This window comes from Megascapheus bottae, chromosome 32 (assembly GCF_031878675.1).
Source record: "Megascapheus bottae isolate mThoBot1 chromosome 32, mThoBot2.hap1, whole genome shotgun sequence".
Classification (NCBI taxonomy): domain Eukaryota; kingdom Metazoa; phylum Chordata; class Mammalia; order Rodentia; family Geomyidae; genus Megascapheus; species Megascapheus bottae.
The window spans coordinates 27552-289119 of NC_143540.1; the positions used below are offsets into that span (position 1 = coordinate 27552).

The 261568-nt window shown below is 43.4% G+C and overlaps 7 protein-coding genes, 1 long non-coding RNA gene and 1 pseudogene across 10 annotated transcripts; 7 read left to right on the top strand and 2 right to left on the bottom strand.

Annotated features, from left to right (window-relative positions):
• The first annotated feature begins 21288 nt into the window (after positions 1–21288).
• On the top strand, positions 21289–32915 carry Aadacl2 (arylacetamide deacetylase like 2). The gene is made up of 5 exons (XM_090323148.1): positions 21289–21423; positions 24845–25067; positions 26706–26775; positions 28665–28836; positions 32316–32915. The coding sequence occupies exons 1-5, from the start codon at positions 21289–21291 to the stop codon at positions 32913–32915; spliced, it is 1200 nt and encodes a 399-aa protein (XP_090179274.1).
• LOC150042965 (uncharacterized) lies at positions 32040–32793 on the bottom strand. Its single transcript, XR_016533451.1, has 3 exons — positions 32665–32793; positions 32541–32574; positions 32040–32115 (listed from the first exon to the last, which is right to left on the bottom strand). It is a non-coding gene; the product is annotated as an uncharacterized LOC150042965 (long non-coding RNA).
• A 6568-nt stretch (positions 32916–39483) lies between the features above and the next one.
• Positions 39484–216996, bottom strand: Med12l (mediator complex subunit 12L). Its single transcript, XM_090323139.1, has 44 exons — positions 216723–216996; positions 199062–199166; positions 193162–193353; positions 190958–191117; positions 185107–185276; positions 183048–183158; positions 181683–181952; positions 180104–180253; positions 178911–179010; positions 178496–178632; positions 172692–172823; positions 170093–170219; positions 168008–168213; positions 167021–167125; positions 166011–166187; positions 94440–94587; positions 89207–89325; positions 88533–88676; positions 87195–87358; positions 84830–84961; positions 79216–79443; positions 78072–78213; positions 76061–76181; positions 75629–75730; positions 74901–75014; positions 71946–72133; positions 71053–71241; positions 70466–70540; positions 70159–70349; positions 69279–69440; positions 67931–68042; positions 65939–66028; positions 64904–65013; positions 64580–64715; positions 63588–63749; positions 61104–61466; positions 58983–59139; positions 56772–56986; positions 49486–49575; positions 47752–47957; positions 46084–46246; positions 45123–45200; positions 41676–41757; positions 39484–39620 (listed from the first exon to the last, which is right to left on the bottom strand). The coding sequence occupies exons 1-44, from the start codon at positions 216819–216821 to the stop codon at positions 39568–39570; spliced, it is 6477 nt and encodes a 2158-aa protein (XP_090179265.1). The 5' UTR covers positions 216822–216996; the 3' UTR covers positions 39484–39567.
• On the top strand, positions 100091–103535 carry P2ry12 (purinergic receptor P2Y12). Its single transcript, XM_090323133.1, has 2 exons — positions 100091–100252; positions 101799–103535. Exon 2 carries the CDS (start codon positions 101813–101815, stop codon positions 102851–102853), a length of 1041 nt encoding a protein of 346 aa, XP_090179259.1. The 5' UTR covers positions 100091–100252; positions 101799–101812; the 3' UTR covers positions 102854–103535.
• P2ry13 (purinergic receptor P2Y13) lies at positions 107864–109939 on the top strand. Its single transcript, XM_090323137.1, has 2 exons — positions 107864–107916; positions 108871–109939. Exon 2 carries the CDS (start codon positions 108881–108883, stop codon positions 109868–109870), a length of 990 nt encoding a protein of 329 aa, XP_090179263.1. The 5' UTR covers positions 107864–107916; positions 108871–108880; the 3' UTR covers positions 109871–109939.
• Gpr87 (G protein-coupled receptor 87) lies at positions 122595–127957 on the top strand. Its single transcript, XM_090323132.1, has 2 exons — positions 122595–122660; positions 126915–127957. The coding sequence occupies exons 1-2, from the start codon at positions 122627–122629 to the stop codon at positions 127955–127957; spliced, it is 1077 nt and encodes a 358-aa protein (XP_090179258.1). The 5' UTR covers positions 122595–122626.
• On the top strand, positions 144491–157191 carry P2ry14 (purinergic receptor P2Y14). Of its 3 annotated transcripts, XM_090323135.1 has the most exons (4): positions 144491–144641; positions 151638–151739; positions 155874–155992; positions 156110–157191. In XM_090323135.1, the coding sequence occupies exon 4, from the start codon at positions 156134–156136 to the stop codon at positions 157148–157150; it is 1017 nt and encodes a 338-aa protein (XP_090179261.1). In that variant the 5' UTR covers positions 144491–144641; positions 151638–151739; positions 155874–155992; positions 156110–156133; the 3' UTR covers positions 157151–157191. The 3 variants fall into 3 exon arrangements, 2 of the variants coding, with proteins under 2 accessions (XP_090179261.1, XP_090179262.1); XR_016533450.1 differs by lacking the exons at positions 155874–155992; positions 156110–157191 and adding an exon at positions 152540–153108; XM_090323136.1 differs by lacking the exon at positions 155874–155992.
• Gpr171 (G protein-coupled receptor 171) lies at positions 158167–165086 on the top strand. The gene is made up of 2 exons (XM_090323138.1): positions 158167–158232; positions 163286–165086. Exon 2 carries the CDS (start codon positions 163332–163334, stop codon positions 164289–164291), a length of 960 nt encoding a protein of 319 aa, XP_090179264.1. The 5' UTR covers positions 158167–158232; positions 163286–163331; the 3' UTR covers positions 164292–165086.
• Positions 216997–231492: 14496 nt separating the features above from the next.
• LOC150042972 (large ribosomal subunit protein uL22 pseudogene) lies at positions 231493–232047 on the top strand (annotated as a pseudogene).
• Positions 232048–261568: the final 29521 nt, after the last annotated feature.

Genomic DNA, 261568 nt, shown 5'->3' on the forward strand with positions numbered 1-261568 from the left:
GTACTTGGACTTTCTCAAGGCTAGAGCTCTACCACTTGAGCCTAAGCACCCTTCTGGGGTTTTTCTATGTGTGTGGTACTGAGGAACCCATGTCTTTGTGCATGCTAGGCAAGCACTGTACCAGTAGGCCAAACTCCCGGCCCTTCTTTCCAATTTCTATAGCAGAAATCATTTGAATCTTGTGTGCTTTCATTAACCCCAGATTAAGATGTAAATAGACTCTTTTTGAGAGAAACAACTTTATTTGCGTATGGTGCCTATTTCACTACTGAGATGGTTTGAATAAGATATGTCCTCCACAGGCTCCTGTGAAGAATGCTTATTCTCCAGATGGTGGTGGTATTTTCAAGGGTTTTGGAGACCCCAGAATGGGGGCCTAAGCTGAAAGAAATTGTTCACTTGGGTCACACCACTAGGCCTTGCACTCAGGGCTTAGGTGCTGTCCTATAGCTTTTTCACTCAAGCCTTGTATACTACCATTTCAACTCCACTTCCAGCTTTTTGTTTCTGTTGTCAGTTGGAAGTCTGTCTCGTGGATTTTTCTACCCAATCTGGCTTTGAACTATCTCAGTTTCCTCAGTAGCTAGGATTACAAGCATGAGCCAGATGCCCTGCACAAGCCTCACCGCTCACAAGATTATGCCCAACAACACTGCTGTACAAGGGACCAGGCTCCTGTCACATGACCTTCAGAGACAACCCTCCTTCAAATCACATCAGCAATCACCTGTGGTTATAACTTAAGATATAAATTATTATGTAATTGTTTAAATTATTTTTTGTCATTGTAGAATCTACTAGAAGACTTAGGAGATCCAAGGACAGAAAAGGAAATGAATGAGTCAGTCTCTGAAAGTGTGAAGTATTTCCATTAGCCTTCACTCTTCGTATAAACCAGAAGATATGCAGTTTCCCGCCTAAAAAGAGAGATTTATCAGCATAGTAAAATTAAACATCTGGGGCAAAAGGACAGCAGGAACGAGGGTCAACAAGCTTCCAGGCTAGCGGAGCAAGTCTTCATCCAATCACCAAACACCCATCTCATCAAGGGAGAGAAAACAGTAACTTAGAAAAGTCACTTCTACGCTCTTGTGAGTTGGCAAATGTTCATCTACCCATCACCTAAAATCCATCTCCTCAAGAAGAGAACAGTGACCTGGAATAGTCACTTCTATGCTCTTATGAGTTGACAAATCTTCATCTACCCATCACCTACCATCCATCTCATCAAGGAGAGAACAGCGACCTGCAATAGTCACTTCCATCCTCTTGTTAGCACAAATCACAGCCAGCCTGATGCTAGATGGCTCACACCTGAGGATCACAGCCTGAACAGAAAAATGTGTGGGACTCTAATCTGCAATAAGTACTCAGAAAAAGCCAAAAGTAGCACTGTGGTTCAAGTGGTAGAGCTCTAGTCTTGAGTACAAAGAAGACCAGGGATAGCACCCAGGCCCTGCGTTCAAGACCCATGACGAGAAAATTAAATAAATAAGATAAAATAAGGGGCCTGGGGTGTGGCCTAGTGGCAGATTGGTTCCTTAGCATGCATAAAGCCCTGGGTTCCATTCCTAGTACCACATACACAGAAAAAGCTGGAAGTAGTGCCGTGGCTCAAGTGGTAAAGCATCAGCCTTGAGAAAGTGCAAGGGCAGTGCCCAGGCCCTAAGTTCAAGACCGTAAACTGGCAAAAATAAACAAATAAAGTCACTGTATTTCATCCGATGCTAATGAGAGTAACAACCAAGAATTCTGTGAAACATGAGGAAGCTTAGAGACTGATGTTTGTAGAAAATGACCAATCTAGAATAAGATTCCAGTTCTATAGGCAGGCATCTTCTATTCTGACAAGCTACCCTGAAAATATCAATGAAAGACAGATGCAGTAGCTAATGAATAGAGTCCTAGCTCCTCTGGGGTCTAAAATTGCTGGCTTGAGCTTCCAATCCGGCCTGGGTGATTCTTAGTTCCATTCAAGAGGAATATCTGCAAGTAGACCTGACTGTAGTGGTGGAGTGCCAGCCTTGAGAGAAATGCGAAAGCAAGAGTGCCAGACCCTGAGCTCAAGTTCCAGTATTAGCGTTTTTAGATTGTATTTTGTTCTTAGGGTAATGTCAAGAGGGGCTACAGTTATGGTTGTAATATTAGTATTTTTCAAGTGAGTATTCTATGATTGTATCACTACGAGGAAAGACAACTCTTATCAAAATCAATAGGCAGGGAAGAGTTTGCTAAAATTAGACTGTACAGGAATTTCTAAAATTTTGTCTGGAGCATGGTAAATCTGGAAGAAACTAACCCTAAACCCCTAACCCCTGAACCCCTTAACCATGACCCCCTAACCCTAACCCCCTAACCCTAACCCTAACCCCTAACCATAACCATAACCATAACCATAACCCCTAACCCCTAACCCCTAAACCCTAACCCCTAACTCCTAACTCCTAACGTTAACCCTAACCCCTAAACCCTAACCCCTAACCCCTAACCCTAACCACCTTAGTTCCTTAACCCACATCACAACTCCAACTTACATGGCACTTACCACAGTGTCTCACATCCCTGGACATGGATGGCCTTCTTTTCTGGAACCTGCTTAAGGTGGGTCCAAGCTTCCAAACAGAGATGCACAGTACTCGATCCTCTCCATACCCTCACACATGTCCACATGGCAGATGTGTCAACAGAGTGAAAGCACAGCTATGTCCTCCAATCTCCAGTCTCCCCCAGTTAGGCAGAGTGGGGCCCACACCATCAAGTGTGGTAGGGCAAGGACTATGACCTAATCAACCCCAACTGCTGAAGACCATACTGGTTTGGAATCATAAACACTAACCAGTACTTCAAACATGCCCTAACTCTAACCGTCATAACCCTAAAGAGATACTCTAACATGTGTGCTAACCTTAACATGTTCCTTAACCCTAACATGTACTCAAAACCTAGAAAGGACCCAAACAGGTACTGTAAACTGTACAAGTATCCCTTACATACATGCTAACATGTAACCCCCAATGTACTCTAACACATATTCGAACATGTACCCTAACATACAATAACCCTAATACATAACCTAACATGTATCCTTATCACCATCACATACAGCAACAACTACCCTAACACATCCTCTAAACCATACAGGAACCCTTACATACACCAATACATCCACATCTTTTGTCTCCTAACACAGTCTAACATGTGCCCTGAAGGTAGACTATAACAACATATACCCTAACAAGTACCCTAAACTTCTACTGATGCTCATCCTAACATGTTGCCTAAACCAAACCAGAACTATCCCCCTAACATATGCCCAAAAATGCACCCTAAACACAAACTGTAAAACTTAACATGTGCCCTAACAAGTATGCCCTAACATGTACTGCAATTCCTGTAGGTACCATTCCAGGTACCCTAACATGTGTCTCAAATGTGCCCTAAGGTTTCCTAACATGTACTCAAAACACTAACTCATATGCTAATAAGTACCCTAACACAAACTCAAATCCATACACGTACTCTTATGTGCACTGTAACATGTATTCCAAACTAACCTAAGGTATTCCCTAATAGGTATTCTAGCTTTAATATGTATTTTAACCGCAGCAGGTTTCCCAGTAGTATTTCACTATAACACGCTGAAGATGCTCTAGACGCTAACACATATAGTAATGAGTACCTAACACCTACTAACTATAAACCATACAGGTAACCCTTACATGGCCCCTGAACGTACTCTAACACACTCTGACCTTAAATATAACCTGACACAAATACACACACTCTAACATGAACCCTAACCACAAATAGGTCTTCTAACAAGTATCCTAACATGTACCCTGATAAACACAAGTACCCATATATACATCCTAACATGTACTTCCAGCATACCCTAACCTGTTCCTTAATCCTAACATGCACTAACACACACTCTAACATAGCCTTATGAGTATTCTAGTCACACAAGTTCCCTTACATGAACCCTAACAGGTATCCCAATGTACTATAACACATAGCCTAACATGAGCCCTAACTCTAACAGAGACCATAACCTTCAAACATCCCTTATCAATGTCCCTAACTCTAACACATACCCTAATATGTACCCCATCACATACCCTGACACAGATTCTAACACATATCCTAACCCATACTCTATAAACACTGACAGATATGGTCATGAGGACCCAAATGTATAGTGTAAGCCATAATTATCCTTACATGTATCCTAACTCATACCTCAACACAAACCCTGATATCCTAACCCTAATGTCCTTACACATACCCTGACCTCAACACGTATCCAATATGTATCCTAACCAGTAACACATACAGTAATGAGTAACCTAACACATACAGGTACCCTTAAATGCATCCTAACATGTACCCCGATGTACTCTAACACATGCTCTAACACGAACCCCAACCAATACACTAACATATGTCCTAAACTTAATGCATACCTTAACCACATCCTACGTACTTTTCTAGCATGAACTCTAAGACTAGGTACCCTTACCTGCACTGTACATGTACCCAAATGTAACCCAACACATACCCAAGCATGACCTAATATTAACCAAAACCACAGCACTAACCAATACCCTAACAACACATATTAAATGTAACCAATACACTAACATATATCCTTGACATGTACCCTAAACTTAATACCTATCCTAATGTGTACCTTAACTACTCATATTCTAAACTATATATGCACCTAACATGTACCCCAAAGGCATAATGTAACACATATCCTAGAACTTGCCCTAACCCTAACATGTATCCTAACATGTTCCCTAACATACACTCCATCATGCATCTTGACTCTTGCCCATACTCACACCTTGACATGTACCCTAACCCATACCTTATGTACCTCACAATGTACCCTAACATTAAAATTTACTTTAAATGTACTTTAAACATTAACATGTACCACCCTGCCTAACAAGTACAAGTATCCTAGCAGTACTCAAAACCACCCTTACAGGCACCCTAACGTGTACCCCAAGTGTACACTAACATATACTCTAATATGTGTCCTATCCCTAACAGGAAACTTAATCCTAACATTCCCTAACACGTACCATAACTGTAACATGCACCCTAACATATACCCTAAACATGAAATACATACACTCTAAATCGCATAGGTGCCCTTACATGCATCCTAGCATGTACCCAAAACCTACCCCAATGCATGCCCTAACACGTACTCTAAACCCTAACCCTAAACAGGTAACTTACGAACATCATCTTCACATGCTCCCTAACATGTACCCCAATAGACACCCTAACTCTGCCATACTCACATCGTAACAGGTGCCCTAACCCAAACTCATACCCTAACAAATTATCTAATGCACCACCAATCTTTACCTCACCCTAGACCATCTTCCAGCTCCAATCCATATGTCACTGCATAATTCACACTTTGTACAATCCTAACCCACTCCCAGAACCTACATAACCCCTTTCCTAACAAGTTCTCTGCTCCTCACCTGTTCCCTAACACACTTTGAAGACCACTGCATAACATATCCAAACCCTAACCCATCCCATAAAGTTCTTCCTCACACGCTCCCTGACATTCAACCTTTCCTGAACCCTTATTAGAGCATTTTTCTCCACTATACCCCCAACCTCACATTTTGCCTACCATATTCCCTACACTCTGCCACAACCCTAAACCTGACCTGTTCCACAATCCAAATGCTAATCTTTTCCACAACAACAACCAGATCCATAACATTAACCCATTCACTAACCATAATTCCCTATCGTTCTGTAACACGTAACACAAACCCTAACTTACTAACCTATGTAAGGATAACAGAAAACCCACTACTTGCTCGAACCTGTTTCTGAACCATGACTACAAAATTCACTCTAACTCCCATGCTGCGTAACCTCAATAGCACCCAACCTTAACTCTACCCTTCACATCAACCACCCTACACCTGAACCCTAACCTCAATCATACCAACCCTAAACACAGTAGCCCTAACAACCCTAACCATGTAACATCACCACTGACACTAAAAACACTATTCCTTAAGCCTACTGCTCCTCCCCTAGCTTTGAGGGATGGCTTGGGGTTGCTGAAATGTGTTAGGAACACACTTATGCTACTGATTTGAGTTAGTAAATGGTTTAGGATAAGGCCTAGGATTGGTGGGTGGCTTATGATACATGTTAAGGTTATGGACCCCTAAACAAATCCAGACCACACCATGAACACCAACAAGTCTATTGTGTACCATGAACATCAACAACAACTTAAACCATACCAACCTTAACGATAGTAACCTTAACAACTCTAACCCCTACCACCAACCCAGACAACAACCTTAACTCTTTCACCTACATCCCGACCCCAACGTAACTGGCAGCGCAGTGTCCTGCATCCTTGGAGGTAGGTGGTCTTCTTTTGTCCAATATTACAGAGAAACATAGCACTCTATCCCACACCCTCACCCTCACACATGTGCACATGGCAGGTGTATGAACAGAGTGGGTCAAAAGTTGGTAAATGTGTTAGGCAACAATGAACATATGGATTTGAGGACAGAGAGCTGGGTTGGGGACAAGAGACTGACAGCTCACAATTTACCAAGCAAGAAGGGGTAGGCCTCTCTTCCTCATAAATGCTTTCACCCCCTTTTCTCTATGTACCAAAAGCAAAGACACTGGAGGCCTACGTTGGACCTCGGTCCACCAAAGCAGGTACTGGGCTGTGTACCCAGATTCTACGCTCGCCATTGAAAACTTGAAGACTCTCCAATGTGGTCATCGTTGTCACTATCGTTGCCATCATTTCTGCCGCCGTAGCCTCCTCCTCCTCTTCTTCCTCCTCTTCTTCTTCCTCTCTTCCTCTTGCTCTTTCTACTCCTCTTCCCTTCTACTTCTTCCTCTTCTTCCTCCACCCTCCTTCTTCCTGCTCCTACTCCTCCCTCCTCTGCTTCCTCTTCCTTCTTTCATCCATTCTTTTTTCTTCTTCCTTCTTTCTTCCTTTTTCCTTTCTTCTTTTCTTCCCTCTTCCTTCTTTCTTCCTTTCTTCTTTCTCCTTCTTTCCTCCACTTCCTTTTTTGGGGGCCAGTCCTTGGGCTTAAACTCAGAGCCCAAGTGCTGTCCTTGGGCTTTGTCAAGGCAAGTGCTCTACCACTTGAGCCACAGCACCACTTCCGGCTTTTTCTGTCTGTGGTACCAAAGACTAACTTTTTTCTGAGTGTGGTACAAAATAATTGAACCCAGAGCTTTGTGTATACTAGGCAAGCACTCTACCATTAGGCCAGGCTCCTGGCCCCTCTCCAGTTGGTCTTCTGACACTGGGTACATTTTCTCCTTTGAGTGCACACAGGCAGAGGAAGGCAACGCACCACAAAGGCTAGGCATCCAGGAGCCTGGATAAGTATAAACAAGCCCTGGAAGGTCTGACAGAGAAGGAAAAGTGCTAGGATATGCCTTCTGCTTCTCTCCAAAGATTATTATTAGAAACTTGACAAAACCCCACTTCTGAGGCATAAAACTGAGGGCTTCGTGTGGAGTTGCTGACCTAGCCTATGGAGAGCTGTGAACATAATACCACTGGAATTCACCCATGCAAATGGAAATACCTTGGAATGCCTAATAAAAGTGTATGTAAGGTGTATATAATGACAACATAAACACACATGCCCTCACTCCCTAACCCCCATGCCCTATACAGGACATTGCTAAAAGCTCAGTGAAGACTCAGAGCTGAGGATACAGACTTAGGCTAAGCCTGCTGTGGCAAAAGGTGTTCTGACAAGTACCAACTTAACAAGCAAAGCACAGACTGCCCATCCTCACACGTGTCTTCATTCCATTCACCAGGCTTTGGTATGAACACGACTGGAAGCACAGATAAAAAACCTAGTACAGACTTAAGACACGAGGTTGGAGACCTAAATTTTGCATGAGTCTATGAAAGCAGGTTAGGGGTAGGAGGTGTCAGTCAGGCCACTTCAACATTAGACCACAAAATCAGATTCTTGAGACACAATTCCCAGTGTCTGGACTCCACATTTTTTCCTAATACTCAGCAAGTTTTGCCCCCAAAGTACTTACGGTCAGAAGAAATCAACACACAACGAAGGGTGAAGATGCTAGAACTGCTCCACAGATCGGTGGGGTCCTGTATACTGACAGAGGAAGACAAAACAGAAACAGTCACACAGAAGCTCCTACTAGAAAACTGACATATAACATCAGTCTAAAGGAACTGATTGAGTTACTAGACAGAAAGGGGTGAGGCTCAGGGTTGAGGTGCTTGCCTAGGTGGTAGGAGGCCCTGACACACAATAAAATTTAAATTCACCAAAAGAAATTTAAATGCATTGATATGTTGAACAAAATGTGTCTATGACCTATGTCATTACAAATGAAACTTCCTGCATTCCCTCAGCCCCAACCCACAGGCACTGAGAAGGACATGACCAAAAGCAGAAGTGAAATCACGATGACGATTCAGAGAGCTAAGTATAGGCCTAGGGTCATCTAAGTTGTCCTGACAAGCACCAACTCACAAAGCAGGGAGGGAGAGACTACCCTTCATCACACATGCCCTCACCCCCTTCTCCAGGCCCCAGGAGGATCAAAGTATAGATGAAAACATGATTCCAGAGGCCTGGGCAAGGCATGAGTTCACCAGAACAAGTTCAAATGGAGTCCATCCAGGCCATTCTACGTGGGGCCATACCCACTAAACCTGTATTCACAATCCCAAGCTTCCAGTCTCTCCACATTTTACCCTGACACTGTGCATTTTCTTCTCAAAATGCCTATAGTCAAGGGAAGACAACATGCAGCAAAGGCTGGAAATGGTGAAAATCAAAGGCTGAGGTGCTTGCCCAGCTTGTGAGAGACCCTGGAACACAATATCCCAGGACTTCACCAAACAGAAATTAAAATACCTTTGTGTGACTAATAAAATGTGTATTGGACCTATACAATAAAAACAAAAATCTTTCTGTGCTGGTCCTGGGGCTTGAACTTAGGACCTAGGTGTTCTTCCTGACAAATGTTTTTTCAAGGCTAGCGTTCTACTACTTGAGCTCCACTTTAGAGTTTTTTTTACCCATTATTGGAGATAAAGACCCTCAAGAACTTTGCTTCCAGGGCTAGGGGTGAACGCAAACCTCAGATTTTGGACTCTTTAGCAGCTAGGATTACAGAGTACCAACACCTGGCAAAAAAAAACAATGCTTTCCACACATCCCCTCACGCCCTAACCCCCATGCCCTATGCAAGATGTGGGCTGGGAGCAAGATCCTACATCCTACATTTGAGTGTACACCCAGATCCTACACTTACGATTGATTCAAAGGTTCTGGAATCTTCATCTTATCTCATCACAACACCTAAAGTGAAAGGAGTCTCTGAAGAACAGAGGCTCAGCATCCTGAGGCCTCTCTTCTGCTGAGCAGGATCTGGGGTAGAGCTGACAGAAGGAAACAAAGAAAAAGCCATGTAGACCACACTTTCTGCTCCCACCTTCTGCTACCCCACCAAGCTCCTCATGAGGCAGATCCCGGGCCAGGCTTGAGGCAGTGATGGCTTCCTGAGACCAACAGGGGACATGGCTCAGCATCAAGGTGCTTGTCTGGCTGGGAGGCATACTCCAAAATATAGACAAAATCCTGATATGCCCAATAAAATGTGGACACAGAGGACACAGGGAGGGACAGGAGATGGGGAGGGGACAAGAGATGGGGAGGGGACAAGAGACGAGGGGGGACAGGAAATGGGGAGGGGACAGGAGACAGGAAGATTTACCAGGTGGACAGAGGCCAGAAGTGAGGGGGGGAGCATTTCACGGGTGGACACAGAGCAAAAGTGAGGGTGGGGAATCATTAGGGGGCAGAGACTGGAAGTGGGGGTGGGGGAGCATTATGGGAGCGACAGACCAGAAGTGGGGGTGGGGAGCATTACGGGGGCAGAGACCGGAAATGGGGGTGAGGGAGCATTATGGGGGCAGATAGAGACCGGAAGTGGGGGAGCATTACGGGGGCAGACAGAGGCAGGAAGTGGGGGTGGGGGAGGATTACCAGAGCGGACAGAGGAAGTCAGGCGGTGGAGGGGCAGCCTCACAGGTCCAGTCTGCACTGACCACTTCCTGCCATGGTGGCGCCGTCCTTGGACCTGAAATGAAAAAAGTAAAACAAAATAGAGGAGGAGGAGGCGGCGGCGGGTGGGCAGCCACGCCTCTCCACTCTCGACCAGGCCCTGGGCCTGCCGACACTGAAGACTGGGAGCTGGCTCCGGAGGCCTGGCTTAGGCCAGGACTTCCCTTCAGGAAGAGCACGAAGGACACACAGGGCGTGGCAGGCCCCACTTCACACACCTTCACAGCCACCACCCGCCCATGCCTTGTATAGACCTGGCAAGAAGCACCACTTTACTTCAAGAGCCCCGGCCTCCTCACACACACACACACGGCATCTGAGTAGGACAGTCTCCTTCAGGTGCCTCCCCACAAAGAAACGCTGCCAGAACAAATACCACTCAGGGGAAGGCGGCCGCACTGGAGCCTCTCACAGGCCGACTGGTCCCAGGCAGAACCGCCCCAAACTAGTTCAGCGTCCTCCCCCCCGCCCCCGAACCCTCACGTACTGGAGGAGGAGGGGCAGCAGCCCAGGACCCATCTGCACTGACCTCTCCCTCCCATGGCGGCACTGTCCCAGGAGGCAGCGGCGGGCGGGCTGCCGTGCCTGTCCACTCTCAAGCAGGCCCCAGCCTACACTAAAAGCTCACTGCTGACTGGGAGCTGGCTCCGGAGGTCTGGCTTAGGCCTAACATGACCAAAGCCACTTCAGGAAGAGGAAACACGAAGCAGCATGCCCAACTTTACACAACTTCACAGCCACCACACACCCAGGCCCTGGGCCTGCCTAGGCTAAAAAGCGCACCTCCGACTGGGAGCTGGCTCCGGAGGCCTGGCTTAGGCCTACCATGGCCTTCCTCACACACACACACACACACACACACACACACACACACACACACAGCATCTGGGTAGAGACAGCCTCCTTCAGGTGCTTCCCCATGAAGAAACGCTGCCAGCACCTTACAGGACGGGCAAACAGGCAACAGACGCCCGGCCTCAGGCCAGCTCTGCAGGCCCCTGAACAAACACCGCTCTCTCAGAGGAAGGCAGCCGCACTGGAGCCTCTCATGGGCCGACTGGTCCCAGGAAGAACCGCCCCAAACCAGTTCAGCGTCCTTGCCCCGCCCCCCACCCCTCTCAGGCTCTGACCCCAAAAGCCCCGTCCCTGATCCCTCCCATCCTCACAGTGGAAGGGAAGCAGCCCAGGCCCCATCTGCACTGACTGCTCCCTCCCATGGCGGCGCTGTCCCGGGCCTAGATGGAGGAAAATAAAACAAAATAAAAGAGGAGGCAGCGGCGGGCGGGCTGCCACGCCTGTCCACTCTTGACCAGGCCCCGGCCTACACTGAAAGTTCACCGCTGACTGGGAGCTGGCTCCGGAGGCCTGGCTTAGGCCTAACATGGCCAAAGCCACTTCAGGAAGAGGAAACACGAAGCAGCAGGCCCCACCTCACACACTTTCACAGCCACCACACACCCAGGGCCCAGGCCTGCCTAGGCTAAAAAGTGCACCTCTGACTGGGAGCTGGCTCCGGAGGCCTGGCTTAGGCCTCTTCACACACACGCGGTGTCTGGGTAGAAACAGCCTCCTTCAGGTGCTTCCCCATGAAGAAACGCTGCCGGCACCTTACAGGATGGGCGGACAGGCAACAGACGCCCGGCCTCAGGCCAGCTCTGTAGGCTCTGGAACAAACGCCGCTCTCTTAGAGGAAGGCGGCTGCACTGGAGCCTCTCATGGGCTGACTGGTCCCAGGAAGAACCGCCCCAAACCAGTTCAGCGTCCTCGCTCCGCCTCACCCGTCTCATGCTCTGACCCCCGCAAACCCTGACCCCCACAAGCCCTGCCCCCGACCATCACTTCCGTGCCCTGGCTCCACCCCCTTGGAGCTCTCCCCCCCAAGCCCCGCCCTAGACTGCTCACCTTCCTTCCTCCTCCTGGTCCCACTCCCCGGTGCTCAGCCCCCCACAAGCCCCGCCCTTCTCAAGCCTCAGCCCCACTCCGGCTCCAGCCCGCCTTTTTCTCTGGCTGTTCTTCCCACTGCCTCTGGCTGCTCTCAGCTCTGCCTCTTCCCCTTCCCACCTGGAGAGGCGGGGCGAACAGACGAGCCCAGTGTGAACCAGGACAGTTTCCGGGGTGGTCTGCTTTGGTGGCCATGGACAGGGCTTGGAGTCCGTGCTCTGGGTTGGGCATGGGGGGATCCGCTGTCCGTTCTGGGGTGGTGGGGAGGAATCGGTTGTTCGTCCAGGGGTGGGCGTGAAGGGACCCTGGAGGGCTCCAGGTCCTGGAGCCAAGTGCTGCCTCTTCTACCCGGGGAAGCATGGAGGCCCAGGTTGTGAGCACCTGGTGGGGAGGAGTGGTTGTCCAGTGACTGAAACCCTACAGCCTCTCCAGACGGCCTGGAGGCTCAGTACCGGCTGAGGCCACAACCTCCCCTCCCAACCTGGTCTTTCCCCAAGGAGGTTCCCTGCCCGCCTGCCAACCTGCCTGCCTAGCAGAAGACCTGAGATCAACCCCTGACTGTGCGGCAGCCCACGAGCCTTTGGGAACACCCTGCTGACACTGGAACTGGAGAGCCAATGGGACAGGCAGGCCCGGACCTTCTACGGACACTTACTAGGGACAGTCACTTAGGGCCTTGCATGGCCTCTCTCGTGCATCCCGGATTATCAGTATATTAGGGCGGGGTGAGGTGGGGGGTGAGAGGAGAACAGGGAGGAAACTAGACCATAAAGCAAAGCAAGACAAGGAAAAAACAGGCTGAATTGTTGATGTTTTCAGTTTTCAGGTAGGAGTGGGGAAATAAACTTTACAAAATCAAATTGGTGAAGGATGAATTTAAATTAAAACATTCCATCTTATGCCTCTATCAACCAATGTTTCCTTCAAAAATTTAAAACTGGGAGACACAGCAGCCACATGTTCAGAGACAGCAAGCGCTGTCTCACAGCTTCCATCCAAGATTAATTTATTTGTTTATTTATTTCATGCTCCCTCATAAACTGCAAAAACGAGTGAAAAATGGAGAGAAGATGAGCTTGCACTCTCCCTCTCTCCCTCTCTTCCTGTCTTCTTCCTTCCCTCAATCCAACAGAATAAGATCTTAAAGAATGATAGGCACGTTGAAAAACACAGAGAGACAAAGCACACACCCATACATACACACATTTAGACAATATGAAGCCAGAAGAGGGGCTGAGAATCAAGTACTGCAGCACCATCTTAAGTGAACAAGCTGAGGAACAACACTCAATCCCTATATTCAAACTCTATTAACAGTGCACACACACACACACACACACACACACACACACACACACACACACACACACAGAATTAATGTAAGGAAAACTGTGGATGTGTGACCGCCACACTGTTCCACACATGGTGTTCACATGCCACACTGACATTTCCCACGTGAACAGCAGAGGACGCCCTCCAAGGTGCAGTGAGCTCGTCTTCCCACCAGAGGGCGCGCTGGACCCCTGCTCACCACCCTCCTCCCCTCTGTGGTGCAGTGAGCTCCCCTTCCCACCAGAGAGCGCTCAAGGTGAATGCTCACTGCCCTCCTCCCCTCCATGGCGCAATGAGCTCCACTTGCCACCAGATGGCACTCTGGGTCAATGCTCACCACCCTCATCCCCTCCGTGATGCACTGAGCTAGGCTTTGCACCCGAGGGTGCACTGGGCCCATGCTCACCACCCTCCCCCTCCGTGATGCAGTGAGCTCTGCCTCCCACCAGAGGGTGCTCTGGGTGAATGCTCACAGTCCTCCTCTCTTCCGTGGTGCAGTGAGCTTCGCTTGCCACCAGAGGGAGCTCTGGGTGAACACTTACCACCTTCCCCACCCCTGTGTGCAGAGAGCTCCGCTTCCCACGAGAGGGTGCTCAGGGTGAATACTCACCACCCTCCTTCCCCCCGTGGTCCAGTGAGCTCTGCTTGCCACCAGAGGGTGCTCTGGATGAATGCTCACCACCCTCTTCCCTTTTGTGGTGCAGTGATTCTGGTTATCACCAGAGGGCGCCCTGGGCCAATGCTCACCACCCTTCACCCCTCCCTGGTGCAGTGAGCTCCCGTCCCCTCCAGAGGGCGCTCTGAGCGAATGCTCACTGCCTCCCTCCCCTCCGAGGTGCAGTGAGCTCTGGTTATCACCAGAGGGTGCCCTAGGCCAATGCTCACCACCCTCTTCCCCTCCGTGGTGTAATGACCTCCACATGACACCAGAGGGCGCACTGGGTCCATGCTCACCACCCTATTTGCCATCATGGTGCAGTGAGGTCAGCTTCCCACCAGAGGGCATGCTAGACCCGTGCTAACCCCCTCCTCCCCACAGTGCTGTGCTGAGCTCTGCTTCCCACCGGGGGGGGGGGGGGGGGGGGCGCTAGACCTGTGCTCACCACCCTCCTCCTCTCCGAGGTGCACTGAGCTCCGCTTCCCACCAGAGGGTGCATTGGTGCAGTGAGCTCCCTTCCCCTCCAGAGGGCCCTCTGGGTGAATGCTCACTGCCTCCCTCCTCTCCATGGTGTAGTGAGCTCTGCTTCCCACCAGAGGGCGCCCTGGGCCCCTGCTCAGCACCCTCCTCCCCTCCGAGGTGCAGTGAGCTCGGCTTCCCACCAGAGGGCGCCCTGGGCCCCTGCTCAGCACCCTCCTCCCCTCCATGGCACAATGAGGTCTGCTTCCCACCAGAGGCCGCCCTGGGCCCCTGCTCACCACGCTCCTCCCCTCCATGGTGCAGTGAGCTCGGCTTCCCACCAGAGGGCGCCCAGGGCCAATGCTCACCACCCTCCTCCCCTCCATGGTGCAGTGAGCTGGGCTTCCCACCAGAGGGTGCCCAGGGCCCCTGCTCACCACCCTCCTCCCCTCCATGGTGCAGTGAGCTGGGCTTCCCACCAGAGGGTGCCCAGGGCCCCTGCTCACCACCCTCCTCCCCTCCATGGTGCAGTGAGCTGGGCTTCCCACCAGAGGGTGCCCAGGGCCCCTGCTCACCACCCTCCTCCCCTCCATGGTGCAGTGAGCTCGGCTTCCCACCAGAGGGCGCCCTGGGCCCCTGCTCACCACCCTCCTCCCCTTTGAGGTGCAATGAGCCCTACTTCCCACCAGAGGGCGCACTGGAGCCATGCTAACCCCCCCTCCTCCCCTCCGTGGTGCAGTGAGTTCGGCTTCTCACCAGAGGGCGCGCTGGACCCCTGCTCAGCACTCTCCTCCCCTCCATGGTGCAGTGAGTTCGGCTTCTCACGAGAGGGCGCCCTGGGCCCCTGCTCAGCACCCTCCTCCCCTCCATGGTGCAGTGAGTTCGGCTTCTCACGAGAGGGCGCCCTGGGCCCCTGCTCAGCACCCTCCTCCCCTCCATGGTGCAGTGAGCTCGGCTTCTCACCAGAGGGCGCCCTGGGCCCCTGCTCAGCACCCTCCTCCCCACCGTGGTGCAGTGAGCTCGGCTTTTCACCAGAGGGCGCCCTGGGCCCCTGCTCACCACCCTCCTCCCCTCCATGGTGCAGTGAGCTGGGATTCCCACCAGAGGGCGCCCTGGGCCCCTGCTCACCACCCTCCTCCCCTCCATGGTGCAGTGAGCTCGGCTTCCCACCAGAGGGAGCCCTGGGCCCCTGCTCACCACCCTCCTCCCCTCCATGGTGCAGTGAGCTCGGCTTCCCACCAGAGGGCGCCCTGGGCCCCTGCTCACCACCCTCCTCCCCTCTGAAGTGCAGTATCACAATTCAAAGCCAGTCCAGGCAAACAATCCATAGGACTCTTATTTACACATAATCACCAGAAAACCAGAGCAGTGCTGTGGCTCAAAGTGCTAGAGTATTAGCCTTTCATGAAAAAGCTCCGGAACAGTGCCCAGGCCTTGAGTTCAGACTTCATGACCAATCAATACAAAAACTCAACTAAAACCTGGATTACCATAGGATCCAGGCATTCCATTCCTAGATAAACTCACACAAGTGAAGACAGACTTTCACACACATGTTTAGCAGCATTATGCTCAATAGCAATGAGATGTTCTCAACCACAGTACCTAAGACCAATTGACACACAAAATAAGCACTGTGCTAAGCATCACTAAAGTGTTTGAGTTCATTCTGCAGCATGTTAAATCTTCAAACAGAGAGACTTCACAGAACACTCTGAGGGTGAATTCTCCTCCCACTCTGACTCATTTCTGACCCAAATGGGTTTCTCTCTCCCTCTCAAAACCATGGGATCAATAATAAAACCAAAAGCTGATGATGTAGTGTGCCAGTTCACCTGAGCTATACCCCTGTGAGGGTGTACTCCTTTCAAGACTAAGGGGACAGGGAAGGGACAAGCAAAGTTTTAACTGATAAGCAAGATTCATACCTTGTTTACAGCAAAGGAGTTAACAGCCAGTCCACATGGCATCCTTTAGGACTAAACTTTTTGTTGCCAAGTCTCACTCTACATAGTGCCTCATAGAAGCAATGGGGGGCTCAGGTGTCTGGGTGGCTGCACAGGTAGGGATCATGTTGAAAAAGCAGCAGCACAGGGGCTGGGAATGTGGCCTAGTAGTAGAATGCTCACCTAGCATGCAAGAAGCCCTGTGTTCAATTCCTCAGTACCACATATTCAGAAAATGCTGGAAGTGGTGCTGTGGCTCAAGTGTCAGAGCACTAGCCTTGAGCAAAAAGTGTCCAAGAACAGTGACCAAGCCCAGAGTTCAAGCCCCAGGACTGGCAAAAAAAGGAAGGAAGGAAGGAGAAAGAAGAAAGAAAGAAAAAGAAAGAAAGAAAGAAAGAAAGAAGAAAGAAAGAAAGAGAAAGAAAGAAAGAAAGAAAGAAAGAAAGAAAGAAAGAAAGAAAGAAAGAAAAAGAAAGAAAGACCAGCACAGGCTGGCAGAAGAGGTAACTCGAAGGGTTTGAGAAGTCCTTTGCCTGGAGACACCATGGTGCCACCACCTCAGCTGAGCTTTCAAGCCCCTCCACTGCCCAGTGCTACCTGGAGCACAGCCAGTAATGAGGGAGTGGGAGTGTCATCTGTGGTGTGCTCCAGTGGTGTAAGGGGAGCGGGCCACCGGGTGCCAACTTGGGTGACTGACCAGGGTCCCCTACCTGCTAGGAATATGACCACTGGTGACCGACCAGCATCCCCTCCCTCCTGGGGACCTGGCCAGGTGCCATGTGGCTTCCTAGGTGCAGGATGGAGCAAGCCCACACAGTTCCCGTGACCCCTCTCCTAGTGTAAGGACCATGGGTGCCCTAACCTGCAGGCTGGAGGAGCTGCACTCCCACTCTTCTACTCACGAAGGCTTCCAGGGCCAATTCTGGCAGCAAGGACAGGAAAGGGACTTACACGTGTCCACATTCACCGCGTCACTACAGCAAAACACCAAGGAATATTATACAGCCAAAATGAAAAATAAAATGTTGCCCTGTGAAGCAAATAGGTAGAGCAAGGGAACACTGAGTCAGGCCACAGAAAGCTAAATAGTGCATACTCTCTCTCATCTGTGGAATTAAAAGTTCATTGTATAACCATGATTACAAGGGCCATAAAGGGAGAATGACAACAAAAAGAGAAACTGGATAATGTGTATAAAACGCTGACAGAGCAAGGAGTTCATGATGTTCTGTAGCACTACAGGAAAAAGAAAATAATAGTTTTTGAATTTTATATTAGCTATGGTTCAACTTATAATAAAAAGACAAAAACAGTCAATCTAGGCTTATTGCCAATGGCTCATGCTTATAATCCTAGCTACTGAAGTCTGAGGCCTGAGAATCATGGTTCAAAACCATCCAGGGCAGGAAAGCCTGGGAGACCATGAACCACCAAGAAGTTAGAAGTGGAGCTGAGATGCAGGGGGTGGAGCATCCAAGCTCAGGGACAGTGCCCAGGCCCTGACTTGAAACCCCAGGATTGTCACACACACACACACACACACACGCACACATACATGCACACATACACACACATACACATACACACACGCACACACACATACACACACATACACACATGCACACATACACGCACATACACACATGCACACATACACACACATACATGTACATACACACATACATGTACATACACACATACATACACGCATACATACACGCATACACATACATACACACATACACACACACCCATACATACATATACATACACATACACACGCGGGCACACATACATACACACATGCACACACATGCACACACACATATCCATCTGAAATGAACCATCTCCTTAGTAAAATGTATTCCTCCTGTCTTAGTGTTTTAGAGGTTAATGTGTTTGGTATTGTTTTCCTGACTTCTTTCTCTGCCTAGTCACTATTGATGTGCAAAACAGGTACTTACTTTTATATGTTGATTTTTTATCATTGCATGAGAAAAGCCAGGTTCAGGATAAAGGATAAAAGATCACATACCTTCTTTCATATGCACAACCTGGACCTAAAATATGTGTGCATATAGACACCTTTGCATAGTTTATACTAATAAAATGTAGTTCAAGGTGCTGTCATTACCAAAGGTGAAGGGTCTGATTACACATTTCTCAGAGGAAGATGTAAGCACACAGCAGATGTTCAAATTCCCTATCATAGCAAAACCACAATAGTATGTACTTCACCTAAGTAGAGTGGCTATATCTTTAAATTTTATCTAATACTAACACTGAGGCAAAGAAACTAAAATTTCACAATTCCAGGTAGTATCATATACTAGTCCAAATGTTTTAGTGATCAACCTAGTAGTTCTTGAAACGACTGAATAGCTACTGCAAGACATAAAAAGTCAACCCCCAGGCCTACATACCAAAGAGAAATAAAGACATATGTCTATGAACATACTTGGACATCCTTTCCGAGTATCCAATCTACAGACGTGTGCTTGGCATGGGTTCTGAACGATGGAACGCCGAGGAGACGTTGCCATGATGGCCTTCACAGAATGGTTTGCACACTGCTTCATGAGCTCACTCCCTTTCTCCTAATTCCTCTGAGTCTGGGTCTTCTCCAGACTCTGCCCTGTGACCCAACTTTGGAAGCCAGACAATTGCACAAATCAACTTGTGAAGGTGAAGGATATGTGCAACTAACACATATCAGTATAGCAGAGGTCAGACAGCCTCTGCGTATACCCTATGTTTTCTGATTGCCTCAGAACCAAAGCCTCCATGGGTGCTGTCAAATGTGTCCTTGTCTCCTGCTGTTATCTCTAGATCTGTGCACCTGTAGTCTGTACTTACCTAGGGCTAAAAAGCTAACCCCACTGTCATTCGTTTGCTTTCACTTGGCCTGGATGTTGATACCTTTAACCTTTTCTCCACACAAATACCTGTGGCACACTTGTTCAACTTTCCTTATGCATACTTACATACTCTATGCAATACTATCCTGTGCTATTTAGTACTACTCAATATAATCCTGTCCTACTCCTATTATTATATAGTATTGAGTAATAGTGTTCTAAAATGTACACAAATGTGCATGCATTTATAATGATATGAATTACCTGGCTGGTAATGAATTTACCATTTACCCCTTCTTATCTCCCAACTCTATTGCAAGTGAATAAGCAACTTGTGCACATATGAGCAATCCAAAAATGATACACATTTCTGAGTCCTAAAACATATTTGCTCAACTAGCAAAACCAGTTTGTCATGTTATTGTATATGTGCTTAGGATTGCCAACTGTGTTTAACAATTTGCCCCTGGGTGTACAATAATGTCCCTTGAAACATTCCTGTCCCAGTTTGGTAATAACACCATAATGAACAACAACAAAAAAAACAATTGGGGAGCAGTTCTGTTCATCGTAGTATATGTGAGCGTTTTAATACCGTTCCTTGTTCTTAACCTAAAGAAATGTGAAATGTGCAATATAGGGTCTTAGGTACCATTCACTGGAATTAGGTGCTTAAAGCAGCAATTGTTATGAAGTTCCTGAGGTTATGCTAAAATGTGTGTTAGAGTGGCCAAAATTCAGTGAGAGATCCTGCCTTGCTACCTCGATGCTAACTGATAACACAGTGCAGGAACCACTGAGAGACCACTGCATAAGTATTTCGGTGTTGGATGAATTTTTAAAATAACAGCAATTTCTCTTACCTTGTGTAGTTGTGGCTCAAGGGGTAGAGCACATGCCTTGAGGATAAAAAAGCTAAGGGATAGCATTTAGGCCTAGGGCTCAAGCCCTAGCCCCAGCACAATTTTTAACTTATTAAATATTTTATTGTTATTACAAAGGTGCTATACAGAGGAGATACCATTTCATAAGTCAGGTAGATTTCTATTTGGACCGTGTCAGCCCTCCCCTCGCTCTCTTCCACACGTTGTGTGGTTCATTTTCAGCATAACGTCCAGTGGGTACCAGAGCTGCATTTGTTCACCTTTGGCTGTCCCTGGATGTACTCCCCCCCCACACCTACCTTTCCACGGACAGAGGAGTGAACAAAAAGACATGACGACAACAACAAGAACATAAAATTCTCGTTTCCTTTTCCAGGAATTCATTTAAAGATTTTAGAAACATCCTATCTCTAGCTAGGTACCAAGTGGGTCATGCATGTAATCTTAATTGGGAAGCTGAGATCTGAGGATCGAGGTTCAAAGCCAGCCTGGTAAGAGAAATCCAGGAGACTCTTCTATCCAATTAACCACCAAATATCTAGAAATGGAGCTGTGGCTCAAGTAGCAGCCAGCCTTGAGTGACAAGGCTGAAAGGCTGGGCAGGTCTCTCACACACACACACACACACACACACACACACACACACACACACACACACGTGACAGTTCAGCTGATGGCAGTGTGTTAGTCTCCTTACAGATATGTGCCATAGGCTGCACTTCAGATCACTTACATGTTTGTTACACAATACGCTTTGTCAACCATCTGAGCAATACCACCAGAACCCCCCATTCACGGCTCCTCTTCTGTTCTACTAAAGCTAAGAAGATGTGTTCTGCTGAACGTGGGTGAGTGAAGAACTTGTTTGCTAGATTGTGAATTGTTTCAGAAAGAAGGGCAATTGCATAATCGATTACTACACTCAGCTAATCTTGTTGCTAAAATACCCACATTACTTGAGAAAGTTAACCACCTACCTCTGTTCTATTATTTGACTCTTACTATATATGAGGCGATATTAAATTGTCATCACAGAGAACCCAGGCAGAGACTATCATGGGATACAAAACTCTGTTCCTAGGACTGTCTTGTGTTCTCTTCGCTTACGTTTATAAACCCATACCAGAAGGCATTGAAGAACCTTGGAAAGTACAAATGTTGGATATTTCAATGAAAATGACCTCGTTAATGGTAATATTTTTCCTAAGACATAAGAGTGCTTTGTTACAAGTATTGACTTTCTTTCCATTAGTATTTTGAAAGAAACTGACTTTTTAGAATAAATCAGCCAATAATATATGATTGATTTTATTAACTATGAATATGTTTATTTGAATATGTACAGACCAAAGAAGAACATAGTTCTTTATTTGGAATTTGTATCTGAAGACAATAATATTGTGATTAGATTAAAAAATATTGTCTAAAAGGGAAATTTATTGAAGTGTTATATAGCTTGCATATGTTTGACATTTTTGAGGGAATGTAGTGTCATGTATTCTCTTGAAACTTAATTTATAATTATAATTTTTAAACTATTTACTTATTTTTGTTTCACAGTTTGGGCGATCACCCTTATCCACCCCTCCCTTTCTCCCTCCCTTCCTTTCTTCCTTCCTTCCTTCTCATTTCTGCCCCCACCACTCCATGTTTATGTTTCAGGCTGGTTTTAGACTTCTGGACTTAAATGGTTCTCCTTTCTCAGTCTGCTGAGTTTTGGCAAACTCTTATAGCCAGCCCTGAGTACATTTTCTTACAGAGATTACCTCTGGTAGAGCACAGAATTCTCACTTTAGAAGCGTGTTTAGTACATTTAGAACAGTCATGGTGTGACTACACCCATTGGCACATCTTATTTAAAAGCAGTTACTAATATTGGAAGTAATTTTAAGGCAATTATTCTATTATAGACACTGTTGTCCTTCCTTGATTTGTACACCACTAAATTACTCTGTGGTAGCATTTTTTCTTTTCCCGAGGACTTTCCTTCCTTTGCTATTTCTTTTGAGAACAGGGTTTGTTCCTTCTAGTTTTATTTCTCTTTAAAGAATATTTTCTCCTTGTGTCTCAAATTCTATGTTGTTATTTTTTCCTTCAATACGTACTCAACTGTCTCCTGATGTTTACATTTTGGTTTGGCTTTCCCTCTCCTGTGCTGGTCCTGGGGAGTGAGCTCATGCCTAGGGCAGGCACCGCACCACTTCAGCCACACTTGCACTTCTGACTTCCTTACTGGCTAAAATGGAGGCAGGAATAGTCAGGTATATCTGCCTAGGCTGGTTTTGAACCATTATCCTCACACCTCAGCCTCCTGAGCAGGGTCACAGGCATGAGCCACTGATGCTTGGGATAATATTTTCATTTCCTAATGAGAAACTAGCAGTCTTTTGAATTGAGTATGTCCTCATTGGCAAGGTTCTCAGAACTGAAAGTATCTCAACTAATCTGGAACACTTCCAAGTATTATTTCATCAAACAGCTTTTCTTGACATTTGTCCTAGTTCTAAAGTTTCCATGTAGTCATTTTTGTGTGCACTTTACTTCTTTCATAAGCATGACCACTGGCTAAGGATTTTACAAGTCAGCACCTTCAACGATAACTGTAATAATGGAACTGGACTGGGACCAGTGGCTCACACCTGCAATCCCAGCTATTCAGGAGGGTGACATCTGAGGATCATGGTTCAAAGTCAGCTCAGGCAGCAAAGTCCATGAGACTCTTATCTCCAGTGAACTACCAGAATACAACAAGTGGCGCTCTGGTTCAAATCGTAGAATGCTAGCCGTGAGCTGAAGAGCTCGGGGACAACGTCCAGGCCCAGAGTTCAAGCCCTACAAGTGACCTCCCCCCTCAAAAAAAAAAAAATAACTGGCCTTGGAGTATGATGGGAAAGGAACATAAAAGACAAAGGAAACAAGAGTGGAAAGTCATCTTAACCATAAGCATTCCAGTGCACAGGAAATGCCCCAGCCATGTCTACAGCTACATCTCTCATTCCATAATGTTCAGGCTCAATTGAAGCCAGATCAAATCAGAAGATAAGTATGTAATTTACCCTTTCTTATGAATCTTTATTCAAGTTTTGAATTCCTCCTAAACACACTTTTGCTCATGTTTCAGAGTAACATTTCTTTTGTATCATGTACCTAATTTATGGTCATGGTTAATGGGAGCTATGACTTTATTGAGCTTATCTCATCTTGGCTAGGACTGAAAAGCTGCTAGAACCTATACGTTTAACTACTCTACAACAGGTAAGACTTAATAATTAACAAACATATCCATCATGATATTCTTCAAGATTTTGAGAAGCATTAGAATATTATAACTCATTACATGTGTATACAAAATAAATGCATCTCTCTTAAAGATATTCATGAATATTGAAGCTTAAGAATAATAAAAAATCGTACATTGAAGAACTTGATTATAATGATAATTCATCTCTATTCTAATTGCTTTTAATCTTTTACTTCAGCTCCACTTTCCTTTTTCTTTCCAGTCCAGGACTGAGCACTGTCCTTGGACTTTCTCAAGGCTAGCACTCTACCCCTTGAGCCTCAGCACCACTTCCAACTTTTTTTCTGTGCATGTAGTACCAAGGAATCGAACCCGGGTCTTCGTGCATGCTAGGCAAACACTCTACCACTAGGCCAAACTCCCAGCCAATTCAGCTACACTTTCTAAGGAGAGTAAACTAAGCCTAGTTCACCTTCTTAACTAATGACCTGTGCTCTTGACCAGCTGGCCTATCAAATATTCCAGCTGAGGATAAGGTGTTAGTCCCTGACAGAGGTGCCTAACAGAGAGGTGGTCCTGTGAAAACAACAGATATCTACACCTGAATTTTTATTATGTCTCAGACTTCTCCTAGTTCCAAATTGCAAAAATACATTTATTTTGGCACCTCGATGTGACTATCTGCTTGAGTCTATATTTTACATGCTTGTGTATATATTTCTGTATGTGTAGCACTTGAGCCCCGGTTACTTCTGGCCCTTTCTGAATAGTTTATTAGACCTGAGCATCTCACAGACTTCCCGCCAGGCTGGCTTCAAACCACAAGCCTCAGATCTCAGCCTATGAGCAGCCAGGATTGCAGGTGTGCATTACAGTTGCCTTGCTTTCTGTGAGATGTTTCACTCCAGTTAATCACCAAAAATCTAGAGGTGGAGCTGTGGCTCAGGTGGTAGACTAGTCGAGCACAAAAAGCTCAGGGACAGCATCCAGGCTCTGAGTACAAACCCGAGGACCAGCACCAAAAAACAAAAAATACATTAAAAAACACACTTTATTAAACTGAAAGGCCAATAAGTTAAAATAGAATGAAAGTGTTAGAAAAATGAATACGAAGAAAATGCATTTCTCATGCAGTTTTTCTGGTAGAACTTTATAATTATGAACAGACTCACCTAAAATTGAGTGCCAGGAAGTGGAGGGAGTTAACGAGGTCACTCTCGCTCTAGACACTGAGAAATCTGTAGAATCAATACCACCACCTTAGGATATTCAAAAGACCACACTGTCATATTATTTAGCCTTTCCTGTAAGTTATAGCATTTTGTGTAAGGAATAAAAAATGTTAATGCTTTAAATTTTTTGTGTTGCTAGGCTTGGTTACTTGAAAAGACAGGGATTATGACATTTGAAGAATTCTTTGTCACATTATCGACTATGACTATTACAAGACCAATTTCAGATGAAAATATGACAGTGATCGACACAGACTTTAGTGGCATTCCCGTACGCCTGTACTTGCCGAAAAGGAGGTCAGAAAAATGGAGGCCAGCGGTCATCTTCTTTCATGGTGGTGCCTTTGTCATGGGAAGCTGCAGTGAGTGCACTTTATTGACATGTAGGCATTCAACAGTCTAGATTTATAGTAAAATATGCTATGTGCATAGGTAATGAAGTCTAAGAACGTTGGTTGATACAGCATTTATTTTGTGAGCACATGTCTGCATCTTGGTTGACATATAGTAGACATACATATAGGTATCAACCACATGAAGCTTAAGTTTAAAAATATCAAAGAACCTGACCTCAAGTCCCCCCAAATAAAAATAAATCCTATGGATTTTTTTTTCCCAGTCCTGGGCTTAAGCTCAGGGCCTGAGCACTGTCCTTGGATTTTCCTCAAGGCTAGAGCTCTACCACGTGAGCCTCAGCACCACTTCGGGCTTTTTCTAAGTATGTGGTACCAAGGAATCGAACCCGGGTGTTCGTGCATGTCAGGCAAGCACTCTACCACTAGGCCACACTCCCGGCCAATCCTATGGATTTCTGTGTGTGTTTGTGCTGGGCTGGGACTTGACCTTAGGGCCTAGGTACTGTCACCAAAAATTTTTACCCAAGGCTTGTATTCTAAGCACTTGAATCACAGCCCCACTGTGGGCCTTTAGGTGGTTAAATGGAGATGAGTCCCACGGATTTGCCTTCCCAGGGTGGCTTCAAATCATGAACCACACAGTTCAGCCATTTTTTTTTGTCAAGGCTAGAGCACTGTCACTTTAGCCACCGCACCACTTCTGGCTTTTTCTATGTATGTGTTACCAGGGAACTGAATCGGGGTCTTGGTGCATGCTAGGCAAGCGCTCTACCGCTAGGCCATGCTCCCCACCCCACATTTCAGTCTCTTGAGTGGCTTGAGGCACAGGTGCCTGGAAAAGTCACCCGCTTTCAGTGTTGAATCAGAAGTGATAAACATTTGTAGTCACATTAAGCTATAACCTTCATGTCAATTTCTGACATTTCGATGAAAGAAAAGCTTACTTTGTTCAGTTACATCAAGAAGTGTTCTAGGTAATAGAGAAAGTAACATCATTTCCTTGAAAAAGACAACAATACTAACCGTTTCAGGAAAAATAAAATACGTGCAAACCCCTGAGTATAAGAAATATTATAATGCTTTCCACAATGCCACCTTCAACTCAGCCCTGGGATTCTGGGTTGTTTTACGAGATGCCATGGTAAGGAGCACCTCCATTGCAGACATGGTTTCTTCTTCATGGTTCTACACACATCAAGAGCTTTAGGTGGCTCACAAACACTGCAGATATGTCCTGACTCAGCTCTTCCTGGGTCACCTTGTGTTACAGACCTTCCCAGGAGAGCTGGGCTGGCCACGTTCTCCAGAGACAGTTACCGCGCCAGGGGATGGCCTCTCTGAAGGGGACATCACAGTGACTGTGAAGAAGTGTTCTGACAGGAAATCACAGGCCCACACACAGTGCCTACCCTCTTTTCCTGGTGTGACATGCCCGGTGCCTTCTCTTGTGCTTGGTTAGGTCTGACTTGGAACTAGGAAAGTCTAGTGACTATGACAGGATGTTCTCCCAATTGGCGAGAGAAGCAAGGATTATAGAGAGGATATCCGTGAAAAAAACCCCATCTTCTATGATATTCACAAGCATAGGGGATTTTCTACAGGTCTTTACTCACAAGGTACTTCTTTATGTGTTTTTCACCGCAGAGCTGCAGGTCTATGACTTCCTGAACAGGTTGGTGGCTAACAAACTGGATGCTGTGGTCGTGGGAGTAGAGTAAGTAACGACTGTTGTTACTTAATCATGTGTCCTGCCCTCCCTGCAGTGGCTTGCTTTCCAGAGCCTCAACAGGGACTGGGCACCAGGGGCTGGGAGCTGACTGCCAGGCCCAGGCCCCTCTGGGGACCTGCTTTGGTGGTAACTCGGACTCTGAGAGCAGGAGAGCGGGAGCCGGCATCCTTGCCAACACAGCCTCTCCAAGAACACAACCCCAGATCCCAGGGCCTGCGCTAACCCGTGGGTCCCGCGCGCAGCGAGGGGCTTCATGGTCTGTTGCACACTTATAAGCTGTGTTTTCTTTGAGATGGTAAAGAACGAGCGTCCTACTGCGGTAATATCAACCAAGTAACACTGGGACTGATTATTAGGGTGTCAAGTGATGCTCCAACAACAACTTAGGATCTCGTGACATTTGCCCAAACTTCCAAAAGCATCTCAGAGTCAATTAAATGCTTCTTAGTTTGTATTCTATTCATGTGTATTCTCTAGTTTTGGACCCTTCATCCTCAGGAAGAAAAAATGTTTCTCCTGTCTTGCCAGTTGTGTAGTCCAGAATGTACTTAGGAGACTTGCAGGCTGTTCCCTGCCCCCTAAATATGGATTTCCTTTGCTACTCAAGAGAACCATGGGGTCTGGAAAATGGTATGAAGCCAGTGCTATCATGTTAAAATGACTACTTTACATCAACCAAAAATATCATATTACAATAGGAGATTTTCATTTTCTTCCGTAATTTAATTCTATAATAACTTCATATGCCACCTAAACATTTTAAATAAACTTTTAGAATTATTAAATATGTTGTACCAGACTTAAAACTCTATCACTTTACTTAACATTTTTGTTGTTTTTTTTTACCATGAGGAACATTTTAATAGTTATAGTTTTAATACTTTATTTTAGATTATACTATAGTTATTTAAGACAGATTATAAGGTAACAAGATTGTAATCAGTATAATTCACTAATTCTTCTTGTATTAAGATCAGGACTACAGATTGATTTTTTTTTTGCCAGTCCTGGGCTTGGACCCAGGGCCTGAGCACTCTCCTTGGGTTCTTTTTCTCAAGGCTAGAGCTCTACCACTTGAGGCTCAGCACTATTTCTGGCTTTTTTTTCTATGTATGTGGTACCAAGGAATTGAATCCAGGTCTTCATGCATGCCAGGCAAGCACTCTACCACTAGGCCACATTCCCAGACCCTACAGATGGATTTTTTTTAAAAGGCAGCCCAAGAGGTGCGCTCCTGTTATAGAAAATACACATGCAGACCCATCAGAAGATGCTGAAGTAACATGAACAAATTTACAACGGTTAAACAGAATGTTTTGTTACATTGCTATGCTTATATACTTATATTTCAAAGTTTTTATTTTAAAACAAAATTTTCACATAGTGGCTATGACATGAAATGGGATATATACCCTTATAAAATGTCGATCCAAACACCTACATAAATATCTAAAGCATTTCACATATTTCTGCTTTTAAATTTTCTATCAATGGTTCTGGAGGTTTGCAAGTTACCAACAACACTGAGAATTTAAATGAACACAGCAATAAGTATGCTTTGCTATTCTCTAAGAAGTTCATTTATTTTTATGGGGATAAAGATTAACCATGTCCTCACACATCTTTTGTAGAATAAATCCCTGTTCTCATTTCCCATAGAATATGTGAGATCCTTTATGCCAGGAACTACTTATTCTGATTTGTTTAACTGCTTATTTTGAAACAGAAAACACTAGACAACACAGGCTTAATTGATGAAGGCAAACACTACAAGGGGGTAAATTTATATGTATGTATAATGTACATGTATGTGCACATATGTATATAACTTAAATTTCATTATAAATGCTTTCTCATTTTTTATTCCTCTAAAGCTACAGGCTAGCTCCTCAATATCATTTCCCAGTGCCTCTTGAAGATAGTATTTCGGCAGTCAAGTTTTTTCTGCAGGATAAAATTCTTACGAAATATGGAGTGGATTCCACCCGTGTCTGCATTTCAGGAGACAGCTCTGGGGGAACGTTAGCAGCCCAGGTGGCCCAAGTGGTAGGTGGATTCCACCCGTGTCTGCATTTCAGGAGGCAGCTCTGTAGGTGGCTCACGTCGCCTGTGTTGTGAACACTTGCTGCATGCGCTCTGCACGTTGAACACCAAAGAATTTCTTTCAGTTTCTGTATTTGTGTTGTCTTACACTTTAACCTGAAATGTGATAGAAGTAAGTGCCTGTCCTGTCTGTGTAGGTATACATTTACAAATGGCTTCAATTTTATAATGCTGAATAAAGCTCTAATGTACCCTAGTAATTCTAAGGGAAACTACAAACAAACAGTAAGGAAAACCAATTTGCTAACACAATAGAGAACAAATTGAGGCTCTGAGATAAACAGACTTCGTTAGGAAACTTCCAAAGTAGAAGCTGTTTTATTTTCCTAAAAGAAAATAGGAGTTCAAGAACTGTACTGCACAATTTTTAATTTATTAACAAAGACTGCTTATTGTGAGATTTATTTCATGAGATACAGTCAGGAAAAACCCTTGCTGCCACTTCCATGCTCAGTTTTACTGCCATGAGACAGACTTTTAGAGGTAGTGAAACCTGAATGTTTTGGGCTGCAGGACACATGCATGCCTAATGGATTTTTCTGATCTGCTTGGACCATAATATTATAAATGTTAGTATTTGCTTCATTTCATTCCCACAGGTAGCAAATATTCACATTGACGATGATGGTGTGGTGGTGGTGGTGTGTGCTGCAAGGAATCAGAGACTGAGCACACACACAGGCAGCAACACACACACCATAGATACATACCCCTGCACGCGCAGGTGTGTACGCTCACACATCCGTACACCCCTGCACATGCAGGCGTGTATGCTCACACATCCGTACACCCCTGCACATGCAGGCGTGTATGCTCACACATCCGTACACCCCTGCACGCGCAGGCGTGTACGCTCACACATCCGTACACCCCTGCACAAACAGGCGTATACGCTCACACATCCGTACACCCCTGCACGCACAGGTGTCACACATCCGTACACCCCTGCAAAAACAGGCGTGTACGCTCACATATCCGTACACCCCTGCACAAACAGGTGTGTACGCTCACACATCTGTACACTCCTGCATGCACAGGCGTATACGCTCACACATCCGTACACCCCTGCACATGCAGGCGTGTATGTTCACACATCCGTATACCCCTGCACACGCAGGCGTGTATGCTCACACATCCGTACACTCCTGCACGCGCAGGCGTGTATGCTCACACATCCGTATACCCCTGCACGCACAGGCGTGTATGCTCACACATCTGTACACCCCTGCACGCACAGGCATGTACTCACATCATAGTCTCTACCCCTAGCTCTGATTTCACTTTTTTCACAGTTAAAGGAACATCTTCTTCCCACTAAATTATCAATGCACCTGTCATTCCTACCACTAAAATACTGTTCTGATCATAAAGGACAAATGATTTTGTTTCTTTGTTTGTAGTGTCTGTTTCCCAGAATATTTTCTTCATAATTCATAAGGAGATCAACTTTAGTCCACTGTGCATCTGAGGAGTCTGCTTTGCATCCTCTATGGGGTTGTGGGTTTTTTTTAATTTTTCTATTTTTCAGTAAGAAAATTTAAACTGGGTGTGGTGGCATACTCCTATAATCCCAACTAGTCAAGAGGTGGAGACAGAAGGATTAAGATCCAAGGCCAGGCCAGACAAAGCCCCAGGGCCCTATCTGAAAAACAGCAGCAACAGCAACTAAGCTCAAGGGGCAGAGGCTGGGCCTCTAGAGGAGCCCTTACCCGCCAGGCGCGAGGCCGAGCTTAACCCCAAGGCACTTTTTCTTGTAAGGCTGTTACACCAGGTCTAGTGTGGGACACGAGTTCTTTTATTTGTGTAAGAACAGAACACTGCAAGGTGGCAACGCAAATGTCCTACACAGCACAGACACACCAAAGGCTGTCAAACGGCAGAATTTTGCCCGCAGTTCTCTTAAGGCTCGGAAACTGGTCATATACTTCCAGCTAGGTGAAAGCCTTGTCTGACTTGCTCAGGAATAAGGTTTCCACTGTTGTTCCTGAGGTTGCCATTGTCCTAGGTGAATTTACATAGTGCACCCTCACAATCAAAAAAGGGGCCGGGGGCCGGGAGTTTGGCCTGGTGGTAGAGTGCTTGCCTGGCATGCACGAAGACCCGGGTTCCATTCCTTGGCACCACATACATAGAAAAAAAAAGCCAGAAGTGGTGCTGAGGCTCAAGTGGTAGAGCTCTAGCCTTGAGAAAGTCCAAGGACAGTGCTCAGGCCCTGAGCTCAAGCCCAGGGCTGGCACAAATAAAAGGATCCGTATTAGCTGGAAATGCTGGTTATCAGAGCATCTCTTACAGATTTGGCATATGAGCCTCAGCCTCAAAATGACCAGGAGGCACCATTTGGGCTTTGTAATAAAGGAGCAGCTTTACAGAGCACCTAGAAGACAAGTTTTCATCACTTCAGCATAGCAAGGCATTGGAAGGAGGGGCACAGGGGCTCCAGATGGTGTCACAGTGACACCCATAAGCCAGGCAGCCTCTACTCTGCGTCTTTCTCTGTAGCTTATCCTCTAATGCCCTGGCATTCTTCACCTTCTTCTCATTTAAAGTCTGTGGTTTGTAACAATTCCTATGGAGAAAACTGTTAGTCATTTCTTCTTTATGTCAATATAACTTGGAAAGTATAAACCCTAACTCATTTTTGTATCTGGGGTCACTGTCTCTTCCCTAAACTGTTAAGATGGTCCATTTTATGTAAGAAATTATCAGGCTGAGGGCACTGAGGAAGGATCAAGACCCTGGAGAATACTCTCTTGGAGAATTTTTTTTTCATTTTCTTCTTGAACTTATGGGTCCTAGTGTACACATACTATGCATTTTGTAGTTACTTAGGTGTTCTCCCTAGCAATGTGCGTTTGGATTTCAACTTGTTCTTGCATATTATCTAAATCGCCCATCTCCTAGGGGCTGAGAACACTTCATGGGTCCCAAAGCCATGTTGGAAAGGGGTGGCAATGCAGCCATCTGTTCTTTGTCTTGGTAACAGAGCTGGTTTTAGAATAGGCAAACCTTGGGTGGCTGAACTAGGTTCTCTTCTGCTGACCAGGACTAGAAATAACAAGAAAAAATGTCTGAGATATGTGATAAGGAAGATTTCAGATACAATGTTCTTTTCTGCTCTTTCAAATTCCCGTCAGTTGCCCTACTTACCCCTGCTTTTGTTCCGCTGTGTAGTCTGACACCAACGTGACATCACTCTTGCTGGATGTGCTCTTCTCATCTAGGCTGGATCACAACAAAATGGTTTCAACTGCATCCTCCTTCCCAGGAGTATATTTGTAGCTTTCTGGTGGTTATATGTGTATGTGTGCAGGCGTAATTTTTTTACATTGGTTTGTAAAGACGACTGAAGCCTCAGATGATTGAAGCCTCTGGCTTCTATCATTTGGAAGTCTGACTCATTAATATTTCATTTTATTTTTCAGCTAAAGAAAGATCCAGAATTTAAAGATAAAATTAAGGCACAAGCCTTGATTTACCCTGGGTTACAATTATTTGACACCCTCATGCCATCACATGTGGAAAATGAACACGGCCCCGTGCTGCCAAGAGACATGCTAATTAAGCTCGCAAGCCTATACGTAACAAAAGATCAAGCCCTGCCCCAAGCAATGTGGAAAAACCAGTATTTGCCTCAAGAAAACAGATACCTGTTGAAGTTTGTGAACTGGAGTGTCTTCCTCCCTGAGAAGTATAAAAAGAACCACGTTTATATCGAACCCGGGACTGGAGAGCTTACTGCCCCTTACTTCAGATTTATAGACCAGATGTCACCTTTGACAGCCAACGACTTTGAGCTCCAGAACTTGCCGCTGACGTATGTCCTCACTTGTGAACATGATATTTTAAGAGATGACGGGCTTATTTATGTCACCCGACTTCGGAATGCTGGCGTTGCAGTTAGTCATGACCACATAGAAGACGGAATCCATGGAGCTCTAGCATTCATACTGTCCCCATTTCATTTACATGTAGGCCTTAGAATAAAAGATAAGTATATACGCTGGTTAGAAGAAAATCTATAAATGAGATGCCTCTCCAGTCAATCATGTGTGCAGAAATGTAACACACACACACTGTGATGGGCAGAATGAATTCATAATAAAAGTAGCCTCAATGAAAAGGAGGGCCGCTGTGTATCTTCCATTTTACCAGTGAAGGGCACTGCCGACGTGAAGACATTTAACCATCCCAGCTAAGCACGGCTGCGATGGATGAGCTTTCATCGGGGTCTGCAGGAGCAGAGTATCCACTCCAGTGTGGAGGGGACCTGTGGTGCGCCCGCGGGGAGCCCGGAGGGGCCGGCTCACCTCCTGCGTGGGTGGTGAGGTGTGTAGGGTGTGGGGTGTGTGATGTGCGTATGTGTGGTGTGTAGTGATGGTGTGTGTGGTGTGGTGGGGTGTGTGTGTAGTGTATAGTGTGTGTGGTGTGTGTGGGGGGGTGTGTATGGCGTGTATGGGGTGTGGGGTGTGTGATGTGCGTATGTGTGGTGTGTAGTGACAGTGTGTGTGGTGGGGTGTGTATGTAGTGTATAGTGTGTGTGGTGGTGTGTGTGGGGTGTGTGTGTATGGCGTGTATGGGGTGTAGGGTGTGTGATGTGCGTATGTGTGGTGTGTAGTGATGGTGTGTGTGGTGTGGGGGGGATTGGTGTGTGTGGTGTGTGGTGGGTAGGGAGTGTGTGTGTGGTGTGTGTGTATGGTGTGTATGTGCTATGATGTATAGTGTGTGTGTGTATGTGTGTGTGTACGACACTCGCAGCTGATACTCTACCCTAGGAGCTCACAGGGGTCCACTCCACTCCACTCTGGAAAAATGGTGTCAGTTGAGGGAGAGGGATGGCCCATGATGTGACCATGAGAACAGACACACTGGATAGATGGTGTCACATGAGGGAGATGGATGGCTGAAAATGTGAACATGAGAACAGACACACTGGATAGATGGTGTCACCTGAGGGAGATGGATGGCCCACGATGTGAACATGAGAACAGACACACTGGATAGATGGTGTCACCTGAGGGAGATGGATGGCCCATGATGTGACCATGAGAACAGACACACTGGATAGATGGTGTCACATGAGGGAGATGGATGGCTGAAAATGTGAACATGAGAACAGACACACTGGATAGATGGTGTCACCTGAGGGAGATGGATGGCCCACGATGTGAACATGAGAACAGACACACTGGATAGACGGTGTCACCTGAGGGAGATGGATGGCTGACAATGTGAACATGAGAACAGACACACTGGATAGATGGTGTCACCTGAGGGAGATGGATGGCCCACGATGTGAACATGAGAACAGACACACTGGATAGATGGTGTCACCTGGGGGAGATGGATGGCCCACGATGTGAACATGAGAACAGACACACTGGATAGATGGTGTCACCTGAGGGAGATGGATGGCTCATGACGTGAACATGAGAACAGACACACTGGATAGATGGTGTCACCTGAGGGAGATGGATGGCCCACGATGTGAACATGAGAACAGACACTGGATAGATGGTGTCACCTGAGGGAGATGGATGGCTCATGATGTGAACATGAGAACAGACACACTGGATAGATGGTGTCACCTGAGGGAGATGGATGGCCCACGATGTGAACATGAGAACAGACACTGGATAGACGGTGTCACCTCGGGGAGATGGATGGCCCACGATGTGAACATGAGAACAGACACACTGGATAGATGGTGTCACCTCGGGGAGATGGATGGCCCATGATGTGAACATGAGAACAGACACACTGGATAGATGGTGTCACCTGGGGGAGATGGATGGCTGACAATGTGAACATGAGAACAGACACACTGGATAGATGGTGTCACCTGAGGGAGATGGATGGCCCACGATGTGAACATGAGGACAGACACTGGATAGACGGTGTCACCTCGGGGAGATGGAAGGCCCACGATGTGAACATGAGAACAGACACACTGGATAGACGGTGTCACCTGAGGGAGATGGATGGCTGACAATGTGAACATGAGAACAGACACACTGGATAGATGGTGTCACCTGAGGGAGATGGATGGCCCACGATGTGAACATGAGAACAGACACACTGGATAGATGGTGTCACCTGGGGGAGAAGCATGGCCCACGATGTGAACATGAGGAACAGACACACTGGATAGATGGTGTCACCTGAGGGAGATGGATGGCTGACAATGTGAACATGAGAACAGACACACTGGCTAGACGGTGTCACCTGAGGGAGATGGATGGCTGACAATGTGAACATGAGAACAGACACACTGGATAGATGGTGTCACCTGAGGGAGATGGATGGCTGAAAATGTGAACATGAGAACAGACACACTGGATAGATGGTGTCACCTGACGGAGATGGATGGCCCACGATGTGAACATGAGAACAGACACACTGGATAGACGGTGTCACCTGAGGCAGATGGATGGCTGACAATGTGAACATGAGAACAGACACACTGGATAGACGGTGTCACCTGAGGGAGTCGGATGGCTGACAATGTGAACATGAAGAACAGACACACTGGATAGACGGTGTCACCTGAGGGAGAGGGATGGCCCACGATGTGAACATGAGAACAGACACACTGGATAGATGGTGTCACCTGAGGCAGATGGATGGCCCACGATGTGAACATGAGGAACAGACACACTGGATAGACGGTGTCTCCTGAGGGAGATGGATGGCCGACAATGTGAAGAAAGAAAAGGCAAGTGAGAGAGGACCTAAAATATAACTGCACATGAGCATCTCCACAGATAGAGAGGCCTCCACACAGTCACACACACACACACACACACACACACACACACACCCGAAGCCAAACGAGGACACTAGGAGGGCAGGTGACCAAAGATGTGACCACCGTGACCATGTAAAATACCATTTAGTGAAAGGAATGCCAGGAGATGGAAATATGGGTGTATGCTGGTGCAGGACAACACTGGTGTGCAGTTGAAAGAAAGTTGTGTGTAGTGATAAGTTAAGACAGTTCTTCTAACCTGCAGTCCAAACAGCAGGGAGGACGACCGTGGCACGGTGTGTCCGATGGACTGCTGAGTGTCGCATGGGTCATGCCGGTGGCTGACATGGAGGAAAGGGCACCTTCCTCAGCATGGAAGCAGCAGCTTATGCCGGTAAGCGTGACCTCCAGGGGTGGGTGGCTGCTCGGCCCAGGGACCCCTCCTCCTGAGGCCCACAGCCACAAAGCCACCTGGAAGGGGTCACGCGACATCTGATCTGACACAAAATAAAACTGAACAGTCAGCATCTGTCACCATGTATTTTCTGGAGAAGTTTAATCACAGGCAACCGTGGGCGTGAAATGACTATGAATTACACTTGCAGTATTACATTTACAAGGGATGTGGAAAAAAAAAGGCAAATGCATTACGAGCTGATACCGACTTCTTTAATGATCTCAGCACAAACTTTTAACTTAAGGCACTTTTATTTTGCCAACAAGTAACAATTATTGAAAGAATAATGGTTCACTATAAAACAAGAAATGGCTAATGCAACTGAATGTTTGGTAAAGAGGAGACATCTTTCTTTTCCTACCAGTTGCCTACTGGTCGTCATCTACCAATGTTACTTTACAAGCATGGGAAAGATTAGCTTTGCAGTCTCTGTAAATTTACCATTTGATGAACATTTTGCTAAAACTTATAGAAAACAATAACTCAAACTCTTGATTATGATCCATTTTGAACCACTGGTTCACACTAAATTATTTCATGGATGGATAATACAAAATGCTTAATAAATACACTTAAAAATAAATGCAGGCTAAATTTTCCACATGTTAAAAAGCAACTTAACACACATCATAAAATGAGAAAAGAGGATTAATTATATATTGCCCAAATACGTTCATTAAAAAAGCTTAAAAATACAGTGAAAGTCATTTTAACTTTTAAAATCCTAGCTCAAGTACGCCAGGTTTTGAACTGCTTATCCAGGAAGTTTTCTGAGGAGGAATCATTGCTTTAGCAGTTGTAAAATTAAATAGTAACTCTTAACAATTCAGGAATGTTTGGAAGAATCTATCAATGTGTTTAAAACGTAATCAACTCAACACAAAATGTTGCTTTTCTGTAATCCTGTGTTCATACTACAGGCTTCATCCAACCAGGCGTGGGGGGGGGGGGCATCGTACGATTTCTTTTTGTATTTTCCAGGTTCTGTGCAAGTGTTCACCTACGTTAGAATGACAGGGGTCCTGTAAATGTTCTGACAGCTCAGTGTGCACATTGGCCCCTGCCAGTCACCTGAGAAGTTGGCTGTCCCCCTCGGCACTCTGGGGCAGCAGGTATCACAGGGTTCTCACCGTATTCTGCCAGGACAGGGACATGAACGAGACAGACAACTCTTTACAGGAACATGGAAAAGGGGCCGATGCAGAGGAATTAGGACAAAATGACATTAGATTTCAATGTAAACAAAATTGGTCCTGGCAATTCACCAAGAAAATTGTGGAGCTTTCTTTTGTGATCATTTCAATACAAACTAACACATTTGCAAAAAAAAAGGAGAAGAAGAAGGAGAAGGAGGAAGAGGAAGAGGAGGAGGAGGAGGAGGAGGATGAGGAGGAGGAGGAGGAGGAAGAGGAGGAGGTGGAGGAGGAGGAGGAGGAGGGGAAAAAATCAGCCAGGGTAGAAAACTAAGTGAGAGGAAATTGACTAAACAAAAACTTTCCACTGCTTTTCTTAGAATATACAGTGGAAAAAGAGCTCTGCATTTTTACTGGTTTGCAAATTCCCACTTTAAAACAAGGAAAGTCTACCCCATAGAGTTCATGTACAAAATGATTAACTTAAACACATGTAAAGTGCATACAAACTCTATGCAAATACAATACTTGCTCTTCAAACAGTATGACTGCTGTTTGCAATATAGAGCTACAAAAATAGATGGTTCAAACTGAAAAGTGGTGTTTTAACTACCCATCGTCTTAGAAAAGAAGCCAGCCAGGTCGAGGAGTGACCTACCTACTCACTAGGCACAACATTCACAGTCCGGGGGTTTTGCAGATGCGGTTACATATATTACTTTGAAGAAAACCAGATGAAATACAGAGATATGTCCTCTGAAGGCAGATAGAGTGGTAATTTAGTGAAAAGAATGGTATTTACTGTTTTGGCAAAGTCTTTCCCAGCCCATAGTAAACACAAGAATGCGTGGCTGGAATGGAGGTTTTCACAGTGTGCACAGAGTTCATACGGGTGCTGCCACAGCAAAGCAAGCTGACGGGTATCTGAGGTCAAACTTTGCAATGAGTAACCCCGCTGGGAAGATGTAAATAATTTATATAATGGTTTGCAAAGAAACTGCCCGAGTTTTAAAAAACGTCTGTGTGGTTTTCTCATTTTAGACCAATCTCACAGTAGGGTCAACTATTATAGTACATGAAAAACCATATGGCAAAAAGAAAAAGAATTAACATAGAACTTGGGAAAATGTCCCTCACATATGTTTTAAAATGCCCTGCAATTTTCACATTCAAAATTTTATGCATCTAAGTCTAAAAAAATATTATATGGAATACTCTTAAAGTTACACAAACTGATAATAATTTACTATATTATTATTATTATTACTATCTGATAGGAGCAAATTACCACATACTTGAACAAAGTTAAAATAGTTACTATTTCTTTATAATAAATTTGATGTATAATTTACTTGTGCTTTTTGCACCAATTTATAAATACAATATATGCAATGCACAATCAAGACTGATAACATTGGTAATTAAATTCAAAACAGTAAATACTTACCTCACAAAATAAACAGTAAATACACCTTTTATGAAAACCAGAGCCTTCTAGACTACGGGACTAGAGTCTCTGGACACCGTGCCAGGTTTGAGTACTGGAATCTCAGGCCAGCTGCAAAACTGGCAAGTTGGCATACGGTTCAGGAGAACCAAAACCAGGCAGTCACATTTGCCACACTGGTAGTTGTTAGCAGTGGGCCCGTTCCACTGTGGGTAGATTCTGTGGGCCTGCCCGGAGGCATCACACGAGGCTCCCTCACCAAGACTCTGACCAAGGCGCTGGCCACTGAGGACCGATCTGAGCACAGCTCCTGGCCGGCTCCCACGGAAGCCTTGGAAGAGGTTCAAGTACTAAGCAACAATCTTTGTCAGCACCTTTGACCACAACAAAAGCAAAGTCCTACATAAATAAGAATAAAGTTTATAAAGTGCTTGTGAAATTATAAACATTTCAAATGAGAGTGATACAAACAAATGTCCAGTTCACCACCACAGGTAAACAAACGGGTTGTTTTCAAATCAGCAGCTTGGTCCACTGGTTCTTTTCACCATTAACAAATACATAAATATTTAAACTAACCATAATTCCTTCTGCAAATATGAGATTTTTTAAAAAAAGCACCAGTTGCAAAAGGCCTGCTTTCACCCTCTTAGTGGAGGCCTGTGTGATCTACATTTTTAGATCTGCTTTAAAGTTGAACATGACAAAACCAAGTAACTTATTCATATTCTTTGTTTAAATGCCTCTGTATGAAATACAGCACAAAATATTGGTAAACACTAAAGAAATCAAAGACAGTAGGGACATTTATCTGGATGACTACTACATTAAGTTCTGCTCTCTCTTTTCCAGTGCACACACAGAACTGCATGTCTTCTCCTCCGCCTCCGGTCTAGAAGTGTGAAGGGTGTCCACAGGGAGCAACTCCCTGCTGGGGCTGGTTACCTGGTGAGGAAAGTAAGCACAAGTCCAAATACTAATGGTAGAGTGCTTGCCTAGCATGCATGAAGACCTGGGTTCAATTCCTTGGTACCACATACATAGAGAGAAAAAAAAAAAGCTGGAAGTGGTGCTGTGGCTCAAGTGGCAGATTGCTAGCCTTGAGAAAAGCCCAAGGACAGTGCTCAGGCCCTGAGTTTAAGCCCCATAACTAGCAACAAAACAAAACAAAACAACCAAAAAAAGCAAATTACAGATGCACCTTCTGCTGACCACAGGCATCTGGCTAGGGTGCAGGCAGTGCTGAGTCAGCCTGCAGAGGGCAGAAGGGGCCATATAGTAGCAGCAAAGCACAGAGGACAGAACCAAACTCCCTCACTGCCAGCATGGCTCCCAGCTCCTGCTCACAGTGCAGCCTGTGGAACAGGCCATAGGGAGTTGGGCAGGGGACCAAGGGCTCTACCGCCACGCTTAGCCCAAGGTGGAGGCCACCAGCAGCTCCACCCTTTACTGTAGCTGAATACTCCTGCAAAATTAATCCATTTCTTTTTACTGAAGCTGAAATTAGTTCTTTGGTAAGAACATCTAATCTCAATGGGGTTGTTAAAAAATTAAATGAATTAACAGATGGAAAGCCACAAGTTCCAGAAAAACAATGGACCTAGAAGATGCATTCCCCCACCTCTGGTAAGAGTAGCTATACTCCCCCAAAGAGGTACATTATAGAAAAGCCACAGGCAACCAGGGTCTGACGGCTCATGTCTGTAATTCTAGATACCCAGAAGCTGAGCTCTGAGGATCTCAGCCTTGAGATAAAGAGCTCAGGACAGTGCCCAGGTGCTGAATTCAAGCCCCACAACCGACAAAAAGAAAAAAATAAAACACAAAAATAAAAGCCATAGGCACCAATTTCTAGACACTTAAAAATATCTCTTCCTTAAGATTATATTATTTGTAAGAACATAAACTCTAGAATAAAATATAATGAAATCTTCATTGCAAGTTGCTTTAATAGTACATACCTATCAAAAAAGATTTACTTGATATAACTGAAATTAAATGACAGTTATGACAATATTTTAAAAGAAAAATGTGAGCAAAATCTTAATTATGATTGGTAGCAACACAGAAGTGTAAGAAAGGCATTTCCTTTGGTAAGAAATCACACACACACACACAGTAGCCATATAGAAAATCAATACTGGACCAGGCTGCTTATCAGCCACAAATCAAGCCTGTCTTGAGGGTGTGAGCAGGCCACCAGACCCATACAACAGCCACCAGCACAAGCAGAAACAGAATCTGAGACCAAGGGAAAATGAAAAGAAACAAAGCAAAACAGAAAGACAGGCCAAAGAAACTTAGTGACTCAAGAAAGCAAGACACCTGTGCTTCCATAGAATTCCCCAAATTAAAAACATTTCCAGGTTTAGGGGCCGGGAGTTTGGCCTAGTGGTTAACGTGCTTGCCTAGCATGCATGAAGACCTGGGTTCGATTCCTCGGTACCACATATAGAAAAAAAAAAAGCCGGAAGTGGTGCTGAGGCTCAAGTGGTAGAGCTCTAGCCTTTAGAAAGTCCAAGGATAGTGCTCAGGCCCTGAGCTCAAGCCCAGGACTGGCAAAAAACAAAACAAAACAAAAAAAAAAAAACAAAAACATTTCCAGGTTTAAAATCAGGCACCCACCGTGGCTCACGCCTGTAATCCCAGCTACTCGGGAGGCTGAGACCTGAGGCTCTCAGTTCAAAGCCAACCCGGGCTGCAAAGTCCCCGAGAGTCTCTTGTCTCCAGTGAACCACTCAGAAACCCAAAGTGGCTCTGTGGCTCCAGTGCTAGCTGTTGGCACAAAGAGGCTCAAGGGCCAGCACCCAGGCCCTGATTCAAGGTCCACAATAGACCAAAAAAAAAAAAAAAAAAATATATATATATATATATATCCAGATTTAGACAGGAGGAAACATAACCAAGTTTTGAAAAAGATTGGTGCCAAGGAGCCCTGCCATTTCTGCAGTTTCACGGGGTCCTGTGGCCTGCTTCCAGGTGCGGGCAGGAGGTACTTACTGGACAGCTGCTTCTGGAGCTGCCGCACCAGGGCTGCTGTCTGCTGCTGCTGCTGGGTCTGCTGCAGGCCCTGCCTGGGGAACTGAAAAAGAGGACAACAGGAGAAAGGTGGGGAGTCAGCCGTGTCACAGGCACCTAGTGCAGACCAGGCGGGGTTCACCCACAACCTGGGGTGCTTCTGGTAGGCAGCGGAGGCACCCTACCTTCTGAGTCAATGTGACACAGACACGGCACCAGAGCTTTCCTGCTCAATGGCTGTAGACCTTGCTTATGTGCACAAGCAGGTCCTGGCCTGACACGGAGTGAAGGACGGGTTGGCCTGGTGTTCTAAGAAAGGGGACACTGTCCTTCACCAGTGGCTGTCAAAAGGCCTTGACAAGAAAAAGACGAGACTGTAACAGACCACGACGGGTCTGCCTGCCCACCACACTGGCGGCTCACACCTGTCATCCCAGCTACTCAGGGGGATGAGAAGTGAGGATCGCAGGCAGAGGCCATTCCAGGTGAGAAAGTGCATGACACACTGATCCCCACTAACCCCCCCCCAAAAAAAAAGCTGCATGTGGAGGAAGCTCAAGTGGTAGAGCACTAACTCTGAGCCACTGTGACAGCACCAGCACATGCTAGGCATGTACTCTACCACAATGCCAGTCCCAGCCCCTCTTAAACTCTTGTCTCCAATTAGCTAGTAACAACGCAAAAGGTGGAGCTATGAAGTGGAGGTATGGCTGAAATGATAGAGTGCCAGCCCTGAGTAAAAAATGCCCAACAAGAGAGTGAGACCTCAAGTTCAAGCCCTAGTGACAGCACAAAAAAATAAACATTTTAAAAAATGAATGAAAGTGGATTTTTCCTGAAATCATTTAGACTAAAGGATCCTGTAACACCTCTGAACAACCAGTGAATGTGGTAGAGTACTAGCCTTGAGCAAAAGCTCAGGGACAGAACCTGGGCTCCAAGTTCAAGCTCCATGACTGACCAAAGATATCAAGGGGCTGGGAGGGGCGGGGGTTGGCTCCATTGGTAGCTATCTAGTGAGTGAAAGCCCAGGTAACTGGATTTGAGTCCTGTTCTCAGACCAAGATAGAATGCCATGTACTAAAAATAAAAATAATGAGAATTTTGAAAAGAAAAAGAAAAAGAAACCATTCTCCCACTTGCATAGAAGATTTAGGCAAGAATAATTAAGAACATGTAAGTCTAGTGGGTGAAAGTCTGAGGAGCAGTAAAGCAGACTGGATCAAACAATTCATCCAAAGTATTGAGCAGTTTCCACGGGACAATCTGTCAGAAGACCTGCCCGTGCCCACCTCACGTGAGCGGTTAAAGTGGCCTCACTACCTACATGTACCCAGTGTGGCCACTGAAAAGGGCACAGTGACAGTGTGTGGTAAAGTCCAGCTGCACACAGGAGATCTAGATCACGACAGTCTAAGCAGTGACATCAAACTGAGCAGCCTTCTAAAGTGAACATTCCTCCTGGTTTAAAACTGCAGAATAGGTCCCGAGCATAGTGTTCAGTGTGACAGCCAGATGGAGGGAGCAACACAGGAGAAGACATGACAGGTCCCCTGGCAGAGTTTAAAAGACTTAAAGGTTACAGCACTGTATATGTTAAAAAAAAAAATCCCAGTTTCAATAGTTATAAAGTTTCTCCAAGGGAGTATTGTTTTTGGAAAAAGCAAACTGAAAAATTTAGAAATTACTAGGCATATGTATCCTTTACATAAATCACAAAGAAAAGGCAAGGAGAAAAGGAAGAGGGAGAATGAATAATAGAACACATGTTGCCAACGTTAGTCATTAGTGAATCTTATGGTTAAAGGTTTGGTGACACATCTTTGCACTGTTCCTGCACCTTTTCTTTTTGAAGTAAAAAGTTACATCTTGTTCTTGGACAGAACATAAGCAACCACTACTTCAAAGGAGTACTGTTACCATGTGTCTGGAGCTACTCAGCCACACCTTGCTCATTCTCCTCTGAGGTCCAAAAACCAGGCCAGGCTGTGGGTGTTTACTCTGTTGCAGCTGTGAAAACTGGAGTCAATGCCGTAAATGCCACTGGCATCAAAGCTAGAAAGGCGGGCCGGGAGTTTGGCCTAGTGGTTAAAGTGCTTGCCTAGCATGCACGAAGACCCGGGTTCGATTCCTCGGTACCACATACATAGAAAAAAGCCGGAAGTGGTGATGAGGCTCAAGTGGTAGAGCTCTAGCCTTGAGAAAGTCCAAGGACAGTGCTCAGACCCTGAGCTCAAGCCCAGGACTGGCAAAAAAAAAAAAAAAAAAAAAAAAAGCTAGAAAGGCTAGATCCATGATAAAAAAGACCTGAAGTTTAAACGGGTCAAGGCAGAGGTCTGTTTCATGTGCCCACGTCTTGTGCTGGCTGACCATGTGGCAATTTCAGCCTGGCCTAGCACAGGATTTTGGACACACAGCCACTGTGTGGACCCACTCTGAGCATTCCGAGTGTTCTGCTGCCCACCGCGCTGCGCCTGCTGTGAAACTACCTTCCAAAGCTTGAGCTAAAGGCCGGGAGCCTGCGACTCAGTCTCACAGAACTCACATGGCTTTTCTTTTTATTTTTGTTCCCTCCTTCAAAGTATTTATTTTCAAAGATATTCCCAATATTCCATGTCAGGTGGTGTGGGTCATCAATGAATGACACTGGCAAAGTCCCTTTTTAAAGATGCACTTACGTAAATAGGGAATATTTAATAAATAGGATGACAAGACAATTTAAAGGAAAATAGCAAGTAAGTAATAAAGGACAGATATGGCACCAGCAAAAGTAAAGGTTGTTATGAAATACTGAGATTTAGAAAACTTTTGATTCAGGCCAGGAGTTTGGCCTAGTGGTGGAGTGCTTGCCCAGCATGCACAAAGACTGGGGTTTGGTTCCTTGGTACCACATACATAGAAAAAGCCAGAAGTGGTGCTGTAGCTCAAGTGGTAGAGCTCTAGCCTTGAGAAAGTCCAAGGACAGTGCTCAGGCCCCGAGTTCAAGCCCTAGGACTGGCACCAAAAAAACCCCACAAAAAATAAACAAACAAAACCCCTTTTGATTCTTTGTATATAAAATAACAAATTGATTTACAAAGGTAGCTTTTTCTGATTATGAGCTCATCAGAAATTCTTGTGAGAATTCTAACTGGCTACAAGCAGTTTCAGCTTCATGGTCTTTAAAAGTACTCCCATGTACTTTGCAAAAGAAAAAAAAGCCAAGGTGAGACAAACCTACATGCTAAATCATTTTAGGACTGTTAGGGAAAACCTTGATATCCCAACATAATTCCTTCATCCATGGGACAGCCTAAAATGTCAATGAAAGTAGATACAAGAACATGAAACCCTGGTGCAGCTTTAGGGAAATCTGTGGCAGCATATATAGACCCTGTCAAGTTTTTATAATGGAAACCCATGTGTCTGGCTCTAAGCACTGATCCTTACCAAAGGCTGCTGGGGCTGCACTGCCTGCAGACCAAGGGCCTGACCCTGGGCCTGGGGCTGCTGCTGGGCTGGCTGCATCTGAAAGAAAGAGAAACATTAAGCCACAAAGAGGGACGAGGTAGATAGACTTTCTGGGTTCCCTTTCCCCATACACTTTTTGTCCAATGATTATTCTGTTTGCCTAAAAATGTGGAACATAAAAACACAAGTCGTTCTTTGTTAGTACATGCATGGACTATATGATAGGAAGCTCCTCCCATTTGCAGGTGCGTGTGTGTGCGGGGGGGGGGGTGGGCGGGTGGGGGGGGTAATGGAGTTTCAACTCAAGGCCTTAAACGAGCTGTGCCCCAGCCTTTTCTGTCTAAAGACAGGGTCTCCTCTTTATCCCCAGGGCTGGCCTTGGAACAGGACCTTGCACCAGCTGTCATCTCTAGAGAGCTGGGGTTACAGATGTGTGGCCATGTGGCCCCCATCTGCTCTGCTGACTAAGCGGAGCGTCTCACTGTCACTTCTGCCTGGGCTGCTCCAGAACTATGATCCTGCTGAGCTGCACTTTCCAAGGAGCTGGGACTATAGGCACACTACCTATAGTAGGTATACTATACCTAGGTAGTGTGCCTGGTTCAGATCATCTCCCAGTGATGGTACTGCTCATAAGAAAAGCGGTCAGGAGGAAACAGGAGGGATGAAATGTAGGTATCGTACAATTAGATAAGGCATTGCATAGCTGTCGCCTTGAAAAGACACGTGTGAGACAGAAATTGCCAAGTAAATAATTGTGAGTATTGTTGTTATTTAGAAATGACAAATTTCTATAGGTTAAAAACAGAATCCCTTTTTAAAAGCTTGAAAAATATGCTCAGAACTTGGGAAAGTGTCACATGAGTGACAATATCAATAATAACATGTCACACTGCCGTTATGCCTGTGTGTCCTTGTGGAATCTTTGAGAGGCAGGTACCTGGAGAAGTCTCTGAGGCTGTCTGGCCGGGGGCTGCCGGGGCCGGGCGGGGTCCTGGGGCAGGGGAACGGAGGGGAGGTCGGGAGGTGCAGAGGTGAGCACGGCTGTGGGGTCCACGCCCCCGCCCACCAGGGGGCTCTGCTGTAGAGCCTGATGGTTCAGTCTGGCGAATGAGAAATAGGTGAAAGAAGATGGGCAAGTCTTTCTTGTTCATAAGTACCCTCTGAAATCAGATGAAACTACTTGGTTGAATAGCGATTCCTTTGTACAACTACTTAAAACTAATAAAAACAATACCAAAGACAATGTGACTTGTGTTCAGGCCTGCAAGTATCATCAAGTTGTAGTCAGAGTCACCAGCATACCACATCCACAGGAGACTATCAGAGTTGTACAGCGCAAGCAGGAAAAGGCCTACAGTGTCGCTCAGAGATGCGAGCACTGGAAGGGAAGCACACCAGCACTCTGCCATCACCTACAAGCAACTCTCCTGCACATTTACTTGGGAGCTTCACTCAGAGAGTGCTTTGAAGTCAGCACTCTATCCAACTTTAAAAGTGAGACAGCAGAAAGGGTAACTGAAGTTATTCTGAAAATGGCATATGTGGGACTCGAACACAGAACTGTTTTACAGTTATATTTTTTGAATCCAGATTTTAAAATTTTTTATGCCATCACTTACCATAAAAATGGTAACTACAATGGGTATGTTTCCAATGCAGTGCCATCACCGATGTCAAAATATGGGCTCCCTGCTATCTGATAGAATGCAAAAAATGTCCATGATACCGAACTGTCCTGTGGATGCCTTGTCTATGATGAAGAAATGTTTTTTAAACCGTGCTGGTAAAACAGACACTAATATTCATTGCCTAATATTCAGGTCTCAATATAAAACAAAAATGCAGGACTTCATTTTGGCTGGGAGTTTGGCCTAGTGGTTAAAGTGTTTGCCTAGCATGCAGGACTTCATTTTCAGGACATAACAAAGCTACAGAGCTAGTAATCACCCTCATAATACAACACCTCGTATGTCTACATAGATCACACACCCTGGACACCGGCTGTGCTGCCCGTGGGGAGAGGAGACTAACGGGAACTACATTTCACATCAATCGCAACTGGTGGGGGACTGGCACGGTTGTATCTTATGTCTGACCGAAACAGGAATGAAAACGAGTCTATCTCAATCCTTCTCCGGTCAACCATCCCTGAGGTACAAATGGTAACAGAGTGAGCACTCCTGGGTACCATGCTGAATTAGTATTGCAAACCTGACTTCTCCTGGCTCAGGTCAGCAAGCACTAGTGAGGCACTGCTAGCCATTGTTTTCTCTCTTGAATAAGTTAAAAAAAAAATCTTTAAGTTCTTGAACACTCGTTTGTTAAACATGTCATTTGAAATAGGATGCAAAAATCAAAATTAATAAATTCTTTAATTAAAAAAATCTTTAAGAAAGAGAAGTAAGGAACACTAGTATCATTTAAACATCTAACATACACACAATGGGGAAGTTTAGTCAACAAACAAGTTGAAGCATTCCTTTCTTGGAATTTTTCTGGGCACTACTAAAAGTGGGATGGCTGAAGACGATTTGCAGACACACAGGGTCACTAACACAGTCACAAGTCCCATGCCCAGCAGAAAACAGCCAGAGCTAGTTATTACCTCTGAGCGCCAGCCAAGGTCTGCAGGTACTGCGGCGCCTGCTGCTGCATCTGCCGGAGTCTGTCCACCAGCCCGGGGCTGGTATGGGCGGCCGGGTAGGCTCTGCTGTGGTAGCCGGGAGACAGGACCATGCCACTGGCTGGCGGCTGTGCGGCCTGCTGCAGAGGCATCTGTGTTCCATACATTGTGTAGCCCTGTGGCATGGTCTGCAAGAGGGCACAAGGGAAAAACCAGTGTTCCTACTTCCTACCGGGACTCTTTCTACTGGGAATCCCGAGATCCCTGTTCTTGGGGCTCTCATGTGCACAAATATGAGCAACACTGCTCTGGAAGTCGAGCCATAAACCGATGGGCTGAACTGGATATATAACGACTTATAAGAAACTTCACTTTAAAAATAACCCTCATGAAAGCCCAAAGACAGTGCTCAGTTCCTGAGTTCAAGACAGGCCTGGCCAAATAAACAAACAAACAAATACACAAAATTAAACAACCCCTTATTTGGTTAGTGTGGCTTGTAAGAAGAAGATGGTTTCTACCCAGAAGTAAACAGGCAGTAGTACAACGGACCTCAAGCACCACCGGCACCATCTCCAGAATTAGCCAGCACAGTTACAGAGGGAGGACAGCTTTCCAAGATGTGACAGTACTGCTCTGGGTCTAATGGATCCACCCGTAGTGACAAACCAGTACCAAAAGGAAGACCAGTATTAAAAGCACGGAGGGAAGTGACACTGGTGACCAAAGCTTACATCAGTATTCCACAGACATTAACCTGACATCCGCGCTTCCCGCTGGATAGAGCGCTGCTGTCTCTTTAACTCTCAACACCTCAGACCAGCGCACAGGTGCTACGGACCCTTAGGCACAGCTCCCAAAACACAGCACTGACTAAGGCAGAGGTACCACTCTCTGGGGTCCTCGGGGTACTGCACGTGACGTGGAGGAGTAGAGTCTGCTCAACTCCTTCGCCCAGTATAGGAGGATCTGCTGGGAAGGGCCTGGGCCTTCCATGCCCATCCTGGCTTTCCGTGAGGCCCAGCAGCACTGCTGTCCTCGAGGGGGCTCTTGCTAATGCGATAAGAGCATATGGATACAGAAATAATAGCACCATTAGAGAAGAGCAGCGCAAGATCCCCACTAAAGCAAGTGCATCCTCCGCTTGGCATCGGTGCATACTGCTACCCTAGTTCCACGGGTCGTCTTAGACTCTCGCTGACGTTTCATCTGTACCTCATGGGAGAGCACACAAAGCTCCAGAAAACCAAGCACAATGGCACAGGACCAGTGAGTTGCCAGGAAATGTGCTTTCTACCATCGCTCATCATCCACATTATGTTTGAGTCTAATGATTTCCATCACAAATTATATTCCACATTAAGACATAAATAACTGATACTATTAAGCATTTTAAGGTCAATCATCATTAAGGAAAGTGTGAATTCATTTGTACTTCTAATTCAAGAATGTTTTAGGCTCCTCAATCAATCCTGAGACTTGAAGTAACTAAGTTCTAAGTCTCTGTGGCAATTTATATCCTATTTATTTTCTCTTCTACTAAAAATAAGTAACAGTAAAAAAAAAAGTCACAGCATATGGACATGGTAATGCATGTCTAGAATCCCCGCTCTAAAGAGTCAGAGGCCAGCCTGTTCTAGCCATCTCAAGCAAATACACAAAAAAACACCCCAAACCCAAACAGTTCCATCATTGTCTATGACCATATGTGGGTACCTGTGCTTGCGGCAGCCCTGGGTACTGAGGGAGCTGGGGAGAGGGTCGAGCTTGTGCAGTGAACAGAGCAGCTGGGTCCCCGGGCTGGCCCTGGAAAACAGACAGGCACACTGTATAACAGCAGGGCCCAGCATGAGCCGTGTGGGTCTTTATCTCAACAGCACGACTTCCAAGCTACATCAAGCACTACCCCTTCTCCTCAGATCCTTGTTGGAGTTTAGAAGGCTGAGTGGAAGCACTGGCGGATGTCTCAGCAGAGGGGCTCATGGGCAGCCCAGACTCGCAGTGTCGCAGAGCTCCTTTAGGGCCAATGACATGTAAAACTTCCATGGCGTCTTAACAAAATTTCCTCACAGTGATGCAACACTGCCTACTTAGCCATGTGCTTGGGGAAAATCTGGTCCCTTGTATAAATTTTAATCATCAATTACAATATCTTTAATAAAAAAAATCTCGAGTTCTTAACAGCACATATGATTCTAACTGACTACATGTAAGAACATCAGTTCCCTAGTTCTATCTAATTAATATGTGGTTTTGGCCATAGGAATCCAAGGAGTCATTAAATCAACCAGATCTTTAAATATCACTGTTCAGGTCTACACTGCGGCTTCACGCAAGGTCCCTGGGACAGATGCCCATGAAATATGTTCTCAGAACAACAGACACTGAGGAACACATGGATGCAGCACTGGGAACCAACAGGTCCGCAAGTCAGCACGCTCCTCTTCATTCTTCCCTTGATTATCCAAGAAGTGGCTGGGGTGTTGCAGATAACTAGAACCCCCATAAGGCACAGATGAGTCACGAGTAACTCCTATTGGAAAGCATTAGTGGACATCATAGAGACTTGAGAGTTAAAGTTCTACATTAAAAATTATGAACTTGCAGGAAAAAGTATAATTTAGAAATAAGCAGGAGGAAAGAGGTTAACAATTAAAACATAGCTTTGACATTGTAGAACCACTCACATCCAAAGTGAGATAGTTGTTCCTGACATACTACTTCCGTTACAGCAGGAAGTAACTGAGGTATGCAACTGTCTCCAAGAGGATCACGGACACTGAGCTGGCTGGCATGCCCTCACTGGTTTGCAAATGTGTTGCCCTGACAAGAAATACCCTAAACTCTGCTGCCAGACTAAAGTACACTTCTGCTTGCTGGCTTACTTAGTTATTTTAGGTTTAAGAATGCCAAAAACGTATTATTTCAATTTTTTGTAAACAGACAATATCAGCAGGTAGAGTTTCGGCTGCATTAAACCAAGGGAAGATTACATAAATTTAGTGCCATTCAAACTGGACAGACTAGGACAGCAGGGAAAAAGTAAACTGGGTCACATGATCACTTCCGTTACTTTATGAACACAAATTATGCATTTCTTTTCCATTTATTTTTCCTCAGTTTCTGACACAATATCCAATGTATATAAAGTAAACAAGTATTGCGAGAACCTGAGATTTACCTGTCCGAGGGGAACGGAATTTATATTTCAGCCAAAATTAATTTATATAAAACTCCACCTAGTTTGGAGTGTGATATTTTGATTTTAAAACATGTACTTCATTTGGTGCTTAGCATCCATCATTAGCCTAGATTAAGATCTACAAAATTTTCTCCTTTTGCCTTCTTTTAATGACTGCAAAGTAATTTTATTTTTCCTTCTTTATTCTGTTTAACTGAAACAATCAGAGGTGACATTGGCTCCCCAAAGGCTGTTTTTTGATGGGATTTCTGTGTGTCACCAGGGCAGTATGACTTTGAGAACAGCAATGGGAGGGGGAGATCAGGACACCTGTGCTCCTGTCGGGGTGCCTTAGCTAATGACACAACTGCAGCCTATGCAAACTCCCACACACAGCTGCTCAATGTACATACCTTACACTTTAGCCATCACTCTACAAACAAAACAGGAATCCATTTTGCTTTTTAAAATCTTGTGAAGGGTCCCTGCTGTTTGGCATTAGTTCACAAGAATAACTCCTTGTTACTGTTAAAAAAAAGGGTCCAGGGCCCAAAAGATACTGATTCTGATTTAAAATTGTTACATATAGTACATTCAATATTTGCTAAACAATTATCAATGATACCCCATTCTTCTGGGGCTTGTTCTCAACAGGATGAGTACATGTAGAAATCCCTTTCTAGAAAGGGGCTTGTTAGATCTCCAGTGGGCAGCACACTAGGCCGTATTTCATAATCAGGAGTGTCCTAATCACTCAACTCGCTTGTAATAATTTCTTCAAATTCCTAATTAGCAGCTTTGCCATGGTGCTTAAGAGCTGCAAAGAGACAAGTTGTATCTGGAAAACCATGGTCAGATCTTGTCACTGTGTTTCTGAAAATGCTCATTTGCAGGACAGCAACAAAAGGCTGGGGTGAGAACCAGGGGGTAAAAGCTTTATGACTCATCTTTTTATTGACAATTCCTAGTTTGAAAATTACTTCCCAAGGCTAAACAACACAGTGTGGCAACTGAAGTTAGGCGAGTTATACCACACAAGTCTGTTTTGACTGCAGATAACAGATAATGAGAAAATCTGATAATTATAAGAAGTTTTGTTGCTTAGTCATACTTGGTAGGTTTATAAATACAACATGTCTGGGTATCATCAATCAGCACATTACCTGCTAGAATATCCTGGGTCATGTAAAATAAACACATCCCAAACCATAACACACCTTTACAACATGCTATATTAGCATGTCCATAAATGATGAACATGCAGATGGATTACGTATAGATTCACTAGACTCCTAATATTGGATGAGGCATTAACGACTAGTTGAGTCCATATTCATTGATTCCTGATATTGAAAGAACAAGGATGGTGAGAGGGGAGCAAAGATACACAGTCTACTAATTTGAATAATTATGGAAGCTGGTGAATTTTCCTTTTCCTGAAGTAACCACTAGAGAAACTGCCTGCAAAACAAGTAGTTAATAACCCATATATTTTCAAAGTCTGAAAATCCAATTGAGGTGATTTCCCCAAGGGAACAGACCATGCCACCCTCCAGACAGCAGTGCGGTAAGCTGACTTACAGTCACCTGAGTGCTGGTTCTACTCCAAGGCTCCCTGGGTTACGGGTGGGGTGGCCACCTGACACGGAACCCTCCAAGTGATTTCAAACAGAGTGTGCATTCCTAGCTAGCCCAGGCAAAGCAGTGGAGGTGGAGTCTTGTAACATGCATGTACAGACCTATGCTCAAAAAAAAACCTCTTCCAATAGAGATGATGTGCTTTGTGAAGAATCTGGAAGAGCAATGAGTGGGAGGCGATGAGAAGGGTGTGTTTCATAACCTTGCACTGTCCTATAAGTAAGCATGCCAGGCATTGCCCTACAAATGATGTACCTTACTACAGAGAGAGGCAAGGGCTCAGAGACGGGTCCAATGGTGGACTGAGATTCGGTAAACTAGCCTGTGCTCCCATAAGTGATCACTCTTTCCTACACCAAACATGTGTGTGGTGATGATCTGGACGTGATTAAAGATACAAATTCCATAGGGTTTAGAAATAAACTGCATTAAACTGATTATGGTCAATGCAATCGTGATTCTGTGTTAGTCTTGAACAGAAACCAAGTAACAGTGAAATGAAGGCTATAGCTAGCCTGCTTCTTATTTTGGTGTTCAAAGAATAATGCTATACAATTTACTTTTAAAACATAGGGGAGGAGAAAAAGAATGATAGCAGGGTGTCACCATTATGTTGTCAAAGTCTTCCAGAAAGGATACAGCAGAGCTACTCAAGTCCAAGGACAACAAGAAAATGGTTGAAAGTACAGATAAGGTATTGTAACTTAATGATGTAGATGGCCAAAATACATCTGAAATATTTCATTTGAAACAATGCTTTAGGGTGTCAAACCTAGGTCCTACAAATGTTTTCTTAATTCCTACGTCAAAGAACCTTAATACGGACTGGAAGATGGATGCAGACTAGAGTCAAATTCACAGCACAGAACACCCCATGTTAAGTGATGGCAAGAAGAAGCAGGGGTGCTACCAGACACAGGTACTTGTTTCACTCAGGGATGTCAACATCTCTGGGGGGGGGGTGGGGGGGGGAGAAATAGGACAAGATGCCTTCTTAGACCGGGTCCTGGGGAGAGCTTGGGCAATGAGTCACAGAAATAGATGGGAGAGTAAGTGAAGAAGTTAGTAGGTCGCACCGTGTGGGAGGGTACAATCAGATGGCTCCATACCTAGTAGGTGCAAGAGAACCAGAGCCCTGCTCTGGCCACACACATTCAACCACAACAGACTACAAATGAACATTGAAATGCCATCCATTTTCCTGCCATATCAGTAGGAAAAGTCAACCAAATGCTTTGCAAAACTTGCTACTTCTCAGTGAAATGAATCCCTTCCCTAAGGGGCAGCAGCACTTGAGTTTGAACTCAAGGCCCTACCCAGGTGCTACTATGAAAGCCAGGTCCTAGTCAATTTTATACCTGAAGTCACTCTAGTGACTAAAATGTTAAATTGTTCTGGGAGCATACTGAGTTGTATAGACAGACACAAAGCAAAAGGTTCTCAGAAACCATGAGTATCTACTCTTATAGGCTTAGGTTCATCATCCACTACATTTATGCACTGCTCCAACAGCTTTCCTCCGATTAATGGTTCCATTTCTCTGCCCTTCCATTCCAATCTTCTTTCTGCTCTCATGGAAATTCTCTAGAGCATTACATTTACCCAATCATATTTTCAGCTCAGAGATTAGTAGCTTCCTCATCGTTCAGATAAACAGAGAAATACCACATATCAAGTAATAATAAGCAAAGTACTTTCTTCCCAGGCCAAGTTTTCCACCCCATCCTTGAGATATATCTAAATTACACTCTCTGAGTTAATGGATTGAAAATTTGTTATGAAAATTCAAGATGTTTCAAAATCATTCCTTTTCCCACCTCTAACGAAGACGATGATAATTTGGAAAACGCTCAAATCACACAATCTGGAACATTCACAATGAAACCATGTTAACAAACTAAAATGACGATAGGCATGAGTAGCTCACGCCTGTAATTCTAGCTGACGATCTGAGCATCAGGGTCAAAAGGGCAAACCTGAATAGTATAGTGGTTAAAGATGTCTAACATTCACAGGATATCAAAAATGCAAAATGAAATGCTGAAATGGTCAGCAGGAAAAATGAGGTCCTGCAATGTCAAGGATTGGTTGAGACAAGAAGGAAGGGAAATGCTCACCTGGTGTTACAGGGAGTCACTGCCACTCTGAAACTGACAGCATTAGCACTGTCAGGTATAGATCTTAAAGCTTTTCTTCATGTGCAGAGGAAATAGAGAACAATACTTATGGGAATTTTCATTAAGAGAAAGAAAAAAACTGGAAATAACTTAAATGACATCAGCATAAGAGTGGGCAAATTAAACATTCACAATGGAACAAACGAACAAACTGTAACACAGACCCTAAGTCAAAATAAATAAAATCAAAGCAATAAAAAATGCATGTGATGCCTTTACATAAAGGTTTTTTTTTTCTTTTTTGGCCCAGTCCTGGGGCTTTAGCTCAGGGCCTGAGCACTGTCCTTGGGCTTTCTCAAGGCTAGAGCTCCACCAGTTGAACCTCAGCCCCACTTAAAGCTTTTTCTGTGTATGCTGTACTGAGGAATCGAACCCAGGGCAAGCACTCTACCACTAGGCCACACTCCTGGCCCCACATTAAAGTTTTGACTCTGCAAAGTAAGACTACTGGTACAATAGGCTAAAAATATGTAGTGAAAGTATACAAATATTCATAAGAAAGACATGCCAATGTATGGCAGTGACTCCTTTCTAGTACGGGAAAAAATGAGAGGGGCTCCAAGATCCTCTTTCCTATCTGTATTTCTTTTCCTAAATGATTTAGAGTAAATATGTCAGAACATTATCCTAGAATAAAGCTAAGCAGGTTAAGTACATTAGCAGTACTATTGTCAGTAGTCTTGAAGCACATCACTAAAGATAGAGTTATAGAGATGAGATGAAGGAAGAAGAGGGAAAGAAAGAAAGGAAACTCATCTATTCCAAAGTGGTACCATACCTCCCAAGGGCATGAGATCAACCACGAACCATCTAGGTGGCTGGCCAACTTCAGAGAACCTCATCAACCCACAGGCCCAGTTTGCATGAATTCACAGGTTCACTTTTGCCAAGCCACTCCGGAAGGCTCTGACTCACATCCCCTTCCTTCCTTAGATTACCTAATTCCTTTATTAACAATGTCTTGAGGTATTTTTAAGAAAAGGTAAGGCTTTCCAGAAACTGACTAGACTCCTGTACAGTCTGAAGAACCATCTCAGGTCTCATATCCCAGCCCACATTAGATGCTTTCTCTCCACTGCAGGGGAGAAGGCTGGGGGGGGGGGGGTGTTGGCTATTGTTATCTAAATAATGAATGTGCATTTCAGAAATGCTAGTGAATATAAAATGTATTAGCAACTAGAAAGAAAGTTATCATCTCACCTCACTCATTTTACTTATATAGGTTCTGTTTACTTGTACAGACATATAAGTTTCTGAGCCTACACTAAGTATTATACAACTTTCAGGGATTTTTTTAATTGTATTCACTGTCTAAAAAGAAAACTAGACTGTAGAGCATAAAACAAATAATAATCACATATATCCACATATTGGCTGCAATTTGCTATAGGCCTTACTAAATGTGTGTTTAAAAAAAAACTGAGTTAAGGGAAAACAATGAAGGAAAACAACAAAACAAAACAAAAACAAACAAACATCCAAGTTTCAGAGAAACAATCTCAACGTCTCAATGAAAAACTAACACAGGCTGGGAGTGGGGGGAGGGAAAGTGGGAGAAAAACATGGGAAGGGTATCACTGTTCAGGAAGTAATGTATCCACTACCTGACAAATGTAATTGTAACCCTCTACACATCACCCCGACAATAAAGTACAACTAAAAAAAAAAAAAAAAAAACTAACACAGGCAAATAGAGATAAGGAGACTATACAACCTGCGGAGGAACTACCATGCAGAACGAAAGCTGGCGGGGTCATTTCAAAGCCTGTTTTTAACTATGGGAAAGCTTTAGTGTTTCTTTTACACATAATTTTGATCAATCTAAGGAATGTTGATTTTGCTGAAATCTGACAGTCAAATGCTCAGGGAAAAGTCTAAGAGCGATATCCCCCCCACGGGCATAACAGGGTACACAAGCAGGAAAAGCAGCACACCTGTTCCCAACTCACGGCCAGTTCTGAGAGGCCATGAAATGCAGAGGGTGCTGCAGCTGGGTCTGGACAAACCTGTTGGAAAGGTCGAGTGTGGGCCTGCCTGAGAAGTCGGTGCTGCTGCTGCTGCTGCTGCAGAAGCTTCATCTGTATGAACTGCTGCTGGGAAGTGAGCGCGTGGAGGGTGGGAGGCTGCGCGGTGGCGCCAGAGCGCCGCTGGAGCATGTGGGACAGGGCTTGTTTGGTGCTGGCTGGGACGAAGGAGCCTGCAGGGTCCAACCTGGAGCCACCTACACAGCACAAGAGGGGAAAGGCCTCCTAAGCGTGTGAACACAGCCAGTCATCCTCACTTCATCAGCACACAGGAACTTCATCTTCTGCAGCACGAGGACCATGGGAAACCACTGCTCTAACAGCTGCAACCTCGATGACCTGTTACTCCAAAGACAGGGAGGTGACACAGGAAGGAGGGAGATACTGCACACAACACAACCTCACAAATGCCCCACTTCAGGGGAGAAAATGAGTCGTCGCCATAACTCAGCAGTTATATGAACGTTAAATCACACAAGGCTGCGGGAGCATATTAGTGGCATAAAGCATTGCTTTCATGGTGCATTTTTGACAGGAATCCTAAGCCAGAGCCATAGACAGAAGCTCTCTTGTGACTTTAAACAAATCTGAAGCACATTATTTAGGCTTTATTCCTAGGGCGTAATAAAATCTATGTCTTGTCGTAGTAAAGCGTGAAAGTACTTATACCTGAATTTCTAGAAACTTCCAAGATCACTTAAACAACAAACAGTGATTATACTGTTGTTTAAGAAAACAAAGAAATCCTTAGCATCTCTGCCTTCATGGGTTAGAAAGTATTTTTTTCAGTGGTGCTGTGGCTAAAGTGGTAGAGCGTTAGCCTTGAGCAAAAAAAGCTCAGAGACAAAACCCAGCCTGAGTTCAAGTCCCATGACTGAAAAAAGAAGTGTTTTTTTTTTAACCAATTGCTGGTGTTACTGTATATACCAACTCTTCCCACAGTCCATACTGATATATAGAGTGAGAAAAACTCCACACAAATACCTCTCATACATCTTTACCCTTTTAAAAAGAGAAGTTCATATACAACCACTCTGGAAAGCAGTTTGGAGGTTCCCTACAGGTCCCTAGCCATACCACTCCTAGGCATCTACCCTGAGCCACATGACCCAGGATATGATAAAGGCACCTGCACAGTCATGTTCACTGCCACACTCTTCACAACAGCCAGGAGATGGAAACAACCCAGATGAATGGATATCAAAAATGGGGTACCTACATACAATGGAGTTCTACCTAGCCACCAGACAAGATAAAATAATGGCATTCGCTGGGAAGTGGATGAAACTAGAGCAAATCATGTTGAGTGAGATAAACCAAGACACAAAAGGTGGATGGTCTCCCTGATATGTGGGTATTAGACCAAAACAGTACAAGGGTGATGACAGAACAGGGATAATGAGAGAAAAAGAGGGAACAACCAAATCCCTAGCTGACCAGCTGACCTGGAAGAAATGGTTGCACTGCCAGTGTTCAAAGAGTTAAACCTTTCATTCTATGTAAGTATAAAGATTTTTGTATATTCCAACAGTTATAAATTTTGTAGACTAGAACAATGCTTTCTAGTATAAAAATAAGTGATTGTGTTAATTGCTGAGAATAACTAAGTCACAGCAATGTAAAATATATGTAACCACTTAATCGACAACAATAAAAGAGCAGTTCACATGATAGACAGCTGATGGCCTGGCACCCTACATTCCTTCAGACTCAGCACCACTTTCAGCACGAGAGACACAGAGTCATCCAGCAGTCTCCACAGATGGTGTGAAAGGCCATGGAGAACTACCTGAGTGACACGTGCGGGGAGGCTTCAGAGGAGCTGGGCTACACCATTAGATCTGCACTCCTGCCTTCCACTCACAGCAAAGAGCTTTTGAAACATACTATACCTTGGAGCCCAATTTCCTTTATAGTGCTTCTATAATCTTGTACCTCTGAGCCAACCAAACGCATACAACGTTATAAAAATCTTTCTGTATTGCCCAGGGTAGGCTCAAGCAGTCTTCCTGCCTCAGGTTCCTGCACCTGGCTACACCTTATTTCAGAAGAGAAAAAACATCTGTTGAATGGAGGGAAGTGCTGAAATATCAGCTGAGCACTCCTAGTCTTGGGTTTTGTGAGCAGGTTAAAAGCAAAGAGACCCTCCACCCCTGTCTCATTTAGCGGTGACCTGGCCGCCCTGTTTCCTACCTTGAGTAAGAGAGGGGCTGTGAAGGAAAAGCCCAGGCTGTGGGGCCTGGTCCACAAGGTTGTAGCCCCACGCGGTGGGCTGTGTGCGGTGCACCACTTGGGAGGAAACGGGCGGGTAACTGGGCGGTACGCGGTACACGCTGCTCTGCGGACACTCCTTCAACAGAAGAGTAGGAAGAACGTGTGAATCAACCTATCTCCACACCGATGAATATAAATTCCTCCTCCTGGCTCTTTCAGATACTTCCTATGCCAGTGTAAAGGGGACGAAAGGAAGCAGATACATGAGTCAGACCTTTTCCTTGACTTGGGTGCTTGGCTGGTGGGGTGTAGCTCAATAGTAGAACATTTGCCTGGCATGCACAAAGCCCAGGGTTTGGTCCCCAACATGGCCACGAAAACCAAATCAAACCAAACCAAAAAGAAACCATTTATGGTGCAGTGGCCAGAGATGAAAAATACCTTCTGTCGGTTCTTTAAAAAATTAAAAACGTACTCAGAATCCCAATACAAACCAAGACTAACTGTAAGAACACCTTCACTGCTAAGGTTCTTGATGATTATCTTGGAAGGCCTCCCTGGTGCCTTGAGCTCGGATGACAATTACCCCAGAAAGGCCCACCAGGCTTCGGGACTGTTTTCTGCCTAGCAGGCATCTTCCTGGAGCCTCTCCACTGCACTCCACACAGGTGGCCCCTTCCTACCCCTGTGCTGCTACTGCTGGCTGGCGAGCAGATGCAGCATCTCTAAGGGAGAGAGAAGCATGTCAGGATTCCCTCGTGTCTTGACTCCATGCAGCCAAAGGCAGAATCCTAGCTCCCTGCAGTTTTACACAGGGATGTTCCATTGGGAGAAGGTGTGGAAAGTAAGCTGAATCCAGAGCTTCTGGCATCTGAGATGAACAGAAGTCAATTCATATGGGCTTCTGTGAGGTCAAAACTCCTGGCATCTGAGAAGAACAGAACCTATTTGTGTGGACTAGCAAGCTGGGGTATCCTGAATTTGGAGGTGGCTCAGTTAGGACCACCAGGAAGAACCTTTCAGTATGGAAGGACTCCAAGAGGAGAATGAAGGGGCAGGGCAATGTAATCAAGGGGCATCTAAAAGGGAGCACCACGTATCATCGAGGAACCGCGGTGTCTCACCCTCTCTTCAAATTCTCAAGTGTTTTTCAGTGGAAAGAAATCTTAAGCACCAGACCTTATGTTCCAAAAATCATGTATAAGGCCAGGAGTTGGGCCTAGTGGTAGAGTGTTTGCCTAGCATGCACGAAGACCCGCGTTCGATTCCTTGGCACCACATACATAGAAAAAAGCCGGAAGTGGTGCTGAGGCTCAAGTGGTAGAGCTCTAGCCTTGAGAAAGTCCAAGGACAGTGCTCAGGCCCTGAGCTCAAGCCCAGGACTGGCAAAAAAAAAATCATGTATAAATTATAATCTAATAGATTTCTGGGGGGTTGGGGAAATTTCAGCAGTTTGAACTTAAGGCCTTGCACCTGTTATGCAGGTGAACTACAACTCAAGCCACACCACACAGGCCTACATGCTGCAGTTTACTCTTCATGCAGGGTCTAGGATTGGTATCTGACTAGGGTCTTCCTACCGCTGCCTCTCAAGTAGCTGGGACTACAGGTACACATGATTTCTGCTGCTTGAAAGAAAACACTGGTAAGGAATATGAGGAAGAAAGCAAGAAATTTAGCATTTAATATGAGGTCTGTTTATTTCTCTTAAATTCTGATAGGGAAAAAAAGCAGAAGTGCAAGATGATGGAAAAATAAGGAATCCCTGGAATACTATATTGGATACCATATGTAAACTAACATGAGAAAAAGAAAAGAGTTTTATTATATCAATATATTGCAAATGTCAACTAACCAAAGTAAGATTATGAGTATAGAGTTTGATATTTCAAAATATTAAAGTTTCAAACCTGGGAAATGATGAGGCACTGAAATTTAACTTGATATTGTCTACAAAAGAAGCAGTTCTTGGGGAGAAATCCAACTCTTTCTGTCTGCCATGCTGTGCACAATGGAGCTAAAGGCTTTTAGGGTTCAGGGACACATGGCCAGTCCTAAATCTCATCCTAGCTGCTAATGAGCCAAGGGTCCCCTACTCACATCCGCTTTCCAGCTTGATTTGGTCTTGCGCTTCCTTCCCTTAGTCTTCTTCTCTTCATCAGCTGCATTTTTCACCTGATCTGACAACTCAGCTGATTTCCTTTCTGGCTCCTGAGAGACTGGTGATGCGGGGTCTTCCTCTTCCTCCTCGGGAGGCAGGGGGAGGGGCTCGAGGTAGTAGCTTCGGGGCTTGGGTGTGGGGTGTGTGTGGTACAGAAGGAGGTGATGCTGCTCCTCGTACTTGATCACCTTCCGGTCTACGCGGACAGTGCCAAACCAGGCCCAGGAGAGAGGAGCTGGGTTCTTCTGGCCCTCAAACAAGTCCCACGGGGACACCTTCTGCTTGGTTGAGACCTGGAGGCCCTGTGGTGAGGATGGTGGCTGTCAGAATATGTTTGGATCTTGCCCTGACTCACAAGCAGCCGCTCAAGGGGTGAACTCAGAACCCAGCACGTGGCATGCCAGACTGTTCAGCGAGGTCACTCACAAGAAGGCAGTGCCTACGATCCAGACTTATACACCCAGTTCTATAGTTCTGAAGTTGATTAAAATCCATTTTTCCTTTAGTTTATCTTTTCAAAGAAGAATCTTTTTAAGTACAGGATACTGAAAAGCTAGTCTTACTAATATGAATTATAACCAGTAATCTATTTGTTTATTTAAGTTTAAGACAGTACAAAAGAGCTAAAATACACTTAGCCTCTAACTGGATTCATATTAAGTTCAATCCAAATCTACATGGTCTTGATTCAACATACTTCATGATTTTTAAGAACTTCATGTCAGGGCTGGGCCTTGAACCCAGGGCCTGGGTACTGTCCCTGCACTCTTGTGCTCGAGGCTAGTTAGTGTTCTACCACTTAGCCACAGCTCCACTTCTGGCAGCTTACTGACTGGCAGTCTCATGGACTTTTCTGTCCTGGCTTGGCTGGCTTTCAACTATAATCCTCAGACCTCAGCCCACTGAGTAGTAGCGAGGATTACAGGGCACGTCCTGTGCCTAATCATAAGACAAATTCTGAATAAAACAATATTATTATGATGGACTTAAATTACAGAGACAATTATAGAAGTCTTTCAAGTCCACTCTGTCTATATGAACTCCAGAAGAACATAATTCTGTCTCTGAATTCTGTTAAAAAACAAATTTAACATTATTTGTTAATGTCTCTTAGAACTTTTCCTACTATGCTAATTCGAATATATTTCTCCCTCAAAAGAACCATTCACTCAGTCCATAAGATGAGAACACATCCTGCTTTTAATTACACTTACTCTGTCACTAATGGTTTCTTCTAAAACCAATATTCAATTAGTTTCTCTATGTGCCTTGAAATGAAAAGTCACTTTCTGGGTATGATGACCACATAACCACCAAATGGATTCTACAAGCCCCACTGCCAGAGAGCCAAAACAACTGGAGCCACCCTAGCTTTCTGTATAACCACACTGGAGCTGAGCACATAGGCTGTTCTGAATTATGTCATCATTTCACTTCCTCTGCAAGTCACAGTCTTTTACATGTTTAGATAAACTCTTTCCTCCATATGCATCATACACATCCTCTTCTCAGGCACCTCTTGATTCTTCAATTCCCCCCGCCCCCATGTCAACTATTCTGACTGCAACCCCTAACCCTCTTTTCGGAACTCAACCACTCCTTTTCAGCATCCCCGACAGGCTCGACCATGACATACAAACCTTGTTGCACTGCAGTTTACTTCCTCTTGCAAGTAGGGTGTTAGGAGCTCTGTCTTTTACTTCTGCGACAGCATAATACCTACAATTGCCTAATGTTCCTTCAAAAACCATCTATTTTCGTTCTATTTTACAGAACTTTCTTTAAAACAAATATCCTGAACTACACAGGAAGATTGTATCTCAACATGCAAAAACATATGAGTACCGTAACATTTAAAGTAATTTTTACTTGAAGTAGCACGTGAAGCTATTTACCAATAAAATTTTCTTACATAAAGATACAATACTTCCAATTATGAAAAATCAGAACTGGTCTTTGTTTTTGTTTTCTTAAACTTTAGTTTCTCCTTGGTAGACTTCTGAAATTTATTTAGATTTAGGTCAAGATTTTATATGAGCAACTTGAAAAATATTATAGTGCCATGACTACTGTACTTAGATGACAAAATAGCCCTCCCTCCCCCCCTTTTTTTGTCAGTCCCGGGGCTTGAACTCAGGGCCTGGGCACTGTCCTGGAGCTTCTTTTGCTCCATGTTAACAATTTACCACTAGAGCCATAGCATCACTTCTAGCTTTTTCTGTATATGTGGTACTGAGGAATTGAACTCAGGCTTCATTTATGCAAGTCAAGCACTTAACTACTAAGCCATTTTCCCAGCCTCCCCTAAAAATTTTGAGAAACTATAAAGTTGACATGTGTTATGTACTTTCTAGGAAGATTTAAAAATTACTTAATTTCTGCAAATAGAGGTATTTATATATGAAACAAACATTTACTCTTGCCTGTTTTTTATCTATAGAGTCAAATCCAGCAATTTTGTTTCCTTTTGTGTCAATCAAAGAACCCATTGGCTCACAAGTGATGACATCGTACGTTTGTTTTGGCAAAGGTAGCAACTGTTGAACTTTATCAATGCTTTCTGACCGCTTGTCTCCAAGCTCTTTCTATAAAAACAGAGAAAGAAAAGGGGAGAGAGATTGGGAAGGGGAAGGGGGAGGGAAAAGGAGAGAGAAATAAAATGGCAACTCATAAATTGCAGTTATGGCAAAAGCTAACGAGAAGGAAGTTCCTTTGTGAAACAGTTCCTTCTTCATAACCAGCATGTTCTCTAACCCTGAAATATGCTATGGAACAGCTCCAAAGCAGTGCCATGTTTCATTTCTTCTATTCAAGTAGAAAGCAGAAGGCATACAAAGGCAGTCTTGTTGCACAACATCACAATGCTGAAATGACAAACATTCATGCTAGCATTTACAAGCGGAAGGCAAGAGCTGCAGCAGAGAACACGCTCTCGTACCCAGGGTCAGACCACAAGGTAACCAGCAATTATTTCATTGACAAAGTCATCAGATATGCTTCTTTCCTTCCTTGCATTGTTTCCTTAGTTTCTTTCAAGGGCAGTTAGTCCAATGCATTAGATTTTCAAATATTAGTAGATGCTAATTTGTAACTAAATGAGCAAGTCCAAGCATGGATTTGTCCTAAACCTTATTTTGGCATTTTGGTTAAGTTTTGGTAATGAGTTTCTAATATAACTTAAAAATTAAAAATGCTCTGTGAAGATAATTTTTTTAAAGAATCTATAGACTCGTGTAACATGCTTATAACTTTGAGGCCTGGCAAGCTGAGGTAAACCATAAATAGCAATCATGTTGTTTTAAGTTAAATGTGAAAGTATTGAAATTATTAAGTAGTAACCTAAGAGAAAATGCATTAGACAAGAAACCCACGACCAACTTGAATTTTCACTAGATCTTTACTGACCACAACTTACTTTCAGTTTCTTGACTAGGTTCGTGTAGGCTCGTTTATTCTCTTCAGATCCCCCTGGGGCTGCACTGGAGAGGTCAGAGGCTAATGTCCCATTGATTAGGACACCCAGCATGTCAAGAACTGTGGTGAATAACTCACTAAGAGGCAAAACAAAACAAACAAAAGCTTTAGTTCTAGAAGAAATGAAACTATACTTTGCCAGCTGAGCTTTTCTAGGAAAGGCATGGAATTTTTAGTGGCATTTGAGATGTGGCAGAATTTGTTCTCAGGGCATCAAAGCTCACCCCATGCACACATCAGCAAGACAGCTTGAGTGAGAACCTACTTGTTGGTCTGCATGTCCACGGTTCCTGAGGTGATGGTCTGGAGGAGGAGGAGGGCCCAGTCGGCAGTCCACTGAGCACTTCTCTGCACCGTGTCAAACATTCCTCCTACCTATCACACAAAAGCACAGCACAGAGTCTGCATTCTGTACAGAGAAAAGGCTACAAGTACCCCTCGGACCCACACATTCTGATTGGTTACAAAAGGTTTTTCTACTTTGCTTAGTATGAATTAGTCTGTGGTTTTTTTCTCACTTAGCTATGAATTTATCACTATTTTGTTTTGCTTTAGCATTTGTTTAGTAAAAAACAGAATGAAGAGCAATAATTATTGTGGATACTTAAAATATTACATTTCTTTATCCTTCATAATGTTCAATTTATAATGTAACTGCAATTAAATTAAATCTGATCAGTGTCAGCAAAACTATGTGATCCAATCATCTGCAACTTCATGTCGCTCAACTGGCGTTTAAGTTTGTGGTGATAATACGTTTGAAAATAGTCATTAACACAGAAGCAGTACTTCTTAACTCAATGGTGCTTTATCCCACAGGCCTGCCAGTTCCTGGGTGTGGGGCTTAGATAAAAAGTAAAGGTCAAGACATTGGACTAGATACCACCAAGGGCAGCTATTTGGAAAAGAACAAGTCAAAGGAATGTACAATGTTTGAGAAATTAATGATTCCGACTAAACAGCCCTGTGACACTGGTGTGTGATCAATGTGATAGAAAGTCAGTCACAATTTTGAGTTAAAGGATTGTATCGCTTCTAAACACATCTAGTAAAAACTAGCATATCTCAAGGCAGCAGTTTTTCTAGAACACCTCTAAGCACAATCTAAGAGAAGGAGATTTTTCTTAGAAAGAGAAGACAAGTAGTGTGCAAAACTTTTGCTACGATCTAGACCTTTACTGGACAGGAACCCGGAAGCATGATGGCGAGGGGCAGAGCTGCAGAGGTCTGCCAGGCTGACCACCCACAGCTGTCACACAGAAAAGGAGTACGGAATGAGAAATGCATAAGCATCCCTTACCAAGTTTAAGCGGAGCTGCAATGCTTCATGCATCATCTGCCGTGCTTTTATGTCAGCCTGGAATCGCTCTTCCCTCCAGTTACTTAAAATCTAAAATCAGAAAAGAGAAGAAAGGAAAAAAACAAAAACCCTTTCCTCTGAAAACTGTTTTTTTTCTTGCAAAAAGTTAAACTGAACTGACAGCAAAAAAAAAACAATTTTTTAGCTTTAACAAACTTCAAAGGAAGTTGAATTCTAGTTTTCCTCCCCTTTCACATGCAGACAGAGACCTGACTTATTCCACAGTCCCCTGGTTGTCCAGGTGAAAGAAGAGAATCTGTTGCTATAAACTGTATCATTATGGCCTGGGAAAATGCCTTAGTAGGCCATTAGCAATTAACAAAGAAAAGTTAAATAGTCTATTTAACTGGTCTATAAAGGCAACTACAGGAGACAGGCTGCATTTCTGAGGGCATGCTATGAATGTTCATGATTACATTGATGTTTCACTGGAGAAGAGAACTCGCTAACAACTGGACACTTCTCCCTTGGTAAAGACCAGGTATACTGTTTTAGAAATCCTGTCACCTTAGACCTCAGCTGAGCAGCATTATCAATGCACAGGGTATTGTCTTTTCGTTTCCTCACTGGCTAGAACAGGGCTGGGGAAGAGAAAGTTTACTGGGGAAAGACAAGCCACAAGTGGACTACACCCAAAGTCAGAAGGCAGACATGAGTCGGTAAACAAAAGCCCAAAAACAACGAGAACTCTGTCATGCTCTAAAAATAGCTGCTCAAAAGAACCATCTAAAAATGAGTCACCGAACACTTCAATCATTAGAGAAGGCAGTGGAGTAGGGTTTGCACTTGCATGTTCTAGGAAGATTTCTAGCCCTTTCTGCTTTAGATGTTTTCCAGATAAGTCTTACACTTTTGTCTGTGACTGTGACTAGAATCCTCTACATATGCCTCTCCTGTGTAGTTGAGATTGCAGGCGTGACACTGCACCCAGTGAGAAGTCACATTTTAACAGATGACCTGTTAGTGCAAATGGTGAGAAGCTGGACTTTCCAAACCTCCTATGGGAAAGACACAGGCATCTCCCAAGGCTGAACACATACAGGCCCACAGGGAGGCTCTGCAGTAGTGGTGGGACAGATGAAAGTAAATGCAGTGCAACATGGGTACAAGGCAGGGTCTTGAACAAGAATGAGAGGGCAGAGAACGAGAATGAGCATGGACTTACTAAGAAAGTAACATCTAAACAGACAACAAAAAAGCAGGCCAGGTGAAGACCTGACAAAAACCTCTTCCAGCCAGCAGCTAGGTTTCATGGATGGAGCTTCTAGCCATGGGACAGTCATGGAGTCTACAGGCTGTCAGTGGTGACCGTAGAGGAGGGTTGCACTGGCTCTGTATCAAGGAGGACTCATACAACCAAGCCATCTACTTCACTTGACTCACACTCTAAACTTTCTAAGTGAAGCATTCAATTTCTATGTGGTCCATAAGCAGACATTCCAAGAGCCATGATGGCTGAACATTCTATATCCAAACTCTTTAGGAATAAACTAAAATGCCTTCTAATGCACCCAGTTAGCTGGTATCAAACCAACTGCAGCAGACCAATAAAAAATAAATTCCTTAGCCCACACAGCTCAAGGCTGGGCCCAGTGTGCTGTGTGGGAGTTCCTCGGAGGATCACTGCTATCACAGCTCCACCTCTGCTCAGGTAAAGATTGCTCCAGGTCTTCTCCCATGGACAGCAGCAGAGCAGTGGCAGCAGAGCGCCTCAAAGTTGTCGGCAATATGCAGGCTTTAACTTTCATATCTACAGACCTTTGTTCCATGCACCTACGGTTGGCACCTATGGCTGGTGTTCTGGAAAAAACCCAGGTAGGAGAATAGGCATGGGTTATATTTCCCATCATCTAGTAAAGCATGTTGCATCCTGATTTGTTTAATCTCAGTATTAGAAAGGGGATACCTGTCTGACTTCCTGTTGTGCTTTACCTGGTTCACTTGGTTCTGGAGAGATGCCAAGAGGCCTTCCCGCTGTTCGTCTTGCCCCTTAAGACAGGTGAGGACCAGCGAGAGGAAAGGCTGCTGACTCAGCAGAGACATACTGCAGAAGAAATGAGTGACCGCAGTGGTCTAGTTAGAACAGATCGCTTCCTGCAGCATCTTTGATGCCTTTCCCTCAGGTTATTTTATTTACTCATTTATTTTACTATTAGATGAAGGAGAGGTTGGTAAATCACAAAAAAATAAACAAGCAAACCAACCACAGATTAAACACCAGGGTAATACGTTTAAATGACTTGGTGTCTTTTATTGCCCTAGAGGGCATGACAGCAGTCTCAACCCACACTGTACGGCAGTGTATTCCAAGAGGGGACAGGACAGCACTTGTTTTATACTAACCACATAAAATGTAAGCCTTTATATGGAATGGAATGAAAATTAAACATTTCACATCAAATGCTGATTTTAAAATTCAGAAAACGGGCCTCTAATAGTGTTGATTATTTGGATATTAGGTTTTTGTGGTTTTTTTCCCAGCACATTTCTTTTTTTTTTTTTTTCCCTTTTTTGGTGGTCCTGGGGTTTGAACTCAGGGACTGGGTGCTGTCTCTGAGCTGCTTTTGCTCAAGGCTAGCACTCTACCACTTGAGCCATAGCACCACTTCTGGCCTTTTCATTATTGGAGATGAGAGTCTCATGGACTTTCCTGCCCGGGTTGGCTTTGAACCGTGATCCTAGATCTCAGCCACCTAAGCAGCTATGATTACTGGCATGAGCCACTGGCACCTGGCTTCAACACTTATCTTAAGACCAAACAGGAGTAGCCACAAGGGTGAAGGACTCTAAAGCACGGGAATCTTTGGTTGTTGTTGTTGTTGCCAGTCCTGGGGCTTGAACTCAGGGCCTGGGCACTGTCCTTGGGCTTTCTCAAGGCTAGTGCTCTACCACTTGAGCCACAGCACCACTTCCAGCTTCTTCTATGTTTGTGGTACTGAAGAATTGAACCCAGGGTTTGGTGCATACTAGGCAAGCACTCTACCACTAGGCCACACTCTTGGCCAAGAGTGGGAATCTTGATAGAAGCCCCCAGGGCTCAGCTCTTCCACAACCCACAGCTTCCACCAATAAAGGAGCTTCAAGATATTGGACAAGGGTTAGGAATGGTGCCATCGTGTGGTCAGGCATGTGGCCCCCATGGACTCTGGGGACAAGGACAGTGGTGGGTGGCAGGGCACATGGCCCCCGTGGGCCCTGAGGCCAAAGATCTGTCGGGTGGCAGGGCACAAGGCCTCTGTGGTGGTACCGGACACTCTCACAGATATACCTGCAGTCATACCTTTTCTGCTTCTGTCTATCTCTCTCCTTCTTTGAAGAAGACCCCAGGTGCTGCCCCTTCTCCAGCTCCTCCCCGGCAGCTTTTAGCACCCTTCCCTGGACAGAGGTCGGCAACCTGGCAATAAGGGGGGCCACCAGCCACACGCCTCTGCGCTCGGAGGAGCTGAAATCACAAATAGGGGTCACACCCAAGAGCTCTGAGTAACTCAAATTTCCTTTCCATTCCTCGGCTCTCTTCTGCTTGCACATCCCATCCACACTGATGGAGAGCCCGGGTGGACACTACACATGAACTGGTTTTCAGCACTGCTTTAGGATTCTGGCTTGCTGACCACGAACAAGCATTTTGCTGCCAAACACTACACTTTACTAAAAAGTTACAGTATCAATTCTTTCAAGTTTCTAAATTTACTAGTTACAGTTTTTACCAAAATGATGAAAGACAAGTCAAGCAGTCATGATTAAAGGGTTGCTTTACAATCCATACACCTACTGGTTCTAACTCTGAATGCAAGCCATCACGTTATATTTCTGTATAACTGCCAAATAAGGACAGCAGAGGTGTTTCCTACTTAATGAATGCCATGGAAACACTGAAGACCGGAAGCCCCTGAGGCCATGACTGGACCTGGGCGTATCTGTGGGCCAAAGGCATTGGCATCTACTTCACCAAGTGGTTCACATGCCAAAATATCTATCATCCAGCCCAGCCTTATCCTCTCACTTGTTGAGTAATGTCAAGTGTCACTAAGTAATCATTTCCTCCACACTTCCTGCATCTTAATGAAAAAAAAAGAGCATCATGCAAAAAATAAATAAATAAAATTCACAATTACAGGTGAAGAGTTGATGACCAAGCATTTATGCTACATTACAAATACCTTAGAAATGTCTTTATTCCATTTTGCCTTGTGCTACTTGTATCAGCATTTCCAATACCATGTGGGTGGAAGAGGCTCATGCCAGAATTAGAGGAGTTACTATTCAGATCTGCTGACTGCTGAAATACCTCTATTGTTGCCTTTGCAATGTTGTCCAGTAAGTTGTTCATTTCAGCCACAGAACCAGAGCCCTGGAGTTAGACATAAGAGAGATAGCCCACCTAGGCACTCCTTTATGAGAGAACATTAATGTGTCTTTGCTTTTCGTAAGATTCCATTCATGTGCACCCTTCCAGCATATACTCACAGGGTCCTTTAAGCACTGCTTGATCATTAACTGTAGTTCTAGCCAGGACTGTCTCAATGTCCACTGCTCAAGATTCTGAGGAAGAAGGAAAGAATTTCCTTCAATAATAACAATATTGAGCCAGTGTTAATGTGTAAGTTCTTGCAGCATTCCTTCTTTCAAGAAAGAGTAGGATAAGATGCACAATAAGAGTTTAAAAAGATTAAAGACTTACCATTAATTACCTGTGTTCACTACGCACAAAGAAACAAATAGAAACATTACTGTCTCAGCTGGAAATGTAAGACATTTCATCTTTCAAAATCTAGCTACCTCAATCCTAAGAAATTGTAATGTTTCTTAAGTAATATGTCTAAGACTGCTCCTCCACAAGACTCCTTCTCATGTAAACACAGTACAGATGTAAGATGTCACTATGTATGACTGCAGCAGTAAACTGAGGCAAATCCCCAGAAAAGAAAATTGAAGAAACAAAAATCAGAGTCTGACTCAAAAATGAGAAATGGTAAAGTGAGAGACAGTGACTTGTGATAATCACAAAGAGTACATTAAGTGATGGCAAGACAATGTTTGGAAAATACCCTTACCTGAAGAATGCGTTTAATATGCTGCCTTTGCAGGTTGTCTCCCTCGGCACACTCTTTAATGCCATGAGGATAACAAATGAGCTGCAATAACTTCTGTGCTTGCACATTTGAAAGCACAGGGTCCAGTATAAGTTCTTTGTCTGTGCATAATCTTTCAGGCTCTTTTAAGCAATGCTCTCCTACCCATTCCTAAAAATAATGCAGCAGTTAGATTGACAGGTATCAATTTACTACAGACTTGTGTATTATGCACTCAATTCCCAAAGCAAAATGGCATATAAATTTGGTAAGGCTATCAATTAAAAAAAAGAAAGAAAAATGAAAATGTTTTAAAAATAAAATTTCTAGTATGCTGACTTCTCAAAAACACAAAGTGGAACCTTTATCAAAGAAAACAGTTTAAAAACATGTAAGGAAGAAAACATAAAATATTGGTATAAATTTTCAAATGGAAAATGAGTACTTGCTCTAGGGTAGTATTGCTGTATGTATGTATTATTTTATTTCAGTACTGGGGGTTGAACTCAGGGCATTTTGCTTTCTAGGTAGATACTCTAACACTTGAGTCATCCCTTCTAAATACATACATATATATTTTTTTTTAAATTTTTTTTGGTCTGTCGTGGGGCTTGAACTCTGGGCCTGGGCGTTGTCCCTGAGCTCTTCAGCTCAAGGCTACCCCCCTACCCTTGAGCCACAGCCCCACTTCCAGTTTTCTGGCGGTTAACTGGAAATTAGAGAGAGTCTCATGGACTTTAGTACTAGGCCAGCAATCCTCAGATCTCAGCCTCCTAGGCTAGGATTACAGGCGTGATCCACCAGCACCGAGCTCCGTCCTTCTCATTCTCCTAAAGAAAGAAAAGAAAGAAAGCCAACGTAAACCGGGAAAATACCTGTTGACAGATAGTCCTCAATACGTATCTAGCATATTCCCTTAAATTGGCAGTTTCTATGGAAATTCCTTTCCCTTTCTGTGAGGCAGTCCAGATGTCTTCTGCATTCCCCTCACGCCGCATGCCCCTCAAGGTGAATTCATCATTCTTCAAAGAGCTGACATTGTTACTACTGATTTTGGCATCTCCTAAATAACAGAATCACAGAAGCAACATCAAAATTTTAAGAGGCAAGGAGGCTAGCTTTCAGGATTTAAAACACATGAATGGTTTTAATACTGAATAGTCAACTATTCAGCAATAGAAAGAATGGACCAAGAGAATTAAAAAAGAACCCAGAAAACTGTTACATATGAAATATGACCAAGTTCAAGGTTTTGTTTAAAGAACTAAATATATTTCCACCCACTGGGAAAGGCAGTCCAATGTGAGTCACACTCAGTATCAAACATCAAAGTACACAAGTACTCAAGGTGCCTTCGCCCACCTTCCTGTCAACTTCTTGACAAGGGATTTACTTCCCTGGGAAGAGAAAAGGACAATGCATACTACAGAAGCTCTGAAAAGCAGAGCTGCATTGAATAACCCATGTCCGTCATCTCCCTCATTCTAATATCAAACTTATAAAAGTCCTACCTGAACAAACACAATGTTTGCTCAAGTGAGGTTAAAGCAAATCTTTTTAAAAAAGTGTTTTTTTCCTTCTAACAAAGTTCAGATGAGGTCTGAGTAATAGAAAATAAGAAATCTCTCAAAGGTGAGGGAGGAATGGAATTGGTAGTAAAATACTGTCAAATGGCAACACAACCTTCAAACCTTTTTCCTGCATACCAATAGCACCAAACTCAGCCTTAACAAGAAAATTTCTTGGTACCAACAAATGAGTTGAAGTACAGTCATCACTGCCTACAGTCAATGAGAAAACTAAGCCAAGAACAGTATAAAAAGACTTTTGCTGGGGCCGTGAGTTTGGCCTAGTGGTAGAGTGCTTGCCTAGCACACACGAAGACCCAGGTTCCATTCCTCGGTACCACATACACAAAAAAAGCCAGAAATGGTGCTGAGGCTCAAGTGGTAGAGCTCTAGCCTTGAGAAAGCCCAAGGACAGTGCTCAGGCTCTGAGTTCAAGCCCCGGGACTGGCCAAAAAAAAAAAAAAAAAAAAAAAAAAGACTTTTGCTGGGAGTGGTGGCAAACACCTGTAATCCTAGCTACTAAGGAAGCTGAGATCTGATGATTGCAGTTCAAAGCCAGCCCAGGCACTAAAGACTGCAAGACTTTTCTCTCCAATTAATCACTAGAAAATGGGAAATGGGGCTATGGCTCAAGGCTATTGCCTTGAGCTGAAGAGCTCAGGGACAATACCCAGGCCCAGAGTTCAAGCCCCATGACCCACATAAATAAATAAATAAATAAATAAATAAATAAATAAATAATAAAAATACGTTTAAAACCATCAGACCAACCAAGAAAAATGTTCTGACTTGGTAAAAAGTGAATTTTTGTGCAAGTCAGAATGACTTATGAACATTTACTTTCAAAACTTTAAATGCAGATCTTGGGGGGGAGGGGGCAGGAGTATGGCCTAGTGGTAGAGTGCTTGCCTAGCATGCATGAAGACCCGGGTTTCGATTTTTTGGTACCACATACATAGAAAAGGCCGGAAGTGGTGCTGTGGCTCAAATGATAGAGCTCTAGCCTTGAGTAACCCCAAGGACAGTGCTCAGGCCCTGAGCACTCACTGTTCAAACCCCAGGGCTGGCAGGAAAAAAAAAAATAGAATATGAGCTGGGAATGTAGTTCAATGGTAGAGGGCTTGCCTGGCATGCATAAGGCCCTGGATTATAATTCCAATACACACACACACACACACACACACACACACACACACGGAGGATTACAATTCACCAATATATTTTTATTAAAATACAAAAGAAAAAGTTGAAACTTTACTTCATGGAATTTACTTACTTCAAAAGAACTTTTCAGATACTGAAGACCAAATTCTAGACATAACAAAACTGACTTAAGAGATATAAACAGCTATCTACACACCTTAAACTACTATAGAAATTAGGGACCAAATAAGATCTACTGACCCCAAAGTCTATTCTGGTGACTAGGAATGTGGAGGACATGGGTTAGTGTATTGTAAGGTAGGTGAGTTGCCACTTCTATGTGTGCTTGCTTGCTCACAGGGATGCCTACACTGGGGCTTAACGTCAGGGCCTACTCTTTGTCCCTTAGCTGTTTTACTCCAAGATTAAAAAATGGGGCTATCCAACTGTGGCAGAGGTGTTTGTCCCTGCTCTCACGTTGAGCTATGCCATTTGAGCCACATGCATGTGCACACACACACACACACACACACACACACACACACACACACACACACAGAAGGATATACTGTTACTCCAAGAAAATGCAGACGAACAAGGGTTAAAAGACATCTTAAAGACTGCTAATTAAATGAAAAATTACTGTCACACCTAATACTGACTTAATGATTAAACAAGCATCATTTCAACTATCACTTGATTGAAAAAAAAACTTAAGGCAGGAGAATATAAACTTGTTCAGGATCCCAACAAAAGCAAAAGAACTAATATTAAAACTCAAATTTTCTGATGTTCTGAACCTGCAATATAAACTTGCTAAAACGTTAGATTTTAGTTAGAACAAGTTATGTTCCTCTTAACAAATGAAAGCAAAAATCTGCAGTGATCAGAATGAGACAATGCGATTCAAGCCAAGTGGAAAGCACTTTTCTGTAATTCCTACAGGGTGGTGATGGGAACGGGACAGAGTTCTCACAGTTCTCATCATACTTGGACCTGGGGGAAGCCAACTGCTTTTTTTTTTCCCCAGAACAAACAGAACACCTGGTCTCAAATACGACAAATTACATTTTAAACTAAATACAAATTATTGTGCCTCAATTTTGGTGACAGCCTTACCAAGCATCATAATTGCTTTTAAGACGGCAAACACGGCTCCTACTTCAATGCTGTTGTGAGCAGCAGCCAGCAGGTGTCTGTCACAGGAAGATCTTATTCCAGGGAAGGATTTGCCTAGAACACAACAACAAACCTGTCACGGGCCCTGTGCCATCACTAGCCCTCTTCTGTAACCACTTAGCCTGCAGGGCCTTCCCCTGCTAGGTCACAGTCATTGCTGCCACCAGCCAGCTCTAACTGATGCCCTTGGAGTCACTGCGAGAGGCTGCCAGTATCCCTACTGGTTTTCTTCATTTTAATTATTCAAAGTCTTCTCAAAGAGATATCTGGATAGATCAGCAGAAGTCCCCAGCAGACATATGTCGTGTGGATCTTTAGAATTAGACATCACTGAAAGCCCTAAAATCTGTACCTTACTACTGTGCTTAGATGATGTGGTTCAGAATCACCCCTCAGTTTATTAGAGGATCAGGATGCCCACGAACATGGCGAGGCCACAAAGTAGAGGTATTCTACCTGTTCATGAAGAACTCCTTTTATTTCCCAATAAACCTTGATATTAGATAAATGAAGTCCTGTCAGCCTACCCATCAGAATTATTTCACTCCTTCATCACCCTCAGATCAAGCCAATAAAGATCAGGAAGGAGATCACAGAACAGTCCAAGTGGTCATAGAACCTTCAGCTCCCAATGAGCCCATGAGCAGAGTTTCCAGCCGTCATCTTACCCACTGCGTGCGGTAAGAAGCAGCCCTGAGGCGCTCGGAAGAGGTGAAGCAGGAGTCGGCATGTCATCCTCGCGCCGGGTTCTGCGTCCGCATCTCCACAAGCTAAGAAAGGGGGCGTGGGAAGCAAGCTTGCTGACATATACCAGAACAAGTCCATCAGGTTGTCCAGGAAGCTGCATTTCCTGACTTCTTTTAAATAAACTACCCTTACTGTAAGAAAGAAAGTAAGGTGCTTGCTCCATGTTTCTGAGAAACCTGAGTGAGGTCTCCTTAGAAATGGGTAGTTGTTTTCATTCCACAGGGACTGTGGTACAATGCACAGAGCGTCTATAAACAACTCTACCCCTTCTGTCAGATGCCCTCCACTCTGCAGTGACAGCTCCTTTCCCCGTGTGCTACCCCGAGGCCCTGTGGGTAACAGGTGGCACTTACCTGCTGCTAGGAGGGAGGGCAGTGCGACGTGCTGCACGACGTCCTCCAGGGAGAGACACTGCCGCGCTATCAGAATGGCAATGAAAGTAGCTAGTGAATCATGGAATGAAAGGTCACTCACCTTCAAGAGAAACATTGACAGGTTTTAATACCTAACACGAGCCTGTCCACAGCATCACAGACCAGTATCTTAGAGAATGTAGGAAACACCCTCAAGACCTCACATCCCAACATGGCCAACAAAGGGAAATAAGTTGTCAGGATTACTAGCCTATTGGCCTGTTCTACTTTATTGGACTAAATCTGAAATCTACCTGCATCCCAACATTCTAAGAAGACATTGAGCTTTAACCTGTATGCAAAGGAACTGAAAAACAGGACAGCAAAAAAGTAAAATCACGATTAACAGCTTTTTTAGCTAATGGTTTTTGTCAAGAGGCAATACAATGTACCATTTCAAGGAAAACCCATTCGGAAGCAAAGAGAAAAAGAGAAGGTCCTCCTTGTAGGAAAACAAGCATCAGTTATACTGTGGAGTTCCTTTCTGTGACAACTATTGCGTTCTTTAATGTGACTGAAATCATTTTAACAATAACTCTGAAAGTTTCCAATTGACTCCTACATTTAAAAAGAAAAGAAAAAGATGGAACATTCAAGTAGTCAGAGAAATCTCTACCTGTCTTACTCCCACAGTAAGGAAAATGACAACTTTAATATCCTTCAGAGTGACTGCTACTGTATGTCAGGGACTGGGACTAACCAACATTTGAAAACCAAAAACATCTAACAGCACACCATGAAATTATGATTAATCTACTTTTACAAATGACAGATTAAGGCAGACATACACTTAAAAGTAACTGAGAAACTAATAAAGGATGTTAAAGATAAAAGCTTGGGTCTAATTGAGAAATCAAGCCAAAACTAATGAACTGTATACACAGCTACATAATATCTTAACCCAGAGGATGGAGAGGTACAAATGGGGTTGTAAAATCCAGTCCCGAGACAGCAGAATTAGGAAGTAAACCTCCAGCTGAGAGGCAGCTCTAAAATTTTTGTACAGTTCCTTATCATAAGATTTACTAACACATGGCATAAATTACTCCAAAATGTGATTTGGCAGAAAATTACTCAGACTTTTAGGAAATCCACACATTGTGGATGCAGTCTGATTGTTACAGTATCCTTGATACTTTGTAGATACTGTAAGAAAGATGGATCTTAACGGTATTTGAAGTGGCCACTTTTTTTGTCACTTTGTAGACACACTCAATAAGAAAGATTGACACTTTTTTTTTTAAATGGTTAACTGGAGATAAGAGTCTTAGGGACTTTCCTGCCCTGGCTGGCTTTTAACTGCAATTCTCAGATCTCAGCCTCCCCAGTAGCTGGGTGTGAGCCACTAGCACCCAGCTTACAACTTCTATAAAGCCCAAATTTTTGTCCACAGGTTTCTGCCTCAGATGTTCAACAGCTCTCTGTGGCGAGCAGCTACCGCAGTGCTATTCAAGCAGAGGCCACTTCCAGCTGCCTTATGGGAAGATGGATACCTCTTAATCTGCACATGGGCTTTCTAATACAGCATGACAAACTGTTCCTAGACAGAAACATTCACTAATTCTCTTCAGAATGTCAAATATTTTAGTTATCTCCCATGGCATGGGGCATGTAACAGACATGTCCCCAGGATAAAAAATGAAAAACAAACAGCTGAGAAGAGATAGTCATACATATTTAACATCAGCTAAATAGAAAGCTCAGGAAATAAGGAAACTCTTTCTTGGCTCCTGCTCAAATTAAGCTATCTATTTTATTTATTAAGATTTTTCCATGCATTTAATTGTTGACAACTACATCCATGATTTATTGCTTTTGGACAGAGAAAGAACCATAGTTACATTACAATTGGGTAAGTAAAATAATTTTTTTTAAAAAACCAAGATTACTTGGTAGCTAAATTTAAGACTTTTTAACACTTAAACATTTACAAATGAAAAGGAAAACTTACATCTACAGTGCAAAGTACATCATTAAACCCCCACACGTGATTTGAAGAACAACAAAGAGCCTTCAGAACCCCCAGCCACTCTGAACTGAGTGCTGTGCAGCAGGCAGTAAGCTCGGAGGAGAAATTGGCTATGTCGTTAATCCTGGAAGAGAGAAGGGCAAAGTAGAGAGCAACCAGAAAAACCACCACTGAAACAACTTTCTAAATACATACTTCACTACGATGTTACAAGTCATTCATTTTCTGAGATAAATCTCATAATAAATACCCTTCTGTCAAATAACATGTAGAACCTTAAACAACAAAAATGCTTCCTGGTAATGAATTATATTAAAGAATAAACAATATTTGTTACAACACTTGGGTAAATTGGCATTTTTTGATGATGAACAGATTTGATCTATAAATTTACAGTTTTAAGGATATCAAAAGTTAAAGATACAACATAGTATAAGTAGGTTCAAATATAGTTTTTAATCACGATATAGATATTTTTTTTTGCCAGTCCTGGGCTTGAGCTCAGAGCCTGAACACTGTCCTTGTACTTTCTTAAGGTTAGAGCTCTACCACTTGAGCCTCAGCACAATTTCTGGCTTTTTTCTATGTATGTGGTACCGAGGAATCGAACCCAGGTCTTCGTGCATGCTAGGCAAGCACTCTACCACTAGGCCACACTCCCGGCCCCGACAACATAGATATTTTTATATGTATTTTAATGTATGGTTTTGTTTTGTTTTGTTTTTTTCAGCCAGTCCTGGGGCTTGAACTCAGGGCCTTGAGCACTATCCTTGGATTTTCTCAAGGCTAGCACTCTACCACTTGAGCCTCAGCCCCACTTCTGGCTTTTTCTGTGCATGTGATACTGAGGAATTGAACCTAGGTCTTCATGCATGCTAGGTGAGCACTCTACCACTAGGCCAGACTCCTGGCCCCTTAATGTATATTTTGAAATTGATTCTATAACACAAACCATACCTAAAATATTCCATGACTGAGGAATAAGCCAGAAAGCACTGTTGTGTGGTTAAGAATATGTTAGGATAGAACAGAAGTAAATTCGGAAATACTGATATGGAAATGAAGGCAAATGACAGGCAGGTCTGAGCACAGAAAAGTGCACAGGCTGACCAGGTGAGGCCCTCACCTGCTGGGGTCCTGGTGGCCCATACACACATTCATGAGGGTGTTGCAGACGAAGCTGTAGCGATTGGCAGCATTGTCACTGAGGATCTTGCCCAGCATTGAGTAGTTGATGCTGCGGGCTGAAGGGTTCTCAATAAAGTCCAGCATGAAGTCGGGGTCCCACCGCAGGTTGGAATTTGCAGGCATCACATTGTTATATATGGTTTGCTTTACTTTTGAACAGGCACTACTGAGGTCACAAGAAGAAAAGTTAGAAACAAACAGGAAACCTACAATAAGCATTATGGAAGGGCATATTAAGTGGCAGGACCTGTAAGGCAATCCCCTGAGCGCGTCTACAGTATGAGTTCTTAATTTCACATTCCTAACAAATTGGGCATGGTGTCCAAAATGTAGTAACGTTTCAATAAATCATTTACTCAATGTATGGAAGGGAAGTATTGTTACTTAAAATGCAAATGGATTTAAATGCACCTCCTGATAAACTATTGGAGGTATGTGGCTACTATGGGCAATCCTGCTCCAGGCAGCTTCTGTTCTGCCCGGGGAAAGGTGAGCAAACCCACAATATTCCTAAAATTTTACCACAGGGAATTCTCAGCAGCATTCCAAGATTTCTAGAAGACCTGGGGATGGTGGTGAATGCATATTGAGCATTTGCTGAGGGGGTGGGGACAGAAGTTCACAAGTTAAAGACTAGCTTGGGCTACATAGCAAGACATAGGCATCTCCAAACAAAACAAAAACAAGAAAAAAACAGTATAGACTTTTTACTTAAGCTGTTGCCATGGTCAACAGCTTTAAGGCAACAGATGGTTCAGTTTAATGTTTACTAAAATACAGCTGCAGTCTTCCTCCTTCAGAATCGCTTCTGAATGATGTTTGTTAAAAACACAGATGTCTGAGTCTCATTGCAGATTTTCAGCAAGCTCTCCCAACATAGGTAGTGCCAAATACTGCTTATGTCACAGTGGTCTAACAGAGAACTAAAATCACTCACAATAATTATAGCCTTCCACATTCCTTAGTCTTATTTTCAGGCAAGTAATACAAAAATTTGTCAATAATGACTAGGAAAGTTATGATATTTTTAAAAATGTGGTCCTCAGTCCTTTTAATCATCTTTTATTTTCTAGCCTTACTGTACCACTCTTTGTATTCAGCTCTTCATCCATTTTCATTAGCAACAGTTCTTAGGGTGGCTCATGAAATGCCAACTGTTCTCTCCTAGTCCCCTAAAACCACACCCACATCACAAGTGTTTAATAAAATGGACATTTTATCCAACTACTTAATCCTACCTGTCTTTACATTTGTCTTTAGAAACAGTCACGCTTCTTTTTTCTTAATTTTCATGAGGTATACCCTACTTTTCTCCAGCATGTACATTTCTGTACAGTATCTCTCCAATGGGACTGGAAAATTGCTGAATTCTTCAACTCATGACTCATTTGTAGGCTGCTTGTTTTATTTACTGTAGTCTGTCCATGAATTTCTATGTTTAATGAAATTCTAGTTACCTTCTAACTGCTCTAAATTACTATTGGTTTCTGCAGCTAACACATAAGCTGGTTAAGCACAAATCTCAGAACTTTTCTTTCCGAAATTACACATATCAGAAAAACCAGGTAATGAAATCAATATGTACTTTGAGGCCAATGGAGCTTTTATGTTCAAATCTAGTATCCACCATGAATGAATTATGGTCAAGAACAACAGTTTCTGGTAGGAAAAGTCATTTCTAATTCCTGGGGTGGCTGTGACGATTCATTTTGTTGTTGTTGTTGGGTTCCCCCTCCCCACTTTCTGCTGGCTGTGGGGCTTGAACTCACAGCCTGGTGTTGCCCTGGAGCTTTTCTGCTCAAGGCTATGTGTCTGCCATTTGAATCACAGCTCCATTTCTGGCTTTTTTCTTTTTTTGATAGTTAATTGGAGCTGGCACTTTCCTGTGCCTTCAAACTGCAATCCTCAGAACTCAGCCTCCTGAATAGCTAGGGTTACAGGCATGCACCACCAGCTCTCAGCTGAGTCGAGATCTTAACAGAGAAATAATCTAGTAGTCAACAGTGGCTTAAGCCATGGTAGCTATGATTAGCATTATAGTTTCCCAAATGTTCATCTCCACAGGATCATATGTGTTTTAGGTAAGATTATTAAAATTTTAAATGACTATACAAATAGAAATCTTATTGCTCATCTAGCTTGTATGCTGACTCTGCTAATCCAAAAACAATCCTGACCTCAAGATATCTCAAGGAAGTTGCATTTGCCTTCCTTTAGCTTTGTTTTTATTATAAGGAGACTGTTGACCCAACTCCCTGGGATATGTAACCCTCAACTAACTTGTCACTAAAAGGCTGCTCCTCTCAGTCTCTACATGACTGTGTATATTACTTCAGTTAACTCTGTTAAATAACTTCAACTGCATGCTAGAGTGCTAGGGGCCAAATGGGGCTGATTTAAGAACCACATTAGGAATGAGAAAGCTCTCTAGAAAACGCAAATGGAAACTAAAAGCTCTATGGTACAGCAAGGGAAGAAAACATCTTTATTATTACATCATTTCCATAAGAAAGAGCTTTCCTAACAGTAAAATATATGTTTCAGAAGATTATACTGAAATCTAGCCCATTTCATTGGAAACGCATTTCCATACTTTGCCAATACTGCTAAAATGTGATTTTGAATTATTGTATCATCTTTGCAAGTGCCCAAGTGACGCACATACTGGGATAGAGCAGAAAGTCAAACAGAAAAAGTTTCTGCCCCCAGAAATTTCCATTCTACAGAGGAGCATGACCATAAATGAAAGTGTAACAAACAGGAGGGGCAAATACTGGGGTCCAACAAATGAACAGGAGCTGGGAGAGAGTGTGAGGTGAGGGGTGCAGAGTCATGAGTGGCATGTAGAAGCAAGCATGCAAGTAGCTGTGCAAAGTCCTGAACACCGCGTAAGAGCAAGCACAAAGGTCTCAAAGCAGGGGCGTGCTAAGAGTGAGCAAGGTCTGGGAGACAGGCCTTCAGAGGACAAGAAGTAAAAGATGGGGTACTACAGACCTAAAAGGCGAGGTGAGGCCTTTGCATTTTATAGTGAGTGGATGGGACAGCTACTGAAACCCTGGAATTATTCTTGCTTTAAGAAGATGACTGACAATCCCAGTTACACTGTGATTATGCTCAAGAAAATCAGGAAAGCAAGCAGGGAAACCCTTAAGACAGCTTTGTAGTGGTCCACTGGTCAGAACCCAGGAAGACAGAGTTCAAACGCTTTATGGACAAGATGCACAACGTGGCATTGGAGAGCAAGAAAGACAACCACAACTGCTCACTCTTTCCTCACCAGATACCATCTTTTCTGTCCTCAGGATACCTTAAGGTGACATTAAGCAGGAACCAGTGCCACCTGTAAGGAGTAAGTGCTGTGACACAGAAGGGATGCTGATTAAAACAGACAGCCACAAAGTAGACACAAGTGGTGTGAAGAGGCCACCTGCCAAGTAGCTCTGAAAAAATGCCCCCCATACTTCCTTATCTCAAGTCTTCAACTTCTGCTTCCTGCATGGACAGCAGGGAAAGTTTTTCCCTCTTCTCCACATCTCCTTATTTAACTCTGTATACTAGAATAAGTCATTGCCAAAACTTTCTTTGGACTTATTAAACACATACGTTTCTTAAGTAATTAAAATTTACTGCTTGGAATGAAGTCTATGAGCTGATAATGACAGCACTGCTATGTTCTACAATCGTAAGTATATAAGCTGGAAGTTCTGTAGTATTTTCTTATAATTGACTCCAGTGTAGTTCTTCTACACCATAAACGTTAGATAATGTCTAGCAGTGGAGCCCAAGTAACTGACAATACCAAGCAGGTACTCGTGCTTTAAATGCATATCAAATGAAGGCACTGGTCTTTATTTAAAAAAAAAAACAAAAAACATGGAAAAATGGCTTACAAAAAGAGTGAGCTCTTCTTTTGTTGCATTTTTTTATTGGTGGCTCATAGTTTTCTTTTTTTGTTGTTCAATTTTATTGTGAGGGGTTACAGTTACATTTATGAGGTAGTGAGTACATTACGTCTTGAACAGTGATACCCCTTCCCATGTTTTCCTCCCACTTTCCCTCCCCCTACACCCTCCCATGTTGTAAAATTCATTTCCAACATATATCTTGTGAATATGGAATTCTATGCTGCCATCAGAAAGGATGACATTGCCCCATTCATAAGGAAATGGAAAGACTTGGGGAAAAAGAAAATCACATTAAGTGAAATAAGCCAGACTCAAAGGAACATAGGCTCCATGGTTTCCCTCATTTGTAATTAGTATGCATATGTAATTAGTATGAGCATACGGCCACATGGGATGAGCCTAAGCAAAATGAACTCCAAGATATGGAAACAAGAGATTTATCCTTGTGGTTGTTGTTTTTTTCTGTTATTCTTCCTCCTTATGTTTTATCCCCTGTTGTTGTATCTGGCCTTGGTACCTTGTGTACTGTATATACATCTATTTGTTTACTTGAATCAGGGAAGGGGAAAAACAAGATGACTGACATAACAGTGACTTTTAAAAAGACAGACAAGAAGAAAGGAGGGAAGAAGGGAGGGAGGAAGGGGGAAAGGAGTGAGGGAAAGGGGGAAGAAAAGGGAGGATAAGACAGGATTAGATAGGTAGGTAGATAGATGGATAGGTAGACAGATAGATGAACAGATTGATAAGAAACAGGCAGATCTGCCTGGAAAAGCTCTGCAAGAGTACTCTGAGTAGGGCCAGGGACCCTTTGATGAGTCACCAGGAAATGAGAACATTTTGCAATTACATGGTGTCCAAAAAATTTGAAAGCCAAAATAACACAAGAAGTCTGATTTTTAAAATGGGTCTATCAACAACAAGATGGTAAGACAAAAAGCCCTACCTCACTGAGCCTTCTACTGATGTAAAGACATGTGAAATATTACTATGCCTTACCTAAGACATAGTACAGCTCTCAAAACTTACAAAAATGTAAAGCCTCAAACAAACAAACAAAAATAATCCTTTTATTGTTGAAGACATAAAAGTCAAAGTTATGGTTTATGGCATGAAAGTCATGCTAGTTCAGGGGTTAGAAAAACCCTGTGATTATACAGCTACATTTTACAGTGCTTTATCTTTTATTGCAATTATATATCTTTAGTATTTACTTCAAATTACTCTTGAGTATATCAACTGGTCACCTAATGGAAGTAATTGTAGTAAGTTTATATTATTAAAAAGGATGGCAAAAGTGGAGACAGGCTGTGGTTGGAGGACAGTCCAAGTAAAAAGGTTAGCCTGTCTCAACAAACAAGCTAGGCACTGTAGAATAGGCCTGGGATTCCAGCTATGAAAGTAAAGGTGGGCGGAACACAATTGGAAGTGGGCCTTCCGCAAAAAGCATAAGACACAATCTGAAAAATAACTATCAAAAAAGACTGGAAGCATGGCTCAAGGATTGTGCTTGCCTAACAAGCACAAGGCCCAGAGTTTAATCCCCAAGCACTAAACAAACAGCAAAACAGAACAAAGGGTGCAATACTGTTCAGGTCACTAGCACACACAGGCCTATTTCTGGTCTTTGGATTTTCTTCTGCTCACCTGAAGAGGTCTCCAAATTTGCTTCTGAGGTGGCTACAGGACACATAGAGGTCATAGAGGTAGGCTAAGATACATCTCTCTGGAGAAGAACATTCTGAAGGGTTGACAACATGCTTCACCACACCGCACAGCCTAAGTACAAAAACACAAAAGGAAGGGGGCAGTCATCTCACACTGAGCGTGCCATCCATCTACATATGAGGAAACATCAGGAAAAGACAACCTAAGTGTTGAAACTCATCAGTTCAGCATCAGTGTGGAGCAAACACTGGTTTTTATTAGAACGATTAAAACGAATTCTCAGAAACATCACTAGAGGGAATAAAAGAAGTGGGTTAGACATGTGGGGAGGAACTCTACCATCAAGCACTCAGACTAGAATACAAAAAGAAAGGCAAAGTGTAAAACCAATATAAAGCAACGACGAATTCGGTCAGCTGGCAGATCGCAGAGTTCACTCTTGTATAAAGAAGCAATTCAAGGGAGTTACTGTGAAAAATCTGTATTTAAGGACTGATTCTGACAGGAATTCATGAGCTGGAGTCATATTCCCAAATTAGAAACCAATGTATCTGTTCTCTTATACACACAGATAAACATCCATCTTTTACAGGATTAGTTCTGAAGTACCACATTACAATACCGTGCTACCTTTCCCCAACAAGAACTGTAGTCTACAGAAATCTCCACAACAAAGAAGTAAACACCTACAGTCTGTCTACCTGAGTCTAACTACCATCTTGTGCACTCTCGTAGACTTCAGTATAACACTCTGCTCACAGTTTCTCAGCTAGTTCAGATTAGTGATCTGAAAAGGCCCTTAGAAATCCAATTTAACATCCTCTCTGTTCAAAGACGGTTCTGAGGCACAGCAAGCAGAAGTGCATTGCACAGAGGCAAAAGCTACTTTGAAGCAGAATTGGGGAGGCCTCTCTTTCCTTGTCAAGAGACATGGAAAGGCAGGCGAGAGCATGGCTTGCAAAGGCCAACAGCAAGAGAATACTGGGCTTCAGAGGTGGGCCCCAGGAGTAGACCTGAAAGAACACAGGAAATGAGTTTCCATACACTATCACAGAAAAATGGCATACAATAAAGAACATGGAGCAACTTCCAGTTGGACATATTTGTTAGAGTCTGTAAGATATATCAGCTATGTGATGTTGAAGGTATCACTTCTGTACCAAATACTTGGGCTATCACATGGTATCAAATATTTAAGCTTTATAGCATGATTGAGGTCTACTAAATAGTTTCCAAAATTATGATATTAAATATTATCTTGCATTTTGAAGTTTGAGATATTTCAGATTCTATTCCTTCGTGTGTGTGAATGTATATTAAAGCCAATACTTTTCTTTTCCCCAGAAAAGCTGCTGTTAAATCAATTCACCTTGACAAATAATGCATAAATTTATTCCATGTGCTACATATAAAGATAGCATAAAACTGAAGAAGCTCATTACTTTTAAAGCAAACAGCAAAAATATGGGGGGGAAAGAAACGTATTATCTTTTGTCATAAAAGGCCCTAGGCGGGGTGGAAAGAGGAATGAAAGGAGCTTAAATAAATTTTGAAGAGCTTGTTTTACCTTGTTGGTACTAGAAGGATATTTAGTAATTCTTCAGCTCAAATTCACTCATAGTGGTGGAGAAAATTCTAAGCTACAATACAAACTGAAAAGACTGAAAATAAAGTCATTTGTTTTAAGATATGGAAGCTATACCTTTAGTCAAAACGATGAACTGAAGAGTAGAATTTCTACAATGGCAGAGTATACAAAGATTTATTTGGTGTTGTACTCCCAAATATATACTGAAAATGCACAAAAGAGAAGTTTCAAGTGTCCACTTTTTACAGTATTTGAGGAAGCTGGGCACTGTCGATGTCAGAGTGCTATAAATAACTAACCCTGTACTCTAGCAAGGGATGGGAGGAAGTAAGAAAGGAAAGGAGCAAAGAACCATACTTAGCTGAAAAAAAGTTCTTTGTATATTTGTATCTCTAATACATGTTTTCTGGCAAGTGCTCTTTTAACTACAGTCTTATTGGAACAGTCATCAGAGGTATTTTTTTCTCTTAAAGCCATTATAATGTTCCATTAAAAGTTTTATATAGCTGGGTACTGGTGGCTCTTATTTCTAATCCTAGTTTCTCAAGAGGCTGAGTTTGAGGGTCATGATTTGAAGCCACCCAAGGCTGAAATGTTCCTGTGAGACTCATCTTGAATTAAGCACCAGAAAACCAGCAGTGGAGCTGTGGCTCAAAGAAGTGAGTTCAAGCCCCATAACAATAACAAAACAAACAAACAAACAACCTTTCCTCTATTTTAGGGCTGGGAAACAATAATGTTATCATGCATACTAACCCTTCAAACACCTGTGCTGTCTGATCAGGGTTCAAAATCAGACAGCTATGGTAGCGCCTGAGAACAGCCACGATGCAGACACACAGCCCCGTGGTGTAACTTCCCGCCAGGCTGGAGGACTTGAGGAGCAGTTCCGCCTCCACCACGCTCAGCTCATTGAGTAACTGCAACAGAGGAGAGGAGACTGGATAGCACTGCAGTTGCCCAGCTTGCAGAACACGTCCCACCACAGACCACTACCTTAGTGACCCTGCCACCGCTCCTCCCACCACATGCACTAGTGAGTCAAACTGGTTTTCACTGCAGGCTTTGATCAGTTTAGAGAGTCGTTGGTCTGTCTAGACATCAGGTGCACAGAAGGAAGTAGGCAGTGGTAAAATAGTCACTGAAACTTTATGACAGCCTAAGTTCTTTGCTGGCTAACTGCAGACATCATCCCCGCTCTGCATTTTCCCTCCTTAAACCGAACAGGCAACTTTTTATTATCTTCTTCTTACTAATAAAGCTAAGACCTACTACAGAAAAAAATAACAAAGCCAGTCTACTATCATCTCACTAACACAAGACACAGAACAACTAAAATACCTTACAATAAGTACAGTACACAAGAGGAAAATGTTAGGGCTTTAAAATTTTTTTTCCCTTTCAATAGAAAATAGGCTATGGTAGGAAGGAAAAATAATCTTTCATCATTCTCAAGACAAAATTATAAAAGTAAAAAAGAAGTCTCAAACTCTCACATTTTAAAAGGCATGTATGTTTAGCACCAGTAGCAATTACTTAATTAAAAATGAGTACAAATATAAACAAAATACTGCTTATGCTATTGACTCAAAATGTCAAATTTAAAAACCATAATGGGCTCTTAAGATTCTGTTAATGAACAGCAACTGGTTCCTTCTAAATGGCATGCAGTGGTTATCAAAGGCAGGGAAGAGTAGGACTAGAAGGAGGAGGAATATGTTTATTGATAAAGTCATGGTGAGGTACAAACAAAAGTTTGAGTGTGCTATTCTGCAGGAGGGTAGCATACAAAAGGCTACAAAGGACTTGAGAGTTTTCAGTAATAAGAACTGGTAAATGCTTGAGGAAATACATGTCTATATGCAAAACTCAGTCACACTATATACACCTCTATCTAAGCATCACATGGTATTAGATAAATATGTGTTTCATGTATCAATTAAAAATAAATTAAAGCCAAGTGTGGCGGTACATGTCTCTAAGTCCAAGCTATTCAGGAAACTGAGGTGGACAGATCACTTGAAGCCAAGACCTCATGAGACCCCCCCCCCATGTGTGTCGTTTTTTTGATGCCCTAAAAGGTCTTTCTGTCACCTGTATTGCGAAGTCAATCAGTCCATTGATATTCAGGGCAGGTTCCATGAGGTCAAAGATGAGCTGAACATGGTGTGCCAGAGGGAGGTGGAAGGAGGCGCCTGAGGCAAAGCGTGTGATCTGCTCCAGCACGTTGTTAGAGATCTGTGAGAGCAAAGCAAGGGGTCACTCTCTCCCACTCCTCACGTGCTCTGAATTCATGTGGGATTCCAAGAGAACTAAAATCATGCACAAGCCAAGCTCCCTTACACTCACCATTTAAAGAAATACGACATGGTCACTAAGGTCTGTGATCTTACCGATCCTAACTGAATTAGCAATGGATATGTAAAACAATCAGACGAGATGTGGTTTCTTCTCAATTTCGTCGTATTTTAATTCAATCAACAGGTGTGTCCTTTATCAACGGTGACACAGAACTAACACATCATTAAATCAATGTAGCATTAGGGGTTGTTTTATATATTGACTATCATCATAAAATAAACCATTACATAATAAAAAAACACATCTGAGGTAGGCAACCTGACACTTAAAACTGGTTTGAGATACTCCCAATTGTAGCTGGTATGATATATTTGTGAAATTAGTATGGCTAGAAACATACTGCATGGAGAAGATTTTTGAGGAAATAAAAACACTATACATGTCAACAAAGAGCCTCCGGTGGCTACCTGAGATGTCACTTGATGCTGGTCAAAATACGAAAGGAGCTGGAGTTTTGTAAACACTGTCTCCAGTGTTGGAAATGTCTCTTGCTTGTTCTTCCTGGCTTTTTGTCCTTCATCCCCAACTAAATAAACATATAAAATAAGATTATTTTTCCATTTAAATGAAACTCTTCGTTTTTAAAAACTTTTTACAGAAGTATGACATGTATTAGAAGAGTGTATAAATTTCCACAAAATAAATGAATTTTATATATATATATATATCAGGAAAGAGCAGCCTTGAGTGTGCCTACTGCACTGGAGGGCAGTTCACAGAGACTCCCCGCAGCCTCGACTTCTGGTCCCCACTTAAGGGCTTCACAGGCGGACACACCCAATACATACTGTTCACATCTGGCATCTTTCACTGAGTAACATGATGCTTTCAAGACTGATTCATTCTGGCATGATTATGAAATGTTCTAAAAATAACTAACACCTGGCACTCCAACATCAACTGGTCAGTTCCACTAAGGAACTGGCCAGCTGTCATAAGAGTGTCCTCAGGAACACTTATGACTAACTGACTTAAAATACAACCACATCAGGAACCAGCCTGGGATTATCCAGACTGCTCTGATACAACAGGTACTTTACACCCTTTCTTTGCAGTGGTCACCAGTCTTCCTGAGTCAATTTAATATATCTCTTTTAAAAAAAGAAAGAAAGAAATGTACATATGTACATTTAGGGGATTAAATCTCACTGCATTAGAAACGTACCATGTTTATCTACTTAACAAAGAAATTAGGCTGGGCGCAGTGGCTCACACCTATCATCCTAGGTACTCAAGTGGCTGAGATCTGAGGATCACGGTTCAAAGCCAGCCCAGCCAGGGCACAAAAGACCCAAAAAACTGTGGGACTCTTAATTCCAATTAATCACCAGAAAACTGGAAGAACTGTGGCTTAAGGGGTGGGGCGGTAGCCTTGAGCTGAAGAATGCAGGGACAACACCCAGGCCCAGAGTTCAAGTCCCAGGATTTAAAAAAAAAAAAATCCAACCAAAAACAAGACTTTCAGGAGGACCCTTGTTCTTGACAGTTTTAAGACACATTATAAAATAGATTTAATCCTATTTTTAAATATCTTAAAAATGTCTTAACAAAACCAAATGGATTATATGGATTTTATTCTAAGTGGTTAGTGTCACCCAGACACAGCTCTGCTGTTCATTTCATTTGGAAGTTTACTTTTAGAGTATTGTCACTATTAAAGACAAAAGACATGAACAAGACTTAACTGATCCCAAGGGTTAGAATGTAACTCATGGATTCCCAGCACCACAAAAAAGAAAACTTAACTCAATTAACTTGAAAATATTAATGCTAATGGCAAATGGAGTACTTTGAGAAAGCAAAATTTAAAAGGTGATACCTCTTTGACAATAACTAATTAATATGGCAGCCAAACATAAAAGCAAATTAGTTTGATGTAGTATAACTGGCTAGCACAAACAAGTAGACATTGATATCAGCTTACTCAGAATGAAGAGGTGCTGGGGTAACATACGTTATAAGCCTATGACACTTTAATGATGCAGGAGTTAGAACTAGTGAATTATTGATACTTAATACTTGAATATCCATTTTTATAAACACAAATTGACCATGGAATTTCAACTTCATTACAGCTGTGCATGTAATGAGCACATTTAAAATACCAAACTTTTTTTTTTTTTTAATTTCCTGGGAAGTGGGGCTTGGCTCAAGGGTAGGGCAGTAGCCTTGAGCTGAAGAGCTCAGGGACAGTGGCCAGGCTGAGTTCAAGACCCAAGACCCACAAAAAAAAGGGGGGGTTTTGTTTTTTAATTTCCTAACATCAGTGATCTAAGGGCTGAAGAACTTCAATGGTTTTGTATGCAGTGTTTTAAAAGTGAAGTTAAAATAATATTTAGTCCTGTCTAGTACCAAAATAAACAAAAATATTAAAGACTTGAGGAAGTAGATCTAAGAAATCTCAAATGCACCTTTTTGCTTTTACAAATAAGTGCCTATAAAACTACGTATAAAAGGTCTAGGAGTTTGGCCTAGTGGTAGCGTGCTTGCCTAGCATGCATGAAGACCTGTGTTCGATTCCTTGGTACCACATACATAGAAAAAACAAAAACAAAAACAGAAGTGCTGAGGCTCAAGTGGTAGAGCTCTAGACTTGAGAAAGTCCAAGGACAGTGCTCAGGCCCTGAGCTCAAGTCCAAGACTGGGGAAAAGAAAACTACCTACAATAAACTTTTTAAAAAAATTTTGTAAAACTCTAAAACTGATTAGTGGAGGTTCACAGTGAAATACTTAATGCTATTCACCCAAGCAACAATATAATCATATTGTAATACAGATATAGTCATATACAGATGTCTGTATCTATTTTATGTTCACTTGCTTTCATAACATGTACTGTTATTCTTCCATTGCTTAATTTTAATTTGTTTTTAATCTTAAAATTTTAAGGTCTTGACCTTTGACATATTATTATTAAAGCTCACTTATGTTTTCAGAAGAACATCACTGATATCCTAAAAATTGACTTAATGTTAAAATGAAGTTTCACCATTCTTAATTGGCAGTATTTTCAATATCTTCATGTTAGAACCATGCATACTTATGCATGAACATGGAATTAAGAATCTCACTAAAACCTGTTGGACTGGGAGAATAAGAGAAAGAGAGGGAGAGAATCTGATTAGAATACAATGTATGTATGTGTGAAAAATCATGGTGAAAACTCGTAACTCAATTATTCTACCCTAAAGAAAAGGAATAACAGGAAAGTGATACAGTCTAGAGGGGCAGGAATAGGAACAGGTAACAGTGGGGAAGAGGGAAGGGTGAAGGCTTCTCAAAACACTTTTAAGTCAGCCGCTGGTGGCTCATGCCTGTAATTCTAGCTACTCAGGAGGTTGAAATCTGAACATCACAGCTTGAAGCTAACCTGGGCAGAAATGAACCTATGACTCTTATTTCCCATTAACCATTACAAAACTGGAAGCTGAGCTGTGGTTCAAATGGTAGAGCAATAGCCTTGAGTACAAACAGGCTCAAGGACAGGACTCAGGCCCTGAGTTCAAGCCCTATAACCAAAAAAAAAAAAAATAAAAAATTCTTATTTTTATGTGCACCCAAGAATAAAATAAATACTTTTCCCCCTAAAAATGGCAAATTTCCATTCATCTGAAGTACAACCAGCTAGCTACAGATCTATACATTAATTTTTAAGTAATATAACTATTTGCAGATGGTGAAAATTTAACATCTTACTGTATCTTTGAAGATATTATCTCAAAGTGGTGTTTCTGATATCGATATCTCAAAAAGCAATATTGAGCAATATATATTGATTTTCTCTCTGTAAATTTACATTCTTAGAGGTACCTATTTAACGAACTGGTACAAAGACAAAAGAGTATAGCCTGGCATTTTTTAAAAAGCATGAAGTAAATTAGTAGACTCAACAGAAAAAGACACCATATTATTTCCTGTTCTTTCCTACCTTTGGCCTTCCACCACTAAAAATCCCACAGCATATAGAAATACTATCTACAAGTGAATTAGATAAACCAAGTCTCTTATGGGAGACAATTCCTATCCCCAAACAGCCAAGTGCACCGAAAATAGTTTAACATATTCTTTGCAGGACTTCCAGGCATGGTCTTCTATTGTACCGTACTTCCTCTTTTTTTTCTCAGAGAGAAAATAACAAACAACAGACCAGTTTCCTAGACAGAGCACTTTCCTTTTCAGGCTCAGTCCCAACAGGACCACACAGGGGGTTCACTTCCTTCCTCTGGCTTCAGGTGCACCCCTCTGTGTGCTGGTCCTTTTCTGACCATGAAAAAGATCTAGAAAATGGGATACAAATCTCTGTGTTTTAAAATTGTCACCTCAGATATCAGAGGTCCAGGAAACTTAACCAGACTGAAACATATACTGCCCCTTCTTCTACTTCTTATTGACAGAGGGGAAAAGAAGCTAGTTGAACTATTTGTACCTATGTTCCTCTCGGGGAAGGACCTAGCATAGAAAAGCCCCACGGATGCTTATGTTGCTAGTTTAGTTGTGAAGACACCCTTGAAAAGGGCAGCCGAGGAAGAGGTTTCCATCACATGTGGGAACCAAGTTGTTGCCAAAGGCCAAATTCAAACATTCGTTTCCCTTCACATTAACAAAGTCTTTGAGAACAACACATAGGTGGTAGAGAAGGAATGACATCATGAAATAAGCAAACCTTGAAAGAGTCATTAGGCAGATGAGAAGTAGATAATTATAAAATTTTAATTACACAATGGGGGTGACATAATATAAAGTCATAGCTTTACTATAAAAATTATGTAAAAAGCACTGGGAAAGAGAATTCCAAACAAAGTAAACATTACCTTCCAACATCCAATTTTCTTTCTTAAAATTATCTGGTAATATATAACTATCATTATCTGTTACAATTATTCTTCTGAATAACGTATGAAAAGGTTAGCAACTATGACTTTTCTAATACGTTTTAATTAACATGGAATATGAGTGCCACAGAGCAAAATGCACATATTTTAAGCTTGAAAAATAATACTCAGGAAATGGGGCGATTCCAAGCACTGACTGGTGGCTCAGGCCTGTAATCCTAGCTACGCAGGAGGCTGAGATCAGAGGACTGTAGCTCAAGGCCAGCCCAAGTAGAAAGGCAGGTGAGACTCTTACTGCATATTAAGCACCCAAAAGCTGGAAGGGGAGTTGTGGCTCAAATGGTAGATTGCTAACCTTGAGCACAAACGCTAAGAGACAGTGCCCAGGCCCTGAGTTCAAGCCCCAAGAGTGGCACAAAGAAATGAACAAACAGACGCCTATTAGACTAAGTAAAGGCTTTCCCGCTCACTCTTCAGTACTCCAGAAAAGGTGTTACATAAGAGTAGAGAGCAGACTTTCCCCATTCACTCTTCATTACTTCATTACTACTGCGGAAAATTTGTTACATAAAAGAGCAGAGGATAAAAATAAGATCTGTAACACCTAAGAAGTGTCATATAGGTCACAGAGTCAGCTATGAGTAAAAAGAAGGTCTTAAAATTTAAATGTGCTTATTCATAGTTGAACACGACAGTCATTAAAAGGAGGAAACACTCTGGTGATAGTGACATGGGCCACTGTGATAAAGACTGAGAAAAGGGAACACAAAACACAACCTAATGGAGCCAATGTGTGGAAGCTCTTTACCCCCCATTTCCGTGGTGCTCTTCTTGTTCAGGATTTTCAGAATGTCTCTGGTAATCTTCTTCAACTGATGCCGTGCTTCCTCACGTTCTTTACCAACTCCATAGAGAAGGACTGTGCGCTGGTTACATTCATGACTTGAGGACTCGCCCTGAAAAACAGAAAATGCTCTCTGAGGCCCCCGCTTGTCAAGAAGGGACTGAATTCCATGTCCCTGGGATGCACTGACCACAGCCTCTCCCCGCTGGCCTGCAGAGGGACACCCTACCAATTCGCCATTTATCTTGAGCTTCACTGGCAGCACCCCAACTTTTCAAACTTGGAACTTGCTCAAGTAAAACACAAAAAAATGCCAAGTGACCTGAAGTCTTAATAGAAGCATTTGATGTGGGCCTACCCTGCAGAGTAAGTTCTGGTGATTAAAAAACTTCTCGTTATCTAAAATGGAACATGGCATTAATTTCACACCATTTAACATACTACCTATTGATGCCTTTTCTTAAGGAAATTATTGTTTAGTAAGCTTGGTTTTAAGCATAAAGTAATAATAGATACTTTATATCTAGAAAAAAATTCTTGCCAGGACATTCATAAACTATATATATATATATATATACACACACACATATATACACATATATATATATACATACACATACATATGTATGTATGACTGTGTGAGATACATCTATATTTGTATCCAAATGATTTTTTTTAATTAGAGTGAGTGAAGTTTCATTACGTGTAAAGTAACTAAGTGGAAATATAAACATATTCAGAGACGCTTGCCCTCTAGACTGCCCCCTGCTCCCCTCCCAACAAGGTAAAGCGCTGAATTTTTTTTTCACCGTATGACAAAAGACATTTTTAGTCACCAAATAACAGAAATGTAAAGACATCACCAAGTAATTCCTTAGAGAAAGTTAAGTCAACTGGGATGTGCTCTTGCTCTTTGATTCTACCTCAGCCTCTCCGTTAGATCTTACAGTTAAACTTTAGTCCATTACCTGCACTTCTCTGCCTCACATCTTTCCCTGGTCCAGCACTTACGAGTCCTACCAGCATCCATTTCAAAGAACTCTTGGGATAACACCTAAGAACACTGCTTTGAGGAAACAAATGCCCCCCCGCCCCTGCTCATACTTAGTGATGGCTCTCACAAACAGCCACCACAGTGCCTGCAGGCGTTTGCTCTGGGGTTTTGCCTAGGCCTGTGGCTGCTGCAGCCCCACTTTCCTTCCAGATCTTTGTCACTCTGCACAGTGTCTCTGTCCCCACCTTGTCAGCCTACCCCTGGGGACATATTTGACTTCACATCACACTGCCCTTACACAGGTTCCTTTTTTAAAATTATTATTCTACTTTACTAAAAAGATTATGTGTTTCCATGCTTCACTGACTAACCCATAACACCCAAGGTTTTAGTGTTAAAATGAGAGGAAGACACTACCTCTGGGGGAGGGGGGCAAGGGGCGTTTTCCTAGAAATGACTCCCCACACACACACACACCCTCCTCAGATTTTCAAAATACAAGACACTGTGTAAGACAGCTCCAGGCATTGACTCCGAACCAGGCTGCACAAAGAAAGAGCTGTGAGAGGCTTACTGATTTTAATGGTTGTCACAGAACATGGGTGCTCTATGTTTCCTTTTGGGGATGTATGCACATAAAGCGATAAAGAGAACAGGAGAAAACTATAAAACTGAGGTAGTGCTCCCCCAAGGCCCTGGTGACTTCAGGAAGGCACATGCACTGACATGACGCCTGAGAGAAGAGTGACTCAAAGATCAGCTAAGTTATCCAACTACTCTATAGAATGTGCTTCTGGGGGCCAGGAGTGTGGCCTAGTGGTGGAGTGCTTGCCAAGCATGCACGAAGACCCAGGTTTGATTTCTTGGTACTACATGCATAGAAAAGCCAGAAGTGGTGCTGTAGCTCAGGTGGAAGAGCTCTAGCCTTGAGAAAGTCCAAGGACAGTGCTCAGACCCTGAATTCAAATCCCAAGACTGGCCCCGCCCCCCAAAAAAGAACGTGCATCTAAATGCCAAGAACTCTTGAGGAAAATGCAATGCCACAGGATGCATTAACTGTAGAGCTGTAACCAGCCCAAACAGTGCAGGCAAAGGCTTCCTGGAAGGCAGCACAGGACAGCCACGCCCCATGCTGTACTGACAGCAGCCCCAGAACCTCCTCTCCTGACAGACAGATCAGCAGTGCACCTCCCTGGACAGGGGGGAGAGAAAACAGATACAGAGTCGGGAACACACTGTACACATGGTTGCTGCTTATCATTCACAAATTACAAGCAGTGTCCACTACACGCATCCACACAGCTGCTGGCCCTTCCTACCTTTCTGTTGCTTCTCCTGTCACCAAATCCCCCAAAGCTGTGCAAGCACATTGTCAGCCCCCACGTGGTCCCATCTATTTGTCTAAAGCTGAACAACATAAGGACTAGGAAGGGGAAGGAAATTGTGCAACTTAGGTTTGTTTGTTTTAGGTTATCTTCAAGTCTGTCATCTCTGTCTTCATTTTCATTTTTATCTTAATAAGCACCATTGGTATTGAGTGTCTGTTAAGTATACCAGATAGAAAAATTTAAAGGAGACTAATGAACAAATATGTGGCTAATGAACAAATATGAGGTAGGGGTAAAAATAAAGAAAAAATAGCTTTACAGAACATATGCTGATAAAGAGCTGAGGAAACTGAAGGGGAAAAGAAACATATAGAGAGTTTCAGAAAGAAAAAAAAGTCTAGTGAAGGGCCAGCCTTGAGCTGAAGAGCTTAAGACCCAGAGTTCAAGCCCCTGGACCAACAAGAGAGAGAGAGAGAGGGGGGGGGGGGAGGGAGAAATCCAGTGAGCTACACACTAGAATTGGGAGTACTAGAGTATGTACATGTTGCCAAAACTAACTACACTTAGTATTAGAAATGAGCACTAGGAAACAAAATCTATGATATACTTCAAGAAGGAAAAGGCCTGGGCACCAAAATCTAGGAGTGAATATACACCTCATTAGATTCCAAGATGAACCCACTACAAAAATTTTCTCGGAGACCCTCAAAAAGCACATTGAGCACTGAGAAAGCAAGTGCCAGGATTCTGAATGGTAGTTAGAAATGTATGGTGAGCATTACTCGACACAAGCCAAGCAATAGGTCAGGGATACATGCAGGGGATCCAGTCCCAAGAAGGGTGCAGAAGCTCTCCCCGTGCTGGAGAAGTGAGGGACAGAGACAGACGAGAGAGAGTGCCACAGAGAGTGCGCAGTGGAGTTCCAAGTCCATGGGAACGCCATGGGTCAGCCTCCGATGAAAAGTTTCTCATGAATTGTGGGGAAAGCAAGCCAGAGTGGGGGTTTGAAGTGAGAAGGGATGATGAAACGGTGACCGTTAGAGAGGAACCCATGCTTCCAGGCAAGGAGCAGGAAGAACAGCAAGCAGCTGGAAAGCAATAGACCCCACCTGCTTCGAAGCTATGATTCAAGTGAAGAAATCTTCCTAAGGAAATCAGGAATGGGAAGCAGATTACCAATACAGGAGACAAAGGATTCTCGTCAAAATTAATAGAAAGAATCAAACCACAGGGAATAAATAAAATCAGAGAAAACAATCGGAAATTGCAGATAAAGGAGAAAGAAACTAAGTTAGAATCAGTGCACTGGTTTTAATACACACACACACATACATACATACATACACACAGTTTTTAAAAAGGAGAGGCCGGAGTTTGGCCTAGTGGTAGAGTGCTTGCCTAGCATGTACGAAGCCCTGGGTTTGATTCCTTGGTACCACATACATAGAAAAAAGCTAGAAGTGGTGCTGAGGCTCAAGTGGTAGAGCTCTGGCCTTGAGAAAGTGCAAGGACAGTGCTCAGGCCCTGAGCTCAAGCCCAGGACTGGCCAAAAAAAAAAAAGGAAAGGAAAGAAATCAAATGTTGGCCATTATTCTGAACAAAAATTTCAGGTCTGGTGTCAGGAGTTTGGCCTAGCAGTAGAAATGCTTGTCTACCATGTATGAAGACCCGGATTCAATTCCTTGGTACCACATACATACCAAAAATCTGGAAGTGGTGTTGTGGCTCAAGTGGTAGAGCTCTAGCCTTAAGAAAAGTCCAAGGACAGTGCTCAGGCTCTGAGTTCAAGCCCCACAACTGGCAAAAAAGAAATTCAGGTCTCTAAATCTACAAATAAGAAAGGTTTACTTCCACGTTACAAAGAAAGGCTGATGTAAAATTAAAAGTAACTACATGGGAATAGTAGCATGTGAATATTCACATGTAACTGACAGAGGGAAACTGACAGTTTGGCTTCAATTGCACTAAAACTCTATGTACATTTACAGCCGTGGCCCTCAAACTGCAAGATTCTGGCAACACAGCAAAGACTCATTCAAACACAAAAAGGGGGCCAGGGCCCCCACAACCTCTCATTCATAGCGGTTAGGCTGGTACCTGAGAATGCACCTGTATAATACATTTCCAGGTGATTCTGAGCTGATATTCTGAACACAGCCTCAACACTGAGAAGAAACAACTCAAACACGTGCTCCTAGCAGAGGCACTTGCTCATGGAGCTGGGCTGCTAGCAGAAGGGTATGGCCACTGGAGATGCTGTGCTTAGGGTGCATGTGGTCTGCAGTAACACCGGGAGCACCCACCTTTGCATTAAGGTGAAGCAGAAACAAGTTCTCCGTCCAGTTTCACTCCTACCACACGGTTGCCCCTTGCATTTAAAAACCAAAGAGCTGTATAGAATAGTGATTCACACAACTGTACATAACAGTGATACAAAGATACCTTAATGTTACCATTTTCCCCAAAACTAGAAGTTATGGTAAAGGAAAAAACAAAACCTAAAAACTGAAATTGATCACAGTTAAGTTTAACTCAAGAAAGCATAAAGGGGTAGGGGAAGAGGGAGGAGAAGTGGGACAAAAACATGAGAAAGGGCATCAATGTTCAAGAAGTAATGTGCCCACTGATGAATGTAATTGTAACCCTCTATACATCACCACAACAATAAAATACAATAAAAAGGCATATATAAAAAAAGAAAGCAAAAGAAAAGCATGAAGGATGCTTTACACAAGAAGCAAGCTAAATAGCTGCTTTTCTTTTTTAATGTAATTTTAGATTCTGGTTCTTTATAATGGGAAGAAACTGTTCTTCCTAAAAAGGATTAATCAAACACAAATTTAAAATAATGACATTATTAACCAGGGAGGAAACAAGAACAAGAAGCTTAACATCCCCAACCAGGCCACGTTTTGAGTTAATGCAATTACTTATTACAAGGCAATACATCATCCAAAGTGAAGCATAGCATGTTTATACGTGAAAATCATCTAAAAAAGATGATTTTTGCCTCTTTCTCCAGGAAACAGACTTCAAAATCTTGATCTATGGATTTATCATCTGTATGGAAAATAAATGAAGAACTTATAAATCATCAGCTATAGCAGATTTCAGTAAGAAGCTTGAAAAACCTTAGGTTATTTTTTATAATAAAAAGATGACTTCTGCACTCTGGTCCCACATTCCCAGGAAGTAAAAGCAGAAGTCCTAGAAGCAGACAGAGGGGACTTGGTGTCCACAATGCTGCAGATAAATCTCTGATTGTGAAGTTCTCTCTTCCCTCTCTCCTTCCATTTCCCTATAGAAAGCTCAAGACTTTACTGAAGAAAACTCAGCAAATTCTCTACTACAAAGAAGTTTGGCAACTAAACTGAGACATTAATAGGAAAATACCAGATGCCAGTCTAACAACCATTACTGAAGACATTCAAATCCTTCAGAATCTACTAAAGCAGGTAATACTCTGTCAGTATTTAGGTAAAATTTATGTGTAAATTTTCCCAGCTTTTCTTAAAGTTGTAATTCTTAAATAACAATAACAGAAAAAATATATTTGGAATAAACATTAAAATTTTACTTACTTTTTAAAAAGGCGATTAGGTAATAAGTGAGAATTTTCAAAAGTTTACACCATACTCTTGATGCCTCAGGATTTGTTTTTTTAAAAAAAAAATTTTCAATAATTACAGGATAAAAAAGTGAATTCTATGATTCTATGGGGAATCTGGCATCATTTCATTTACTATGCTAAACCTTTTACATGGAAGTGTTTGTTTTTTCTTTTAAGATATTTTTGCTTTCAACATGATTGTCTGATTATAAAGAATATTTATGTCCAATGAATTACATTTGATGCAATTTAAAAATCTAAAGTTCATCTCAAGTTTCAAGAGTTAGATGCTAGACAGTATATTGAGAAATCACTGAGAACTGCCCCAATACCTGCCTACTGTGATAATAGCCTATGAAGTCAGAAAAGGATATGGCTTTGCCATTTTACTTCAGCTACCATTATTTACTCTATAAATCTAGGGAAAACGTCCTGCTGCCTTGGTGAACATACACACACACACACACATACACATACACACACACATATATGTAAATACATGTATATGTGCATGTGTATACTTATGTGAATTTTAGTCATTTCTTTGATTTTTACCATTTTAAAATTTCTACTGAATGACATTCAGAAAATATGCATGGAAATTAAATGTAGTGAACAAATTGGAAATAAAATATACATGGATGAAAAATGTCTGTGACTACATACCGGTTCTTTGTGAAACCGGTGTTGGAATGGAGGGAGGGAAGGAATATCTTCCACTTTTGTTTTTCTGTGATGCTATTTGATTTATTTATAAATTTACCAGGAGTGATTTCATAATTTCCATTTTTTTAATTAATTGTCAAATGGACAATTATCAAACATTTCTCCTTGTAATCCTTTGGTGATACTAAAATAAATCCAGGAGTAAGGATGGTACAGGAAAAGTAAGAACTACAATCTCATCCATATATCTGTTTCCTATGTAAATATAAGTAGGCTTTTAACAAAATTGAAACAAAAATTGAAAAAAGAAACCAGTCATATAAACTTTTTTTCTTTTTTGTGGGTCATGGAGCTTGAGGCTTGAACTCTGGGCCTGGATGCTGTCCCTGAGCTCTTCAGCTCAAGGCTACCGCCCTACCCCTTGAGCCATAGCCCCACTTCACGTTTTTTACTGATTGACTGGCAATAAGAGTTTCACCTTCTCCAGTGCCTGGGCTGGCTTTGAACCACAATCCTCAGATCTCAGCCTCCTGAGTAGCTAGGGTGACAGGCGTGAGCCACCACACCCGGCTGAGTCACATAAACTTTCTCAGATGAGGCCTTCTGGGGTTCAGTCCTAGTAATGCTACAATAAACATCAGGCAGATCCTTAGTTTTTAAAGAGAACTGTGGAGGTAATAACAAATGTCATGACTAATAACAGCTCCCTTGCTTTCCTCCCGTAGGCTGCAAAGAGAAAATGCAAGCCACCACCAACGTCACCCCCACCGGTGTCACCCCTGCCCCTGGGAACAGCAGCCAGTGCACCAGGGACTACCAGATCACAGAAGTCCTCTTCCCACTGCTCTACACTGTCCTATTTTTTGTAGGACTCATCACCAACGGCCTAGCAATGAGGATTTTCTTTCAAATCAACAGTAAATCCAACTTCATTATTTTTCTTAAGAACACTGTCATTTCTGATCTCCTCATGATTCTGACTTTCCCATTCAAAATTCTTAGTGATGCCCAACTAGGCCCCAGGCCTCTGAGAACTTTCGTGTGCCAAGTCACCTCTGTTGTCTTTTATTTCACAATGTACATCAGCATCTCATTCCTGGGACTGATAACTGTTGACCGATACCAAAAGACCACCAGGCCTTTTAACACTTCCAGCCCCAGCAATCTCTTGGGGGCTAAGATTCTGTCCATTGTCATCTGGGCCTTCATGTTCTTACTTTCTCTGCCTAACATGATTCTTACCAACAGAAGGCCAAGAGACGTTAGTGTGAAAAAATGCTCCTTCTTCAAGTCAGAATTTGGTCTGGTCTGGCATGAAATAGTCAACTACATCTGTCAAGTAATTTTCTGGATCAACTTTCTCATTGTCATTGTATGTTATACCCTCATTACAAAAGAACTCTACAGGTCATATGTAAGAACAAGGGGAGGGGGCAAAGTCCCCAGGAAAAGGGTAAATGTCAAGGTTTTCATTATCATTGCGGTGTTCTTTATCTGCTTTGTTCCTTTCCATTTTGCCCGAATTCCCTACACCCTGAGCCAGACCCGAGATGTCTTTGACTGTGCCTCTGAGAACACTCTGTTCTATGTGAAAGAGAGCACTCTGTGGTTAACGTCTTTGAATGCATGCCTGGATCCATTCATCTACTTTTTCCTTTGCAAGTCCTTCAGAAAGTCCTTGACAGGCATGCTAAAGTGCCCCAAATCTAAAACATCTTCATCCCGAGAAAACAGGAACAAAGGAAAGGATGGTGGTCACCCAGAGGAGACACCCATGTAAACCATTACCAGAGGGGCCGCTTCTTTCTGCTGGACATCAGACTCCTTAAAGGAAAGCAGTATGTCAATACATTAACAAGAACTTAGAAAAACCTGCAGCATTTAAGATTGCTTTTGAAACAGGGGATATATAACTACAAAAGTAATTCTCATCTGCTTTTCCACTATTAAAACTATCCCCAAATGCAGAAAAACAGTCCAGCTCTGTATAGTAAACCTGTATCCAATCTCCATGCTCCATGGCAAACAACATGGAATTCCTGCTTTTGAGAATTGGCATAATAGGCAGCCACAAAAATGACATGGAGTTCCTGATTTTAAAAGCTAGCAAGCAATATAGCCATCACAAAGTTGCAATTCTTTAAAGGTACATTCTTTAAATATCACAATCTTATCTTCTTCACTGTCAGCTGAGGAAAAAAATGATCAATTTGATATAATAATCTATCCAGGGGCCGGGAGTTTGGCCTAGTGGTGGAGTGCTTGCCTAGCATGCACGAAGACCCAGGTTCAATTCCTCGGTACCACATACATAGAAAAGTCAGAACTGGTGCTGTGGCTCACGTGGTAGAGCACTAACCTTGAGGAAAGCCCAAGGACAGTGCTCAGACCCTAAATTCAGTTCCCAGGACTGGCAAAAATAAAAATTAAAAAAAAAATCTATCCAAAAACACTACTAAGATACTCTAGACAACAGACCAAATCCTTGCTGCCTGATATTGATAAAAGTTTAAATGGATGTTGTTCTTGGGATATATATCAGGTATATAAAGCAGGAATTAATTACTACAAAACCTCAAGGATGTACAAATTAATTGCTACAACACTCTCAAAAAGTTAAACTAAATGGAATGGTATTTGGTGGAGTTGAATTGTTTTTATCATTAAGGTGATTATGATTTTAAAAATACTATGCCAATAAAGATCATAAATAGTGGCTGAAATTATGAAAGAGGCACTACCTTTATGACATTTTAATACTAAAGAAAGTATTTCCTTAACACTAGAGTAAGAGTTTTCACTAATATCTTGACAACTTCAACAGACACAATACTGTCTTTGACACTTACCTTTCTTAAATAGTTTCTGGAAATACCTGCTAATTGAGTTAACAAGCATTTTGCCTTGGTAAGAAATATGAAGTAAATTTAACTACAAAGTTGCCCTGAATCACTAATAAGAGGAATATGATTGAACTGTTTGGATTACTTGTTTATATTTGTGTGTATAATATAAAAAGTCTACAGTCACTCTGTCTTCATTTTGTTGTAATTTTTTGTCATGACTCACCTTCTCCATACACGTCACAAATCAAACATACTTCAGCACTGCTGCCACCACTGTGTTATTACACGGTTTTGGCAAAGTCTCATCTGAAAATGGCACATAGTCTCATAAAATAGGGCAGATTGGTGGTTTGGCTTCACACAAGCCTCATTTGATATTTTTAAATGTATTCTTATTATATGTATTTATTGAGCAATCCACATCAAAAGGCCATAGTTGATATTTTTAATATGAACCAAACATGTAACATCATGTATCTCAAGTATTTACCATCCTTATATATCAATATCTAAATAAAATGTCAGAAGAAACCCAAAGAGTAGGTAGTAAGAGTAGTAAGATTTAGAAGTTTGCTAAATTTCAATAATATCACTCAAATGCACACATCGTCTGCTGAGTTACACATTTCAGTGCAGGACTGAATGTGTGTAAACCTGCCCCCTGTCATCCACTGCCAATTGCCTGCACTCACTCCTCTGGTCCTGCGAGAAGTGGCTCTGGCATAGGTGGCACAGGTGAACACTGGAACCAAAATCACATTCTCTGTGCTGCTGGGTAAGCGGCAGTGGCCACCCCCACCACCTACACCAGCTGCAACACCAGATGCAGGGGTTTACTGTGCTGCAGGCAAGCACGCACACCCTACAGACAGAACCTGGAGTTGCCAGATCGCCTTGTATATATATTTATTGACTTATGCATTTAAATACATATGTACTGATTTATTTTAACTGATGCAATGAAAACATCCCAAAGAAGACTAGAACTAGAAGCAGCAGTTTATTCACATTTAGTGGGCAATTTATCCAACTTTTATTGTGTCTCCTTTGATTCCCTTGTCACCCTAGTCTGACAATTACACTTCAACCTCACACATGTTTGTGGCCTAGTTTCACAAGTCCATTAAACATTGTAGTTTATTCTTTTTTTTTTTTTGGCCAGTCCTGGGCTTGAGCTCAGGGCCTGAGCACTGTCCTTGGACTTTCTCAAGGCTAGAGCTCTACCACTTGAGCCTCAGCACCACTCTGGCTTTTTTGTATGTATGTGGTACCGAGGAATCGAACCCAGGTCCTTGTGCATGCTAGGCAAGCTCTCTACCATTAGGCCAAACTCCCAGCCCTGTAGTTTATTCTTTTTCATGCCTCTATACATAACTCCCAGATTAAGAGCTCTAGATTTTAGTGAGCAATTCCATGTTTACCCACTGCTTCTCTGAAATGAGAGTTAGGCAGGTTCCATGTAGGACTCTGGAACTACACCATACAAGACTGCAGTGAGCACAGGAATTACACTGTGGAGGCTTGCAGTGGGTTTTGGTGGCATCACTTTGGGACAACTGCTTAATGTCTGCCATTTCGGTTTTCCCATTACTAAAATGGACCATCTCTAAGAACTATGGTGAGGATGAGGGCCACAACAGTACAGCTGTAGTGACGTGACTGATTTGTCACTTTATTTCTGTAGGTCCAAGAAGAGTTCACATCTTTAGCTTACCCCCATGTGCCAGGCTCCTAAATTCTGGGATTATTGGTTGTCTCATCTGATTCTTCTCACTTGTCTTTTATGTGCTATCTGCACATATGAGTATTCCACTTCTTTTCCTCTTAACATGTGATAGTCATTATTCTGAGTAGATGGTAAATATTCCATCACTTTATTCTCTTCAAAACAAACCCTAGAAGCACACATTATTATTTACTTTCACTGTAAACTGAAGGCAACTATTTAATTGGCAGTATAAATAACTTGCCCAAAGTCTAAGAAAAGTTAAGATCTGGAGACAGGCTTCTGTTCTACTGCTGGCTATGACGTTCACATTCTAAGCTACCTCAGCAGGGCTGGCAGTTAGGAAATGTGACTAACATACTTACCAAGGCCCAACATTTGAGGCTCTCACACCTAAAAGAACATACTTTTGTGAATTCAGAGATGCGCACTATCCATCAGTTCCTCTTTAGAAGTTTCCCACACAATGGCATTTTGAAATTCAAGCAACATATGATTTCCCACTTTTGAATTATGAAATCATATACAGAATTTCCCTTGTTTAAAGTGAAACTATTCCAAATCTCCTCCTCAATAATAGATTTGTACTGTAAAAAATTCATAATTGGGCCGGGAGTTTGGCCTAGTGGTTAAAGTGCTTGCCTAGCATGCATGAAGACCCGGGTTTGATTCCTTGGTACCACATATGTAGAAAAAAGCTGGAAGTGGTGCTGTGGCTCAAGTGGTAGAGCTCTAGCCTTGAGAAAGGCCAAGGACAGTGCTCAGGCCCTGAGTTCAAGCCCAGGACTGGCAAAAAAAGAAAAAAAAATCATAATTATGTAAGTTAAACCCTCTAAAATCATAGTTTTAAAAGTATGCTTGGCTTTTATCCTCAGTGGGAGCAAGCAAACCAATATTCTAAAAATTATGTTTACAGGGGCCGGGAGTTTGGCCTAGTGGTTAAAGTGCTTGCCTAGCATGCACAAAGACCCGGGTTTGATTCCTCAGTACCACATACATAGAAAAAAGCTGGAAGTGGTGCTGTGGCTCAATTGGTAGAGCTCCAGCCTTGACAAAGCCCAAGAAAAATTCTCAGGCCCTGAGTTCAAGCCCCAGGACTGGCAAAAAGAAATTATATGAACATCGTATTTGTGAATCTTGAATCTGTATTCCCAAGGAAAACATGCTTGAGGAAAATTTCAAATTGTGCCATGCACTGGGTATAGAAAACCCAAATTGTTATGTATTATATTGCTTTGTATTTAAAAATGTTCAAAGAGGTAAGAAATTTTTATTTTCTAAATCCCAAGCCAAGTCATCCAAAACTTTCTGATCAACCCAGTTCTGTAGTCTAGGCCAATTCCATGGTAAAACCTGTAGCAAGGACTATGAAATGAAACTCACCAAGAATGCCACATCCTCCTGAAAACCCCCTAATGTCCTCCTTCCCTTCACCTATCTTCCAGCGCAGCCCAACTATATTCAGCAAACTTTCTCTATGCTTCAAGAGGCTTACAGGGAAAGTGTCACAGACTCCAGTCCCAGACTGAGCCACGAAGCCCATGAAGCAGAGTGAAGAGCTGTTAAATGCTTAGAGAACCAATCCATTTTCCATTGCTGTGAGATAGGTCCTGCTTTGAAATCTATCACACAGAAGAGGAAACTGGGCTAGAAAGGTCTTCAATCATTTATCCATAATATAATACCAAGTTACTGATACATCTGGGATTCATACCCTCAAAATTTAGGGCACAGCATTCCTCCCTCTTGCAGACTATGTTCGCTCTCATATCATACTTCTCAAGACCAACAACTAACACCAATATCTACAGAACGAACACACCTCCCTCCTGAAAACAAACTCCTGGAAAAGCCAGTCTCTGAGCATACAGAAGATGATTCTGTCTGGTGTTAAAGTCAGTTCTTACTCTTCTACTTGGTTGTAATTTGAAGCTATTATTTTACCTCCTATTCTACTAGGTACAAGGGGCACTAACATTAACAAGACAGGCCAGGATAGTAACTACTGGAAAACAAAAAGTTAATTACAACTAAATTTACTCAAATCATTGTGGATTTAGTGATGTGTATGAAACTTAACTCTGCCGGCAGGCCCTCCAAGGGCTAAACAAGAAGAGGATCAAATAGATGACATTACAGAAGCACATAGTAAAAATGAGGAAGGAAACCAAGTATAAAAAAACAGGACATTTGCTTTATGAGCTCATTTTTGGCTGAACTAATGGCTGTCACAATCAGAAGATAAAGAACTGAGGATCCTCTCCAACACAGGTGAATTTTAGTTTTTCTTATGAATGTGGTTGCTTTAAAAAGGCAGACTAGTGGGGAATGGTGGTTCGTGCCTATACTCCTAGCTACTCAGGAGGCAGACATCTGAGGATCACAGTTCAAAGTCACCCTGGGCACAAAAGTCCATGAGACTCTTATCTCCAATTAACCATCAGAAAACCAGAAATGGTGCTGTGGCTCAATGTGGTAGAGCACTAGCCTTGAGCTGAAGAGCGTGGTGATAGCACCCAGGCCCAGAGTTCAAGCCCAACACTGGTAAAATAATAATAATAAATAAAATAAAAAGATAAAAAGCAGACTATAGTTAAGGAAATAAGTGCCTTAAATTTACTATTCAACAAACAATGGGATTATTTTATGAGCATGAGAATTTATGTAGTATACAATAATCTGACACGTATGTTACCAATTAATGGTGTTTTGTTTTGTTGCTGGGTTAAATGTGGCACCTGCTGTCTGAATTTCACAAGGATGTGAAAGTAATAGCACTGTTAAAAAATACTAAAACTGCCAGGTTTCCAGCGGCTCACGCCTGTAATCCTAGTTACACAGGAGGCTGAGATCTAAGGATTACAGTTCAAAGACAGCCCAGGTATGCACGTCCGGAGACTCTTATCTACAATTAATCACCAGAAAAATGGAAGTGGGACTGAGGCTCAAGGGCTGGGCAGTAGCCTTGAGCTGAAGAGTTCAGGGACAGCACTCAGGCCCAGAATTCAATCCCCATGACTGACCCCCCCCCAAAAAAAAGGAAGAAAGAGAAAAAAAAAAGTACCAGAACTGCATTAGGTATTTCAAAATTTTAGATAAAAATATATATCTTCTAGACACTGAAGGTATTTATTTAGTAAATATAGGCTGTAAGTAGGCTTCAAATATTTTTTAAGAAAGTATTTGCAAATTGTGAAGGGGCTTTATTTTTCCTTTTTTGAACAGTAGCTGACCCATGATGCAGGGTTTCAACGGGTCTGAGAGATGCCCCCGAGACACAAGGGTGACACGGCTCATCTTCCCTGCCCTCTACACGGTGGTTTTCTTGGCCAGTATCCTGCTCAACACCCTGGTCCTCTGGGTGTTCCTCCACATTCCCAGCTCATCCACTTTCATCATCTACCTCAAGAACACCTTGGTGGCTGACCTGATGATGACACTCATGCTTCCTTTCAAGATCCTCTCGGACTCTTACCTAGGACCCTGGCAACTCAGGGCTTTTGTGTGTCGCGTCTCTTCTGTGGTCTTTTATGAGACTATGTATGTAGACATAATACTGCTAGGCCTCATAGCCTTTGACAGATTCCTCAAGATCATTAGGCCTTTTGGAAAATATTTTGTAAAAAAACCTATTTTTGCAAAAATTGCTTCCGTCATCATCTGGTTCATGTTGACCCTTATCTCCCTACCAAATATGATTCTGAACAACAGAGAAGCAACGCCATCATCTGTGAAAAAGTGTGCCTCATTAAAGGGCCCTCTGGGGCTAACCTGGCATCAAGTGGTAAATTACATCTGTCAATTTATTTTCTGGACTATTTTTGTCCTAATAGTTCTGTGTTACGTTGTGATTGCAAAGAAAGTATATGAGTCTTATAAAAAGTTTAAAAGTAAGGACCACAAAAGCAACAAGGAACTGGAGGGAAAAGTCTTTGTAGTTGTGGTTGTCTTTTTTGTGTGTTTTGCTCCTTTCCATTTTGCCAGGGTTCCCTATACTCACAGTCAGACCCGTAATAAGACTGACTGTAGACTGGAGAACCAATTGTTTATTGCTAAAGAAACAACTCTGTTTTTGGCAGCAACCAATGTTTGCATGGATCCTTTAATATACATATTCTTATGCAAAAAATTCACAAACAGACTACCCTGTGTGAGGGGGAGAAGGGCAACAGGATCAAGCCAAGAGCACCACAGCAGTCAGACAGACAATATCACCCTGGGCTGACAACTCAACAGTTGGCTAACTTCCACTCAGTAGTGATGAAATCAAATTTAAGCAATAAAAGGAAAATGACTAGAACCAATGTTGTCTTACTTTATTATCCTAGTGTGTTGGAAAGATAGATACCTTAATAAGCAAAATGAGCTAAAATTAACTGAATGTAAAAGGAAGCATTTGGCCACTAGAGGTCATCTCTAGAAATCACCTTTTGGGGTGCATTTATTTTCACACTGGAAAAGATTAAGAAGAAACATGTATGGCTAAGAACTTCCTTCTAAAAGTATCACATTCTAGTGCACATGTATTCTATACAACATTACTACTTTTACAGCCCCAAAATGTGGATAGTTGCTGACGTAAGTAAATGAACAAGTCCTGATTTCCAAAGTCCATGAATGAAAGCCCAAGGCAGGGACTGAAAAATATGCTAGATATTCAGAATCAGAGGCTCCAAAGGGATAGAAAAGACCTCCAGAATCCTGGAAGAAGGATGGTTACCACCGAAAAACAATAGAGACTCTTGTCCACATCCCAGCAGAACAACCTAAGAGGCATATCACTCCATCAGACTATTAAGTGCGCACAGGCCCACCGACACGGTGCTGTGGTATTCAGCCAAGTCCATGCTCCACTTGCCCACTGTGCCAGTAAGGTTCTCATTGTACAACTGCTTTTACCACTTTGTTGTATTTCTCAACCACAGACCAGGGGTTGCGGATGTTTTCAACAGAAGGTACTATGCTTGGTACATGTAAGTGACATAATTACTAACCCGCAATCAACATACCAATATTGGAAGACACTTATCTTTCTTTCTTCCTGAATCTACGGAGAACTGATTTCAGTACTGCTGAGACCACCTCCCTCCCTAAATCTCCCCACGTCTCCTGCAGTCAGTTTACCCTTCCACACTTTCAGGACTACACTAGTGCTGATTTCCTCCTTTGTAAGAGAGAAAGCTCCCAAAGAAAGATTGTAAGAACTATTTCAATGGCTCTTTGGTTTACCACTAAAGTGAAATTAGAAGCTTCCTAAATGCAATCAAAATAGTGTAACTATATCTTACCTTCCAAATTGAGGAGTATTTTCCACTTTTAATTATACCAACTTTGTCATGTATTCCAATCACCTTTACACACACTCATTTACTTACTCTTTCTCACCAAGCCTTCCAGTAAGGAAAATGCCATTATTCCCCAAATACCAACTGAGTTTAAAACACTAGAAATTTCCCTATATATATATATATATTATTTCATTAAACTCTACAAGCTTTCATGATAGGCATTCTCGTAGAAATGTGGCGAGACTAGGCTCCAGACTGGAGTCTGCCTCTGGCTCTCATCAGCAATTCTGTTACACTGCCTCTCACAAACAATTCCACGGACAGAAGACAGCATAAGGTGCCCACCTCTATGGAAACAGGAGCCCTACAATGTGTGACTCTTGTTCTTAATGTGCTAGGGTATTTTTCATCTCTTACGTTTTTCCCTTGGTTATTCTCATATTGTTATAGTATCTTCCCTTATTATCTAGTATATTGTATATACGATTATTTGTTTATTTGAAATAGGAAAGGGAAGAGGGGAAAACAAGATGAGGGGAGAGGGTAGGGGGAGGGAAACGGGGACAAAAACATGAGAAGGGGTATCAATGTGTGTAAAGTAATACACCTTCTATCTGGTGAATATAACTGTAACCCTTCCATTAATTACAAATAAAAATAATAATAAAAAAAGATGTCCACCTCAGGAAAAAGTAGCAATGAGAAGGCAGATTCTGATGCCAACACATCTCTGGATTCATTCTTGAAAATATCCTTCCCGCTGTAATCAACCACTGCAAATAAAGTTCTCATACCAGAAAAGGTAAGTGGTTTATGTAAATCAGATCTAATAGATATAAATTGCTTCAAGTGACAGATTAAGCACAGTAATTCAAACAGGGACTCAAAGATAGCAATGCTGCCAAAGGAATATTAAAGGTTTGCAATAATAATTATACACAGCACCAATGCCCAGCTCCTGGATGTGAGCCACAATTAGGATGACTTTGTGTCTACAGGCTTAAGCCAGATTTTACTACAATCCATGCTCTGGCTACATGAAAAAAAACATGGTATCTAAGACAGATCGCCTACAGCTATGTATCAATTAGATCCTTGCTTATCTTTGTTTAAAATAACGAGTTAGTGTACCATAAAGGACTTTGACATCCTTAATGTAAGCATTTTCCTTGATGAAGAAATCAATACATTGAGATTGGTGACAGAGAACAGTGAGACAATAGCATAAAAAAATCCTATCAAATATCTGTCCCAATAAACTCCCTACTATGAATTTCATACACAGCACTGGAATTTAGGGCAATAATAAAACTCTTTGTATGACATTCCTTTAAGAGGGTTAAAAAGAGACTACAGTCTTTGAATTCATGCTTTTAATACACTGCAGTTTTTCTGGCAGTAAAATTTCAAATCACAAGCAGCATATCATTTGTTGATGCATCACATCATGATTAAAAGGCTAAAAAGCTTCCACATGCATTTTTTAATTCTCTTAAAAGCAGCTTTACCTTCATTTGGTAAAAATCTTGGATAAAAACGTTTGAAAGGGTGAATTCCATTTTTGTAATTAAGGGCAGTGGTCACCCTAATGACTTAACATTCTGCCCTTGTGAGGACTCCAGCCTGTGTGGGGGGGGGGGGGGACGGGACACGGCACTCACGAAGCTCAGAGGGCAGCTGCCCTCCCAGGGGCTTCATCCACCCTGCCAACCCAAAGAAATATTTCACCAGCCTGGCGCTGGTGGATCATATCTGTAATCCTAGCTATGCAGGAGGCTGAGATCTGAGGATCACAGTTCTAAGCCAGCTGAGGCAAGAAAGTTCATGAGGCTCTTATCTTCAGACACACACACATGGTATGTAGGGCAGCTAATCTTTAACACAAAACCTCAGGGACAGTACTCAGGCCCCCAAGTTCAAGCTCCAGGACTGGCACATACAAAAACAAAACAAAACAAAAGCAAGCTGTTTTATGGAAGAATACCATGGAAGGGACTCAATGACTCTGTTCCCTAAACAACTGTATCTTGAATGTTTATATTTGAATGTATATAAAACTAGGTCTATAGATTTCATCACATTCCTGAATAAAACTACGGTTTCCAAAGTGACCAACTAATACTATAAAACATCCTTCATTTTTATTGCTTAACATGTAGAGCAGCATTTTTGAGAAATCACTCATTAAGCATATTCTTATCCCCTTCAATCCAAAATTTAACCAGCAATTAAAGATGCATATTTCCTAATTAGCAACTGAAAATCAAAGAGGGGGTGTGGGGGGGAGCAGCCCTCAAGACTGGACCTCAATGATAGGAACCACTCTGACTCCTCACATTCTAATTCTAGCCCAGTGTGCTCCCTCCAGGTGAGTCACCCTAGAGATTCCGGCAAGTTCAGGAAATGCTCTTCCACTCTACCACGCTCACCTACCCCTGAATGTGAGTCACCTACACCACGAGCGAGCGGGAGCTGCCCAGTTGTTCCTGGGCAGGAGAGTTTTCAAGAGCACTCCCCAGGGCAGAGGGCACACAGCAGAGAAAAATGCTTACTTCTGACGCTTCACCAGAAAACCTTCTTCCCTGCCAACCTTAGCTTTAATCTTACTCTAATTAGAAATGCGAAGCCTGCTTCAACTTGAAGACACTCCTATCAGGTGAATGGACAGACAACCACGGAAATAAAAGGTAAATAAAAGAATTTTTCATTTTCTCAAAGCTGCATTTGTTAGCACAATGAATTGATTAAAAGTAATTATACTTCTCCTTAAATCTAATGTTCGAAGGAAATGTAGAAAATAGCATGCCGGCAGAGCAGACAAATAAATTGTCCTGGGTAGGGTTGACTGCTTTCAAAACTGGGACAACAGAGCAGGTCCAGTGTCCAGCGCAGGCTGGCAGGGCTCACCAACGGCACATTGTACCTTCACAGTGGAGATGTAACAGCAGTCACGTCAACTAAATGAAATGTCCTTACCATGTTTTCTTTATTAGACGAGTGGAATCCAATGTCTCGTAACTATTTCCCCAAACTCAACACTTAAATTCGATTTGTAATTTTTCATCCAGATCTTTTAAAAGAGAGACCAAAGAAAAGATTCTTTTCTGGCCTGACCATCTCATTTTGGTCTCTCACTGTACCTGAGGAACAGGGTAATCCTCATTCTGATGCCTCAGGAAATCATGTTGTGACATGCCAGCAGACAGAGTGCCACTCTCAACTGGCCAGCAGGCCAGCACCAGCCAGGTCTGCTCTCCCTCCAGGGAGGGAGAAGAAAGGCAGGTGTGCAGTTGACTGGAAAGGATGGGGTGCCTGGGCTCCAGCACCTCTTTGATTTATAAGGTTATAATTTATCTCCAAGAGAAGGCTACATTTATTCTTAAATATACTTAACTGTCATGTTAAGTACATAAGTTTTTAACAGCAGTTTTTCTTTTTATAATTCAATTTGATACTCCAGTTTACTAGCAATATGAACAGCAACAGATCTGGCATCACAGAACTGACTATCAGAGGGGGAGTCTGGCACCCACTGGTGCCTTATTTTGTCAGTTTCCAGATTAACTCCTTATGGGGTTAAGAACTCTTAGTCTTTCTATAAGGTCTCATCCTTAGATTGTCAAGTGTTAGAGGAAATGGGATAGAGGAATAATTTAATTTCGGAATTCCAAATGTAAAGATGTTGCTGAGAAGAATAAAGTATTTTGTCATAAATTCTTATCTAATTAATTGAGGAAAAGGAAATGTCGAACTGACAAGATACCCTGACAGGGACTCCTGCAGGCAGGAGGGAGGGAAAGGGGATAAGTCAATTTTCTTTTGTGACCTTCCCTTCAGAGTCTATCTGCTTTTCTTCCTTTCTTCGTCATGTCTTAGTGTTGCATTCTCTTTAAGAATAAGATTATGTCATTACGACTCTAAAGAAATGCCACGGCACTTCAGATAGAGAGGACCAGAATGGCCGTTGGTTCTTGGTATGCTCCTACACTGAGTAAAACTAAGGAAACACATGAAAAACTCTCAAAGCCCAAGAAAGGAAGAGTCATGAATCAACAGGGTGCCTTTTACTAAATATGCCAGGGTTCTGGTGGCTCCAAAAGCTGAGGTAGTATAATAGACAGGAGCAGAAGGCAAATCACCCAAAGATACATCACTAAAGGAGCTGCAACGTAGTTGAGTGAGTAAAATGTTCACAGAAAACAAACAAACAAGCTTGAGCTGTGCAAACGTGTGAGTGTCAACTAGGTGGCTTTCAGGCTGACTAGGGAGGCAGGCCTGTGCATGGACCTGACGCCATGCACAGTAGCTGTTGAAGGCTTACAATGATCTGGGGTAGCTGATCTTCTTATCCAACCTGCCAGTCGACACAATTTCAAATAAAGTGGATCCTTTTAGGCAGCTGGGCTAAGGGATAAACTGGCAGACTTACAGCACTGCTGGATTATTTACTTATTTTTTTGGTGCCAGTCCTGGGATTTAAACTCAGGTCTGGGCTCTGTCCCTGAGCTTCATTTGCTTAAGGCTACTGCTTTACCACTTGAACCACAGCTCCACTTCCAGATTTTTTTTGGTGGTTTTCTTCATGGAGATAAGAGTCTCATGGACTTTCCTGCTTGGGGGCTGGCTTCAAACCACAATCCTCAGAGATCAGCTGGAATTACAGGTGTGAGCCACCAACACAGGGCTGGAGACATGTACTCAGAGCACATTTCATGACTAGAGAGACTACCCTTGCTCAGAACTTACAGGAATACAAATAATACGGCAAAGATATAAAGGGGAAAGTTTTAGCAAGACAGTGGTGGATACTGGTTCAAAAATGTCTCCAATTACTCACTCTGGGAATTATGTTCCTTTAAGCCTGCTGCTAAGTTTTCAACACTCGGGTCTTTAAACCTTTAATATATAACTGGAAAAGTAACCGTAGGTGTAACTTTTTATTTTCAATTTTGTTTACACTATTTGAGTATGCAGTGGTAAAAAGAGGAGCAAGTTTGGACAGGTGAGCCTTCTACTCCAATGTGTGCCAATATATATGAATAAAAGAATGGTGAATGCTGCCTGAAAGTTCCTACCTTTTTAGTAGCACACAGAAGTGACATCCACAGACACTACTATCAGTGTGTCACCAGGCCACACTGAATAAGTGATAAAATTATAGTATCTGTTAATTGTCAAAATTCATTTTTCCTAAAATTAGTCTTCAATTCATTTATGCTGCAAACATTACATATATGTACACACACATGTATACACATTTCCATGTAATAAAAACAGCTTATTATCTGTCTGTATATACTGGATCTTAAATTTTATCTTTCTTTTTTACTCCCAAGTATCTGATAGTAAGCCATTCTGATCAAGATCATGTTGGGACAGCATAGATCTCATCTCATTTACTATCCCATATATAATTGCAAACCAGAGGCACAGGGCGACCAGCTAGTACATCAACCAGATGGAACACCTAAAGCTGCTGGCAGCAAGCATAGAAGGCACACTAACCCTTGCTTTGGTGGCTTCTACTCCACTCCCAATCTGGAAGAGACTCCCATCGACACAACTATTGTAACTAACTATCTGATATTTTGTGCCAGGAGTCAACACCTCCAACCCTGAAGTTTTCTATACCTGAGACATTTCTATGATGCTGTCTCCTCTTCCCTGAATGACTTAATTAACTTCACGCCAACCAAGTAGTCCCTACAATGTGTTCACCTGGAGATATTTTACTTATTTAGACCTTGCCTGGTTCAAGCATATATACATTTATAAACTACATTAAAATATGTAAAATACAAACATGCTTAATATGGGGAAAGCACAAATTAATTTTAAATCAGCAGAATGGGAACTTACAGCCATATGAGTGATAAGCATCAGATGCCAAGTCCAAACCCCAGTGTGTCAGACAAAAGAGAAAAAAGAAATAAAAGTAGTGGAAGTCGATGATATACTTGAGTATACTGCAGTTAAGATTCACACAATGAATTCTACAGGGTATCATAAACCTTTACCACATATGTGTGAGGAAGGGTTTTGTTTCTACAAGAGGAGGTCAGAAGCACTGGGGGTATAATGACAAAACAAGTACTTATCTGAGAGACCTCGCTCAAGAATGAGTAGGGTGGGGCCGGGAGCTTGGCCTATTGGTAGAGTGCTTGCCTAGCATGCACGAAGGCCCGTCTGTTTGATTCCTCAATACCACATACATAGAAAAAAGCCAGAAGTGGTGCTGTGGCTCAAGTGGTAGAGTTCTAGCATTGAAAAGCCCAAGGACAGTGCCCAAGCCTTGAGCTCAAGGCCCAGGACTGGCCAAAAAAAAAAAAAAAAAGAGTAGGGCATGGGCTAGCTACACTATAAATATTACTATCTATTACTTAAAAATATTTAATCTTTATAAATACCAGTAATTTTTGAGAATCAGAATATAAGATCATAAAATGGAATATTGCAGCTATTGTATTAGATGGGGATTGGGAGAGATGAGGACAAGGGGAGGGGACATTGATCAAGACATACTGTATTCATAAAATGACATGTTGGATTGACACCCCTTAGTACAACTAACTAAAATAAAAATAGTAAGAATAATGAAACTAGCAATGAAGACAAAGGAGACGGCTGCATGAAAGATATTCTTGGAGATGTCTTTCTTTTCTTATTCCATTAACTTAACACTAAGCTTTGGCTAGGTCTGGAACAATTAGAACTGCTGACCTGAGCAAGCTTAGTGAACACCTCATATCTGTCCTCAGTAAACCATAACGATATCCTTACCAGAACCATGCAAATGACAACCCCACCTACCATGGAAAACAACTGTTTAATGCTAAAGTTCAGTGTTCACACCACAAATTGACCTTCTAAAACAAGCACTGGGGTCTACATCAGCTTAGAAAAGCCCGCGTCTCCTCGAGTTAGACTGATGATCATCATCATCAAGCAACTTAAAGACGACCGAGGTCTTGAATTCTGAGGGCCTTTCCAAGGACTACTTAACACAGAACATATTAATCTCAAACCATTATTCTAGCTGCAGCCCTATTCTCTCTGACCATCTTCCAAACTTAAATGATTTTGAATTTCCCTACTCTAAATTATACTTTGCCTAAACACAAAAATGAAATGCATGTTTCAACCCAAATGCATAAAATTAAACAAAGTAAGTAATCAGGCATTTATTAAATCGAAAAAAAGACTGCCAGGATTTGTGCTTGTATATGGCATTTGTGATATAAAACTAACTTGGCATTATGCTATCTCACTTTTGGAAAGTAGGCAAGTATTTATTTTTCCCTCTATTTCACAGCTGAGAGAAAATGAGATTCCCACAGTTGCAAACACAAAAACAGGACACCTATCCATGGAACCCTGGCCCAGGCCATTCCTGCCAACAAAGGAGTGCAGCAGAGCTCCAGACAGCACACAAACAGGGATCTAGAGAGTTCCCAGAGCGCTACAATCCAGCTTATACATATATCTATACATACAGGGAAGGCAACTAAAGGTTGCCTGCAAAAATGCACATAAACCAAAATATACTCCATTATAAATGATGGACGTTCAGCGTAACTAGGGAAAAGAGCTTCTGCAAACCTGACTGAAGGGCTCATACGCTCTGCACTCCACCCCCTCGGGAAAGACTCCAAACAGGCATTAACAAAATACTCCATGAATGCAGTGACCTAATTCTACTTCAAAATCAGGCGGCTCCTCATCAGTGAGGCAACTCTCTTCTTTCCCCAGGCCTTTAGCAGAGCTTGGCTTTACTGGCACAGCCCTCCCCACACCCCCCGCCCCCACTCGACTTTAAAGTAAGTCTTAGGTTATAAGTGGGTATAAAATATAAGGGAGGTTCCTTCAGGAATTGCATCTGAGGACTTCTGTGAATATTTCATTTTATCTCTGAAACATAAGGACCACATCAGTATATGTATATTAGTGATGTTTTAAATAGGAAAATGATAGCCTCTGAGAATTGAAATCCTTATAATTTCAGTTTTCTCCTTGTCCAAAAAAGAAGAGAAAGTGTGACATTACAGCCCTGTCACTTAAGACCACTACCATCAAATGCCAAGTCTAAAACATATACTCAAGGAGCACTAAGCTACATTTGTCTTGCAGACCTTGACCAGATGGGAAGCATTAGGGCCCATGAATCCCAGAGGGTTTGGGCCCTGACCCTGTCCAGCAAGGTCTACCTGTTCCTCTTCATTAGAAAGGAGTGTACAGAGGGCTCTCCGCCCTCGATGAAACCCATCCCAGCTAGTTCCAACATCAAGTCAGCGCTGCATGGACCTCAAGGCAAGTCCTCCTTAGTCCTGGGTGTCTGTGCCTCCTGATCTTCCCATGCTCATCTGACACACTTTCCTGTTCTAGTACTTGTAAACTTTTCCTGGTAATAAAAAGCGTCCTATGGAGGCTTTTTTACTTGAAAGTCCCAGAAGAAGGTCAGGCACAAAGTCAAATTCAAGTGTGAGAACTAGTAAGTTCTTAGGTAGAAACTAAATAAGAACTCCTGCAACTACCTTTTTCTGGGTTGCTAAGCGGAAACCAGAAGAGCAATTCAAAGAGCATGCTCAGCCATAGCCACTAATGCAAGAAAAATCAGGACTGGAGGAGGTAGTGGCACAGATGATCCACATAGATTGAAAGGGAAATGGACCACGGTCCATACAATCAAGTGCCTAGGAGCTGGGAGGGAGCCCTCCGCCTGTGAACCAAGAACTCGGGCCTATAGGAAGGAGCAGCTTGCCAGGCTACATGTGGGCTATCTACTCACCTTTCAGCACAGGCAGCAATCTGCATTCATTTTTCCGTTTCTTAGTGGAATACCTAATGTTGTAACTTTTTTTTTTTCTTTTTTGGTTCGGTTGTGGGACTTAAAACTCTGGGCTTGGTCACTGTCCCTAAGCTTTTCAGCTCAAGGTTAGCACTCTACCACCTTTAGCCACAGTGCCACTTCTGGTTTTCTGGTGGTCAACTGGAGGTAAGAGTCTCACGGACTTTCCTACCTGGGCTAGCCATGTACTACTCTCTTCAGATCTCAGTCTCCTGAGTGGCTAAGGATTACAGACGTGAGCCACTGGCAGGCACCTGGCTGTAGTAACTTTTTACCAGAATTTATTCACCACGAATGCCTAATAGAATATAAAATTTCCAAATTTCTTTTCTTTTTTTGTTAGTTGTGGGACTTGAACTCAGGGCCTAGGGCACAGTCCCTGAGCTCTTTTGCTAGCGCAAAGATACTGCTTTACCACTTTGAGTCACAACCCCACTTGTGGTTTTCTGGTGGCTTATTGGAGACTTTCCTGCCTCATTTTGAACTGTGATCCTCAGATCTCAGTCTCTGGAGTAGCTAGGATGAAAGGTGTGAGCCACCAGTACCCAGCTTAGAACAAAATTTTCTACTGATATATTCTTCTCATGTGTAATTTCCTGATATCTGCTCTTCTCATCCTCTGGAGATGGGGAGAATCAAGTATTTAGGTCATAGAATTGCTCTGATGATTGTGTGAGAAATTATACATTGAGTTTGGAGGCTATGGAAAAGAAAAAAGTGAATCCTTTCCCACGATCTTTATTTTAAAACAAATGACACCACCACTGCCATGTAGAGACACTGCTAAATAACCAACACATGATATCAATGGGTGGCTGGAGAAAAAAACAAAACAAGCCTCTCCATAGTGGTAGAATCCCAGCTCAAGACTGGTTGTGAAACTGGAGCCATGAGTGGTTTCACCAGCTCTCAGCAGGGAGCTATAGGTGGCCAGACAGGATTCCAGCCCAGGAAGAAATTACTACTACCCCATGGGCGGAATCCTTGTTACCACACCCACAAACACTAAGACTCACAGAGCTGCACTGCAGTAAACCACACAAGGAGACTGGGCGGGGGGGACAAAGGTAGTAGGCATACAAGTCTGGCACAATGTGAAGAAGCTCAAGTGACCTTACCCTGTGCAACTCTGCAGGCTGCTCTCTAAATGTTACTGCTCCTGACCAAGGATGAACTATCCTACTCATTTTACATGACAGGGAGCAGAAAAGTCAGAAAGCTGCAAAGCAACAAAGCTGAGACTGAATCCAGATGGCCAATCCCATCGTCCTTGTTTGTGTTCCAAAGGTGCCAGTCAGTGGTGAAAGGACAAGGCAGGGTTTCCTTTCATCCAAACTAGGAAAATGTAATTTTTAAACTGTTGAGCATTAAATGACACTTAACAAAACCCTCCTTCAACGCAGCCCTCTACCTCTCTGCACAACCTCCCTCCTCTTGCTCTTTTATTCTAACAAGCCTTGGTTGTTTTAGGAAGCAGTCCTCAAAACTCAGGGTCTGGCCATTGTCCTTTAGCTCTTCTGCTCAAGTCTGATGCTCCACCTCTTCAGCAAACCTCCATTTCAATTTTTTTGGGGGAGTGGGGTGGGCAGGGGCAATTGGCTCAGGCTGACTTCAACCATGATTTTCAGATTTCAGCCTACTGAGAAAGTAGGATTGCAGGCAAGAGTCACTGGGACCTGGCTTCACTTACCTTGCCATCCCTTCCCACCTTTTTCATTTTTTATTGTTGGTGTAATGTATAGAGTGGTTACAGTTACATTCACCAGGTAGTAGGCACATTACTTCTCACACATTGATACCTCTCCCTCCCCCCTTTTTAAAAAAATATTGTCTCTAAGTGGCTGTACAAAGGAATTGCCATCAACAAAGTAGTCTATGAATTCAATGTATATTGAAACAAAGAGCAGGAGTATGTTCTTACATACTTTTGTCTTCTTCTTAAAAAAAACCAATCCATCAAAAGCAGTGATATGTTAGCCTGTTTGGGGATTCTTCAATAAGAATTCTTTTTTTCTTTTTTCTTTTTTTTAGCTATAACCAGACCCTCATTTATTTCAGGTGCTTTTGTGTCACCACCACCATGATCCAGTTCTCATCACATCAGTGACACCTGTCAAATCCTTAGCTGCTAGCCTCCTCTGTCCCAAGCCCAAGCAAATGCTAGTCTGATCTCTGTCTCTGTTGATTTTTGAGGTATATGTGTGTAATAGCTGTACCCTTTCTATTTTGTGACTGAGTATTCCAGTGTAATGGTGATACCATGTCTTACTAAATCAGTCAGTACTCTTAAAACTATCATGAATAATGATACTATAAATATCTGCAACCAGATCTTCAGGTGGGCAAGTGATTTCTTTTCTCTTGGTGGGCACACATGTCAGTGTAGACTTGCTGGTTTGTATAATACAGGTAGGTTTCACTTCTTAAAAAACTGCCCAGGGGGCTCCAGAGCTACCATACTCCCCTAACTTCTCACAGCTGTGTGAGAGCTCCATTTGTCCAGGTTCTCAGCAACACTCCTTACTACCCTTTTATCATCATTTCAAGAGATGTGAAATTATTTGGGGTTGTGATTTCACAGCAGTCTAAACATCAAAGTAGGCTGAAAAAAAAAACCCACAAAAAATGTTTTTTGTGACAGACATTCCTATATGTTTCTATACATACAGGTTAATTTTTTTGACTGAAAATATCAACGTATTGCACGTTTGAAGTTCTCTTTATCTATTTTCTCTCCAGAAATCAGATCCAGGGCAGAGCGTGCCTCCCCTGTACCTCCCCTGTGCCTGTGTCCCCTGCCAGAGCCGCCTGACATGCTGCTCTGCCCACAGCACTCCTCAAGGGAAGAATGGGGCTCAACTTGACACTGACAAAATTACCAGGTAAGACACAGGAAAAGACAACAAGAAAATCTGACTTTTTCTAGTAGCTTCTCACATGGTGAAAAAGTCGTTCTTATTTTTTGTGTTTTGAGTTGGTCATGGGACTTCAACTCTGAGCCTGGACACTGTCCCTGAGCTCTTCATCTCAAGTCTAGTGGTCTACCACTTGAGCCACAGTGCCAATTTCAGTTTTCTGGTAGTTAATTGGAGATAAGAGTCTCACAAGTCTCACGAACTTGTGTGCCTGAGCTGGTTTTGAATCAGAGTCCTCAGATCTCAACCTCCTGAGTAGCTAGGATTACAGGTGTGAGCCACCGGTGCAAAACTTGGGGTTTTACTGGTCTCAAAACCAACAGCCAAGTGCCTAGGCATGTTGGGGGATTTAGGAGGCTGAGATCTGAGGACTGTGGTTCAAAGCCAGCCCCAGCAGGAAAGTTGCTACTCTGAGGTTGTACCAGATCACCACTGACCAATCACATAGCTTCAAGGGCACAGGTGTCAAGGTCCTGTGCCTCTCCTTCTACATGAACACTGTGATGACATAACAATGCAGTGCACAGCACTTACGACCAGACGCTATGCTTGAAATAATGCTTGTTTACCAGTACAAGTGATTATGCAGTCCATGTATGGTACGCTATGGTGTGTGTTCCAATGGATGGATTCCAGCATGACCATCTAGGACTTTCTAAAAAATGGAATCTTTTCAGTTGTGGCCAATATGGGAGTTACCAAAAATGTTAAATGTGGCTAATACAGTAAATAAACTGAGTTGTAACTGTGCTTAAATTTAGATGTAAAATTTAAAAGTCACATATACATAGTACTATATCTGGATATAAAGTCCAGGCATCCTGCACATACACACATGTACCCACATTCTCCCTATACAAGCAACTTTCCCCCACCAACCAGGCACTTGCTCATATGCACACACACCATGCACATACACGCACATACACAAAACCACCCTCAAACATTCCACAAAAGGATTTTTTTAATAGAGAACTAGATTTGCCCCCTCCTCCAGTACAGGAGTTTAAATTTAGGGCCTCATTCTTTTGCTCAGATTTCTTGCTTAGGGTTGGTGCCGTACCACTAGAGTAATGCCTCTAGGCTAATATTGAGTTTCGTGGACTTTTCTACCTGGGTGGCTTAGAATAGTGATGCAGAGTAGCTAAGATTACAGGTGTGAGCCACTGGACCCTTGCTGGAGTTATATTTCTAATATGTCATTTTAGTTTTTAAATTACAAAGAGGAGAAAACCAACAAAAGACTTTACACTCTTTACTTCCAATTACTATCATTCTATAAAAAGGCCTATAATAAACACAGGGACGATCATCTGAGTAAATAGAAAACAGCACATTATAACATTGCTAAGTGAATTACCAAAATATCATTATTAAAAATGTTCCCAACTTGACCAAGAGAACTCCACAGTCCAACTGCCAGCATCTTTAATGACCAACGATCCAGGTGGAAACACCAAATACACTTGTTCACAAAGAGAAAAATGGAGGCCACTGTGGAGAAGAAACAATGGGAACTGGTGGCAGAAAAGACTTAACTCTAGTAACAAATCAAGAACATCAACTCTTGACCCCTGGGCTTGTGGATGCTCAGCAAAACCTTGAACATTTAAGTCTGGAGCCATTCAGAGTAATACACAGATGACAGCCCCGCTCCTTAGGAAACGTTTTTCTTTCTGCTACCATGTGACTTCCTAAGAATAGCCTAGCACAGGTCTTCACTACTCATTTGTTTAAGCTTTATCATAAATGTGGAATCTGCCTTGAAGCCTGTCCCTCTGAGCTAAGGAGGCCTGTGTTTCACAATGTTAATCTAGCACTTATGTTAGAGAAACACTGTAACAGAATCCACAACTTGAACAGCAAACTCTCAAAGTCACAAAACAGCTCAGCAAGCATTGCAGAGTGAAGCCACTCCTTGCTTTATTTATAAGCACACACAGAGACTTCTACTGAAATTCTGATTTGACTCTCTCTTTAATAATAACCATAATTGCTAAGTAAGTTATCATTTAATAAGAGTGCGTGTCCATATAATTAAGCCTTACGATGTAATGATATGCTGGACTAATCCCTAAGAACACTGGACTGGAAGGATGGATGCTTCCAGCTACAAAGGGACATGTGCACAGATGCATGCACCCAACACCAAGGGCCGCAGCCCCATTCATACACCCAGCGGGCTGAGACCATGACGTAGTCCACTTCCATTTATGACTGCCTTGAAAATCTGCTCACGGTGATTGCTCTGAGGCAGTCATTGTTTTCTAAGATGATGTCGCTGGTCCCCTCCATGCTGTCTCCCTCAGCTGGACCCTGTATTTATAAGCTACTGAAACTCGCTTGTACTCTCTGCACTTTCACACTAGTTCTACCCCTGTAGATGAAAGCTGAGCTAATAGCTTAATTGGGTAAATTAATCCAAGCAGATATCTAAACCTTGCTGAAGCTACACTTCTTCAGAAGCTTCTAATGGCTTTGAGTCTTTTGGTACAAAGACAGCAACACTATTAAATAAAATAGATTTGAAAGATAGTGTTAAGATTTGAGCCCTGACAGCTAAACCAGGCAACTTCAACTTACAAAGCATAAGAGCATTGTGGGTTTCATAACAGGATAATCCAGGAATAAATTACAGACTGTGCAAGATATTGAGGCCAGGAAAACCAGTTTTTAAAAACATAGTAAAGAATAAAAGGAAATGAATTAAACAGGGAATTAGGCTACCCGAGAAGAACCTGCACTGTAATTTTAAAACTTTTTGGGGGGTACAACCATCAAAACACTTTCCTGTTTCACACCTTCAAAGAAAGAGACTGCATGAAGCATATAATAGACTGGCTGCAATGATGGGAAATGAGGACAACACAAGACAAAAGCATTCTAAAACACAATTCAAAGAAGTATTGCCAGGTGCCAATGGCTCATGCTTATGATCCTAGCCACTCAGAAGGCTGAGATTTGAGGATTCTGGTTTGAAACCAGCCTGGGTAGGAAAGTCTGTGAGGTTCTTATTTTTAAGGAAGCACCAAAAAGCTCAAAGTGAGCTGGGCATTGGCGACTCATGTCTATAATCTTAGAGACTCTTATTTCCAATAAACTTCTCAGAAAATGCTAGAAAGTGGTGCTGTAGCTAAAGTGGTAGAATGCCAGCCTTGAGAGAAAAGGCTCAGGGATAGTGCCTGAGTTCAAGCCCCAGACTGGGCATGTGCATACACATACATACACAATCAACAGAAAAAAGAATTTCGGAAATGAGCTTCCTTCTAGACTTTTATGTAAAAAGTGAATTTGTAAATTGTGTTAGTTCAGATTCTCCATAAAAATAGAACAGATGTGTAGACTGAGCCAAGAAACAGATGGGGGGAAGGGGGGAGAGAAATGGCCTCAAGGAAAATGGAGGAAAAGAAGGAAGCAAAGGTTGAGCACAGGAGTCAGGGGGTAGGGCAGGGTGAGGCAGACTTCAGACCCACCCCGCCCCCTCTTCTAAGCTGGCCTTCCCCTCAGGGCTGGACCAGAGAGAGGGCAGGGTGGAGCTGACAGGAAAGTAGTGGGTGGAGCACCCAGAGAAGCAGGACACTAAGAAGCGCTCACATCCGAGGAGGACACCCAGAGGCCACTTGCCTGGCTGCCACATCAACAAAACGCCCATGACAGTTCCTTTAGTTATGTCATAGAGTGGTAAAGTCTACAACCACAGGATTCTAATTGCCAAAAACACAAAAATTAGTTAAAATTCCTAATCAATAAAATAGGCATAATCCAGCCTTATAAATAAAAATGTAGCCACACAGAATTAAGAAGTTGCCTTTCTTGGTAATAAGATTAAATATTAATAACAAAAAAGCAAAAATACCTTTTTCACTGGACTACACAGAAACATTTACTTGAGGTACCTAACTATGAACACAAATTTTGCCGAAAGAGACTAAGAACATGTGTAGTATTTATGAATGATTATAAACCAAAATCCAAACATCCACCTATAACTTGAGTTCTAGGAAAGTGAAAATGACCTGAAAGGTTCAGCATTAGCTCAATCTCTACTGTGAACTTTGCTGTATTTGAGAACAGCAGAATTTTTACTTAAAAAAAAATCAAGATATTTTATCTGTTCCTAAATGTCCCATGAATGAGCCCTGGGTATTAAGAGGAAGTCACTGGTGCTAAATCCGAAGGGCATGCCAAGCACTGGAGTGAATCTCTCCACTTCTCCCACAGACGCTGAGGTGCACAGCCACAGCGGCCCCAGTCTGACCAACACGAGCAACGGACCCCAGAAGAACGCCACCCTTCATAACGAGTTTGATACCATTGTCTTGCCTGTGCTGTACCTCATCATATTTGTGGCGAGCATCTTGCTGAACGGCCTGGCAGTATGGATTTTCTTCCACATTCGGAATAAAACCAGCTTCATATTTTATCTCAAAAACATAGTGGTGGCTGACCTCATAATGACGCTGACGTTTCCATTCCGGATAGTCCATGGTGCAGGGTTTGGACATTGGTACTTGGAGTTTATCCTCTGCAGATACACTTCAGTTTTATTCTATGCAAACATGTACACGTCCATCGTGTTTCTAGGGCTAATTAGCATTGACCGCTACCTGAAGGTGGTGAAGCCATTTGGGGACTCTCGAATGTACAGCATAACTTTTACAAAAGCTTTATCTGTGTGTGTTTGGGTGGTCATGGCTGTTCTGTCATTGCCAAACATCATCCTAACAAATGGTCAACCGACTACAGACAACGTTCATGAATGCACACAACTGAAAAGCCCTCTGGGAGTCAGGTGGCACATGGCAGCCGTCTATGTCAGCAGCTGTGTGTTTGTGGCTGTGCTGGTAATTCTGATAGGATGTTACATTGCCATATCCAGGTATATCCACAAGTCGAGCAGGCAGTTCATAAGCCAGTCTAGCCGAAAGCGAAAGCACAACCAAAGCATTAGGGTGGTTGTGGCAGTGTTTTTCACCTGCTTTCTACCATATCACTTGTGCATAATTCCTTTTACTTTCAGTCACTTAGACAGGCTTTTAGATGAATCTGCACATAAAATCCTGTATTACTGCAAAGAGATGACACTTTTCTTGTCTGCATGCAATGTGTGCCTAGATCCAATAATTTACTTCTTCATGTGTAGGTCATTTTCAAAAAGGCTATTCAAAAAATCAAATATCAGAACTAGAAGTGAAAGCATTCGGTCTCTGCAAAGTGTCCGGAGGTCAGAAGTCCGCATCTACTATGACTACACGGATGTATAAGGGACAGAGGCCAAAAGGCCATTTCATAGTAGTTGAAATTAATGTGTAAAAAGTGTAAATAAAGGTTTATTTTCATTATCCTCTCTGGAGTCCATCAGAACGTAAATGGAAAAAGAGCTGAAATGGCATGAGGTTGGGTTATAATTTGGAACGAAGGTAAGACACAGCGAAATGAAGAGAACTGTGAGAAGAGGTAAAGAGGGGTGACACCAGTGTGGGGACCTCCTTCCTAGGATAAGATTATGACTGTGAGATGAGGTAAAGAGGGGTGACTCCAGTGTGAGGACCTCCTTCCTAGATAAGATTATGACTGTGAGATGAGGTAAAGAGGGGTGACTCCAGTGTGAGGACCTACTTCTAGATAAGATTATGACTGTGAGATGAGGTAAAGAGGGGTGACTCCAGTGTGAGGACCTCCTTCTAGATAAGATGATGACTGTGAGATGAGGTAAAGAGGGGTGACTCCAGTGTGAGGACCTCCTTCTAGATAAGATGATGACTGTGAGATGAGGTAAAGAGGGGTGACTCCAGTGTGAGGACCTCCTTCTAGATAAGATGATGACTGTGAGATGAGGTAAAGAGGGGTGACTCCAGTGTGAGGACCTCCCTCCTGGATGAGATTATGACTGTGAGATGAGGTAAAGAGGGGTGACTCCAGTGTGAGGTCCTCCTTCTAGATAAGATTATGACTGTGAGATGAGGTAAAGAGGGGTGACTCCAGTGTGAGGACCTCCTTCCTAGATAAGATGATGACTGTGAGATGAGGTAAAGAGGGGTGACTCCAGTGTGAGGACCTCCTTCTAGATAAGATTATGACTGTGAGATGAGGTAAAGAGGGGTGACTCCAGTGTGAGGACCTCCTTCCTAGATAAGATTATGACTGTGAGATGAGGTAAAGAGGGGTGACTCCAGTGTGAGGACCTCCTTCCTAGATAAGATGATGACTGTGAGATGAGGTAAAGAGGGGTGACTCCAGTGTGAGGACCTCCTTCCTAGGATAAGATTATGACTGTGAGATGAGGTAAAGAGGGGTGACTCCAGTGTGAGGACCTCCTTCTAGATAAGATTATGACTGTGAGATGAGGTAAAGAGGGGTGACTCCAGTGTGAGGACCTCCTTCTAGATAAGATTATGACTGTGAGATGAGGTAAAGAGGGGTGACTCCAGTGTGAGGACCTCCTTCCTAGATAAGATGATGACTGTGAGATGAGGTAAAGAGGGGTGACTCCAGTGTGGGGGCCTCCTTCCTAGATAAGATTATGACTGTGAGATGAGGTAAAGAGGGGTGACTCCAGTGTGAGGACCTCCTTCCTAGGATAAGATTATGACTGTGAGATGAGGTAAAGAGGGGTGACTCCAGTGTGAGGACCTCCTTCCTAGATAAGATTATGAGTGTGAGATGAGGTAAAGAGGGGTGACTCCAGTGTGAGGACCTCCTTCCTAGGATAAGATTATGACTGTGAGATGAGGTAAAGAGGGGTGACTCCAGTGTGAGGACCTCCTTCTAGATAAGATTATGACTGTGAGATGAGGTAAAGAGGGGTGACTCCAGTGTGAGGACCTCCTTCTAGATAAGATTATGACTGTGAGATGAGGTAAAGAGGGGTGACTCCAGTGTGAGGACCTCGTTCCTAGATGAGACTATGACTGTGAGATGAGGTAAAGAGGGGTGACTCCAGTGTGAGGGCCTCCTTCCTAGATAAGATTATGACTGTGAGATGAGGTAAAGAGGGGTGACTCCAGTGTGAGGACCTCCTTCTAGATAAGATTATGACTGTGAGATGAGGTAAAGAGGGGTGACTCCAGTGTGAGGACCTCCTTCTAGATAAGATTATGACTGTGAGATGAGGTAAAGAGGGGTGACTCCAGTGTGAGGAGCTCCTTCCAGGATAAGATTATGACTGTGAGATGAGGTAAAGAGGGGTGACTCCAGTGTGAGGACCTCCTTCTAGATAAGATTATGACTGTGAGATGAGGTAGAGGGGTGACTCCAGAGTGAGGACCTCCTTCCTAGGATAAGATTATGACTGTGAGATGAGGTAAAGAGGGGTGACTCCAGTGTGAGGACCTCCTTCCTGGATAAGATTATGACTGTGAGGTGAGGTAAAGAGGGGTGACTCCAGTGTGAGGACCTCCTTCTAGATAAGATTATGACTGTGAGATGAGGTAAAGAGGGGTGACTCCAGTGTGAGGACGTCCTTCCTAGATAAGATTATGACTGTGAGATGAGGTAAAGAGGGGTGACTCCAGTGTGAGGACCTCCTTCCTAGATAAGATTATGACTGTGAGATGAGGTAAAGAGGGGTGACTCCAGTGTGAGGACCTCCTTCCTAGGATAAGATTATGACTGTGAGATGAGGTAAAGAGGGGTGACTCCAGTGTGAGGACCTCTTTCTAGATAAGATTATGACTGTGAGATGAGGTAAAGAGGGGTGACTCCAGTGTGAGGACCTCCTTGTAGATAAGATTATGACTGTGATATGAGGTAAAGAGGGGTGACTCCAGTGTGAGGACCTCCTTCTAGATAAGATGATGACTGTGAGATGAGGTAAAGAGGGGTGACTCCAGTGTGAGGACCTCCTTCCTAGGATGAGATTATGACTGTGAGATGAGGTAAAGAGGGGTGACTCCAGTGTGAGGACCTCCTTACTAGTATAAGATTATGACTGTGAGATGAGGTAAAGAGGGGTGACTCCAGTGTGAGGACCTCCTTCTAGATAAGATGATGACTGTGAGATGAGGTAAAGAGGGGTGACTTCAGAGTGAGGACCTCCTTCCTAGGATAAGATTATGACTGTGAGATGAGGTAAAGAGGGGTGAGTCCAGAGTGAGGACCTCCTTCCTAGGATAAGATGATGACTGTGAGATGAGGTAAAGAGGGGTGACTCCAGTGTGAGGACCTCCTTCTAGATAAGATTATGACTGTGAGATGAGGTAGAGGGGTGACTCCAGAGTGAGGACCTCCTTCCTAGGATAAGATTATGACTGTGAGATGAGGTAAAGAGGGGTGACTCCAGTGTGAAGACCTCCTTCCTAGATAAGATGATGACTGTGAGATGAGGTAAAGAGGGGTGACTCCAGTGTGAGGACCTCCTTCTAGATAAGATTATGACTGTGAGACGAGGTAAAGAGGGGTGACTCCAGTGTGAGGACCTCCTTCTAGATAAGATGATGACTGTGAGATGAGGTAAAGAGGGGTGACTCCAGTGTGAGGACCTCCTTCTAGATAAGATTATGACTGTGAGATGAGGTAAAGAGGGGTGACTCCAGTGTGAGGACCTCGTTCCTAGATGAGACTATGACTGTGAGATGAGGTAAAGAGGGGTGACTCCAGTGTGGGGGCCTCCTTCCTAGATAAGATTATGACTGTGAGATGAGGTAAAGAGGGGTGACTCCAGTGTGAGGACCTCCTTCCTAGATAAGATGATGACTGTGAGATGAGGTAAAGAGGGGTGACTCCAGTGTGAGGACCTCCTTCTAGATAAGATTATGACTGTGAGACGAGGTAAAGAGGGGTGACTCCAGTGTGAGGACCTCCTTCTAGATAAGATTATGACTGTGAGATGAGGTAAAGAGGGGTGACTCCAGTGTGAGGACCTCCTTCTAGATAAGATTATGACTGTGAGATGAGGTAGAGGGGTGACTCCAGAGTGAGGACCTCCTTCCTAGGATAAGATTATGACTGTGAGATGAGGTAAAGAGGGGTGACTCCAGTGTGAAGACCTCCTTCCTAGATAAGATGATGACTGTGAGATGAGGTAAAGAGGGGTGACTCCAGTGTGAGGACCTCCTTCTAGATAAGATTATGACTGTGAGACGAGGTAAAGAGGGGTGACTCCAGTGTGAGGACCTCCTTCTAGATAAGATGATGACTGTGAGATGAGGTAAAGAGGGGTGACTCCAGTGTGAGGACCTCCTTCTAGATAAGATTATGACTGTGAGATGAGGTAAAGAGGGGTGACTCCAGTGTGAGGACCTCGTTCCTAGATGAGACTATGACTGTGAGATGAGGTAAAGAGGGGTGACTCCAGTGTGGGGGCCTCCTTCCTAGATAAGATTATGACTGTGAGATGAGGTAAAGAGGGGTGACTCCAGTGTGAGGACCTCCTTCCTAGATAAGATGATGACTGTGAGATGAGGTAAAGAGGGGTGACTCCAGTGTGAGGACCTCCTTCTAGATAAGATTATGACTGTGAGACGAGGTAAAGAGGGGTGACTCCAGTGTGAGGACCTCCTTCTAGATAAGATTATGACTGTGAGATGAGGTAAAGAGGGGTGACTCCAGTGTGAGGACCTCCTTCTAGATAAGATTATGACTGTGAGATGAGGTAAAGAGGGGTGACTCCAGTGTGAGGACCTCCTTCTAGATAAGATTATGACTGTGAGATGAGGTAAAGAGGGGTGACTCCAGTGTGAGGACCTCCTTCCTAGATAAGATTATGACTGTGAGATGAGGTAAAGAGGGGTGACTCCAGTGTGAGGACCTCCTTCCTGGATAAGATTATGACTGTGAGGTGAGGTAAAGAGGGGTGACTCCAGTGTGAGGTCCTCCTTCTAGATAAGATTATGACTGTGAGGTGAGGTAAAGAGGGGTGACTCCAGTGTGAGGACGTCCTTCCTAGATAAGATTATGACTGTGAGATGAGGTAAAGAGGGGTGACTCCAGTGTGAGGGCCTCCTTCCTAGATAAGATGATGACTGTGAGATGAGGTAAAGAGGGGTGACTCCAGTGTGAGGACCTCCTTCCTGGATAAGATTATGACTGTGAGGTGAGGTAAAGAGGGGTGACTCCAGTGTGAGGACCTCCTTCTAGATAAGATTATGACTGTGAGATGAGGTAAAGAGGGGTGACTCCAGTGTGAGGACCTCCTTCTAGATAAGATTATGACTGTGAGATGAGGTAAAGAGGGGTGACTCCAGTGTGAGGAGGTCCTTCCTAGATAAGATTATGACCGTGAGATGAGGTAAAGAGGGGTGACTCCAGTGTGAGGACCTCCTTCCTGGGATCAGGTTATGACTGTTAGAGCACCCTGAAGATGACCCACAGTCACAGTGCTGCCCTCCAGGTGCTTCTGCAGAGAACAGAAACTTAAGAGGCTCCCTATGGTTCAATAAACTACTTATTGATTGTCAGTACTGACTGATTACTACATCTCCTGTCATTCCATCAAAGGCCTGTATCTACCCTTACCTCCCCTGTAAGAAGAATGTGTGTCATGTAAGAGAGTGGGAGCATGAGGGAGAGGAATTTGGCTACACTTTTAAAGAACCATATTGATAATGTTCAACTACTGGATATCAATAAATTCATCTACCTGATTTCATATCAGCTATCACAGAGAAAACAATGGAGTGGAAAGTTAAGACTTTGTTAATACTCTGAAGTTGTGCTTGCCATCATTAAAACCTTATGATATATTTAATCTTTATATGCTAACAGTACAGAAGAAGACTTGACGATTACATATATGTATATATTTTATCAAATAATCGCTTACGTTTTTATTTTAAATATGTATTAGCAAAAATGTTTTTCTCTGTGAAGGATACCCACCCTTTCATAGGGCTGCCATTAATTTAAATATTTAACTATAAGATGAAGGACAGAGTTCAATAAGCCAAGCAAAAAAGAAGTTCAAGAGTAAACATTTAAATCTTAGAAGACTTTCACTTTCTTTAATATATACCTTTGCTTTAAGCAGCCTTCTTTTTCAAAGCTCTCAACTGTGACAAGGGGTCTGATCTGTTCTTAACATTGAGGTAGAAGCTGGACAGGAACAGAGGAGAGCGAAGTCATGTTTGCCATGGAAAGATGGCATTGTGGTTAACAGAGGTAATGTGCACACAACCAACACTTAACTTATACTTTTTTTTGCCGGGGTGGGGGGCAATCCTGGGGCTTAAACTCTGGACTTGGGCTCTGTCTTTGGGCTTCTTTTTCTCAAGGCTGGCATTCTACTACTTGAGCCAAAGTGCTACTTCTGGCTTATTCTGTTTGGATAGTACTAAGGAATTGAACCCAGGGCTTCATGCATTCCAGGCAAGCACTCTACCACTAAGTCACATTCCCCACCTTCATGCACACACTAGTGAGCTGTTTGCCAAAGTCTAAGAGGTTAAAGTGAGCAAAAATGAGGGTACAAAACAACTCAGCACAACAATATCTGCCATTTTAAGGCAGGGGGAACCCAAGTGTCTCAGAGAGAGAGTAAGGGCAAAGAGGTGGACCTTCTTTAAAAATATCCAGATTTTAACTCTATAAATTCAAACATGAAAATCTTTCACTAGATGCAATGAGCATTCTAGTGCATGGATTTTAGACACCTGAGTTGGCTATTTTGTATAGCTACTCCTACCTCCGACTGCATGCCACTGGCCAGATTAAGTTGGCATGCTTCACACCAGCTAATTGGAAAAGGAGGTATACAGGCTAATGCAACATCAGGTTCCCCCCAGAATGTCCAGAGACACATTGGTATCATGGTGGGGAAACATTTTCAGTGCCATGCAGCCTTTCTTCTTCAGCACAGCACAGCTCCCAGTCAGAATCTCAATATACTCCACTCTTCATAGATACTGCTAAATGCAGAGCTCCATTTGAATCTAAAAATGTAAGACTACCTTCTTTACAATACTGTTAAGGGGTCCTATTCAATCCTTAAAGTTTACCAAGTACTTCTCATTTAATCCTGATTAGCTCTTGAAGTATTCTGAATCCCATCCATTGTTTCTACAATTGAGTTGCCCTGTTATCAGACACAGTGCCATTGGTACCACTTATTTCTGTGAACTGGAATTATTAAGTCAATGACGCATACTAAAACACTGGTTTACAGAAGAGATAGACAACATTATTATCCTCGTTTTAAAAACTTACATGACAAAAACCCATCAAAAATATACTGCTTATGTTTTGTATTAATTTCAACACTGGGTCAGAAAAATTTATCTGGGCCAAAGAATCTATCACTTACATGACTAACGTAATGCCAACGAGAAGAATATAAATTTACAGCACTAGTATCTGAAAGCAATACATAATAGCAAGAAAGAATTCTGTTTCATTACTTTTTAAAAGTAATTTTGAAATAATCTCAAATATGAAATGTCACACTTCTTAAGTTTTTGCGTTACACCAGTTGAGAGGTCTCTATCCAAAATACTTGGAGCGAAGTATATTTCAAATTTTTGATTTGAGGAAATTTTGGAATACCTACACATATTCAACGAGTTATCTATCTATGGAACATTTTCAACACAGGGCACCCTCTGTACATACAGAAGAGACCTTCCTCTACCATTCCAGTGTGCCTGGGTTGCCACTGAGCGACACCTGAAGGCACATGTTCAATTTCCCACTTCAGCTGTCATGTCAGGTTCCAGATTTCAGATTACAAATTCCTAAACTGTGGCCAATATTTAAATACCATATTTATTCTTTCCTATATGCAAACAGAAAAACATACAGGAAACTTGGAAAGGAAATTTTAATGTTCATAAAACCGATATTCAAAGAAACTCATCTTGTAAATAATCTTTCAATTTGTATATTGCTCTTATTAACCCAACTCATTTAATTCCCACTTCCTAAGACTATACCAGTTTTTCTTTAACCAGCTAAATAAAGCTTTAAGGGAAATGACAAGTCAATAAATCTTAAGAACCTACAATTAAAATTAGCATTTAGCATGATATAAAACAACCTTTTAATATCCCTACACTACTTCTAACTGCAAACACTTTCAAAGATCAAACACAGTCAAGGTCTCATAGCATCTGGTTCAGAAGTCAGTCTGTTCCCCAGCCCTCTACCGCCACCTACTGGTCAAAGTTATACAGCAGGTGGCCCAAGCAACAGGAGCCTGCCTATCCACTCTCCATTTACAGCATGGGACTGCAGTAATATGACTCAGTACTTTGTGAGCCTTCCTGTAAACACCCGCAATCACACAAATGAATGTCTGGGTGCTGACTCCAGCAATGGAAATGGACATGTCAGGAGAGAGTAATTAACACAAGAAATTATCATATAGCTGCAAAAGAAACTAAGATTTTTGGCCCAGATAAACAGGGAAATGTAAATACTCACTGTTCTTTCCAAATTAACATAAATTTTTTTAATCTGGACTATATATAACAAATCATCATTAGAAGGAATAAATAACTCATCAAGAAAGTCACAGGATTCAGAGATTTCACTTTGAATGCTCTCAATCTTTTTTTTTTTTTTTTAGCTAAAACTATGGTGAGTAAACAAACACTCATCCAAAATAGTAAGAATGGTAAAAATGTGGCTCTTAGACCACATGTTTTTTCTTCCTCAATTGGAAACTCAACTAAGGAAACTGGAAATTCCATTATTTTGAACACTTTCACAGGCAACCATTCTAAACTGGCCAATTTCTATCTGAGTTATGCAAGAGAACATCTCGGCATTGGAGTGTGGGGACTTTTTCAAAAGGAACATGTATAGGACTTTAAACATGAGGAGCAAGAATCCACAAAGAGTCACCAACTCTTATCTAGGCTTTGCCAAGTCTTGTCTATAAGACTTTTCAGCAGACATACGTGCACAACACCCTGTGCACATTCACACAGGCACACACACATAGTACTTACAACTAGAAGTAAAGTTTTTACTCTAGTATCAATCTCACCCAGTGCTTCACATTATATATAACTGTTGGCCTAAATCAAAATACTGTCTATACAAAGAAATGTCATACATTATGTGTTTTTCAAAATGCCTGAACCACATTCTGAACCTTTGAACACAGTGTGTCTTCTTGGTATTTTAATATAGAGTGAACTTCTTCCAATGACTTGTGAAATTGTCATGCTCCTTTTTCAGTTTGCAAAACTTTTCTACATTTTATCCTTTGTCATTTCAGCATCACAGAATTTATCAAGAGACCCATGACCCACAGAGAGAGAGAGAGAGAGAGAGAGAGAGAGAGAGAGAGAGAGAGAGAGAGAGAGAGAGAGAGGAGAGGAGAGGGAGAGGGAGAGGGAGAGGGAGAGGGAGAGGGAGAGGGAGAGGGAGAGGGAGAGGGAGAGGGAGAGGGAGAGGAGAGAGGGAGAGGGAGAGGGAGAGGGAGAAAGAGGGAGGGAGGGAGGGAGGGAGGGAGAGAGAGAGAGAGAGAGAGAGAGAGAGAGAGAGAGAGAGAGAGAGAGAGAGAATATATCAAGAGAGCCTTTACTGTGGGGCTTCTTGTCAGCACAACTTTCTCTGAAACATCAAATCTTTGTAACACAACTTTCTTATTGACTCCGAGTCTCAATATGTTGTTGTATTTAATAATCACTGCCAATTAATAGATGGAATTAAGTGAACAGTAACATAAACCAATCAGTTGTTTACTACTTTATTTCCTTATAGTTAAAATAACCATGTAAATTGCTGTCAAAACCAGAAATCGAAGTGGAATAGCATGGAGAAATGGGAACAAATGAGGGTCATATTCATGACGCACACAGGTCAACACGTCCCCATCAGCAGTGACACAAAGAAAAGAGCTGAGTAAATGTAGTCATTTCGTCAATGAGCATCTGAACTGTCTTCAGCGCATACAAGCTGTGAAACAGTCCACTGCAGTCAACAGAGATCTTTACTGGATACTTCCTGATAGCACGGTAAACAGTTTTGTATAGCATGGTAAACGGTTTTGTAGCTTGCAACTTTGCTTGCTTAATGCACACAAAAGAACACTGTTGTTCTTAAGGTATTCTGTGAAGTTACTTATTTTTTCCCCTTATGATTTATCTCATGTGTCACTGACTTTGGTACCTGGTATATTGTATATACGTTTAGTTGTTTATTTGAAATAGGGAAGGGAAGGGGGGTAAATATGATGTTTGGGAGGGGTAGAGGGAGGGAAAATGGGAGAAAAAAACATGGGAAGAGGTATCAATGTTCAGGAAGTAATATAACCACTACCTGATGAATGTAACTCTAACCCCTCTATACATTACCCTGACAATAAAAAAAGAAAAGAAAAGAACAGTCACTCAAAGTGAATGTTTCTGTATACTTTTATTTCCTCAAGGAATATGTAATCTAAATTCTTATTTGTTTTCCTCATCCCAAGCAAAAGCATCAGAAATCTTTCTTAGTACTATTAAACTGTAGTTACAAAATTCATGCTTTCTCAGCGTGACTTAAAGATCTCTTCAGAGATGGGGCTACATTGTGCTTCCAAGACAATGCCTCTCTGGACTCCATAATTAAATAGGGTGATATATGTAGTACTGACAGTCTAAGGCACAAAGAAGTTCTCAATCAAATTATCAAAGAGATCAAAACTCCAAGGACAAGCACACAACTCTAACACACAATCTGGAGTTGCAAACATGTACTAAGCTAGCATCAGTCTTCGAGACAGATAAGATTGCTTCTACTATATCATTTCAGGTGTTGATTGCTCCTTTGTGCGTGCACGCACACACACCACTGAAATTTCCTCTGGCTTCAGTTATCAACTCTCAATACCACAAGCCCTTCCCTTAAACTTGCCTATTCCTCCAAAACATCATTACAGCATGAAGAAGCGGGAATTCTGGGGAAGTTCATCTGAAATGTATTTCATCTGTCTCATCCTGGCCCATAACACTCTCCATTTTCCAAAGTTCTGAATGAAACGCTCAGCCCTTAGAGGACTAGTAAACAAAACATATCAAATGTACATCACTCTCTCAGTCACCTGCCCTGGCAGGTCATGTATCACAGAAATACATAAAGGTGTGCAGACACAAGTGCTGTGATGATTTAATGATCTTGGATAGCATTTAGAAATATTCCTAGTCACTAGGTTCAGATTTAATTCCATCTTCTCACTCACCTTTACGTACAGAACCAGAGCACCAAGTCAGGTGATACTCCGGTCCCCAACATTTAGGTAATGTATCATCCCTGAGCAGACAGAATCCCTGTGGTAGTGGACACTGGGGACATTCGAAATGAACAAAGGGGCCACCAAGGACAACCACTGACTGTGGACCTAGGCTGACTCAGAAACACGGGTCAGTCCTGAAGAATACAAACTGAAGAGGTACTGTCGACTCCTGCATGCAGTCCTGAGCACAGATAGCAGCAGAATGGATCTGATGGTACAACACTGAATGCCAGTCTTTGAGGAAAAAATTCAGAAAATGAACACAAGGGTTTTCAGTCTTTTACACAAGGCTCCAAACTTTGATTCTTTGCTATCATCAACAAAAATGTAATACTCTTAAAGCTTAGACTCAGTCAAATCCAGAAAAACATAAAATGTTGCACAAGATCATTCAGTTGATAAATTGTTACTTCCTTTGATCTCGCAGAAGATGGTAATATTCCACCATGTTTGTCAGATAAAGCATGATTCCCAAGAGCTCCTGGTTTTGTCATTCAGTGCTTAAGTTTTAAAAGACAGGCATTATTTTACACTGCAGTACTTTCTATCATGTTGATGGTGGTAAGATTTCGGTCACCACTCTCAAGTCCTCGAAGTAAGTTAGGATTTACGGGAAAGACAAAAAGGCATGTTCTGTAACGCTTCCATCAGCCTAACTTTTTAAAAGCATGTCTTGAGCTGTATTCATACAAATCTCCCAAGTGCATACTGCCACAAATTTATGAACCTCCTACAGGATGCTCTGCCCACTGTGACGTTCCATTATATCTACACTCATTCCTTTCAGAGTAGGCTCACGCATAAAGCTGGAAGTGGTTCAAGAGTGTAGTATTTATCTGGGCTAGATCCCTAACCTACCCCTCCAGAAAATCATGAATATTTGGGCTTTGGGGTAAATCAACAACAGAGGGAACACATGGAATAAAGATGCTAAAGCATGCTAGCTTTTTTCTTTTTCTTTTTTTTTTCCATATAGCCTGCTAGCTTTTACCAGTAGAATACAAAGTAGTTGGGGAAACAACTGGACACAGTAACAAACATATTTCAGAATTACTTGTGTTAAGCTTTCATCTATAAATACATAAGGGATGCTTTTATACAACCAGTTTTATCACCAGCAAGGAAGCCGCCCTGCCTGTAAACTGTGAGCATGTCCTGTCAGCTTGTGGTAGTGGTCGTAAATAGGCTATGTGGAAGTCTGAGAAAATACTAGCTGGATGGAAGCCCACGGGTGTTTTATTTTGGATAGGGGGGGAAATGGGTTGTTGGGGCTCTAACTTTAGGCCCATGCATACTAAGCAAGCACTGTCACTGAGAGCTAGGACAGTGACACCCCCAGCTCTCCCACAGTTCTTTAATGTCACAAATCCACAAGAGGAAGTGGTCATGCTGGGGGAGAGAGCATCTCAACAGAATCAAAACACCAGGAGCAAAAGAAAACATACAGTGATCATCTAACTTTGCCTTTTTTTTTCCTTTTCAGCAGTAAGATTCTTAAAGATGGGACTTACTGTAATTATTCTTTAATTGTTAATTATTTGGACTTATGCTTGATGTCTAGTATTGAATAAAGCCAACTTATTTTATGATCCTGATAATTTTTTTTTGGGGGGGGAGGGTTGGTCATGAGGCCTGGGCGCTGTCCCTGAGCTCTTCAGTTCAAAGCTACTGCCCAACCCCTGCAGCCACAGAGCCATTTCCAGTTTTCTAGAGGTTAATTGGAGATAAGAGTCTCACAGTTTTTAGTGCATGGGCTGGCTTTGAACTGTGATCCTCAGAGCTCAGCCTCCTGAGTAGCTAGGATTACAGGCATGAGACATTGCGCCCAGTCAGATAATGAAATTTTAAAATCATGACATGTGATGAACCTGGTAAGTCAAATTCATTTTTTGTTTAAATTTATGGCACTTACTTCTAATTGTAACAGAGACAAGTATACACAAGCTAGACTTGGCATTTAATAATTACCACAAAATGCTCAGTATTCACTTTATAAAAAATAGTGTCAAGATCAATTTTGAGTCCTGCATGCAAGTACTTCTGAATTGTTTACAATATGCCAATAATCACATATTGAATGTCTCACACAGTGCTGGGCAGGACTTATATGTCCTCTGATTTTACCAAAAAATTAACTGATCACAAACCCAGACAACCACAAGAGAGAGCAGGAGGTCTGAGGCAGCCTGACCAGCAGGAAACCAGGCACCACAGGAGACAAACACTACTTCCTAATCCTCTTTAATGAGAAGATTAGGATAAAGTGCCCAAAATGGTTGGCCTTAAAAGGAGTTCAGTAGGTGAGGACAGAGGATTCATTCCAGGTAAGAAGAAAAAAAAGCTTGATAAGTACCAGTGCGGGGGGGGGGGGGGGGGGGGGGGGGGGGGTCGGGAATGCTTACAAATGGACCAATCTTCAGTTACAACAAAACACCCAGTTCAGGATGCTATGAGGTGGGGCTGGGAAATGAGAGCCTCCTGGGACATTCAGCTCAGTGGTCCCTAAGTGCCTAAGACATGACCCACTGGACAACTTCTAGCTGTTAGTGAATTACAGATGCACAGACTACTGCTGCATATCCAAGGAAATACAAAGGCCAGTGAGCTTATGTATCTCAAATCATACACCTTCAAAAGGAACGTAAACACATTAACATTTTCTCTAAACCTTATGAATATTTGAAACATCCCTTACAGAATGTACAAGTAAAACATGGAAGAGAAAGTGAAAACCAGCACATACTGCTGTATTGTTTTAGGCACTATAAATACAAAACTTTTTGAGTCAGGGCCAGGAGTTTGGCCTAGTGGTAGAGTGCTTGCCTACCATGCATGAAGACCTGGGTTCGATTCCTTGGTACCATACACATAGAAAAAAGCTGGAAGTGAGGCTGAGACTCAAGTGGTAGAGCACTAGACTTGAGAAGTTCAAGGACAGTGCTCAGGCCCTGAGTTCAAGCCCAACGACTGGCAAACAAACAAACAAACAAACTTATTGTGCCAGGCACAGGTGGCTAACACCTGTAATCCTAGCTACTTGGGAGGCTGAGATCTGAGGATTGTGGTTCAAAGCTAGCCTGGCACAAAAGTCCATGAGACTCTTGTCTCCAATTAACCACTAGAAAACTAGAAGTGATGCTGTGGCTCAAGGGATAAGGCAATAGCCTTGAGCTGAAGAACTCAGGAACAATGCACTCCCCCCCCCCAAAAAAACAACAACAACAACAAAAATCTGATTGAGCTTCTGTGCCTTTCTTAAGCGGCTCACCAGCTACCAAAAGAAAACAAAAATGGAAAACTCACCTGCATCGAGGGTCTAGAAATACCTGACGTGTAATTATCACTTGGTTCTATAAATGAGCAAATGGATAAAAAACTGAATAGGGAGGAGAATGAATACTAGCTTTTGGCAACGAGGAAGAGGATGGATCCCAGAAAGGGGAAAGAAGGGAAGGGCTAATTTGAATCTGCATCTAAAACTAGTTTATACAATGATGAGAAATATTAGCATACACCCAACTCATGAAAATGTATTAAACAGTCATAAAATGGTTACAATATATTTTAAAAGACAAAATATGTGACAATCAAAGATGTTTTAGCTCAGGATGAGATTAAGATGACTCCATGTTATTCAGGTGTTTTGAGGACATTATTTCCAAAATGCTCAATTTAGTATATTTGGATTTGTGCTGCATATCAGAAAGAATGAAAAGTGGAGTCCAATCAGCCAAAGGTGGAAGCAACCCCAAGCGACCTGGATGGGAAAACAAAACTCACACTGTATAGATAATGAAGTATGATTCAGCCTGAAAAAGTAATGAAACCCTGATGTAAGTGGTACATGGATGCTAAGTGAAATAAGCTGGTCACAAAAGGACAAAAATCTGTGATTTCCTCTTACCTGAGGTACCTATGGGAATCAAATACATCCACAGAAAAACAGAGTAAAATGGCAGTTTCTATGGATTGAGGGAAAGAGAAAATACAAAGGTATCAGACTAATGGTGTTACAAGACAAAAAGAGTGCTGAAGATAAGATGGCGGTGACTGTTGCCCAATGTGAATGTAACTAATTTTGCTGCAGTAATAAATTATATACTCAAAATGGTCAATTAAAGCGGTTGCCTTTAAAAAAAAAAAGAAGGCATTCATTACAACGGGAAAGAGGAACTGTTTGAGGCTGTTTCAGAGAAGAATGGGGAAGGGGAGGAGACAGCAAGCACTCAGGAGATAAGGTACTGCTGGGCCTATGGCTGACCAAGTGGACCTGAGGCTGCAGAGACCTGGAGCTATGTGCCGGAAGAGTGACTAATGACCCCCAGGCTTCTCCCCCAAGGCAGAGGAAAGTGAACCAAGAGTGTAACAGAGCCATACTCTGCCTCCTGAGAGACATACTAAAATTGTGGCAGTCCACAGTACCGTTTAACCATTTGTCTCCAAAAACCTGGGCCAAATAGCAAACCAAGGTGGAAATGGGGTTTTCTAAAATCACATTTCAGTGGAAGTGATAAAATAAAAGATGAGAAACCCCAACGCCCCAATTAAAGCTGGGATTATGTCATACAATCCAACAGAGTAGAAGCATGCAACACCTCCCAGAGCAGAGTCTGGGCTCTTTGTAGTCATCTGTCTACAGTCATCAACCCTCAGGGACATGCTGGGGACACTGCCTTCCCACTCCTGCCCGTGCTCAAGGTGGGAGATACATGTCTGCTTGTGTACTCACAAATAATTTTCCATTTTCCATTTTCCAACAAGTTACAAGAAGTCAGTTGAAGCCATTTGAATTGCAACTTGATCATACTTGCAAGTAGAACACAGAAGCTATTATTACTACAGCATCACAGGGAAAGGTCGCAGCTAGGCCTGAGAAAGACCGCCCATCCCTCTGGCTGGGGCTCTCCAGGGCTGGGCTCCTCTCCCTTCCTCAGCACACAGTCTCACATGATTTACTGACTGCTGGTCAGGTATGGAACATTTGTGATCCTAAGCAAATACAAACTATATCCAACTTACACCAACACATATTGGAGCTTGTCTCTAGAGTCCTGAACACCTGTTCTTGATGGTCACTCATTTGGCAAGAAGTCAACATTTCAGACAGCACTTTAAATGTTTTGGTCTGAGAACTAAAGCAGCACTTTCCTCTGGTCAACACAAGCGGTCCAGGCAGAAAGCAAAGCCCGTTTGCCTCAGTATCAGCCAGCCGCTATACTCACTTGCTGATCCAATCTTACCTACGGACAGTACATGAGACTGGAAAAATTGGTGAGTAGGAAAATTCCATCCAGAGTACTTTAAGAAGAGTATTTGTGATTCCAATGTAAAATGGCTTCTTGTATATTTACCCTCCTAAATTCTTTTTGTGACTTTTCTAAGTTCAAGGAATTGGACTTTTCCAAATTCAAGGAATAAACTAGTTTTCTCTAAATACTCAGTAAAGCATGATTTTCTTCTTTGGGGCTGGATTAGATAAAATTAGGAAGCTGCTCTTTTTTTTTTTTTTACAAAATATATAACCCTATTAAAGGACAGTGTTACGTGTACGTAAACAGAAAGTTATGAGAGATAGTGAAATGAACCAGTCACAGCTGAGTTATGACATAATCCCCAGAGCAAAGGCAGACAAATAGCTAAAATGCTGCAGGAAAAAAAAAAAAAAAAAAAACAAGAACTTTTAAAAGCATAAAGAGAACAGCCCCACAAAAACTGAAACCATTCCATTCAGAGAAGTTCCCGGCATCTTCTCTGGAATGTCGACTGCCTGGGCTTCCAGTGCGGGCTTAACGGTGAGTAACTATTTATCTTCAATGGAAAGAAACAGGGATTAAACAGGTCTGGTAGCTGTTGTGTATTAATGCCTTAGGTTTTTATTTTTGTTTCCTTGATCCTTAACTTTTGATTTCTTCCTTCTAGATTTAACAAATACCAAGTATTAAGTGTGTTTTTCATTTTGTACATATAAGAAATAACTAATTTCATTCTACTCTTCATTTTTCTATAAAATGAACATTAAATTCCATAAAATCTTGAGTAACAATTTTTATATGTAAACATGCTTAGAATCTATTTCATAACCCTCACTCCTTAAAAAAAACTTATGACTCTATAGACATAATGTTTTATTACATTGATTAATACATATCTATGATATACAAACCCTCAGCCTAATTTTTATTATGTTCTAAAAACTAAGTACCTGTGATTGTATATAGAGATTCCCTTCTTGAATATTTATTTGTTAAACACGTCATTTGAAGTATGATGTAAAAATCAATGTTAATAAATTCTTTTAAAAAGAGAAAAAAAATGCTGTTTGTAAAACACAGTACCATTTTCTGAAAAGCTGTGGCATTGCAATCACAAGAGGGCAGAGATATAGAAAACAATTTGTCAACTGCAACCCACCTAGCATTGGAAATAACTTTAAACTATCAATTTAATATTCTGGTTTAAAAAAAAAAAAACTGAGATGGGACCAGGAGTTCGGCCTAGTGGTAGAGTACTTGCCTAGCATGCATGAAGACCTGGGTTCAATTCCTCGGTACCATATACATAGAAAAAAAAGCCAGAAGTGGTGCTGTGGCTCAAGTGGTAGCGGTCTACCCTTGAGAGGAAAAAAAAAACAAAAACAAAAACCTGAGATGCTTCTAAAAGAAGAAAGTGTAACCTCCTAAGTCTTCTTTCTATATAGAAAGGTATGCTGATACCACATCTTTATCTTATGTGTCTTTATCTTCTGTAACTGAAGTGACTAGCAGCTCCTCCTTCTGTCTGTCTGCCCTGGTCCAGTCTCCACCTCACCCTGCCTGTCAGGACCTTGAGGGCCCAATGTTTCATAGGCTGCTAAGACTCAGCACATACACACAAGATTGTCTGGGAGAGAAAATCACCATCTGGAAAACAAAACAAGACCTAGATTTATCTAGTTGTTTTTGTTGTTGTTGAATATTTCATTTGATACTTTCTGTATATTAGTGTGATTTTACTAAAGAATATATATTATGTAAATTGCCACTTGCTGGCTGGGCACCGATGGGAAAATGGAAGTTCATATGTGGAGCATCATGGTTTGAAACCAGACTAGGGAGAAAACTTTGCCAGATTCCATCTCTAATACTAGAAGCATGGCTTAGGTGGCAGAGCACCAAGCATGAGCACAAGGCCCTAGGTTCGAGTCTTGGTACTAGCAAAAAGAAAACAAAAAGGTGGGGGGGGGGGGGAATGCCGTTTGGGAGCACTGAAATTATCAGCACTTTTATCATTTGATAAAAAATAGCCAAGGTCTTTTTTGTGTTTTGGCTAACATTACGGGCATAAAAGGTCAAAGATGTAGTCTCAAAGGTAAACCTAGAAGTTAGGGAGTGAAGAAAAAAGCAACTAACAATGTTCTGTATAATTATTCTGTGATGGAGATATATAAGACTTTTAAATAATGTGCCCAGGTCCAATCTCCATTTTTAAAGTACTTACACAGGCTTTTCACCACACAGGGATGCTTCTGGCAGTCAGTGACACCAGGTAAAAAGCTTTCTCTTGCTGCCTCTGCTCCACTGATTAGGAACCTGAGGTCCAGAAAAGCTCAATGACTCAAACATGGTAACACCTCACACGGACAAGGAAAGGACTAAGGAAAAAGTCATCAGACTTCAAATCCAGGCTTTCTGCCTTTCCAAGCTCATTTCTGACTTAGAATAGCTGTGTCCAATTAAAAAAAAATGTGTACATAAACACAAGTTAGAAATCCAGGAATACACAAAACTGGCAGCCCAGGCTGGGTGTTTACACAACAAGGGTGAGAGTCAATATTATTAGAACTCAGACTTTCACAGAGGTAATCCAGCAGATTGGAAAAAGGAAGCCTGCTTTGAAGATAAACAGCTAAATCTCAATCTGCTGTAACCTTGAGCTACAAATCTTTTTCCTGAAGAATTTACCTCTTTTACCCTCAACCGTCCCATCACTTATGTAACAACGAGGGGGAGAAGAAGGGGGGGACAGGTAGAGAGGCAGAGACAGAGACAGAGACAGAGAGAAATGCAGCAGTGTCTAGCACACAGCAGGCACATTTAAAGCTGAGTTCCCTTCCCATCCCAGCTGTCCTTACGCATTAGAACAGAACCCTCAAGGGATTGCTAGAATTGTAACCCAACACTCAGCAGACTAAAAAAAATAGGTACCAAAAGTCACAGCAAGTCAATTGGGATATTTAGTTCCCTTTATTTTTGTTATATTTTTATTATTATCATTATTATGTAGATAATCAGTCCTGCACCTCTGTGGAGCTCCTGGTATCTACAGCAGACTAGAAGATCCTGTTCTCTTGCAACTATTAATCTGAGGGTCTGGGCATGGATACAAGTATTGCTGTCTAGATCAGCAACAATTACATTATTACATTATCATACTGACAGTGCACAAGGATTTCCTAATTCTGCTGTTCCTCTGCCTTTGCTAGCTGGTATTCCACAAAAGCCAGCTTCCTGTTTTCCTCCTCCCTTTAATCTCTATGCATAATACCACTACATGCATTAAATCTGGACTTGAACTTTTCCAGTTACATTCATCTATTAGTGACATCCTTGTTGATATTCAAACTGTCCCAGGTTTATAAGTACCTGAGTCCGCTTCCATGTCCTGTTTTGCAATTCCCCGACTGAGCTGAAAATGTCCCTGGCCTTCTGACCTGGCTTCTTTTAGTAGAAAATGACGCTTAGGAGTACAAAGAGTTCAGGGGAGCCGGGCGCAGTACCTCACCCTTGTCATCCTAGCTACTCAGGAGGCTGAGGTCTGAGGACTGTAGTTCAAAGCCAGCCCAGACACTAAAAACCTTGAGACTTTTGGGGTTTTTTTTGTCAGTCATGAGGCTTGAACTCTGGGCCTTGGTGCTGTCCCTGAGCTCTTCAGCTCAAGTCACAGCATCACTTCCTGTGAGCCTCTTATCTCCAATTAACCTCTAGAAAGGGGAGAGTGGGGCTTGGCTCAGGGGTAGGGCGGTAGCCTTGGGCTGAAGAGCTCAGGGACAATGCCCAGACCCAGAGTTCAAGTCCCATGACGAACCAAAAAAAAAGGAAGAAGAAGGAAGGAAGGAAGGAAGGAAGGAAGGAAGGAAGGAAGGAAGGAAGGAAGGAAGGAAGGAAAGCAAAGAGAAAGAGTTCAGTGGTCCCTGGAGTTCACAGCTCTTCCATCTGCCGAGGAGTTTTCTTATGTGTGCACATCTACTGGGTGCAGGCGCACACAATCGAGCATGTCAGGAACAGGTTCATAGCTACTGAGGTGTGGCCACTTCTGACCTGTACATTTTTTAAACTTTTTTACCCTGTTTTAGATAATATTATGGTTTTCTAGACAGAGACACTGACAATACAAAAGGAAAATAATTCAGGGAAAACCATTAGGAGGAAGTAGGTGCACGGCGCATGGCGTATCCCCAGTGCACACATAAGATCATAAAACAATGTTGCTTCTGGCCAGATAAAACCCAGAGATGCCATGAGCAGGAAACCACAATGCAAAATACAAACAGAAGGCAGTATGTGTTACTATCGGAGTACTATGCACACGGATACGGTACTGAGACAAGCGGAAAGCGGCATCTTCCAGCTCCCAGGGGCTTGGTAAAGACATTAAGATGACTTTGTCCTAGTGTACTTCACTGACCCTATGAAGCTGAAGCCCACTCAGTCACAAAGAGAATGGTCTAAGAAGGATAGCACACAGGAACAAAACTCTGATTTCAGATGCACATAAAAATGCATCTTCCATGTTTAAATTCTACTAGTTTTGAAAGTAATACAGTTATCCTGTTATCACATGCTATGTTTGGTAAAATACAAATTCATTTAACTCACAAGCTCTCAACTCACAAGTTACTGTTACAACATAGTTTACTAAAACCTAATCTTAGTCTCTCCAACTTGGGACCCACACACCAAACAAAGAGGAAGTACATAATGCTGCTGGTTGAGAAAACACTTGGGAATCACTTCTGTGCATTATTTCTACTTTACTAGAAGTTTCGGCTATTTGTATTCTTTTCCCTGGGCTTATGGCCCTGAATCTTAAACAAATGAGGGGGAGGAGGTGACTTCATGAAAGCTGTTACTTTCTCAAAAGTGGAAATACTCCCATCTGTACAGCCAAAGAGTGTCGACCCACTAATGGCACCATAACTGAAACAAGTGAGGGCTGCCCACCTGAGAGTGCAAACACTACTTCAGTGAGGCCACAAGAGGTCAGGGATTCGTGTCCTCATCCAGCCACCCCACGGAATACATCCCAGTATTCCAGAGCACTGCTGCAGAGGAACAGGCTGGGAGAAATTCAGGAGTTCAGAGCAGCCTGGTCAGAGCCTAGTTCCAGAAAGAGAGAGGCATCAGTTCCCAAAACTCTAAAGGCAGGGGTTCACTGAGAGCTCTGTGCTGTTCTCCTCAGAGACAGGCTGCTAGGGATTGCTAAAGAACAGTGAGACAGTCTGGCCTTACTGGCCTCCTGGCCACTAAAGGCTACTTGCTGTGACTAGAAGGTGAGCCCCACTCCTCTCTGGGGACAGCATGGCTGGACCACACACAGTACAGAGCACTGTGCAAGGGTCTCCTACAGCTCTGAAGTGCAAACTTCCACTGTAAATAAGCCCCAGGAAAGACCTCGGAGACAGGGTTCCAGAGCAGCAGCTAAGTCACTCCAAACCCAACACTGCCAACTGAGCCACACACTGCTTCCAGAAGTGGAAACCCTTTGAGGACCTACAGCTCTCCTTGGCTGACACATATAAAGAATGGCACACAGGAGTATCTGTTCACTTATCACAGTATCAAACCTATGATGAGGTGAGCCATTCTTCTAACCGATGCCCACCACGCCTGCTCCAAGTCACTAAGCTTACTGTCTGCACGATGTTCCCTCAAAGGAGAACACATATGGGGTCCCTTTGTGCCCTAGACACTGCTGAGGAAATGCACTTCAGTTACAGCCTGGCACCAAAGAAGATGGCTAAATTTTCTTCCTGAATATCAGATCAATACCAAGCACTCCTACAGTTAGGGAGCTGCTTTCTCTCCTCACCCCCCCACACCCCTCCACCCATGGTGGTTATCCTTTGTACTGAACACAGTGATGAAAGGAATGGTGCTGACACCTCGTGGACAGAGTCCAAAGCGGCTGCTACACACCAACAGTGCCCGAGACAGTGCACCCACAAAGAAGTGGAACCAGAAAAAATGTCAAGTGACCTCTGCGGAGGCCAAGGGTGAAAAGCTATCACAGGTACACTCTATCCACACAGGTTCGGTTCTTGACGCTGAGGCTGGCCAGGCTCGGCCACGTCCGAGGCCTCCAAAGAAGACTGCCGGACCACATGTCGCGGGCACCCGGCGTCTCACCACACCTTCCCTCCTCCAGCACCCACGCTCACAAGATGGAAAAAGCAGTTTTCACACACCAGACTTGGACTCTGGTGGAAAGTGTTCCAAAAAAGTGATTAAAATTACCATCATTTACTCCCTATCTTAATCTGGACCCTCATTCTAACCCATAGTCAAGGGTTGGCTCTGTCTATAGCAAAAACTTCTCGTTTTGATCAGAGTTTTGAAGTCTTGAACAGAAGATAGTCAAAAGGAGTGGAGTTTATACTTTGGTGGAAGAAGTTCTTAAAGGTCTACAACTTATTCTAAGAAAGCATGCAAATACTTCCAAATGAGAACTAATCAGGGCAGGAGAGAACTAACCAGCACAGCTCTCTGTGACATTCGACATTCATCCCATTAGTAAGTTACCTTAACGTAAACATCACTGCCGTATATTCTTTCTGTTCATATTGTTGGTCGTGGGGTTTGGACTCTGGGCCTGGGTGATGTCCCTGAGCTCTTCAGCTCAAGGCTAGCACTCTGCCACTTGTGCCACAGCTCCACTTCCAGTTTTCTGGTAGTTCACTGGAGATAAGAGTCTCATGGGCGTTTGTGCCTGGGCTGGCTTTGAACTGTGATTCTCAGAACCCAGCCTCCTGAGTTGCTAGGATTACAGGTATGAGCCAGCAGGGCATGCCCACCGACTTCTATCCTACTGAAAGGAGTTAGTGGAGTATCCTGTGGTAGGGAGTTAGGAGAGCAAGCTAGGCCTGATCAAGAGTCCACATCTGCATCCAAAGATGAGAAACTGCAGCCTCATGCCAGTTATCCTCATGCCAGGTGCCCCAAGGATCCTTGTGGCTTCCAAACCCAAGCAACACACCTCCTTCCCCTCCTGCAGCTATCCTACCACTCAGAGGTTACTACTGTTTGGTTTCATTGCTGCCACCAGTAGCTCTGTTCGACATTTTTCCTTGGACACCAACCAGACAGAAAAGTGAATCAAGTCAAAGCCAGAGAGATGGCCTGGGATTGAGGAAGAAGGGGAGGTCAATGGGAGTGGTGGACACATGTCAAGATGCACCCCAGTCATAACCTGACTTGTAGAACTGAAACCCCAGTGCATAATTAACAATGAAAACCATTTTTAAAGCCAAAACACATCCACTAGAAATCATTTTAGGTATTAGAAAAGGGAAGATCTCTTAAGCAGTGGTACCTAGAGGAAAACTGAATACCTCACAGAACTTTAAAACCCAGATCCAAAAGATGATATACACACAAACACCTATTTACATACAGGCATCCCCTGAAAATGCTGCAGAACGGTGTACAGAAAACATCCATCCTGTGTTCTGTCAGGAACAGAGGAGTAAGTATTCTCCAACAAAAACGGGCTGGTACTCATTTAACTAACTTCATTTTTCTTCTGTGAAACAGAACATTTAATGAGGAAAACCTTGAATACTTTTAAGATGAGAAGCATTCACTGGATGAAACTGTTTCACTGAAAGGAGACCTAACTTATACAACAATTTAAAGGTAATTAAAGTATTTTATCAGGAGCTTTAATCAAAATATTTGAAGAAATGATCTCTTCTTTAGAGAAGGTAGAATTTTGCATACAATTAGGATCCATAGAGGTTACTCTATGTAAATACCCAGAAAACAGAGAGATAAACACAGGCATAAGCATGCTTGAATTGAGATGAATGTATTTCTGGGGTTAGCAGTGCTTTGGAAAGGCTATGTTGACTAAATTCTGTGTACACAGAGAGCCTTCAAGCTAATGAACTTTCCTGCTTGCAGTTTTCCCTGCCTTGGTTTATAAAGCAGCCACTATTAGCACAACCACAATCAGCAGGTCTTGCTGACCATCACATGTTGGGGAAAGACCCCGGCAAACCACTGCACTGCCCACACATTGCCCAAGGCACAAATGTTCTCAAGCTGAACTAGGTCAAGAAGTCCCCTGCAATCAAACCCAAACGGCGGCGGGGGTAAGGGAGAGCCTGGGGCGTGGTGCAGAGGCACACATACACAGCTCAGAGGGGAGTGTGTGAGAGCTGAGGATGGGCATGCAGCCTCAGGACAGAACAAACTCACTGCAACTCAATAGGAAGTCCCAAGACACTGAGAAAACTGCTACAGATTTTATAAGGAAAGGATCTGTCTCTCCCATTACATCATTTCTGGAGAAATCCTCCACTATTTCTATATATAGTGGGGCTTCTATACTATTTCTAAAAGAAAAGAAATTGGCTCTCATAAAATCATTTCTGGGAAATTCATTATTTCACTACATATTACATTGTTTATATCATCTTCAAAATAATGTCTAGGTTTGATTTTGTAACTCACTGTCAAGTGAGTGTCCACTTGGAGTGTTGTCCACGCCATGGAGGAGCAGGTGCCCAGCCCAGGACACCGAGAGAGCCCTGGAAGCACACAGCAACTCTCACCTCCCAACCTGGAGACTGGGTTTAAAAAAAAAAAAAGAAAAAAGATGGATCCAACTTTAAGGGGGCAAGTATTAATTAGATACCAACTCTTCATCAGAGTGAACAGTGAAAAGATTTAAACAATGTTCCTGGGCCAGGAGTGGGGCCTAGTGGTACAGTCCTTGCCCAGCATGCACAAAGACCTGGGTTCTATTCCTCAGTACCACATACACAGAAAAAAACCCAGAAGTGGTGCTGTGGCTCAAGTGGTAAATTGCTAGCCTTGTGAAATCCCAAGGACAGTGCTCAGGCCTTGAGCTCAAGGCTGGGACTGGACAAAAAAAGAAAAAAAAATGTTACTTTCTGGGAGAGTGGCCTAGTGGAAGAGTGCTTGCCTAGCATGCACAACGCCCTGGGGTTGATTCCTCGGTACCACATACATGGAAAAATCTGGAAATGGTGCTGAGGCTCAAGTGATTGCCTTGAGAAAGCCCAAGGACAGTGCCCAGGTTCTGAGTTCAAGCCCCAGGACTGGCAAAACAAACAAAAAAACAAAAAACAATCTGAGGTCCATAAGCTAAGGGCTATTGGGCCCACAGTGGTGCTACTGGAAGATGGTGGAATCTTAAAGGGAGGGGCCTAGTGGCAGTCCTGAGATCACTGAGAGCAAGCCCTCTCCCTCCGTGGGACTACAGCACCCCCTGACCTCCCTCCCTCCCCTCCATGGCTTGGATGTGAGTGGTCTTGTTCTATCACTTTGCTACCATGATGCCTTGCCTGCCTCAAGCCCAAAGCATTGAAGCCCAACAATCATGGACTGGAATCGCCCAAATGTGGAGTCAAAGCTACCTTTTTCTCTTGTAGGATGAGTATCATGAACATTTGTTATAGTTCCAGAAATAAGAAAATATAGCATAATAAACAGCAAAACAATGCAAAGCCAGATGATAGGCCATACGAGACTGACAGAGAAAAGCAAATTTATTATGCCCAGAGCCAGGCATGGAGGGGCTGAAGGAAAGAAAGAAGCTAATGAAAATTTCTGTGGAGGAAGCAATTCTGACAAGTTTTTCTTCCAAAGGAAGTCCTCAGACACAAATTCAAGCCACTATAAATATGTCTACTTTTTCCATTAGGCATTCACGTAGAAACAAGGTATTTTCATGCAGGAGGTACCATGGAAATTGGTATGGTTATTCTTTTTTATGTGGAATGACAATTCCCTTTTCTCACACTTCCTTAATTTTACTGTCACTTATCATGTACTGCCACCGTAGTAGGCACTAGACATGAAAGGAAGTCAAGCAAGTAACATCTCTGACCTATAAAAAATCCTTGACCTCCACAATCTCACTTTCCCACGATTCTAGAATAAGAGCAGGAATTCGTGTCTTGTATTTTCAGAGTGCATGTTTTCTTCATCTCACAAATATTTAACTATTTAGTGTCTTCAGTATCATTCTAAGAATACAGTGGTAACAAATGGCCTGCTTTCTCTTCTCAGAGAGAGCTTACTTGAAAACTGCCATTTGCTGAGCACTGTGAAATGAGCACATGTAAGAGGATCACACAACCAGCCCTCCTAACTCCTAAAGGAAGTGGCATCAACCTGGAAGCTGAAGGGTGAGGGTGGCCAGCCAGCCACCATGAAGCAAACCAGAGTTCTGCACAGGCTGAAGGGTCAGAACTTACTGCTGGAGGTAGAGGAGACAGAGTTCAAATCCAGATAAGGGGCCCAGCAACTCAAAGGGACAGAGTCAAGCCTTGTCCTGAGGGTGAGGACAGGCGCTAGCAAATGCCACTGTTATCAGAGAAGCAAGGATCTGCTTCTGAATAAATTCCCACTTTCTTTCCGCCCACAATCAGGACTGCTACTAGCTATGAAAAACATCAAGACGGTCCTGATGACCGACTCTAAAGATATGGAGCACAGAGCTGCCCAATGTGTAATTTTGAACCTTCTACAACCCATATAAAATCAAATGAAATCAACACTTTATATTCTGTGTAATAAAATATTATTTCTTCCTTTCCTTTTTGTGGAGGCACTAGTGATTAAATTTAGTCAGGACCTCGTAAGTGGTTTTCTACTTGAGTAAAGCCCCCAATCCTTGGGCTCTTTTAGCTTTCATTTCAGGTAAACGCTTACTTTGCCAAACACATCCTTGGATTAGGATCCTCCTGTCTTGGCCTCCCAAACAGCTAGGATTACAGGTGTAGATCACCTTACTGAACCATCTCCCCCAAATACTTGTCACTTCAACATATGGTCAATACTAAAAATATGGAACCACTTTACATTCTTTTGGGGTTTTTTATACTAAGCACCCAATATCAACTGCGTCTTTTCATAGATTAAGAACCTCTCAATCTGCACTAGCCACACTTCAAATGCTCAAGAGTCATACGGTGAGAACTAGCATGGTGGAACAGTGTCGCTCTAGAACATTCTGTGGGAAGCATTTCTCAGAATTTTCACATGACTAATCATTTATCTTTGTTTTCTAGTCATAAAAATAATGCAATCAGATTTTCAGTAACAAAAAAGCTTAATTTCCAAAAGGTGCCCAGAATTTCTTAATAAAAATAGCAGCTAGCATTTGGAGGTATAGAACTATAAAATACTGTCTTATGTGTAAAATATATACAGAGTAGGCCTAGCTAAACAGCTCTTAAAAAGTAGACGTTATTGCAATTCATTTTATGAATGCATATTTCTTTTATTAAAAATATTTCCTGGAGGGGCCGGGAGTTTGGCCTAGTGGTAGAGTGCTTGTCTAGCATGCGCGAATACCCGGGTTCGATTCCTCGGTACCACATATGTAGAAAAAAAGCCAGAAGTGGTGCTGAGGCTCAAGTGGTAGAGCTCTAGCCTTGAGAAAGCCCAAGGACAGTGCTCAGGCCCTGAGCCCAAGCCCAGGACTGGCAAAAAAAAAAAAAAAAAAAAAAAAAAAAAAATTCTTGGAGTAGAAAACTAATGCTTTAAAGGACTTCTAAATAAAATGAAATAATTCTACTCTTTACAAGAACCATTTTAAGACTATATTCAAATTATTACTTCCTATAATTATGGCATTTAGAGGAAAACGTTTATCATTTTAGGGAACTACTAATCTCCATATTCTTAAGCATTCTTACACTACCCGCCCTGTGCTCCTCTAGTTTTTCCTTACTGTCTTTTCTGTTTTTATTGTTTTTCTTACTGCCTATTCTGTTCTTCCCTTTTCATCCCAAGTGGAAAACAAAGGAATAAAAAGCAGGGGAAGAAGAGAAAGTGAGGAAAGAAAGTCGAGGAGAGGAAGAGGAGAGAAGGAAAGAGGGTCAGAAGAAGGAGAACGGGGTCATTGATACAGAGTAAGCAGTGCACACTTGCTGGGTTTGGTTACAGTCACTGCCCTTCCCTTGGTTACTCAGTAAACGGCATGAGCCTGCTGTCCTCTGGGTAGCCGACCAGCACACCTCTCGTTCCAGGCCTGGGCTTTCAAGAGTCACAAAATGACCAACTCTACCACCACCCCGCCTCCCCAACAGCCCTGCTCCACGAACACCCTCATCACCCAGCGAGTCATCCCCTTGCTGTACTGCTTGATCTTCGTGGTGGGGATCATCCTCAATGGAGTGTCGGGATGGATATTCTTCTATGTGCCCAGCTCCAAGAGTTTCATTGTCTATCTCAAGAACATTGTTGTTGCTGACTTTCTGATGGGCCTGACCTTTCCCTTCAAGATCCTGGGAGACTCGGGCCTGGGCCCCTGGCAGCTGAACGTGTTCGTATGCCGAGTCTCTGCAGTGTTCTTCTATGTCAACATGTACGTCAGCATTGTGTTCTTTGGGATCATCAGCTTGGACAGGTATTATAAAATTGTGAAGCCCCTCTGGACCTCTTTGGTCCAATCAGTGAACGCCAGCAAAGTGCTGTCGGTAGTGGTGTGGAGCCTCACGCTCCTCCTCGCTGTTCCAAACATCATTCTGACCAACCAGAGTGTGCACAATGTTACAAAAATACAGTGTATGGAACTGAAAAATGAACTGGGACGCAACTGGCACAAAGCCTCAAACTACATCTTCGTGGGCATCTTCTGGATGGTGTTTTTCCTGCTTATCATTTTCTACACTGCAATCACAAGGAAAATCTTTAAATCTCATGCTAAATCCAAAAGAAACTCCACTTCAGTCCAAAAGAAATCTAGCCGCAACATATTCAGCATTGTGTTGGTATTTATAGTCTGCTTTGTGCCTTACCACATCACCAGAATCCCCTACACACAGAGTCAGACAGGGGCTCACTACAGCTGCCAGTCCAGAGAGGTCCTGCTCTACATGAAAGAATTCACTCTGCTGCTCTCTGCTGCAAATGTATGTCTGGACCCCATTATTTATTTCTTCTTATGCCAGCCATTTAGAGAGACCTTACATAAAAAGATGCACATCTCATTAAAAGCCCAGAACGACCAAGATACTTCTAAAAACAAGAGAGTAACTACGACTCATGAAAGTACAGATACTCTGTGAATTACCTACCCTCTTCCATATAAAGTCAATGTGTGTGCGAAGACTGCACAAAAATAGAATTAAGAAGAAATATACCTATGATAATTAACATGTCTGGCATTATCCAATGTTAATTTTCAGTATTAAATGTACTTAGTACTGTAATATATTTAGTACTATAAAATGCAAATTTAAGTACTCATACTTTTTTTTGAAATATCCCATCACAAAAAATTCTATCAGCAGATTTTTCTAATACTGATCTTCATTTTTCTTTCTAGTAAGAAAAAAATCCAATTATTCAATCCTATTCCATTAAATTTGAATTTATGATAATTAGTCTGTTCAGTTAAAGTAAAAAAAATAGTAAATAATAAAGACAAGACAAAATCAAAGACCACTGATGTAGGTGCCTTCTTTCTCTGACAAGTTTAAATGCAAAAATTACAAATGTTAACAGATGTTACCTCTCCATGCTAACAGATGTCACCTCTCTATATAATAATGTAGCTTTATGCCTATTTCATGATTGTTGTACAATAAATAAAAAAGAATAAATAGGAACAAAATACATACTTTCCAAGGCTGTTCAATGTTTTTTAAAATTAATAAATGTCTCAGCAGGGTTACAACCTACAACAAAATTTTAATTGTAATTTTGAAATGCTAATTAGTGTCTATGCATACTAAAGAAGCATTTGCTTAAACATCTTAAAGCTTTAACACAATCTCTTCCAAGGCATAGGCAATGTCATTCTTTGACACTATTATGACACCAAACATACCTTAGCCACTTTAAGAAAAAAGTCAAGGTGAATGGGAATAAAAGTACCTTGCCTCGAGAAAATACTGGCAAATATGAATTAAGAAAATAGAGATCAAATTATTTTTTAAACTTTTGGAGGATACTTTCATACAGTTTAAATGACTTGCAAACCACAGTTTCAACTACGTCAAATACAACATTTTAAAACCACATACAGAGGAAAGGAAACTTCTAGTACAGCAGCCACCCTGCAAAATGCTCTTGTTAGTGTCTCAGAACAGCACTCCTACTTCTCTGAAGATGCAGAGCTAGACTCCGCCGGCCAAAAAGACATAAGGTAGGACATGCTAAGAAGTTAATCTATTCAAATTCTTTCTCACACTAGGCAAACTCATGATTTTCAGAGTTACATAGCAGAAGTCAACATGTGACAAGGTTAACATCTAAGACAGCACAAATCATTAAACAATAAATAGGTCTTACCAGTGAAGTGATGCCTTTTCTGCTATCATGTGCTCCTACTCTCAGAAAAACAAAAATCAAACAAAAAAACAACTTAGTTCAAATCTAACTAATCATGTAGGCAAGCCTAATTCTTCAGTAAGTCAGTTTTTTAACCAGATGGATAAAGGCCATGCTGTAGCTCTCCACAAGTATAGCAGGTAAGACCTTCCAGGACTTTCTTTTTTAAAAACAAATGAAACACACTTTTTTTTATAACTCCCACTGAAAGCTCAAGAGTTTGTCTGTAGGAGGAATTGTTTTGATTTTGTTTTTGTTTTTTGTTTTTTCCTAAGCAAAAGGCACTCTATGGGAAATAAGATACTTAAAATCTTCTGTTGGTTATACTAGAATGCCTGAGTACATCTAACTTACACTGGCTAATAACTGCCTGGTAAAAATTATATCAAGCACTTAGTTCTTAAATTTGTGATAGAGAACATAGGATATTATAGCCTAATTTTTTCTCTACTAGACACAATCAAAAATTGTAAACTTTTTTATTGTAATCTAAACAGAATTTCATAGAAGTAGGAAACACCTCATGTGATTCACAAGTATGATTGAATGAACAGTTTTAGTACAATTATTCTAAATAAGTTACTTATCTAATGAATATATAAGTCGAATCTACTTACAGAGAATATGAATTAACTAAAGTTAATTCTCTTACCAAACAAGTCTTACTAATAAAATAAAACTATATAAGATAATTGTGCAAGCAGAGGGGCATTTTGAGGAATACATTATTATGTTGCTATCATTATATAACATTTTAAAGAAAAAGGCCTTATATCAAAGCCCCACAACTTCAAAATTCAAAACTAAGCAACAGTGAATACGTGATCAATGTACAGAAACATTGACTCAAAATTCTAAGATACAAATATATGATAACTATCAAAAGCCAAGAGTCATAAAACAGTCAGAACAACCTACAGCAGTGTTCAGACACAAAGAACTCCCTTCAGAACTGTAGACAGGTTTCAACAATAGAAGGGATGGGTCAAACGCATGAAAATGACCAACAAGAGCAGATCCTAGTCTTGTTCAAACAAGATGCCAACGCTTGAGCGATTCACCAGCGCCACTCCTCAGACTTCTCAAGACAAGAGAAGAATGGATAGATGTTATCATTAAGGGTTTATTTACCACCAAAGTCCCAGGTTTCAAACACTTTATCACAGAGAGTAAATAAAGATCCCACCCATCTTCACTAGAAATCAGGTTAGAGTTCGGGGAGTAGCTCAGTGCCAAACAGTGTGTAGCTTGCACAGGTAGGCCCTAGGCTCAGTTCTAACACCAATGAGAGACACAGTGGGAAGAATGGGAAGAAACTAGATTATAGAACACTGAAAATAAAATACATATGTACAGGCTAAAATTAAATTTAGCTTTTGAATACATATACGATGAAACATCAAAATACACAAGCCTACACTTATTTTTAAAAGCACTTACAGATTAAGAATGTTTTAATTTTTTACATGAAAATTGTTTAGAATGTAATTCCTGCCACGAAAGAAGTCCTCAAAAAAGGACTGGCTGCTGTTCTTTAGCTCATTAGAATTATTGTGGCATTACTATTACTATGAAGGGCCGTTTTGCGTGTGGCATCTCAGGTAAGATAATCCGAGCTGGAATCCTGGCTCTGTAATTGACTACATCAAGTAATCACTGGACACAATGTGCGCACTGTTATTACTGAGTGTGGCACAAATGACTTTATTCATGATCCTAAACCCCTAACTCAGACATGAAGGGGAAAGGACATGCAGCTTTTACGTGACACTTGCATTCAGAGCATCTTATGTTCATCTGCATTATTAATCTGTACATACTGCTTTTTCAACATATTCTCAATAGATCACTCAATAATCAAAAGAATTAAGATTTAGAAAGACTTGAAAAGGTTGTTTTCAAGACAGACTTAATTGCTAAGGTAGCTTCCGTGTCAGAAGCCACTATTGACTATTTTCTCTTGTCAAAAAGTTTGTATCTCCCCAGGATATAGAAACAAAAGCCATATAATGAGTGACAGCTGTCCTTAATGTACTACGTTATCTCTCACCTCTTTTGCTGGATTATCTCATATTGTCACAGTATTTTACCTTGGTATCTGATATACTGTATACATGCTTATTTGGTTATTTGAAATAGGATAGGGAAGGAGGGAAAACAAGATGAGGGGTGGGGATGGGGGGAGGGAAATGGGGACTAGGACAAGAGAAAGAGTATGGATGTTTGTGAAGTAATGCATCTTCTATCTGGTGAATATAATGTAACCCTTTTATTAATTACAATAAAAAATATATGGGAAAAAAGTTTGTATCTAAAACTTTGCCTGTTATAACCCAAAAGTAATCTACACTTTAAAATAAAACCAAGAGTTGGCCAACAGTGACTTATGCCTGTAACCCCAGTCTTAGGAAGCTGAGATCTGAGGATCACAGTTCAAAGGCAGTCCTAGGAAGGAAAAGTCCATGACTCTGACCTCCAAATAACCACAAAAAATCAAATGTAGGGGCCGGGAGTTTGGCCTAGTGGTTAAAGTGCTTGCCTAGCATGCACGAAGACCCAGGTCCGATTCCTCGGTACCACATACATAGAAAAAAGCCAGAAGTGGTGCTGAGGCTCAAGGGGTAGAGCTCTAGCCTTGAGAAAGTCCAAGGCCAGCGCTCATGCCCTGAGCCCAAGCCCAAGACTGGCAAAAAAAAAAAAAAAAAAAAAAAAATCAAATGTAGAGTTCAAGGTCCAGGACTGGCATTAAAAAAAAAAAAAGCTGTTTGGCTGTTTGGGTGCTAATGGCTCACATGTGTAATCCTAGTTACTTAGGAGGCTGAGATCTGAGGCTCATTGCTCAAAGTCAGCCCAGGCACAAAATCATTGAGACTCTTATCTCTAGTTAACCACAGAAGTGGTTAAAACAGAAAAACCAAAAGTGGCGCTGTGGCTCAAAGTGGTAGAGCCACTAGCCTGAAGCACAAGAAGACCCAGAGTTCAAGCCCCATGACTGATGACCCACACCAACAGCCAAGAGCCTGAGAGTGAGAAAAACTGTCTTTTCTAACAAAGTGTGATGCTGAGGCTTGAGTGTGAGAAAGACAAACTTTTCTAACAAAGTGTGTTGCTTTAAAAGTTCCTGCTTAGGCCAGAAAGTGGAAGAGAAACTGCTTCTTGTTAAGGTTTTATCTTAACTGGTTTTTCCAAGATGAAATGAAGACACATCTCAAAAGACAAAACCTCAGATGGTTCAAGAGATAGCAGAGGATGTGGGTACATTTACATAAATATATTTTACCCTATTCAAACCAACCAATCATGTGCAGATTGTGAACCTGAGCCCAATCGTGGTGGTGAGGGGGTGAGGCAGGGAAGAGCTGACACATCTGCCCAGTCTTCTCCCTCTGCACGGGACATGACAAGACCTTACTTACCATCAGTAATCAGCCTCACTACTTGTAAAGAAATGTATTACTTCTGAGGCTTTTAACCCCCAAAATTTCACAGTGGAAAAAAAATACCAATGCTAAAGTTAGATGTTTGACATTAGAATGTCTAGAATCTAACATTTTTTTCATAAAACTACTTAAAAACACTTCCCAGAACAACTACACTAGTACTGTCCAACAGTGATACAATCAAATCACAAAAGTGATCTAAGCTAGTAGCTGCATTTTAAAAGAGTAAAACAAATGATTTCATTAATATATTGAACTTAACCTGACAAAAACATTTCAACTTGTGCTCAAGCAAGGTATTTGTTTAAAGAATGATTTGTACAAAAATGTATGACTTACACTTATGCAATAGTATTTTAGAACATCTTATACTAAATCTTCTAAATGTGAAAGGTATCTTCTGTTTACTACTCAGGTGAACATTCAAGTATTTCAGAACCTTGTGGCAGAAACACAGTGTGTTAGATACCATACAGGTTTCTCCCATTACAAACCCTGGCAATGGAAAGGAAGGAAATGAGTATCACCTCAATACCAGCTGGTAATCCTTCAATTCTTGCTATTAAAAAGAACAATGAAGCTGGGCAGGGTGGCTCACGCCTATAATCCTAGCTACTCCAGAGGTTGCGATCTGGGGATCAAGGTTCAAAGCCAGCATGGGCACTAAAGACCATGAGACTCTAATCTCCAATTAACCTCTAGAAAAGGGGAAATGGGGCTGTGGCTCAAGGGTAGGGTGGTAGCCTTGAGCTGGAGAGCTCAGGCACAGCACCCAGGTCCAGAGTTCAAGTCCCATGACCCACAAAAAAAAAAAAAAAAAGAACAATGAGGGGGAAAGTGAAGGAAGGCATGATACTGTCCAAGAAAATAAGGTATTCATTATCTAACTTATGAAATGGTAACTTCTCTCTTTGTACAACACTTTAATAATAATGAAATTATTTTTTAATTTAAAAAGAACAATGAAACAAAATCTTATCTTTGCAACTGTAATAGGTCTCACAATATAGAATCTATTTTCCTATTAATATTCTGTAAATCTTACAATTTACTGTGACCCCTTACCTCCCCTCTCAGCACAAAGTCTTGGGGCTTGAACTGTGTCTGGGCCTGGGCACTGTCCCTGAGCTCTTCAGCTCAAGCCATAGCACCACTTCTGGTTTTCTGGTGGTTAATGGTGATAAGAGACTCAGGACTTTCGGGCCCAGGCTGGCTTTGAACCTCTATCCTCAGATCTCAGCCTCCTGAGTAGCGAGGATGACAGCACACCCAGCCTGTTCTACCATTTATCCATGACAACTGAGTCCTAGATTGTTGATACTCGTGTAATTAGACAATAATAAAAAGTTAATCATACACAAAAGGAAAACTGTTTCTAATTCTAACCACTAACCACCCTGAATGTTTGTGGTTTGTTTTTTTTAACAGATTCACTGGATTTTTTTTTTAACTGAAATTTCTTTTTCCCCTAAAAATGACGAACAGTTCATTCTTCTGTCCAGTGTACATAGATCTGGAGCCATTTACATATTTCTTTTATTTAGTTTTCCTTGTTGGAATTATTGGAAGTTGTTTTGCAACCTGGGCTTTTATACAGAAAACTACCAACCACAAGTGTGTAAGCATATACTTAATCAATATGCTTACTGCTGATTTCCTGCTCACGCTGGCATTACCAGTGAAGATTGTGGTTGACTTGGGTGTGGCACCCTGGAAGCTGAAAATATTCCACTGCCAAGTAACAGCCTGCCTTATCTATATCAATATGTACTTGTCGATCATCTTCTTAGCATTTGTCAGCATTGACCGCTGTCTACAGTTGACATACAGCTCCAAGATCTACCGAGTACAAGAACCTGGGTTTGCCAGAATGATATCTGCTGTTGTGTGGCTCCTGGTCCTTCTTATAATGGTGCCCAACATGGCGGTCCCCATCAGAGACATTAAAGAAAAGTCAAATGTGGGCTGCATGGAATTTAAAAGGGAATTTGGAAGAAACTGGCACTTGCTGACAAATTTCCTATGTGTAGCAATATTTTTAAACTTCTCAACCATCATTTTAATATCCAACTGCCTTGTAATTCGACAACTCTACAGAAACAGAAACAATGAAAACGCTCCAAATGTGAAAGGAGCCCTTAGGCATATCCTTTTAGTGACCGCGGCCTACATTGTTTGCTTTGTTCCTTACCATGCCGTCCGGATCCCATATACCCTCAGCCAGACAGAAATCATCACGGACTGCTCAACCAGGATTGCACTCTTCAAAGCCAAGGAGGCCACACTGCTCCTGGCCGTGTCCAACCTCTGTTTTGACCCTATCCTATACTATCATCTCTCAAAAGCGTTCCGGTCAAAGGTGACTAAGACTTTTGCTTCACCAAAGGGACCTAAGACTCAAATAGAAAAGTCAAGGTGTGAAAATAATGCATAAATTATGGGCCATTTCATCATTTCTATCACTTCTTGCTGTATTATACCATAAAGCTACTTCAAGTTTTGAAAAAGAATCTTGGCAACAAAAAAACTACAGCTAGCAGCCAGGAGACTCATCTATGCAGAAACCCTTTTTCTCAATACAAGCAAAGATTATACTTTGCTTGGGGTGGGGGCTGGGAGTAATCTGCACTAGGGCTTGCACTCTTGTTTACCTCCCTGCTCATGGATGGCTCTCTACTACTTAAGCCAGGCTTCCAGTCAGCCATGCTTTTGTGAGTTTTTGATACCCCTTAATCCAAATGCTTGTGTAAGAAAACTAAAAAGTGCTACTGAATCAATATCCAACTGCTAATACCTTAAACCAAAAAGAATTCAGGATGTAGACCCAGAGGTCTTCACTTTATTGCTCAGAACTGATTTCTTGGCTGGGCACGGTGGCTCACGCCTGTAATCCTAGCTACTCAGGAGGCTGAGATCTGGGGATCAAGGGGCACAAAAGGACCTGAGACTCTTATCTCCAATTAATCTCTAGAAAATGGGAAGGGGGCTTGGCTCAAGGGTAGGGTGGTAGCCTTGAGCTGAAGAGCTCAGGGACAACTACCCAGGCCCAGGGGTAAGGTGGTAGCCTTGAACTGAAGAACTCAGGGACGGGACAATGCCCCTGCCAAGTTCAAGCCCCATGACCCACAAAAAAAAAAAAAAAAAAACAATTCTGGTAATTACCTTTTTTTTATGTAATTAACCATGGACACAGAAAAATGGAAAATAAATTTTTAATTACATGACAAAAAGAGAGGCTTAGTGGTTTTGAATCATTTCTGAAGGATGTTCCAAAATACAAAAAAATATTTAATTTTAATAAAACATTCATCATAATAAAAGTCTTAAAATTAAGAAATCCTGAAAATATACTCACAATTATGTTTTGTATTTAGAAAAGCAGTTCATGAAAAAAATTAACTCATGGAAATTGCACTTACCATAAAATTTCAAGGAAACATTTAGTGAACCTAAGAATCTGCTTACTACAATTTTCATTAAAATAACAAACAAACAAATCTTGGTTCACTTCAGAATTAACACATCATCCTGTTAAGACTCAACACTAAACTTCCTGCCTCATTTTCTCCATATATTTGCCATCCCATTGTTAAATCCCTAAGTTCCAAATCCATGTCCATCTCAACTACAAGTCTTCTGAGAAGCACGATCCGTGCTCTCATTTCCTCTAATAGCCATTCACTGAAAGAGGAAGGGACCCAGGAATGCCACACAGCACTTACTGCTTACTGCACTGACACCGGTGTTTGTTATTTTATAAACATTTGTGTTTCTTGTTATTCATTTATCCTGTGCCCCAAAGTATACCAAAAGTAACCACCTCCACAGAGTACATACTTAGTAAATGACTTTCCAATTGAAGTAGGAAAACATATTTAGACATCAATTTGAACCATTCAAATGCTTTTAGTGAAAAGTTACCGATACAGAAAATTCTGCTAAAGTTAGCCAGTCTATAATATCATACCACAAACCTGGACCACATTAATATATATAGTATATGATCCGAATTGTAACAAACGCAGCAGCCAATGCAAAAACTCACCTGTTACCATCATGAGTATGCCATGAGTATGGCTAATCAGACACATACCCCCAATAATACCCTTCTAATAAAGTAACCAGTTATAAACTTAGGGGAGCAATAGCTTACCAGAGGTATAGGGAAATGTGTTGCATACTGCAAGTGACGGAGGAGGTCATAATTAGATGGAAAAATTAAGTCTCTTGACTTTTCCCTCTTCATTAACTTCTCACCATTCACTGACATCCTCTTGCCCAAGGAAGGGTTGATATTCTCACAGGACTCTCCAGGCATGGGAGAAAAAATCTAAGTCATGTAAAACAAATATTAGAGATTATAAATGGAAGGATAGTAGCAAATTACAGAGCTATGTACTAGCACTTCAAACAAACTAGATGCTCATAAAATAGTGTCTTTTCCTACTTAACTTTTGAGCAAAGCTATGTAGAAATTTTGTTAATTTTAATGAAATTCTCAAACGAAGCAATAAGAGTACGTCAGGATCATACTTCACTTTCGAAGGTGGAAAAATGAAAAGCAAACACAGGTTAACAAAAAAAAAAGGATGAGTCATACCACCCCAAGGACCAGAGATAAAAGGTAACACCCCCCCCCAAAAAAAATGCAGCCATAATAATAATGAACTCTTAAAGACAGTGAATAGTGCACATCAAGGTTTCAGCCTGTGCCTCAGACTGGCATTTCTATAGAAGTACACACTGAGATTCATGAAACACGTTACAGTGAGAGGCAACAAAAGAATGAATCCGAACATATGGAGCCAAGGGAGCTATTCTTTAGAAGCTCAAGACATAGACAGCAAATCAACATGGACTGTCATAGTGAAACTACACTCTCACATCCTGAGAGATGATGATCCAAAAGGAACTCAAGTATCAAACATAGTCCACTAGGAGAACTGGAGTTCCATGTAGACAGGGGGGAAAGCAACCGAAACTTAAGGTAAGCTGGGGTGAGACAGTAGAAAGCCATGATCCTTGTGACTTAGGGTGGAGAATGGCAGGGTCTGTTTTCCTCACAAGTATGAAAGTCATTCTCAAACATGCGACAAGACATAAAAGGGATGGAGACAAGAGTGGGTGGGTTAAATGTCAGTAAGAACTGAAGGTTGAACCTACTGGAAACTCCGAACCAAAGTCAGTTTTAAAGTCACTCTTGTCTACTTCATCGAAAATGTTAGTGGTTCCTGAGTCAAGACCCATATGCGCCATAATACTCTGTTCCTGGTGAATGCCAGAGAAAGAAAGTCACATTGTAAATGCTGCAACTTAAGAAAGTAAAGCTAGAAGGTGACACTATTCAAAATGAAATGTACTCAATAGCTGACTTAACTGTAAGCCTGCCGTACAAATAAAAATTTTAAAAAGAAAAAGAAAAAGGAAAGTGAGGTTACAACCTGAGAGTGAGAGTTTTAACTATTCCCTTCTCCCTCACTCTCTTTCTTTCCCCTGCTTCGAATGGTCACAGTCTGCTCCCTCCCCAGAAGGGAGTTTTAACTCTCACAGCAGAGATCCAATCTCACACAGATTCAATCTTTCATTAATTGAAAAATGTAAGATGCATTCTGACTAAGACAGAATCTCCCACCGTGAGGAAAAGGGTGGTGTATGAAATGAGCAGCAGCACACTGGGGAAATGTGCTCCTTGAATGAAAACTCAAACGGGCTTTATGGCCAAAGCAAATTCAGTTTGGAATACAAGATTAAAAGAAAACTAGAAGCTACAAATATATAAAACTAGAGGCAGTCATGAGGCTAGAACTCAGGGTCTGGGCACTGTACTTGGGCTTTCTCAAGGCTAGCCGTTCTACCACTTGAGCCACAGCACCACTTCTGGCTTTTTCTGTGCATGTGATGAATCGAACTCAGGGCTCCACGCAGCTAGGTGAGCACTCGACAAGTAGGCCACACTCCTGGCCCCGCATTATCAGTTTAATCTATAAAAAACATTTTTACAGCTGGTCATATATCTCTTCATTATACAGTCTTGCAGTAGACAAAAGAAAATTCTGGAAGATAGTTTAAATGATCTTTCTGAGTAAAGAGGTAGAAGTACACAACCAAAAAAATCAACCAGTCATCAGTCGATCACTACGTTATCCATACCTCCATTTTCCCATCATGGTCCTTTAAATAGTGCTCATCCACATGATCCCCAGCTGGTGACTGTGGTCCAGTGACTGACAAGTCTCCCCGGGAGATGAGAGTGCACATGTATGCATCATGGGAGAAGACGTCGTGGCGGATAAACTCACAGAAGAGCAGCACCAGATTCACAAACTCCACCTTCTCACATTCACTGTTGGGATCCGCTGAGGACAAACACATCCAGTCAGAACTTCCTCAATTCCAACTGGTAAAGCCTAATGACATGTTCGTGCCTCTTCATAAGCAATCTTTCTTTTTTCGTAAAGCTTTTGGCAATAAATATGAGGCTCCAGCATTGTCACAGAGCTGACAAGCAGATTTTCTGATTCTTCAAACTCCTGTTAAAAAGATTGCCTAGCACCCTGGACACAATTTCTAGGCTAATGACAGAAGTTCCCAACAACTGCATGAGCATGCACATACTGATGCAATTATGAAGCATGGCAGACTACTGTCACCCAGGGTTACAGTTTATGGCTATTTTATACCTATTTGGGGGATATATATGTGCACTGTTTCAAAAAAAGACTTCAGAAAAGAATTTAAGAGTAGTATTGGGGGAAAAGCAGTAAAAAACAGTAAAAAGAACACAAAGATGCAACTTTTTAGCTTTTCATTTATATAATTCACACAGCACATCATCTATATAACTCATAGCGTGACTTTCAATATCACACCTATATTCCAAAGCCTTTTTACATTGATGCCTTGGGGATAATGCTAAAACACTTAAGACAAAGCCTGCACAGCTTAGTCACTGGCATCATCACATTCACAAACACCAACAGGAGGCAGATTTACCCAGAGCACTCATCTTACCCTAACCTTGGCCTGTCTCCTGTCATCCACTATCACAGTGAAAAACAGCTTTTCTTTTTCCTTTTGGTCAGTCCTGGGTCTTGAACTCAGGGCCAGGGCACTGTTCCTGAGCCTCTTTGTGCTCAAGACTAGCACTCTACCACTTAAGAGCCACAGCACCACTTCTGGTTTTTAAGTGGTTAATTGGAGATGAGTCTCATGGACTTTTGTGCCTGAGCTGGCTTCAAACTGTGATCCTCAGATCTCAGGCTCCTGAGTAGCTGGGACTACAAGTGTGAGCCATTAGCACCCAACTACAAACAGCCTCTTCACAGGAGACAGACTAGTCCTTTCCACAGACAGACGTTAACACAACCCACAACTAGCTAAGGACAGGAGGAGGCAACAAAGGGGTAACCAAGGGAGCTGGGAGACATGAGGCAGAGCTGCCAGTTTCCATGCTAACCATATGTTCTGCTATTAGGATCTCAGCTGCCCTTCCACTTCTCTGCTTCCTTTTCTTGTGTTACCACTCCCTATATTCCACTGTCCAGGTTGGCTGCAGTACTGACACTCACCCTCCTGTCAAACCATTCAAAGAAAGCCCCTTATCCCCAAAACCCTCAGAGCTCCAAAGATGGCGGTAGGAGTACTGGGTGTTCTCCTGATGTTGTATCTCCTTCCCTCTCCCACCTCTTCCCTCTTCCCCACTCACTCTCCTCCCCGTTCCTTCTCATGCTCCTTGCTCTCTTTCTCTCATTCAGTCCTCCCTTCCCTATTGTTTGCCTCCCTCCTCTGCCCTTTTTTCACCTTTCAGTTTAACATGTTTCTGTTGTTCTCTAACTAGCTAAGATTCTCTCTTGTATTTTATTCTATGAAAACCTTAGTTTCCATATAAGCCAACACTGCTTTCACAAATAGTTTTATTTATTTTTTTGCTAGTCCTAGGCCTTAAACTCAGGGCCTGAGCACTATCCTTTGGCTTTCTCAAGGCCAGACCTCTACAACTTGAGCCACAGCACCATTTCCAGCTTTTTCTATGTATGTGGTACCAAGGTAATGAGACAGCCATCTCTTTTCCAATGTGGGAAAAATGCTAATGGGAACTCACTAAAACACACATTATATTAAGAGCCAACGACTTTAGAGGCAAATAAGAATCAACAGACACACATGTGTAAACACACACACACACACACACACACACACTAGTCAATCCCTTGTCTGAAAGCAAACTTTACTTACACAATGAAGGAGCCTGTGTGTCTAAAAACCTTAGAAGAACACTCTGGAAAACAGGCAAACTGGATCCAGTAAGAGAGGCTGAAGAAATAGATTCCTTCTCATCTAGCACTTCAGACTCACCACATCTCTACAGGTTAAAAACAAAAAGGGTTAATTATAGCGGCAATGAATTTTCTAGTTTTTACTAACATAGCAGCAATGAATTTTAACATTTGATTTCCAAGATACAATACAAAATGACTTTAGATTTCTATACATATTTCAAAATCATGTGTCAAAGGTGCACATTTATCCTGGCTACTCAGGAGGCTGAGATCTCAGGATTGTGGTTCAAAGCCAGCCTGGGCAAAAAAGTCCATCAGACACTTATCTCCAATTAACCAAGGAACAAAAGGTGCATGGTATCCTTAATATGTGGATATTAGATCCAAATAGTACAAGAGCAATGACTCAATATTTGGGTACCCAATGTTATGGACATGATATTGGAGATATAAACGTAACTATATAGACATAAAAATTTATGACTCTACAGACATAATGTTTTATTACATAGGTTAATATGTATCTATAACATACAAACCCTCAGCTTAATTTTAATTATGTTCTAAAATCTAAATGCCAGTGATTGTAAATAGATTCTCTTCTTGAAAACTTGTTTGTTAAATATGACATTTGAGATATGATGTAAAAGTCAAGGTTAATAAATTCTTTAAAAAAATTTTAAATCTTTTGAGAAAAATGGAATTTTAGAAAAGATACCTTTAAGGCCTATCAAAATTACTAAGAAGCTATGCATGAATGTCTTCTGAAAGCACCCTGAACACCCAGGTGCCTGGGCAAAGAGGTGTAAAAAAAGCAACCTCACAAAGCAGTCACTCGTAACATATGGGAAAAAGCAACGATGGGTATTTCTAATCTGTTCACTATGTGATGGGTTGCCTGCTATATCTTTGCAGCCAATATTGTCTTTTTTTCTTGCCAATACTGGGGGCTTGAATATTTTCAAATTTGAATTTCAACAAAGTGATCTTTTTCTTTTTTGATGAGCAAGGCATCCCTAACAGGAAGAAACAGCTATAAAGATGTTCTTCCCATTTCATTTTTTAAGTAGCTTCATAGAAGTCAATGGATTATCCACAACACAGAGAACTTCTACTATGTACTGTGCCTGTTCCAGAAGACAAGGGAAAAAAGCCTGGCTGGACAGGCAAGGTCATGGTGCTCACATTTACATTGAATTAAACCATAAGCAAAACAACTACAGTGATGTGTGGTTAATAAGGAAGGCAGTGATGGGAGAGAACGGCAGAGGTGTGGGTGCAAGGCTTCAGAACCAGCAGTCAGGGACTTCCCTGACAGGGACTGGCTGCCTGGAAACGCTGCTCGGGAAGTCATGCTCATGAAACAAGAATACTACAGAGAAGATTTGCATGCAAAGTTTGGAGAGAAGAATTTGCCATCCAGGAGGAACATCAAGAGCAAATGTCCCAAAGTCCAAGTGAATTCTGTATGCTGAGGGAACACAAAGAATGACTCCAGGGCTAGAGCCAGGAGCCACGGGTGTAAGATAAGGCAGGGAAAGCAAGAAGGGTCTGGCCATGGTAATAACACTCTCCCCAGCAGACTTCTAGTAATCTTGTCATATTTCTAGAAGATCATTCTGGCTCCTGGACAGAAATGGAGAGGAAGAAGGAAAGAGAAAGACCTAGGAGGACAGAAGTTCTCCATGTGGTACTGCTCCTCTCCAGATAAGACACCTTCCCTATGGCCATCTCTGCCAATGCCTCAGGCAGAAAAGCTTGTTCAGAAAATTCCCCTTCAATAAGAGCTACTGTTGATGAAGTTATTTAAGAGATTTTTCTTTATAATGAATATCTGAGGTTTTAATGGCTCTGCCTAAGACAGGCAAATAATCTCAAAACTGAATCAAACTGGTATCTATAATCCTAATCAAAACTTTTAACCGAGCCAGGCACCAGTGGCTCACATCTGTAATCCTAGCTACTCAGGAGGCTGAGATCTGAGGACTTCAATTCAAAGCCAGCCCAGGCACAAAAGACCGTGAGACTCTTATCTTCAATTAACCACCAGAAAACCAGAAGTGGCGCTATGACTCAAGGGGTAGAGCTCAAACCTTGAGGAGTGGAAGAGTTCAGGGACAGTGCCCAGGCCCAGAGTTCAAGCCCCATGACCAACATGGGGGGAAGAAGGGAGAAAACATGTACTTAACGGCTTTAGTAAAGTGTTTAAGTATTTTTGAATTCACTAAAAAAACAATGTGTCTTTAAAATTAATAAAAGTGTATGTATACTTGCTTGTGCATCTGCTAAGCTGCATTAAAAATACATCAATCTCACAAATGCTATTTCTTTATACTAAGCCAGATAATAAAAGTTTTATTTTATAGGATACATTTCTTAATTAATCAGGAATACAAACTGACTGAATGAATTTCAAGTCATCCTCTTTAAATTAACTGACACACCCTCCCTTTTCTCAAGAGGAAAGAAAAACTAACACCATCAAGGTAAGAGAGAGGTCATCCCCTTGTAGGAAGGAGTGTGTGACATCCAACAAACAGAAAGCCCCAACCTACCTCTGCCTCAATTTCTGCTTGCCTCTTCTCCAAGAGTTTGGCCACAGCCATGGCCCTGTGTTTGCCTGAGCGCTTGCAGCTCACAGCCCATTCACACAAAAGTGTCACCACAGCTTCATCATTAGGAACAACCTAAGGACCAGGAAAAAGGAAACCAGCAAAGTGAAATGTCCCTTCACTCCATAGTAGGGAGAGAGCAATTGCAGTTTTGAAGCCTTAAAGAGCTTGCTTGCCATGTTTCATTACAGCAATGTTAGAAAATAGGTCCAAATCATTTTTAACTTAAATATGTAAAAATTTAGCCATAAAAAAGGAAATATCAGTTACAATGAATCTGTGACAATTCTAGAATTACTTTCCTTGTAGATAGAGGCCTTCACACAGTCATAACCCAACCCATCACAGAGAAAGAGAAATGGCCACTGAGCAGTAAGAATGGCTGCTACAAAGTCCACACACCTCACCGTGAACACCAGGCCTCACCCTACTCACAACACTGTCAAGCCCAGTTATCAAATGCTTTGCCTCAATGAGAAATGAGGGAGAGGAGCCAGAATGCTGATCGAAGACCATTCCCGTCAGAAACAACAAATGCAAGGGTTGAAAGAGAAGCATCAAAAAGAACCGCTTTTAAGCAGGGAAGTCAACAAGTGGCCTAAGTCTGTGCAGGGTACAGCCCAGTACCCAGCACCCTGGGTCCCGAAAATATGCTGCAGCGACTGAGGGGAGGGACTCAGGGGAACAGCAGCAGAACAGCAGCTGGGTGGTCGGGAGGTGGCAGCCACGGTGCTTCTCTGCTTTCCTCTTACAGGGCCCATGCCACGCAGTAGAATGCCAACTGCACCATTTTATTTTTAATATTTTCCAACAGGTAAACATTATGCTAGACAAAATGTGAATGCCATGTGAGCAGCTCTTAACAGTGCAGAATCCCAAATTCAGGGAAAACTACAATACAGTTCCAAGTACATTCCTGGAAGAAAATTCACATACATCTAGCCCAATGTTTCCTGTGAACTTTGAAAGAGAAACCTATGAAAGGCTTTAAGTACCAGCAAATAGTCCATATGATGAAAATCAGCTTAATCCAAATATTCATCCTACCCGACTCTAATCAAGTTAAGTTATCTGGGGCAGATACCTCAGAGGGAGCCCTGGGTCTCTTAATTTAACAAAGGAAACAATTCCATTAAAGTACATATATTTGAATGTAACACTGAAAATGGAGACAAAAGTGAGAAGTGGGTATTGACATCTAACCCAAGTCAAGGAGTAAGGCCTGTGGCCTGCTTTCACTCATTTTTATGTGGAAGCATTATTGTTTTTTTTAAATTTTTACTTATCCACCATTCTTCCCCATTCTCCTGAGAATACGAGGCACAGACCCTTGGGCTGGGGATATGCCAAAGTGGCAGAGGGCTTACTGAACATGCACAAGGCCCTGAGCTTGACTGAACACAGGAAATGCAAAGGGCCTAAAGGAAAACAGACATCACAAAGCTCAGGCTTGGAGGAAAATATATGTGGACAAGCGCAATCTTGAGGAAACTAGGTTTCAAATACTGGTGGCCAGAACTGGGTTAGAAGTCCCATGCTCAAGGTAAATAAAGAGTATTTTCCAGATTCAAAATCTCTGTTAACCAAAAACTCAGCACAGATGCATATAAAACAAACACATGCACATTTTAAGTGGTCTGGTGTGGCTTTAGGAGCAGGATATGTCTAGCTGCTCTTTAATTTCTCAGGACAGTTTGCTTCCGGGGCCCCTGAAGAAGTGAAAGGCAGCTCTTCCTGCCACCTTTGGAAAATCCTTTCTATCCAAGTCCCCCAGGAAACCAAAGAGGCCGTCACAAACAAGGACAGGAGCCAAGAGGAAGGAAGTGTTACAAAGGCTGAGGTAGGAGGCTGAGGGGCCCCTCCCTGCTGCCTGGGGCAAGCTCAGAGACCAGTTGGTGCTGGGGGAGGGAGAGGGGCCACAGCCCACACCACACCTCCCTCCGATGGCTGTGGGCTCTCACTCTGTCTCCAACACACAGTGTAAATGTTTCTGGAACACAAAACATAAAAGTAGGTAAATATAGTTCACAGGCACCAGCAGCAGCTCAACAGTGACCAGCACCTAAGCTCCCACACCCAGTAGACACTGCTTAGCCTGAGATGTGGACTTTCTAGGAAATTTCACATATAACTTAATGCTGCATGGGTATAGGATTAGAATAAATAACCATAAAGTTCTTAGGGTTTCTTTTTCTACCAGCTACACCCAAACTCTTGTACAAAAGCTCTATCAGATTATGTGTAAGTGGGGAATGAGAAGGCTAAAAAAATAGTGAAAGCAGAAGGCAGGCCTGCACCAGGAGCAAATAGCTTCACTCTAGTCACCTCAGGCAAGGCCCAGACCTCAAATGTCTTTATCTGATGCATGACAGCTCCCACTTGTCCTTTACCTAATATTGAAAGCCATTACACACATACTAACCTAGGCCCCCTGTCTTCTTCCATCTGCACAGATACTCTTCCTACAAGGGGAGTGGGAAAGATCAGACTTTACCTCAGCAGTTCTAAAGAAAAAAGAGGGAGGGTAAAGCTGGAGTTTCGCAAGCAGCTGTGGTAAAGCAGTCTGTGCAACCCACAGCACAGCAAGACTAGACACAGCTTCTAGTAAGAGCAAGCCTCAGACTCACTCAGCTACAACTTATCTATCCTGTTGTCTAAATCCTGAGACAAATTACAAAAACCCCAAAAAGGAAGTACATTTTTAAAAAGATGGGTTTCTAAATCTAAACACACCGACTAATCCAAATCCTCTTGTCAGATACCAACTTCCTCACATTGGCTTTCCTGATGTAAGCCTAATAACAATGGCTATTTTACTATTACTCACAACAGAATTTCTGAAATATGTTTATATTGTGCTTCACAGTCCTCATAATGCTCGTGGTCCCTTAGAGGTTAACAAAGTGGGTGATCTACCTAAGGAAGCAGGGTGCTGGGCGCAGGTTCCGGAGTCACTCAGCTGATCAGATCAGCACCCTGCTGTATGTAGCTCATACGTAAACTGACAGATTCATTAAGTGACTCAGTTGTGGAATCCGTAGTAAAGGGAAACAGAAGGACAAAACTTCATCATTTCTAAGACCATGTTTTTAAGATTAATTCAGTGTTATATATTATAAAAGGTCTAGCCACTCAGATTTTTTTTCTAAATAGGTGGCTGGTTACAGGCAGAAATGTATTTTCGTTTTGTCTTCTCATAAAGCAGTACATTAACCACAAAACCATGGTGCACTTGCTCACATCATCCCCTTCCAGAGTTGGGTCAGCACTGGGTCCAGTGACTGAGTGGGGGCAGCTTAGCCACTCCTAAGGTGCCTTGGTCTTAGCCCCAAGTACATATCGCCCTCTGGTGGGCTTTTCTGGGAAAAACTGTCACTATGCACCTATTACCTACACGCTACACAACCATAAAAAATTTGTTCATTATAAACTTTCAGATGACTGCAAGTGTATTGTTTTATTTGGGGGGACTTCTAGTCTCTTCCACTGATTTTAGGTCTACTTTTTGTGCCAATACCAAGCTGTTTTTGTTATTAGGGCTCTGCAGTAAAGTTTAAGGCCTGGTGGTGTGCTAAACACCCATAATGCTTTTTTTGCCTAGAACTGCTTTGACTATTCTACGTCTTCTCTGTTGTTTCATATGAACATTTGGTTGTTTTCCATATCTCAGTAAAGAATATCATTGGGATTTTGATGGGGATTGCACTGAAGTTGTATATCATATTTGGCAGTATACCATTTTCACAAATTTATTCTACCTATCCCTGAACATGAAAGGTCTTTCCATTTCCTGGTGTCCTCTTTGATTTCTTTAAATATAGTAGAAACAGAAGTTTAATTTCTACCAAAGTGAAATGGTTCTTTTCTCTCTTGAGATAGATGCAAGAACCCTGAAGAGGGTGTTAAAAAATATCACAATATATAATCTGTCTTGATATTTAGAAACATAACAATATAAACGTTTTCTGTTTCTCCTGAAATACTTGTGGACAATGTGACTTCCTTGAGGGAAGCTGGATGATACAGTCCAGATAACAATGAGCAGCAGAAACTCAGCAATGCAAACAAGTCTTTGAATTCTGGATATCTCTACATCTATGTATGAAAAAAATCACAGCACTCTGGAAGCCCTATTATCTAACTATGTCCTTGTCACAAAGGCAGTTGAACGGCATTCACTGGCAAGAACATAGTAGCATTCATTTTGCTTCAGTGAACAGAGAACTTTGCAGAACAAAATCATCTCTCTTGATGTACAAAAGCAGATCTACAGAGTCACAAGAGTGGAACCGCCAGTCAATCTATTTCATGCTCCATCTAACAATGAATCCTATTTGGCACCTATAGTCTTGATCATAGTCTGTAAGAATCCCTTATTAGAGGAACAATCTGGTATGGGTATCAGGCTCATATAAGGCAGAAAAAGGAAAGGAAAGGTTCAGGCTTTTTGTTGATTCACCTTTCATCTCCATGGATGCATTCCTAGAGGCTATCATGAAAGTTGCCCCTGCTAGTATCTTCAGTCTTATCCCTTGATTCCTTTTGTGTAGCATAGCTCTGTGTAAAGTGAAGATGGGCATTTTTGTTGTTGCTGTGGGGAACCAATTCTTTTTCTTTCTCCCAAGTAGATTGGTAAAACAAATTAATTCAAAGTATTATGTTTATAGAGCAGTCACAAATGAAGCATTCTATTACTAGGAAACCGTAAACACTGTGTTAATATTGTGTGACAACTGGGCTAGTCTATGATAATCAATTCCAGAGTCAAACATCATCAAGGTTGCTACAACTGTTTGGATATGGTTAATAATCAAATCTGTGACCAGAATAAAACAGAGTATCCTCCACAATATGGGTGAGTCTTATCCAATCAATCAAAAGCCCTAAAAGCAAGACACAGGTCCCCAGAAAAGAAGTACATGCCTCTAAAAGGACTTCCGACTCAACACTTCTGTAAGTTTGTACTTTACCTACACACTTGCCACCCCCACATTCAGAAGAGCTGAAAAGACATCACTATCTCCTCTACCTAGAGATATAAATGTATACACACCACACATACACAGTGTTAGTTTTCTTTATTGGTTCTAAATCTCTGGAGAATTCTAACAGTATTTAAAGACTTTTCAGACAATGACCACAAATTTTCACACACTGTCCTCTGCTTGACTGTCTATTAATATACCTTTCCTCTACATTCAGCCAAAGCATGGTATAAAGTCCAATCACAAACTACATTAAGGTAAACTAAAAGGAAGGGGATGGCAAAAGAGCCAAGAGAAGTCCTTCTCATCAGTATCTTGAAGTACTCACCCCAAGTGACATCAATACTACTGACCCACTGCCATCCAACAAAAGAAAAAAGAAAAAAAGAAAGACTTCAAGGTCCATGCACTTCATTAGACATCACACACAAGTCACAGAAAAAGCTGTCAGAGCTTAAAGAAGGAGAACGTATTAAGCAAGCTTTACTTTTTGTCTGATCTGTGGGGGTCAAGGAAGGGCACAGAAATGAAGAAACAAAGGATGACCAATGCTCAGTGGACCCGATGCTGAAGATGAATGATGCAACTTGTGGGCGGGGACAGATTGGGAAAACTGGGAGAGAATAAAAGAAGGGGTGACATTGAACAAAATGACTTACAAAATGGTAACTCTGGTACATGACCTCTGTACCAATTTTTTAAATATCAAATTAAAAAAAGAAATAAGCTAAAAAGAGGAAAAGAATAATATATTAACTATACCTCTTGGTTATCTTTGTTTTGGTTTGCCCAGAAAATCTTATGATAAAGAGTTTCCATTGAATTGCTAGAATCTGTTCGATCAAAACAGTGACGATCCAAGACTTCCAGTGTGTGCAAAACCCGACTAATAGTCACCCCTGGATGCAGAAAGTAAGCAAATAGTTAAGCTGAAGAGACCAAAGAAAGCCAGACAGTGTAGTATAAAATCATCAATAAGTGCAAGGCAATAGGAATTTTAATTATCGTTCTCAGCATTTACTAACATGCAAAGAACTGCCAATACCACCCCACATGACATTCTTAACACAGCCCGTATTCATAAGGCTTAGCTGAAGAAGGGCTCTGTCTCAACACTTCCTTCATTCATGTGGGTGTCAACACTCCAAAGCACTCACTCTTTTGTCGTGTTCTGTACCTGCTGTTGACTCTTGACACTTGTCAAAAGACCACCGTACTTCCACTGCACGACCTCTTTGTTTTATCTGCTGCTCTACCTCATAAATCCTTGCCCGAACCTGAAAGAAAATTGCTTCTAATTAAATTGTGCTTGAGAAGCCTCTGTGGCTATCTAAAAATCAAGCTTTTCTGAACGAATAGAATTCCCTACAGTGAGCCTCAATCTTGGCCCACTAGCCTGAGACCCCCCCCCCCAACCCACTGTAACAAAAGACTACCTGCTGGTTGAAAGCTGTGTTTCTCTCCTGCCCGGCCTCCCTCCTCCCCTCTTCCCCCCCTACCCCCTCCCCCCTGCTACCCCCGCCACCCGCCTGGGCAGCCTGGAGGATGCCACCTGCAGCAGATCCAGGGGGGAGCCCAGGAAGGAAAAAAATGCAGAATGCAATCCAAGAAGTTAATTGATTACATTTTACATTTACATGTGGTAACTCAATGTCAGTTCTGGATAGCAAATGCACATAAAAACACCTATCCAGGTGCTGGTGGCTCACATCTGTAATCCTAGCTACTCAGGAGGCTGAGATCTGAGAACCACAGCTCAAAGCCAGTCTAGGCAAAAGTCTGTGAGACTCTTATCTCCAATAAACTACTGAGAAAAAGCCACAAGTGGTAGTGTGGCTCAGGTGGTAGTTGAGCAAAAGCAGCTCATGAAGAGCTAGCTCACAGGACTTGAGTTCAAGCCTCAAGACTGGCACGAAAATTAAAAAATAAATAAACAACTACAAAAACAGTAAGTAGTAAAATATATTTAATACACCAAAAAGAAAGGTACAAATCAAGTTACCAATGTTTTGGCCATTAAAAAAAAAAGAAAAACTGATAAAAGGATCTTATTCTAACATAAGGCTTATTCTAACTCCTGAGGTTCCACTTGCAAGAATTCTTGAAACAACATAGTCCTAATGATATAACACTATCACAAACTATAGTTACTGTCTCAGTGACAGAACTGTCAGCAACAATTACCCAGCATGAGAACAAAGAGCAACCCTCATGAATCTCTGTGGCTCAACATAGGCAAGGGAAACCCAAAGGTCTCCCAGAGAGAGAGAGGGGCAGAGCTGGGATTGGAGCTCGGGTACCACAGGTGCTAACCAGATACTTGGCCCGCTAGCCTGAGAATCCCCCCAACCCACTGGAACAGAAGACTACCTGCTGGTTGAAAGCTGTGTTTCCCCCAGGCATGGGTAGGCTGGAGGGCGCCACCTGCAGCAGATCCAGGGGGGAGCCCGGGTTGGTGCTCTTATTTTCATTGGTGGAATAGTTCCACACCAAGGCACTTGGGCAACAGAGAGTGACAGTCTAAGAATGAAGTAGGAAAAAACAATCCAAAAACTTAGAGAAAGGAGAAAAGTATAACAACAGGATCACAGTAAATATGACACTCTATCATAGCTATTTATTTTCCTACTGAATTTAAAATGCAAATGTATTTTCACATTCTCAACTTTTTCCAAATGGTAAGACAAACTAAGATTATTAAATTGAAAGAAAAGAAGTGTAGCTATTGAGAAACTGAGGAATATTATCATTTAGTAGCTAGTATTTTAGCACTGAAGTCAATGAAACTTTATTAAGTAGCAACTATCACTTCAAATGACATGATATTAGAACATCCAGTTTTAAGGTTATAAAACCTAAATTAATCTCTTTAAAATCTCCCAAGTAGCACAATAAGTGTTTCCTAAATAGTGGGCAGGCAATACCAGAGGTTAACAAATTTTTCTATGAAAATCCAGACAGTAAATACTTTAAGCTTACAGTTTGTCACATACTCTTCTCTTCTGATGATGTTGAAATGATCTCTTGACTTGTACATTATTTACTCACAAGCATCCTTGGGGTGACTGGCCTATTTAGTTAGCTGTCATACCATTCTCGGAGCTAGTCAGTGCTACTCTCTGGCTCTAACAAGCAGAAATACACACCAACAGAAGAGATCTATCACTGACCCAAGTTTGGTCCTAGCAACTGTGCTCTGAGTGATTGTGCTACTCTACTATCCTCTGATTCTGCACCCAAGTAACCATTAATCACTATAACCTAACCCTGTGAGGTAGTGGGACCAGTTTTCATCATCCCCCACTGACACAGGAGATACAAAGTGGCAGAAAAATGTCAGGTCTACCATAATTCTCAGTGTGTCTTATCCATTATGCTATCACAACCACTTAAGAGCAGTCTACATAAGCCCAGAGAACAAACACAATGCCTTTTGCATAAGAACAGTAAATGTGATACAACCTGAGGCCTAAAAGATATCCTTGTGTAGAGCAGATGGCAAATGCAAAGAATCTAAGTCCCTGAACTCTACCAATACATCTGTCCCCACTGGTCTACATCCCAGCCCACGCCCCCACTGCCTCCCTCCTGCCCCGATGGCCATGGATTGTCATTCCTGACCATATGGCCAGCATACCAACAGATGTCCAAAGACCACACAGCATCAATGCCTAGCAGAGCATCGCCGCCCAATGAGCAGAGGTAAACTGGGAAGTCAAAGGGCACTGTCTGTAACTCAGCTGACCTTCTCTGTGTGTTCAGTGAAGGACACTACCTAGTGGCCTTAATAAAGGGTAACTGCGATACCTCCTTCTGAACAGACGTGACAAACAGAACAGAGCAACACATTTCAGGTAATTCATAGACTTAGGGCATGAGAGTTCAAAGTTCCATGTTAAACCCATTGTTTCCCATGCCAAGCTTTAAAATAAACAAGACATGAACTTACCTGTAACATGCAACTGAGTCCATACACCAATGGGCCATGCTGTGCACAGGACAGGAAGTCCGAGAAGGCCAGCTGCACAGGGATCATGCCAGGGCCAGGGGGCCCGGGGCTAGGGGCCCCCAGGCTTGTCGTGTTTGGTCCTATCATCATGTGGGGAGAGTGGGCAGCCAGCAGGTTGGGGCTGTCACTCAGCAGCAAGGAAAGACGCCGGGCACAAAAGTAGGCAAGACGTCGAGAAAGGTAGGCTGACTGAACAAATTCATCTGAATACTAAGGAGGAGGAGAGCACACACTTCAGCCATGTCTAGGCCTCTTAGATAATAAATACAGACCTTTCTTCATCAGAAACAGCAAAACCAGAAACCCCAAAAACCTTCAAAACACTATATGAACCAGTACTATCGAGTAAAAACATAACTTGAGCTACATACATTATTTTAAATTTTCTGATAACTATTAAAAAAGTAACAGACAGGGCCAGGAGTTTGGCCTAGTGGTAGAGTGCTTGCCTAGCATGCAAAAACACCTGGGTTCGATTCCTCAGTACCACATACATAGAAAAAAAAAAGTCAGAAGTGGTGCCGAGGCTCAAGTGGTAGAGCTCTAGCCTTGAGGAAGTCCAAGGACAGTGCTCAGGCCCTGAGCTCAAGGCCAGGACTGGCAAAAAAAAAAAAAACAGACAAAATGAAAAAATTATGTTGTCGTTCCAATATATCCAAAAGGTTACCATCTGAGCATGTAATCAATCTGAAGAGTATTATAGTATACGTTTGCACTTTTTTTGCACCCTAATCTATAATCTGGCGTGTGCTTTAAATACAGGTCACACTGACCACACTCCATACCCAGTACTTGGCCGCCCCTCTGGTTACTATGGTAACACCTGGAGAGGGCACAGTTACTACTGTGTCAGAAGTGGTGATTCATTCGATACTCTTCTACATTGCTTGCTTATCACATCCTGTCCAGGATGAAAAGTTTGGACACAACTCATCCAGAGAACCTAAAGTTTAACGGTTCTCAGACAAATCATCATATTCTTTAAATGAGGTAACTGGTTTTCTTTTTACAGGCATGTTTGCAAGCAACAATACAATATGTAAACAACTGTTTGCTTAGCAGACATAGGAAAAAAGAACATGGTGAGATTACATGAAGATAAAAACCACAAAGTTAACAGGTAAATACTGCAGTTTATTGAACAGTTAAATACTGCCGTTTGTGAAAAGGTTTCTGGCCACTTCACACATCAGAGCACTTAAGATGCTTTCCCTTCTGCTTCAATAGCCATGTCTCTCTACCTCTACCTAGCTAGCCATTCTTATCAGTCTCGTGTTCTGCCCATAAAAATCAACTGTGCCGTACCTGCAACATCAGTGGTAACAAGAGCTTGAGATGATCATCATCCATTGGTCTGATTTTCTCTAGAATATCCAAGATCCATGTAAGATAATCATGCTTTTCCAGCATTCCTTCCTAAAATGAACAAAAGTATTACAATAACAATGTTAAAGAAAAAGTTTGAAAGGGACATTATCCTTCTTATGCTTAAGTGCAGTTGCACCATTGTTTTACTAATAAGAGTAAGACAGGATCTCATCAATCACAGTACCAATTCAAAATAAAATGAAGAGCTAAAGGATTTTTCATATATTTGGTTGTCCGTTTTATTTTTATTTTTTTTAATTTGGTAACCTGCTTCACCCTAAATTAGAAATTTAACAAAAACTAAAAAGTAAGAAAATTCAGAAAGTGTCCCACTTCCAGGGCATATGGGACCCTGGCAAGATTTTAATTGAGGAAATACAAGTAAACTCAAGCTCACAGAGGAGACCTGGAAATGGTGATGGTTATAAAGAAAAGTGCTGCTCATGTATGTCATTATCTCAGCTAAAACTGTAACCCTTAGCAGCCACTCTCAGTGACTGAGACTACAGCCAACATGTAAAGATAAAATCATATAGAGTGCTAGACTTGAGCAAAAGAAGCTCAGGGCCAGCACCCAGACCCCAAGTTCAAGTCCCAGGACTGACAAACAAAACCTTAAAAATCAATTTAATGTCACATGTGGGTGGTCCACACCTATAATCCTAGCTACTCAGAAGGCTGAGATCTGTGGATTGTGGTTTGAAGCCAGCCCAGGCAAAAAAGTTTCCGTGGGATTCCAATCTCCGATTAACCACTCAAAAACCAGAAGTGGTACTGTGGCTCATAGTGGTGGAGTGCTAACCTTGAGCCTAAACAGGATCAGGAACAACACTCAGGCTCTGACTTCAATTCCCAGGACTTGAGAATAAAAAAAAAAAACACAAAAGGGATTTATAGTTTAATCACAGACAAAAACAATCTAAATTGTAAATCAAGTCTTAAATACAATTTTAAGACCTATATGAACTTTAATAAAGGAAGGTATTTATAATCTTTGCCAATCTGAATAAATGAATGTGTTTACAATAGATAAAACAGAATTTTACATTAAAGCATAAGAAGAGATGGCAAATATAATCTAGCTACTCAGGAGTCTGAGATCTACAGACTGTGATTCAGAGCCAGCCCAGACCGAAAAATCCAATGTACCAGACTGTCAGCCATAGGCGGAAAAGGCCATGTGAGAGCACAAGCCTTGGTGTTCAGGCCTGGGGAGGGAGGGGAGAAAGAGAAGGGGGGAGGAAGACACAAAATTTGAAGCAATAGAAGGACAAAAAAAGTGTCTTTGCAGACACAGGCTCTCCTCTAAACAGGCTCATGCTCTTCTCTTGCACACACGTGTGTATGCTACGGATCTATTTCAGATCTCAGATATTGACTGATCAAAACACAATGATTCTTAACATTTTCAATCTGGCATTATTTTAAAGCTTTGTTTTCTACTTTAAAAGGTAATAATTTCATGTTCCTAACACATAAAGTAACACTTTCAAAAATTTTTTGCATGCAAAGAAATACTTCTTCCAAGAGCTCAGTGAAACTCATAAAAGTTCAGGGAAGGCACTGAACTTACTTCAGGACTACTGAAATATTCCTATTCTAAACAGGACTACATTTGTATGAGCTGTTTTCACTGACTTAAAAAGAACAATATTACTTCACAAAGCACCGTGTTTTGTTGTGCTTTTTAACTACAGTAAGCTCAGAAAAGGTCACTTACCACCTACATATTATACTAAAGGGGATATTTAGAAAATACATCCCTTCCTCCTTAATATGAAGATCCTACTTAACATGAAGACCCTACTTAACTCCCAGAAAACACAACTGCAGCCACATGCTGCACCATCTGGGTTCCTCTAGGACGTGTGTCCATGCAATAACGTCACCAGCCACACACATCTCAACACAGGTTCCTGACCCTTCTGCAACACACAGAGTCCAGCACACTTTGTAAAAGCAGGCCACAACATATTGCTTTTCATGGAGAAAACACCTGGAACATGTGAAATGCCAGCTTCTCATTGTACTCCCACTGCTTCATGGCCTGTTCCACCGCTGGAGGCAAAGCAACAGGACCTTCGCTTGTACTGGAAGCCATGTGGTAAAAGTCAGAAATCTTGACCAACTGTTCTCGAAGGTATCTGGTAGATATTTGTGTCCACTCTAAAAGAAAAAGTAAAAAGATTCTGAATTCTAGACAATGGTATGAGAATTACATTTTCCCTCCCTTTCCGATTATGTTGAAAGTGTCCCTGTAAGTCAAATGTGCGTGAATGCATGCATATGTGTGTGAGAGAAAGACATACACACACTGGGATTCGAACTCAAGGCCACAACTCCCAGATAAGCACTCTTAACACTTCAGCCCATAAAGTACATTAAAAATGGTTCTTGCCTATGCAGTGCTAGTCGGAAAACATGCCCACCCCAAAGCCATTAAGTAAGTCACCTTCGTGTAAGGTCACCTGACCTATAGAAGCCAGTATGGATATGAATTGTCTCTCAGGAGGAGATACTGTGCTTCTACAACTCTTAACCAAAAAGAAAAGATGTCTACTTAAGCTGAATGCCAATGGCTCATGCCACCTGTATGCAATTCTAGCTATTCGGGAAACTGAGTTCAAAAGGTTTATGGGTACAGAAAATATGCTACAGAGCAGGAAATTTCTGAAACATATTTCTGCTTTTAAAAAGTCTTCATTGGGGGCTGGGAGTTTGGCCTAGTGGTTAAAGTGCTTACTTAGCGTGCATGAAGACCCGGGTTTGATTCCTCAGTACCACATACACAGAAAAAAAAAAAAAAAAAAAAGCTGGAAGTGGTGCTCAGGCCCTGAGCTCAAGCCCAGGACTGGCAAAAAAAAAAAAAAAAAAAAAAAAAGTCTTCATTGCAGTGAAAGGGTATCAATGTATGTGAATTAATGCACCTTCTATCTGGCAAATATCATGTAACCCTTTTACTAATTACAATAAAAAATAAATAAATAAATAAATAAAAAGTCTTCATTGCAGACTGGGAGTTTGCCCTAGTGGTAGAGTGCTTGCCTAGCAGGCACGAAGACCCAGGTTTGATTCCTGGGTACCACATACGTAGAAAAAAGTCAGAAGTGGTGCTGAGGCTCAAGTGGTAGAGCTCTAGCCTTGAGAAAGTCCAAGGACAGTGCTCAGGCCCTGAGCTCAAGCCCAGGACTGGCCAAAAAAAAAAAAAGTCTTCACTTCCAGGAGCTGGTAGCTCATACCTGTAATCCTAGCTACTCAGGAGGCTGAGATCTGAGGGTCATAGTTTAAAACCAGATAGGGGAGGGAAACGGGTACCAAGACATGTGAAAGGGTATCAATGTATGTGAATTAATGCACCTTCTATCTGGCAAATATCATGTAACCCTTTTACTAATTACAATAAAAAAATAAAGCAAAAAAAAAACAGATAGGGCAGGAAACTATGAGACTCTAATCTCCAGCAAACTACTCAGAAAAAAAGCTGGAAATGGAGGTATGGCTCAAGTGGTTACACAAGTTGAAGCCATAGTATTGTCACACACACAAAATTTTTTTTTAAGTTTTCCCCTAAAAACCTGCATAACGTAAGTATTCAGTATCAAATAGTGAATATCCAATTTTGCTGTTACTTTTAGCTGGTTTTATTATCCAATGACATTGTGCCAAGTATTGCTGTTAGGAATCGGAAGAACAGCTCAAGACAAAACAAGAGAGAAAAGCTACCAGTATTTACTGCAAACTTTAAACACCTACTACAGAAACTGTACTGGGATTAGAAGATACAGGGTCTATATGAAAGCAGCAGATCATTCACAGGATCCTAAGGAGACCATACCAGTGCAGACAGGGAAAGCAGGTGAGAAGGGCTCTGTTACACCATGGGGCTTGAAAGAGAATGGAGGAGGAGGCACTAGAAGGAAGGTTCTAAGAAGTCCCACAGACACAAACAGCAGAGGGTAATCCTGCAGCCCTGGGAACAGGAGACAGGTCCTCAAATGCTAGAGTACAAAGTGAACTCCAGAGGGCACTCATGAAACACAGATTTCACCTTGAACTCCAGAGGCCTGGAGTGGGTCCAGAAATTTGTACTCACAATCAGCAGCTTCACGTCTGACCCAGTCAGTGACAAACCATGGAACATGTCTTTTATTACAAATAATTAGCAGTAACTGGAGGCGTTTGAGCAAAGGAATAGCAAGATCAGATATATACATTCAGATCATCCTAAAATTGTGAGTTGCACAGAGTAAGTGCCCCCAGGGAGAAGTCAAATGTGCTTGGCTTACAGGGCTGGGTGAAGAAAAGACCACAGAGGAGGAGAAACAACCCTGAGTAGAAGCAGTATCTACCTGGCCAAGGTGGAAGGAGACAGCAAGGAAGAGCCACAGCTGTGGTTGTGCAGAGCATGTTGAGCTGTGAACAAGACTAGCAGCTAAAAGCTGACAGGATTATTCTCTGAAGTTCAGGCACACATGAGGGCAGGAAAGGGAGCCAGCAGAGGGAGCCAGCCCTGGAAACAAAGGGTCACTACCCAGCAATGTGTACATGACACAAGATAGTTTGACAGAAACAGAGACAGAGAATGGGAAAGGGAGAGAGAGAGGGAGGGAGAAGGAGGAGGAGATGATGGAGGAGGGGGAGAGAAAGGGAGAAAAGGGAAAGAGACAGAGAAGGGGAAAAGGAGAGAAGAGGGAAAAGGAGGGGGGAGAGATGGAGGAGGGGGCGAGGGAGAAGAGGGAGGGAAGAGGAAGAAGAGGGAGGCAGAAGAAGGGGAGAGAGGGAGGAGGGGGAGGAGGAAGAGCTAGAGGGAGAGAAGGAAGGGAGTGGGTAAGAGGAGGGGGTGGGGAAAAGCCGGAAAGGGGTTGAGGGGGAGAGGGAGAGAACAGTGGACAACGCTTCAGAGGGGAACAGACAGTCCTGCCTTTGGCCTGCTTGCCTCCCCTGTAAGCTTACGGGCAGTTCTAACACTGGGGAAGATGGAGACCCCTCACTGTTAGGGCCAGCGTTTTGTTTCTCATTTTAGTATGAACATGCTAACTTACATTTAAGCTTTTATCTTCTAGTTCTTCTCTACAACCCCATGTAAGCAACTCAATTAAGACAAGTGGTAAGCGTCTCTCCCAGAAGGCCCTGGCCTCCTCAAAGGCCTAAGATCACAAACTGCAATGATCCCATGGTTTCTCCAACCTCTTCAGATTTCTGTAGATAGGAGTGAACAACAACCTCAGCATGGTGAAATATCCCTAGCACAAACAAGGGCAGTGTTTTATGTAAACTCACAGGAGGGGTAGTTAATTAATCCCTTAGGAGATGTCTCCACCACCCTGAGACCAAGTCTGGGGTTCTGCTGCCCTAAGAGAGCACAGTGAACTCAGAGCCCAGTCCAGCCTTAGCGTCTCTGTGCACACAACACGCCCTGCACTGCTACCTCTGGTTTGTGGGCCAATGCCAACAACAGGCCCACCCCAAGAGTAGAGGGACCCTCAGGTGATCAGGCAGAAGTTCTCTCTGTGAAGTCAGAAGCAGCTCTCTCCTAGAGAACCAAGGAAGTGGAAAAAGCACATGCAGACACCAACAAAACCAGAAACATGGTGCCACCGTGCCACCATAATACAGCAGAGAACCAACAGGCCAAGAGACCTGTGCAGGAGTGAACATTCTTACACAACCCAAAGGGTATTCCAGCCTCAATCTCTGACAGAGGGACAAGGCAACCTGCAGACTGAAGCTGACTCAAGGAACCTAAATCTCTTCCAACACAGAACAGGCATGCAGTGAGCACCTGCTGGGCACAAATCCAAGATTCCCTCAGGTAACCGGAGATAATTGTGACAGTAATAAACAACGCAGTTATTATGACTCAGTTCAGCAGTCTTCCAGAATAAATTCCCATAAATAAGTGTACAAGGTTCTGTTAGGTACTGTAAAGTCATATTTCCTAATCTATTTACAAAGACTTTAATAACTCAATGGAAGCTTGGGCATTCCATTTTTATATTAGCTAGTATGCTTAAAATGAATTATTCTGTTAAAGTCAAAATATCTAAAACAGGTAAACATTCCTATTCCTTTAAAAGCAAAACTTATTAGTTCAATTCTGCAAAGATATCCAAAACCAAATATGTATTACCTCAAGCAGCAAACATCATTTGCAAAGTTGATAGTATTTCCAAAAATCAAAAAGACCTGTAAACCACTTGTATTTTAGGTCTCATTTACACTGAGTTACAAACCTCCTGCCAAGCTTCCCTGCTTCATCTCTATTTAAAATTTCTACTCTGATGTTCAGATTTAACAAAAACGAACATTTCATTCCCTTTCCCCCCTTGAAACTGCACATGAAATGTCACCCATAAACCCAAGGCCCCCTGCACCACCTGCTGTCCCACGCAATGCAAGGGTGCAGCTCAGCTGGCTGCAGCCCCTCAGGGCATCAATCCATTAAACGTACATTTGAGACCAGTCACCTTGCAGAAAGGCACTGAAGTCTATGTGTTCTTTGTTGCTATTATCCCACTTAACTTTAGAAAAAAATTCCCTCAATAAAATCAAACAGCAGTGCTTGACAGCTCTGTTCCAAAGCTGAAATGAACACAGGAACTGAAAATAAAACATATGTTGCCATTACAAAGGAATAAAAAAAGCCAACTCTACTGAACACAGTTTACAAATACTAAGAATCAAGATAAGGAAGTCATCAAGCCAACACTAGGAGGGGTTACACTTGATATTCAATCTCACCCCAAATATGCAGAACACAGAATCTATGAAATTAGTCTTGTGCACTATATACAACTGCAAGCAACTCCATGCATCTACATGCATGTACTTGCTTATATCTGCTTGGTTCACTATTGCTATGCTGAAGAAGGTACTGAACACAGCAGAGAGCACAAGAGACATCCAGGAATAACGAGATGATAGTAAAACACAATTGGATAGTGGAAAATGTGATCTCATGCTATTAAATATATATTTAAATATATAGGAAAAAGAATGCTGACCAAAATGTATTATATTCATGAGTTGACATGTAACCTGATGCTCCTTTGCATAACTGCTTAATGATTCTTTTAACAAAATCAAAATATGCAAACTCGGGTGTGATGGTACATGCCTGTAAACCTAGCACTTGCAACTCTAAGAGGAACATGAATTAAGAGGCCAACCAGGCCTATATAATAACATCCTGTCAAGGAAGAAGGGAAAGGAAAAAGGAAGAAAGGGAATAAGAGAAAAACAAGAAAGGGAGAGACGGACAGACAGAGAGACAGACGACAGACAGAAAGACGGACGGGCGGACAGACGGATGGACAGAGAGGCAGTGAGAGAAGCACACATTCAAGCAGGGTGAGGTAGTTCATTCCTGTAATCTTAGCTCCTTGGGATATGAAGATTGGTAGCATCAAACTCCAGGCTGGCCCTGGTATAAACATGAAACCCAATTCAAAGGGATAATAATAACTGAAGAATAATCAAAGCTAATGGCATGACTCAAATGATAGACAGGCTTCCCAGAAAGTGTAAGGCCCTATGGAGTTCACACAAACCCCAATTCTAGAAAAACATTAATTAAATGAATCAGGTTTGATTTAATTTAAAAGGAGGAGGACACTTTAGAATCTCCAGCCAGGCAGTGGTGGTGTAGGAGGCAGCACAAGGGCCGCCGGGTGATGAAGCTCCCTCATGTAGCACATATTTGGAGGTAACAGAGACAGGACTTACTATAAGTGCTCAGCAGACAAGATTTCGCTCTGTGCCCCAACCACAACACAGTGACCTGGCCACTCCCAGGGCCTCCCGGCACTCACCACGGTGGCATGCACAGGACTGGTAGAATCACTTACCCACGTTGGGATCAGAAGGTTGACGTTTCTTAATCTTGGCTTCAGAAATAGCAGAATAATAAGCACAGATCATCTTGATCAGCCACACTGCTCGAACCATTGGCACAGAATACTTAGCTAAATAGGCAAAAACATCCTCTTTTTTACTAAGAATGGGAACCTGAAAAGAAATAACATTTATAACAACCACATGCTATGATTGATAGACAAACTTAAGAGAGATGGGAAGCAAAAGAAAAAAGGCTGAAAGTTACTACAAGAAAATGTACGTAAGACAGAAAGATATTCAAACAGCCTTTTTAATGGAGTACCGTAAGCCAAATTTCACTATGGAAAAGGAGCCAAAATGATGTTTACCACAATGACAAAACAGTTTCATTAGCTGTGCTTTCTTGTTTATAAAACAAATTATCTTCAAATTCTTCAATGCTAAAAGCTACTCATCAACAGACTAGGAAAAACTAGAAAGAACAGGTCAAGTCAAAAATTGTTCCCATTCTACATCTTATCTATGAACTTTTTTTGCTAACTGCAACATTTCATTAATCATTTCCAGAAAGCTTTTCAAAATGCCTTTAGTCCAAAATGTAAAACAGAGGCTAAAATGAAGGATTAGGAAATCTGACTAAAAAGCACTGAGTTAGAAATAGCTCAGTAATTAATTCACTGGTTTGAAGTAGGCATTTGAAGCAATTAATTACTTTATCCAGACCACAGGTATAATCTAGCCAATTAGTATCCCAATACCACTCAATGGTGTGAAAGAGTTAATTTATTCTTCCACAATACCTCATAAATATCATAGGAGCAACCTAAACATCTAGATAATCTATTTGATTTAGGAACAAAGAGAGAAACAACAGAGACCACTAGCTGTGAGGCAACACAAGGAAGTGAGCAGGACCTATACAACCTACCGCAGGTGACTATGCAAAGTCTTGTGCTTTTCAAAGATTTCAGTTGCCTTTAATCACTAGAATGCATTCAAGGCAATGGTAAGACATTTGGGAGATACAGAGATACATACATACATACATACATACATACATACATACATACATACATACATACATACATACGTAGACAGGCAGATATGTGTGTACTCTCCCCATACCTTCCCTGGTCATGGGGCTTGAATTCAAGGCCCTGGCACTGTCCCTGAACTTCTTAGCTCAAGGCTAGAACTCTACCACCTTGAGCCAAAGCTCCACTTCCAGTTCTGGTGGTTAACTGAAGATAAAGAGTCTCGAAGACTTTTGCATGGGTTGGCTTTAAACAGCAATCTTCAGATCTCAGCCTCTTGAGTAGCTAGGATTCCAGGTGTGAGCCACTGGTACCTAGCTCATTCAGGCAATATGAAGCCAAGAAAAGATATTCTGAGTTGCTTTAGAAAACAAAGGAGACATCCTCTGGTCCTATAACTGTTGAAAATGTGCTCTTACTACAAAAAAGCAAAAACAAGAGCCCCTAACACCAAAGGGCATCAGGAAATGAGAAAGGGACCCTAGGGTTCTTGCAAAGGTGTGCCACAAGTCAGAGATACAGATTATGAGACAGATTTCTAAGTTCTCAATTTTTCAATGACATTGATGATGTCTACCTGTAAGACTGTACAGTCTTATAATAATTATTCCCCAAGAATGAAAAAAACCAAAGGCAAAGACTAGAAATGAACCCGCTAACACATATACTACCCTTCCAATAAAAAGACTGGAAGCTATGAAGAAACATGCCCATTTTGTTCCAAACGTTTTCACAAAAGTAACCACATGTAAAATCAGAATCTTACTTCATTTAGTAGGAAACAGACTTTTAGCTTGAAGAATATTTTTAAAGACAAGGAAATAATCTCAAAGCAAGGGATCTTTTTATCACATCTTGCACATCTTGACCTAAGGAAGCTAAAAATGTAATGGAAAAAAAAATAAGTCTTGTTGCCTATTCTTGGTTTTAAAATCTTGTCTGTCTAGAATCCACAGAATCTGCTTGTTGTGTGGAACACTTATATTCAGAGAAGTCCTGAGCACCAGAAATCAACAAAATAAAGGGAAAAGAGCAAGTCCAGACACATCTTGTGTGCCTGCCATTTAAGCCTCAGCTTTAGAGAAGACTAGGAAAAATAATATAGACTCAAACACATACCACAAACAGATTCAAGCTTATAAAACTATTATAGTTATAGCTATGGAAGAAGTGCTTGATACCTTTTTTGCCAAAATAGCAAGTGGTTTATTTCCTGCTAAGTCAGAGAACCAACTATGAATTGCAGTCTGAGATCGAGCAGTTACCAGCCAGTAATTATCTTTAGCATTAACTTGGGGTTTCTTCTTTCCTGTATCTTGAAAAGTGTTAAGCTTTAGTTTCTCAGCTAATATGCTGCTAAAATAAGCTCCAATCTGTGGAAAGAGGGAAACAAGAACAAAGAAAGGTTAAAGACAATGAGAGCAAGTATTTCAGGATTATGTACTTTATTGTTTCAGTTGAAAATCTCCATACAGCCTTTAAGTCCTTGAAGTCAAGTGGTATGATTTCCATACACTAACACTAGGCCAAAAAATAAAATAAAATAAACCAACTCACAGCACCTCTATTATTAAGGAGAAGCCAAGGAAAGAAGAGGGGTCTTCAGATATGTCTGATAAGAAGAAATGAATTACATTCTAAATACATTCCAAGAGAGTAAGTTCTACCTTTACCTCCAGTGATACTTTCTCCCTTCTTACCCTGCACACCAGACTAGAGGGAATGTTTTCTCTGCAAACTGCTGCACTCAAAAGGACAAAGCCCAGCCACACATTTTAATAGCACATCTTTTTGGAAGTAGAATTCTGTATTTATACCTAGTGAAGCTTTTCTGGAGAGTATGAAAGTTATTTTAACTGAAAATTACAAAAGACACAATTAAATTAGCTACTCAACATCTGTAACTGGGCTGTCAACCTTATATGTGTAAGTGTTTCTAGAGAGAAGTAGAGTTGCCTGAAGAGAGTAAAAAGACCTCAAAGGAAGCTTTGCAAACTATTTTACCATTTTCACATTATCCAAATTATAAGATGGGCAAGAGGCAGAGAAAAGGTACAGTAGTAAAGAAAAAGAAGGCAGGGAATGCAGTAATATCTAAACAGTACATCTATTTAAACAAAAAAAAAACACTTGAAATCTTCAAGAATGCTATAAAAGCATTATATTTCATTCTAAGAGAATTTAAAGAACATGATGCAAACAATTTCAAATAAAAGCCCCTACGAGCTAGCAAACAGTAGCAACTATGAAAAAGAAAAAAGAAACTATGCCCTGGGGAAGTAATCACCACCTTAGTGAATAGTTGTGGGGCAATAATTACTTATTCTCTACACTGTAATCAGTTACAAGCCATTAACCAAGTTTGTTTCCCAAGATGAAGCCTAGCACAACTTCTTTTTGTGTGCGTGCTGGTCAGTCCTGGGGCTTGAACCCTGGTCTGAGCACTGTCCCTGAGCTTTTGTGCTCAAGGAGCCACAACTCCTCTTTACATTGTTAGTAGTTAAGTTGGCGATAAGAATCTCACTGGCTTTACTGCCCTGGCTGGCTTTCAACTGTGATCCTCAGATCTCAACTTCCTGAGTAACTAGGATTACAGTTGTGAACCTCTGGCACTTGATCACAACTTTTCAATGTGTATTGCATTCCTCCACCCCCCTTTTTTTTCTTTTTTCTTTTTGCCAGTCCGGGGTCTTAAAGTCAGGGCCTGGGCACTTTTCTTGAGCTTTTTTTTTGCTCAAGGCTAGCACTCTACCAATTGAACCATAGCACCACTTCCCTGCTTTTTGTGCGTATGTGGTACTGAGGAATTGAACCCAGGGCTTCGTGCATGGGAAGCAAGCACTAGGCCACACTCCCAGCCCAAGCATCCCCTACCTCTTGTGACTGATATATAATTTAAAAGTTGGTCTTGGACTACTGACCTAATAAAAGCTAGATTAAGTAGGGAAAAGATGGAGATATTCTTTTTTTAACAATTTCATTGTAGATTTTCTATTTTAAGCAAATATTTGCAAAACTTCTAGTGAATAAATTAAGTGCAATAATAAACAAGCAGCCACAATAGCTAATTTTTTTCATATATTTTTATTGTAATTAATAGAAGGGTTACATTATATTCACCAGATAAAAGGTACATTACTTCACAAATATCACAAATATTGATATCCTTTCTCATGTCATGGTCCCCATTTCCCTCCCCACCCCACCCCCCTCATCTTGATTTCCCCCCTTCCCTATCCTATTCCAAATAACCAATCAAGCATACATAAAATATATCAGATAACAAGGTGAGATAACCATATGAGATAACCAAGGAACATATCAGATAACAAGGAATATATCAGATAACAAGGTGAGATAACAATATGAGATAACCAAGGAACAGCAAAAGAGATGAGAGATAATATAGTACATGAAGGACAACAATCACTCATTATATGGCTTTTGTTTCTATATCCTGGAGGTCCTTTCATTTAGCGTCATACTATGTGGCCTTATGTATCTAGATTTTGTTCTATTGTGAATCTCCACTAGGAGAGTCCAAGGTTTCTACTGATTATGACAAATGAGGGAAACCATTGAGCCTATGTTCCTTTGAGTCTGGCTTACTTCACTTAATATGATTTTTTCTAAGTCTTTCCATTTCCTTACAAATGGGACAATATCGTTCTTTCTGACAGCAGGATAGAATTCCATTGTGTATAAATACCACAACTTGTTGATCCACTCATCAACTGAGGGGCATCTGGGCTGGTTCCATATCTTTGCTATGGTAAAAAATGCTGCAATGAACATCGTTGTGCTAGTGGATTATGTCCTTGTTTCTGGACCATTGGGTAAATGCCAAGTAGTAGAATTGCTGGGTCATAGGGGAGCTCTATTTTTAGTCTTTTGAGGAAGTGCCATACTGCTTTCCATAGTGGTTGAACGAGTTTGCACTCCCACCAACAGTGTAGTAGTGATCCCTCCTGGCCACATCCCCTCCAGCATCTGTTGTTATTATATTTCTTGATCCTGGCCATTCTAACTGGAGTGAGATGGAATCTTAGAGTTGTTTTGATTTGCATTTCTTTTATGACCAGAGATGTCCAGCATTTCTTCATGTGCCTATAGGCCATTTTTATTTCTTCTTCAGAGAAGATTCTCTTTAAGTCTTTGGCCCATCTTTTAATGGGATGGCTGTTTCTTTGAAGATTAGTTTTGGAGTGATCCAATTTTTTGAGCTGCACAACAGCTAATTTTTTTATTTTAAATTTCTCAACTGGTATCTGTGTGTTCTCTGCGCCAAAGGCACCTAGAAACACGGATTGTTTGATACTTGAGAGGTCTCATATTTGCAATTATAACTGAGCAATTTAATTTTAATAAACAAAGGTATAGAAATAAAAAAATTGTAATCTAAACAATCAATTGTACTTTTTTCTCAATGACAGCATGACATAGAATGACTATCTATATTTTACTCCCTGCTAGGAAAGTTTGTAAACAAATGCAGACTATAATCAAAATTCGCAAGCAAAAGAAGAAAAATCCACACATGTTTACAACATATAATGTAATACAATTTGTTTTTTGAGGCAGGGTCTTATTTTGTAGCCCAGGCTGGCCTCAAATTCAAAGATTCTTCTGCCTCAACCTCCCAAGTAATGGGATTACAGGCAAGCATTACCATAACTCAGCTAATAACATTTAAATTTTTTTCCACACAGAATTTATTAATTAACATTGGAACATATTTTTTCTGATTTATGGTTTAATTTTGAAACCATGGTATTCATCTATTTATTATTTATTTGTGCATTAACTGGCACAGACAAATAGCTCAGGTTTGTATCATAATGTATAAAATAGTACATTCTGAAGAATAAAGACAAGTACAATTATTAATAAGAAATAGTTTTTCTATCATATAATTTTTAATATACATAGCTTATGAACACTCACAGTCTTGGCTTTCTATGCCTATATATGGATAACTTCATTTTTCATAAATATACTGTTACATACTATTTAGACATACCTCTTTCATTTAAGCTACTGGCTTTGGTAATTTTTTTCCCCAGTCCTGGGGTTGGAAGTCAGGGCCTGCGCACTGTCCTTGAGCTTTCCCAAGGCTAGAGCTCTAGCACTTGAGCCATAGCACCATTTCCAGCTTTTTCTATGTATGTGGTGCGAGGAATTGAACCCAGGGCTTCGTGCATGCCAGGCAAGCACTCTACCACTTGGCCATGCTCCTGGCACCAATTATTTAAGCTACTGTTAAGGAACATTTAGAGCTTCTGTTCCAAATTTTTCCGATTATGAATAATATTAAAACAGCCTTTCACATCCGATGCTTCAGACATATGCAGAGATACCTTTAAGATAGATTTCTAGAATTCCAGTTCCATAATTCAAAGATGTCAACAGCATTACTAAACTGTCCTCTAAAAGAGGGTGTTTGTGTATGTGACAGATGAAGACAGGGGTGGGGAGAGGCCACTGGGAACTGAACCCACTGCCCACTTGGGCAATACCCCAAACTTTGATTTCATGTTTTGTGTTTGAGGTAACATTTCACTAACTTTGCCCAGGTTTCTTCTATGAGTAGGCAGAGTTAGAAGCATGCAATACCACATCTGCAATAACTTATATTCTTTCAAACAAGTACATTTAGTGCATGTTTTCATCAATCCAAAGCTATCTGGAATATACTGTATTTGGTAAGAATATGGAAAAGTTATAATCAGGAGTTATACCATCATTCACGGGTTTCATATGTTTAAAATACAATTACATGAGACTTGAGTCATTCAGTAAATCTCACAGAAAACTTGGTAGAAAATGTCATAAATGCTATTTTTGTTTATTAAATTATTTAACTTGACAGACATTTGACAGTGAGAACCAAGGATGGTTGGCAATTCACATCAAGAGATAAAGCATCAACTGGGCAGCAGTGGATCAGGCCTATAAATCCTACCTACTCTGAGGAGGCTGAAATCTGAGGATCGAGGTTCAAAACCAGCCCAGGCAGGAAAGTTTGTGAGACTCTTATCTCTAATTAGCCACCAGAAAACTGGAAGTGACACTGTGGCTCAAGTGGTAGAGTGCTAGCACTGAGCTGAAGAGCTCAGGGACAGCGCCCAGGCTCTGAGTTCAAGCCCCTCAACTGACCCTCCCTCTCCCCCCAAGAAAGAGAGATAAAGCATCAGGCTGGGGACTGATGGCTCATGCCTATAAATCCTAGCTACTCAGGAGGCTGAGATCTAAGGATTGTGGTTTGAAGTCATCCTGAGCAAGAAAGTCCATGAGACTCTTATCTCCAATTAACTACCAGAAAACTGGAAGTGGTGCTGTGGCTCAAAGTGGTACAGTGTTAGCCTTGAGTAAAAAAGCTGAGAGGCAGTACCTAGAACTTGAGTTCAAGTCCTGTGACTGACAAAAATAAAGGGGAGGAGAAAGAGAGAGACAAAGAGTGAAAGTATATGTACCCTCTAACGTAAGCAATTGTAAATAACCCCCAAAAGCATTTATTGGAGTCCTGACACAAATATGACTATACCTGAGGACCAGGCTTCTAATTAGGTTTAAAGTAAACCAAGATCTTAAGGGCAAGGCCCTAACCAACATGACGGTCTCTTTTATAGGAAAAAGAAGACATATCATGAACAGCACACAATGAGGGAATACCATGTAATGACAGAGACAGGACAGCCATGGATGAGTTTCACAAGAGACTGGGGCTGCATGTCAGAGGGGTACTTTCCCAGCATGGAATGGGGCTGTGAGTTTAATCCCAGAACCACCAAAAGAAATCTAATATATCAGACTGCAGTGCCAGACAACTGGCCTGGGTTCCTCTACAATGGCAAAAGCCTTTTAAAAACACAGGAAGTTAAACAGGGTGTTGTTCAAGACTGAATGAAGTAATGTAACAAACAGTGCCGGACACAAACTCTGGTTATACCAGGGACAACCCACAGGAGGGAGGTTCGAGCTTGCAATGTGGCTTAAATACCAGCAAGTTGTCAAAATTCACTATGGAGGCTACCACAAGCACTCAGAATTCAGAAGAATTCTAGGGAATAATTAGTCTTACCTTTGAAGGATTAATGACAATGTTTCTGGCAGAGCCATGTTCATCTCCAGTGAAGGCTGGCTGGTTGTTGAAGCCTTGCTTTACATTCACTGCAGTGAGCTCATCCTATTCAAGAGAAGGTATTGAGTAAGCAAAGGATAGAAAGCTTCCACATAATCCAAACGCTGCAGCCTGAGTAACAGCCCAGTCTGTTACACTTTCTCTGCCACCAAAGAAAGCAGAAGCTACAGTTCAGAAATCAATAGAAAGAGCTGTGGCACACAGTGTGGGGCACATGGCATTCATTATTCCGCCTTTCACCTGCTCTCCAACAACTTTTAACGTATAAATCAGAACAAGAAAACCAAAATGAGTATATCCCCAACACACAGACACGTACATACACACAAAACCCACAGAAGCAAGCCAGGCACACCGAAATGAAATACTATCTTCGACAGCCTAGACTAGGAGAAATTTCAGAGCCTCCAAGAACAAAAGATAGATAAAATATATAACTACAACATCAAGATGCCTTTAAAAGCTTTCAAACTGGATAGACAGAAGAACTTCCTCCAGGCTCACAGCAAGATGCGTGTGTGTGTGTGTGTGTGTGTATGTGTATCAGATTATTCTGCTACTAAATCAGAATCTCTAAAATACAGACTGGGGGGGGGGGAGAAACATGGTCAAGAAGTTAAAGGAGGGGCCGGGAGTTTGGCCTAGTGGTTAAAGTGCTTGCCTAGCATGCATGAAGACCCGGGTTCGATTCCTCGGTACCACATACATAGAAAAAAGCCGGAAGTGGTGCTGAGGCTCAAGTGGTAGAGCTCTAGCCTTGAGAAAGTCCAAGGACAGTGCTCAGGCCCTGAGCTCAAGCCCAGGACTGGCAAAAAAAAAAAAAAAGAAGTTAAAGGAAATAAGGAAAGCTTCTGCTCCCCTCATTTGAAGCTAAGACATGGCTTTAGTGACAGCTGGAGTAACTGCCACTACAGAACAAAAATAAGAACACACTTATTCTTCCTAAGCAATTGTTGTCTGTGTAACATGAAAGGAACTGCTGATATGAAAAGTAAAGAAGCCTTGGGTCAAAATATTTTGTGACATTTAAGCACCTGACCAGTCCCAAAGGTCACCTTGGCCAAGAATGAGGTCTGCTGGAGACAAGCCATGCAACTTAACTTAATTATGTGTGCTCTTACTAATAACTTGGCGGGACATTGCTTTGGCAGGCTTTCAGAAGACCCTGCAATAGGAAATGTAGCTCTATGGGCGATAGTCTCCTCCCAGTAGAAAAGGTCACCGAAATCATCACACAGAGATTAATTGCTTTCACATATCAGAAGACATCTCAATCTGCTCCTACATTTTCAAATTAATTTTTTAAAAAGTAGGGCATAACTATATAATGTATATTTTTAAGTTAAGAAGGTTTCATTCAATCAGCCTTAAATAAAGCCAATATAGTACTAAGTCAATTTGAATAGCCTCAGACTGTAAAAAGTAGAAGTGCAAACAGATTATGAGAGTAATATGACAAAAAATTAAATGCATCTTTATTTTTAATTTACCACCAGAAGTATTAAAGGAAACATTAATCAAGTAACAGCATATATTTTTACTAAAAATATGCTCTAGCATAATCAAGAGGAAGTATGTGAGACTCTCAGAAACAGTTAATTCTATTGAGTGCTGCTTCTCGAAACTGTGCTGGCTTAGTTAACTACTCACTTCATGTGACTACTAACCACTGTAGGTCTGCTGCCTATCTTCATAAAAGGAGATAAAATCTAATACAGCACAACCACAATTCTCACCCTGCTTGTTTATTCCCAAAAGTTTCTGCAAAGAAAAAATGAGTTAAGAATACCTCCAAAGGGGCTGGGAGTTTGGCCTAGTGGTAGAATGTTTGTTTAGCATGCACGAAAACCTGAGTTTGATTCTTCCGTACCACAAATACATAGAAAAAGCCAGAAATGGTGCTGTGGCTCAAGTGGAAGAGCTCTATCCTTGAGAAAGCCCAAGAACAGTGCTCAAGCCCTGAGTTCAAGGCCCAGGACTGGCAAAAAGAGAAAAAAAGACTACCTCCAAAGGAATGAAATGCACTGCATTTATAAACTGATATGAAATAATAACTCCTTTGTACAATCTGAAGATACATACAGGGAAATCATTCTCTCCGGCCTGAAGGCATTTAGAGAGCCCCATCTGATGCTGGTCCAGGGCACAGATACTTAACGGCATCAGGCAATCACAAGAGATTCAATACAGAACATGTGTGTTTTGTGAGTCCTAACAGCAACCTTTTTTTTTCTTTTTTGTCAGTCCTGGGGCTTGAACTCAGGACCTGGGCACTGTTCTTAGGCTTTCTCAAGGATAGTGCTCTACCACTTGAGCCATAGCACCACTTCCCACTTTTTTTGTGTATGTGGTACCAAGGAATCAAACTCAGGGCTTCGTGCATGCTAGACAGGCACTTTACCACTAAGCCACTCTCCTGGCCTCAAACAGCAAACTTTTATAACATTGCTCTATAGTCCTTTGTCAGTAAATAAGAAAAGATAAAAGCCAGGTACTGGTGGCTCACGCCTATAATACTAGCTATTAAGAAGGCTGAGATCTGAGGACCCTGGTTCAAAGCTAACCCAGGCCGAGACTCTTATCTCCAATTAACCACCAAATAACTGGAAGTACTGCTATGGCCCAAGTGGCAGAGAGCTAGCCATGAGCCAAAAAAACTCAGAGACAGCCCCCAGGCTCTGAGTTCAAGCCCCAGGACCAGCTAAATAAATATATACATAAACAGCAACGTTTAGCACAAATTCCAATGATCATCTGAAAGGCAAGATAACAAAAACACACAAAGGTACATACTCACATGCTAACATATAATCTCCTACCTTCAACATCTACCATCTGAAATGTGCAAAATGTCCCAATTTCCTCAGTCACTTCATTATCTAATAAAATCTCTTAATCTATTAAAATTCAATTAATTAGGGCCAGGAGCATAGCCTAGTGGCAGAGTGCCTGCCTGGCATGCACGAAGCCTTGGGTTCCATTCCTCAGTACCACATACATAGAAAAAGCCATAAGTAGTGCTGTAGCTTGAGAAAAGTCCAAGGACACTGCCCAAGCCCCAAGTTCAAATCCAGGACTGGCAAAAAAAAATCTATTAATTAGAAAGAAAGAAATGTACCAGGAAACAGAAAAATAGCACACTATATGCTAGGTAGGCAGACAGCGTTGACTTAGATCTGATCCCACCTAGAACAAACAAAATTACTTTTCCGAGACTTACTTATCTCCCCTTCAAAATATCAGCTCCCCAAGGAGGGGTGTGACCACCTCCATCATGGGTACGTAGACTGCATGGCTGTCAGCAGTGAGTGTGAGTAACAAATACAGAGTGAATGACCCAGGAGATGATGGGAAAATCTTTCATTTCCACACTTCATCTTTAAACAGTCCTAGCTACCCGTCTCTCAAAATATGCCTCCCACTCCTTCAAGCACCCCGTTCTCCTCAGTGGCCACTAGGACAGCAGGTTCTGGCCACTGCTTCTCACACGTCAGGCCTCCTCTGGTACAGCCTGCCTCTGGCCTGGATGCCTCATCAAACACCATTTCTTCTGGCACTGCCTTATCCAAAAGCCTCAAAAGGTTTTCTCTGATTCTCCCTGAATGAGCAAAAACAACAAATGATAGCACTCTCTACAGACCCTAGGTAACACCTCTGGGCATCTTTCCACCTAAACCTGACCCCAAATCAAAACACAACTTCCTAGGACTTGAACTATCAAGATTAGTATTTCAGTCTGGCTTCTATTCTAAGTGTTGGAATCACAGAGATCTATGTTGGAATGCAGAGCCCCTCACCTAGGACAAGGACACAGTAACCAACCTTTCTGTACCTCTACTGCTTTGTATAAAGGAGACGAGAATAACTCATTGAGCTGCGGTTACATAAGATGAAATATGCAGAGCTTAGCACAGTGTCTGGTCCATTATTAAGTGTCCTATAAATGGTGGCCACTATTATTACAGCTGTTTTCTATTTTTATATTTTAACTGTCACTTCTTCTACATGACTTTTATACCATTCCACACACACAGTCTTTTCGACTTCTAAGAATTAACATCCTGCTAGTTCCATCCCCTGTAATATTTTTTATGAAATACTTTTCATTTTTCAAACCACAATTCAGTGTTCTCTGTCATTCAATCAACATGTAATTATAAACACAGCGGCAGACTAAGAACTGGAAACTCCACAATAAGCAAATGGCCAATATGATTCGACGAGAAGTATTGCTGCTAAGAGAGCAAATGAGGGCTTTACCCAGTCTGGAAAATCCAACAAGCACTCCCAGTGAAGCGCCTTTCAGGCTGAGCCCTGATGGTGAACCAACAAGGGTCAAGTAAAGAACAGAACACTGCAATGCAAGAATTCTAATCTCCTTCGTAAAGAAATGAGATAGTGACACCAAAAAAAAAAAAAAAGAGTCTAGAATAGATATTGTAATTCCAGGCTTCAAAAATATTGCAACTGGGACCAGGAGTTTGGCCTAGTGGTAGAGTGCTTGCCTAGCATGCACGAAGACCCAGGTTCAATCCCTCAGTACCACACACATAGGAAAAAGCTGAAAGTGGTGCTGTGGCTCAAGTGGTAGTGTTCAGGCCCTGAGCTCAAGCCCCATGACTGGCAAAAAAAAAAATTGCAACTAAAATCTCAATGGATGAAATAAGAATCCAATAATCATCATCTAAAGTAAAAAGGAAGAGAGTAGTAAAATAAAAGACCCAAGTCCAACCATATCAATGATGACACTAAATGTTGATTAACTGGTCAGGACCAAAGACTCCAATTAAGAGGACTAGATTATCAGAATGAATCAAAGGAAAAGTTATACCTTAAATATAAAGATATAATTAAATATAAAGGCAGATAAATGGACAGTAAATAGAAGAAGTATAATAATCCTAGCAAAGAACATTAAGAGGGTCTGGTAGCTACATTGATATCAGATAACTTTCAAGATAAGGAAGACTATCTAGAGATTAACAGGACACGTCTTAATAATAAGAGTCAGTTTATCAGGAAAGACAACAATTGCTGGTGTTGTGTACTAACAAGAAGGTGGAAGAAGAGCATGGTAAGTCTATAAGGTTGAGAAATGCAAGAAGAATGTTGTTATATCAAGAGCAGAAGACAGGCAAGCATAAGAAGATTCTGTAACAGTGAGAAAGAGAAGAGAGATGGTATGAGGTCTTGCAGACCAAATAAAAAACTTCTGTCGTCATTGCTGGATGAAAAAGGAAACAGGATTCTTCTGCACAACTTTGGCGAGAAAAGAAATGAGAAAGTGGGGCCACAGGATAGAGGAAACTCTGAAACACAAGCTCTTGCTGCACATTCCCACAACAGAAAGGTGCCAGTGAAGGAAGGAAGTGGAACTGTTGACAACTCAAAAGTTTATGATGAAAGAGGAGCAGGTAATGGACTGTTCAGAATCTAGATAGACAATAATGCCCAGAACGGGACCAGCCCAGTACACGCAGAGGAAGATGTGGAAAAAAGTCATGTGTTAAAACAACAACAACAAAAACACATAGTTTATGGTAGAACCACATACCCTAAAAAAAGATAAGCTAGGGGCTGGGAGTTTGGCCTACTGGTTAAAGTGCTTGCCTAGCATGCACAAAGACTCGGGTTCGATTCCTTGGTACCACATACATCCAAAAAAACCGGAAGTGGTGCTGAGGCTCAAGTGGTAGAGCTCTAGCCTTGAGAAAGTCCAAGGACAGTGCTCAGGCCCTGAGCTCAAGCCCAGGACTGGCAAAAAAAAAAAAAAGATAGGCTAAATGTGTGTGTGCATGTGTGATCTTAAGAGTCTTTAGAGATGCATTCAAGTCAAGATGGGGTCATATTTAAATAAGGTAGATCCTAATCTAGCATAATTATATTTTTATGAAGAGAAGTGACAGACACAGACAGAAGATAGAAGAGAAGGCAGAGACCAGTGTTACATGGTCCTGTGCCAAAGAAGGCCTGGCTTGCAGGAGGAGAGAGAGGGACCTTCCCAAGACAAAAGAAGTAAGTATACCCTCCTATGTCTAAATCTTTCAGACTTGTGGCATCTAGGATTGTGAGAAAACAAATCTTTACTTCCAGGTGGGAAATATCTAGTCCATAGAACATATAACCATCTCCAATTCACTGAGGACATGACAGGATACACATGTATGTTTCTGATTGGCTTCCAACAGCCATCTACCTGTATTAATAATTGTGCATGACCTGCAAATGGTATTACAAATATCCAAATGGCCCACGGCAGATAAAAGGTCCTTCACCCCTGAAGCCACAGGTCCGTGGTGCTCTGTGTCCTCGGCCTGGGAAAGCAGGTGTGGGGAGGAGGACACTGCTCCAGCCCACTGCGCTAACAGGACCAGGTGGGACCATCACTGGGGTCCACAGTAGTGGGGAAAAGAAGCACGACAAGCCTCTGCAACAGCAGACACCTCAGCCCACACATGGCAAAGGGGCTGCTGACTCCTGTCTAAACACTTCTACCTGGCATGCTACTCTGCAGCACTGTGAGAAAAGTTATGTTTTAAAGGGAAAAACAAAAGGAGTTCCTAATTTCAGCCAAAACACTGGCTGAAGAAAGAACTGACGCTAGCCCCCGAGAAGGCCAGGCAGACCTAGGAAAAGGCAGGACTCCCCTCGAAGGCAATCCTGTCCCTCCTATCTCCACCAACATCTCCCACACGGGAACGGGGGGCCACAATAACTTACATCAAAGCCACACCTGAAGCTGGGCACAGCTGGTTCACACCTGTTATCCTAGCTATGCAGAAGTCTGGGACCTGAGGATCACCCTTCAAAGCCAGATCAGGAAACAAAGTCTTCTCTCCAATGAACAGCCACAAAACCAGAAGTGGAGCTGTGGTTTAAAGTGGTAGAGTGCAGCCTTGAGTGAAAGAGCTCAGGGACAGTGCCCAGAGCCTGAGTTGAAGCCCTACAACCAACCAAAAAGGAAACAAACAAACAACAACAAAAACTACCCCTGAAGTGTAGTGGTTTACACCTGTAATTAGGAAGCAGAGGCAGAGGGTAGAGAGTTCAGGGCAAGCCTGAGCTACACAAAGGCCCTGACACAAAAAAGAACAGAAGTCAGATCTGCCAACCAGTTCTTCACGTTGCCATCATCTACACTGCAACTAACACTGTCCCCTTCCAAACCACACCAGCATCCTGTCAATCACTAAAGTGGGAATCTGAGTTAATATCAAAGGACACAAGTTCACCACAGAGCAGCAAGAGCTGCCTTCACACCTACACTTGGAACAGGCAAGGACTGTTGCTACAAGGACTAATGCTACACTCTGGCATGATAATGAGAACCCCTTCACAAGGTAAGAAACTGAGACAGTGAAAAAGCAAACGGAAGTGTACGTTTGCAAAGAACCAGATCCAGAAACATCTGATGTCTTTCTAAGACTGTTCTGAGAGAGCAGTTTCCTACAGACGGAACCTTGAATCCTAGATCCTTTCCTCTTCTGTGAAATGGAGCTAACCACTTCCTGCACATGCCCATAATAAAGAAGAGGCAAAGAAAATGTGTGTAACAGTCAGCATAGTAACTAGAGAACAAGGAATATAATTTTTTAAAAACATCATGATCGTAATTATGATCTCTATATGGCTAGCACACACAAGCCTGCACCACGCACTTGACTAGGTACTTAAAAACTCTTCAGTGACATGGATTAATATGTATCTATGACACATAAACTTTCAGCCTAATTTTAATTATGTTCTAAAATCTAAGTGCTAATGATTGTATATAGAGAGTCCCTTCTTGAATACTTGTTTGCAAAAATCAATGTTAATAAATTCTTTAATAAAAAAAAAATAACCACACAAAGTTCACGTACCTAAATTTAAAAAAAAAAAACTCTTCAGAGAGAAGAGGAAATAAGAATAGACTATAGACACATGAAGAAATGCTCCACATCTTTGGCCATAAAAGCAATGCAGATCAAAACAACTTTGAGATTCCACCTCACACCAGTTAGAATGGCCATTATCAAAAACTCTAACAACAACAGATGTTGGCAGGGATGTGGCGAGAGGGAATGCTACTACACTGTTGGAGGGAGTGTAAACTTGTTCAACTACTCTGGAAGGCAGCATGGTGATTCCTCAAAAGACTAAACATCCCCTGTGACCCTGCAATCCCACTCCTTGGCATTTACCCAAATGTCCAGGAACAAAGGCATACTAAAGCTACTAGCACAACGATGTTCACTGCAGCATGGTTACCATAGCTAAGATATGGAGCCCACAAATGCCCCTCAATAGATGAATGGATCAAGAAGATGTGGTACTTAAATACACAATGGAATTCTATGCTGCCATCAGAAAGGACAACATCACCCCATTTGCAAGGAAATGGAAACCAAGTCATATAAAGTGAAGTGAGCCAGACCCAAAGGAACATAGGCTCCATGGTTTCCCTCATTTGTAATAATTAATGCACATCAAGGACTCTCCCAGCAGAGGATCACAATACCTCAAAAGCTATGTGCAGAGGGCCATACAGAATGAGACTAAACAAAATGAACTCTCGGATATGGAAACAAGAGGTTTATCTTTGTGACTGTTGTTCTCAATGTACTATATGCAGTTATTTCTTTTCTCTTTTTTTCCCTTTATGGTTAATCTCATGTGGTTACTATATCTGACTTTGTTACCTGGTATATTGTATATATATATTTATTTATTTGAAATGAGGAAGGGAAAGAGGGGAAAACAAGATGATTGAGGGGTGCAGGATGGAAAGGGGGGCAAAACCTGGAGAAAGGTTATTAATGTTCAAGAAGTAATGCACCTATTGCCTGACGAATATAACTGCAACCCCTCTATAACTTACCCCGACAATAAAATTAAAAAAAAAAAAAAAAAAAAAAAAACCTCTCGGCTGGGAGTTTGGCCTACTGGTTAAAGTGTTTGCCTAGCATGCACGAGGACCCGGGTTCGATTCCTCGGTACCACATATATAGAAAAAAGCCGGAAGTGGTGCTGAGGCTCAAGTGGTAGAGCTCTAGCCTTGAGAAAGTCCAAGGACAGTGCTCAGACCCTGAGCTCAAGCCCAGGACTGGCAAAAAAAAAAAAAAAAAAAACCCTCTAGAGATAGATGGAAATATCTATCATGGACGAGTGTTGTACACTTCCAGGTGCCGATTTCCATGACAGCTTCCCTTAAGCCTACCCAGAAGTGGCCAAGCAAGGCAGGCATTCCTTCTCCCCACTTTAAACTAGGAAAACCTCTGATTCCAATTATAGCTAAATACTGCACACTTAGCTCTAAAGAGTGGAATCCTATTAATTCATATTCAAATCCCATTCAAATGCATGCCATCCACTAATATCAAACACCTGGATGTGGCTCTCAGAAATTCTAGGAAAACTGTAGGAGAAATATATTTGAACTTTCGATTTGCATATTCACAAAGGAACAAAATGGACTCAAAGAGCTGAGAGTGTGGCTGGAACGGTGCTTGCTTAGCAAGCACAAGGCCAGAGTTCAAACCTCAGGCCTATCAAGGGAGACTTTTATGGCAGGGAGTTTATCCTGCCCAGAATTGTATTTATCAAGAGACAATTTTCTCTTTTGTACCTCCATTGCGGAGGGAAGCCACAGGCCCAGACAGCTCCTGTGCTGTGCTGCCACCTAATTCGATTTTTTCCTTTAAATCTTCACATGTCACAGGATAAGGGAGAAGGCAGGCAGTGACAAATACAAGACATGCCTCTGTCCTTGGAAGTTCATGAGCAGTTATTTATCCTTCTCTCCTCCTCAGTGTACCCTTCACCCCATGCTCAACCCCCTGGGAAGCCCTGCCCTGGAGGACAGAGAAGCATCTCCCCTTGTAGGCGCATATGGTGATGTTGTTGATCTGTTTTAGATCAACTGCTCACAAACAACTGGGAAACCTGGACTGATGGTGACCCTACCTCAGCTAGGAGTCCTCAAGCTGCCTAACTTTGTCATTTCCTTGGGACTTGCTCACTCCCACTCTTCAGTCCTGCCCAGCAAACCTCCCAAGCAACCCTGATACCCCAAGCCAGCAGTGGGAGGCCAGCAGCAGGTTATTAAAGAGGGGCTAAAGCCCAGGGCAAGTAGCATAATGAGAGCTACAGGACCCTGACAGTGCTAAGACCTGAATGTAAACTGGTTAATGCCCCAAGGACAGGTCTTCCAAGTAGGCAGGAATCTGGTATTTGTTCCAATTCTGCAACTAAGCACTGATTTAAATGCTTTTCACATCACTACAGACCCAGCACAAGAACGTGCCACCCTATCTTCAGAGTCCCGTGACGTGTGCACATTTCTTTCCGTATTCTCGGTTACCAGCTGCGAATTCTTCTCTACTCCTATTCAAAGCTCCGATGGGTGAGGGCACTTTTTACTTCATGCCTGGTGACAAAGCCTTCCTCCTTGGAAAGTTTCTGTACTCTTCTCCCCTACTGGGTTTATTAGACATGAGTTAATGCAATATGTCTCACAATAGGATCACATACTCTCAACACAGTCCTGCGCTCACACATCTCAAACACAGGACTCCAGCAGCACCCCACAAAACTCCACAGGTCTGATCTGCACAGGTGTCACTCTGCCCTGTCCACCAACCAGCACCCAGTGAATGCCAGGCCTCTTTTCTGAACTCATACAGCATGGTTTTTTGGGTTTTTGTTGTTGTTGTTGTTGTTGTTTTCTGGTCTTGGCGTCTGAACACAGGGCCTGGGTGCTGTTCCTGAGCATCTTTATGCCCAAGGCTAGTATGCTACCACTTGAGCCACAGTACCACTTCCAGCTTTTTACTGGGTGGACTTTTCTGGCTGCACTGACTTCAAACCACGGTCCTCAGATTTCAGCCTTCTGAGTAACTAGGATTACAGGTGTGAGCCACTGGCACCTGGTTTCATACAGCATTTTATGCCAGAATGGTTACAACAGGAGTTCAAAGATCCAATTTCAACCTGTCCTTATGTCACTGACTCAGAACAAGTTAGAACCTCTCCATGCCTCAGTTTCTTAATCTGTAAATAGGAGAAAAACATGTGTCAAGGTTAATATAAGAACAAAGCACTCAGACTAAAGCAATACATATGATTGTGAGGTGATATGGCGCTTTGAATACTGCACTAAAAGCAAAGAAATCACAATCCTCCATTTTAAAATAAGTAAGTAAAACTAATGCATCTGTCAGTTTAAAAATTGTTTCCTGTAAATCAATGAACAGGCTGTAAAGAACAGAGCTTCTCAAGTGGTGAGGCTGTGGGAGATACAGTTGCTAGTCCTCAAGGAACTCTGACACAATGTGCCAAAGTTCCTGTCCCTGCATCACACAGTTTATCTAGTCATTCATGCTTATCCTGTGTTTGTACCTGTCTGCAACAGGCTGGATATTTTTGAAAACTATGAAATCATTTTGAAAAAACATGTTCTTTACCAGTTATTTTAAGAAGTGCCGCAAAGAGGGGACAGAGAGCATTTTTCTATTTCTTTTCTATACCCCACACACCCTAACACAGTGGGAGGTATACAGAAACTGCACATTATTTTTAAGTGAATTAATACACACTTCCAAATACTCTCAGTTCACAACTGTTGATTTATAGTACAGTAAAGGAGAACTCAAAAGCTGGATAGAATTCTCAATGCCTACCATGATAAAGGGGTCTGGAAAATGGGTACTTGGGGAACTGCTGGATTAACTAACAATCCTGAAATATTCTGGGACTTATCTGTCTCTGCTCATACATCCACACTGTCTTGAGACTCCTCCTCTCTACTTCCTTCCCCAGCCTCCCAACTCCACAGGCCACAAAGTATGCATGCAGAATCCATGAGCCTGAGAATGTGGCTCGGGTAAAGGTCTCTGTGAATGTAATGAAGGATGTAACCACCCAGCAAGCTCTCAGTGGATCCTAGATCAAAGCCACGTGCCCTGCCAAGAGACACCCAGGCAGGGCAAGCCAGGGAAAAGACCACAGGAGGGAGTAGGCAAAATCTGTGCTGTGGCTTCAGCTAAGGAAGACAGAATAGCTGAAGCCACCAAGAGCCTGGAGAGGCCTCCATTCCTTAGAGCCTTTAGGTGGGTTCTCTAGCACCTTAATTTTAGACCCTGACCTCCAGAACAGAGAATAAGCTTGTGTTGTTTTAAGCCATCCACGTTATGGTCCTTTGTCATAGCAGCCACAGAACTGATGCCTCTAACACACCCCAACTCCGACACACCTACAGCAGGTTAATCTTTCCACTTCAATATTACCTCAAACTTACCCATCATCACCTTAAATCTCATCTCCTTAACATCCTCGAAAGGTGCTTTCTTCTTTTACTCTAAAGCCTTACACAGTACTCACAGGCCTCAGGACTTGAGCTCCTCCTGGTCACTCCAGCTACAACAGGCCAAGGCCACAGCAAAGGACAACTTAATTCTTTCTGGCCCATAAACCTTTACATATGCTGGTCCCTGTCCCTGGAATTTCCTTATGTCCTCAGCCCCATCCACTCCAAAAGTTGTCAAAAGGTGTCTCTTCTAACAGATCCTATCAAAATTCAAGTCAAGCTAGGCTCACGCCTGTAATCCTGGCTACTCAGGAGGCTGAGATCTGAAGATCTTGGTTCAGCCGGCCTGGGCACTTATCTCCAATTAATCACTATAAAACAGGAGTGGGGCTGTGGCTCAAGGGATAGGGTGGTAACCTTGACCTGAAGAGCTCAGGGACAGCACCCAGGCTGAAAGTTCAAGCACCATGACTGGCCAAAAAAATTCAGGTCAGGCCAGGAGTGTGGCCTAGTGGTAGAGTGCTTGCCCAGCATGCATGAAGACCCAGATTCGATTCCTCAGTACCACATACGTAGAAAAAAGCCGGAAATGGTGCTGTGCCTCAAGTGGTAGAGCTCTAGCCTTGAGAAAGTCCAAGGACAGTGCTCAGGCCCTGAGCTCAAGCCCAGGACTGGCAAAAAAAAAAAAAAAAAAATTGGGGTCACCCCTTCATTTCCACAGCCCTTTGGATTCTTCTCCAGGAAACTCTGAAGCCACATTAATGCTCCTCTACCTCAAAACTAGTGACTGGGGTGGGGGCTGTCTGGTGGCTCAGGGAGTGCCAGCAGGAGATGCAGGAAAAACACAGCAGCACCACAAGCACCATGTCCTGAGGGAAAAAAGCACCCCAACTGAAAACTACTGTAGTCAAAAGGGTACCAGAAGTAGTGCTTTTGTTTATTCTACAGTTGCTCACAAAAAGAAGTTCTCTGTGGGCTCAGGAGTTGGAAATCTGATAATCATGGTTCAAAAGTCAGCCCTGGCAGGAAAGTCCAAGAAACTATTATCTCCAATTCACCACCACAAATTTTAAAAAGGGAAGGAGCTGTGGCTCAAAGTGATAGAGCACTAACCTACTAGCCTGGAGCAAGAAACAGCTTAGGGACAAAACCCAAGCCAAGACAGACAAAAAGAGAGACAGAAATAATATTCTCAGTCCTAGCTGTGAGCCAAGCACTGTGCTAGAAGCCAGAAACCCCCTGGGAAATAAAAGCCTGATGTTCAGTTCTCAGGAGGCCATATTGGGCAGATAGCCTGCAAAGCATTCCATGATACTAGTTCAGTGACTGAATTTACTTGGCATTTATATGTATCATAGTAATTCCTTCAAGATATGGATAGCAAAACCTAGTAGCTAAAATTCTCTCCATTTCTCAGGGCTGTTGCACTACACAGCTAAAGAGAACCCGCTTATACACAGCCATGTGGGAGCTGCTCCTGAGGCCCAGGCAGCCAGGGCCACTCATGCCAGTAACCCCTCTCCCTGCAGAGGTTCCTAAGGAAGGGAGAAACCCAACCAAGCAAGAAACTAGAGCACATCCAGGACCTACATGGCAATGCCAGAGCTGACCCAGAAAAACTGTAGATGGGGGCTGGATTCCTTCTTCTAAAAAAACACAAGGACCAGTTCATGAGCCTCTGGAGAATCCTCTGTCCAGGAAACACCCCCAGGGGATCTAGTGACCCTGGAGGGCATCTAATAGTGAGTTACACTTCCCCAGACTCTCAAAAGAGCTCTGAGGGCCTTAAAATGCAGAGTAGCTCCCATAGTCAAGACAATATGAGAGTGAATACCTCCCAAAAAGGTCACAAAGTGAAAGCCAAATAAATGTGCAAGACCAAATCAAGGTTCCAGGGTATAGCCAGAGCTGCTTGAGAAGTCACTTTAACCTGGGAAGAGAAGCAGCCATGGTCTCCTCCCAGACATGACCCACCTAAACAGGCAGGACAGGGCCCCACCAAAGTGGCTTCTACCAGAAACTGAAACACAGGAGCAGCTCCAGTAGCTCCCAGCTCCCAAAAGGCCCTCATCAAAATTTACTACCTAGCAAAAATCCCTATGAAACCAGACAAGAAAGAAGTTCTAGAAAAGTGCTTGTTTTAAAGAACATTAGAAACTGGTAACTGATCCAGTAATGGCTAAATCATGTAGACTTCCACTGCTTCTGCAACAAGAAGTCCAGAGAGAGTATGGCCAAGGTCAGCCCAGGAGCTTAGCAATTTCCTAAAGCTACAAGCTAGGTTTATCAACTCGTGTGGGATGGGTGAACCAGTTCCAGCTACCACAGCTAGGCTTCTACATCCCTGAAGCCCTGGTCCTATGGCTCACATTGTATAGCTCTAGACTTGAGAAAGCCCAAGGACAGTGCTCAGGCCCTGAATTCAAACCCCAGGACTGGAAAGAAAGAAAAAGAGAAAGAGAGAAAGAGAGAGAGAGAAAGAGAGAGAGAGAGAGAGAGAGAGAGAGAGAGAGAGAGAGAGAGGAAGAGGAAGAAGAGGAGGAGGAGGAGGAGGAGGAGGAGGAGGAGGAGGAAGAGGAGGAGAAGAGAGGGTAGAAAGATGTCCAGCCACATAGACGTACACATCATGCAAGAGCCCTGGGCAGAGAAGATTCAGCCTGGGGGCTAAAAGGAAGTTGAGGAGCACCAGATAATCTGAAAACATTTTGTAATTAGAATAGACAAGATGTACTACCTACAAAGCACAAAATGTTTCTCAAAATTTAAAGAAAACGTTACAAGTACAGGTGGTACAAGAATGGGGTAGAAATGTAGAGGAAGCAATATATAACTGGGGCTTAGGAAATGTCCCACCATCCAGCCACAGACCTGTTCCATACTGGACCAGATCTGACTGCAGCCACACATAACTTTCTGCTAGAGATAAAATACTGGCTACCTTGAGTGGTGGCAGAACAACATAACTTAGCATGCCTGCCATCTCAGCTATGGCAGGAAGCATTAATGGGGAGGATGCCTGGCACAAAGCAAGATCCTATATCAAAAAAATAACCAGAGCTGCAAGGCACTGGTGGCTTATATCTATCAGCCTAGCTACTCAAGAGGCTGAAATCTGAGATGCACAGTTCAAAGCCAACCTGGGTACTTAAGTTTGTGAGACTCTTACCTCCAATTAACCACCAGAAATCCAGAAGGGGCACTGTGGTTCAACATGAGCTGAAGAGTTCAGGGAGAGGGCCCAGGCCCAGAGTTCAAGCCCCAAGACAAACAAAAACAACAATAACAACAACAACAACAAAAAAAAAAAACAGCTCTGGGCACTGGTAGGTTCTTGTCTGTAATCCTAGTGGGTAAGGATCACAGTCCAAGGTCAACCAATACAGGAATGTCCTGAGACTCTTATCTCCCCAGCAAAAGCTGGAAGTGGAGCTGTGGCTCAAGTAGCAGACCACTAGGCTTACGTGGAAAATAAGTTCTGATGGAAAAAACGAACAGAAAGCACACACCTTACCTTCTGACAGCTGTCCCTGCGGCTAACTCCATTCAGGTATCCCCCTCCCCTTGCCCAAGAACAAACTCACCCTGACATCTTGGAAGAGAGCCTGGGTCCCAGTCTACTTCTGAGGCAGGTGGACACAGACCCTTGTTGAAACCCCCTAGGGTCTTAAGCCTGCTCTCCAATGCACTTCCATTTGCCTCACCTGACTTCACCCTTTCTGCCTCAGAGACCCTAGCTGTACGGAAGTGTGCCATTTTTTCCTTCAGCCAGGCTGAGGGAGACTCGGCACTCACCCCAGGTTTTAAATCCCAATACCTATTGGACTGTTGAGGTCGTCTTTTTTTTTTTAATATACTTAGTGCACAAAATATTTACTTACAAATTCCAGTACCAACACACAAAATAAGAAGGACCTGTCTACCAAGCCTGTGGGCCTGAGTTTAAATCACAGTCACTCCACACACACACGCACACACAGCCAGGGTTGGGTAGCTCACGCCTGTAGGCTGATGCCTGTGGTCATCATAGTTCGAAGCCAGCCTGAGCTGGAACGTCCATGAGACTCTTATCAAAATTCCAGAGGTGGAGCTGTGGCTCACCCGGTAAGGTTCTAGCTCAAGAGTCGGGACAGTGCCCAGGCCTTGAGGTCAAGCCCAGGACCACGGGGATCTCTATGGCCATTTCCGGCTTTTAAGTCTACAAAATTACTCAAAGTTGTTCTTTCCAGAACCACAGAAGTTCCCGTCCTGAAGTCAGTGTAGCCCAGGAAAGGCCCCCAAAGGCACCTCACATTACCAGCTCTCGGGAGAGTTAACTGTCCACCACACAGACCACGCTGCTGCCCACCAAACCTCCAAACTTCCTGGGGGAAACGGCCAAGGCAGCGTCCTCCGCTCCTTCCAGTGCTTAGCCTCACCCAGAGGAGGGGCAGAGAGAAGAGCCGGGGCCACTCTAGACCCCGGGACGCCGCTTCCTGGCCCGGCCCGGCTGGCCCCGTCTTCTCCCTCCCCGAGGCCCAGCCGGGGCCCAGCCCGGGCCTCCTGCACCCCCAGCGGGAGGCGCCCCGAGCTGCTCCTGACCAGCCCGCTCCGCGGCTGACTTTTCCTGGCCGTCCCTCCACTCCGCGTTCCCGGCTTTCTACGGGTGGACGAGCTCCTCCGGGGCCCCTTCCCGCCACCACGGGCCGCTCACGCCAACGCGGCGCGGGGATCCGCAGGGAGCTGAGGAAAATGGGGGCTAGGTGGCCGCAGAGCAGACCGCAGGTGAGCCAGCCCCGGTGGACGCGCGGAGGCCTCGGTGGGGCGGCCGGGAGCCCCGGGTGGGGCGGCCGGGCAGCCCCCGGTGGTGAGGCCGGGAGCCCTCGGGGTGGCCGGGGCGTCGTGACGCCAGCACTCCAGACCCACACAGCCGCCAGGAGCCACGGCCACCCGGCCACGCCGCCACCGTCCGGAGCCCCCGGAGCCCCTTCGAGGAAACAGGAGTCCCGGGGCGAGCCCTGCGCGGGACGCGGCCCGCCCGCCGCCGCACGTGCCCGGACCGCCTCCGGGGAGGACATCGCGGTTCCCCCGACGTGGACGAGGGGAGGGGACGCGGAGGCAGCAGGGCCCTGGCGAGCCCTCGTCCAGGCCCCGGCCCCGCGCCCTCGCTGCCGGATGCGCGGCCTCCCAACGCTGTTCAAAAAGTTGAGGAGGGAAAGCGCGGCGGGGGGGCGGCGGGGCGGAGAGACGGGGCGACGAGCCGCGAGCCCGCCGCCGCCGAGGGCTTGCCAGGAGCCAGGCCCCGGCCCCGGCCCCGGCCTCCCCCGCCCGGCCCTCACCTCCTTCTGCTTGGGGTCCTGCGGGTAGACGTCGGGCGGCCCGAGCCGGGGGCGCTTCAGCGGTCTCTGCTCATAGCTGAGAAGCCCGAAGGCGGCCATGATCTCTCATGTTAGCCGGCGAGACGGAGGGGGTCGGAGCTGCGGCCGCCGCCTCCGCGACCCGGCGCGGCCCTCGGCGGGCCGGTGTGGCGGCGCTGCGTGCGGGGCGGGGCGGCGCGCTCCTCCGCGCCGCGCTCCTCGGCGGCCCCTCGCTCCGGTCCCCGGCGCTCCGCGCTCCGCTCGCTCTCCGGGCGCTGCGGGCAGGAAGACCGCGGGTTGGACGCGGCGGCCCGCACGCCGACACGCACGCCCGGCGGCCGCGCGGCGCCCAGCCCGGACGCTCGCCCCTGAGGCGGAGCGGCCGCCGCTCTCCCGGGCCCGCCGCCGCCCACCGCCTCGCGCGGCCGCGCGCCCGGCCCGAGCCCAGCCTCAGGTGGGCGCCGGGGCTGCGAGGGGCCGGGGGTGGCGCGCGCCCCCCCGCCGGAGCCCAGCCTCGGGCAGGCGCGGGCGGCGGGGGCGCGGGGAAAACTTTTGCGAGTGCCTAGGCGGGAGGCGCAGGTGCTCGCCCCCGGGAGGACGGCCGGGCCCGCCCCGCGCCGCCCCGCGCCGCCCCGCCCGCGGCGGGGGCCCTTCCCGACAGACGCCGCCGCGGGGCCCGGCCCGGCCGGCGGGGGAGGGGAGCGGCGGGGGAGGCGGCCGGCCCGGGAGGGGGCGGGCACGCGGCGGGCCCGCCGGCCGCGCCTCCGGGACGCCCACCGGCTCGGCGGGGCGTCCACCGCCCAGGTCCCCGGTGCCAGCGGCTCCGGGCCGGCGCCGGGTGCTGCCGGCGGAGGCCGCGCCGGCCGAGGCGCGGGGCCGGGTGGAGCCTCCGCGGCCTCCGGGCGGGCAGGCGTGAGGAGGCGAGCGGCGCCCCCGGCGCGACCCCCTCCGGCCGCCGGCCCGCGCGGCTGGGCGCAGGCTTCTCGGGCGCCGCCCGGGCCGCCGCCGCCGCTGCCGACAGTTTACCTGTTGGTGCCGCCTAGCGCGCCGGACGCGCCGCCCGCGGGGACAGCCGGCCGGCCGCAGCCTCCATCCACGGGGCGGGGCCGCTCGCTGAGGCGCCGCCTCGCGCGGACGAGCCCCGGAGGCCCCGCGAAGTTGGCCGCGGCCTGCGGCGGGCGCCGACCGGAGGGTGGGGGTCGGCCTGGGGGGCGGAGACGGCCCGGAACGGGGCACGGCCGGGGGCACGAGGCGGCCCCGGGGGACGGAGGCGGCCGCGGACGGCCCGCCTGGGGGTCGGGGGCGGCCTGCGGGCGGAGCGCGGCCCGGCTCGCCGCCGGCGGTGTCGCCCCAGCGCCCGGCGCGCGAGGCTCCGCGTTGGCGGCGGCGGCGGCGCGGCCGCACTGAGCATGCCCGGCGCATCCGGGCGGCGGAGGGGCTGAGGCGGACCGGCGGCGGCGGCGGCGGGCTCCGTTCCGCCGCTCCGGGTTTTCGCGGCCGCAGCGTGCCGAGGCGCCCGCGAGGACGGCGGGGTCGACCCCCCTCCGCGCCGCCGCCGAGGCCGGGGAGCCGAGCCGGGGCCGAGCCTGACCCCTCACCTGCGGGGGAGCGCGGGCGGGCCGAGGCCGAGCCTTCCCCGAGCCGCTCCCGGCCTGGACCCCCGGGGCCGCGGCGCGCCCCGGCGGAGGCCCCCGCGGTTGGCCCACCCGCGACGCCTGCCGTTCGCGGAGCCTTGTGCCCCGGGGGCGGGGGCTGCGCCGGATCCGCGTGCTGGGCGCAGGACGCGGGCTCCGCTCCCCGCTCCCCCAGGCAGCCTCCGGGCGCCCGCATCTCGGGCTCGGCCGGGGGCGATGCCTCCTCCCTGTCCCAAGAGGAAGGGCTCCTGGACGGGGAGGAGCCGGCGGCGGCGTCCCTGTTGGACCCCCTCCCGCCCGATGCGGGGCGCCTGGGGAGGCGGTGGAGACCGGGTCAGCTAGTGCACGCCCGCCGCCGAACCTGGCCGAGCCGGGGTGCATCCCAGATTCCCGGGCCCCTTCACCACAGCTCGGGTGAAAGCTGAGTTTGGAAACAGACTCCCCCCTGGACCCCGGCTCCTCCTCGTGGTCCTCTGACCTGGTATCGCGGCCTGCACTCCCCCCTGGACCCCGAACTCCTCCTCGTGGTCCTCTGACCCGGTAACGCGGCCTGCACTCCCCCCTGGACCCCCGGCTCCTCCTCGTGGTCCTCTGACCCGGTAACGCGGCCTGCACTCCCCCCTGGACCCCCGGCTCCTCCTCGTGGTCCTCTGACCCGGTAACGCGGCCTGCACTCCCCCCTGGACCCCCGGCTCCTCCTCGTGGTCCTCTGACCCGGTAACGCGGCCTGCACTCCCCCCTGGACCACGACCTCCTCCTCGTGGTCCTCTGACCCGGTAACGCGGTCTGCACTCCCCCCTGGACCCCCGGCTCCTCCTCGTGGTCCTCTGACCTGGTATCGCGGCCTGCACTCCCCCCTGGACCCCGGCTCCTCCTCGTGGTCCTCTGACCTGGTATCGCGGCCTGCACTCCCCCCTGGACCCCGGCTCCTCCTCGTGGTCCTCTGACCCGGTAACGCGGCCTGCACTCCCCCCTGGACCCCCGGCTCCTCCTCGTGGTCCTCTGACCCGGTAACGCGGCCTGCACTCCCCCCTGAACCCCCACCTCCTCCTCGTGGTCCTCTGACCTGGTATCGCGGCCTGCACTCCCCCCTGGACCCCCGGCTCCTCCTCGTGGTCCTCTGACCCGGTAACGCGGCCTGCACTCCCCCCTGGACCCCGACCTCCTCGTGGTCCTCTGACCTGGTAACGCGGCCTGCACTCCCCCCTGGACCCCGAACTCCTCCTCGTGGTCCTCTGACCTGGTAACGCGGCCTGCACTCCCCCCTGGACCACGACCTCCTCGTGGTCCTCTGACCCGGTAACGCGGCCTGCACTCCCCCCTGGACCCCCGGCTCCTCCTCGTGGTCCTCTGACCCGGTAACGGGGCCTGCACTCCCCCCTGGCACCCCAGCTCAGGGCTCCGCCCGCAGGCCCCCCCCCCCCAGGCGGGCCATATGAGGCGGCTTCCTGAGGGCTCACTGGGGATTGTTGTGCCCGGGCTGGCTTTGAACCGTGATCCTCGGGTCTCAGCCCCCTGCACCAGCCAGGAGGATCGGCGTGGGCCACCGGCCCGGGCGCCCCCACTTTGTGGAAGACTCGGTTCTTGAGCTGCCCACCTGCTGTGGCTCTCAAGTGTACACTTAGATGTGAAGCCTGCGTCCCCTGGGTTCTTCGTGTGCACAGAGCACGCTCACCCTCCTTCCTTAATCCCTCCACATTTATGGACATGCATTCAAATCCATCACACCGGAGTCTTTTTCTCAGATTCCTCCTTTACCTTCTTGCTCAACTTCCATTTCAGAATGACTGTGTAAGCCAAGGTCAGCCTAACATACTAGACAACCAATAATCCAGTACGTGTGCTGTGCTTACATTTTCCATTTGGAGCCAGGTAGGGGGGTACACACCTGTAATCCTGGAGAGACACATTCAAGGACATCTCCTTAGGAAATCATGTTAAGTCCCACTTGATATTGTTTGGAAAGGGTATCTCATCATTATCCGGCTAACAATGCCCTGAGTTTGAAAGCAATTTGCATGGAAACTGAGCAGAAATTACTCTGAGGCAGCAAGAGCCTTCTGGCTGTGCTGTTGTGTAGTCCAACTCCAAATGGGTGCTTCATCCCTAACAAGCCTGCGACACCCAGGATCTTAGTATGACCACCAGGAAAGTGAGTGGTTTGCAGCATTAATAACAGATACAACAAGAGAATAGAAAGCTAGTCAAGACCATTGGTACCCAAAAAGCACTTAGTTGCTAGACAGGAGTTGCAGAGGGGCAGGAACAAGAAACAATTGAAATTTTTTTCTGAAATAAAAAGATTTCTATAATGTGATTTTGATACTACATAAGCTATCTGGGCTTATTAAATGATGACCTAATATCAGATTTTATATAATAATAAACATTTCAATCTGCTATATATCACAGAGACAGTTTTTAACTGGGCACCAGTGTCTCATGCCTATCATATCTACTCAGGGGGCTGAGACTGAGGCTCATGGTTCAAAGACAGCCCAGGCAGGAAAATCCTTGAGACCCTTATCTCTAACTACCAGAAAACCAGAGGCAGAACTGTGGGTTAATGTGGTAGAGAGCTAGATTTGAGCAAAAAGAGCTCAGGGACAGCACCTAGGCCCTAAGTTCAAGCCCCATGACCAACAAGAATGAAACAATTCTAAACAATATAAAAGTAATTGCTGTCAGCATTTTGCTTTCAGTAGCATTTGGGGGACAGCAGAGCACAAGTCGATTTCATGAACCCTCCCTGCAATACTTACTGATACTGTTAAACCATTGGCCAGCATGCTTACCACTGATTTCTCCTGGGACTATTAACAAATAATCAAGTTTATCACTTTAATCCCCTCCACACACACACCTCTTCATGCTCAGCTCCATCTAAAGTTTAATACCTATAGTGTCATTATACCCTTGCCTGCCCTGATTTCATCTTAATGGGACTGGACTCTGGTAGCTGGAGAAAAGAGAGAATAAAGGGGTCAAGAGGAGAGAAACAATGCAGTTTTGATATGTAGATTTTCAGACTGAGTAAAAGAAAATCAAAAATGCTGTAAGGATGAGAAAGTGTATCCTGGAATCAAGAGCCCTGAGAGAGGTTGGAAAGCTCTGTGCCCAGGAAAGTGGGGAGATGAGATCTTGTGGAAGAAAGTATGTCTGGAAACCCCCTGTATAACCAATTGGTGCTACTAAAATGTGGAGGAACAGGTTTGGAATACTACCTGTCTTGGACATTTGGGCTGCTATCTGCAGCACTCTAAGCCGGATAGCTTAAATGACAGAACCCTGTTTCTCACAGTTCCAGAGGCTGTGAAGTCCAAAGTTAGGTGCCCAGCAGATTTGGCTGCTGCACAGTTCCCCTGCTGGTTTGTAGATGGACCCTCTCATGGTAAGAGAGATATAGGCATATCCGTCTAGCTCGTGAAAGTTGCACATTTATGACTTAGTTACCTCCTAAAAGACGCATCTCCAAAAAGATGCATCTCCAAAGACCAACATATTGGGGACTGGAGTTCTAGTCCATGAATTTTAAGGAAATACATTTGGTCCTTTATTGTGTATAAACATGCCAGAGCAAATAAAGGGTAGACGTATCCCAACCTGTCAGTACAGAGTCCATCTTTTTCTCTGTCCACACAGAAGGCCTGTTAATTTTTTCTTGCCCAAATTTCTAGACTCATCCATTCTTAGATAACTACAGTTCTATTCCCAGCTATCAACATTCCTTGTTTTGAGTTGTCCTTACACACTACCTTGTTGCTTCTCAATTTAAAACCTATACTCAAGATCACCAGATTGTCTCAGAAAGCCTCATTTCACCAAACCAATCCTTGCTAAATACTCTGCTAAGTCCTGGCTACTTCGAATATAAAAGTCAGAGTCCTCAGTCCTAGAATCAAGCACAGCGTTGAGGGTAGGTGGACTAAGCTGCAAAGTTATTGAGACATCACCCAGGGGTGCATTTTAGCGTCTCTTCTTTAAAGTTACAGGATGCCACCGTGAACATGTGGTACACTGCAGGGACACGGACTGCATTTGGAACTGCTGACTGAGAGGTCATGTTCAACTTGGTGACCTCTGTTCTTAAATGAGATTATAGGTGCCGCTTTAGGCAGCTCTGATTCACTCTGGAATGAAGGGGCAGCAGGAAGAGCAGGAATAAGACATTCTTATAGCTGGTGCAGTAAGTGAAGCCAGCACAGCCCTCCCAGCTGGTGTCCTGGCCCTCCAGGGAGCTAGTGACAGGCCTGAGGGAACAGGCCAGCATCCTCATTACCAACAGACTATGGCATTCCCAGGAAAGAAAGAACAGGGTCAGGAAGGAGTTACATGGGCCAGAAGCCCTCCCTCCTAATGATGAAAGAAGAAAGCTAATAGCATCTTCTCCAGCTAGCTCCAGTAGCCTAGTCCGTAAAAACCATACCCAGCCCTATCCCAAAAGAAAAAAGAAAGCTAGGTCCAATAAGCAAAAAGTATCATCTGATGGTCTGTGACTCCAGCTGAATCCAAATGTCAGTTCAGCAGCTTGGCTGTCAAGACCAGTGGTCTGAGCCAGTTGGTCCCTTAAATTTAGAGTGAGGCTTTCCTGGATCTGGAGCCCAGCCCATTCTGGAATCCCAGACAAGAGGACTGATCACACGCTGGTTCGATGACTGCTGGATTAATCAGTGGAGCTTTCGCTGCATCTGCCTGGATAGTATCCAAGAGAAACTTCATTTCTTTAGCATGCACTTATTGAGCACTCACGATGTGCTAGGCACTTTAAATGCTCAGAATTTGGTAGTGGCATGCATCTGAGTTGATGGTATTTACAATATATAGAAGACATATAATCCCACAAACTAACATAAAACTACAACCATGACCAATAATAATAAATCCCACAGCTAGCATAGAGCTACCATGACAGGAGCTTCATATTCAGACATATCTACATATTTCTAGAAGAGAGATTTCCCAGAGAAACAGTCCTTGATATAAAATCTCAAACTTAAGTAGAAATTCAAGTCAGTAAAAGAAGGAAGAATATTCTAAGCAGAAACAGCATGACCAGTAGGACTAAAGAGAGAGAAGGGAATCCTAATGTAAGCCAGGCTGGGTGGTAAAAGGGGCAATACTGTGTAAAACCATCTGGGTTGTTGAGCAGTGGTAAGTTAGAAGCCATTTTATGATTGAAAACCAATAGACAGGATGGGCACCAGGATGGCTCATACCTGTAATCCTAGTTATCCAGGAATCTCAGATTTGGTGATTGGTTCAACACCAGTCGTGGCAAGAAAAGTCCACAAGACTTTTATCTCCAATTAGCCATCAAAAAGTTGAAAGTGTATCTGTGGCCCAAATGGTAGAGCAACAGCCTTGAGTGAAAAAAAGCTAAGGGGGATAGTACCTGAGCCTCAAGTTCAAGCACACATGTGTGCACGCACAAATCTCACTAAGATGCAGCATGCCAATGAACTATGTCTACCCTCCTCGATTACCTTGCATGGAGGAATGACCACGGACACATTTCTAGCTAATAATACACAGTTTCACCACAGTCCTGAGAAAGTTTCTACTTTTGTGATGCAGATTTTATTCCTTACTTTCACTGACCTGCAGTGGACATATTATGACCAAGAAGGAAAAAGTAAAAGTATCCTAATTATATAATTTGATTTTTCCATGAGGAAAAGCAAAGATGTGCATCTTCACTTTGGCCACTGAGCCAATATCTTTAACTCTCTCCATATTTCTGATTGTATGAAGAAAAACAACCCAACTTAATGAAGTAGTTGACTTCTTTGTTATATATAATGTATTTCATTTTATTTTCCTTAGAGATACAACCTACCCAAGTGCACTGAACAGCAGAAATATGGGAAACACATGGGAGGGCCTCAGGGAAGAAGCAAGCTGTAGGAAGATTAGAGATTAGAAGGCACAAGGGGAGAGAATGCTAAAGAAGACACTGTTCAGACTGGACAACTTTCTAACTAGGAAAAAGGAATCAAGAGATCCAATGGGAAAAGAATAACAGTGAGTGGAAGAATGGAAGGCTGAGACAGAAAAATGATCAAAGTTTCATGAGAATGAGAACATGGGAAGCCTGGCTATTCACCGAACACTGGCCCTTGACCAGTCAGGTGAACAGATAGGTCTCCCATTGTTTTGAGAGTAGAAACCTTGCTTCTTCCTCTCAAGGTTGATAGGTCACACCTGCGGCGGGGGGAGGGCACTACCTTTTCATATCCTTGATTGGGGAAGAAAGGGAAAATGTCACACTTTTGGTCTCTAGAGAATTGACATACAGGTTCAAAGCTACATAATGCAACCTGGCAATGTATCTGATTTCCCTTACAAATCTCTCCGGAGGCAAGAATAGAAGCAGCCTGGAAGGGGTGTGACTGAGGGCTGCAGGGCTGCAGGGCTGCTAGGGCAGGTGTAAGAGACATTTTGTCCTTTCCTCTGGTAATTGGTCCACTAGGGCTGTTATCTCCCCAAAGAGGCAGGTGATCCCCTTCCTGGAGAGGGGGATGCGGCTCCAGGTCCCAAAGCAGAGCTGAATAACAGCCCTGTGCCTGCTAGCTCACTCATGTTACCATAGCAACAGCTTGCCCCTGGAGCCATAGGTTGGTGACAAAATGATCAGGTCTCTTTTGAAGGTTGCTGGTGTGGGCTTGACCAGGAATTTTGTTGAACTGGGTGGACCTGAAGCCCTGAAACCAAGCATACACAGGGTAGGAATTTTACCCCAAACACTCAAAAGTCTGAAGAGTAAGCTGGACTCACCGGTCAGGGGTAAAGACGGAAGAAGCAGAATTCAGTCATCAAGGGGTGACTAAGGGATATCCCTGGGGTGGATTTCATGGAGGAGTCTGGGGCATGTGGGGTGTGGAGAGAGCTGGTGAAGAAGCTGAAGCCAGGGGCACGAGTGTCCGGGGTTCTTTTTCTCTGACTGCTGGCTGCCAGATGCTGGGAGCTGCACTGGGCTAATTCAGGGGTGCCTCTGCCGTTGATGCCCCAGTGGCACCTTCTGCCCATATCTGTCCAAAACATGGTGCATGGAGGGCAGTTCAGCTGAGCAGGCTTTCATGTCCCATCCAGTGTGTCTGAGTGGAGGCTCCTGTCTGGGCTCCCCACTGAGAGCAGGCTGCCTTTCTCCCCAACTTGCATTATCCACAACCCAAAACAAGACTCTTGAGATTCCAGATATATTTGGTAAGACTAACTCTGTTCTTTGCAGTCCACCCACTTGCCTGACATTATCTGCCTCAGTGGCAGTCCCCTCAATGTGCTTCCTGGGTACCAGAAGAGTAAATTTAACTTTGGCCTGCCCAAGAGACCTCTGCCACCACTTGGCCCTGCATGGCCTGACACATCTGGCCACCCAAGGGACCAGCAGCTGCATCCTGGGGCTTCATATATGCTAGGCAAGCACTCTACCATTAGGCCACACACTCTCAGCCTTATTGCTTTATCTTTTTTCTTTTCCAGTCCTGGCTTGAACTCAAGGCCTGAGCACTGTCCTTAGGCTTTCTCAAGGCCGGAACCCTACCTCTTAAGCCACAGCACCACTTCTGTTTTTTTCTATGTATGTGGTACCGAGGAATCAAACCCAGGTCTTGGTGCTAGGCGAGCGTTGTACCACCAGGTCAAGTTCCCAGCCCCCTATGGCTTTATTTCTAATTCCACAAAAACTTCAGGATTCCTTTTATTCTCTCTCATTTAATTTTCATATCTGTTTTCTCCCATAACAAGAGCTCTGGCTCCCAATGTATCATGGGTTTGCTCACTTGCTTAATTCTACAATGTATTAATAGTTTCAGGATTGCTAGGTGAGTGATCTACAAAACACAACTTGTCCAATGAGAGTAATTCTAATTAGATTATTTTCTTTTTCTTCTATGTGTCCATGCCATTAATTTGACATAGATAATTAATTTATACCTTCATTCAATTTTCATTTTGCTTTTAAATTGTAAAATGTTTAGTGGGAACTATACTAAAAGTTATACCTAGAGCTGTCTCTTCCCTTGTAATTCCATTCCATTCCAGCCCACCGTCTGTAGGTTTGTGGGTTTTTTTCTTCCTATGTTTCTTTTAGAAAAATAAGCTTTTCCATCACATGGTATGATATATATATACACATATACATATATATATATGTCTTTTGTATTGTGAGTATTACTTAATGACATACTTTGAAAGCCCCTTCATATCCACTGACAGAGATCTCTTAATGTGTTTCCTATCTGTGGAGCACTTGACTGTAGGAAACTTGTCTCCATGAGAGGGACTTAGGTTGCTCATAAATATTTTTGCAACTGCAAGTAATGCTGCAATAAATAACACTGGCATGGGTATTTTTGCACTGTTAGACACAGTGTAAGCATGGAAACAGATGCCATGCAGTAGGTAAAGCTGAGGATGTATGCTGCTAGTAGTTTTTGAACTCTAATGGGAGAATACACACAATAGAATGGATTGTAAATAAAGCTAGCAAACTTTTCAGTAGTGGAGCTGAGTAAATATTTTGGTTGCACTGTCCTGGTCACAAGCATGCAATGCTCTATCAACAAATGGGTCTGGCTATGTTCCCAAGCAATTTTATTTATTATAACAGGTGGTGAGCTGGATTTAGCCAGTTGGCCATCATCTGCTAACCCCTGCTCCAAAGAATACCCGAGGCCCACAGGAGCGTACCAAAGCAGCACAAAACTGGACAGCGTGGCCACCCCTCCATGAGGGTGAGACTTGGCTGGAGAAGACTTGCTGCAATCCACCCTGATGACCACCCTGGCCCGCAGTGGCAGGAAGACCCCGGCACAAAGCACACAGGTGTAGTCAGGCCTTCTTGGTGCTTGGTGGCCGGAGGCTGCCAGCAAGCTGATCACCAGTCCAGGATGGCTAGTGAAGGCCCTGCCTGAACCTCCCACCAGCTCCCCAGGACCTCCTCCTGAGCTGCAGACCTGCAGATGGCCTAGGGCCACAGAGGAGGGCCCAGCAGCAGGCCTGACTGACCTTCCCTGAAGTGTCCTTCCAGCGCCCTCTGCTGCCCAAGTGGAGCAGGGTCCTCTTGGATCCAGCTCTGAAGGGTGAGCACAGACTTGTAGATGAATTCATAAAATGTGGGTATCGTTTTGCTGGAAGTGGATGAAACTATTCCCATCAGACTGCTCATTCTAGCCAGACACTGTGGCTGGTCACCCTAACTGCTCAGGAAGCTGAGATCTGAGGATCACGGTTCTAAGCCAGCCCAGGCACTGAAGTCTATGAGATTCTTATCGCCAATGAACCACTAGAAAACCGGAAGTGGGGCTGTCACTCAAGGGGTTAAGGCAGTAGCCTTGAGCTGAAGAGCTCAGGGACCTTGTCCAGGTCCAGAGTTCAAGTCCTACGACCAACAACAAAAAAGTGCTCATTCTGCCTTCTCACAGGGATGTGTGACCATTTGGGGCTGTGTTAAGGACAACCTCATCAACAAATGCCAAATTATGTACATTTTGTCATTACACTTGCAAAGTCTCGTAGCTTTAAGCTCCTTCCCTCCCTCCCTCCTTCCATACTCTCTCCCTCTCTATTTATCCTGTCACTATTTATCCTGTCTCTTTATTTGCTATCCTGGGGACTGAATGGAGGCCTTGTGCATACTTGGAAAGTTCTCTGCCACTTGAGTTGCACTCTCGCACTCTCTGTGCTTTTTGAGGTAAATCTCTCTAGTTTCACTGGGATTGCAGGCATGTACCACTGTGCCTGGCTGTAACGTTAGTGTTTCACTTGTGTACAGCAAGAAAGTGATCATTAAGTTGTAGGTGTAATTGCTCGTGAAAAAGGATATTTTTGTTGCTGCTTTCTCTTACCTTTGAGGTGAACATTCAAATCTACTTCAGTCTCTTTCAGTATTTGCTCAGTCTGCTGAGAGCTGGGCACTGGAACTGCGGAGTATGATGCAGTCCTTGCTGGGAAGGGCTCCCACCTTTGTGGGAACGCCAGCCTGCATTGTGCGGGAGGCCATGGGCCACAGGGTGGAAACATGGCATAGGAAATGTGCCTGTGGCGGGTGAAGGCCACACTGCCGAGCTGGACTTGCTCTCCACCACTGCGTGTGGAGACCCCGGGATGCAGATCTCGAGCCCAGCCTGAGGAGTGGGTACGTGCATTCTGAAAGCACATGGGGTTTTCACTTGCCCAGCAACATCATCCTCTGTGCTGGGCCAAGGGAGGCTGAATTCCATTGCTATTCTGACTGCACTTCGCACCTTTCTTGCTTTAACAAAATCAGATGTTCAGAGCCACATTCACAAGCCAGGCACTGGGGCTCATGCCTGTAATCTTGGCTACTCAGAAGGCTGAGGTCTGAGGATCACGGTTTGAAGCCAGCCTGGGCAGCAAAGTCCATGAGACTTGTCTCCACTTCACCACTCAAAAGCTGGGAGTGGGGCTTGGTTCAATTATGAGCAAACATGCTCAAGGATAGCGCCCAGGCCCTGGGTCCAAGCTCTAGGAACAGCACAAACACAACAGTCATCAGAAAAATAAAAATCACTGGAAAGGAGCTATTATGAGTACTCTACACAAATTACTTTAAACATTGGTTAATTTTCCAGAAGTAAATTTGAGAGCACATGTATGCCACTACACATTTCAAATTTTGGCTCTTGCTTTTGGTTTTCATCTTCCATACCAGTGTCCACCAGTACACTGTAAAGCTCTGAAATGGATTCAGGTTTTTTGACAGGCTTTTTGTTTGTTTGTTTTGCCAGTCCTGGGGCATGAACTCAGGTCCTGGGTGCTGTTCCTGAACTTCTTTTGCTCAAGGCTAGCATTCTACCACTTGAGTCACAGCACCAGTACTGGCTTTTTCTGTGTACATGGTATCAAGGAATCAAACCCGGGGCTTTATGCATGCTAGATAAGCACCCTACCACAAAGCTACAGTCTCAGCTCTCTTGATAGGTTCTCAGATGAGTGTCCTCCGGTCACTTTTCCTCTGCTGGTCCCTGTCTCAGGGAATTCCTCAGCTCAGAGAGTAAAAGATCAGACAAGTTCAAAACATGTCTTTTCCCTTGTAGGCTCATTCTCTCCCAGGTGCTTTTTATCCTCACACATACTAATTCAGCAGAAGGCTCAGCAACCACCACTTGGATGTACTCCACTTGGTAGGGGCTGCATTTTCTAATATTTGTGAATGATATTATTCAAAAAACAGTCACAAGAGCCCTCTGAAGTATTCAATGAACAACTTTCAGAAACACTGCCTAGAGGTTTTCTATTTTGTATAAATTGGTAAGACCTTCCTGGAAAGTAGTTTTGCATTCTGTGATTGATTTATTAATTCCATCTGGGAATTTATTGTAAGACCTGCAAAGATGTTTTTGCAGGGCCAGGAGTATAGCCTAGTGGTAGAGTGCCCACCTAGCATGCACGATTCCTTGGTACCACATATACAGAAAAAGCCAGAAGTGGAGCTGTGGCTCAAGTGGAGACCATTAGTCTTAAGGAAAAAGTGTCCAAGGACAGTGCCCAGGCACTGAGTTCAAGCCCCAGGACTGGCAAAAAAAAAAAAAAAGATTTTGCAGAGGTGCTGACCATGTTAACTGGTAGAACGCTGTGAGTGGTGGCGCACATCTGCAATCCCATAACCTGAGAGTTGAAAGTTCAAGGCCCACCCGGGCTATGTGATGAGACCTTGACTTAAACAAGAAAGGAAAAGAGGAGCCTAACTGTACCCCACAGAGGACTGGCTGAATAGGGATAATTATGTCCATACGATGGTGTGTCAGAGGTAGGACTCTGTATTTGTGGAGCTGGCCTCTGCATTCTATAAAAGGGTGACCAGTTCCTCAAATAGGACTTCCAAGACCCTGGATTGCTGCCTGCATCTAGATGCTCAATCATTCATGTAAGGTTTTGCATACAGCCTATGCTACACTTACTGTGTGGTCCAGACTCACCTTGAACTCCTGATTCTTCTCCCTCTGTCTCCCACGTGGTGAGATTTCAGGCCAGCCAGAGCTATTTTGGTGGCTCAAAGTCCCCAAACCATCTGGGAATAAGACACAAGGCAGGAAAAAGAACGGTTGTGACTGCAGTTGTGGCACTCTTGAACCACTGCAGCAAAGCCAGCCATGCTTCCTTCCAGATATCTCACTATATGAGAAAAACATAAGCCATTGTGTATTTATGCTAGCCAAGGTTTGTCAATACCAGGCAAACACAATTCATGATAGAGAGGAAGCCATTTTAAATTGTATTTCTGAAGAATAGCATGACATTAAAGGAGAATGCTACAATACAAAACTGGGCAAATAATATGTGCATCACACGTGGGCCACATTTCGGTGTGTTGCATGTTTGGTCCATGTTTCAGTGTGTGCCCCCCCGACCCACATTCCCATGTATTACACATGGTCCACGTTCCAGTGTGTCGTATGCATGGTCCTCCTTTCAGTGGGTTTAGCAGAGAATTCTATCCACAGGTAACAGCCTTCATTCCCCATTTTTCTGAGGCCAGGTAGGGGAGTATGTCTGGGGATGAGGGTGGAAGTCACTCCAGCCTTTGGAGGAACCACTCTTAGAAACATCTACCCAGCATCTCTGGACTTTCCCAAAGGACTTGGGCCTCAATTGGTCAACAACACAGCTTCTCTGAGCTTCTCTTCCCGGCTCACTTCGTGCCTGTGCCCATTATTTCTGCTTCCTACCTGACTCACCTCCCAAAGTAAAAAGCTGCATCCCAAACTCTTGTCTTAGGCTCTCCTTCCAGGAAAAAATAACCAGGAGAGATGAAGGAAAGAAGAGAGCCAAGAGCAAGTTTGTTTGCCCAGTTTGTGAATCCAAGACCTTGAGAATAACAACCCACTTCCTCTGGTATATTGACTCAATATTTCAAAAATTAAATGTACAAAAAATAATATACGTGAGAGCTCAGCACAGTAGAAAAGGTGGACACTATTTCATAAAGTTTCTGCTTCAGGTTGTTTTGTGTATGTATATAGCTTCACCATGAATAATATACATTTCCTTGAATTGTGATTTTAAAAAATAACTAATGATGTAAAACTCAATAAAAATGTTTTAAAAAAATAACTAGAGAGAAGCCCCTGCTCTTCCTCTTCCTGCAAGCAGCCTGAGGTGACCTGTGAAAATGGTTCACTACTCTCTAGACCCAGAAAACCCCACAAAATCATGCAAGTCAAGAGGCTCGAATCTTCGAGTTCACTTTAAGAACACCAGAGAAACAGCCCAGGCCATCAAGGGGATGCATATCCAGAAAGCTACAAAGTATCTGAAAGATGAAACATTAAAGAAACAGTGTGTGCCATTTCTGCATTACAATGGTGGAGTTGGCAGGTTTGCCCAGGCCAAACAGTGGGGTCAGGCACAGGGTCGGTGGCCCAAAAAGAGTGCTGAGTTTCTGCTGCACATGCTTAAGAATGCAGAGAGTAATGCTGAACTGAAGGGTTTAGATGTAGACTCCCTGGTCATTGAACACATCCAGGTGAACAAAGCACCCAAGATGCGCCGCCGAACTTACAGAGCCCATGAGCTCCCCGTGCCACATTGAGGTGAACCTTACTGAGAAGAAGCAAATTGTTCCTAAACCAGAAGAGGAAGTTGCACAGAAGAAAAAGGTATCCCAAAAGAAACTGAAGAAACAAAAACTTATGGCACGAGAATAAATTTAGCATAAAATAAATACAAATAAATGAAAAAAATAACTAGATAGGCCAGGAATGTGGCTTAGTAATAGAGTGCTTGCCTAGCATGCACAAAGCCCTGGGTTCGATTCTTCAGTACCCACATAAGTAGAAAAGGCCAGAAGTGGCACTGTGGCTCAAGTGGTAGAGTGCTAGCCTTGAGCAAAAGAAGCTTAGGGACAGTGCCCAGGCCTTCAGTTCAAGCTCTAGGACTGGCAAACAAAACACAACAAAACAAAGAAAACAAACTAGATAACCATTGATCAAAGGTCCAAGGATCACAGTTTGAAGCCAGACTGTAAAGAAAGACAGATCTAAGGAATTCTTTTTCTTTTTTCAGCCAGCACTGGGACTTGAATTCAGGGCCTGAGCTCTGTCATCGAGCTTTCTCAAGGCTAGAGCTCTAGCCCTTGAGCCCAGCACCACTTCAGGCTTTTTCTGTGTATGTGGTACCAAGGAATCGAACCAAGGCCTTCACGAATGCTAAGCAAGCATTCTACTACTAGGCCACACTCCCAGCCCCCAGATCTAAGAACTCTTTTTCTCTACTCAACCACCAAAAATCCAGAAGTGGAGCTGTCATTCAAATGGTAGTATGCTAGCCTTGAGCAAAAAAGCTGAGGGACTGGGCCAGGTACACGCACACACACATGCACAGGCACCCCCCCCCCATACACACACACTCAGTCTAAGGACTCCCTGCTCTGCTTTATTCCAATAAAGCAACTAAGTGTCAAAGAAAGAAAAAAACTAGCAACATAGAAACCTACTCATGAACCATTATTATCAACACTACAGATCAGGATGAAGGAAACAATGTTTAAATGTTCAACACGGTAATGTCAACTACATAAGAGAATTAGAATTAACCCATCAGAGTCACTCATTTCATTCATTATGCAATCAGTCAATTCCAAAACCACATAATTAAAAGGTACTTAAAATGGGTGCTGTTACATGAAATAAGGGAATAGTTGAAAAATATGGCAGCAACTTTACTGTGGGTTTTCACATTGGTATGGACAATCCTGAAAAGAGAAAAGTGGTCCCATAGCACCAGTATTTAGCCTGACTGTGGGGGCTACTCAAAGCCAGCCCAGGCAGAAAAGCCCCTGCAAATCTAGCACTCTACCACTTGAGCCACAGCACCACTTCTGGCTTTTTCTGTGTATGTGGTACTGAGGAATTGAACCAGGGCTTCGTGCATGCCAGGCAAGCCCTCTACCACTAGGCCAGACTCCCGGCCTGCCAGCGTTTTGGGAGCTATGAAGGGGCATCAGTCCACTCTGGCTACTTCCTGCTGATGAGGAGCATCAGCTTCAGGGGTAGAAGGCAGAGATGTCACCAGCCTGGGAGGAGCAGTGGCAGGTGGGGATTTTCTGGTGGTGAATGTGGTGATGCTTCTGTGTATGAAATCTAAACGATGTCTCATGAGTCAAGGGGGAACAAGAAAAAGTATTATTAGAGGGTACACAAATGGCAGAAGGACAGCGCCCCGGCCCTGAGTTCAGCCTCCACAGCTGAAAAACAACAACACTTAGCCATGAAGTAAAGGCACAGGAGATGCTGTGTCCAGAGAGCCACAGATGGCGGTGACTGCAGGCTGGACACGGCTGGAAAAAGACAAGACCCCAATAGTACTGATACGCAGGGCAGCTCACACCTTCCGTGTGGCCACATGATCTGGCTGGATGCATAGAGGGCAGGAGAACAGAGGAACCAGTTCTTGGCAGAAGGAAAGGGATACTCTCACACTGCGGAGGATATTATTTCAGGAAAACAGAAAGTCAAGTCTGAATTATAAAGCAATTTGTGTCAAGATGCAGGTAATAGCTATTGGAATAGCAAATGGATGCTGTGCTATCACAAATGAGCTGAAATTAATTCACAGTGAGCCATTTTACTAAAGATGGAAGGATTTGCCAGTTTACTATCATGAACACCCAATAGTAGAAGCTAGCATTTGTCAAATAATAAATGCGAATATTCAGATAATTTTTAAAAGATCATATAAGGAACAGAGACTTTCCTTTGAGTTCTTCATGTAAAACCAGCACCTTTCTAGTTAATTTGATGGAGAATAATTGAGAACATTGTCAGACTTCATTTTATGGTAACAGACAGAACATTTCTCCTTATCTTCGGAGCTTCCAGGATTGGGAAGAGCAGCTCACAGCACACAGTGCTTTGGAAATGTACATTTTTAAATCACTAAATAGATGCACCGTTGACAAGCCAATGCAAGAGCTCGTCCTGCCCAGGCCTCCTGGAGAGGCCGTGTGATCCTTACTTAGGATGGATTCCATCCTGAGTCAAAGTAAACCATCCCTGACCTGCTCCTTGCTAACTGTGTGATCCTGGCTAATCTCCTCAGCCCCTGGAGATCCGGTTTACACCAATTGGTCAGTTCCAGCCAGTCCTCAGAGGCTGAACAAGAACTAAGCCAACACCCACCAAGCACCTGGCCCAGTTAGTAACGGATAGCTGCTTCTGTCATCAGTCTCACATCTACACTTCATAATTACCCTGAGCAAAATCTATGGTGCTTCGTCATCTTTGCAACACAGTCCAGTGTAGATCCACAGATGGTTGCCTCTGCACTGGTGAGACTTGCATCTCGGCTTCTGAAGGCCCTTTGGGCTTTCTTCTTACTCGTTTAATAGTCATTGACTTACCAAACACTTATTGAGTACCCACCATGAAACAGTGGGATGAGTGCTGAGTTCCAAAGATAAATAAAACACAGTCCTTACCAAAAAGTGCACCTCCAGAAGAAACGGCTCTCTACTAAGTATTCTTAACACAGAAGGACAGCTGCTAAAAGGACGTGAAGTTCTGGGAGAACACAAACAGGAAACTGCATGGCAGACTTTGTTTTCCTGCTTAGAGGTCTCTGTCTCTGTGTTAGAAATCTTATGTAACTTTGAAATAAAGTGTTTGCACGCACTGACTCCTTCAGCAGACTTCGTAGGGATGGCTGGCTGGGCTCCTCCACCTCCACTTGCTGCTTCTTCACTGCCTGACACGAATTCTTCGCATTCTCACTTATGCCATCTTGTCTCTCTTTTCCCAACCTTATTATAACTTCATTGAGAGCAAGGGTTGAGTCTTCCTGGATGAGTACCCAAACTACTAAGAAGCAAATAGTAGGTGATAAACGTATGCACACAAATATTTGTTTATTGCTTCTAAGTCCAATTGTCCCATTAAATTTGAGATTCCACTTAAATTCTGTGAGCAAAACTGATGTGTTACATAGGGTTATTTTAGGGAATGGAGAGCTGAACAGGAAAGAAAATGGACTCTGGGTAGGGGCCCACTACACCTCTGTCTTGGTCCTGAGAATATCAAAATACAATTTCATCACAATGACATTCATTAATAAATTTCATCCTGGAAAAACTACCACATGCTTTCCAGGGAGACTGCCACAATCATAACGTAAACCCTCAGTTTTTGATGTTTTGTAGTGAAATTCCAATTTATTTTCAACAATTGCATTTCAAATTATTTTTATTTGGGTCAGTATATAATGTTTACAACAAGAGTTTCACTTATATTCCATACTAAACATTATTGATTAGTCCTTCACCCACTTGTACTTTCTTGGGTTGCTCATTTAAAAAAAAATGTTTTTATTAGCATGTATTAGCTGTACATGGGTTTCACTGTGACATTTTTATATCTATTCTTCAGTATGTTGATCAAATTCACCCCCTCTGGGACTCTCTCCTCTTCTCCCTCCTTCTTGAGACAAGCTCATCAGGTTTCACTGTTCTATTTTCATACCTGCATCTCAAGCTTTCTGACAGGGCAGGCATGGGTGGCTCACACCTCTCACCCTATCTGTTCAGGAGACTGAGGATGGTTGTTTGAAGCCAACTGGGGCAGAAAAGCCTATGAGATGCTTATCTCCGATGAACTACCAGAAAACTGGAAAGTGAGCTGTGCTCACATGCTAGCCCAGAGTTTGAGCCCAGGATCAGTGCACACATAGACACACAGACGTAGACACACAGGGATAGACACACAGACACAGACACAGACACACACAGACACACACAGACACACACACACACACACACACACACACATACACACACACACACTGCTCTGACCAGGTCCCTCTCCCCTCATCCTATCTGCCTTTTTCCCATTAGAACCCCCATCTAGTTTACATCTCATTTCTATTAATTTACCTGGTTCAGATGAAGAGATTTCAATGCTATTAAGAGGATCCATTTCTGGGGTTTTATTTTAGATTGATAATTTCTGTGAGTCTCATTTTCTATATTGGTTTTCAATATTTATGTCAAAGATATCAGTCCTCAGTCAGATTTATGCTTTTGTAATACACATTATTAGCCATTGTCAGTTGATTAATTCTCACTGGTGTGATATTTCCAATTGATCTGGTCAAACTGTCCTTGGGGTTACAATCTCAGACAGTCAGGCCCCCGGAGAAGGACATGTCTGGCTGCAGAAGTCTCAGAACAGCTGGATACTGTTCTTCCTTTCTACTATTATAAGCAACATCTGGAAGAATAAGATATCGAAACACCGGTGGTGAAGAATCACACCATGAGGAATATGCCTGGCTCTCATTTCATCTCCACCACTTCTGAAGCTTGGGACACTAGTCACTATCCCCTGCCGCACGCCCTCACTTGTGATCACACTGTGAGAGTGGAATGAGTCCAGTTGGCACAGCTGTGCCAACACAAGTGAGACTCCATTTTCACAGTTAGAATAGCTGATCCAGCAGACTCCGGACAACCCGTGTGACTTCATATCTTCTTCCAGCCATGCTTGCACTTCCTCTCATGAAAGGGGCTTGTGAGCAGCATCGTGCAGGGCTGTGGCACAGTGTGACAGTGAACAAGCGTGTCCAGCAGTGCCCTGCACAGGACTGGGGGCTGGGTGTTCTATGGGTAACAACTGCTGTTTTGTTTTTACAGTGAGTGAGTTCACGTCCTCACTGTAAGGAGATGAAGCCAATCTCCAGAGAGACAAAACAGACACCAGGCAACACCCCCGGGCCTGAGGCTGCGAGGTGCTGCAGACCTTCACAAAAATATATCACCAAGTCACGGGGGACTCCAAGCCCTTCAGAATAAAACCCACGAACCACAGGCTCCATGAAGAGAGGGATTTTGTCCTTTGTGTCCTCTGCCCTACCTAAGGCACTCGAACAGGGCTGGCACATCTCAGGCCCTCTGTAACTGTTGGTTGAGGGATGAACCAATGAATGAACAAATAGATGACTGTGATAACACTGAAAGTGAATTCTAGTGCACCACCATTACAGCCTGTGAAAATAAATAACCAAATAGTGAGGACCAGGACGTAGTAGAGCTGTCCTGTCTGTGACATGGATGCATTCTTTTCTTTTCTTTTTTTCCCCAGTGCTGGGGACTCACGGCGTGGACCGTCCCTGAGCCTCTTTTGTGCAAGACCAGCACTCTACCACGAAGCCACCTTCCCAGCTCTGTATTACTGTTTTAGAAAGCACAACCAAGGTGAAGGTAAGAATTTCCTAAAGAAAAGACGCTGCCACACCATAACTATAAAACATGCTGCACATTCATATTCCTTTAGAGATGATCCTGAGAACCCTAATTAAGACCATAAAGAAACAGTCTTAATCCAATCCATTAATTGGAATGCTCAATTTTGAAAATTTTCAGTCCAATTTTGATGTAAAAATAAAGGACAGAGGCACAAATGGTACCCTTTCACGTTGAGCAGACTCCCCACCCACCCAAGCTCTAGAGCTTCACTGGAGGATGACTTCATCACAGTCTTCCTGGAGGCACGGCAAGAACTCTGCTCACCAAAAGTCAATTCTGTCTTTCACCCTGTACTCCCTAAGGCATGAAAGACCCTGATACGCTTTAGAAAGATTTGTTTATGGAAAGATTTAAAGAAAGGGTGCTAGGTTAACTTCTAGTTACCACAACATTTAATCCACCAGAATGACCTGTCACCTGAACCTTCCCATTAACTAAGGTCTGATTGTGCTTTGCTTTCTGAAATTACTTTTATTATCAAACTTCTTCCTAGTAATAGTGCCTACTGGAAAAAATTAGTATTTAGAGTCAAAACTGGAGATCGGATTGTCTACAGTCTTAAATGCAAAAAGACAATGGGTGACAAAACATACTCTGCTTTAGTGTTTCTCTGTGCCTGACTTTGACCCTGCAATATGCTGCATGGAGGAATTAGCTCATTTTGAGAGAAAATAAGACTTTGGAGGCTCATGGTTTCTATTTAAGGCAATATTAATGTTCTACATCTCATTTGGGGGCAAGTATACATTAGCCATTAAAAATTAATTTATTTTTATTTGTTTTCCAGATTAATGGTCTTTCTAAAATAGAAAATTGAATTAGGACTTAGCAACTTCATTTGCAAAAGCTAATTGAAGCACGTACTTATGGAATTAGACATGGAGAAGTAGAATACTGCCCCCCCATTCAACCATGGTAAGAATAACGTTTTACTTGTGAGAGGAGAGAAGGAAGGAAATGGGTGTGGAAGTGGTGCCAAACGCCTCCCTTTCACTTCCACTGCCCACCGAGGACTCTGGGATGAAGGACAATGTCTGGATTTTGTATTCTTTCAAAATATGGATGAAAAATGAATCTGTTTGATATACAGAGAGTGTATAACAAAGCCAGGTAAGGTGTCTTCCCACAGCATTCAAGGCTAGCCTGGATTCACAGTGACGCCCTCTCACAAGAGGGCCACCCCAAGAGAAAAAGAAAACAGAACGGTCTGACAAACCTGCCTCCAGGTGTCCTCTTCCCCACTGACAGCAACCAGCTTCTCCTGGGAAGCAAGCTGCTTCCAGGAAGGCAAGCCCCAAACACCATGGCATCTGTGCTCCCCAGGGGTTTGCTGGGGTGCCATGGTGCCACTGCAAGTTAAGACCCATGACCACGCCCCGATCCACAGTGGAGGGGCGATGCAGCAGGAATGCTAAGGAGAGGGGTTCACTGGAGACTCGGAGCAAAACGATCTCCAACATGAACTGAAACAATCTTAAAAAAGATAAAAGAACACAGGAGGCATGGCTCACGAGGTAGAGGGCCAGCCTGGAGCAACCCTGAGTATAAGCCCCAGTGCCAGCACAAAAAATAATTTCTATCCTCATAACTCAAATGTGCAGTCCATACCCTGCAATTCTTTTTTTTCATACCCTGCAATTCTTATGGCTCCAATTAATTTTATTAAAGTGTTACTTTTTATCTTGATTTGAAAATTATTAGAGTAAATTAGTTGTACAAAAGGACTTCCTTGTGAAATTTATGCATATGAATTACTTTGACTGCACTCTTCCCTAGGCAGTCTTTTGAAGGAGGCTGGGGGCTCTCCACAGTCACAGCACGAAGTCTCAGGGTTCCCCTCCCCATCTCTCCCTCTGCCTCAGAGAAGAGCAGAGCTTCATCTCCTATGTTTATTTTCTGTTGTTGCGAGAACAAATGACCAGTTCAAATCCCAGGTCTCGTGTTTGGAAAGAACAGCAAGAACAGTCCTGAATCTTCAGGGGGCCGTGGGGACCGTGTGTCACGCTGCTCGGAAAGAGATGACGGGCAATGGAAAGAGACTTTGATTTGTCCAATTTGGACAAATCATCTTTGCATACTTTCCCCAATTTCTCCAAGAGACTGCGCAGAAAGATCACTGCTGGTGTCTCTAGGAGCTTCCTGAACAAGAGGATTCAGTCGACTCTTACCCAGGACACTTCCATTGTATGGATTTCCCAGTTTTGTCTGGATTTCACACACTCATTTTACTTTATGATAATGTAAGACCTCTATGTCTAAGGCATTTATACCTAGTGTGTTCAAGAAACATTGTACAACAATGGAAACCTATGCCGCAATCAGAAAGGACGACATCGCCCCTTTCGTAAGGAAATGGAAAGACTTGGAAAAATCTTATTAAGGGAAGTAAGCCAGACCCAAAGGAACATAGGCTCCATGGTTTCCCTCATTTGTAATAATTAGTACACATCTACGACTCTAGATGTGTACTCTAGCAGAGGATCACAATAGTTCAAAACCCAGGTACAAAAGGTCATATAAGATGAGACTACATGAAAGGAACTCTAGGATATGGAAACAAGAGCTTTATCTTGTGTGATTGCTGTTCTTAATGTACTGTTATTTCTCTTCTCTTTTTTTGGCCTTATGGTTAATCTCATAGTTACTGTATCTGACTTTGTTACCTGGTGTATTGTATATACATTTATTTGGTTATTTGAAATAAGGAAGGGAAGGGGAAACAAGATGATTGGGAGGGGTGGGGGGAGAGAAATGGGAACAAAAACATGAGAAGGGGTATCAACGTGTGAGAAGTAACCCACCTACTACCTGGCAAATGTAACTATAAGCCCTCTATACTTTACCCCACAATAAAAAAAGAAACATTGTAATAAAAATACTGTAGACTGACAATAGTTCAACATTTTTCTCTCTCTGTCTCCCTCTCCTTGCCCCTCATGTATTTGCAGTGCTGGAGCTGGATTCACAGCTAGTATGGTAGGAGCCACCGAGCAGTCAAATAAGAATTGAAAAGCTGCCAGGTGCTGGCTCACGCCTGTCATCCTAACTACTCAGGAGGCTGAGATCTGAGGATCACGGTTCAAAGACAGCCTGTGTAGGAAAGTCTGTGAGATTCTTACCTCCAATCAACTACTAGAAAACCAGAGTAGAGCTGTGATCAAAGTGGTAGGGCGCTAGCTTTACGCAAAAGCACTCAAGGACAGCACCCAGGCCTTGAGTTCAAGACCCACAACTGACAGAAAAAAATTGAAAAGGGGAGAAGGGATGAGCAAATACAGTCATTATCTTCAGTGTACATGATGCAAAATTGCACTGTGTAACTTGAGAGTAGAGACAGAAGGGAGAGGCCCCGAGGAAGAGGCTCTGTGCTATAAACCTGATTTAGAGAACTGTAACCTCCTTGTAAACCATGCAAATTCTTGCCTTTCCTGCGCTTCACAGGAACAGCCTCTTATCCAACACAGATATTCTGAAATATGTATGAGCCACAATTTGCAGTTATAGGAATGCAGAGGGGGAGAGAAAGATATAAGAAAAGAAAGACAAAGTATCCAAATTTGTATTTGATCATGGAAAGGTAACCTGGTGTGTGTTACTTCTTTTTTTTATGCCAGGCCTGGGACTTGAACTCAGGGCCTGAGCACTGTCCTTTGACTCTACCACTTGAGCCACAGCACCACTTCCAGCTTTTCTATATATGTGGTACTGAGGAATCAAACCCAGGTCTCCATGCATGTTAGGCAGGCACTCTACCACCAGTCCAAACTCCCGGCTCCTGTGTTACCTCTTTAATCATCAGAAGTCCCGACAGCTTTGAGGCCGCAGGGTGTGTCCAGAGAGAGGTGCCAGTGACTCCTCCTCCATCTTGACTTTGCTGGATCAAGTGACAGAGTTGGCTCTAAAAGCAGGTTTTAAGCTTAATATTCCTATACAAGTCTCCAAAGGAGATGTGGATTATATATGTGTGTGTGTGTCTTTACAAATTAAAGGAAAGAAAAAAGGGACAAAGGTAGACCTCACAAACTCTGGACTCTTCTCTATAAAGAACTCTGCCCTTTGCAGTGACAGTGGGCTTGTCCTTTAGGGAAAGATCCTTTCGATTTCTGCCATTCCCTTGAGTGTTTATTCAAAGCTCCTCCTGTGACCAAGCCTGCTTGGTAAGGACCTCACTTCTAATAACTGCCAGTTCTCATCATCAGAATCACAGGATGTCAGCTCCGGGCAGAGTGGGAGCCACGATGGCCTCTCACAGTGGGCCAGCGTCCTGACTTCAGACGTCACACATTGCGTGTGACATCGTGACCTAAGAGAGAGTTTTTCCCATTTCAAACTGTTCTCACAGGTTTCCCACCCATTACAAACCTCTTGGCATTGCAGAATGGAACTTATAAAAGAACATGGGCCTCTTTTCTTCTTGTGACTTAATTAATGTAAGACTGGAGCTGTCTCTCTTGGGGAAAAAAGGCCTTAACGAGGCATAAAGAGAAACATTAACTGAATAGTCTCTCCTACACCCTTTCTTCACAGTGTTGTAGTTGCAGTGGTTACAAATCTCTCCTGTGTGTGATTCTCATACAAGAAGTATTTATAGAAATAAAATAGCATCTTAATCCCTTCAGTAAAGTTTGCACAACTGGTTCCAAATAAAAATGAATAAATAATGTTTATCTAGGACCCACAGATAATGTTAAAAAGCAAAAAATTGATTAGTCTGTCAGTTCTGTGATGTGCTGACACTAACACACTGCATTTTGGAGAAAACGGTTAAAAAGATGCAGGGGAAAAACAAAAGAAAAATCCCACTAATAGTTATTGATTTTGTTGTAACATTAATTTGATAAATTTGCAATTGCATTTTAACAGTGGCAAACTGAGTGAATGTGACTCAATGAAAAATTAAACACATGTACATTTTATCCCCTGCACTTCAAGAGAAGATTCTTTATAAAAGATGTGTGAAGTAAGACTCAAATTGTAACACACTCTTTAAATACTGGCTTTTTAGATACCATATTTAAGTTTAGAGTCAAGAGTTCTTTAACGGGCTTTCAAAGCACAGAAAGCGGCACCATACACTTCAACTGCTAAGGGTTGCAGCAATAATCTGATTGTGTTGGTCCTTACATGTCAGGTTGTATGCATGATGCAGTGCACATAGTTTAGGTAAAAGAGTAAATGGATGACTGGATGAAACTTCAGGTAAGGGGAAACCTGCACAAAGTAATTCTCCTGCCGTTACAATTCAACTGGAAGTGTGCGAAGCCACTTCAGTGGAAATCCACTGCATTTCACATTCATCTGGATGAGTGCAGGCTCAGACTTTGAAACTTGCCCCATACGAGGAAACCAGCACAGTTCCTCCCACTGCATCTCCGGAGTGTCGGTCTCACCTCGAGGTTCTGACCTCCACGTGCATGTCTGGCTCTGTCCCTCCTGCTCTCTGTGTCTGTGTGCTGTCTCTCACTCCTCTCAGTTTTGTGCACACAGAGTTGAGCACATGCTTCCTGGAGGTAAAGATTTGATTTAAACTATTCAGTAGATAAACTGAAGGCGATATATAAATTGTGTGGTGAATCACACTGAAGAATCATTTCGAAAGGAAGATAAAAAATTAAAAAGAAGAAAGCCCTTAGGGGAGATGTGAGACTTAGAGGACACATCAAGGGCACACAACCAGCCAATCACAGGAGCTCCAGAGGAGCTACAGGAACAGATGGGGACAAGACAATAATTAAACAAATTAGAAGAGCATTTCCTTGCAATGAGAAGAGCTGAGTCTGCAGATTGAATGGGCTCATTGAGTTCCAGGAATGACGGATGAGAGAAAAGATACATTAAGACATATCTTGATAAAATGCCGAATTCTAAGGATAAAGAGAAAGTCTCATATTTTTTTCCCAGTCCTGGGCTTGAACTCAGAGCCTGAGCACTGTCCTTGGACTTTCTCAAGGCTAGAGCTCTACCACTTGCATCTCAACACCACTTCTGACTTTTTTCTATGTATGTGGTACTGAGGAAACAAACCTGGGTCTTCATGCATGCTAGGCAAGCATTCCACCACTAGGCCAAACTCCTGGCCCCATCATCTACTTCTTAGCAGAGAAATACAAACTACTTACAAAGTAGCCCCCAAAGGATTCACCTTGGCCCCGGGATGGCTAAGAAAGAGCAGCAGCCTCGTGGCCGAGCTTGGCGGTGCACATCTGTAATCTCAGGGATGCAGAGAGCATGTGAGTGTGACTGAGGTTCAAGACCAGCCCCTGGCAAAAGCCTGAGCCACCGTTAGAAACGTAAGTAAAGCAAAAGGTGACAAGAGTGTGGATCAAGTGATAGAGCAGCCCTCTAGCAAGCAGGGGTTCTGATACAAGTCCAGAATACCTAGCAAACAAGCAAACAACAACCAAAATCACAAAATACAATAAAACAAAACTCAGGAGCTCCAGAGGCCTTTCCTGACAAAAGCTCTCCCCCTCCTGCCTGGACCTGCCTGCAGTCAAGAGCAAACGCCTCCTGTCACCACGCTCCACACCAAAGCAGACAGAGTAATACCTCAGCTTTTCCACGTGGATCAGTCATCAAGGGTTTTGTTAAAAATGCAGCTTTAATTTCACCAGTTCCAGGACAGAGGTCAAAGATGCTTCATTTTTAACAGATACCCAGGTGGCCCCCAAGTGGCTGGCTCATAGACCACAGGTCCTGGAGGTGGCCTTGGGTTTTAATCTTCTTCCTCCCTCCCTCGTTTCTCCCTTCTCCTCCCCATCCTCTCCTCCTCCCTACCCCTTTCTTGGACTTACTCCTAATTTTCTGTGCTTCCATTCCTTCGTTCCTTCATTTGTAAAGTGAAGGAAAGGGCACTTGCCTCAGAGAGTGGTAAAGAGTCAAGGAGTTCACACAGTAAATACCCCATAAACACTGTTATTTGATAAATGCAAATATGGATATTTACATAATGATAGACTCACCGGGATCTGTAATGTGCGTGTTAAACAGGGCCTTTTTCCAGCTCGCTGCAAAAGCTACTTTATCAGCGTACCTCAAAATGCTAAGTGATCCCAGACTGCAGAGAACAAGGGCCTCTGACCACTGCCGGGAAGGCCTGGGTGGAGGAGATGGAAGGGAGAAGGAAGAACTGCTCAGAGTTCATCTTGTGGACATGAGAGCTAGGGAGTGGAGGAAAACGTCTTTGTGCATACCAGCAGAGAAGCTATCTGTTGACAGGATACAACAGTGCCATCATTTCCAAATTCACAAAAGAAAATAAAATGGGCTAATAGAAAATTTGTCAAAACAGCTAGAAAACTTAGACACGAAAATTGAATATTATTCTTAAGACTCTTGCAAGAAAGCCTGGGAAGACTGAACATAAAACCCCGGGCCAAGAGGAGCCTTTGTTTTAGTGGTGAAAGGTAAATCTGACACCCAATTTTAGGGATTTTTAGGAACAGCTGTGCTGGTTATAGAAGCACTGGGGCGTTGTGTGAGCAGGAAGGCGGGGCCTGTGTGCTGACGCCACTGAAACACAGGACCACACATGGGTTTTCAGTTGAGCTCTGTGTTTAAATGGAACTGTTGTGGCTCCTATATTGTAGGTCTTCCTGGAGATTTTCACTGTGCTCAGCGGTTCTGCAACGCCTTAGGTGGGGGACGGCCTGTCCGGGAAGGGGCTGCCCTCCCGGCTCCTCTTTCCACAGGTTGATGCATGAGTGTGTGATGCATGCATGCATCTCATATGTTGATGTATCAGTGGGATATTTTTCCTACGATTATAATTTCCTGGTCAGAGTAAATACACATCAAATTCTGGCTCATCTTCTACATCTTTGAGGTGGCTCCCCCGGAAGCCTGGACCGATACACTGTCTCTCCACACAGGTTCTGAGAGAGCCCATCTCCTCGTATCATGCACAGTTTTATGAATATTTCATAATTTTTCCTACCAGGCAAAATAATAAGGGTACATTTCTTGGTATGCGCCAGCCATGGGTTCCGTTCTCTGGGTGGGCTGCTTGTAACTTCCACACTGACGTGACGTTGCTGGGCCACCGCAGAGCTTGCCCTGTGGGTCACCACTCTGGCCTGAGTAGCCGCCATCCACGCCTTCCTCTCACGCTCAGAAGGAAGATCGTCCTAGCCATTAAGGCAGATGATGTAACACAAATGAATCATTAAAGTCATTGTAAGAATAGCTCTCATTTAAGTACATAAAAGTCAGCAGGGATTTTTTTTTCTGGGCTTGCTACAATAATCTACATTGACTTAATGTCTTCTCTTTTACACAATTCTAAAAGCTTTGCTAAATTTATCTTGTTCACCTGCCATGCTCTACTAACTTTAAAAGGAGCTGAATTTACACTGTGGAAACTCTGTATGGTAATATCCAGTTACCTTTTTTTTGTAATCTCTGAGTAAGCCAACAAGGGTATCACCATTCACTCCTTCATTCACTCATTGACCATTCAAAACTGTGAAGTGAGGCAGAGGAGCAAGAACAGAGAGATGAAGTCATTGCTGATTGTCCTTGGACATTCACCTCCATGAAAGACAAAGTGGACGTGAAACAGAACCAGGCTACAAGACAGAGGATGAGCTCTTCAATGCAAGGCTACCACTCCACCACGTGAGCCACAGTGCCACATCTGGTTTCCTGGCGGTTAACTAGAGAAAGAACCCCACAGATTTTTGTGCCTAGTTTGGCTTTGAGCTGTGATCCTCAGATCTCAGCCTCCGAGTAGCTTGGATGACAGGCGAGAGCCACCACACCTGACAGAATCTTCTTTTTGTGAACAAAACCTGACTGGTTGAACTTGTACAAGTGGAGGCTATGCGACTCATCTCCTGTTCAGGAATGACCAAGTCCCTCCACAAATTCAGCCTTTATGCTTCCCCTACAGAATACTTTGAGCCACTGAGCCCAGGAAATGAAGGCTCTTGTTAAAAATGCAGAGATTTGGGGGAGCCAGGGCATGATTAACCATGTGGCCTTCTGCCAACTGAACAGCCACCAGCCAATGCCAGGGAGCAAGTGCTGGTTCAAAATCCCAGGCTTCTTACACGGGGTTAGAGGCTGTCCTGACCATAGACCGTAACAAACCAGAAAATGCTTCACGTGCTATATCCAAGTCCACACTGCCTTTCGAAAAAGAAAATACTAATCTAATCAAAATGTATTCATCAGTGCCTCTATGAGTAAAGTGGGGGGAAGCCTAGGAAATTACGTACATTTGAATTTAGCAGATTAGAAATCTAGGCATTCTCTATAGAACATAAAATTAAACTTTAAATTAAAATTAAACTTTAAAATTAAACTTGAAGGGTTGACGCATATATTTTTTAAAAAATGCTTTGGGGTCAAATGTAGTCATCCATTCATTTAGTAGGCTTAGAGTGTGAGTTATGTACCCTGGTTGTTCTGAATCTGGTGTTGGGCTATATGAAAAAGAAGGTACCAGAACTAGTGCACCAGTTTTGTTTGTTTGTTTGTTTGTTTTTGCTAGTCCTGGGGCTTGAACTCTGCCCTTGGGCTTTCTCAAGGCTAGAGCTCTATCACTTGAGCCATAGCACCACTGCTGGCTTTTTCTGTGTATGTGGTGTCAAGGAATCAAATCCAGGGCTTTGTGCATGCTGGGCAAGCACTCCACCACTAGGCCCTACTCCCAGCCCTACCCCAGTCATGTAACAGAGGGAGGAGGAGTTGGCAGTGAGATCAGGGATATGCAGGGTGACCAGTGAAGCAAGAGGAGACTGGGAGCGAGTTTCCTGCCTTTGAGGTGTGGGTGAGAAGGAAGGTGGCTCTGAGCAGTAGTCAGAGGCCCTGGAAACCAGCAGAGCCTAGAGAAGCTTCTTTTGCAGAAGAAAGGAAGACACTGCATGTGGCTGTGGGTGATCTGTGAAGCCTTGATAGCAGAGCAAAGAAAGCAGCCTGGGAATGGGGTACTGGCTGCCTGGCTTTCCACTTCCCCTGCATCCTCAGAACCCTCTGCCTAGGGGCACTGGGCAATGCCTGGGCTTCCCTGACCATGCCAGGGAAGCAAGTGGACTCGGCTCCCAGGGACAGCCTGGCCTCCTACAGAGCTGGACATCAGTCTACGGGAGGCTCCCTGGAAACACGCCCCGGGATTTCTGCTCAGTGGCTCACAGAAGCACCCTGTGCCCAGTGCACCCAACTCCAGGCCTCCAGAAGGAACGCATAAACCACATTGCTGGCACACACAATTCAGTTACAGTGAGCCATTCCTCCCGCCTGAGGAGAGTTCGATATCAGGGTAGAAAACCATTCCCTACTCAGGTTCCACGAAGCCAGCCCAGGGTCCATCCTGAAGGCAGCCTTTGCAGGCAGAGACCCATCCTTCTCTGCACGCCAACGTTCTCATGTATTGGTTGTGATAACCCTGCACTATCACCTCCGAGTGAGGCAATTATGATGCAGGCGTGGCGGCGTATAAGGTTGCTTACGTGTGCATTTTCTGCCTTTCCTAATGAAATGCTGCCAGCACCTTAAACAACCCATTGGCCCTCATGGGCAGATGCAAAAGCAGGTGAGCAGCTCAGCCATGGAGTGTCTGGATGTGGCACGCTGGGTATTCTCAAGAGCAGGCCACGTGGGAGGTGGCCGTGACGGCTCCAGTGGACCAGGCTCTGCTTTTCACAGGCCTGTGGGCCTCCAGTCGGTCTGGAGCTCTCACAAGCAGCTGTGTGGAAAGCAAAGCATGAGAATGTTCTACATCTGCTTCCTCTCTTCCCTCTCTCATTCCAAATAAACATTGTGCCAGCAAGGCTTTCCTCAGTGCCTCTCTCTCTCTCCTCTCAGACACGTTTCTAACATCCAGATTAAGTATATCCTCAGGGCAGAAAAAATGTTATTCCTTTTGAAAAATAGCCATCTGTGCAGCCCTGAGAAAGCTCGAAAGGCTCCTGAGTGGACCAGGGACTCAGGCTGGAAATCCATTCTCAATGTACTTTCTATATTGCCATTGGTCTGGCAGCTGAGCGCAGTCAGGGTGTCATCTTGTGACGTGAGGGGACAGTTCAACTTGGGGGGGAGGGGTAGAGCAGTGAATTTCCCAAGGGCAGCCAGAGGCAGCACTAAGTGGCCACACAGACACACAGGAAACGCACAACTTACAGGGAGGGAAATTCACAGCAGGCTCTGTGAGCAGGCTCTCCCAAGCTGCCCACAACCTAACAGTTTTGCAGCCATACTAGTAGAGGAGAAAATGACTTGATCTGCACACTGTTCTTGACTCACCTGAAGAGGAGAGAGCAGCAACACTTCTGTACCTTTTCAGAGTACAGAAAAAGAAATGGTGATAGGAGGGATGCGTGCTTCCTTTCTTTGTTGTCAGTACTGGGGCTTGAACTCACTCAGGGGCTGTCATCTTGAACTCAGGGGCTGGACGTGGTGACCTTCTCCCCAGCTGTTATTTTCAAATGGGTAAGCTCATTGTTACAGCAGAAAGAAGAGGGGAATGCTCTCTAGAAAGCATTGAGACTTTTTCTCAGAATAAAGCCCTGGGGACTGAGGCAGCCCTGAGGCTGGGTCCAGGGCTAGGACTGCCAAGGCTGCCCTCCCAGCCACCCAGGAGACGTGATCTGAAAACCCAGGCGTGAAGCCAGCCCCGCAGGAGAGTCCATGACACCCTTATTGCCAATTAAACACCAAAAGAGCCAGAAGTATAGCGATGGCACAAGAGCAAAAAAGCTTAGGGACAGCACCCAGGCTCTGAGTTCAAGCCCCAGGACTAGAACAACAACAACAAAAATCCAAAACCAAAAAAACACACAATCCAAAGATGACCAAGGCTGAAAGGCAGCATGGCATGGCTCGAGCCACTGAGGTGGGGCAGAAATGACTCAACACCTCACAGCGTAAGGCCTCAAGTTATAATTAAGTTGATTTATTTTAGCACCTCTGAGTTTGAGACTAAGATTTATTTTAACTCTGTGAAGACTGAATAGAAAGAATTATGTATCTTGGCTTCACCTCCTTCAGACTCAGGGATAAATGACAAAAAGAACATTGCTTTTATAGCCAAAAATAACTGGCTTCAAATCCAGTTATTATTTGCTAAGAAACCTTGCACATTTCTGAAAGCTCTCCAAGTTTCAGTTTCCTCCACTGTGAAATAGGAATCACACAGCCGAGGCTGCATGGCGGCGTTCAGTGCCCCTATGCCTTCTCTGCTTATTTCTATTTGTATTACCATCAAATAACTGTTCAAGTGGGATTCTCTCTCCCTCGGCTTCTCTCACACACTCATACACGCGCACACACACCCTCTCCATCACCTTCCTTTCTCCCCATCTCCATTTTCACACAAGTACAGGAGGTATTGTGACACCTCTGCCCTGGCTGGCCCACTCCTTCCCTGCTCTCCCTTCTCCTGGTGTCCCCTTTCCAGAAAGGCTGGGCTTGCACTCCTGGCACATGTGTCTTCAGATGTGTGTTTCTTGTTCACATGTGCAAGTGTAACCTTATAAAGGGATTGACCCCTTGCTCAGGCTTGCTCACTTTCCAGTCCCCACTCCAGGAGCTCTTCCCGGCCACACACACACACACACACACACACACACACACACACACACACACACACACGTGCATGCACATGGCCTGAGCCCATAGGTCAGTGGAAGGAAATCTAGCACATTTTCTGAAGCTCAGTGGTACCGAGTGCAGACGACACCCCAGTTTCAACAGCACCTAGCTAGTGTATTTTATGAAGAAACCCAGTTGCAATTTAAAAAACGTTTTGCACTCACTCAACACCCTCCTCCCGCTTCTAAAACCAGAAGGCAAGGAGGTAGGGCACCCATCTGTACGCCTACCCCCAGAATGCGAAATTAAACCAGCGCCTTCCGGCTCTGGGTACACAGCTCTCTCCAGCATCCAGGCAGACAGAGCTGCTGTGATGAGAACCACATCCTGCTCACCTCACACCCGAAATGCTCTCACTACAACCACTGAGGAAGACACGCTGGCTCATTTAATTAAAGTATGCCAGCACCCGAGTTCAGCCTGTCCTGAGTTAGGAGGTGAGAGGTGAATATTGGTCACTGTTCCCTGCTTCATCCCCTCCACACAGGAATGGGCTTCTCCCGCCTCACCACCAGTTCTTATTTTAAAACTAATCAAGTAGGTGCTTCTAGACTGAGCGTGATGGTATGTTTCTCCTCCACTTCTGAAACCTCAGTGCTCACCATTTACTGTACCACCCCAACTTGAGCTTCTTCCTCCCCACTCCCTCCTCCCCCCAACTCCTTCCCCCATCCAATGCCCCCCTCTGACTCCCTCTTCCCCCAACTCCCACTCCCCTCCTCCTTCCCCTCCACCTGACTCCCCCCAGAGTCTCCACTCACCCCTGACTCCCCCAGAATCTCCCTGACTCCTCCTGAATCCTCCTCACTCCCCCTGACTCCCCCTGACTCCCCCTGACTCCTCCTCACTCCCCCTGACTCCCCCTGACTCCCCCTGACTCCCCCTGAATCCTCCTCACTCCCCCTGACTCCCCCTGACTCCTCCTCACTCCCCCTGACCTCCCCTCCCCCCTCAGCCGCCCCTCCTGACTCCCAGGCTGGCCTTGAGCTGCTGGTGCCTCTGCCCCCCTTTGCTGCCATTGTCCTCTGCTAACCACCTTTAAGGAAAGGCCTGGAAGGTTCTGCCAGCTCTCTCCCCATGCACACTGCTAGGCAGTTAGTTCCTTCCCGGGGAAGGAATAAAAATCAAGGCTAACAACTACTGCTTCTCACTTACGTGAGGGCATTTGGCTTTATGGTGAGATCTTCTTTGCACACAGCTGCTCCAATCCCGGGTCCTATCCAGGTTGCCCAGAGTTGGCGTTTGCTTCCTGGGCAGGGCCACTGAGACAGCACTGGAGTTCAGATCCCCTCTGCGATGCCAAATGCCCTCACATAGGTTAGAAGATTTCACCATAAAGTCAACCAGGGAGCTTTTTGAAAATAATAATAAAGCACAAACATGCCATGTCTTTCCATTTCTGCATGTCCCCTCTAATTTCTTTCAGCAATATTTGATGGTTTTCAGTGCACAAGGTTTTCATATCCTTTGTGACACATCTTCTTGAGCCTTTTATTCTTCTAGATACTATTGTGAATTCCTAAATTCCTAATTTCCTTTTCAGACTGTGCATTGCTGCTGTATAGAAATAGAACTTACTTGATTGTAAGAACTTACTTATCGTATAGAAGTGTAACTTACTTGTGCATGTTGATTTTGCGCCTTGCAACTTTTCTGAATTCATTTAATCAACAGATTTTTTTTTCTGGTGTGGAATCTTTACAGTTTTCTATAGACAAAATCATGTCATTTGTCAACAGAGATAATTTTACTTCTTCCTATTCAATCTGGATGGCTTTTTTTTCTAATTGCTCTGTTTAGGATGTAAGGATTATCTTCTATAGAAGTGACAAAAGCAGCACTCATTATTTGCTCCTGATGTGAGAAATATGAGTTTTTAAAAAAGCTTTCCAGGTGACTCTAGTTTGTGGTGAGGCTTAAAGACCACTGGACTGGAAGTTTATCTCCTCCAACCCATGAAGCCTAGAGCCACAAAAAGCCCAGAAAGGAACTTTGGGCCACAAAGAGGAAACTTTAAAAGGCAAGATTCAATAAAATGCTTTACTACATCAGTTCATCATCTCAAACTCCCTCCCTCCTTCCTTCCCTCCCTTCCCTGCTCCTTCCTTCCTTCTGATACACCAGGGCTTGGACTCAGGGTGCCTTCAGAGTCATTAAGGATGGATATGCCAAGAGCTGGCTACTCCTCAGGTATGGAGAGTGGGTTGGAAGGAAGGTGAGTCTTATACTATGTTTTCTGGGCTGTGAAGACTAAGTGGATGGCTGAATCTCTTGCCTGTCTGCAATAATGTCTTCAGGGTGCAAACAATCCAACAGTAGACAAGCGGGAGAAACAATAGACCTAAGTCTCCTTGTTCCCTTGGTCTGACCACTCCCCGGCACGGCCTCTGTTCAAATTTGGCATGCTGCTGTTGGTTATTCTATGCCATACTACACTGCAGGACACTAAACTCCATTTTTCAAATCCTAACATCACTTCTGCCAGGAGGACATCCTGCCCGGCTTGGATTTCCTGGAGAGAATGTTTGCCGCGGACCTTGTATATTATGTGGTTAGGCAAACTCCAGGGAGGGCAGCAGCTCCTATGAGACGCTTCCTCCTCCAGGACCCTCCACTCCTCCAGGGACCACGACTCCTCCAGGGACCACGACTCCTCCAGGGCCCTCCACTCCTCCAGGACCCTTGACTCCTCCAGGGCCCTCGACTCCTCCAGGGACTCCTCTGGGATCCAGGACTCCAAGCCCACTTGGGCTACACCGCAGAGGCAGTCCTTCAACAACTCAGTCGTCATCCATGACACCAAGAGTCCTGCTACACAATCCCCAAGTGCAGTATCAGTAATTAAATAGATAAATACTCCTTACTACCAATTCTCTCAGAATGCTGCTGTATTCATATCCCAAAGTTGATATAAAGTGTATCCACTCTGGTGCTCTATGCCCCGGAAATGTCAACGGGCTTGTGGTCATTTGCACATCAGCTTTTAGCTGGAGAATTAGCTACAGAAAAGTGACTCTCTTGTGACCCGGATAACATTGCTTCTACAAATTAAAAACACAGAAATGTCACCAGGACATGACGAGATGACTTTGATGGCCTGTGAAACAGCCATTGTTGGGACCATACACATTTACATACTCATAATAACATAAAAGCCACTGCAATCTTCAGAGGAGAGAAGTCTGCCTTTTCATAGAGCCGAAATAAACCACACTGGACACAACAGATGGCGCATGTTTCTTTCTTTTTTTTTTTTTTTGCCAGTCCTGGGCTTGAGCTCAGGGCCTGAGCACTGTCCTTGGACTTTCTCAAGGCTAGAGCTCTACCACTTGAGCCTCAGCACCACTTCCAGCTTTTTCTATATATGTGGTACCAAGGAATCGAACCCGGGTCTTTGTGCATGCTAGGCAAGCACTTTAACCACTAGGCCAAACTCCTGGCCCCAGATGGCGCATGTTTCTATAGAGAATCACTACCAAGGATAAAATGAAATGAAGTGGGCCTATTTAAGCACTCTGACTCAAGTTGTATTGCAGGAAGAACCTGGGTCAGAAGATAAGTTACAAAATAAATATGGTAGCGCTGTGGGCACATAAGTGTTAAAGTTTTAAGGCTTATGTTTAGTACTTTTGATGCGGTGTAAAAATAGTGGGCCAGGAGTGTGGCTTAGTGGTAGAGTGCTTGCCTAGCATGCACAAAGCTCTGGGTTCAATTCCTCAGTATAACATACATAGAAAAAAGCCAGAAGTGGTGCTGTGGCTCAAGTGGTAGAGCACTAGCCTTAAGAAAGCTCAAGGACAGTGCTAGGCCCAGAGTTTAAGCGCCAGGACTGGCATTTAAAAAAAATAAGCAAACAAATAAATAAATAATAGTAGAGACTATCTAAAATTTAGTAGGAATTAATTCTTGGTCCAGTGGTTTTCTTAGAACATGTGTAACGTGTTGGTATAATTATCACAATAGTTGTCCACTCCAGTTGGTGTTCTATAGGATTAATAGATCAATGGGTTTTTAATCAATTAATTTTATTAATTTATTGATTTAAAGCTAGGATTAATGGCAATGATAGGAAAGAGAAACAGCCATCCCTGAAGGAGGGAGAAACAGACAAGGTCAGCTGACAGGGCGCTTCCTCAACCTGGGGCAACACTGGACACAGAGGCCAGCCACAGATTAGCATGGAGGATCACGACCCTCACAGCCCTCACCAAGGTGACCCTCCCTGGGGGCCACCCCAGGTGACCCTCCTGGACAGGTCAACGTTGTTCACCAGGCCAAGAACCAGACAGCAGGAAGACCAAGCACGTGTGCTGCCCACACACGTTCCTTAGAGGACAGGTCATTGAAGGCCGAGAAAACGGCCGAAGCAGAGCTGCATTCGACTGTCCACGGGGGGAGGGTGAAACCCGCACGATTCGGTACAGAGCTAGCCAATAGCCAATGAGGAAAAGGGACCCCAAAATCAGTTCATTCAGGACCACTGAAAGCTTTACATGGGAGAAGACAGCACCCTGTCTTTCTATAGCTCAGTTTCCAGTGTTTCCTCTCTTGCCTCTCAATACCATTTCTATAATCTGTTTGGTCCCGAGGTCCCTGGAGAGGAACACACGATTGCTACGTGGCTGCCCCGACCTTCTGGTATTGAAGAACTTCCTCGAGGCAGAGCCGGGGGCTGGTGGGCTGCCCAAGGTGGGCGCCACCCTCTGGTGGCACCGGTGGTGCTCACGAGCCCCGAGGGCTGCGGTGAACTCGGTGTCCATTGAATTTCCTTTCCATGGAAGGCTGTCCGCACAATTTTACTTTTAAAATCTGAACATCTCTTGTTGCCTTGGACTCATGGCTGTGAACTGTGACAACAGTCTTAACACTCCATTTTGTCATCTATCTTTGCCATCTCGGTGCACAGTTTGGACTCTAATAAAGCCAAGATTTGTTCATGGGATAACTGTCCGCTTTTGTTGAATTTCTTGATAGCGAGAATGAATTCATCCCCGATTTCTGCGGCTGCTCTTGTTCCCTGCACCGATGACCTGACGAGGTGGAAACCCAGCTACCTGGACTGTGCTTCCTGTCCTCCACACAGCACATTTCTGGACGCAAGGCAACCCAACTCCCGTTAGAGAAGCACAGTCCCCAGAACAGGGCAGGGAGTGGCGGCAAGTCCAGCCCCCACCCGTGTGCCTGAGAAGAAATAAGCTCATGTATGTGAGGCGCCTAGAATAGACCTAGACACAGAATACTGCGCTTTGAAGCTGTGTACCAACCTTAGATGGGTACTCTCATTTCGGAAATGTTGGATCTCACAAACTAACACAAAGGAAAAACATACATATGATGAAGGCAATGATTACAAGAATGATGATTCCAGAGCTTACCATTCTGTCTAGGAGGGAAACTGTCACCCATTTCCTGTGCTGGGAATATGACTTGCCTCATATTCCTAAAAGAACAGAGTGCAATGCTGGTGAAGCAACGATTCCCAAGTCCCTGCAACAGCGCAGACGTCCTGCTATGCTTTGAACTCTGGACAGCCCCTGGGTGAGGCACCAGCAAGGTCCCCAGACGGACCTGGAGGTCCACACCGCATCGCATCGGCTGCCTCTCTGTTAGACTCGGCCCTTCCACCCCCTCTAAGTGTCCATGTGTCTATAGCGCACCTCTGAACTTCCTCACCTGAATTTTCCCTTCCAGCCCCAGTCCACTGTGAGTTCATCTGTATTCGAAGAGAACTTTGTTTTCGTTCCTTCCCTCCTTGAATCCCTTTAATCCTCTAGTTAAAGCAATTAGCTCTACAAATATTAGTTGCAATCAAGGTCTAGCACATGTGGTAATTTCCTTTCTAATAAATCAATCAGTTCTTTCTGTGGAGTGTTTTCCTCCTTACTGTCATTAGAGAATTACAATGCTACTTGAGGACCACCAGAAACTTCAATTCGTCAGGGGACATCCATCAGATTTGCCAGATTTTGCTTCAAAGATGAGAAAAATGGGACAGATTCACAAAGGCCTCTTGTCTTAGAATAGTGAGCTCGATAACCCTTGCTGGAGCTCTCTGATCCAGGCCTTGGTGGGTAATGATCCATTTGAAGAAAATCAGAATCAGCATTACCAGTGACATCAGACAAAACACAGAACTTCCCAGTAAGTAGTCTAAGACTTAATCACCGGAATAACCAGCCCGGCAGAAGCTCAGGCAGCACCATGTCTGTCAGCGCCAGCAGGCGGGCGAGGAAGGAAAGGGACGGTCCACCCAGCGGACAGGTTTTAGATTGATAACCGGAAATATAGACGAGAATTAAAGGTCGAGGTCGTGCCTCTAGGGCTGGGCCTCCAGGGAGGATCACTGCGCGTACAACCCCTCACTTCACCCGAGTCCACTCAGGGACGTGGCCGTTCTGCTTGGGAATGACTGCAGAATCCCTGATGTGGCCCCAGCCACCGTTTTCATAAATAAGAAATTAAGGAAAGCCAAACATAGCCACAGATGGGCAAACAGCTGCGGGCCCCGCGTCCCACCTGCTCTGTGGGTCTCACTGGGGACCTGGACCAGCAAGCGGGGAGAAGTCACGTGACTCTGGTTTGAGACTTTTTTTCTTCCTTTTTCTATGCTTCTATTTTCAAATGGACATGAAGGGGAAAAACACTCAGCGCAGCCAAATTACCATGAGAAGAGGCATGAAGCAAAAACAGAGCTGCAGTTGTGCTCCTTTCTCTCCAGTCTTTCTAGTCGCTCTGAGAAATCGTATCATTCTCCAGCATGGGGTGGGGGAGGCCTCCATTCTCCCATGTCACCCAGCAAAACCCTTTATAAGACTGAAAGATCTCAGTGAGGTACTTGGTGAAAACTTGCTGACATTAATGACAAATTCTAAGAGAGACTGCCAGGAAAATGGTGTCAGCGCTGTCATTCAAGCCATTTAAGATGGCATCTGAAAAGAAGCTGTCAGGCATAAGGATGCCAGTTCCATTCTGTCACCCTCACAGGCCACATCACACATGGCCATGCAGCCTGTGGGTGGTGGATGTGAAACACTGAAAGGCACAGGCTGGGGAGGACCAGGTGGGCGTGGACCCAGGGGTTGCCTCACAACACCGCAGGCCACAGGGGGGCCTGCTCACCGTCCAGGGCCCACCGTCTGGGGCCCACCGTCCGGGGCCCCCCGTCCAGGGCCCACCGTCCGGGGCCACATCAACACCTGGCTATCAGAACAGCTAAGGAAATTCAGGAAGTGGGAGCTTTCCTGCTGCAAGCGCCCATCTGTCCACTTCCTCTTTAGCTCCAGACGCTGCTGCAGCAGGCGTCCAGCACAGAATCCCTGCAAGGCCTGGCGAGTCACCGGGGCCACTGCTAGAGGAGGGGGTGAGCTCAGGGCCCAGGCCGCGGCTGGACGTTCCACTCACCTGCAGTGACTCGAAACCAAGGCCGCACCCTAAAAACAAAGACATCTGAGGCAGAGGGATGAGGAGCAACAACGTCAGTGTGTCCAAGACCGAGATCTCCGGGGTGGTGGCAGTGAGCAGCAAGCGGCAGGCACACTGCTGGGTTAGAGCAAAGGCCACAGCTGAGGCAAGCTTTACATTTTTAAAATAAGGACATTAAAAATTCAGCTACCCTCATTTCATTAAAGAAAGGAGCCTTTTTAACAAACGTTAGGAAGGACATCACTGCAGAATAAAAGATGACCCTGCTGCGTGGCGTTTGCTTTTCTCGGTTCTCCAAGGACCAGTGCAGCACTTGACAGGAGATGGACACAAACTCCAGCTCTGACCAGGCCACGTGGCTGCATGCGTCTAGAAATCAGCTGCCTGCTTGGATGGCTTTGGACACACTGGCCTGTCCAGGGCTCCCTGCCCTTCCCCTGCCATGCGCTTTCCATAGGGGAGAAGCTCTGGTTACTGCTTAGGTGGGAGGTAACTTCTGCTCCCAGGACTTTTTTCTCTTCCCATTACCAAACATATTGACTTAATAATATGCTTAACTCTCTTTAGACATCTTTTTTTTTTTAATCAGTCCTGGGGCTTGAACTCAGGGCCTGGGTACTGTTCCTTCGCTTCTTTTGCTCTAGGCTACCACTTGAGCCACAGCACCACTTCCACCTTTTCCTGTGTATGTGATACTGAGAAATCAAACCCAGGGCTTCGTGCCTGCTACACAAGCACTCTACCACCAGGCCACTTAATCAGCCTTCCTTAATCAGCTTAAACTAATGGGCAGGATGCAAACATCCCCAGGCAACTGCTTATGGGGCCATGGATGCCCCTTATTTGATGATAATTTTGTGCTGATCCGGTGGGAAACTCATGGGATGACCAAATAACCTGTGCGGAGTGCCTGTTCCATGTCATGCTACACAAGACAAAAACAATGTATGTGAACTCGTGTTCCATGCCTCTTTGTAATCTGCACACCCATAACGTGCGGCCAGAGCTTGCGTTGCTTTCCTCCTTCCCTGAAGTTCGTTGCCTTTTTAAGATCCATTCTAGATTGTGAAGAGATGATACCTGTGTTGAAGAATTCACTAACTGCAATGCTATGTATACTCCAAGTTTCTGCCCAAGCACGCATGGTAGAGGGGCCCATTTATGGCCCACCAGGTGTGAAATAACCCTTCCTTTATTCATTTTTCTAGGCTAGCTCAAAGGTAACTCAAGAGACTAAAAGCTGGAATAGGCAAGTGCTTTGGATGAACTGAGAGGGCCTGTGCTCCTCGGACTCAAGGATGGGTAAGTTATAAAGATCCACTCCTCGCCCAGCTCAGCTCAAGGATGGATAAGTTATAAAGATCCACTCCTCGCCCAGCTCAGCTCAAGGGTGGGTAAGTTATAAAGATCCACTCCTCGCCCAGCTCAGCTCAAGGATGGGTAAGTTATAAACATCCACTCCTCGCCCAGCTCAGCTCAAGGATGGGTAAGTTATAAACATCCACTCCTCGCCCAGCTCAGCTCAAGGGTGGGTAAGTTATAAACATCCACTCCTCGCCCAGCTCAGCTCAAGGGTGGGTAAGTTATAAACATCCACTCCTCGCCCAGCTCAGCTCAAGGGTGGGTAAGTTATAAAGATCCACTCCTCGCCCAGCTCAGCTCAAGGGTGGGTAAGTTATAAAGATCCACTCCTCGCCCAGCTCAGCTCAAGGGTGGGTAAGTTATAAACATCCACTCCTCGCCCAGCTCAGCTCAAGGATGGGTAAGTTATAAACATCCACTCCTCGCCCAGCTCAGCTCAAGGATGGGTAAGTTATAAACATCCACTCCTCGCCCAGCTCAGCTCAAGGATGGGTAAGTTATAAACATCCACTCCTCGCCCAGCTCAGCTCAAGGATGGATAAGTTATAAACATCCACTCCTCGCCCAGCTCAGCTCAAGGATGGATAAGTTATAAACATCCACTCCTCGCCCAGCTCAGCTCAAGGGTGGGTAAGTTATAAACATCCACTCCTCGCCCAGCTCAACTCAAGGATGGGTAAGTTATAAACATCCACTCCTCGTCCAGCTCAGCTCAAGGATGGGTAAGTTATAAACATCCACTCCTCGCCCAGCTCAGCTCAAGGATGGGTAAGTTATAAACATCCACTCCTCGCCCAGCTCAACTCAAGGATGGGTAAGTTATAAACATCCACTCCTCGCCCAGCTCAGCTCAAGGATGGGTAAGTTATAAACATCCACTCCTCGCCCAGCTCAGCTCAAGGGTGGGTAAGTTATAAACATCCACTCCTCGCCCAGCTCAACTCAAGGATGGGTAAGTTATAAACATCCACTCCTCGTCCAGCTCAGCTCAAGGATGGGTAAGTTATAAACATCCACTCCTCGCCCAGCTCAGCTCAAGGATGGGTAAGTTATAAACATCCACTCCTCGCCCAGCTCAACTCAAGGATGGGTAAGTTATAAACATCCACTCCTCGCCCAGCTCAGCTCAAGGATGGGTAAGTTATAAACATCCACTCCTCGCCCAGCTCAGCTCAAGGATGGATAAGTTATAAACATCCACTCCTCGCCCAGCTCAGCTCAAGGATGGATAAGTTATAAACATCCACTCCTCGCCCAGCTCAGCTCAAGGATGGGTAAGTTATAAACATCCACTCCTCGCCCAGCTCAGCTCAAGGGTGGATAAGTTATAAACATCCACTCCTCGCCCAGCTCAGCTCAAGGGTGGGTAAGTTATAAAGATCCACTCCTCGCCCAGCTCAGCTCAAGGATGGGTAAGTTATAAACATCCACTCCTCGCCCAGCTCAGCTCAAAAGTGGGTAAGTTATAAAGATCCACTCCTCGCCCAGCTCAGCTCAAGGATGGGTAAGTTATAAACATCTACTCCTCGCCCAGCTCAGCTCAAGAGTGGGTAAGTTATAAAGATCCACTCCTCGCCCAGCTCAGCTCAAGGATGGGTAAGTTATAAACATCCACTCCTCGCCCAGCTCAGCTCTCTGTAGTGTCTCACATCTCTGGGAGGCCAGGCTTTGCCAAGACACAGAAACTTGGAATCTCCACACTTGAACATGAAACTCAATCCTTCCCCCTGGTCAGTAAGTTGTTTGTTATCTTGCCTGTCTCCTTATCAATAAAATAGAGATATTGGCTGGCTATATGGCTTAGAGGTAGAGGGCTTATCGAGCATACATGAAGCCCTGGGCTTGATTCCTCAGTACCACACAAACAGAAAAAGCTGGAAGTGGTGCTACAGCTCAAGAGGCAGGGACAGTGCCCAGGCCCTGGCAAACTAATAACAATAACAATAACAATAATAGAGATAAATGATTACCATCACCGTTCATTACTTTTGCTAATCTCTGTGAGAATTAAATAATAAAATTTAGGTAGAACACTTAGCAAAGAATCACTCATATTGTTACTCAAAGTTAACTTTGTAGACCATAGCTCAGCACAGCAACATGCAGTCAATAGATATCCAGGAAACAACCACTCTGTCTGTGTCTCTGGCTCTATACAATTCTGTATTTGTCTCTCTTACACACATGTAATTATAAATATACCACACGATTCTCTCTCTCTCTCTCTCTCTCTCTCTCTCTCTCTCTCTCTCTCTCTCTCTCTCTCACACACACACACACACACACACACACACACACACACACAATTCTGTATGTCTATAGGAAGAATATTACTGGACCTTGTCACTGAATTAGGAGCATTTGTTTTTAAGTCTTGACCAGTCACCCAAACCCACTTGACCAGTCTTGTTCATGGCTTTGTCTCCTGACAGCTTGTGCTCATTTTGGGGGACGGGGCAAGCGCCCTCCATCCCTCTTTCTGTAACAACAGTCTGGAGCACGTGGATTTGGGTGTTTGGTAGCCTGGGAACCACATTCTCTCACTGGCCTACCAAAGGAAATGC

What these genes read in the sequence shown, in the direction of transcription:
- Med12l (XM_090323139.1), bottom strand. Translation starts at nt 216,821, where the DNA reads ATGGCCGCCTTCGGGCTTCTCAGCTATGAGCAGAGACCGCTGAAGCGC. An exon ending in ACACAGCTTTCAACCAGCAG is followed by an intron (nt 179,011 to 180,103) that starts GTAGTCTTCTGT and finishes ATTTTCTTTCAG; the next exon opens with GTTCGGGCAAGGATTTATGA. An exon ending in ACTTTGGTTCGGAGTTTCCA is followed by an intron (nt 166,188 to 167,020) that starts GTAGGTTCAACC and finishes TACATGACTTAG; the next exon opens with ATTTTTTCTCCCATGCCTGG.
- Aadacl2 (XM_090323148.1), top strand. Translation starts at nt 21,289, where the DNA reads ATGGGATACAAAACTCTGTTCCTAGGACTGTCTTGTGTTCTCTTCGCT. An exon ending in GCTGTGGTCGTGGGAGTAGA is followed by an intron (nt 26,776 to 28,664) that starts GTAAGTAACGAC and finishes ATTCCTCTAAAG; the next exon opens with CTACAGGCTAGCTCCTCAAT. An exon ending in CAGCCCAGGTGGCCCAAGTG is followed by an intron (nt 28,837 to 32,315) that starts GTAGGTGGATTC and finishes TTTATTTTTCAG; the next exon opens with CTAAAGAAAGATCCAGAATT.
- Gpr87 (XM_090323132.1), top strand. Translation starts at nt 122,627, where the DNA reads ATGGGGCTCAACTTGACACTGACAAAATTACCAG. An exon ending in GACACTGACAAAATTACCAG is followed by an intron (nt 122,661 to 126,914) that starts GTAAGACACAGG and finishes CTTCTCCCACAG; the next exon opens with ACGCTGAGGTGCACAGCCAC.
- P2ry13 (XM_090323137.1), top strand. Translation starts at nt 108,881, where the DNA reads ATGATGCAGGGTTTCAACGGGTCTGAGAGATGCCCCCGAGACACAAGG.
- P2ry14 (XM_090323135.1), top strand. Translation starts at nt 156,134, where the DNA reads ATGACCAACTCTACCACCACCCCGCCTCCCCAACAGCCCTGCTCCACG.
- Gpr171 (XM_090323138.1), top strand. Translation starts at nt 163,332, where the DNA reads ATGACGAACAGTTCATTCTTCTGTCCAGTGTACATAGATCTGGAGCCA.
- P2ry12 (XM_090323133.1), top strand. Translation starts at nt 101,813, where the DNA reads ATGCAAGCCACCACCAACGTCACCCCCACCGGTGTCACCCCTGCCCCT.